The sequence below is a fragment of the Anser anser genome (genome assembly GCF_964211835.1).
Source record: "Anser anser genome assembly, chromosome: 3".
NCBI lineage: Eukaryota > Metazoa > Chordata > Aves > Anseriformes > Anatidae > Anser > Anser anser.
The window spans coordinates 94,962,643-95,218,942 of NC_139722.1; the positions used below are offsets into that span (position 1 = coordinate 94,962,643).

The 256,300-nt window shown below is 41.1% G+C and overlaps 2 protein-coding genes and 1 long non-coding RNA gene across 3 annotated transcripts; all 3 read left to right on the top strand.

The window, feature by feature from the left end:
* Positions 1-4,205: 4,205 nt before the first annotated feature.
* Positions 4,206-179,234, top strand: THADA (THADA armadillo repeat containing). The gene is made up of 38 exons (XM_083829105.1): positions 4,206-4,351; positions 5,233-5,328; positions 6,464-6,558; positions 6,982-7,112; positions 8,724-8,872; positions 9,077-9,109; positions 9,997-10,045; positions 10,959-11,149; positions 11,681-11,775; positions 12,074-12,294; positions 13,228-13,919; positions 14,545-14,696; positions 14,835-14,990; positions 16,171-16,293; positions 17,247-17,370; positions 18,749-18,897; positions 19,789-19,999; positions 21,355-21,490; positions 21,809-21,945; positions 22,322-22,480; positions 23,639-23,796; positions 28,979-29,088; positions 37,285-37,417; positions 40,048-40,161; positions 41,291-41,413; positions 42,116-42,207; positions 60,687-60,776; positions 62,200-62,331; positions 76,579-76,747; positions 106,787-106,902; positions 122,177-122,262; positions 134,000-134,406; positions 134,726-134,847; positions 136,678-136,750; positions 139,292-139,436; positions 142,319-142,450; positions 176,564-176,730; positions 177,877-179,234. The coding sequence occupies exons 2-38, from the start codon at positions 5,253-5,255 to the stop codon at positions 178,213-178,215; spliced, it is 5,787 nt and encodes a 1,928-aa protein (XP_083685231.1). The 5' UTR covers positions 4,206-4,351; positions 5,233-5,252; the 3' UTR covers positions 178,216-179,234.
* On the top strand, positions 142,459-175,697 carry LOC310896632. Its single transcript, XR_014581684.1, has 2 exons — positions 142,459-154,977; positions 162,740-175,697. It is a non-coding gene; the product is annotated as an uncharacterized lncRNA (long non-coding RNA).
* Positions 179,235-180,831: 1,597 nt separating the features above from the next.
* Positions 180,832-184,974, top strand: ZFP36L2 (ZFP36 ring finger protein like 2). Its single transcript, XM_083829116.1, has 2 exons — positions 180,832-181,134; positions 181,369-184,974. The coding sequence occupies exons 1-2, from the start codon at positions 181,084-181,086 to the stop codon at positions 182,824-182,826; spliced, it is 1,509 nt and encodes a 502-aa protein (XP_083685242.1). The 5' UTR covers positions 180,832-181,083; the 3' UTR covers positions 182,827-184,974.
* Positions 184,975-256,300: the final 71,326 nt, after the last annotated feature.

Consider the following 256,300-nt stretch of genomic DNA (forward strand, 5'->3'; position numbering starts at 1 on the left):
AGTTTTCCACTCACTTGCAGTGACTTTAAAGTAGCCAAAGAACTTCACTGAATCTGATTCATATGCTGGTACTTTCCTAAGTGCCTCATGTGTTTTTGAAACATTTGCCACTGAAAAACATATTGAATATATCATTGCTGGAATAGTAAGAAATGAACTATTTTTTACCTAATGTCTTCTTTATAATGTGCCTTGAAAAGCCACATTAAAAACAAATGAACTGAAAACAAATGCTATTTTTCCACATGAAAATATTTCACCAAAAGAATAAAAATTATCCTTCTGCTCCTAACCATCTCTGTACAAAAGGATTTAGTGTTGGTGTTTAATGCAAACTGTGTCTGTGTTGTTTGCTTTCAGCCATCCTCTGCTGATAGACACAACGCTGTGGAGAGCGTTTGAATTTGGGATGCGTGGAGCCAAAGCAGACCGCAGCCTGTGGGAATGGCAGGCTTGGACCGCAAGAGGGAGAGCAAAGCCTGTTTGCTCCGTGAGTGTTTCTTTCAGGTTGTTTTGTGGATTGACATTTTCTTTGCCTCAGATAATAGTACTAATAATGCTCTGCAGCCGTGCAGCCCTCGGTACTGACAGGTAAAGAGGCATGAGAAAAATAGTCTGGAAGGAGTAGGGATGCTGAAGATTTTCTTTGAACTGCCCTGACAGGTAATGCCGATATGTCTAGAATCCAAGGTCAGTTACTGAAGGGAATGAAATTACAAGTAGACCAGCTGGGATGCACAGAACAAAATAAAATTTTGTTTTGTAATTAGAAGGTGGGAATAAATCTTAAAGGCGTGAAATAAGCATAGAAAACTATTGTGCGCACAAGTGCAGTCTCATGGAGAGGTGTTTCTCATTGGTGTTGTTGTCACTAGTGCATGTTACATAGAAGCAATAATAAATCAGAGGCACAGTCTTACAAGTATGTACAGAAAACGCAAAATAAATCAATGCTACGCAGTATGTTGTAGAAGCAAACTACACGAGCAGAGATTTGCACCTTGCAACAACCACCTCTGTTAGCTGACTCACTGCAAAAGTAGACCAAAGTAAATACAAAACACAATGAAATGCAAGCCTCTCTAAAATAACATATGCAGACTGAAGAAGTGTATGTTGCACTGCTTCTATCTCTGCAATTTGACCTAATGCAAAAAGGTAACTTCAAAGTTTCTGTTTGTCTCACTGAACAAGAATATCACATTTATTTTGAAATATTGTGAACCCTGTATTGCAAAACATCTGGTCCAGAGTGTAGAAACTAACCCAAAGAACATCACTAGCTCCATGTCGGAGATTATCAAGTTGTTATCAAACCTGCAAATGGGAAGTAAAATTTGGGGGTTTATTAGACTTCCGTGACTACACAGAACATGGTTCTGACACACTGGATCAGAGCCTTATGAACCTGCCATGACAGATGAGGCTTCTTCTGCTTCTCTGTACCACATAGATAAGCATTGCAACCATTTGAGGCTAAGGTGTTTATATCTACAATTGGAAAATGTATTCCAAAAAACATCTTGCAATTCCAAAACCTCAGATCAGACATCATCTTCTGTGTCATTTCTATCTGGATTCTTTAAAAGGATGATGTATTTTAGACTTTTCAATGAAAAGAAAGTTCCCATAACACCATATATACTAGTTGTAACACAAAACTGTGATATAAAGGAAGGAATAGATGATCTTCAGTTACTGTTAGAATTAATTAAAAGGTATCAGATGGTCTTTCAAAAAGCACATTAAAAGGTTTTGTTTAAGTGGGGAAGGGGAACGGAGAAGGATAATTCCTGTTCAACTTATGTTATCACCATGACATATCTTTAACTGTTATTGGAAGGCTACAGCTTGTCTTTCACTGGTAGGAAAATGGCATCTTAAATAATGGCCTGTAGTGTTTGTGCTTGGGTACTTTTGAATGGAAGAATCTGTTTACTAGCGAAGGCTTTTTCTACTAAGAAAAATACAGCTTTTAGGAAGGGCTATGGTTTTCGTTTAAAAGCACAACCTCTTTTTAATTGTTTGGCGCCACAGAGTGGTAAAATGCTATATTGCACTAAACAGCAGATTTCGGTGCAAGTTTCAAAGTAACTTCATCATCTCTCTCGGAAATAGGCTTATATATTATTATTATTAATATAACTACTACTAATAAGTATTATTATCAATATACTTATATTTATTATTATGAATATTATTAGTAGTAACAATTCTTAATAGACTTGTATATTATTATTTAATATTATTATAGGCTTAAAGTATTCTACTTACCGGATATAGGCATGCAGACCTTTAGCTCCAGAAGACTAAAACTTTCAACTTCAAAATTCAGGATTCCAGCAGTGTGGGTTAGAATATTTCCTTTGAGAGGATTTTTCACCGGTAGATACGGATTCGTCTCAACTGTAAAGTTTGTAAACATAAATCCAACACTTAGAAAAAACATCTGATGAATTGCAGAGACTGGCTCAGCCATCACAGCAAAAACAGCCATGCCAGCTTGGCGCCGAGGGCTGCCCAACTTGGTGCCCAGTCTCTTGGCTGTTGCGCCAGCCATTGCCTGAGGAAGTGAAGAGGCATTTTCCAAGCACGTTGTCCCTGTCTCCAGTTGCCTTGTGGTTCAGAGACTTTGTAAGCCAGAAGTTTTGTTTTGAAACTTTTGCTGGATTTATTTTCTTCCTTCTATGATGTAGCCCAGCTGTTTTTGAACAAATGTAATTTTTCAAGAACCAGAGTGTCCCAGGGCAATGAACTCCATGGTTTAAATACTTCATTTCATTTTGGATGTCCCGTCTGCTTGTTTCATTCATTTGATGCGTAGCAGAGCACAGACACCAGTAATTCAAAGGTCTGTTGCTCCTTACCAGCAGAAATAGAAGTTATGAACACAGAGTGACACCTTTTCAAGGTAGTTAAGGCTGATAACCCATGCTGGGCAAGCTGCTCAGTCATAAAGGCACGTTTGGAGCTGTAAAACATCCATGTTATATGGTGTGGTGTTGTGTTATAGTACGTGAGCTAGTTCTAAGTAAGTGATTTTTGGCTACTGGAAACTTGGTGCTCTTGGGGACCAGAGCAAGTGTGTGAGTCTTGAGATTTCTTGAGATGCTGCTGCTTTGCATTGCACTACAAAAGTGCGCGTTCTTCGAGTCTTACGTGACAGCTCCCTGGAATTGAATGCTTCCTTGAACAGAAAAAAAAAAAAAAAAAAAAAAGGAAAGCTGTTTTGGTAAGCAGGAAGCTGCTGGTCAGTTTTTCCTAGTGGGACAGAAAGTGAGCTAGGATACACTGAGCTGGAACCCTAGAAACAGTTTCCCTGAAATAAGCCTGCACAAAGGTAGAAGATTCAATTAAATGTAGCATGTGCTGGTATTGAACGGAGCATAAGGAGCTGAAGACTTAGTTCAGCTGGCTCTAGATGTTACTTACCTTACCCTAAATCAGGATGCATCAGTTTGATTTATCTGGGAAGCTAAATCATATGTATCAGCATTCAGCCTCTCTCCAAGCTGGAGGTAGCCCAGCACGCCCCTGCAAGGCACGGTGCCAGCGGTGGTGTCAGCTTGCTACAAGCTGCCACACACAGAGCAGAGGGGAAATCAACCAGCCAGCAGGGAAAAACTCAAAAGTATTTCCCATGTGTGTGGATATGGCGAAACCTTTCCTTGGTTCCTCTGGCTATATGTATGTCTCAAGTCAGACAGCAGTACAAAATGTCAGTATTAAGTTATGCAGAAGTTTGTTGAAAGTCATGAACCGAGTCTCATTGACTTGAGGTACTCTGGGCTGAGAGAAAATTGCCGTTGGGTGAAAGTGGAGTGGCAAGAAATGTTTATGTTTTTCCCTCTTTTCCTTACCTAAATGCTGTTGCTGTGTAATCTCAATGGCACCGTGACTACTAGCTGATCGGGCGCTTTACCACAGCCGCTTGTCCAGCAGCGCTTTCCACCCTGTGTGGGGTTCCCCCTCGCCAGACACAAAGCCAAGGAGAGTCCCCGCTTGGTACCTCGCTGCGTGCCGGCTGCACGCTTCTTGCTGGCATTACGCCCCGGGACTCGGAGGCACGACCCGGCTGCTGAGGCCTAAAACCACCCTGCCCCTGGCTACGAGGAACCGCTCGTATCCCTCTCCCCGCCATCAAGGGGAAGGTGCCCGCTTGGGCGCCACGCGAACGGTGAGGTTACAGCTCCGTCCCCTCAGCGCCGGGGCTGGAGGCGGTGCCGAGGGCCGGGCTCCGGGGCGGGGAAAGCCCGGCTCGACTCAGCCCGGCTCGGCCTTACCCGGCGCAGGCGGGGCAGCAGGGACCGGGCCGGGGAGCGGCGCCCCGGGCCGAGCCTCTCCCCTCAGGGTAAGGGCTGGCGATGGCCGCCATTTTGCTTCCTCCCCGTCCACCCCCCTCCGCCGCCCGCGCGGCCTCCATGGTGGCGGGGCCGCGGCCTCTCCCCGCCCGTCGCCGGGCCGCGGTGCTGCGGGGCGGCCCCCGCGGCCGGAGGCGGGATGTGTGAGGCGGTGGTCCCTTCCCTCGGCGGCAGGTTGCCCCCAGGGGCTGCGGTGGCTCCATGTGGGAGCCGCCGGGGCGCGGGGCACCCTGCAGCGGGTGGCCCCGCAGGAGCAGGGAGCCTGCGGAGGGCCCCGCCAGCCTCAGCTACTCTGTGGGAATGGGCTCGTAAGGCAGGGAAACAGCAGCGCACGTGAAATTTCCACTGCCTTAAAGAGGATAACTTCCTCCTTGTAACATCCGTTGTGGCAGAGGAAGCACAGGTTGATGTCTTCAGGAATAAAACAGTGGTTCACTAGGTAGTCCTAGCTTCACATTACGTCTTAAACGAGCTTTAAACACTACATCAAGTAAACTAAAACAGCAACAGGAGTTCTGTGGTGTAATTCCCATGTCTGCATGATACTTTCAGGCTCTGATCAAGGGATATGTTGCAGACTACATAACAAGTGCAGTAAAGACTCCAGTGTGACAGTTTGAGGTTTATCCAACAAATCTTGAAATCTTTTCTCAATTGTTCTCGTTGTGCTACGAAGTCTCAGCAGAGTTTGGACAGATTATGGACATGCTTAAAATGGTTGATGATTATGAAAGAGTAGAGAGCTATTATCTTGCAAAAGAAATTGTACAAATAATACAATAAACAATATTTTAGGGCAGCAAAAAGGCCATTATAGGAAGTGTTCGTAGTTACGCTTTTAAAACAAGGTGGTGTGTGTTTTTTTTAACAGGTGTCTCTTCATCAGCTAAAATGGTTTTAAAGAAGAAGAAAGAAGTTCAGGTTGATGCATTCTTTTTTGATCACCGACAGCTTGAAAAACTTCAGAGTAAGTTTTTTGTTTATTTGTTTTTCTTGAACTAATATCGTGCAATTTCTATTTCTGTTAGAACCCATTTGAGTAGCTACTGAAATTGATCTTTTTTTTTTTTTTAATTGTTTTATTTGCGGTGTTTTTTGCTTTGGGTGGTTTTTTTGGTTACTGTTTTTTGCCTTTTTTAATGTGATGACAATGACTTCTTATTGTGGCAGAGTTTAAAGAATCTTTTTATATCACTGCATCTTTGCTTTGAAAAGCTCTTTGCCTTGTTTTAACATTGGTGTGAAGGTGTTAGAGGATCCTACTTGTGGTCCCGCTTGCAGGCCTGTAATTCACGGCTGCCTGAAGTACTAGCCTTAATATGGGGGATAATACAGAATTTCAAAGACTCATGGAATGGTTGTGGCTAGGAGGGAAAGGGGCTGTCCAGAGCGACCTTGACAGGCTGGAGAAATGGGCTGACAGGAGCCTTGTGCAGTTCAGCAAGAAGTGCAGAGTTCTGTACCTGGTGAGGAGCAACGCCAGGCACCAGTATGTGCTGGGGGTCACCCAGCTAAAAGCATCTTTAAAAAGAAGTCCCTGGAGGTCCTGGAAGACACCAAGTTGAACGTGAGACAGCAGTGTGCCCTTGACACAAAGATTAACGGTGTCCTGGGGTGCATGAGGAATGCTGCCAGCAGGTCAAGCGAGGTGATCATTCCCCTCTGCTCAGCACTCGTGAGGCCACACCTGAAGTATCGTGTCCAATTCTGGGCTCCCCAGTACAAGAGAGATGTGGACATAATGGAGAGAGTCTGCAAAAGCCATGAAGATGATGAGGAGACTGGAGCATCTCTCCTCAGAGGAAAAGCTGAGAGCTGGAGCTGCCCAGCCCTGAGAAGAGAAGGCTCAGGGAGAAATCTTACTGATGTCTGGAGGGAGGATGCAGTGAAGGCAGAGCAGGTGCACAGTGCACAGGACTGTGTTTGAAAAAATTGGTGCTAAGGTGTTGTTAAGGTGACTTAAAGGATATGGCACCAGTAGGTTTACTGGAATGGCAAAAAAGTTAATAATTAAGCAGTGATTTCTTATTATAAATAATGTATTCTTTATGCTGTTTATTGTAATTCCTTTCTAAAAAAAAATACTCTCCTCCCAAATGTAGAGTTTTCAAAGGCTGAAGAACAAAATCTGGCATCTCTGCTTCTGCACTGTGGACAGCTGAACAATGGCATCCAGCAAATCCAGTGTATTAAACAAGTAAGGTTTCACTGGTGTTAGTGTGCTGTCTTGAAACTGACAGTGTAATACACACTGTTAACGGGAAATGCAGCTGTAAAATAAACTCTGTAATGTTTTAAATGTTCCTGGAAGCAGGTAAAATGAAGTTGTTACTCCTGCAGGTGCTAGGTAGGAGTGTAGTTCTAGTACTTAAATTAGCAAAGGCTGTGGTTACTGAGAATAATGGAAGGCAAGCGATACCAAATTATTAGTTTTGTATTTATGTATTTTTACTAGCAGAGGTTTTCCTGGAGCTTATTCAACAACTTAATCTCAACAGGATATGGTAAAGTGGGGACAGTTTTTGCACCATATACTTGAATGAGAGGGAATTACACCTCCATTAATTACAAGGGCATGTACGTAGTTTGTTTTATTGATCAAGTGTTCTGTTGATTACAGATCATGCCTTTGGTGAAGATGATGGATCAAAACTCTGCATGTGATCCCATGGTTAAAGCTTGTTTGGATATCTTGGGAGAGACATATTTTTCACTGGGTGTGAAGAATCCCTTGAAAAAAGTATTAGCAAGGTAAAGAATTGGATAGTGAACGTGGTTTGTTTTATTTAAATGCTCTTCTTACGTTGAAGTCAGTAGCTTCTCATGCACTGCAAATTGCTGTAATTACTGAAAATTTGTGGTACTAATATAAATAATCCAATGTATCATTGGATAAATAGCTTCAAAGTGAAGCATTATTTTGATCTCTTTCATTACTTGAAAGACAATTTGTGTATAATTAGCACTGAATTTTAAAATCCAATAGAGTAGAAATTTAAAATGCATCTGTATAAAAAGAAAAACACTCCACTTTGACAATGTAAAGAGAAGGTGGTTCAGTGGAATCATGACTAAAGAGTGTTTTCCCATACCTATTTCTATTGTAATTAGAGTTTTCTGTTGCAAAATTATTATTGTATTTCTTTAGCTAATTTATGACAGCCTTAATATTTTAAGATCCATTGCTTAACTGCCTTCATTTCTGTGCACAAAAACATTTATTGTTCAACAGACCTCCAGGGCTTCCATCCAATATTTCATTTAATGCCAGGGCTTCACACTGCTTTAACAGGTTTTTGTTGCTTCAAAGTTAGACCATGTTTACTTTAAAACAAAATATGTTTGATAGATGCTGTTGAATGCTAGTGGTATGCTGTGGTAGTGCTAGTAATACTAGTGGTAACGCTAGTGGTAGCTGCATGAATCTTTTCGTATTGCTGTTTTCACCTGTTGTGACCCTTTTTATCTAAGCTCATATACATGCCTCTTTTAGAAATGTCACTTCAAAGTCTGAAGTGGGCTGAGCAGAGAACAAGCCCATAAGTTGTTAGGTATGTGGCTACAGCTAAGCTTTCTTCGTTTTTAAGTAAGGGTAGGCTGAAATGTTAAGGAGTTCCTAGGAATACAAGTAGATAAAATGGAGAAGAGAAATTATGCACAGGAAATACAAGTATTCTTAGGAGGCTGTAAAATTTCTGTACATCTAGACTCAACTTTGTTATTATCTATCCCCAGTGTATTCATTTATATCATGATGCTACGGAAATTTTGGACTCTTGCTTTAGGAATCAATATAGAGTGTTAGAACAGAGGTTAATTTACATTTCACTTGCAGGAGTAATCTAAACCTTGTGTAGACATTGCATTAAAGATACAAGACCAAACTCTCCTTTCATTTTTTGGTGAATTAACTCACTGAAATTATTTCAGAAGGAAATCTTGAAAAATGTTTATTGGTAAGAAAAAACTAAGGAGGTTTAATGTCCTTCCTGTATTCCAGAACAGATACAGAAAGTCATGTCTGGACATTCTTAGAACTTTCTCCTGCATACTCTGAAGACTTGAAGACTAGAGATGTAGTTTTCTGACTGTGAAACCAAAAGGGGAACAGTAATAAACATGCTGTCAGTTACTGAAAATTTTTATTTTTTGCCTTTTTTTTTTTTTAAAGTGTTATAGGCTGTAGTTGTATAATCTGATAGATATAATGCATCCTTGCGTTTGCATAAAGTGTGTGGAGAGGGCTAATATGGGAAGCAACCTGTCTATTATGGGCGCTTTAGCTGACACTGACTTAAGTTGAGTGGTATTTCACACACCTCAGTGTGTTGTAACTGATCGTGCCATTTCTTACTGTTGTAGTTCGCTAAATGGTCTTCCTGAACAGTTGATGCCATTAGGTGTTCAAAGCTTTGTACGCTGCCTTAGGGAAGAACTGAAAACCACGGATATATATTTGTACAGAAAAGTACTGGACAACCTTGCTTCTTGTATGGAGGACTTCAGCTTAGGTATGATGAAGTCGAATATATTGTCTTCTGTTCTAACATGCTCAGCATTGTTTTGCATCTTGGTGCAGAACCTAATAATGATGTTCACATCTCTATGTAAAAAAAGCTTTTTTTGGCTAGTATTCACTTTCAATAGTCATTCACATTCACAGTCAGTATTCACATTCAATAGTCACTATTTAAAATGTATTTTCTTTCCTCTAGGTAAAGCAAGTATTAAGAACCTGTTTGAAGAAGGTAAAGTTATGTTTATATTAAATTTTACTTTAGATTATCGGGGGAAGGTTGTGTGTGAAGAAGTAATGTGTGGTAGGCACAAAGATCTGTCAGATCTGATTTCATTATAATACATTTTTAATGACTAGGACCTTCTTCATGTGGTACTTTTTTTTTTGTCAAGGGTTTTTCCTTGGTTTGTACCTCTAATTTCCAGGAATCAATCTTGATTTACTGAGCATCCCCAGATACAAATCTGAGGGTACCAATGAGTGATCTTAAAGGACTGTCAGAGTCAGTGCTACTTTACGTGAAGTAATCTCTGTTCTGTCCCTCATGATGAAGTTGAGTATGGTAACAGTGAGCTGTTAACATCCAGTCTTCATATAGCAGGCCCTGGTCTGCTGTGGCAAGAATTGTGTTTGGTAGTAATTTGTCAGAATTTTGATCTGCTGGTAAAACCACTTATTATTGAACCTCAGCGATTCAGAGTCACTTACTGCATCTGTCTGGAAACTATGGGATAACGTGACCTGCTGTGCCCTCAGCATGCAAATAATGTTCACAGCTTTTTGTGGACCTTTTATTGCTGCTATGTCTTGAGCTCTTGGTAATTTCAGCTTTTCATTGAGGAGCCAGAATTCTGGATGCCTCACAGAATTAGAGCAAGTGTGTCGGAAACTCTTATTTTGTACCAGGTTGTTACAAAACAGTGTGAGATTTTGTTCCAGCATTGCTTCTTTGGGTCTGCACTGAATTTTCTGCTTAAATTCTTTATGGAGTGGAAGAAACACTGCTATAGAGATAACTTTTTGTTGCATCTGTGTGTGATGTGTATGTGTAATGGCTGGGATTTTTCTGTTCCACTTCTCTTTTAAATAAATTCATAACATAATTATTTCCACTAGTTCTTCAGTTCCTGCAAAAGTCGCTACTTGACATACAGGAAGAAAACAGGCAAGTGAAATCAATATAAGCTGTATTTTATCTGTTTTCATTTCATTCTTGCAAGATAATTTAATATGGACTATCACTTTGATAGCCATGCATTGGTGAAAGATGCGAATGTCAGTTTACAGTGATATGTATATAAAATATAAAAAAAAAAGTTTATTTTCTTTTGTGGTAATATGATGATAGAGAGGAAAGGAACAAAAAGGTGGTAGTATTTAAGGCACTGATACTGTGTTAGAGCTACTACTTTTAAGGGAGGCCTTTGAGTTGTGGTTTTGCTATCTGAATTGTGACTGAACACTGTAATTAATAAATACACTTATTAAAATTCAGTTAGAGTATTTCTCTTCCACTTTTCATAGGTGTTTAATTCAGTATTGATATGCTGTTTGACTGTCACAGCAGTCATCATTTTGTATCTTGACATTTTCCAACATAACATAAAGTGAAGCGTCTTCACTGTGGTCTCTTACAATGTGCCTGGAGGATAACAGCGCTTAATGGAATGTTTTGTACATTACAGGCTTACAGCTTGTCTGTCTTCGTATTAGAAGAGAGTTGAATGATAGAAATAAGCTTTGTGCACAGAGGAACTGTTTAATAAAATGAGAAGGGACCAGCATTGTGTTCTGTCACTCTTTAGATCCTGCCCTGTTCAGGCAGAATCAAATGAGTGAAAGTTTGTGGTGGGAACCTACAGAAACTGTTGAAAAATTTATTACTGTGTTTCTTACCTTCATTTTAAAACACTGTCCAAGTACACTTTTTTCTTTCTGCTAGTTTGGTCAACTTGAACAGTAACTTAATTTCTTCCACTATTTCTGTCTAAAGGTGGCAGAATGTGGTTTTATGGGGATGGTGAAGGATGGGTTTTGTTTCCTGTTTGTAAGCATATCTTCTCTTCTTTTTCCCCTAGAAAGAATAGAGGAAATCGTGTAGTTCAGACACAGTTGATGCATGATTTATTGATGGCTATTAAAGTTTCAATGATGCTTGTACAGAAATTACAAGAAAATATTCAGGGAAGTCTTTGGAAAAATCACGAGTCTTGCATTTGGCAAAGTATGTGTAGTTTGCTGAAAAGTTCCATCAGCTTCCTAATGGATGGTAAGTTTAGTAACATTCAAAAAGAAGTGTTTTAATTAAGTCAGTCTTGTTCTCTTTATAGTAAACTCAGCTTGTATGTAGAAAAACTTGTTTTAGCTTGAAGGAAGTTGAACTGCTGAGGCTAATGTGAGTGGGGACTAGCAGTAGGTCTTTCTGCGAGCTATGATTTGTAAGATCATAATGAATTACGCAGTCAGAACTGTTTATTGATGCACTGTAACGAGTCATGGTTGCTTCTTATACAGGTGTTATTTTTTTGTAGTAGAAGTTGATAAGTAGGTTCTGCCATGGTCCTCCTTTTCTTACCAGGCAGTTCTGTATTTTCTGTTTGTTGAAAGGTATTTATAGTTACCTATTACACTGAAATATGGATTTGTTAATACTTGCTATCCAGCCAGACACTACAGATTTGTGAATATACAACTATAAGTAGTGGAGGAAAATTCAATGCCAGCATTATAATTTTGATACACAGTTCTGACACACAACATTTGCTGTGCTTCTGAGTAAAAACTGTTCTCTGCCTTGTAGAAACTCTACTGCAGACTGTTCAGACTACCTCGGGACTGGCCTTTATTCTGTTTACTAAAGCTATGTATGAGCCAGCTGAAGAATTACCTTCCTTGGTAAGTGCGTGTGTTCTCTAAAGGCTGTGAAATATGGTAGTGTCATTAATCAGTGTTCCTGGGGTTATTTAGAGGCTTTGCTGATAGAGGTCGCAGGGCCTGCCAACCTCTGCATCGGTCTTTTGTTGGAATGTAAATCCTTTATTCTCTGTATGAAATAATGATGCAAGGTTTTTGGATTTATAAGAAAAACGACATGCAGAAAATCTCTTCACATCTTCTAAGATTTGCGCTTATGCACAAAGTACCTTTTCTCATGTGTTAAGGTAGTGCAATGAGTTGTATTTTGCTATTGCAGGTCAGTGACTTGCTTCTTGGATTGAAGAAGCATGCAGGCATGCCAGCATGGTTTGTGAGTAATTGTGGGACTCTGTGTACAGAGGAACTCTCCGACTCTGTCCTTCTCTTTCTTTGCCATGGAGCATTGGCTATGCTGGATTGGAAGAATAGCAGCATGGGTGAAAGTGGAGAGAAACTGTTACTAGATATTGCATCAGTCTTGTTGTCTTTAAGTTCAGAGTAAGCCTGTGTTTTCATTTTTATTCTGTGTCATGCTAAATTTTTTGCTTCGCATGGGTCATAGTCCTATATAATTATTAATTATATAGGTCCTATATAATTATAATGTAATTATTTTGGTTTCCTGTGATAATTATATCACCCTTTTCAATATATTGAGAATAATTCTGTAAGTTTCAAAATGTCTTAAGTTGCATTTTCCTCTTGCATGCTAAAATGAAATGCTCTTTTGTCCAGCATAAATTGTAGTTTTCCAACAACTTGGTGTTAATGTATGGTAAAATCCACTCTTATGTAGACAGATAAACTATAGTTTCAGGACATCACCTCTAATGCTATTTAAAGTACAGAAGAATACAAAGTGTGCCAGTGAATGAGGTACTTGAAATAACACTTTTCTTTCCCTGATTACAAGCAGTGATTGCTTGCATCCAAGGCACTGCCAGCCTATTGGATAGGAGATTAGTATTCTGTTCAACCATGGTTTCTGTCTTGGAGGTCAGTTTTGTGATTTGTGGTCTAGACATACAATTCTATTTATTTATTTATTAATTTATATGGCAGTGAAAACTTTTCCTTAAATTTTCAAGAAGCGTGCAGCATAATGTTGCTCAATTACTGCCATGTGGGTATTCATTTTTATTTTTGGTTTCAAAATTGCTGCTGTAGTGGCTTGTCACCATGTTGAGGTGGTTTTAGCTGTGACCAGTTAACAATGTGTCAGGTGACAGAGCACACAATTTGAAGCAACCAAAACCTTTTTGCGTTAGTTTTTTCTTTTTCTTCAATGAATGGGTGTTTCCTCATCTGTTTTAGTGTGAGGTAAACTAAGGTGATGAATAGTTATTTTGAAATGTAAAATTGTTACTTTTTTATAGAAGTGACAAATTAAGATAATGATTTTTTGTTGTTGTTGTTTGTTCTTTTAAAAAGGTTAAAAGAATCCAGTATGGCAATATGTTTATCGAGAACTGTTGCTGTTTGGACTAATTCAGCACTAGCTGCCCTCATTTCAGACTCCCCAGGTCTAAAAATCAAACTTAATGGGAACTCGGAGGTAATTGGGAAGCTGCTGGAATATGTTTACACACACTGGGAACACCCTCTAGATGTTGTTAGACACCAAACCAAATTGATATTCAGGAATCTTCTTCAGATACACCAAACCATCGTTACTGGATGCAATTTAAAATCAGACCCATTCTTTGCAAGGCTGACGAAGCATTTGCTGAGTTTGGAATGGCATGTGAAAGGAAAATACGCTTCTCTTGGGTGTCTTGTGGAATGTGTGGGCACTGAAAGTATACTACAGTTGGACAGAACAATTCCAGGACAAATCTTGGATATGATGAATGATCAGTCTCTTGCACCCTATGCGAGTGATCTTTTGGAAACCATGTTTACAAATCACAAAGTGCAGTTTACTTCGAGTTGTAAGGAAAGTTCCTGGATTGACCAGTGGCATGACATCTGGGTTTCTCCTCTTCTTCTAATACTATGTGAAGGGAACCATGACCAAACTACTTATATAATAGATTACTATTTACCAAAACTGCTCAGATGCAGCCCTGACAGTCTGAGCTACATGATGAGAATTCTTCAGGCTTCTGCAGATGCTAATCTTGGTAAGAAAATAAATAAAATGATATTTGTAATTATAATGAGTTTAAAAAGAAACACACAACAATCAGTCTTGGAAATGCAGTTTCAGATTTATTATTCTTGTTAGAATTAAGTTGGGGAGAAAAAAATCCAGATGGTTGTTGATTTGTGTCAGTGCTTCAGGGTAGGATTCATAATAATCACAAGTGTTTTCATGCCACGAGCAGAAAAAATAGCGTTCTAACTGTTCTCCTATTCTTCTGTTCTATTATTATTTCCTATATAGGCATGTCCAACAGCAGGGCTTTACAGATGGCTTTTTGTTCCAAATATGTGCATATTAGATTTATGAGTCTCTTTGTAGTTTTTGATGTAATTGAATGTAATTCTCAAATAATGGCTTTTGAGACATCACAGGGTTCTTTCTCTGCGTGACCTATTTGCGAAGAAGCTTTTGGGAACCAGGCAATTTAGAATGAGTTGAATCTGTGACAGACTCTGTCTTTTGGGGTTTATTGGGTTAGAGAGAAAAAGAGGTAGTAGGTTCATGCGTTGGAAGTATGTGGAGTTTCTGACGAGCCCTGCAGTTAGTATTTTGTTTATTGTGTTAATCAGGCTGTAATTATTGCTGTATTTCATTTTTTTCAGGCTCTTGCAGTACCAGAGGAGCTCTTGGAGCCCTGATGGCATGCCTAAGAACAGCCAGGGCTCATGGACACCTGGAACTTTCAAGTATCATGAGCAACGGTCTTGTATCTACTGAGTGTATAAAGCAGGGTTTAGTGCATCAGCACAATCAGGTAGAGGGGCAATATTTTTTTATGTGTCTTCAAATTAGAAGAATTGCTTAGATCCTAAATTGTATGTCAGTATTGTTTTAAAGATGTTGTCATAGGTGTCTGTAACTCTTTAGTGTTTAACATCTAAATATCTTTCAGGTTTGCATTGATGCTTTAGGTTTGCTTTGTGAAACCCATCGTAGCACGGAAGTTGTGTCTGAGGAAGAAATGCAACTAATTCTATTTTTCCTTGAGTACAACTTGAACAGTCAGTCTCCTTCAGTAAGGCAACAGATATGTTCTCTACTACGAAAGGTAATTTAAAGCTGTAAAGAAAATGTTGACTGTGCTTACTGTTTTAATTATATTGCGTATTTCGCAAATTTTCCTAGTGCGTACAAGATGCACATCTGAAAGAGTAGAAACTCTAAGATCAGGTCTGTGTTGTATGTATTATGCAACAGAATGATGCTAGATTATTGCGTGCAAGAGTGGCTTAAACAAAAAATTATCAATAGTAACTCCATCAAGAATGGTAGTGAGTGTTGGTTAACTTGTCAGCGTATGCATACGTGACCAACGGCAAGTGCAAAGCAACTTTGTGCCGTAGAGTAAGCCCTGAAGCTTGTATTGCTCTGGTTTTGCACTAAGACGTACTAGAACTCAGGCAACAGTCGCAGTCACTTGGTCAGCCTCAGCAGCCTGACTGGGAAGACAGGGTAAAGGAATATGAAGGAAAAGCTGTGGTTGGCATGGGGTGTGGCTGTAACATTGTAGTCTGCAGAGACTGAGTGGGTTGACATTGTAGATAATGCCAGGGTCACATGTGGGAGGGCATGGTGGGAGAATATGGCAAGGATGAGGAAACCACGTATTGGCAAAGAATGTTTTGGAAGATGTTGGTAGCAAAGAAAGCAATGTGGAAGGAGAAAATAATTAGTTGGAGAAAGAGCAGGGGGAAACGGGGAAATAGGCTTGGCAGAAACAAAAGAGCAGAATGCCGTTTTATTTCATTCTTGCCTTATACAAGCTGAGGAGTCTTGAGATGGAAAACCTGTGCTGGAGGAACTGTAATAGGAAATAATAGTAGTGGTAATATAAGCTGGGGGGAAGCACTTCAGGGGTGCGTTAAGCTCTGTAAGAGACACTGGAGCTATAAAATGATGTGCGTTAATTGAATTTGTCTTATATGGGAACTTATGTTCCACGGAAAATGGAGAGGTGGGAGAAGAGTAGGCATGAATTTAAGGACAAGGATGGAAATAGATATTGAGGTGTACAGGCATGGGAAAGAGCATGGTCACAAGAGATGGGGAGCAAAAAAACCCCTTGTTTTTGGAGGGAGCGAAAAGGATCAGTTCTGTGTTACGCTGTATACAGACTTCTTAAATATTATAAGCAACACTATCTGGAAATTAAGCTGAAAGTCCCCCTTCCCCTTATTTAACTTTCAGTGACTCTTGCCTTAGCTATGTTTTGATTTTTGTTTTATAAGTTATTTTGTAGAATACAAGAAAGTTCGCAGGTGCTTTATAAACTGGAGCAAAATAAAACCAAGCAAGAATTACTTGAAGACTCTACTAAAAGGCATCCTTCAGGGATTTTGCAGCAATATAAAGTAAGTAGATATAAATTAATTTAGATTACTAGAGGTATAGATGATAACAGTAAGAGGTGGGAAGGCATTCCTGAAAGGTGGTTAATTTTTCTTGAAAACGCCTCTGGGTAAGTTAGGTCCTGTCTGTATTAGGAAACAGTGTGGTGCAGAAGGAATAAACCTTTAAAGTGAAACAGTGCTGAGTACCTTGTCCACACTGTATGTTCTTGTGCGAATTAATTTCTACTAAATGTGGTGTTGTCACATGAGCTGAGTGCCTGTTAGTATTTGGAGAGTATCTTTAAGCTTAATTTTGTCCAAAAGCAATCCAGGTTACTTTCTGAGGGATTGCTCAGTGAACTGATACAGCAGCAAGCGGGGACTGACTGGAGAGGTATCTCCTAATCCAATCTGAAATCTTCAGGTAAATGTCTTGTGAGCTGCTGGCAAATGAGTTGGAAGTTTTAAATGATGTGCATTACTTTGGTTTGAAATAGAGATCTCCTGAGCTTCTGCTAATTAGCAGAAGTAGCTTCCTGCTAATTCTCCGGGATGATCAGTAAGGGAATGAGTGACTGAGCTGCAGCACAAAGATTTAAGTGTGAACACTTATTTTGTATTTGTCCTTTCTCTCCTCTTTAAAGGCCCACATAATCAGTTTCTTTGTGTTAAACTGCTTCTTGTCTTGAGTTCTGCTTTGCTGGCTCAACTGCTTTTGAAGGCTTTAATAAAATCGTGATCTGTTTGTGGGAGTAGGTAAGGGAAACTCTTAAAAATCTGCCTACCTTTATGTGCTCTAGGAAACAAGAAGTTGGTCAGTACTACAAATGTGTAGGCCTCCTATTCCTCCAAATTGAACTGGAAATTCCTAATTTTGTTGGGTAACACTTAAAGCAGAATGTCCTAAATTCAATTACTTAAACTCCTGTTTGTGGGACAGCAAACAGTCTTAAAATCTCTCCTGTGATCTTTAGGATTTCATGTCATCTGTATGTGACAGACTTTTTGAGGCTCTGTTTCCTGGTTCATCGCACTCAACCAGATTTTCTGCTCTGACTATTTTAGGATCAGTAGCCGAAATATTTTCTGTTCCGAAAGGTGAGAGACCTCATTTATAGGGTGTAGGAATGGAAGTTACTGAAGAAGATCGTTTCATGCTGGCTGGTTAATTTCTGTCAAAGTAAAATAGTTACGTTAGGAAATACAATAGAAATGAAGTACTCCCAAGCAAGGATAGTATGTTTTAATAGCTAATGGAATTTTGAAGTAAATACAACTCTTTACGGTCCGTTGAATGTCTCTCTTAAATTGGGATTTTCATTCATAGTATGTTTTTAGCAAGATTTTTTCACTGAATTTTAGCTGTCACAGATGAAGATTTTGGACAAGATTCAGTATATTTAATAACTTCTTCACCTGTTCTAATATCTTAATGATACATTATTTAAAATGTTGAGACAATAAAAACTTAATTGAAAAGACCTGTATATCCTTAAAATATTTTATACTAAATAAGGAATACTTTAATTGAACAACTGGTGATGATCTGCTGCTGCTGTTACTTTAGTTTCTACACCATTATAACAACCCCAATTCAAGAGTTAGTGTCTTAGCATATTGGTGATTTTGCTAAATTTTGTCTCTGTATCATATGGACAACTTAAAGCAAATTTTTGTTAAATTTGAATTATTATTGTTTAAAGAAATTAGGCATGTAAGATAAAACTTGATTTTGAGAGGGAGAAGAAAAGACCTTCTTGGTAGACCCTAATTTCTTAAAACCTGTAATAAATCATTAAAATGTTCATTTTTTTTATTATGAGTTTGTGGTATGTTGTTGCTGCATTTAATTGTTTAGCAGAAATTTGTACTGGAAATCGTTTATAGCAGCCTTAACATTTCAGAAGCCTGACATTCCTTTAAAAAGGGAGATTTAGCTGCAGTTGTGTTCCATGCTGGACTATGGTGCACTTGTTTACGTCTTAAAATTTCTAGCTTCTTTCTGACATTAGATCAGTCCTCGGAAATCATGACTCCTAATCTGACTAAATTAGAAGTGAAAAAGCTTAATAACTTTCAGAGGGTTATTCGTATCACCGGGGTGGGGGTGGGGGGGAAAACAAACAAAAAAAACCACCAGCAACATGCTGAAGTCTTAAACCCTTTTTGAAAGGGATTATTTTCTAATTTTAAAGAATTTTTAAGCAAAGCTAAAATAAAGATTATTTTCAAAGCTGAATAAATGAAATTGTTTTTGACAATAAGTTATTTTCTGTATAACTGAGAGTAATTTTTTTTATATGGTAACCTTTCTTCAAAAATAAACATGTCATATTAAAGAAATACTTGTTAGTATTGAAATAGTGCTTTAGCTAAAATTCCATGTTAGTGTTTCTGTTAGTCAAGTTAAATAAAATGCAGTGCTGATTCTGGAAAAAAAATACAGTATAACAGTAAAATTGATTTATTTGAACAGGACAGGTGCACATTTTTAAGTTGGATCAGGAGATTGATTCTACTCGTGTCCAGACTTTGATTCAATGTTTTGCCAGTACTTTTGAAGAAGTAAAAGTCCTAGCGTTTGAGCTTTTGATGAAACTGCGTGATGTTGCATTTAGTTTACAGGTATGTAACTAAAAATAGTTTAAAGAGAATCATTTCATGAAACATGGATGTTCTCTATTGAACTAGGTACTTAAATTGGGTAGAAAACATAACTCCTGAAAATGAGAAGTTGATCCAAATTGACCTCAGTGGTGTTCATCCCTAGTTTTTCTGTATATTTTTTGCACAGTTTTGACCCTTACCTAAGGAGACTTGTTTCACTAATGGATGAGAGAGTTCAGGAAGTTTCGTTGGGTATGGCTATAAACTGTTTGCTAAGCACACTTTAATACTAGGAAAGAGTGTGCTCTATTATCAAAGAAATGGGTAGTACAAGCTCTTAGCTGTGATATCCCTTTGTAAATTACTGAGGTAGTTTGACTTGGTTACTCTTTAATTTTAAGAAATTTAGCTCTGTGTTTATTTTCCTCTCTGATTTGGTCTCAGGATTTCATTTCTGATTCTTTTTTATTTTTCTCAAATTTTCACTTTGACTTGATACTGATTTTTATGATTATTTCATGAAGTACTACTTTTAAATTCAGAATTATAGGTGGACAAACACTGCTTCCTAATAAAACCTGCTTCTCTGTGATGACCATTAGCAGATAAAACACAGTATTTTGAAAACAAACTTCCTCCTGTGACATGCAGTGTGTTTGAATACTGCCTTATAAATGGGTGTTTCCATCTTCAATGTGTATGTAATTGTTTATGTGCTAAATACATACACATTCATATTTTGTGTTTAAGGTGATCAGTGTACAAAATAAGTGTTTTTTTAACAAATATGTACCAGCAGACTTGCTGAAAAGCACATTCTTGGGTTTCAGGGTGCTACCTAGTTTAGTTAAATCAATATGGCAGCTCAATTAAATGAGTGATACTGTTTTGTTTTGTGTTTTTTTTCAGGATTCTGAAAACGTAGATCTACTGTTCCAAGCAGCAGTGGATCTTAGCACAAGTACCAAGCCGTATGATTGTGTCACTGCATCATATTTGTTGAACTTCTTAGTATATCATAAGGAACTGCAGCATATTTGTTTAGGAAAATGGATTGAGCATAGCCCCCAGACGGATGAAAACACATCAGCAAGTACCATGGAAAAGAACACTTTAGCAGGTAGTTTTCATGGAAATTAACACACCTGTTTTTATATTTATTTGAAACCTTACTGCTTTTCCTCAAGGCATTTGGTAGGAGGCCTAGTGAGTTAAGAGATGCTTATTTCTAAAAGATTTTGATTTTGCTGTTTTATTTTTATTTGATTTTGCTGTTTAAGAAGCCAGACCTGTTCATGTTGAGGCTATTACACGTTCTCAGAGGATGGATTTCACTGTTCTGGTCGAAGGGAAAGTGACATTGAGGCCCCAGTAGCTAGTTTGTTGAAGATGTGTACATCGAGTTCTGGACAGGACCCCGTTTACTCTAAGAGCTCACTCACACAGAATGAAGGAAGACATGGTTTGTCTGTATCATGCTTAAGAACTTGGTATGTGCAGTGCTGGCACTTGGAGCTCTGAGTTTGCAGTCCTGTGTGTACATTGTGCAGTGATTAGGCTTTGTTCACATGTGGAATATTCTTGGTGTCTCTGGATGAAAGCTGAGTAGCTTTTGATCCAGAAGATCTGGTAAATTCATTAAACAGACTTCCTCCAGATTTTGTAATTTGCGATAAAACTAAAATCTGTAAGTTCATAATTCGTAATAATGTAATCTTTAGTAAACTCAGGGTTGTATGCTTTTTTGTGCCCTTATTGGTTTCTTTACTAATAGGCTTTCTAATGGCTTATTAGTATTTTCTTCATATGCAGTGAAATCATGTTTTTTGAGAAATGTTTATGATTACCATAAATGAAGGAAATGTACGTGTGATCTCATGTCTTACAGAGTGTGTCCTGTTGTTAGCGATCTGCACTTCATTATTTGGATCTGCAGTTCATTCTGATTCTGACATCAAGGTGCTGCATAGTATAAATGTAAATAAAGCTGGCACATACACCCTTCAAAATTGGGCAGCTTCTTCAGCGGCTAATTAATGATGCAAATATTTAACTAGAAGCTTCTGATATTTAATAATCTGTTGAACTGTTTGTTGTATTAAGCTGCCTCTAAGGGCAAAGTCTGACTTCCGGTATGTGGCACGTCACCTCTCTTGACTTCACCGTGAGCTGTGGGATTGTCTCTTGAGTTCAGCATCCAGGCTGTGCTTTTCACTGCTGTTGTTTGGTTCAGACAGACTAGATTGAAAGTAACAAATGTTGTTGGGTTTCAGTTACCTAAACTCCAGCAATAATGTGGTATTTAAATGGACAGAAGAGTGAAGAGTGTAAACAAAGTATTTTATGTGCATTTTCCATTAACTCTTGTTTATACAAGTTTTATTCCTATTTCTTCAAAGCAGGTTTGTTTCTTGGAAAGTATACTATGTATTTGTGCGTATAATTTAAAACTGTACTTTTTTTTTTTAATTTTAGTTATCAAGCTTTTATTAGTGAATGTTGAAGAAGAAATATTTCAAGCTAAAAAGTCTCTGCTTCAAGCAGCAGCATCGTTCCCAATGTATGGGAGAGTGCATTGTATAACAGGAGCTTTGCAGCAATTACCTTTTAAGTAAGTAAAGCATACTACAAAATAGTAAGTTGTAACTCCATAATTAAGCACACAGTGGAGAGCTGCTCGCTGGAACATAAAAGCGTAAGATGTTATTTGTGAGGAAGTCCAGTACCGGTGGCTTATAGCACTCTTACTGGTTTTCCCACTGTTTAGCTAGCTGTTGGATGCTTCCTTTGTAAGTATTAAACTCAGGACTTGTCAAACTGTACCTTATTAATAGTTTTCTTAAATACAGTTAGTTGCAAATGTTTCATTTTTTTTTCTTTTAAATGTAAAATTACTTTAATCCATGTTTTCTGTTTTTCTTTATAAAAGTAACTTGATGTTGATGACTGAATGGAAGCAAATGGTGGCTAGGCTCATTCTGATGTCATATGAACTCTCTGCTGTAGTATCACCAGTAGTGCAGAGCTCATCACCAGAGGGTCTTATTCCAATGGATAACGATTCAGGTAAACAAACAAAAAGAAGCTGTAAAATCTGAAGCTCATGAAGTTCTCTATTCTTTACAGCAGTTCAGAACTACACCTAGCACCAGTCCTTTTCAGTTTCTTATTTAACTTCTAATAGAGGTTGTCTTGACTTCGGCACTAAAAGGAATAAGTATTTGCAGATTGCATGGTTGCATCTGTTTCAAAACAGGTGACTGTGCAGCCTAGTTTTCTTTCTTTCTTAATCCTTGTGGTCACCATAGTTTTACATCTATTTTTTATTTTTTTAACTGCTAAAAGCTTTCTTTTTTACTTAGATACCTAAAATGAATTACGTTTGTATAAAGAACTGGAAGTGTAAAAAGTAGCTTAAATATTCTTCTTGTTTAATGTATAGAAATGGCAGATCGGCTGCAGATGATTCTGCATGAGATACAGCCACAGGACACAAACGATTATTTTATGCAAGCAAAAATTTTGAAGGAACACTGCAAAATAGAGTCCGAAAAGCTGGCTGTCCACAAGCCAATGGAAAATATTTGCACAGAAATGAGAGGTAAATCAAACACTGTATTAGTAATTAAATCAAGATATTCCTTACAGAGCAGGCATTTTATGTGGGTGATCAAAGTTGGAAGTTATTTGCTCCGTATAATGTTTCACTTCTTCAATAAATCTGTCAGAAGGTAGTTATTCATAGGCATGGTTTTAAAGACTAATTCAGCTATGTTTCTGGAAGATTGTGGTTAATCTCTCTTAGAGTACAAGTGAAAATGAGTTGTTTTGATACTGGCCTAGACTCTATTGCCCGAACTGCACTGGCCAGGTAATCTTCAACACCTTTTCTATCAAGCAATGCTTTAACACATTTCTTGTTGAAAGGTGTTAGTGTGATTTTGGTCTCCAGTGTACACAAGACTAGTGGGTAATATGTTCATGCAATAAAACTTGTTGCGTGGGATCATACAAGCAGAAGCTTCTGTTTGAAAGATTCCAGTGGTAAAATGTTCGATAAAGCAGACAAATAGTAATAAATAGCAGCTATACAATTCCTCTGTTTCTGCTGTTGAATTTCAGACTGTAGTATATTCCTTGTATGCCTGCATAAACTTAGGGAATATCTGTTCATTTAAAATATAATAATTTATATGAGCTTTTTAAGTTTTAAAAACAAATATTTGATCTTTCCTTCCTCACATATTTTTCCTGTGTACAAAATAGTTTTGGTTGGGCCATATGTTTTGTTTCGTGAGTGTCTGTAAATATGTTAAAATCACATAATGGCCACTAGATGGTGGTGTTGCATTAAAGAAAAATGCATTTGGGTGGTCTATGAGTATGGGGACATCAGAGTTTTTTAAAAAACAAAAACCCAAACACAAATAACATATAGTGAATGATGGATTGATGATTGGTGCAGAAGTTTGTTAGAGCCTGGCTACAAAGCTGTTGGTGTTTGTGTAGTTCAATGTGCAGCTGAATGTTGACGTTGACCAAAAGACCTGTAATCTTTAAAACGGCAGTAAAGGTGTATACTGCTGTGCTTTCCAAGCAGAATTAAGTACAGTCATAGTTCCAAGAAGGGAAGTCATTAGGGTTGACAGAACTGACTGATCTTTTGGGCTACCAAGTTTAGAATTGTTTCATAGTCAACTGTATGTTGTCCTGAGAACCTTAAGTTACACTATTGCATTTGTTGATTTTTATTTTTAAGGTAAAGAAAGGCAAATGTGTGACGTCACAGCTCAGATGGTTCTTGTATGTTGCTGGAGAAGCATGAAGGAAGTCTCTCTGCTATTAGGGACACTCTGTAAGCTTTTGCCTACACAGGCTGCATCTGAACCTTCAGATGGGTTGATTACTGTAGACCAGGTAGGGAGGTACTTTTCATTAAATAAAAAAATCTTCATATTCTTGGTTGGGAAAAAAGAGTTTTCATAAAAACTATTTGTTTAAATAAACCTACCTTCAACGTGGGAAAAAAAGCATTTTTATTGTCATGTACATAGTTAATGGCTTGTTTTTTTGGGGATAAAATGGTATTCAGAAGGTATCATCATACTTACCATAGTAACAAATAAGTGAAGAAGTTATTGTATATAGCTAACAAACTCAAGAAACATTCTGATTGTTTTGGGTTATTTACAGGTTGTATATTATGTTCAGGAAAATTAATTTTATTTTTATATAAATACAGATACGAATTATACATATATTTTATGCTTTTATGGAGTTGTTAAAAATCTTGATTTTTACTTGACTTGATTTTTAAACAGTCTTCTCTTTCATTTTGAACTGTAGATGTTGGTAATTTGCTTACAGCTCTTCATTAATTGAACTTTATAATCAATAATTCTGAACGAGAAATATGCTGACTAGTCCTAGTCTTGTCTTACATAGGAGATTGAATTATGGATAATTTGTGTGTAATGTGACTCTCTTTTTCCTCCAATGTTTTTGATTTCAGAGATCAGAAATGTTAATATGCCATCTGGGTCTCTTGCAGAATGTTGAGTGCAGTGTTTATAAGAAATTAGATTACCACAGGCATTTATTTGGGAAATATTTTGTGTTTATTAAATTTCTGTTTTTAATTGATGATCTTTTCATTTCCATATGGTTTTGACAAAAGCAGTCAGTCTACATTGAAGATTGAAATATGCAAGACATACTACATTTTAACTTCTTTTCTTTCCAAGACAAAGTAAATAGTTTTTCCTTAAGTGTTACTACTTTCTATCATAAAATAAATAATAGTATAGTGTACAGCAGGTCTTATTTTTTTATGTTATCTCATGTTGTAGTGCTATGGAAATAACATTAGTATCTTTATCCTTGCATTGTCTCTAGCCTCTGTGTTTTCGTCTGGTTAACAGCTGTGCTTGTATTGTTGCAGGGATCTGGAGGGTAGATGAGAGCAGATATGTGTTTGCACCACTGTGTTCCTTAATCTGCTCCAAGTCAAACAGGAATCGGTATTTTAGCATGAGTCAGCTCTAACTTGTAGCATCTTCATCTTTATGTAGAAAACAGACATTAGCAGTTGCCTTTTCAGAAATGCTGTGGTATTAAACAACATATCCTCTTTTCATATAGCTACCTCATTGGATTCTTTGTGCTTCTGATATCTTCCTGTAAAAACACCATTTATGCTCTAATTTGAAGAATGTTACTTCATAGGAAATCAGTTTGAAATGTTGATTTTCCTCAGGCTAGTAAGGAAATAACCGTTTGGCTGTATGTAAAACAAGTATTAGAGGAAAAGATATGGCCATTTTCACTGTACTTTTTGTAAGTGGCGTTACATTATTGGACAAAAAAACAGGATTTCATCGTAAATGAGTAGAAATGCCTGTACCAGAACTGCTGTGGCTTGAGACTTCCATGAAATGCTTACTTTTTCAGTGCTGAGAGATAAAAGACTTGGATTTTGATATCTAATCCACATTCAGCTTTCCTTTACAGTTGCCCATCTTTTTCTTTGTTCTGTAAGTGTCTAGAGATTTAAAAACACCAAGTGCTGAAACTCAAGAGAAGTCTTGGATGCTATTGCTCCAATCAGCTGGAGCAAAAGCCCCTGCATTTAGTCAGGGCTAAATAAGTGTTGAGAAAAATCTGCTGCAAAACCTCCCTTCCTAGTCTTGCACCTTTCTTCTTGTTTAGGTCAGTAACTGTCTTAAATTGTACCTTATGGGATTTGCTGTTACTGTCACAATTTATTCACACAGAAGATCACATTACATGTTGAATTTGCACATACTCTTTCCCTTTCTAATTGAGCAAGCAAATGAAAAGAATGTTTTTCATTGCCGCTCCACGTTAAGAAATGGCACAACACAACCTTGCTTCTTTGTAGTACTGGTGTTAGCCAACTGATTGCGGCTCTAATTCTGCAGTCCTCTTTCTAGCAGTTAAATGTTGTCTCTTGTCACGTGTACCCATGTTGTAGGAGGCAGCACTTGTTTGATACTTTGCTACGAGGAGGTGGGACAATATCAAATCTGCACCTTCCTTGTCTTTAGGGGAACCGCTTGGGTTTGCATGGCATTTCAGTGCCACACTGTGCACAGACTTGGCACAACATTTTCAGCTGCTCATTGTGGAGATGCGTGTACAAAGGAGCCTAGAAATTCTGCATATAACCTGGCAGTTGTCAAAGCCTAGCTCCTGTTGCGATGACTGCTTTGCCTTTACAAACAGACACAGGACATGAGTAATATATCTGGGGGAATCTCTCCATTCAAATACGTGCTCTGTCTTCTATTCTTCATCTCACCCAGAAATGGGTGATGTCAAACTCAAAGCTCTGCCTGTGAGGATAATTAATACGAACAGTCTTCCACAGAAGACAAGTCCAAGTAGCAACCAAGTAATCAACCAAATTATACCCAACAAAGACTCCATTGATGTTGTCCCATGACCTGCAAATCATGAGACAGTGCTCTAAGCCTGGAGGAACTTTGAACTCTTCCTCAAACTCCTATTTATTTCCAAGTAAAGTTTGAAGATAATTTTGGGAGGTAAGCTTTCCAGAACTGTGTACCGAAGTGAAAGGAAACGGACGACAGAAGTAAAGGCTTGGTACTGTCCCAGTGCCAGGGGATCTCCTTGTGTTAGCCCTGACCATCAGAGGTGGCTGATGTGAGCCTTGTGCTGGAGCCCTGACACATGCAAAAGACTTTCAGTATCGGTAGAGCTCTGCACTTGTTAAGTATGTGTGCAGCCAGTGCAAGTGTGGCTCCCATTCTTGCTTCAGAGTTTGTTCTAAAAGGAACAAGTTTGGTTGTTTGTTGTTTTTCTTTGTTTAAAGCAACAACAACAACAAAAATCACCAAACCAACAATGAACCAAAACAAAAAACCCACACCAAAAGCCAGCTTCTCTCCAGTTGTTAATGTAATCTGTCTCATGTAGAGTTAGTTGAGTATGGTTGGCAGTAGTTCACCAGCTACCGGTTGTTTATGTGAGATGCTTTCACACTCCATTGTGGGTTTAAAGCCATCCTCTTCTAATAGTTTGGAAAAATATTCCCTAGGATGGAGTACCACTTAGCGGTATCTATTCACCAGGAAATAAGATACAGAGGCATGAATGTACCAACCATTTCCCAAAGCACTTTGAGAATCTGTTGTACCAAATACGTCTTGAATACGGAGACTTTTAGTTTCAACAGCAAGCACGGCCCTGTAAATTTCATTTCTTATCTTTCTAAGACTAGCCTGTCATACTCTCAATACTTGGCCAAGGTGATCAAATATATTTAAGGTATTTGCTCCCCAGTCCATATTTGAGTATTTTATCTTGGAGTGTTCGTTGCTACGGTCACTCTTTCTTACAGTTGCTGTATTTTCACAATGATGTGGAGAACATGAATTCCTTGATTTGTTCTCCATCCTGGCATTTGGAGAACGGGTTTTATGATGCAGGGAATCTGGATGCTGCTCCAGCTATGTGTTCAGTCCTGGAGGAGTAGAAATGCCATGCTTATGGATGTTGTTAGATAAGAACACGTACTTAGCACTGATCCTGAGGCAAGTTTGTATGTCATTTGTGGAAACTGAGTTAGGGCAGTTTTTTCTTCAGAATCTAGCATATGAATGAAAGTGAATACATCAGAGTTCAATTTGATGTAAACTTCTAGTCATTGTAGCTGTTGCAAAAAGCTCAGAAATATAAATAGCAAAGTTGCAAGTTATGTGACAAAAAAATCCCATACTCTTCTAAAAAAAGAAAGGGTGGTGGTGGAGCAGGGCAGTGATTTGATTTGCATGTGTATGGCTTTCTTGGTTAGGTTTTGTTTATACAGCTGGAGAGTTGGTCTGTCTGTGGGTCAGTTGCTTCTGAAAAAAGGCACTCCTGCTTTTGGGCTAGAAAGCTGAAACCCTGCAGATACATTAAATAGCTTAAAGTCTGCTCAGATAAATAACCGTTTGAGCTCAAATATTTCCAATTACTGTTTGGTTTATATTAGGTCAGCTTTAGCTGCAGGAAGTAGTATATTTTCTTTTCTACCATTTTTTTCTCACTATTGCACTCTCATTGTTTGGATAATATGAACTAACAGTAGGGCCGAAAACCATATACAGCTAGGTATGACGTTAACTCCTCTGATGCCTTAATTACTTGTCAGACTATTGAAGTATAACTAGGAGAATAAGAAGAATTTTAGAAGAAACTTGAAATGGTTTTATACTTGATTTTTATATACAAGTTTTGAAGAACTTCTTGCTGAAGAACTTACAGGAAATATTCCTGAAAAAAATTTTGCATAAAGTAATGAAATAAGTTACGTATTTTTAAACAAATGAAATTGGAAGTTTGATTTAGAACTTGGATGTTGATGAGAATTAGAATCTTTTTTTTTTTTTTTTTTGTAGAATGAGATTATGTGGCATTGTAAACTTCCAACCAGCTTTAAAAACTTGGTGTCTTGATAGAGTGGAAAGTTCAGTTACAACATTTACATTTAAAAATCTGAAAAAAATAGCTCTCATTACTCCATACATACAATGTCTTTTTTATTTTAAAACTGTTTCTAGTAGTCAAAGGCAATTATGGAGAATCCTGGAACCTTATGAATAGCTTATGAAGGTAGATTTGTTTTTGTTTGGCACAATTGTTTTGAAGTTTGAATTTCTTTTCTGATGATTTTTCATAGATACTTGTTTCTGCTGTTAGAATGTAGTGCAGATTTTCTTCGGGATTTTAGGTTAAGAGTGAAGGCAAACAAGGATTCAAAATGCTTCCTCTGAAAATCAGGGTTGTCCCATTCTTTTTTTAAAATCTGAATGTGCTCCTCATGAACACAGCTGATTTTATGTCCCTTAATTTTTTTGGTCTTCTGAGGACATGACACTTGCCTTTAACCTGAAGAACTGAATGTAATCTTTGTAATCTTCTAAGTGTTTTTTACAAGAGGTCTTTTAATTGCTTTTTGCTTTTGCCATTGGCCTTTTCAATCGGGAAGAATTTCTGGTCTTAGTTGTAGAAGTATCTTGCATGTGTAAATAATTTGTCTATTTCTAATTCTAAATAACTTTTTTTTTTTTTTAAGGTTAAAAATATTGGGGACTACTTTAAACATCACCTACTGCAGTCAAGGCACAGGGGTGCATTTGAATTGGCATACGCTGGCTTTGTGCAACTTACAGAAATGCTTTCCAGGTAAAAGATGGGCAATTTATTATGTATTCACTTATCATTGTGCTTTCGATATACTTTACCAAACTGTGTCATCAGTCTTGAAAATGGCTGTGCAAACAGGTCCTTGATTTCATGTCGATTTTGTTTGAGTTTGGTGTAGGCACAATTGACATTAGTTACATGATGTCTGTGTCTTTGGACGGTGCTACTTATGGCCAGAGATGGTGCTTAGGCATTGAAAGAACATACAGACATTTTATGCCTGTAGCATTTTTCTCCATTTCTGGAGTGTTAATTTACAGAACAACTCTCAAAAGCTCTTGCGGAAAGTAGGAGTGTAGAGTTCTGCCCCCCAGGCTCCTCCTTCCTCTGCTCTTCCTGTAAATGAATGCCAGACGTTTTGTCTTCAGCCAGGAAGTTTTCCTGGAAACTTTTATTACTTGTCATTGGATGAGTTGTGTATATTGACATTTGGAAGACTACCCGACAGTGCATCATAAGATACGATATGCAATCTTTCCATTTTTTTACCTCCCTCTTGTAATTGTATGCTTTCCTAGAAGAACAAAACAAACAGAACTGTCCTGAGATCTAGGCAAGGGTGCATGTAAATTTCCACTACGTGCTCAGTTACCTATTTTCCAGAATAAATACAAGTATTGGTAATGTTTCTTTGCAACATATAATATTATTTTTTTAATAAGATGAATCAAATTCTCTAATGACTTTGTGGGTTTGTTTATTTTTTAATGTAGTTTTTGGAAAGACCAGTCAAATTCTCAATGTGGAGTACATGTGTTTTCACATCAATGCCGGTGTTCCCCTTTTGCCTGAAGTAGGCTGGTTAGAGCCACTGCTCCATTTCTTTTTTTTTTCTTTCTTTGAAGGTGGGGAAGAAAGAGAAGGTGGTAGGTGTGTTTTCATTGTTTGTTTGCTTGTTTTTCAAGTTAAAAATAAATCTGGTAATGGAAACAGTTTTGGTGGTTTTAACACCAACAGAACAGCTGCCTGCCCAGCTTCACTGTGCACCTGAGACAGTTTCCCAAATAGAAATTAGGGTATGGGCTCTAGTAGGGGCATGCCAGTGGGGTAACTGCTTAGCTAGTAGCACTGCTGCAGGAAGAAGTGTTTTACACATTATGGCCTTCATTTTGTTATACCAATGAGGTACATCACTGACAGAACCGTGGGTTATCTGTAGAAGGTATGTTACTTCCTTTTATGTGCTAGCGATCTCTGAGGAGCAATCTCTCGTTTTAAATTGGTCTGTGTAGTTAGTTTGTTGAGAGCCCACACAATCTTGGTTAACATTTGATTATTTACTTCAGAAGGAAAAAATTACTGAGATATAATACTGGTTTTGCTTATCTTCTTATATCAATATACGTTATGTTTGTGTAGATGTTTTTTTCTATACTATGAAGACGTGTTTGAGGAAGCTTTAAGGTGATGCACCAGATGATTGCCCAGTGGCAACCTTTGTGGCTGACTCCCAGTTAACTTTGCTGCTGGTCTAGAGATTTCCTATGTTCAGTACTGTGAGTATTGAGAGAGCAGCTCCTGCAGAGAGCGAGGCAAAACATTCCGAGGTAGTTACTGGAAACATGGACAACAGTTGAGGTACTTCCATTTATCTAGGCACCTTTCTAGAGAAATGGTTGTATTTTCACATCAATTAGTGAATCTAATTTGAGTGGAATACAGAACAGACATTTTATACTTACAATTTTCCAGGTTGATTACAAAGCATTGTTTGCTGTCTGGTGTGTATTTCTGACTGCTGTTTCTAGATAAAACAGTACGCTACGCACTATTTCGTTCAGTCTGAATCTGATGTTGATTTGAGAGGGGGGAAAAAAAAAAACAACGCTCATCCCAGCAGCAAAAAACATTCCTTCTTTTCAGTGTTTCTCATGCAGACTTCTGACATAATTGAAGACTTTATTGTTAGCTAAATTTGGTTTCATGTGAAACTTGTTTTTTTCCTGAGGCAGAGAGAGGGAGAGAAGTTCGGGTAACAAAACATTATCAAGTAAGACACTGGCCTTCTCTGTACATACATAGTGACGAATTGAAATCTGTTGTGCCATGAGCTGGTATTTTCATGTCAGGTAGCATTTCCTTGAATGCTTATTAAATGAATACAGCATTCCAAGTAAAGTAAGCTCTTAACAGTATGGAATGCATAGAAATAGTTGCTGAATATTGCAGGATGTTATCCCTAGGTATGTTGGATGTGAACACAAGCATGTATTGATGTGAAAATTACATGATTAAGTTTTAAAGTCTACTTTTGTTTCAGAGGATTTATTCCTCCCATCAGATTGAAGAGAGGCTGGCCATTAGAGTAATACTGAAAACCCCACCCCACCCCTTTATTACCACCAGTCGTCTTGAGGGGAAGAAGGCAGTGAGCCAAACAGGTACAGTCCCACTAGTCTGATCACAGTCAGTGTGCAGGACCTAGAACAGACTCTGTAGGAAAAGCAAACTAAACAGGAAATACTGGAAAACATTATGAAATGTGCTCTGATCTTATAGCAGACCCTGCACATGGCAGAAAAATTGCTTTTCTTTGATTTTCATTTTTTTTTAAATTTCTGCAGAAGCTGAGGCAACTAAACTTCAGTCAAGTTCCTGGTATTTTCTCACTGACAAATTGTAGATTTACAGTGACAAGCTAGAGATGATGTTAGCTCCCTCTCCCCTTTTGTGCTATTGCATTTAATGAAGCACAGTCCACTTAAGGGCAGCTTTATATAACGCTGTAAAATGAAGTGCCAAGCTCAAGATAACTCTGCTTCTTTGTGAGTTACTAAAACATTAAACAGTGTGCATGTATCATCAGTAAAAGCTTATGATTTAAGTAATTTTCCTCTTCTGAATTAACAGTTTTCTAAAACATTCTTTTGATGATGCATACTGCTTAGTATTTTAAAAGGTATGATATTTCAAGTGGAGCAAGTATTCCTTTGGAAAAATCAATTTTGTAAGAATGAGAGAGTAGCTCTGTGGAAATGTATTTGTTTTAATAAAATAAGGTATTTGCCAGGAAATAGTGGTCTTAAGTATTTGTGTTTAAAATAAAGAAGAAAAAAAGACTGAAATCAGAATAGCCAGTAATTCTTTGGTTTGGTACTCTTGGGACACAATGGATTCGGGTCAGAGCCTCTTCTCTGAAGTGGGTGAGCTGAGTCGTGCAGCAAATGCAGTCGTGCTGTAGGTCTGTTGAGTGTCCTGGAGTCTTTCCATTTATCCTGTTGGAGCTGTGAGGCTCCATTCTGCAGATAAATATGAGCTGGCCTACATCTCTACGTAGCTGACAGTCTTGAAGCATAGGTTCTGGAATCTCTACTAATTTACTGTTGCATCCACAAATACCGGAGGAGTAAACCTGTGTCTGGGGCAGCTGCTAGTCACACACAGCTTAAATATGATGCCCTGCTGAATATAGTTGAACTGAAGACCTACAGAAGCATCCTTGACACTTTGTAATTTTTCTTTTGTTAAGACCCAGTGAAAAAATCTAGCATGAGGATTGGTAGATCCCTTTCCCATGCTTCTAGGAACAACTGGAGATAAACGTGGTGCTTCATTTCAATAGCCAAACATTTGCTTAAAGCTATTTTCTGGAAAACTTGCCATTTTTAACTCTATAGTCCCTAAATATCAGTTGTTAAAAACAACCAAGAGTAGAGTCTCCAGACAGAGCAGTGGTATTCAGACTTGTCTGAGTTAGTGGTCAAAGAAAAATCATTCCTGCACAGAGATTTCTTAGGAAAGTGATGAAATCTAACCTCTCTGCTGACATTCATTTGGATACAAATTGCTGAGTCTGCTCAAAATATGTCAGTTCCCATTCCTCCTTTTCCCTGTTCACATTCCTTCTATTGGTGTGATGCTCCCTCTGTTTAGCCTACTTAATATTGTCTGTCTACCTTCTGAAGACTGTACAATTACAAAACCAGCAACGTTCATATCAAGGAAAGGAGCAATCTTCTCTCGGAGGGTATTTTCCTGTCATAGGCCCTGAGAAATTACAGGTGCTCGTTTGGTCCACTAACCTGGTAGGTAGGCAAACTATCCTGGAAGACACCTGACATCTGTTTTAAACTTGGGTCTCTCAGAACCCACGTGAATACCCTCAGCACTTTGTTGTAAATGTTGTTTTGTCTGTTTTGACCTTATTTTATTTGGGGAAGCTTTTCTGAGAGACCAAATAGAACATAAAGAATTCATGGAAATCTCAAAATTATGGTGTTACATAACTGTCTGTACTGCTTTGCTTCACTGAAGTTACCAGAGGAAGGTATGGGAAGAACTATATCATGCAGCACAGCATGCTTATTCAGGAATAATGTATTTTGATCATTTCTAAAGATATGGAGCTTAAATTGAACTCAGTGAATGCAATTTTTATGTCTTATGCAACAAATAGGGAGTGTGGCATATAGTTTTTTAGTAGACAATGCAAAAGAAAAATCTTGATTTGCTTTTACAAATGTTTAATCCAGTATCTGGAAAATTTTCATCTGAATCCAGTCATCTGAATCCAGTCTTCTGTACTACTTGTATCGTCGACCTAGGAGTAGACCCCCAGTCCTCTGCTGTACACTCTGGTTCTGACTTTATTGTTGCTCTGAAGTGACTGTAATGCAACTCTTTGCCTTTGCTCAGGTCCCTTAGGCTGGTAGGAAGACTTCTTGAAAAATTTAAGTCTTTCATGGGCTTTAGTGAAATGAAGTAGAATTGTCGTGAACTTTTTAGTAAAAACATAATCAAAGATGTGAAAGAAATAGTTTAAAATGAAGGGCAGCTGTTCAGAAATCCAAGGAGTTTTGTCCACTGAGGGGAGAAAAAATGGTTCTTCTGTCCTATGATGCCTGTAGGGCTGTGAAGTACAGTATATAATGAAATGCAATATATAATATTAAGGCACTGCTCAGTTTGAAGGCACGTTAGTTTTTAACTCTCCGTTCATATTTGTCAACATTTCTTTTCCTCTGTGCTTGGTGAAAGAGTGAGCTTGGGGTAATGATAGTGTCTTTCTGAGATTTTTGAGGTCACCCAAGGTTCTCTCTGCTCAGCATTAGTGCTAGAGAAACCTTGAAACAGCAGCTTTGTCATTGCAGCTATATCAGTTAGAAACTTGCTTCCTTTAGAGCAGGTGCTATGAAAAGGAGGGTGCAAATGGAAGGACTCCATAGTTTGAGAGGAGCTGTTCCTAAAAGCAGATTTTCTCTAGGCTGGCTTATACCTTGAACACTCCTGTTTCTGACACTTAGATTCTTGCCTCCTTGTTTGTCTGAGAAGGGCAGTATGGAGACTAGGTTTATGAAGAATAGAAATCACCTCACATATATGGAAAAAGAATAATACTACAGCTCTACTAAGAGAGAAGAATGGTGAAAGAAACCCCCCTTTTCCCGAGAGAGGAATAGATTACAGTGATTGGAAACACTGAATTCTGGATGTACCCGTGTAGAAAATGCTTTTGCTTATATGAAGTTTATGCCACAAACCGCCAACATCCAGGAAAGCCAGATCCAACTTGACCCTTTGTTCTTAACAGACCATTAATTTTGGATAAGAGAAAATACAGCCATATGAGCTAGGGAGAGGGGTTTAGCTTTAACTTTGAATTGCCAGGCTTTTTGGAGTCATTGAAACTGACCACAGAAACTGTTTTGGGCATGTATGAAATTTTTATAAGCGGAAGACAGACAGACAGAAATTTGTGGAAAAATACTTAGCATGCTGCATCTTAAGTAATTTACGTATCAAGTTACTGTATAATATTTTAATTACCAACATCACTTGCTTGATCTAGAAATAAAAAGTTACTATTTTATTCTGGAAAGTGACATTTGAGCTTTTGATCACGATTTTTACATTGTAAAGCTTCATTATTCTTAAAATGTAGGGCCACCTGCTTCTTGAGGCGATACTCTTCTTGCCAGACCATAAGGAGATGTAGCTGCCAAATTGAAGGGAGTAGTCTCCTCCATTGCAAAGTCAATAGTCTCCAATTTTTATTTTTTATTTTTTAACTTTAATAATACTTCCACATTAAAATAAAAAAAATATTTCATGAAATTGGGCTTTGGTGGGTTACTGAACAAGGTAGAATTACTTGTGGCAAGATCAAAGCAATACAGATCTAAGGGAGTCTGAAGTTGAGTGGATTTCAGTATATTTTTCTTCTTTATACTACTACTGGAAGGGGGAAAAACCCCTCGGTTTACTCAAGTATAAAATATTCAGTATGCTGCATAGCAACTTTTAAATATTTCCTTTGTGCTTTATTTTGTGCTCTTCTGCACCACAGCAGATGTGAGCACGCGTCCTGGAATGTTTGTTTTAATGCTGCGATAACATGCTGCAGAGATTAGCACTGATCTTGGCATGACTAAACAAAGACATTCAACTTCTGCCTAGCTCGGGAGGCAGGACCAGCCGCAGGCATAAGCAGAAGCAGCAGGTTTTGCGGGGTGTGTTGGCTTGGATGAAGAGCTGTAAAGCACAGCCTAGCTGGAGAGACCTATGGAGAGGCTCCCTAGAAGATTGGTTTGTTCTCAGCCCTAGAGTTGCATCCTGCTTCTGAATCCAAAGCTGGCAAAGGAACACAAGGTTAAAGTAACCAAGAAAATAACAGAGGAAAGGAAAACGAACAAAAAATGACCTGTAGTTTCCAGAGGAAGGTGTTAATTTGATTGCTTCTTTCACAGGCTTGGGGAAGGAAGTGGCCTTTTATGCCCTTGTACTAGGTGACATACCTATTGCAAAGCCAGGTTTCTCTTGCTTTCTGTACTGATGGTTCACATCCTGGCAACAGTTTTAATAGAGGGGTGGTGCCCCTAGAAAATGGGGAGAAGGCCTGTCAGCTGGGTGAGAAACCTATGATGGAAATCCTAAGGAAATTACTGGAGAGCAAAAAATCTACTGTGGTTTCTGCTGACCTGTCTGGTGCTTCCTGTGACCTCTGTTTTGAGCATTATTAATTTTTTGTTTGTTTTGTAAAGGAAGAAAAGGAGGGTCACACCACGGATGACAGACTCACTCACGGTCCCATATCAGGTTTTTAGCTTTCCTAAATTCTTGTTTTGTGAGAAGCAAAGAAGTGTAATAACAGGAGTGTAAGGAAGGAGGTAGAAGATCTAGACCTCATGTTCAGTTTTGGTTTTCACATCATTACCTGCTGCATTTTAGCTTTACTTTTCATTCTTTATTACCGACGCCTAGGCAGAAGACTTGATTGTGGCCATACTGTGAGGTCTCACTGCTTGATAATGAATTTAATTACAGCTTACGTTTTTAGGCAGGCCCTATGCAGTTAATTGCAGTTGTATTGCCCACAGTGATTAATTTTTTTTTAGCTGTTCCGAGTGATGTGTCCTGTTAATAGAAATTTTTGTAACTATGAATGATCCTTTTGGAACATTGGTGGAAGATTAATGAGCTGCTCTTTCACACTGAATATGCTGCATTTCATTGAACTGGGCAGAAGAAGGAATTGAAGTAGACTTGAGTTTTCCTTGTCCTTGAAAGTCCTTTGTTTTCAGGCAGTGTCCAGTTTTGTAACTGCAGAGAAGTATTTCATGACAGGAGAGCAATTTAGGTGCTTTAAGAAATGTTTGACTTACTTAATATTTTAAATAGAATATTATGCCTTGTTTTTTATTCCGTTCACTACTCTGAGGTTTGCAGGGCTATTTCCGTAATCCATTTGTACTGTGAGAGGCTTTGGTTTTGTTGTGTATGGTTATTAATACAGCTGTATGTACTAGTTAATGTAAGGGTCATACATCAGCTATCATATGACAGAAAGGACAGGAGTTTTTGAAGTGTCTTTTCCTACACAGTAACTGATGTGTATGTGTCTTTGTTTTCTGTATGTGTCTTTGTTTTCTTCTCCAGAGTAGGATAATAGGTCTTGGTTGAAGAGAAGAGTTGCACTGCTGAATGACAGAGTCCTGCTTTTTGTCTAGTGAAATACCTTTTCCCAGTGTCACTTAAAAAGAAGGGTTAAAATAATTTGTATTAACATTGGAAAAATGTAAAATTCCTTTTGAAGTTTATCTTATTTCTTAAAAATTCTGCGTATGTGCTTGGAGATGTTTACATATAGAGGGAACTGTTTCTTAAGGTCACTAATTGCGCTGACTCTGTCCTAGTTTCTTATTTATTTGTTTCATGTTTCTTGTTTGTTTCACGTAGATGCAACAGTAGGAGTCTGCGCAAGATGCCAGAGCAGTGGCTAAGCTGTGTGTTAGAAGAAATCAAATCCTGTGATCCTTCATCGACGTTATGTGCAACCAGACGTAGTGCAGGAATTCCATTCTACATTCAGGTACCAAATACTGCTATTATGCCTGAATTGATACATTTTTTTAATGTTCTTTCTGGTCAGTATGTATATATTTTCTACTTCACCCCCCTCTGGGGCAATTACTTTTTTTTTATCTGCAGATTTTGGTAGTTTTTGTGCCACCAGGAAGCCAAATGTAATTAAGCCATGTTTGATGTTGTTTAGCAATCCTATGGACTCTTAAGACTGCACAGGTTTTTGGCTTGTTGTTGATTCAGGAGCATTTCTAAAGAGAGAGCTGCAGGCTCAATGTGGCTACTGTAATAATCCCTGCAAATTAATAAATTAATTCAAAGATTAAGTAAAGCTTTGTTACCACGTAGCTCTGTGCTTTTTGCATGTGAAGTGGGAGGGTGCTAAAATATGAAGAGGAAATTGAGTTGTAAAATGGTGGCCTAGAAAATACTACAAAAAACTAGAGAAGCCCTCTCAGCTGTAGTGAAGCAGGATCAAGTGATGTCAGTCACTACTGGTTGGTGTGACATTGAAGTCTCAACATTTACCTCTTTCCATTCCTTTGTTTCGTTAAAGTGGACACGATTGCTTTCCTCTAAATTAACCTTCACGATTTTAATTTTCAGCCAGTTTTCTAAGACAGAAGTCCAAGATGACTACGTGATATGTAACTTTCTCCACTCGCTAACGCATATTCTCGGGCACGTTCCAAGAATGTGAGGGACTGCTGGGAGCAAGCTCTCACTGCCAGAGTAATCCGTCTTGCTTGTTTTCCACTCCGAGTTTGCCCTGAGAAAGTTGAGGCAGCCTGCTTCTGTCTGACCTCTCTTCTGTCAGTCACAGCCTACTCCTGGCTTTGCTAGATGTGTGCACGCTACATAGCAGAGATCAGAAGCAGAGCATTGGTTTTAGGGATGTTTTTCCTTTTAAACTTCAGCAGTTAAAGATTTTCCCTTTTATATCTGTAAAGTGTCTGCAAAACAGATTTGGTGACTTCATGTCTGCTGGTTTCCCCATTCACACCACAAAGGTTGAATCCAGTGGGCAGTAGCCAGCTTTAATCCTTAGAATGTGAAAGAAAAACGTCTTTGAATCAATTTTTCATGTAAAACCTAATGCTGTTCAATGCAAGAACTAGGTGGACCCAACAGTATCCCACTGCAGAAAACATTTGTGTAGTCTGCAGTTGGCCTACATTGCTGAGTCCATATAGCAAAGCTTCCACTGTGCCATAGCTGTTAGGATAAATAGGTCACATTCCTCAGTTCTGACAGCTCTGGAAGAGTATGAAGTTAATCTAGGCAATTAATGAGAAGGTTTGAAATTAACATTGGGGTTAGGCTGAAGTCATTTATTTCCGAACTCTAATTTTACTGTAAAGAAAGTTGATGGTACTCTTTGCCGGTAGTTCTGAACGTGTCTGTAGTACCCAGTAAAATGAATTAAGCCTTAAATAGCATGTTGCATTTAGATAATAAAAATATAAATTGTAATGCATATGCTAACAGTACTGTAATAAGGTTATTTTATTAATGCATAAAATCAAGACTCATTGTGGTCTGTTTGCCATCTGCTTCCTGTGACATTTATTCTTGTTTTAGTAGAACACATCTGTTTTAATGATAATATGTAATTTTAAGGTTATGAACATATTAAATGACCTATTTAAAATAGAAATATGACTACCTAATAGTACAAAGGTACAGCTCCAATCAAGGGGTGAGGAAATGGTGGGACAATGCTACTTAGAGCTCCGGCGTTCCTAGGTTATGGAATCTTTGTCTGCTTTATACTTCATAAATACTATTTTTTCTTCCCTCTCTGTTTCTCCCATTCTTAAAGACACTGATAAAATGACATTGACTACATCTGGGTATCTGCCTAACCTCTATACTTCATTTGGCTTGAAGTTTTTCCGTTTGGTTGTTTTTAAGCAATGTAATGTACTATTAAATAACTTGTTTGAACTGATGCTGAACAGACTCTGGGCCCCAAAACACAAATGGATAATCATTTTTATTAGAAATAAGTGATTTATGATTATCCGTTTGTGCTAAGTCAGACAAATTCAACAGGAGCTGCTAGGACAGAGCGAGAGACTGTTTTAACTCCAGTCCTGAACTGAAGGATTAAATTAGAGTATTTTCATCTCAGCTGGATATGTTGGCACCCATTAAACTGTTGCTATTTGGAGATGGATGCATCTCTTCTCTCCTTTCAAAAATGTGCTGCTTATTTTATCCTGTTTTGACAAACAGATTTTATTCTTTGGCCAGGCCATGTCATCTTAAATACGTATGTTACTAGGCTAAAAAATTGTCCATAGTAGGAAATGCAAGCATGTATAATATGGCAGATACTTTTGCTGTAATAAATACTCTGATTATGTGTGTGATAACTTACATTATTTTCTGTTATATACAAAGAAATTTCTGTAAGCAGAGGTATAGTGCGGAAGCGGTTTTCTTACTTAAACATTGAATGCTAAGAATGCCTTGAACAAAACTAAGAGTTAAAACTGAAACTTGCTTTTGCAATTTTTTTTCAGTCATGGTCAGAAGCTAGGCAGCACTATGATGAATATAGAAACCTGGAACAGAACTAGCAGTAAACAAAACGGGCTAGAAATAAGTGTTTTTCTATTAATTTTTCTGTAGGCTTTGTTAGCTTCAGAACCAAAGAAGAGCAAAACAGATTTGCTGAAAATGACCATGAAAGAATTGCTGTCTTTGGCTGCACCTTTGAATGAGTCATCAAGTGTCATTCCACAGGTAAAATACAGCATCTCAGCAGAAGGCAAATGTCAAAGAAGTGTTTGTGTTACTTCAAACAATTAAGGAGGTTATGAGTGCTTTTAATAATAATTTTTTCTAATTGTCTGTGACTGGATTTTAAAACCTTTTGACAAGCACAGGTTATAGAATCGCTGGAATTTGCAAACACATAAAATATTAAAGGGGATTGGACATAATAGTTTTTTCTAGTATAACAGATACAGTCATTTTCATTTTGAATTTATGTGATCAGTTTACTGGTTGTAGTGTATTGCTAAACAAGCAGATGAGTAAACTTTTACAAGGAAATTAACAAGCAAGCATTTTTTTTTCACTTTTAGAGTAAACAAATGAGTTGCATAAACCATATTTTATATAGTAAAAATACTATATGAAAAGTAATTTTTAAGCACAATTAGTAACTTCTGTAACTTAAATATCTGTTTTTGGAATGCATAATAATTGTAAATTCAAGATCTTTATTTTCAAATGCAGTTATCAAATATTTAAATGTATTGTCAACAAAACATGGCTTGGACTTCCAAACACAAAGATTAACAGTGTTCTAATGACTCTGCCAGATCTTCTGCTGGTAGAAATTCATGTAGCCTTGTCAAAGTCTGTGAAGCTACACAGATTACCACCTTCCCCTGCAGAGAGTAGAGAAATATCAGAAAATTCTCCATATGGTAAAGCAACCCTGGCTGTCAGTTTTAGCTTAATACTGTCCTCCTGTGAGCTGTAGTTTATTTTTTCTCACAGTATCTATTGCATGTCAAGAATGTTGGAAAAGATGATTCTAAACTTTGAAAGTTATTTTTACAGCCATGATAAGCTAAGGAAAAAAGAATGCTGGCCTTCTCTTGTAATGCCTGGACTGTATTTATTAGACAAATATATTTTTAAACCATAATTGTTTTTTAACAGTGTTTCCTGCTGTAGCATTTTAATCTGTTAGTTTTAACAGTATTCTGTATTTAGTATTCTTGTATTTAGTATAGAAAGGAGTAAATGTGCACATGGATTATTTGTGTTTCACGTGTTGTTAAGGTAATTAACATGCATTAGGTTTAAGATTTTTTTCACTGAATTTATATTTTTTCCTGTATTTCTCTTACCTCCACAGGTTCATGCTTTAAATATCCTGCGGGCACTGTTTAGGGATACACGTTTAGGTGAAAACATCATGCCGTATGTTGCAGATGGAATACAAGCAGCAATTCTAGGGTTTATGTCACCTGTTTGGGCAGTAAGTTAATTCTTAATTTTGCTTCTCTAATGTAACAGGATTTATAGCGGTGCTTCTCCATGAAGCTATGGTTACATTTGTAAATGATAGTACTGCAGTTGCTGGAATGTCACATGTTGCAGTATTTTAAGATACAATGAAGAATACTGTAGACGTGCAAAAAAAAAAAAGTCATGGTTTTGTTCACAGTTTTTGGTTTTGTTTGAATTTTTCTCTGTAATGTGAAGTGTTGATACTGACAAAAAGTAGAGACAAAGATTGCCTTCTAGATAAGAACACATCTGGCTATTAAATTTTGAGTCAGTATTCCTAACTTGTATGTACATTTTTTCATTCATTTTCCCTGTTACTTTCCTTTTTAATAAGAGAGTATTCCATATGGAATGTGAAGGTAGAACGTTTTATGATCTGCCATGGATAGGGTGGAATCCTTTTAATCAGCAGAATCTAGATACATCCCCTATGTTAAAGAGAGACATCTCCAAAATCTGAGTTTCTGTTAATGCCATCTTGATTAAGAGGAAAGATGTTATGAAATACTTGTTTCTCTTTTTTAATCCCTGAACAGTAGGCATGCACTGTCCTTCACTCAGCTGTTTTTTTTTTTTTTTCAACTCTACATTAGTGGCTGTATTTAAAAAAAATTAAATTACAATTCAAAGGAATTTTTAAAACCACATGTTCTTTTCTTTTTTCCTTTAGGTAAGAAATTCATCTACACTTCTTTTTAGTGCTCTAATTACAAGAATTTTTGGGGTTAAAAGAGAAAAAGACGAAAATTCCAAAAAAAATAGGTAAGCTTCACTTGGTACCAATTTTAAGTTTGCAAAACATGACCTTAGCCAAAAACAATTTGAAAATGTTGCTTGCTTTATGGATATATTTGAATCATGATGTTATGAAAACATCTAGGTTTGCTTAAACTGTACTGCCAAGAAATAAGCTCTAGGGCTAAAAATACGTGCTGTTAAACACCAAGAGTTAGTTTGTACTCACGTGTGATTTCACAAAAAGGAAATGTTGCTCAGAGGTGTGGGTATCTGTGTCTCTCACAGATGTCCTATGTCCTTTGTGGTCATAGACTAGGCCTATGGCCCTTCTGAGAGAGAGAGAGGGTTGAAGGAGAGGGGAGGCAGTGGTCACTTGTGTGGTCCCTTATCTCTAGAGCAGGCCTGGAGGTAATCTTACCCATACTAATTTGAGATTTTTACCTTCAGTCACTTTACTCTAGAACATCCTATCCCTCTTTCACGTCTCTTTCCTCTAAGCTCCAAAAGCGCCAGCTTAAAAAGCTGCTTCTTTTCCAAGGTGGTATTATACACAACAATATATACATATATATATACAATATATACAACAATATATACAATATACACAACAATATATAGTTGTGCTCCAGGTCTTCTACTGTCTCCCTTTCTTATGTAAGTCAATTGTTCTCTGACTCTAACGCTCTTCCCAGTCATGTGCATTTCCATTTCTCTTAGCTCTCCTGTTCGTGCACAAGCAAAAAGCAGAAGCTGGCTGTTGCAAGTAGGCATTCTCCCACCCTCATGTTTTCTTTGGCCTTTAGGCCCTTCCTTTAGCTTCTGCGGCAAATGAGGCATGTCCATGCCCTGTGCTTTGTAGCTGAGGCTCCTGCACTGGGAGGGATGCAAAAATAACCCCAGACACAGAATAAACTTATTATTAAAAATACTCCTTGATAAGTCTGCCGGGCCACGGAGAGGTCACACGATGGATATTATGGTAACCATTTCAGAAATTCCTAGTGGATTTTCAAATAATGGGGAAGGTGTGAGATTTCTGAGAGAAGGCAAATGTTACGATTTACCTTTGAAAATTTCTGCTCATGTTTATTCATTATACAGTGATTCCTTTTCTGTGTAGCTAATGTAATTCTCCTGCCCATGGTAAGAAACCAAATGTCCTGGGATGATAGTAGTCTTTGTGGTGGCACTGTTTTAGCTCTTCAAAATACTTAATTAATTTCAGGTGTAATTAAAAAAAATAATAATTACTATGCATATGTGAGTGTGAAGAAGAAATATAGGTGGAACATTAGAGGGAGATTTCCCTTAGAAGATAACTTTGCCACAGAAGTGATTTGAAACGTCACCTCTCTTACTGCTTGAAATAAACTCTTTTTCTTACACCTAAATCTCTTTTTACCTAAACCTGGAATTCAGTTCCACAACCCCTGAAAGCCAAGTAGAGAAATAACAAACGTTTCTCATTTCTTGCCTTTTTGTTTTGTCTTTGTAACAAAATTTCCTTTTTTATTTTTTCATTTTTTTCATTTCTCTATCGAGCCCTTACTGAAAGTGAAACTTATAAACCTGTATCCCAATGAAAAACTCACCAGTAACCTCTGCAGTGTGAGGGTAGACTTGACTTCTCAAATACAAGCCAGTGTGGTGAGATGTGTAATCTGCGGTTGCTGTTTGTGAAGTTGCAGAAAGTAATGCATCTGTTGGGGAAACAGCAGAATAAAGGAAAGCTAACTTCTATACATTTGAACTCCTTAAAAACTGTGTTAATTTTTTATATTACTGGCTCTGTCAAGTTGCTTCTCTGAAGCTTTTTGCTTATGATAATTTGTTTGTAGTCACTTTGACCAAAAGATTAATTAAAGTTGGGTTGGCTTCTTTCTCTTTTTTCATTTTGCACTTTTTCATTAAACATTGTATGTCGTGAGTTCTGCCGTTTCCCTTGTGTAGTGGTCAACGCCACAAAACAGGGAACGAAAAAGTGCTTCTAAAAACAGGCCAGAGTGAGGCAGCAGGTGTGAAAACGGAGACAATCTCAGGTCATACAGCATAGTTTAGGTGATATGATTTCAAGCTTGACTCCTATCTCTATTGGAGGTATTAGTTTGGAAGGAAAATGATGCAGAGGTGGTTTGGCTATTCCGCTTGTAATGCTTCTCCCTCTTACACCAGCGGCCATGGGTTGAAGCTGGCCTGAGGCGTGCAGGTAGGGAGGGAGGTCTGTCGGTGGTGCGGTACCGGTAGGTGTCACCGTTGCTGCACGGCTGTCTGCAGCCACGTCCCTGGGGTGCAACTGCACTTGGGCACTTCTCTTGGGGAGCTCTAATCTTGTTTTGTTTAGTGTTTTGCCAGAACAGAATTCATATATTAAACCAAAGGGATCTTTTTTTTTTCTGCTTTTAAGTGTGGCAGTTTAACTTCAAAAGAACTAGCATTTCGGCAACTCGCATCTACAGGAACTTGTGTGAAAGTCATCCGGTTTTGAGATGCTTGTTCTGTTGCCTGCAGGTCATTCTGTTTGCATTAAGGGGAAGTCAGTCTGTAGGCCCAGAGACTAAAACGCTGAGGCAGCTATCAGGACCATGCATAGGTTTCCAGTTTGCCCTTCTGATTTTAGGGTTTTAAATCTGTTTCTCCTGTGTCAGCAGGGAGCTGTGTTATTGCTGGGCTTCTCTGTCAGAAAAAGGATTGACTTTCTGGTCATTTTCTTGAGAAGAGTTCTTATGAAATTGACACAGGTCGGGGGGAGGGGATGACATTCATGTAGACTTCCAGCAAGAAAGATTTTTTGGAAAAGTACTGGCAACTCTAATTCTGTGTTACTTTACTATTTTTTGTTTGTTTGTTTTATGCTTCCTTTTTTATTTTATCTCCACTAAAGTTTCACACATAGCAAGCATCCTTTATACAAAAGTCACAGGCCTATCAAGTCTTTTTGCTGCTTTTTGTTTGCTGATGCCTTTTGTTTGCCTTTGCCCTTTGCCTTCAATTGTGGTGTCATGTTGTCCATTAGCAATAGGACAAAAAACTGTGCGAAGAGGTCCCTCATCTCAGTGAGAGATTTAAAGGGGTTTCCTAAGTCTGCTGGCACAAGTTTTAAGTTGCATCTGTGGTGGCTGTTCGCACTGTTGAGCAGAGGCAGAAGAGGCACGTTGAGTGGGCTTTCTGGTCTTTGAGCGGGTACGAGGAAGGTCAACCAGAACTGTCTTTCTGAGGACAAGGCAATACTGAACTATGCTAAAGAAGGTCCCTTCTCTGGAAGCTTGGTGTGTGCTTTGAGGAGACAATGGTTGAAGATTACCTACGCATCATGGCTCCTGCTTCTTGGCTGTGCTGAGGGTCCCCTGCACGTGTTTGCAGCAGCAGCTGTGTTGGCACAGCTGGGGAGTGGAGAACTGGGGCAGTGAGGGGAGAGAGATTTCTTGAGCAGAATTCTGTGCTGATGCCAAGCTTCACTCTTAATGGTTCACTGGAAATTTGAAGGGACTACTCCACATCACGCAGTATAGGAGATGCAGTCATATCCTGTTTTCATTGAATTCTGTGTCTTTTTAATTTCAGCATGAGTAAAGAAATAATGAATTGGAAAACTAATACTTGAAAAATAACAACTGCATGCAGCTCTTACAAGTAAAAGAGAAAGCATGTGAAGACTCTTTACAGTGTTCTGTGCAACTCTACAGGTCAAGCATTTCTTCCTACTGAAAAGAAAGTTAGAACCAAAGAAATTTTTTAGTTCTCTTTCTTCCTCTTTCTGAGAAAGACTGTATCAGAAATTTTAACACTGCTTTTTGTGTTTATGCATGCATAGATATTTGGCTAAATGATGCTTTAAATTCCAGATAATTTGCATTTTATAAATGGTTCTGTTAACACCTGTAGGGTGGGTTTAGTTTAGTTTCTGTTTACTTGATTTGGAAGTATAATTTTCTTAAACATTATGATCATTTCAAATCTGCGAGACCTTAAGTGAATTAGCCACAGAAACGCAAAATACTGAAGTAGCTACCACACTGTCAACTTCTACCCGTTCTCCAGCCCCACTGCCATTCAGCTTTTAGTCCTGTTCTCTAGCTGCTGTGGCCCCAGTGCTCCAAGTGCATCCTCCCACTGGCTTCCCTAGCCATGCTGGTTCTCCGGAAGCACCACTCTGAGGAACGTGTCAAAAACCCAAGTACTGCACTTGACTTAGTATAAATTTGTTGAAGTAAGACTTTGAACAGCACTGAGTGTGGTAGACTGGAGAGCCACCTGTGGCAGATGAGCTTTGCCTCTCGTATTTTGATTAAATTGCTGTTTCCAGTCTTCTTGTGTAGTCAATTCACAATGTAGATTTGCTGATCCCATTCACTTCTAAAGAAGCTGGGGTATAGCGTGTACTTTCTATTCTGTATTTTTTTTTCCCCCATGGGTATTATTTAGCATTGGTACAGATCACAATTCATCTAAAGTAAATGTTTGCTCTAGTTGATGTAGGCTTGTTTTCGTCATATGAAGAGATGAAGAGATTCTAAAAATAAAAAGGAATATATATTGTGATAGTTAATGCACATCTGTACATGAAAGTCAAAATAATTTACATATAAAGTTAACTGAAATTAATTCTGAAATGTAATTAAATTTCTCATCGTAGAGGAATTCTTTTCTAGCCAAATACATTACAGTAGCAGTAGTGATACTTTCACCTACATTGTTACATGCTTACACATGGGCTATATGTATATATACACATGCACATATACATATATACTTTTGTACACACGCACACACGTATCTATGTGTATATTTATTTGTATATCAGAACCCTTTTTGGTGTGTAGTCCAGTGCTAATTAAATACACTGTTGTCTGTTATTAGACAAAACTCTTCTTAGCAAATATCTACTATTCCTGGCTTTTATCTTTTTTCAAGGATGGGCATAATCAGAAATTGTCTTGGAGGCAGTTTGCCATTTTAACTAAGGCATGCTTCAGTCTTTGGAGCAATAAAAAGGGATTGTCCTGGCTTATCTGAAAACTGAAGTTTTTTGGGTTGGCATATGAATGTTGCAAAATCCTCAGAAAGAAGAACCAATGGCTTCAGAGGCTGGGGTTAAAAGAAAGAGCAGGGGGAGGATTTCATTTGGCTTCTGACCTTGATGGAGGAGGTTTGAGTAAGGAAAAGCTTTAACTCTTTTGATTAAAAAGCTATGTTGTAAGCAAGGCTGAAATGGTACAGTGCAACCTCATGATTTTTACCTGAAGTAACTGGTGCATAACACAGTTTGCATTTCTGAGGGGAAAAAAGGTCTTAGGTATTTTTATTTTAGTGAAGGGAAAATGTGTATGCATAAAAACACTTAGAAAGCTGTCAACACACATTTTACGTTGAGTAAATATTCATGCTTTTAGGAAAATGAGTATGAATGCAGCCATGTTCTCAGTATTGGCTTAAATATGTTTGAAAAGAAATTAGCATTTATTGCCGTCTACATAGTACTTTTTTAAGTCTTTATTTTCACTGATAGCAATCAGTAAATGTTGATGACTATCGATAACTTTAAGCACTTGAAAAGGAGAAACTTATATAATTCTGATAAGGTAGATGAGAACTATGTAGATATGAATAGGTTTTGAAGATGCACTACAGGCTCTGAGGCAGCCAACATGCATGACTGCCGTCTACTTTGTTTTTATTGCAAGTTGAGTGTTCAGCACTTCTCAGTAAGTGGTTGCTTGCACGCTTGAAGGTCACTAAATAGGACTAAATTAGCTTTTAAAAGCACTGATTTTTTTTTCTTGCATATTGACATGTGCGTGTTCCTTAACATTAAGGCTTTGTGTGAACGCTAAGATTTTAAGATACTGCAGTTTACACTGAAGGTTTAGAGGAAAAGACTGCAAATGGAACACTCCAGTGCAAACCTTTCTTTTCCTAATATTATTCCTAAGTTAAATTAATCTGGTATTATTTTCCTTTTCACCAAGCCGCTTTACAACTGTAGCTTCAAGTACATAAAATACATTTTAAGTACGTGATTCCTGTTGAATGTTCCACATTTTCCAACTTCACAGCTGAAAAGTCTGTTTTAGGGAGTGGAGCACTGTCAGTCTCAGTGGCGGCCTTGTTAAAACATGGGCAGTGCAACATACCAGCGCTGACAGGATTTATCAGGTGGGTCTGTGCGTGCCTACAGCAGAGTGGCCTGTAGTTCTTTGGTTTGAGCTGAAACAAACTTTGGTGGCACTAATCTGGTCAAGATGGCACACTGGTGTTGGAAAATGGGGTAGTCCTTAGGAGAGTTTAGGAGTCCTTAGTCCTTAGTCCTTAGGAGTCCTTAGGAGAGTTTCAGTTGAGGTGAAAGTATGGCTTTACTCAAAACACTTGCCTCCGAGCTCTGTGTCTCTTGGACTGCGTGCTGCAGAGGGAAGGGTTGGGATTGCTTTATCTTGGATTGCCTTAGTGCTGCTTCCACAGCGGCTGAAATGTTGGGTCCGTGACTGGGAGTTTTCAGGAGTTGTCTGAGCCGATTAAATGCCCCTGCTCTGTACTTTGCTTCTAGCTCCTTCTGCACCACACTTTGCAGCCTGTCCCCTCCTTGCCACCTTGGCTGTTCCAGTGAACAGTGATTGCTTGCAAAGTAGTCATTCAGGATTTGGGACATGGAATTGTCTTGTGAGGGGGTTGTTTTGTTTAAAAAAAAAATAAATAAAAGGAAAGAAAACTTTCCCTTTTCTGTCTGCCAAAAATAGGCCACATATATTTTGCTCAGGTTTTTTGTTTTTAATGCTCAGGCTCTTTTTTATTGACTTTGACAGATTTAGAAGACTTAATCTCAGAGCTGTCTCAAGAAAACATGCAAAAGTTCAGGCTGAATCAGATAACCATGCTGGCTTTCGCTGATTAACAGCTCAATAACAATATGCTTGTTTAAACACAATTTTGAACAAGCTTCCTATTCTGAAGTGCCTTTGTAATAGGAATAATGATGATAAGGTGATATTAACTTGTAAATTTGAGATAAAATTTGTGAAAGTTTTATGTAGAAACAGATGCAAATTGAGAACAAGCTCCTAAAGAAATATGTCCCCCTCTTTGCTCCCCCTCCCCTTGTTACTACTTCAGTTATTCTATTTGTTTCACTACTCTAAAATCCCTTGCAGCAGAAAAAAATAACTGTTCTCCTTGAGGTTGAGGATGTCCCTAAATGATTTCTGCTGATTATAGGAGTGCAAGGCATGTATTTGTCTGAAATATGGAAAATCTGCAGAACCATTTTTACTTCAAGGTTCTGTTTTGTATACACAGAGTCAAAAAACACCCAAATCCCAGCCAAATCTTTAGGACCTAAACACACACTTATAGTATTGTGCATGTGCAACTATGTGTCCATGCTCTCCTCACCAGGGAGGAACTTCATAATGTGCTGTCTTAAGTTAGAGCCTGAATATGGTAAAGCAACCTGAATGAAAGTTTGTCCAAAGTTAATGCTGGCCTGAGGTAACCTAATCCATTCGTTTCAAATGAATGAATTAGGGGCATAATGCTTCTACCAAGTGAGTAAAATGTTTTCAATGGAACAAAAATTACTGCAAGCCTAACCGCATGAGTCGACAATGCAGTTTCTGTTGTAGTGATAAAAATTTTCATTAATATGAATTGATACAATTATTCTATTTTGTTCCATGCATAACGTATACGTCAGTTATTCATGACCTTCACCATACTAAGTGATAAGCAGCTATTCTTCACAGAATATTCCCATATAGAGATGAACAGTGTGGGTTGTTTGGAGGTAAAATTTACAATGCTAAATTTGTGGCAGGAGATTAAAGATAATAGCTACATAGGCAGTGATTGTACAGAACTATTAGAGGCTTTCTAGAGATACATAGATAATACTTCTGTGTATATACACACACACACCTGTACATACTCATGCAAATACCATTCAAGCTTCAGAAAAATAATTCTCAAATTATTTATTATAAATGTTTTATTTTTAACTGTTTATATGGCTTTACATATATTTATACATATATATATATATCAAAATTGGGTGTTGATAAATATCCTGATACAGGTACCAGGTTGTATATGTGATGTTGGATTTAGTTGATGTTCCCTATTTTTATTGTGAGCCCATTGTGCATTTATTTCTGTTGCTGGTACAACAATAGTGCTTTTGGAAAAAGACTTGCTAGTTATTTTAGTAAACTGTGTGTTGCATAATTACTCCTCTCAGTCACACTTTTCCTGAAGTATTTGTTCTGCACAGGTGCTCTTTCCGTACCTGATTACACAAAGGGTATAATAAATAGCAAAACAAGAGGTATAAAGAAACTTGTACTTAAGAGATCAAAGCAAACCAGGCCATGCAGTCCTTTGGAAATCTTGGCTAGCTCTCTTGTAAATAAAAGTGCTTCTAAAGCAGAAGGTATTTAACTACTGTATTTATATAGGCTTTGATTGACAGTTCAGTTATTAACCTCATAAAAACACAGCAACGTAAACTAGTAAGAATGTTTATTCTAGCACTTCTATCTGGAGGAAAATGAAAACCAAGATATAGTGGCATATTCTTAGTTCCTTTTAAGTATTTATTTTAGGGCTGTGCAGCATAAAAGAATGTTTTTTCAAGTCAGTGAACTTAAACTATTTTGCTCACTGTTCTGGGATTTAGGTATTTTTAATTCTTTATAAAACAAATGTTAAATTTATTGTAGTTAGAGTCACTGCATCTTTATTGAAGGTGCAAAACCAAAATCTTTATGATGATTCTTCTATCCCCTTCATAGTATTTTTCATCTCACGTGGGGTAAAAATTAAACCTATTGGTTTCTGTAACTAATTTGATAAGGTTACAGGATTGTTGGCACTTAGTGTCGCTGAAGAGGCATCCTGTATCATGTTAGGTCTAGAAAAACAAGTATGCAGTAATATTTTATATCCTTGTTCTTGGGTTTATTAGCTGATATATTGCACCGTTTTTTTAGAATTATTTTTTTCCAGCTTCATTGTGTCTCTCCAGACTTCTGTCCAAAACTACATGGCTATTTTTTCTTCTACAGAAGCCCTAAAATTCTCTTAGGCATGTGAAAAGTTTGTTTTAAAGTACTTTCTCCTGAGAAAATATGTAATTTCAGAAATTTAAGTCTTAGGTAAGTTCCTTAAAAAAAAATTTATCCCAAGTGCAACTCTGGACATCTATATAAAATCTTTATTTCTAAAGGATCTTTTGTGTTGCTGTTGTATTTCGCTCTTAGTAGGAGTGGTGATGAGTCTCTGGATGTCATTCAGAGGAACTGCTAATCAAGAGCTTTCATAAGTATATACTCTTTCTGTATTAAACTATTTTAAATGGTGATTTGTATTTCATATCAAGCTGGTATTTAAAATATTACAGTGTACGTTGTGCTGAACTTAAGACCAAATTACTAGCACTTTTTGAAAAATGGGTAAATTTCAAGAATCTTTTTCTTAGCAGGAGCTAATGTTTGCTGAAATTGCAGTAGCTAGTGATGGGGGCTATAAATACAGGAAGATGAGAAGACTGATCTGATAAGAAGACATGCTTAAAGCCATGGTGCTGGAGTGGAATGTATTTGGTGGAATCGTGGAAACATGGACTAGAAGGGGGCTACTTGATTCCCGTTCAAAGTCTGACTCTAAGCAGCAGCAGATCAGGTCAGCAGCGGCTTTGGATGAGTTGAAGACCTCCAATGTGGAAATTTCACAACCGCTCTGTGTGACATGCTGCAGCTCTGCTTTACCTGTCTAAGTGCAGATTTTTTTCTTGTTGCCCAATTTAAAACTCCCGAGCTGTGATTTGTGACCATGGGTCCTTTCTATACTATCTGCAACTACCTCCTCTCTGTCAGATGGAGCAAACCTGGCTCCTTCAGCTTCTCACAGAGCATGTGCTCTAGAGCCTGTCCATCAGAGCAGCTGTTTGCTGGACCCCTCCTGTTTTTTCTAATCTCCTCTGAGTGTGGCAACCCAAAATTGGATGGAGGATTCCATGTGCAGCCTCAGCGTGCCAAGTAGAGGAGGACAGTAACTTCCCTTGATCTGCTGCCACATTCATCCTAATGAACACAGGCCAGTATGCGGTTTGCCTGTTTGCCATGAGAACGTGCTATTGGCTCACACTGAGCTTGGCATCCACTGTAACCCCAGGGTTCTTTGCTGCGGGGCTGTTACTGTGCCAGCTGGTTTTCAGCCTGTGCTGATGCTTGGGGTTATTCAGCCCAGGTGCAAAACTTTGTCTTTCTCCTTGTTGAACTGCACGACGTTTCTCTTGGCCCAAACCTCAAGTTTCTCAAGGTCTGTCTAGACTGAACTTCTACTGTTTGGTCTTTGATCCATTCCCCCTAATTCAGTGTTGTCCACAGATTTGCAGAGGGTGTTTTCTATGTCATTAACCAAGTTGTTGATAAAAATGTTGAAGCATGTAGGGGCCCCATTGTTGACCCATGGAGTATTTTACTGGTTACCGGCCTACAAGCAAGCACTGAGCCACTGATAACTGCCCATTGTATTCCATGTATGTACTTCCTCAGCTTCCAAATGGGAAAGCTGTGAGAAACTGAACCTGGTTTAGTGTTTTCCAGTCCATTTTAAAATTTGCTGCCATAATAAATATGAAGTTTAACTGCTTTCCCTATGAAATACGAAGGAACAGATTCCAAAGGTGGTTTTAAAATTAAAAGAACTGTTTTATCAATTGTCACAAATCTGCTTGAGTTCCATCTACTTGAGTACTCATCAGACTCTTGGATGCTCTCTGCATTTACAGATGAATTTCTTTAGGTGGGTTTCTGTCAGTTATTTTTTTTATGGATGTGAGACTCTGAAACCTGGCAAGTTTAGATTCTTTTCAATGGCATGTACGCTCCCTTCCCAAACTCCATTTATAGTGCTTGGCCTGGAATTTGCGGATTACCTCCATGGCTGACCATAATGCAGTCATTTTAGGGTAAATTTAAGATTCTGCTCCCTCTTTCCTCAAGTGAAACATGCTAGTGCAATCCTTTTGGAGGCTTTTTTTGGTTTTGATGTTTTAAGGAGGTGTGAGCCACCTGTTTGTCTGTTGAGAAACACACTGCAGACTTCAATTTTCTTTAAAAAGAAAGGAGTAAAATACAAGCACGTTTCTAAGGGTATTTGCTGTGTGCCTGAAACTCCTGTAAAGAAGTTTAAGAAATTCTTCCGTGCTCTTCCAGTGTGCATGTATGCATTTTGGAATCTGCTTGCATATAGTCTTAGTCTGGCTGATGACAGGAAGGGTAGGATTTGAGAAAACAACTCGGCACCGGTTGAACTGCATGTTTAAGCAAGGATTGGAATTTCCATGTGGATCAGCATGGCACAAAATCATAGGAACACATGACAGTAAGGGTCCTGCGGGAGCATTGACTGCGTTCTTCTAATAACCAGGCTTGCTATACTGTTTCTTTCATGAACTGATCAGGTCTCATCTGAGAAACAATTTGCTCTTTCCCACTATTCCTGCGGGAAGACTCCGGGAATGCCCTCTTCCCAAGCAAGACTTCTCAAGAATCTTGCTGCTTTGATCATTAGGAACTTAACTTGCAGCCTATATTTATTCATGGCCATTTAATACTCATTTGTTCTTATGCCAGCATTGTTCTTTATTTCAAATAATTATTTTCTCTCCTGGTGCTTCCCTTGAGGTGTTTGTGGATGTCAGTCATATATTCCTTATATGTTAATTTTGCCAGACAAAACAAGCTGAGGTCTTTAAATCTCCTCTCAAAAATTTGTTTTCTATTCCCTTGGTCATGCGAGCAGCTTTTTTAAGCATCTCACGTAGCTAGAAATTAGTTCTGATGTGTTCAAGTACATCCTACTTCATAGTTGCAGAGTGGCATTAATATTTCCACGTCCATGCTGACTGGATCAGAACTGATGTGTTACAGAATCACTCTTTCCCTTTTTCTTCCTCTTCTTGATGAGGGATCTGAGATACCAAGCGGTACAAGCTTGGATCCTTTTGCTGTTTCCAGGCGATGAGGTCCAAGTTGTAACACGTTTTTAATTAGTCCTCATACACCTCATACATGCAATCTTTCTGTCTTCCATTAATTTCATGTCTTTTTATTGTTCCAGTCCTCAAGGATACCTAAATTCTTTTGTTTCATAGTGTTTTAATCTTCCCTCTCTACAGACAGAATTTTGTTTTCATTGATGGATTTTCATTGGCACTGTCTTATTTCGTTTACTGTAGTCTTCAATTAACAGTATTGGCCCCTACAATGGATTAGGTCCAGCTTCAAACATGTTCTTCTGGGTCTTTTTTAAGCCTTCTCTAGTTCCTGCTCTAACTTAACTGTTTTATCTAATAGCTTACCCTAGTTGCAGTGTGTCATATATCTTGCTGTCACTTATGTAGATTATACTTACAGTTTAGTCTGTTAAACCAAAGCTGTAGCTCCACTGTGTACCTCATGTAAATATTATGTAAATTTTTCCTCAGGCTACTTCTTGCTGTTTCCTTTTTTTTTTTTTTTTTTTTCCCTCCATTTATTTATTGTTTGTTTGTTTGTTTTTAACTGTGAAGGAAGGATATGAGAACTGAATCTCTGCCCAGAGCTGTTGGAGCTTCCACACTTTTTCCTTTTAAGCAAATTTTGAATAACATGTTTGCAGATTTGAAACATTTCATGTTGATATAACATTCAGGATATATATATGGTATATGCTATATATATATGTTATATATGATATAACAACATGTTGATATAACATTCAGGAGGCTTGTATTAGCAGAACCTTTTCATTTCCTTTGGCTAGGAAAATGATTATCTGCCTTGAGTAAGGTATGGGTTACGTTGACACAATTTGGTTACAAATATTTCTGCATGTTGCACTTCATTCCCCTTTATCTTATTTCCTTCTCTTTTTTTTTTCAAGTTTATTTTTTCCCTAAATTTCTGTATATTCTTGTGGCCAGGATAAAGGTCTGTAGTTTTCAGAATCATTCTTCCCACCAGCACTTGGAAATAACCTAAAATGTTATATATTTGCTTTCCCTGTTGTATAATACTATTCTGTCTTGGTATGGTTTAAAATTCACCATAGAGGTTATCCTTTGAGTTGGTTGTGGTAAATTCTTGAATTTTGCTTCCCCTTCAGTTAGGATAACTTCTGTTTTCTGTACCTTATAACCTTCAGTTGTCCTGTCATGAAATGAAGCTGTCAGGTTCTTCAGTGATACTTAGGGAGCAAACACTTCATTTAACTCTTAGAGTATGTATAGGTGAACTGGCTTTGGTCTTTAGCATAACCCTGTTATAAAATAATGTCATCCATTCTTACTTGGTGTTCTTATATAGTTGAAGAAAATGCTTTCTATTTATTTTTTTATTTTATTCTGAATAAATCTTTGTTAATAGGGAAGTAAATTTTTTATATTTCAGCGGATCTACTTTCTTAATAAATGATAAAGAACAAGACATTAGCAACATTTTTATTCAAAATGAACACCAAAGACCCTTGCTGCCCTAAGAAGATTTGTAATTTCTAAATCTCAGCAGTGCTAAAATGAAATACGAACAGATTTACTGCAAATGTTCTTTAACATGTCAGTTACTAAAAGCAGGATACAAGGTTATAGAGCCTTTAGTTCTTCAGAAAAATAAATGAAAGAACAGAAGCAGGTAATCTCTGACACATGTCACAGTAAAATGATATGTATGCCCCAGTGTCACAGCAGAACTTTAATCTAGAGTATTCCCTTAAGTGTACAGCACAGCTTAGAAAAGAACATTGCAACATGCACATTTTTATTCTCGAATGGTTTCTGAAATGCAGTTAAGCATGTGAATTATTGTGGATAAAGATAGAATACTTAATTAGAAAGAAACTACGTATATAAATGCAGATACGAACCTTTGCATTATACAGTGTTAAGTCACTACTCAGACAAATAACGTGATATCTCCGGTCATTATACAGTTTTTCATAGCGTTTACGAATTTGGTTCTGGAAGTCTGATGATATGCTTATGATTGTCTTCATAAGCAAAGCAGATAAAATGAAAACTTGCACATACATGATTTTTATCTTACTGCAAGCCCCCCAAGATTCTACTCTAAAAAGTCATAAAAGAAAAAAAAAAAGTGTGTATATATATGTGTGTGTGTGTATATAAATATATATATATATATATAAAAGTCCAGGGGCGATTGAATAGAAGAGCTAATGACAATCAAGAATATAATAAAGGCTTCTAGTCTAGGAAAAAGCATTTTTTTTCATTTTTCCTATGAAACAGTAGCAAAGCTGTAAATTATACTCTTGTTCCTACGAAACAGTAGCAAAGCTGTAAATTATACTCTTGTTCATGGTTTAAAAGGGACTTTTCCCTAAAGTTTTTTAGATTTGCAATCTGTTTTCAGTTACATCTTCTGTTTTAAATTTTACTACTAGAGCTAGTAGTTGATTTTTGTTAATTTAGCTGCGACTCGCTGTTATCTTCCAAGTGCTTCTGCTAGGAATCAGATTCTGTCCTTCGTTGCATCCTGTGCCTTCAAAGTAACTTTTTGCCAATTTATATGAACCCTGTATGTACTCTGAAACTCCTTTGTTGCTGTCATCCTCATCATCTTTCCCTCCTGAATAGACTCTGGATCAGACAAAGGTGAGAAAGAGTTACCATTTCTAACTGTGAGTCAAAACTAAGTGTAACTTGATTCTTTGTGGTGTGATACAGGAGACGCCTCTGTAGGACTGTTTTGTAATGCAGATCTCTTCAGGTGGGAAACCTGAGTGACAGCAGGCAAGAAACGCATGTACATCTCCCTTTCTACCTAAATCCTCTTCATCAGTCTTTCTTCTGAAAAATGCTAAACATGATTGCTGTCTCTAGCAATCAGAATTGAACGTGTTGTGAAGGGATGGTAGTCTAAATTCTCACCTGCCCTTTCTGCTGAATTGCTTGCATGTGACCAAGTATTCACCTTGTTAAACTGAAGTATCTGAGGCATAGGCATATTCCTTCCTACTTGTATACAAAAGTATTTTGTATTTACATGGTTTTAAAAATTATTTTTTTGCAAGTCATTTTAGGAAGAGTCTTTCCATTATTTATCTCTGAGCATTTTGATTTTAACCACTGTTTTAACTGTATACTTGGATGACATTTTACACTGGGGAGTAGGGATTTATTGTAAGCATTGTCAGCCCACTGATAATCTTTCTGTTTCATTACACTGCTTCCTATTTCAGTAAGTAACCTTCAACCAATCCATTGTTTAGATCTCGGTAATCCCATTTGAAATTGTGAAATTGTGCTACTTTTGGGTTACTACCAGGAAAAAAGAAAATACTACTAGAGAGCCTATGATACCGTCAAAAGATGAGCTCTGATGCAATATAAAATGATTTCAGCTGGACATGAGAGACATATTAGTGTCTTAAGGCTCTTCATAATTCTCCTATAAACATGTTTTAGGGTGGGTAGCTTTAAAATCTTGTAATCTGCAAACTATTGATTTTAAGGATTTAACTATGGGTGGTTATAACATCAAAAATATTTTTGAACTGTGTTTTTGACTAACAGAAAGAATTTATAGTTTTCTGTACTTACAACTTAAATCTATCATTCTTTGTCAGATATAATTTAGAAAAGGAGGACAAAGTTTGTTCCATGAGAACCGCTAACTGATTTTTTGATTTGTTTCAGTCAAGATTTGGTTGGTATACTCCTTTATAAATGGGCGTATCAAGTACTTATCTCCTTTTAAAGATACAGATAAGTTATTACTTGCGAAATCTTAACTTGTATCTGTGCGTGTGTACACATGCACGAGTCTGTTTATATCACCAACATGCATGACCCAAACATTAAAATGCTGGTGTTCACTTTTCAAAGCAACATACTTCTGATGAAACAGAAATTAGGTATCTCAGTGTCACGGATGTTTTTGACAATCTGAGCCATTGCATTTTCTGTTGTTGTTCAGTCTCAGTTACTGTACACAGTCACTTGTGTGTGCTTAATAATGCGTGCACGTTTCCAGGAACAGCAAGCATGGTCAGTAATCAAATATGAGACAACTAAATACCTCTGTGTTTTACTCACTCTAGCTGGTTTGCTTTCTGTTGATTCTTCAGTTACAAATCTACAAATCTCCCCGCCTTGACATTCCCAGGCACTGGATTCACACTGAAGTCAGCGCTCTGTGTTTTTCAGAGTACCTTTTCATTTTGCAGCAGTTCTGCTAACCCGGAGTCTTTCTCATTTCCTCTCTGAAACAAGATGATCTTAAAACGATTGCTGGACATTCAGGCTGCTCGTAGGCAGTTGTCTCTCTCTCTTTTTTTTTTTTTTTGAAAGTGCCTTTGGGCATCTTTTCTGCAGATACCTACTGATTAATGGTTTTGATTAGACTATCTTCTCCCCTCATGTAACCTGTGGAACAGGGAGAGGTTATGTAAGTTGCCCAGTGCAGTATGTTTGCTTTCTCTGCCAAAAAGGTTCATGAAACTACACTACTACACTAATTACAAAGAATTTTAGGGCTGCGTTTGTAAGAATATTCACTTCCGTATTTAGTATTGATTCAAATTTGGTTACTGAATTTTTAACATAGAGAAAATGGGCCTGTTCAAAAATAATTGCTGTGTGAGATGCTCCTTGCATGCAGTCTTCTCTTAAGCCTCTAACCAGTGGCCATATGTTCCATAGGAAACTTAGCCTACTTTCTGCTTCTGCCTGATGCACTGTATAGTACAAGAGGTGGAGATGTTAATGCATTTTTTATTGACTTTTTTTTTTTAGTACAGGGTTTTTAATGTTTTACATCTTACTGAGTTTTCATATGTAATGCCATGAGCTTTTTGACCTCATATTTTTATGTAGCTCTTGTTTTGAGCTGTTTGGCTTTTTTTGTCTTCAGCTTGCTATGTAACGTATGTATGGAAAACTTGAAGTTGTTTTGAAGAAGCCGTTCAATGAGCTGCAAAAGTAAAGTTTTGAAATCTGACTATGGGACATTAGGAGAATTTGGTGGCTGGCAGACATTGTCTGTGAGAAGAAAGTACATGTGTGTTTCCTGTTTGAATAACCACAGATTATCAGTATTGGTGTGTTAAACCATCCTCATTAGTACTTCAGTTTAAGTTCGTTCACAGTTGGAATGTTTTCATCCACATTTTTAACTTAATTTTTTTTTTGTAGTCCTAATAGCTATTGCAGACTCCTTAGTCATGCTTTTAGTTGCAGCATTTCAGTGTACTGCTTGTACGTGCCTAGAGGAAGCTTCCTGTATGTATCTTTTTGTTTGAGGATTTGTTTCCATCTGGCAATTTGTTTTTTTTTGCTGTATTTATTTTGTGGCCTGTGGCTAAGGCTGAGTGCTGGAAGAAGCTTTGCTGATAATTGTCACGTGCTGATTTACTCTTGTTTTTGCGTGCTTATTTTTACAAACATTTAGTCCTGCCATTTTACCATGTTGTTTTGTAGACCTGGATCTGTTTGCTAGTTTAAAGCCTTGCATTGGAGTCATGCTAAAATGCACTTAATTATCCTAGTTGATCGCGTGGCAAGCAAACTCTGTAGCTAGCTTTTTTGTTGTAAATGTTTGGCCTTTTATTTGTTTTTGAAGGAACTCAGTTTCATCTGCATAGCACATACATCTAATTAGAACTTCCCTAACCTATCAGTTCAGTCGTTCCTGCTTAAAAGATGCTAAATGTCTTCCTACAAACCATGACGTTGTCCTCTATCTGGTCAGAAGGCTATAAAGCAAACAAATGCAGAAGACTTCTCCTTACTCTTTTTATCTTGGGTTGATTTGCTGTTGTGGCTTGAACTCTGCTGACTTACTAGTTCTGGCTAGTAGTGAGTTGATAGGTATCGGTGCTTTGTTCTGTTTTGAATGTGGTGGTTACGGCTGTGCAAGGGAGCCTGTGGCCTGGAAACGTCACCCCTGCCACGCGCTGGAGGCAGCACTGTGAAGGGGGCTAATGGAAGGTCAGCCGTGTCTGCTGCTGTGTTTTGCACATGGGATTATTATTCTGAAATACTTTTCGGTATCAATAAAATATGACTATCTATTAGTGAATGTATATTGCATACACTTTGTTAGCTGTTTAGTACATGGCCTATATACTAAAGCAAATGCAGTCTTCTCTTGGTCAACCAGTATGTTAAAATGGTGCCAGAATTTAAGATGCTGTGTCTTTTATTTTTAGCATGATTAAGGGGCTAAACTCTGTTTGTTTGTTTTTTCCCTGAAAGGCCTGAACAGCTCAACAAAGTGCTAGCATGCACACATACAGGCAGAGTTACTGGAATTGGATAAATGATGATGTATTGTCTATTTTATTTTTATGAAAACATTGTGTCTTGTTTGAAGGGAGTTCATTGTGAGTGCATGGTTCTTCTGGTTCTGAGTTCACTGTAGCATCAGAAATCTACTAAGTAAACCGGTATTTTGAGTGTAACTAATCACTGCAGAATGCTAACTGTAACTCTTCTTCATTCTCTTCTGCAGAATGACAGGAAGGGAGTTTTTCTCTCGATTTCCAAGTCTTTATCCTTTCCTTCTCAAGCAGTTGGAGGTTGTAGCCAACACTTCAAACAGGTAAGATGATATCTCTGAAAGCTTTACAATAGTAAAGTGCAATGTCAAGTTTAAACTGAGTTGTCACATATACCATAATGCTGCTATTTTCATCATTGTTCTTGAAGTTATGTAGTTCTTCTAGTGCTTTTCTAAGCCATTTTCCTATAACTTGCACATTGTAGTGAGGCTCTGGAATATGAAGTGTGATTGAGTCATTAGTAGCAGCTTTTATTCCTCCCTGTAGTTGCTGCATTCCTAGGATCAGATGTTAAAGGAGGCATATTTTTCAGGGCAGGACAGAAACTGGTTGTTCAACTGTCTCGTTTTTAATGAGACTTTCTAATATGTTTAAATGATAGAAGGTCATAGGCCTAGTGTGACCCTGAGCGACCGCTTTCTGGACTGTGACACACCGCCTTTGTGGAAGGTCCTTGATCTTTTTTTACTGAGTCCACAAATGGTGGCTGAGAGCTCCAGTTTGATCAATGCAGATGACACAGTTAGGGATGACGCTGATGCTGTTACTCCCAGGTTCATGAACTTTTAAAGTAAACCAGTACTGCCTTTGTTTTTTCTTAAAATGTTATGGTATAAACTGTGGAAGTTCAGCGGCTGATTTAGAGGAGAGCTTCAGCTGTCTGTTTAATGGGCCTGTGGTGAATAGTTGGGAAGAAGAAGTTTTGACAGTCATTGCGTGTTGTGCAGTCCCTGCTCTAGTGCATGTATCCCATGCAGCAGTCTGCTTTACCTGATAGTTTGAAGGGTGACAGTGTCATCGCTAGAAAATTTTGGAAGTCCTTACACTGAAAAAGATGGAAAGCTGTTGCCTGAGATACTGTCCTTGAATGCTTTTTTCAGTGCAAATTAAAGCTTGCCTTTTTTTTTCTTCATTAACTACATAAGGAGTTGTTGATTTTTTTTTTTTTTCTATTTGGATTTCTGGTTGTTTTTACAGTATGAATAGTAGCCACTTGCTGTTGATGACAAGAGCTATTCTTTAATCCAGCCAGCTATTTACCAAATGCACGTTTCTTTCCCAAATGAGAGAGACTCTTTTTTTTGTTGTTGGTTTAAACCATCTTTTTGTAACTCAGCTTTCTCAGTTGCTCAGCTCTTGGAGAAACATTACCTGTTCTGGTGTTTAATGTTACTTCAAAGCAAGGGCAGCTCGCCATTGTTACAGATAAAGGAGGCTTGGGACAATGTAGGATAGGAAAGGCAGCACAGCCTTAAGTTGCCTTCATAAAGGAGTCCTCAGTGGTGCCCTAGATCTGATGCCATGTTTGATCCTAGCAAGGTTTGCACATCTTGCCATGGTCTGCCTAGTGTACCTTCTTGAACCAGAAATGCTGAAGAGTACTGTGTGTGTGGAAGAGTCTCAAGACCAGCATGAAGGATGATACTTCTTTCACCAAATGCTTCTTCCTACTTTTTTCTTTAGTGAAGCTGAAGAGCTGAAAATCCATCCAAGTTTGTTCCTTTTGCTTTTAATCCTGGGAAAGCTGTATCCATCTCCAATGGATGGCACTTACTCAGCACTTAGCATGGCACCATTTGTACCATTTATTATCAGGTAAGATGGATCTCTGGTAGTTTTTCATATAATGGGAATTCTTTGTAGAATCTCTGTGTGTGTTTGCTTTTTTAATGAAATGCCTTTTTTAAGCTTCTCTTCAGCTTTAAGCTTTCTTAAAGGAAAAACACTGGTATTGATTGGTTGTATTTTCATTTCTTATTAAGTCTTGTTTGAGGGGAATGGAAAGAATTTCAGCTCATGCAAGCCATTGTGTGACTTGTTCATAAATTTTCATCTGCAAAAACTTGATTGCTGCCAGAGAGAGGGTAGATGTAAACTGATGAGCTTGACTGGCTTTGTAAAACAAATCTTGCATTGCTAAACTCTTGATTGATTTTTCAGTCCTGCAGAATGGTTGTTGGTAACTCATAAATTGTCAGTAGCTTATAAACTCACTCATATCTTTTGTAGATGCGTGTGTGCGCATATCTAGCTCCATATCCACCTATTTGTATGTACTTACATAGCTGTATAGAGGTAGACTTATCCTATATCTAATATATTTCTAAGATGACTTTACCAGTTTTATACAGCGTAACTTTCCTTTATATGGTGGTTATATTGAAAGACTCAACAGATATTTTTGCTTTTCTATATGATGCTGATGTGAGATAGGGTGCCTGATAAGGGGACAGGGCTGTGGTGGGTGAGGGAAAATAAGCATAATCGCTATTTGAGAGGAAGTCTTGCTATACTTGGGAAAGCTTCAGAGCAGTAGGCTGAGAAAGTTCTATGTCAGATCTTGTTCCTTCAGAGATAAAGTTGCTTCTACCCTAAGATCTTCTGATTTTTATTTTAAACTGATATATTTATGTTAGAAAAAAAAAAATAACAGCCTGCTTATTCTTCCCTGTAAATGTGATGTATCTCTTGCTTCTTATGATGTTTATCTGGAATTCTCAAGAGTAAATAATTTTTTAAGTAAAAACTCTTTAGTGTTTTTAAATGCACTGTGTTTAGCCATTTAAAAGTTTGTTTGTTTTTTTGCCACATTAAAATCTGAAATGATTCTTGGAGAAACATTTAAATCTGTATTTGTTGGTTATGTTCGTTAACCAACGTTGTCTTTTTGCCTTTGTTACTACACCAGAGAAAGCTTATTTATTAGTTTTATTTTTCAGTAGAATGTTTCGGCATAGTTTCCAATGTCAGTAATAGATTTACCTTTGATAATCTTCCGGTTACATCTTTGCGGTTTTGTCTTTTTGTTTTACCTGCTACTTTTAGCAAGGTCTGTACACCAGCAAAGTAAGTCTTTGACAGTGGTCACAATTACTTCTTGTGGTTATTTAAATCCTTTCAGAAGATGTGGAGAGAAAAACCCAACAAAACCTTTACAAGAAGAACCTGAAACATTTAAGACATTGGGCTTATCCTCCTTTAACCACTGTTAGTGACTGTGTTCCTAAAGAGGAGTGGTGTGGTACAGAACGATGTTTTCTGCATTTGCTTTCCTTTGAATGTGTCAGTAAGCACTCTGGATTCTAGTATAAGCCTAAAATAAAATGCATATATATATTGCAGACAGCAAATTGTATTTGAGTACACACACGTGGGTTTCTCTTGGGTTACCTAGCAAAACGTTGGCATTTTTTATGGTTGCCAGGGGACAATACTTTTGGATTTGCATGGCGGTAGAATGCATTTAGGAGATAGCTTGATGTGATATTACTGACTGCATTTCCATGTACAGCTCTTCTGCCTTTGTTCTGTGAATACCATGATTATCTTCAGTTCACTCTGCATTAGTTGGAGTGAATACCAGGGATTTACCTGGTAAAGATAAATATCTTGCTGTTTTCCCTTCTATTCTGCTTGTGATCTTCCTTTCTACAGGAGCAGATGAACTAAAATATTTTTTCCTAGTCACTTGGTTGTTCTTTAGAAGGCAGTAATGAAGATGGCCGTGAAGTAGTCACTTGGGATCAAAGAGACAGCCTGATGCCAAAGGCCATGTTCATCAAGACATTAAATTGTATGTATTAACCATCGCTTCGAATTGCTCAATACAGAATTGTATTATATAACATCTATGTATACATATAATTACATGGTAGCCCATTATAACACTTAATTACCACAGTTTATTGTGAGATTTTTAGATTTTTCTTGCTGTTGACACTGTCAAGGATAGATCCCGCTTACGCGGCAGGGAGAGAGGAAGGGTGGCTTTAACCCATCACTGATTTTCAGACTCTTTCTAGGGTTCGACCTGCAATCAAATGGCATTCATTTGTTGCTCTCAGAGGATGAGCAGAATAGGTAGTTTGCAAGCAAGTGAGCAGTTCTCCGAGCAAAACGGAGTTTAGGAGGAAGATCTGTAATTAGGCTTTGAACAGTCTCTCTTAAGCCTGAGTGGAATTTTCCATCCAGTGGGAGTAGAGTTGTGGTTGCTCTGACCGTGCTGAGGTGAATTGCACAATATGAGTAGGATTAAATGCTACAAGGACAAATCTCAATCTCCATGAACATGCTTGCTACTCCCTGTTGAACTAGGGCATTTGATTGCCTTTCTGCAGTTTTATTAAAATCTGTGTTTTTCCCTTCCCCCATGCAGATGTTTTATTTGGAAGGGAACACTATGATTCATAACTTATTACCTCAAGTTTTTTTTTCTTTTTTAAAAGCTAGATAGGTCTGCTTTACTGATTACTTTCTAAGATGAAGGAATGTACAGAATGTTTTTGATTAACAGGGGAGGTAATCGGGAGGTAATGTTTTAAGTATGAAAAAGAAACATAACCTCCCTTTCTCCTCCCCTAGCCCCTTTCAAAAACCTGTAATCTCTTCTGAATGATCCAAATTTGAGTTACCTTATGCCCTCTTGTACCGTAGCATTGCCAATGTGTTTGTTTAGTGTTAAATGTTCTGGACTGAATCATCTGAAGGAGTAAATGGGTATTGCTATATTGACTTGGATACTTTTCAGTAATTGAAGTCTAGTCCTTTCTAGGAGCATGACTTTGAAATCATTTAAGCAGTTAAAAAAAAAAACACTAGCTTTAAAATCTTAAACTCGGTATAAGGTGGTTGGTTGGTTTGTTTTGTGTTAAAAACAAAACACAGCCTCTTTGGGTTTGTGTCTGGTGTTCCCTTGAACAAAACCATTTTTAATGTTTTTTTTGTTTTGTTTTGTTTTGTGGAATTTGGCCAGTAAAATTGTGTCAAATAGACAGATTTCAAGGCAGTATTACTTCTAGGTATATGTTGTTGCAAGTCATTGAAGAAACTCTGAGAAAAATTTAAATAGAATTGTGAACATCTTTCCATGAAATTAAAGTAGTTATGAAATAGACACAGCTTTCTTGTGGAAAATTTTATAATTTGCATCTTTCTGTAAAACAGAGGAATTGCTTTCAAAAATCCCTTGATATTGTCTTTAATCAGGGACCAGGGATAGATAATAGTGGAAAGTGCTAGCCATTTATTGCTGTTCTCTTCCTCCTTCCATCCAACAGCCTTAACTGATGGCGTTTTTTGTTTGTTTGTTTGTTTTTAACTTGGTACTACTCCTGTGAGCTTGTCATTAATAGACAAGGATAATTACTGTAACACAGTTAATGATACTAGGATGCAAGGAAAGCAAAATTGCATATGATGAAGAAAAAGTTTTTGGCCCTGTTGCCATAAGTCTCTCCTAAAAGATAAGTTTGAGAAGGACAGGAGATCAGTGCATCAGCTGTGAACACACTGCTGGCTCAAATTTTTCAAACTTGGGAAGAAAAGCAAAATACAATAATAATAATGAAAAAAATCCTAGGGGGCGCGATTCCACATAAGTCTTTAGTCCATACATATCATGTAGTACTCTAGGTTTTATTCAGTGCATAAATACCTTAAGTTTTGTTGACTTCTGGTTAAATCATTTCTTAACAGATGCCAGTCCAGGCTAATAAGCAGGGTATAGAAGATTTTTCTTACAATTTAAAAGCAAAATAGGGGTTTCTGTTATAAAAGATTGTACTCATTCAGTGAAGTCAGAGTGGTTCACTGTGCAAAGTACAGGTTATATATTTGTCCTGTACAAAACACTGTTCAGAGATTAAGTATCATCAGACACCAGTATTTTAAAAATGCTTTTATTCAAAATACTAAGTTCTAATAGAAATAAGAACTTGAATTTTGATCTATTATCACTAATTTTCTTTTGCAGTTCTTATTGGCCAAAGGGAATCAGTTTATCTTGGCAAATACTTGCTTGAAATATAAAAATAGTATTGCAGTTGCACTCTGCTTGAACAGAGTACAAAGGGCCGTTTTCAGCAGTTTTCAGATTAGTGAAGTATTTAAGATCTTTCCCATGTAATGAAGCAACCTAAAGATGTTAAATAATACTATATTATTTAACTGCCCAAATATGGCTTTCAAATGCTAAGAGTACTTTATATACTTATATTATTACGCTGTCTTTTACCATTGACTGATTTATCTCTGGTTCTCTGATTTTTTCCTAAGATAAAAATGGTCATTCTGATGCAGCTTTGCTTGTTCTTTTCTCTGTCCATTCTTTTTCCACTTCTGTTCACAAATCCTTTGCATATTCCTTTCAGTCTTCATTGCTTCATTTACTTCACCACAGATAAGGAAGAAATACTATTGCAATAGTTCGCCTGTTGTTTTTGAACAACAAATTCAATTGTGTAAAGATGCATACATAAAATTATGATCTTGCTGTTTTAACCTTTGTGTATTAACATGGTAAATCATAATTTTGTGCATTTTAGGCACTTCGAAAAAATGTGAATTAAGTGAGATTAATTTCCTTTTATTTTAGCTTCTTAGAAAGTAGAGCGTCTGAACATGAATTCAGATGCTCCCTAGGAATCAGAGTTGTCTTACTTCATGAATCTGTAAGAACTCACTCCTTAAGAAAATATCTTAAGGAAATATATAGAAGTATAGTAATATTACTATTCTAGGAGGTGTTGTGATTATAAATATTTACTGGTCAATAATGTTACTTGCATTTGGGCAAGTGGTTTGCTTCTTTGAAAAAGTTAATTGTCATTTACCTATGCTGGTTAGTTTTACTGCTCTGTGTTGTGTTTAAGTAATTTCTGTTGAATTTTCTCTGGTCTGTCAGGTGTCTGGTTCTGTTTTGGTAAAGCCAAAGACAAAACCTGTGTAGGCTGCATAGGAATTGTAACTGGGACAAACGGAGCAATAAGGCAACAAAATTCAAATGTAAAACCGAAAGTGTGTATGAGACTTGGAAGTAAGGCTTTACACTGAATAAAAACCACAAGAAAAGGGGGGAGTGAGAAAGATCTAATAAGAAGGTGTCCTCAGTTTATTTGGGAAGAGCTTGATTGATCAGGAGTTGGACTTAATGATTCTTGTGGGTCCCTTACAAGGGATATTCTACAATTCTATGATTGATTGAAATCATTCACATATATCTTGTTAAAAATACTGGTTATATACCTGACTAACTGCAGTGTCCCCAATTTTCATTTGTTTCCCACGTGTACAGTTATCTATGGGGATGTATTACGTCGTCTTTTATCTGACGTGAAAGCAGTTATCTTGACTCTCTCTAGGCTGAACACTAGTATCCTTTGGTTAAGTAGTCAAGCAAGATAGCTGAATAGTTATGTTAAAGTGTGCTCCTTCTGCTTTTCTCCTCACTTTCTTCTGTTTTAGTATATATGGTATGGCACCTATAGGAGAATTAATGTTAAAACTTGCTGATTTTCAACTATCTTTACTGTACAACTGGGAATATTATCAGTGGTCTGATAAGCAAAGTACTTTTGTGGGAATGCCTTTTCATATCAGGTGAAAAGAACTACATGTGTTTGTTGCAGCTTTGTTGTATTAAAATAGCTGCTCTTGATTACAATTGTTTGTAAAAGCATCTCCTTGGGTTTCCATATCAAAGGCACATCTTCTTGGTCTTTACTCTTTTTCCTTTCTTTTTTTTTCTCCTATTTTCTTATAATATGTTTTCTGGTCAGTTTAACTGCTTAACATTGTAATTGTCTAAAATAATTTATGACTTAGAATACCTGTGATACTCAGAGCAAGGGTGTTGACTCCTTGGAATGCCCTGTCCTTTTGGAGATGCTCTGACCTGTCAGTGTATGACAAAGGCAGATGCTTTTTTGAATATAGGTAAGGTTCCCAAAATACATGTGCTGACATAGGCATACAGAAAATGGAACAATACATGCCTCTAAAACACGCTTTTTTTTTTTAACATTCTCATTGTTTTTCAGTGTTTTCTGATACTGAATCTGTATAGTGAAACTAATCTTGAATTTTTTTTGTGAAACAATTTTTTATTTTTTATTGTTTTTTGAAGTCATAGAAGTTCCTTCAGGCCTAAAGTGGAGGAATTGCACTTATTAAGAATGTGCAAGTGAAATTTCTTTTGTTAGAGAAGGCTGACTTGGTCAAGTCCCCTGTCATACACGCGTGTGCACACATACACTTTGTTTCTTTTATTTCTTTTTCTCCTCCTCTTCTCTCTGACCCTATCCAACCCCTTTGGACAAAAGTGAAAGAGAGAATTGTCTGACATCTGTGATGGAATTTGGGAATGGTTGGAGATTAAAGGAGACATAGGGAAATGCATTTCCCTTCTGAGTGTAATTCCTGTCCCGGGAGTTGGGACTGGGCTTGGAATTCTTCAGGTTCTAGTTACAGCGTTCTCTCTGTGTAATCCTAATCACATATTGTTTGCTACTGATCTCTACTTTACTTATGGTTTGCCTTGAGTATTTATTAATGAGCGAGTTTTCAGGCTGTTTATTTTTTTAGAATCTTTAAATAATGAATGGTAAATAGCTTGGCATTTGTTCACTTTAATTCAGATTGCAGTGATAGGGGAGACTATGAAATACTTGATTGGCAGTACACTGTTCGAGACCTTCTCATCAACCAAAAGTCAGCATACAACTTACCTATTTTTTTGCTGTAATTTGCGATCTTTTCTTTTAAATTGTGGGCAGATGTTCTTTTCCCATTCAAACGGTGCCAACAGGAAATGTCGCTGCTTCTAGGTATTCATTGCTGATTCCTTATTCCAGTTTTTACAGTTTTCATCCGTCTGCTGCTCATTGGCAGATTATCGTCTGAAGCAATTTAAGAAGTATTCACAAAATGTAGGAAGCTATCATGTTTTTGGGGAAATAAATGGTGGCGTGTGGTCGTGAGCACTGATAGTGAAAATATCTTTCTCCAGTATTGCAGACTTCTGAAAAGGACCAGTGTTAGTAAGCAACGGATAAAACTTCATATATGCTACTTAAAACATGATCCAGTGAAAAATACAATGGGGCTCTCAGCTGTCAAAACAAAATTGGTCAGATTAAGTAATTGTATTATTCATTTATATAGTTAAAAATAGTCAGTGATTAAGTACTTTGCTGGTGAAAATTAGGCCAAAAAATTATATGGTCAAAATTATATGGTCAAGATATGTAGCCAAATAGTAACATTTAGCCTGATTTGCAAAACTATTTGCAGGAAGGAACAGTAAATGGAGAGAAGTAATGCATACTATGCAGCTATGCAGAGGAAAGTAGGTATGTCATGGAAGGAAAACAATGTAGTGGTACTAAGGAAAAATAAAAGTCAGAAAATAAAAGTCAGTATTATTTAAAAAGACCAGTCCTGAGTTTGAGAGGTTTGAGTTCAATATTGGGAAAGCTTTATGGAAGTGGGCTAGCGAATTTTGGTGATATGGCTGGAAGGAAAAAATCTTTCAGAACCCAGATTCTTCTGTTACTTTCATAGGTCTGATAAAAAGTTTTCAAAATTGTTTGTTAAATTCTTGTTTGCAATCAATTGAAACTTTAAAAATAATCACAAGGTGCTGAAATTTGCTTTATGCGTTCAACTTGCCTTTCATAGTTTCAATAATGATACAGTCATTTTTTTTGGTTGTTTTTTTCCCACTACCCCCAGCTATTTTGGTATTAAGTGTTGTGTGTTTCTTTCCATTAATCTGCATTTCTGAAACATCATAGTAGCTTTTCTCAAATTAACAAATTTGGAGTATAATTTTGAATGAAGGAGGCTGTAACCTCTTGTGATTTCATTTCAACAAATAATTGAACAAACCTAGACTGAAGTTAGCTACCTGGTGTTATTATTTGAGATTCCTTGATGGGAATGCAAGAAAGAAATGCCATTTAAATTGTTTCAGCATGTTTTAGCAAATCTCAGTTTGAAGTGTATGTGTTTCTGTTGCTCTAAAGTTTGCATGCAGTATAAGTAACAGTGTTCTTACCCATATGTGTTAGAGATCCTAGTTTATTGGCTGGCTGAATGACAGCAATTTAGGTTTCTGTTGTTGATTCAGCTTGTTATCAGTTGGCCACTTTTTACAATAACCTAGGTCTTGGTGACAAGAAGAGAGAAATGTATACGGTTTCTTCCCAGAAGGCTCTTGGAAGCATGTGAAAAACAACTACTGGCATAACTTGTGGGGAACTTGCACAAATAAAAGTCTGTGTGCTTTGCCTACATAGTTCCTGCAGTATCTACAGCTACTCTGATTCATTAAGTGCTTGTCTGGAAAACACTACTGTACAAAACTATAAGGTGTTATCTTGATTGCCCAAGTTGGAAGAATAAAATACTTAACACGGTGTATAAAGAGAACAGAAATTTGGGCAACCATTAACTTTACTTTAAAGGAAATTGATAAGAGCTTAGTGATTTAGTACTACATAAATAACTTGAAATTAAACTCGGTCTGTGTCCATGCATGTTTGTGTTCAAGCATTTTCTGGACTACATTCATGTATGTTTATTATAGATCTATAACCTACAACAAACTCTTAATACTTTTATGATATTTTTCTGCTTGTCAGGTATATATTGAGATGCTGTATCAAAACTCCAGTTATTCTATTGTGGTGTGTTGTTTTGTTTTGTGTGTGTGTTGTGTTTTTTTTTCCTTAATTTCAGAATAAAGAACAAAAATTTGTCTTTAGGATAATTAAAATATAGGTTTCCAAAGGGAAATAAGTTTTAAAAATTAAGTGCTTTGGATATTTTAATTGCAAGGGAACAGCAGAAGTGTGACAAAATGGATAATAAGTGTGTTTCCTTAAAAGAGAATCACAAACCAAGCAAATCCATAAATAAAAGAAACTTCAGGTACGTGTATAGCAGGTTACTGTTTATATTCCAGGAAAGATTGCTCTCATATTAATGAATAGGGACTGTCATACCGATTTGTCCTGAAAACAGAAGTCCAAGATACATTAATTGCATGGAAGCATGGTGTTGGCTTTTTTTTTTTTAATGCTATCTTTGCACCTCTCTTTGCTCTGGGACTTGTTACACTGCATTTAGAAGTTGCTAAATTTAATGTTTCTGGACTCTTTCAGTGAAACTAGTAGGGTACCTGGTTTGATTGGCAAGGTCGCGGGCCCCTTCTGCAGAATGTTCCCATCCTCTGTGTTCAGTCTGCTCTCCTTTTGTTTCCATCCTGTTTTCATGGCTGCTGTTCCTGATTGCCTCGTCCAACATACTGTGAAGGCAGTGTATGTGAATGTATTTCAACTGAGAATGAACTTACAATGCTGTGATACTGTCTGTAGGAACAATTATCTGTTGTACTAATAAGCTGTGAAGTAATGAGTGATACATAGATCACTGTGGTGATATCCAGTAAACCTGGCAATAGTTGTTTTTCTCCTGCTAATCCTTGTTCTAACAACTGTAGGTATTACTTACTGTAATGGATGTATCACTTTCAGCTACAGTTACGATTTGTAAAATGATTTCTATTCATTTGTTTCTATGACATTCATATAAAAGGTAATCCTTAGTTTGTTGATTTGGGTAACGCAAGGTCTGTTGAGACGGAGTAATAAGGAAGGGAGAAAAAGAATCACATAGGAAACACCTGCAGTTCTTTTTTAAAAAACAATGTGAAGATATTTTTATTTACAGCTAGTGTTCTGTTGTTCATAGCTAGAGTAATAAATTAGATACTTTGATGTGTGCAGAGGAGTGCAGAATCCTTGTGTGCCTTATGAGAATTGCTCATATAAATTATGTCAGTCAGCAGCTTTGTTCAAGATCTAAGTGTTAACGCTGGAGCGGAGCAGTGGAAATACACTGAATCTACAGTTACACAAAGTGAAAGCTGTTCAGATTTATTGACTTTTTGTTCTTGATCATGAACTGTTTGAAGTAAACATGTTTACATCCAAAACCTCGTGCACCTAGATAAACAGTGCTGAATTTAACATGGCCTGCTACTTCAGCAGTGGTTAATAGCCCTGAAGATTCAATAGAAGTGTATCCCATCAGGATTTTGCAAGTTTTCTTTGCTTCTTGCTACCTTGAGATATAATAAAATGACGCTGATGTGTTGTGTGTTCTAACAAAGGTAACGTTTTAGGCATTTCTGAGGTTTGAAAGTTTACTTATACATGAGCTGCACGTAAAGAAGGTCGCCTACAGAAAACACTTCTTATTTTCCCCGCTTGTTCTTCAAATCAAAGCAAATAAGATTCAAATACAGGTATGCACGCACACACACATTGCCCAGAGGGGTGCAGGGCTCCGCTGCTGCTGCTTGGCCTGCAGGGACACTGAGAGCAGGCGGCCGGGCGCAGGTTTGGTGGTGGGGTTGTGGCCCGGGCTGGGGCTGCTGTTCCCCTCTGCCAGCACCGGGCCGGGCAGCTGCCACAGTGGTGACACCACTGCGTGCTACGGTGTGCGGCTGCCTTGGAGGCTGGTGTAGCCAGCAGCAAAGAATGGCTGCATTGGGCTGGCTTTGTTGTCTTGCGTTACCCGGCTGCTTTATTTACTTATTATTCTTCCTCTCACTTTTTGAGAATCGGTCTTGATTAGTTTTAATTACAGGTAAGAGGTGATATTCAGATGGGATCCATGAAACAGCAGACCTGCCTACTCTTAACTTAGGATGCTGTTACAGGCTATGGGAAAAAGTGTTTATTTTGACATTCTTCTATCAAACTTCTTACACGATTGAGGAATGAAGCCAAGTGCCTCCAAAACATGAGAGAAGCACACACACATTGAGTGCCTTCAGGGTATCCCGAAGTTCAGGGATAGGTGACTAACGGTGGCCTGCCATGATATCTTGTATGTGTGTGTGAGGAGCGTTTCTGAAATGTTATATGTGGTGTTTGTTGGGGTATAAAACAAAACAGCTTTCTTTGAGTATTAGAAGGGGAATAGAAAAGGGAAAGGAAACAGCAGAAGTGTGAACGCCGCTCAGATTTGAGAAGCTGTTTGCCAGTATGAAATGTCTTCCTTGTGCGCCCATACGTGTTCCAATGAAGCATATACTTTGTTGCTCTTAAACTTTGTGATGCTCTTGTTCCTTCACAGGAGTGCTCTTGGAGTCTTTACATTAATTTTTTAAGTGGATATACTGCAACCTATGTAGCAAGCAGCAGCTTGAGAAGTTGGAGTTTGTGCTAGGGTACAGCAGGTGCACAGCACAACGGCATGTTGCCCCAGCTGGGCAGCCCTTCAGGCAAGCAGAAGCTGCGGGTTTGCATTTTCCTCAGGCTCAGAAAGTTGCAAAACCGGGACTGCTGCATCCTGGGCCAGTTCTCCACCTGCTGGGCACTGGGGCATTTGCCCAGGGGAAGGAGGAGGAGGAAGAGGAGGTCATTGCCTCCTGACTGAGGATCCTCAAAGTGCAAGTTGGAACCTAATTTGAGGGTCCCAGTTTGGCTTCTTTGTGGGGTCGGGGTAGGAAACACTCACCCACTGAATTTTTTTATTTTCTTTTTTCTAAGAGAACAACAATTTGGGGCATGAAGAGAAGTGAAAATTAGACTTGTCTGTAGTTTTGCCTGAAGCTTTTGCCTGACATACATTCAATATGAATGCTGAGGTGGCAGTCTCTTGTGAACCTGGAATTCGGGTAGCTTTACTCTTAACTTGAACCCTCAGTTTTACCCTTAATGTGAAATTCTTTCCTTTATTCTGAGTATATAGCAGTCACTTCTGTTTCTGTAATAAATTTGATAAAATAACTATCTGGAGTAAAATCTAATATGTAAAAGACTGCATGTCTATACACGTATAATGCATGTGTGGTAAATTTTTTATTTTTATTTTTTTTACTAGAAAACAAAGTTTAAATCAGGTTATTTAGAAGTTGTTCTCAACTCTCATTTTTTACTACTAAGAAAAAAACACCACACAGCTCCATTCTAATTTGTTGCATTGTGTTCGAGGACAAAACTCCCTCTGAATCACATCGTTTGGGAAAGCACCCTTGCACAAGTTAGAGGAAAGCCTGGCATTTTCCCCGTTTTCCACTGTTCATTCTGAAGGGATGTCAGATTCCTTGGGAAAAAATAATTTGTGAAAGGTCACAAACAAAATAAAGAACATTCTTGAGTATACAGTTACAGCTAATTGAGAGCTAGACACACAGTGCAATAACAACGTCGCTCGTGTTTGGAAAGAACATCTGTATGCGAGGAGGGCTTGGTTAAGGAACCATGGTGTGGCACAAATAAAAGAATGGTTGGAGACGAATCACTTTTCAGGTTTACTTTCAATATACAGTAGAATTAAAATGTTTTTGTTTAAAAAGACTGAATTTGTTTTTACTGAGGGCTAAGCTGGCTTCTTGCATTGTGTCAATACAGGATTAAAGCTTTTCCTTATGGAAGAGCCTCCAGTTGTGGCTGCTCTGCTTCCACATCCTGTTGTGAAGAGCCTACTCTTGCTTTTCCTTTTCAAAGATGATCTTCCTAAAAATCATTCCCTAAGGGAAAAGATAGGAAGGTAGAGGATAGAATACGCTGCCATACCGTGAGGGTGAAATTTCCAGCACAGAATATAGTTCAGGGTAGCATATAGCTCCATACTTCCTTAAAGCAATATTTGTGTGTTTCAGGCACATAGTGGCCTACCAGAACTAAATTGCTATTACACTAGGTCTATTTAGTGTCTTCTGTTCAAAACCCTATTAATTCAGTTGCTAGTTCAAAATGGAAACTGTTTTGTGTATTTCTTTGAAGTGAACTAAAGCAAGCAGCTACTTGGGGTATTGACTTAAATTTCCTAGAGGTATTTGAGACCTTAGAATGTCTTCTAATCTAATTTCATTTTTTAAATAAGTAAATACTTTTAAATAAGTAAGCGTGACCCTGCAAGCATTGTTTGAGAGACCTGAAAAGTGGATTTCCCATTTTGGCAGAGGGCATGATTTTTTAAGCTGAAAATATGTAAGATGCAATTCAGGAAAAAATGGAGAGGGTAGGAGGAAGGAAGGACATCTCTCTGGCTCATCATACTCATCATACCAGGAGATATCAAAAGACAAGTTCTGCCATAGTGCATTGTACATTGTATAAGTTATTTGGACGTTGATTTCAAACCCTGTGGTAACTTCTTCAGTTGTCTGGGAGTGAGTGGCTGAGCTGTAGCTGTGTTACAAAAGCTGACACGTGCGCGAATTACCAACTTTGAAAGCCTTACCCTTACTGACTTCCAGTTTGTAAAAGATTTCACTTCAACTCAGTGTACATGCTACTGAAGTAGTTTAAAGCTGATAAAATAATACTATAACTGCATAGCTGAATAGTTAATTATATGTATATTCGTACCTCTACAGCTAGTAAAAAAGTTAATAGCATAAGATAAAAACCCCTTTTCGGCCTGTGTCTTTTGTGCAGTTTTGAGTCTTATCAGTTAATTCTGAATAAATAAAAATTATTTATTTTTGAGATAGTCATTACACATAATAAAAAAGTGTTTTTTTGATGTGTCTGTTACTTATAAACCTGTTTCCTGTCTTTAAATGTATTTTAAGAACCAGCGGGAGATAGGGCTTAAAATTCCTGTAGACACTGTGTTGTTCTGATGGGAACATCTGATTAAGAACATGGAGTGTACTTCACTGAAATCAAACTCAGAATATGTTAGAATTGTTGTTTAATAAGTAAAATAAACATGAAGAAAGATGGAATGGCACCGTGCTCTTACCTGCTTCATGGCATAATTGTATCTATCTATCTATCTGCCTATTTATTTATGACTTTATCTAAACACAGAAACTTCTGAAGGCAAAAAGCCTTCAACATGACTCTAGTATGGCTTCTGTTTCTGGGCAAATAGTCTTTCACTCCTGAGAAGAAGGACTGCATATGATTTGTGATGTCTGTCGTTACGTTGTCCTTTGTTTTATCCTGTAAAAAATCAAACCTAATCCAAACATTAAAGTTTTTAGCCACAGCAGTGGATTGCATCTGGATGACAAAAAACATGTATTTCTTTTTCTAGGTGTGGGCATTCTCCTGTGTACCGTTCCCGTGAGATGTCAGGTCGGGCCCTTGTTCCATTTGTTATGGTAAATGAAGTGCCACACACAGTAATGTCACTGCTGAGGGGGCTTCCAGACTGTACCAGTCCTTGCATACGACAGAATAATATTCACGGAACGCTTCTGCAAGTATGTTTTTATTGTGTCTTTTGTTGTTTTTTTGGTTTTACTGTACAGTCAGATAAAATGCAGTGAGCTGTGCTGAGTGTTGACAGATTGTTAAACTACGTATGAAGCCTGCTTTTGAGTCGATTCTCTCAGATGATAAATATGGGATGCAAACTTCAACAGTCATTAGAAGACTGCAAGTTGTAAATATCAACATTTACATTTCATATAATGTTTCATCTCCAGAGATTAAAGTGCTTTAAGAGCAAATATCTTTATCTAAACATATCTAGAGAGATCCGTGTGACTCACCCAAAATCACAGAGCAAATCTGCGGCAGAGCTGAACTCTGAGCACCAATAATATCGTAAATGTTGAGACTTGCTGCTTACCTACATATTTATGTACTACTTGATTTGCCGTTCCTGCTACATCATTGGCTTCATGTCAGTTTGCTGTGCAAGACATGAGAAGTTTTATATTGTATTCTTCTGAAAACATTCTGGAGAACAGCTCACTATCAGTTGGGAATCAGAAATTTCTTCATTCCTCATACATCATTCCTTTGGTTTATAGCAGTCGGTTCTGCGTGTTTGATTTTTAAGCTATCATGATAATAAGTTACCCATTTTTATTGCCTGTTTTTCGCAAGCAACCCTCCAACAAAGGCATATTGTATATGTTCGGCTCTGGTAGTCTGCCTCTGTTAGTTGGCAGTCTGTCTTGGAACACATTCCCATTGTAAAGTGTGTGGTGTTGTGTGTATGTGTTTGTGGGATATTATTTTTTCTGTATCTTTTCCAGCTTATTATTTCCCTTTCAAATCATGACCTTACAGGAAACCCATGATAAGGAAGTGAGTGAAGTCCCTCTAGAGCTGTTATTGCCAACTCCACCTGTACATCTCCACATCAATTATCAGCTTGTTTCTAATATATATTAACTGACAAGAATTAATTAGAAATCTGATAATTCCTTCAGCATTTTAGAAGTTGGTATCACTTTACTTGTCCAAAAAGGAATGTTGGTAATTTTGAAAAATCGGCATCTTGTGAAAGATGCCAACTAGCTGGATTGGGATCAGAGTTCATCCAATTAATTGGGATTTGGCAGATGATAGGTAACAGAGAAGGTCATCCCAGTTTGTGGTTGATTCTGTCCTGGTGCAGATGTCAGTCCGGCAGCCGTGTAGAAAGGAGGGGATTACCATCATCAAACTACCTGTGCTGCCGCCAGTGTGCCACAAAACTGGAGTCCTTCTGGAAGTGTTAGGAAAAGAGGGTTGTTCTGACAGAGGTGGAAGCGTTTTGTTAATCTTCAAACAGATTATGACCTTCATAATGAGGGTATGGACTGGCTGTAATGTATAAAGCCACTGCTGCCTTTTTAGTGACCTTGTAGAAAAGTTATAGTGGAGGGTTGGTTCTGAAACTGCCCAAAAGATGATCAGTTTTTTAAGCCAGTGTTGCTAACAAGATCTTATGCATAGGTCTAGGAGGTTTTCGTTTCCATCTGTGTGAACCAGGAGGTATTTTCATTCTCAGGTCTTTACTGTCATCTCTTGGTCAGTTTTGGGCAGTTACTAGGATATAGTACTGAATTGCTGCTGCACTGGGGGAAGACTGGTGCTGTCAGAGTACCACATTCTTCAAAAAAATGTCAGTGGTGCCATAGCAATCCAGTGATGTTTGGTCTCTTGTGTGTCTTGGGCTTTGCTTTTATGATTTGTGTATCAAGGTTGTGCCGTGTTCGTTTAATACTTAATCAGATGTAGCGTATGACTGAAATGCTGAACTAACTGTTTCTAGTTAAAAACAACAAATATTCAGAAGAAATGCTGAAGGGTGATAGATTTACAAAAAGGGAGGCACCGTTTTTTGATGTTGTACCTGTAAAATACTAGTGCCACGTAGTTCACCACATAGTGTGCACCTACTGTAAATAGGAAGGCAAAGAGCAAAGTCCTGTGACTTTCAGGGGCTGTTGGATGGGTGGTTTCAGTTTCCGTTTTATCATTGTGAGGTGGGACTTGCAAGGCTTATTGAATGGAAGGTTGTTACCGGACTATATATTAAAGCATTGATTCTCTGAAGCCGTACTTAAAGAGCGGTTAAGACAATGATCTGACAGTGTTCAAGACTGCACTGCATTTCTATGGCACAGTAGAGAATTTATCTTCTTCTCTGATATGAAAATCCCTACAAAAAAGAGTGAGCCTGTACAATGCTTGATAAAATTTAGATTTTTTTTTTCCAGCAATACAAGGCCAATGTCTTATGAAAACAGAATTCAGTTAATTTAATTTCATTTGTTCAGTCACATTAGTCAGAAGCTGACTATGTTCACTGCCTGATCTTTATTTCAGTGTTCATATGCTGTCAAGTCTTGAGCAGGAAAATTGGAATTGTTCAGACTTAAAACTTAGATGGCAGTGCCAAATGTAATAAATTTTGAAGGTAAATTACAGTTATGTTTCAGGGTTATGTAACTACTTCATCTGTTGCAAGCCAAATGTTCATTTATAGACAGATCATTCAAAAAAAGTTCAGACTGCAGTGTTTGTCCAAACACGGGGTGGTTTTCAAAATGCTGAGATTGACAAGGACTATTTGGGACAGTAAATACAAATGTGTTGTGTTTAACTTCAGTCTGCTGCATCAAGTGAAAACATGGCTTTTGGTCCCCAATGTGATAATCCTGACTCAATTTGTGTATGAATATAAATGTGCATGAGGATAAAATAATTTTATGGCTTACTTGTTTTACATAAGAATTATTTTCAAGACAGAAGGAGGAATGCTGTCATTCTGCAACTCTTACAGAGCTTAAGGTAACCTTCAGGGAGTAGATTTGCATCAGAAGTAAATGTGTTGGCTTAAAAAAGACAAAGAAAAGTCCGCTCTATGCTTAGTATTTCCTCTATGAATGCAGTTTCTAATTCTCTGTTATCCAAACTGGTATGGGGGTTGGGGAGAGACTTAAGCTTGTAGTTCACTAGAAAATGTGGAAATCTTCTGTTGGCCTTATTAAATGATTAAATATTTCTGGCTTCTGTTGTTTGAAGATCTAGTTTGTTGTGTGTTTATTTTTATTTATTTATTTATTAACCTGATTAGCTGAAGGGAGGAGCTTGTCCAGAGCTTTATGCAGAAACTTTTTGTTTGTGAAATTTCTTTGACTTTTGACAGTTACCAAGGATCTTAGAGTAGGTGAGAGGATTGCAAGGTATCCTTATCAGAGGATCCATGAAGTAGCCAAAATCTGGTCTTCTGAAATCTGGGGTTGTGGTCTTGTGTTTCGCCCTGCTGCCTTCTCTCAGGACCCTGAACTCCATTATCTTCTCACTGCAGCCAAGCTGCCTTCAACCTTTATGTCCCCAATGAGCCACGCCTTGTTTGTGAGCAGGAAGTCCAGGAGAGCACTGCTCCTTGTCTTTTTTTGTCAGAAGGTTGTCATTGCTGCTCTCCAGGAATCTTCTGGGTTGCTTATGCTGTGCTGTGTTGGTCATCCAGCAGATGCCGAGGTTGGTGAAGTCCCCTATGAGGACCGGGGCCTGCAAACTTGAGGCTACTTGTAGCTGTCTGTAGAAGGCCTCATCCGTGTGTTTGGTCCTGCTCAGGTGGCCTAGAGCAGACGCATTGCAGTGTCACCTGTACTGCCATCTGTTCTTGAATCCTCACCCTTAAGCTATCCCACCATGTCTCTGTGATCCCAGCAAGACCATAGCCCTGCAAATTGCATGCAGACGTCTTAATGCCTGGGATTCCTTAACCTACCCCTTTGGTGCTTTAAAGCAGAAAAAAAGCTACAGGATGCCTGAGCACGGTTTGTCTGGAAAACAATGCAGCACCTTTAATTCATCCAACTGTAGTTTATTCATAATGATTAAAAAACTCCCAAGTGCACGAACTGTCAGACTGGTTTGCCAAAGAAAGCAGATGTTAGACTTTTGCTTTTGTTTTTTATCTTGTAAGAATTAGGTAATATGATTGATGCTGGGTTTCAAAGGCTCTGCTATGTATGTAGACCTAGAATCGAATTGTTACAAGTACAGGAGAATAGCAGCAGGAAGACTGAGGCTTTCAGTCAGTTCTGCACTCATTAGTTTTCGGAAATCTGCTCACATTTGTGCGTTCAAAAATCTGTACATACCCTTACACTATCTTCATATTGAGAATAATCCATTGGTCTGCTGCAATTAATCACGGAGCAGATATAATTACTGTTAAGGTTTCTGTCTTTTTCACATCAAAGAATCTGCACATCAGTTGGGTCATCATCTTGTGTGTTGGCAGTTTGATCTACCTCGCGTTTGCTTTGGCAAGCCTGCAGTGATGCATTTTCTGAACACAGATCAGATAAATTAAGGTTATTAAAAGAGGCAATACGTTTTCTTTTGAGTTCCCTGTGCATTGTTTTGCCCATTTCTGAAATGTTGATAGTGCTAACCTGCTTCCTAGCGGTCTTGTGTTGATTTATACCTAAACAGTGACAGTGCCTAGCTTCAGGCTGTTCTACAGAATTGTACCACAATTTTTGCTTCCTCTGTCACTGTCCGATTCACTATGCAGTCCCTGCCTTTTGGAGTGCATTTTGCATTCCCTTTGGCATTGTTGGGCACAGATTAGGAGAAAGGAGGATTCAGTGACTTCTCCCTCATCATTTACTGCTTGTATATGAAGAGAGAGAACTACATGAGTTTGTTTATATGTGTATGCTGCCTCCATTTGCTGTCTCCATCAGGAGATGGATTGAACTGTCCAAGATACAGCTTCTTATAGAAGTTCACTGTGGGTTGTGCAGTTGCACATACGAGGAACAATTTCTGTCTGGAAGCTTCTTTGGTTTTGAAGATTATTTACATTTTTGTTGGTACTTCATATGCACAACCAAACAACCGCACATAATAAAAATTCTCTGGCCTATCTTGTCTTTGCAGGTGGATCCTTCTTGTCATGATTGGTTTTGTTCATTGCTGCAGCTTAGTCACAGAAATTCTGCCTGGTCCCTGGGAAGGTTTCTGTCCATTTCCCCTATCTTCTCATCTGAGGTCTAGCTGGTAGCTTCTATTCTTTCTGTTCTTTGCAGTCTTCCCACTTACTGTTATCACTTCTACTGATTTATCCGGAAATTTGCTCTCTGAGCATATGCCAGTGTTTACATCGCAAAAGAAGAACAGTCTCCCCTCCTATTTGGGGAGTGCTCATGACCTGTTCTTTAAAAAAAAAAAAAAAGAGAGATCTGCTAAGTGAAAGATGAAACAGAATTTGTTTTGATGCAGGGTTAAAACTTTATGAAGACAAAAGTGGAATTTCACTTATTTGATGATGGTTCCAGTGTCATCAATCAGTAGTCAGTTACTCTTCACAAATTGTTTCTCTTAATATTCAAATTTTCTCCACACATCCACAAAACTCTGTTAAAACTGAAACTGTTTCAGCTCTGTTTCAGTATTACAGCATGAGGCTGGTTCAAAGAAGAATGTTTTGTTTGTTGTTTTGTTTTGGTTTTATTTTTACTAGCTCAGACAGTTCTCCTTCGCATGTGAATGCGAAGTCCTGTGCAAAGGATGTTGGTTTGAGTTTTTGAATGTTCTTTTGTTTGTTTTGCTTTTGAAGCCAGTAGCACTGCTGCATCTTTCATGTGTTTAAAGCACACTGAGTCACATCAACTGAATTGCATGTGACAAAAAATAAACCTAATAAGAGATGAAGGGCTTCATAATTCTTTACCATTAATGTTAATTGAAGATTAAATTTTCCACTGACTTAAGTTAGACAAGAAATTAATAGTTGAATAGTTTTTCAGGGAATGTCAACATGCCATAGAATTAGATTCATCTTTCTTTTACTGTACGATACTTTCAGAATCTAGAAACTTCTTATAAAAATGAAAAACCACATGACTGCATGACAGATTTTTCTGCCAGCTATACAGGGCTTTCATAAATCTGATCTTCTGTTTTATTTTTTGTGGAGTTATTTATTATTATTATTTATGATGGTGGGACTTTAAATTCAAAAATCTAAAAATCAACTTCGTGGGTATGATGTTGAAATAATAACGGAGAGATGGAAGAGGTGATTTAAAGGTGGAAGAAGTGGTTGAAAGGCTGGTTGATGACTTCACTAAAGCAGCAAGAAAAGCAGAACAAGAATACAAGTTGAGAACACTCATACTGGGTCACGCAGATACTTGTCTGAGTCAGTGTGGTGCTTCCACCAGGACTGATAGCACAAGCCTAAGAAAAAGAGTAAGACCAAGCAGCCAGAGAAACGTGTGCTGCCCTCGCTTAGAGCACTCTTGAGCCAGAGGTGTATGGATGTGGCTTTGAACATCAAAAGGAAGTACATCATTGTGCTGATGAAAAGAAGCAGTTTATGATGAAAACATCAATATGTTTGGTAGTTTAATTATCCAGAATACTTGTATCAAGACAGATTATTGTCGATGAAAGTAAAGCCGACCTAATGAACGTGAATGCCTTTTTACCTCCTGTGAGAGGAGGAGGATTTTTAGCTTAAGCTGCTACAAAGGAAGGTCAAGCTGCAGGTATCTGAGATTACTATCAGTCCTGTATTTTATGAGTTTAATACTTGGACACTTACTCAGGAATAAAGGCCATTTAAATAAATACAAGCATTTGAAAATAAAGCAGAGAGGAATGATGCCTGGAGAAGATCTAGCAAGCAATCGCAGGAGCTTTATTGCAGGACTGAATAGGTAATAAAAACCTACAGACTCCAGTGGCTAGGGTGTGTGATTATGATAACAGGAGACAAATTAGGCAAATATATTTTGAAAGTCATTCTTGGATGTTGGTTTTTGTGGCTGAGTGAAAGAGAGAGGTGTACTACTCGGTTACCTTGGCCCGAAATCCTTGATGTGAATTACCAGCAGGGGTGTCAGTGACCGTATTCTTTTGTGTTTTGTTTTGAAGACAAAGGATCGCCAGGGTCTGAGGGAATGAATGGGGAAGTAGCATATTGTTTATTTGGCTTTATTCAGTAGCGCAGAAACATTGACTATGGTGAATTACTTTTTATTTGTCTTGGCAGTAACGTTTGAAGTATAGCAGTTCAACATTAGCTTATAAAAACTCAGTGTAGTAAACAAATGGTACATTATCTACAGATCAAAGAAATAAACCTGCTATAATTAAATGTTGTCCAATGAAACTTCCTTCCAGCTGTTTCTTTTCGAAGCTCAGTTTTTAGTGTTCAAGATAAGCCTTACTTTCAAGATTAGTACAAAGAGAAAAGAAATACTGATGTCAAGTTTAAAACATATTCACTTCCATAGCTGGCAGCAATAGAACAGTTGTCTCATTTCTTCATACTGTAAATTTGTATTAACTCTTATCCAGAGGGGTTCACTGCTGTAAGCGTTTGAGAACAAGATTTGTGTTTTCTGTCTGATATTACATGAATGCAACAGGAACACGGCTAAGTTTCAAGAATGGGAGCAGACAGCCTCTTAGAGGAGATCACTGATGAGATTCTGTCAGAAGTTTTCTTACAGCTGCTTTTTAATGAACTTCTGTGGTACCACTAAGTGACTAGACAGATCTGCTAGTTGGACATGACTTTCAAGTTGCTTTAACTGTAATTAGCAGTGCTCCCAAATATCATGTCTTTGACTCCTTAGAGATACCATTATTTTTTAAGAGAACATAGATTTGTGCAATTCTTACAACTCTGTTAGTTGTTTTTATTCAGTTTCTGTATGGTTTTTGATTTCATTCCTACGGTAACTAAGTATTTGCAGAGATGCTATTATTGAAAACTTCATGTTTACAACTTTAAAGTTAAGAAAAACTTCAACAGAACTTAAAAAAAAAAATAATTGTTTTAGTACGGAAAAAGTGGTACTTATCATTTAGGAAAAACAAGGTTGCTGCTGCTGTTTTTTATTGAGAGGTAAATGTAATAATGGCTCCTTTGGGTTGTGCTGGGTATAGTGTGAAAGCTGCCCCCTCTGCAAAGTCAGACTTGATGGTGCGACGCCTCCCTCTCTCCCACACCCTCCATTTTGATGCTCCTACTCTGGGTACGGCCTGCCGTTGCTGTGGCCGTGGCGTGGCCACCCTTACCCAGCGCACTGCTCCTGCTCCTTACTGCAGGAGAGCTCCCCCGAGGCGTGTTCCTCCTGTGGCTCGCAGGCGCAGTGCAGAGCCTGGGGAGGAATGCACGTGCCGCCACTTGATGTACACACTGCCTGCCCTTCACTTACAGCCACGGAGCATCCCGAGCCTTTGGGTTAGGTCTTGGATAAGAGCAGGGACTGAAAATGTCAAGTACTGATGTGGCTCCATAGAATCACTTTTATTAGGTGTTAGGATTAAACTTAAGGAAAGAGAAATCCTCCTATAGGTGCAGTTTTACAACGGATAGATTATTTTCTCTTTAGATTTCTCCTGAGAGATGTTAGAAAAGAATACTGTTGGCACAATTTCCTCCTTACTACTACTTCAGGCACTGGATGGTTAACTTGATTTAGACCTCCCAGAACAGCAGTTGGAACTCTTGTAAAATCTAATTTTTTTTATAAGTGTTCAATTCTGTGCTGAAGTACATATTTCTCACACCTGTTTTGTATTACGAATCTTTAAGTATCCCTCATGATTAGTCAGGAAAGCAATACTATCACTCTTTCACAGACAGAGGATGTTTTTACAGTTGGGAAGGGAAAAGTTGAAACTTGTAAAGTGTACTGAAGATATAATATTCTCCTAGGTGGTGCAGTGGATTAATTTAGTACTACACGGAGTTCATTTTTCATCTCCTAAAACATGTTTTCAGTCCCACCCGCGTAGGATAGTTTTCTCTTCCTTTTGATCTAGAAACCATGTCTTTAAAACTTTCAGAGCCAAAAGAAAGATAATCCTGGATATACTTCCTGGATATACTTTTAAAAATACCCATCCATGATAAGTTCTGACTGCTTGAGGATGTATAAAAAATATTTATGAACAGTGAGAGCTTTTTTATATACTATGTGCTGTGTTTCCAGAAGTTTAGGCTACAGTAAGAAATTGTGGGAAAGGGCCTCTCTTGGTTTCTGGAAGCCTTCTTAGCCTGTTTCAAAGCAGAAGATGCCCTCCATGGAAGAATAAAGTTGAAAAAATGACTTTTTAAAAGATTGCTGGATAGGAGAAGTGAGTGAAGAGGTACAAGGGCTTTTAAGTGGACAGTTACTCAGTAGAGAATCACCTGTACTGAAGGCCAGGATGCAGAACCTCAAATAATGGAACAAAAAAGTTGAAGAGAGTGAAGAGGAGAAACCTGGAAATCTTAAAAAATGTAACAAAGTAAACACAAAACCAGATGAATAGACTTTCAAAGATCTGAAAATCTATTTCATGGTGTTCATGAGTCTACAAGTTTTTCAGTTAAGGAAGGCCGTTTTTTCTTTCTTCAAGTTTAAAGCACGCTGCTTGTACTTTTTATTTCTGTTTGTGTCCCAGTCATTTCTTGCAGTAGTGTTTTTTACCATCGTTTCTCTTGTTTTTATGAAATATTGTAGAATATCTTATTTTGGAAGTAGTTATTATGGCGCTAGACTTTACTAGGAACAGTTTTCAGATGGCTGTTTCACTTAAAAGTGTTTTTTTCACTTAGACGCTGAATCTGAACTGACAACGTACTCTGGATGTTGGCTTTATTTCTCTGATGTTGTTTATTCATGGGCTGAAGAGAAGAACGGGGAATGGATATCCAGGCTGAGAAAGGATTGTACAGAAATCTCACTGACATAAAGAAACAGCATGGGACAAAGTTTGTGTGGGGCAGGATGAACAAGAAGCTGTGTTATACTTGTATCTGGTGGGGTTTGAGGGGAGGCAGTTCTTACTGTAAGGGTCTATCTGTATGGTTTGGGTTTAGGTCAGGGGCTGTTTGGGGAACAATGCTCTATTGAAAGAAAATTTGTTTTCCACTGTCTAGTACAACATGCTCCCAGTTTGGGGACGTTGCTGCCAAACCCACCCAAAAGTACTGTGGATTCTGAGTTGGATCATCAGAAACAGCTTCTAGTGGGACTACGGGCAGCACTTAGACGTGAAGTCCCCTGCAAAGCATTTTTCAGGCCCTTGAAACAGCCTAGGTGTGGTCTGACAGCAGAAAAGGGCACGGGGAGTGCCGAGAGGGTGATAGGGATGCTTCTAAATTTATTACCCGTCAAGGACCCTCCTTTTCCCTGCTCCTTCCTTCACAGAGCATTCCAGTCATCTCTGGATCATCGGAGCTGCCTTGTGTTTGGGAGTGTGGAAACCTCCCACATGGCTTCAAGCAGGCAAAGAATGAGTGAAGCCTCTGAAGGCACGATAAGCAGGTGCTTCTATTCTGTCCTCCCTCATTCCTTCGCAGGCTTGCACCTACGTTATCTTGCCCTGTTTCCCCTGGCACTATGATCTCCCTCCTCCTCCCTCCTTTCAGCTCTTGTTTCAGGTGCTTACTTTTCCATGTCTCTGTTCTGTACTATGTCCTCTTAAAGAGTAGCTGCTGTCCTAATAAATTGTTGCTTATTTCAGTAGGGTTATTATCCTGCTGGCAGAGATGCCTGTCAATCTGTCTGTCTGTATATACAGTCGTATTCAAAAGTGTATAATTCAGATTCAGTGCATCTTCACATCTATGATGAATGTCTGAAGTGTTTTTGGCAGGAGGTCCTTCTAGCTGTTGTAGTTCATTCAGGCCTGTGGTGAATTTTTGGTTGTTATTGTGTTTGGGTTTTTGTTTGTTTGTTTTTGTGGGAAAATAAGCAATGGTTATTAAATTTATTCCCAAATACACTAAGTTATTTCCATAGATGCAGAAAAGTCTTTGTCAAAAGTGGGTGTTGGGAAAGCTGTTTATACTTGGAAATCACCATTGTCCTTTTTTGATGGAAATGCACCAACAGTAAGATTAGAATGTTTATTTTATTACTAGAGATCAATTAAGAATCCAGCATTTAAATATTTATGACCTAAATGACAGATATTGAGTGTTTATAGTTCATATTGAGTTTAACTTCAATATGTTTTAAACTTCTTAGCACCTTTCCTTCCTTTCCACAGTGTAAATGCATGTATTTGTTTAGCTTTATAGTATTAAGTTGCTATTCTTCAAGGAAAAAATAGTTCAAGGTAGGAAAAGCCAGCTCACAACTTCTTTCATTCCCTACAAAACGCTCTTAAAGCAAACAAAATGCCTGTTATGTACTCATGTTTGTAAGTTCCAAGAAATCATTCCCTTATTCTTCTCTCGTTTTCTGTCTTGTCTCAGTGGTAAATCAGACACAATTGGCAATTACAGCCAGAAACTGTAAAGAGACTAATAATTACTTCTTTCAAAGAAAATATAAATGTAAGTATTTTCAAGTGTGTTTGACTTGTTTATTTTCCTTCTATTTTTTTGAATTAATGTATCATTCAGTGCCATAAGAAATTCCAGCTAGAACCTTCACTCTTTGAAGCAGAGGCATTTTTGAACACTAACTGACTCAAGATACAAATAAGAAAATGTAAATTGTACTGTCTGCATCTTAAGTGAAACACCCTGCATTCTTCATGTTTTTAGTTCCTGTTAATACAAGAGTAATTAATAAAATCAGGGGAACGTGTGTGTGCCATGGTGATGCTGCTATTGTCACATCTCGTGAATGTCACCCGCTCCTCCCAGAAAGCCTCAGAAAGATGTAGAGATGCACATCTGAAAGACTTCACATGTATATGTCATTGCCAAATAGTTGTTGTTATTTCCAGATGTACCATCTAATGAACATATGCAGTGTTTGCGTATCCTGTGTTGCAGCATAAAACCACAGCCCATAGATAGTTTCAAAAGGACAGGACTTTGTGTAATTACCTTTGGGTAGACTTCACAGGAGAATGGTTGATCAGGCAGAATTTCAAACTTCAGTGATGGTAATAGTTAGAGTTGTATTAAAATAGAGACCTTGAGAAGAAGGGAGTGAGAAGCCTCAAGTGCTTCCAGCAATAGAAGTGATTTTTCGTTGTTGTTTTGAGTCAATCATTTACACCTGTGAATTATCATATGATGAGCAATTATTTGAAAATGAGTCAAATTAAAGTAGATTCTGGAGGTCTTAGGAAATGACGATGTAATACTCTTACAGCTGTAGGTGTTTCTCCTGGAGCCTTCCACTCTGTTAGACATATAAAAATGGTACCATGGCGTCAGGTGGATTGTGCTGTCAAAAACGAAAGAAAGAGATTATAAAAACCAAAATGATTGTTTTATGTTTAACTAGTTTTAAAATAAAATATGGAATCTTGGCACTTGCTGATTACCGGGGAAGAAAAAAGTAGTCTTAGTAACTTCATACTGTATTCAGCACTAAAAGCATAATACTGTCTTCCCTGAAAATATAGAAACTGTTGATAGCAGTAGTGGATACACAGTATTAAAGATGGAAATGCAACTGCAAATAATGTAACCACAGAGAGTTGTTTCACGTTCTTCCTTTTTTGTTTTTCTTAAAAGCCATAATGCATTCTCAGGTAGGTAAAAAAAAAAAATTTACTTTTAAGTTAACCTTTCAGAGGACTACAGTGAATGTGGAATGCCCTCTGACAGAAGATTTAATAATTTCAATGACATATAAAGCTGTTTTCAGTATTTTACACTGTGGTGCTTGTGAACAATTTAACAAGAAGTTCATTTTATGTTAACTTTAATTTGTGAACTTCGATGATCACATGGTCTAAACAAATTTTTTCATCCTAAGTATTTCCAAAGTGAAGTTGTGGATGCTGTTAAAGTTATCATGTCCAGCCCTCAAATTGTCAATGCAGTAAATTCTTAGTTTTGTTGTTGTTGTCTCAGAGTGTAATAGGCTGTGATATTAACAGATCTCAGAAGAAGAGGTGTTTATAACCACCTCAGCCTCTGACACTTTTTTTTCCATTAACTGTTTGACAAGTGCAGTTTTGCTGATGTTTTTCTATCGGCCTTTTCCTTTTAGAGGATTGTGTTTTCCATCTGAGTATTATCTTTTAGTTCAGCAGTATTTGTATCTGGAGTATCTGGAGCTCAACCTGGCTACTGCCGTTAAAGACAACAAAAAATCCTTTTACAAATATAACAACGCGAAACGGAGGACTAAGGAGAATCTCCATCCTTTACTGGATGCGAGGGGAAACCTAGTTACTAAGGATGAGGAAAAGGCTGAGGTGCTTAATGCCGCCTTTGCCTCAGTCTTTAGCGGCAATACCAGTTGTTCTCTGGATACCCAGTGCCTTGAGCTGGTGGAAGGGGATGGGGAGCAGGATGTGGCCTTCGCTATCCATGAGGAAATGGTTGGCGACCTGCTACGGAGCTTGGATGTGCGCAAGTCGATGGGGCCGGATGGGATGCACCCGAGGGTACTGAAAGAACTGGCGGAGGAGCTGGCCGAGCCGCTTTCCATCATTTATCGGCAGTCCTGGCTATCGGGGGAGGTCCCGGTTGACTGGCGGCTAGCCAATGTGACGCCCATCTATAAGAAGGGCCGCAGGGCAGACCCGGGGAACTATAGGCCTGTCAGTTTGACCTCAGTGCCAGGAAAGCTCATGGAGCAGATTATCTTGAGGGTCATCACGCGGCACTTGCAGGGCAAGCAGGTGATCAGGCCCAGTCAGCATGGGTTTATGAAAGGCAGGTCCTGCTTGACGAACCTGATCTCCTTTTATGACCAAGTGACGCGCTTGGTGGATGAGGGAAAGGCTGTGGATGTGGTTTACCTTGACCTCAGTAAGGCTTTTGACACCGTTCCCCACAACATTCTCCTCAAGAAACTGGCTGCTCGGGGCTTGGACTGGCGTACGCTTCGCTGGGTTAGAAACTGGCTGGATAGCCGGGCCCAGAGAGTTGTGGTGAATGGAGTCAAATCCAGTTGGAGGCCGGTCACTAGTGGTGTCCCCCAGGGCTCGGTACTGGGGCCGGTCCTCTTTAATATCTTTATCGATGATCTGGATGAGGGCGTCCAGTGCACCCTCAGTAAGTTTGCAGATGACACCAAGCTAAGTGCGTGTGTCGATCTGCTCGAGGGCAGGAAGGCTCTGCAGGAGGATCTGGATAGGCTGGAGCGATGGGCTGAGGTCAACTGTATGAAGTTCAACAAGGCCAAGTGCCGGGTCCTGCACCTGGGGCGCAACAACCCCAAGCAGAGCTACAGGCTGGGAGATGAGTGGCTGGAAAGCTGCCTGGCCGAGAAGGACCTGGGAGTATTGGTTGATAGTCGGCTGAATATGAGCCAGCAGTGTGCTCAGGTGGCCAAGAAGGCCAGCAGCATCCTGGCTTGCATAAGAAGCAGTGTGGCCAGCAGGTGTAGGGAAGTGATTGTGCCCCTGTACTCGGCTCTGGTGAGGCCGCACCTCGAGTACTGTGTTCAGTTTTGGGCCCCTCGCTACAGGAAGGACATGGACGTGCTCGAGCGAGTCCAGAGAAGGGCGACCAAGCTGGTGAGGGGTCTGGAGAACAAGTCTTACGAGGAGCGGCTGAGGGAGCTGGGCTTGTTCAGCCTGGAGAAGAGGAGGCTCAGAGGCGACCTTATCGCTCTCTGCAGTTACCTTGGAGGAGGCTGTAAAGAGGTGGGGGTTGGTCTGTTCTCCTACGTGCCTGGTGACAGGACGAGGGGGAATGGGCTAAAGTTGCGACAGGGGAGTTTTAGGTTGGATGTTAGGAAGTACTTCTTTACCGAAAGAGTTATTAAGCATTGGAACGGGCTGCCCAGGGAGGTGGTGGAGTCACCATCCCTGGAGGTCTTTAAAAGACGTTTAGATGTAGAGCTTAGCGATATGGTTTAGTGGAGTACTTAGTGTTAGGTCAGAGGTTGGACTCAATGATCTTGAGGTCTCTTCCAACCTAGAAATCTGTGATACTGTGTATTTGTACGGATTACATAGGGCAACAGTCAGTATATGAATGAGGTTTATAATGGCTTTATCTACATGGGTGATCCTTGTGGTTTTTAAGAAACATCTTTGCTGTACAGAATTACAGTACCACTGTTCGCCAAGAGAGCCCTTGAAACAATTGTGGTATTGCAGTTGTACAACATAAAACACTTTGATGGTGTCCCCGAATGATGGATGATAACATTCAATGAAGTGTCATGGGCGGGGGAAAAAAGTTCATGGGTATAAATTCTTAATGCAGCTTGTTTGGGGTAATTTTCTTCAATTATTGTGAATTTGCAGGGACAGAAGGAAAAAATGGGCTATTTTGAGTAGTAAATGCTAGTAGTATGTTTTGTATAGTGACTGAGAACTAGGTGGTAAATTTGAGGAATTTTATGTTCTTTTCTTTCGTACTTTGTAATACAAAACATTCATGTGCAGTATTGTTACTGCACACAATGTTGGCTGTAGGGATTCTCTTCACACATCTTTGTAATGAGAACAGTGTCATCAATTAGTTCTTTTATTTGACCTTTTAACACATTTAACAAGAGGTTTTTACTCTATTGTTATCTTTAACTTAGAAGAGAGCACTCCTCCTTAACGTTAAATACATAAATAAAAACGTGAGCTCCTTTTTGTAGCTGGTTTATCATTTTTTAGTGTATTGTAAGGCCAAAAAGGCTAATGAAGTGCATAGAAGCAGAATAATTGTAGGAGGTAGGGGAGAATGGAGTTTGATTTCAAATAAATTTCCCTTATTTTTCTAAGTGCTCTTAACTTGTGGAATTGTGTGGAATTTCAGTAAACTCCTAGGCTACTTTTGTGGATTCAGTAACTTCTGACAAAGTCATCTCGTTGCTTCATTTTGTTGTTCTCTTCTCCAGACTGAAATCATTTTGAGGCTCGAGTGTATTTGAAGCAGTCGTACTTCATATAGCTGTATGTGCTTTTCTCTACTTTTTATTTAGTTTGTAGATTTTACTGCTTCTAAAAAAAAGCTATGTTATGTGATGATCAGTGATGTGATTCAGTATAAACCATCAATCCCCAGCAAGATCTGATGATGAGCAAGATCTTCGATGTGTTGTGGTCAGGATTTAGGACAGGACAGGGCACAGCGCAGACACCTCTAGGGTTCTGAAAGGTTACAATGCAGTGGTAACGGATATATTTACACATAAGGTCTGTGTGATGAAGAGCCATTCTATTTTGCACATTTTTGCGGCTTTAATTATGGTTTATCATAGGTTATGAACAAAGTAGCAGGACCATGCCAGAGAGGGTAGTGGTGGCTTCGGCTTCCACTGGTTTGTTTTTTTCTTTTCTGCCAAATTCAAACTGTGAAGTGACTTAAAGCTGCAAGCTCTCACTGAAATAAAGGTGGAAAACAAAATATTTCATCTGCCAACTAAAAAGATTTATTTCACTTGCTTCTGTTGCAGTTGCAGCCACTGGTAAAATATGAAAGTGATAGGATACTGTCTGTGGAGTGGTAGGTGGAGACTAACACAGGCAAGACCAAATTGGTACTGACTGCAAAGAGGAAAGATGCTGAAGAACTGCTGGAGATACTCTGAGTGCCTTCTGTTTGGCTTGTGTGTGTTCCTTAGTTGTAAGTAAAAGGAGTAAGTATCGTGGTCATTCCTTGCATCACTGATGCAGAATGGCTTTCAGCTGCCTTGAGCAAATCTGGCTTGTAGTGAAATGGGCGCGTTGTCCAGGTGTTGCTCTCAGTGCCAGTTTTGAGGCTGTATGTCAGAAGATTTCAGCAGGCTTGTCGTCTGTAAACAGCTTGTGCACAGCAGCCCACATCCAGCTGCTCATCGCTAACCCTCTGGTGGGCGTTGCAGCTGCCACAGATCAGCCAGACGCGATCCTCTCTAAGCCATTTCAGTAAAAAAGAGCAAGATTGGCTCCATTTCAATAGCAGGCCTCTGCTAACCTAACTCTTGTGACTGGATGGAGTTGAGAGCTTGCTTTCGTTTGAAGCCTGGCTAGGTCTGAATTTGTCAAACTGTGGCAGGATGCAGTGCTGAAGAAATGGTAACAGGCATGGTAACATTTGCTGTTGACACCATTGTGCTCAGAAAATAACCTCTACGCAGTTCAACATGAGAAGCACATGGAGCATTAAACTACAGCAACTTTAAAAACTGTTCGTAGACCTATTATTAGAGTCAGACAGCTGTACTCCTCTGGGATGGTGAAGTCAAAGCATGTGCAAGTGTTGGAGAAAGTAGTCTTGAATGAGGAAATGTGCTGGAAGAACTTTGCTTTTCAAAAAAAATAAAATAATTCTGCCATAAATACTGTTCCTGTTCCCTTTTGTCAAAAATGTATCTTACCAATTAATTGCATGAGAGCGGAAGAGGCAAGGGAAGAAAGAATACCAAGGAACAGATCTTCCTGAACAGCCTCTAGCACCTCTAAAGAGAAAAGCCCCAGCAAATTCCATCATCTTGCTTTGGAACTAGTGTGTTCTGGTGCATTTGCAGAGACGCTGTTTGTGTGCTGTGGTGCTGCTGATGGTAAAGCAAAGTGCACCAGCTTACTACATTTTTAAAAAGTGTTAGATAACTTTGAGTTTGGCACTTTCTGTGATAGCGTAGGATGCTTGTTCGTCAGGGGAAAGAAAAAAAAAACAACACAAGGCTTTGTGGATAATTAAAATCAGGAGGAATATTTGAGCTGTTCTGGGGAGATATGATCAGCTGGCTAGCTAGATTAAAGTTCGGGAACAAAAGAGAAATACATTGCAGGTAGAATTTTAATTGTTCAAAGCATAAATGCAAAATTCATTAAGGTCGTTTTGTGATTATGCAGTTAGCCCTTTCCTTGCCCGTAAGTTTACCTTGGCTAGGGCACTTGCAGTTAAATGGCACTGTGAAAATTACTGGAAAACATTAACATTAACTTGTTATTGTAAGCTGACATCATGCTGAGCCTGATGGGAAGTAGAATTTATAAATAGCTTGTCCATATGTGTAAGGCAAAAATCTGCTGAGTTTCAGCAGTACCATGATTCATGTGTTTGCTGTAGTTGAAGTTTCATCATAAGTTATCTATGTTCCTGTGGACTTGTTTTTATAATTTCAAAAGGTACATCACGTCATACCCATGTAAAACTTAAGGAAGATCAGTGGTCCAGAACTTACGAACAGTGAGAAAATACTGCCTTTACATTTTCTGTGTGCTTTTGGTCATGCATTCTACAAGTATTCTAATTGGCACGTATGTAATCTTCCCACTGTTCTCTCTGGAGAGCAAAATGCTTTTTTAAGAAATACCCTTAAAGGATTACCTAGTTATTTTTTCCCTAGGTAAATTCTCATGCACGTACCTACTATCTGTGAATTTGAACTTAAAAGATCTGAGTTAAATCTGCCTCTGGGATGCATCCCTTCTAGATTTTAAATAAACCACCTGATCTCTTTCCTTGTCTGCAAGACTCTTTTCTATATTCATCCTTTCAGAATATGAATTTTTGGGGACAATTACCAAAATTGAGACTCAGTGTACCATTACAGAAGTGAAATCTTTATTTCTTCTCTATTCATCCAAAAGAAGTACAAGGGTAACGTCTTGAGGAGGCCAGTCCTCTCACCTCTCAGGTGATGTGCCCTGTTGGAGGTGCCTGTATCCACTACTGCCTTGTACTACACTGAGATTAAAAACAGAGGAGGGCTTTTGGGCTGAGGATTGTCCTTCCCCACTCTTACGCCACAGCTTAGTGGGATCTTCTTACAGGAATTACTTTCTGGATATTACTGTAATAAATAATTAAAAAAAAAGTTTGCATTACATTTACCTTGTCAGTGTTTCATGCTGTTGTCCTACAGATACTGACTTTGTAAAGCCGAACTACTCATTATTGCTGTTTACAGTTTGAATTCCTTTTGACTTATGTACAAGTTAAGCACACGCATTGTCTGTTGTCTTGGTAGAAAGCTACTTTTTATTCCATGTTTCAGTTGCACGTTCCTTTTTGTAGGGATAATTTTGGCAGAGCAAAATTCTTACAGGTTCTACCTGCATTTAACTGTGTTACTCTGGTGTGGAGCTGTTATAGGTATTTTCAGAATATTTTTCCCGATGCTATGAGTACAGTTTGCTAGAGGTGATGCATTATGTGTTTGTTTTTTTTTATTTTCTTCAGCAGTCTTGTAAGAAGTGATCATGAATACATAGCCCATTGGTTCAGGAAGAGACTCGTTGGCTATTCCCATGGCAGTAATTTAAAAGTGCCCAGGGCTGTCACGAATTATTGAATCTGAGATGATGTGGCATCACCTATGGCACATATTATTGGACTTCTTGGCTTTCTGGAGTGGGCACCTCAACTATGCAGCCTGCTGGGAATGATCCCTGGCCTGCTGTCACTCCCTCTGCATGGCTGGGAGGTGTTTTGGGAGAGGGCCAGGCTCCTCTGTAGTATCCGGAGAGTTGGCATTTGAGTTCAGGGCACTGATGCTGCTGTTTGATGTACCTGCACAGATGTCACCTCTAGTGGTGTAATGGCTACCAGCAACTAACCATGTGAGAATTGTCTTTACAGGAGGGACGCCTTTCCGTATTACTGACACTTGGAGAGGTACAGCAATTCCTGCAATGGCAGAATAATCTTACACTATGGTCAGCAGGCTTTTTACTACTGTTTTAGAGAGCAAGCAAAGAGTGCAATTGGTGATAGAGTTCCTCAAACATAAATGGAGTCATTAGCAGTGACAGTACGATTATAAATATGCAGAAATGGAAACACAGGTTGATCCCTCATACATGGAGTCATGTACAACAACAGGTTATGACTGACTTGATGTATTAATGGAGAAAAGCTTTGGGAAGTTGTTAATATGGCTTAGAAAAGCACCACCTTTTCTCATGGCTATAGCTGCCCGTGGTTGGACATTTAATGTCACAGATTATTCATCAGGTTTTAAACATATTGAATGTTTTTCTTTTGTTTGAAAGCAAAAGACTCTTTTCTTTAAGTTTAAAATCACTAGCTGGGAGAAGAAAATTGTTTTCTGAAGCTGTGAGTAAGTTATAATGTAAAGTCAGAAATAAAAGCATCAAATCTATATAGCTTAGTTCTAATTATTTTCTCAGCTTGTGTGCTAATGCAGACATTCCTGAGACATAAGATCAACTCTCCTGAAAGCAGCACAGCTACAGGGTCAAGTAGCAGTGTGCTTTCGAGCATTCTTTATAAACACGTTCTTACTGACCGTGTCTATTATGTGTCAGCTTTTTAGTGTCAGTATATCCTTAAATATTCTTCCTAATTGTAAGTATCCTTTGGTAAACAAGGGTGTGTACCTTGTTTTTTATTTGCATTTTGTCTCCTTCATGTGGACATTTGCAGGATAGCTTGTTATGAGGACATACTATGGAAAGGAGTTGTTAGGAGTTGTTTCAGACTGTTACACTCCCACCCCTCCAAAAAAAATCCCCAAAAAATTATGAAGGAGGGGGAAAGCTTTATATCCTTGAAAGTAGCTGAATTAAGGCCATGATGGGTAGGTTTTGATGATGGCAAGCTATAGACTTGGAAGAGGGGAGTTTATTGTATCCTTCCTATTGTGGGTTTTTTTTTTTTTTGGATCAAAAATCCAGGCTTGGCACAGTCTTTAACTGCTTCCAACATATAATCTTACGTGTTAATTTCTTTAGACTTCTAGGTTTTTGTTACATGCTTCTGGGAAGATAACAGGTATGTTTGCAGAGAATGGAAATGCCACACGGTACCTTCTTTCATCTCTGGTCAAGCTGACTGGTTAGGAAGATGCGTGTGTGACACTCTTACTCATCAGTCAGGTTTGCCTTTTCTTAACGCTGTCTGCTAATTGGGGTTTTCTGTTTTCTCATCCATCAGCCAATCTGTAGGTCTTTTGCTTAGGCTTCTCTGCCCACTGCATGTACCTTAAGTTATAAGATGAATGATCTGGTATTGATCTGCCTGAGGGCAGGTAAGCTCTGCAGAGGGATCTGGATGGGCCGTGTCCGATTGTATGGCACTCAACAAGGCTGGGCGCCAGGTGCCATTCTTGGGGCACAACAACCCCATGCAGTGTACAGGCTGGGGGAAGAGTGTCTGGAAAGCTGCCTGGCAGAAAGGGACCTGTGGTGGTGGTCAACAGCCAGCTGAACATGAGCAGCAGTGGTGGCCAAGAAAGGCCAGTGGCATCCTGGCTTATGTCAGAAATAGTGGGGCCTAGGGACATGACCGTCCCCCTGTATGTGGCACCTTGAGCACTGTGTTCAGTTTTGGGCCCCTCACTACAAGGAGGATTGAGTTGATCGAGCACGTGCTGAGAAGAGCAACAGAAATGGTGAAGGGAGTAGAAAACAAAACATACGAGGAGTGGTGGAGGGAGCTGGGGTTGTCTGCTCTGGAGAAAAGTAGACTGAGGGGACACCTCACCTTTCTCACGGGAAAGTGAAGTGGGTATCAGTCTCTCTTCTCAAGTGAGAAGTGATAGGATGTGAGGAAATGGCCTCAAGTTGCGCCAGGGAAGGTTTAGGTTAGGTATCAGGAAGAAATTCTTCTCAGAAGGGGTGGTTGGCATTGGAAGGGGCTGCCCGGGGGAGTCGCCATCCCTGGAGGTGCTGAGGAGACACGGGGATGTGGCGCGTAGGGGCAGGGTTTAGCGGTGGGCTCGGCAGTGTTAGGTGATGGTTGGACTTGATGATCTTAAGGGTCTCTTCCAACCTAAATGATTCTGTAGTACCTTACATCCAAATAGTAATAAATAAGTCAAAAGCACTAATAATTGTAAAGAGAGACCTGACACCTGTTACCAGGTTTCTGTGCGAACAGGCAAACTGGGTGCTTCTCAGAGGAAATTCAGCTAGGATGTTCAAGTTAAAAATGCTAGTGAATATGACATAAGCTGGCTACAATCTTGTTATTGTTCTGTTTTGTCCTAATACAGCGTTTAAGTTAAACATATGGATTTTAAGCTAGGACTCAGTTTCATCCTCCTTTGACTAAAATAAGTTTTTGTTTGGGTTTTTCTTCCAAATAAAACTGGTATTGTAAGAACTTTGGTTGTGAAATTTCATATTTTTGGCTTGTTTTAGACAGAAGATTTGAGTTATAGCACGCTAGTTATTTCATTAGTTATGGCACATTCATAATTTTCAGTTTATTAAACAGGTGTGTTATTCTTGCTCAGTTATATGGAGTTAACTAGTATTGTATTTTTATTCATTACTTCACACCCTTTCATACCTTATTTTACAACTTCTTAATTCAATCTAAACATGCTTTCCTGCGTTTTAATTAAAACAAGGTGATTCTTTTTTAAATCTGCTTGATGAATTTTGATGGACATATGTGGAGGAAGGATTTACAAGCCCTACTTTCTCATGAATAATAAACCCAAACCGTAATTAGATGATGAAACATGCTGACAAAACAAAGCTGAAATTGTGGAAAAATCGAATTGTGAACCAGCAGTTGTTTTAATGTGGCAAAAAAGATTGATCATTTTCAGAAAAATATTTGCAAAGGGAAATACTGTAATTTTACATTGAGTTTATTAATTCGTACAAAGACAAATTTGAGGAAGCAAGTCATATTCATATATAGTAATCATATATGACAATCATGCAAGTTACATTTTGCAGAAATAATCTGATTTGTCAGTTATGAAATTAACAGAATGAAATTAAAGACTTCAAAGAACAGAGGTGGTAGGAACAAAGGGATAATGCTTATAATTGGTATATATAAATGATGCAGGACTGGGAGCAAGGTAGTTAAGTGGTAGCTTTTGAAACGCTACGTTTGTAGTGTTTGTGTGGGTATTGCAAGAGAACTGATAAATGTTTGAAACTCTTCTTGAATAAATTGTCATTTAAATGTGGAAATAAGTTCAGAATATTTACAGCTGGTGTGGCAGAGGTCTAATCATCTGCTATCGGAGCACAAGGCGTAGGGGGTGCCACCAGCGCTGTCTGGCACAGCGCGTTCATGTGGGTGGGCTCCCCAAAGACCTGGCCACCTCACGTGCAGGATTCAGCCGTACGTTTAGTCTGACCCATCGGTGATCTGTGCACACATCAAATGAGACTTGCTTCTCATGCATAGATCCAGAGCATGTGTGATTGCTTGCTGTACATGCCATATTTTTCTGCCACTTCTCAGACTGATTTTTTGGCAGCATCAGCGTGTATTCTGATGTCTCAAGGATGGTTGTTACCACATAGCTACTGTTCAGATTTGAGTCCATTCCTCAGGAATGCAGAAAAATTGGTTCAATTAGCGTCACCACTGTTACCTAGGCATTCCTAAAAATCATTGATATGGCCCTACTTTTACGCTATTATCCTGCATCTTGTGTAGCTGCTTTTGTTCCTGAGAGTAGGATACACTGCAAGGACTGTGTTCGTGCCATACTTGCTGGTGATAAAATATTACATTTATTTTGTATAATTTATTTTTTTTGCAGTGTAGGAATACACCAGAAGATAATCAAATAGCTATAGACTTTCAAATCTATATTTATAGAAGTATCTTGCTGGAAAACTGGGGAGGTAGTTGAGGTTTATAGTCCCATTGTAATTATCACACTGTTTTTTGCACTTCTTATCTTTAAAAATTAATAAATAAAAGGATTTTTAGGGGTTGTTTTTCACTGGAGACATGATTATTGTAACTTTGAACTTTTTATCATCCTAACAAAAATGCCTTCACCTGTCACAGCAGCTTGCCAGATTTTATCTACGTGGTCTTATTAAAAATGAAAAAATGGGTCTTGTTTTCAGAATACCGAGATAACTTGGCAGTTGTATTTATCATACAATAAGAATAAAATTTTATCCACCTTTAAATAACAAAAAAGGGGGGGATAAAAGAGCTTGTTTGAGGTTTTCTCACTAGCCTGTTAATACTCAGGCTTTTGATGGAACAATTCCAAAATACCACATTTGGCTTAGTTGAATAATCTCTTTACTGCTGCCATTTTGCAAACACCTTTTTTTTTTTTTTCCCTCTTTCCATGTTGCTTCAACCTCCATAGCTTGGTGAGTGGAATATTCTTGCGAGCTTCATGTTTGCACGGTGTTTTATTTCAGCTGGTGAAACATCTGTATTTTTTTTTCATGTATTTAAAAAAAAAAAAAAAGGGGGAGGTAAATGATCTATGCAGAGAATGTATAAGGTGATGTCAGTTTGCTTTTTTTCAAGAAGCCCTGAGATGAACACTGAGAGCATTGTTTCAGTCGTGCAGTTAGGAATGTGAGTATTTGTACTGTGTACTTAATTTCATACTAACATAGCTGAGGGCATGCATGCAGAAGTTTTTATTGCTTCAGGTCAGCTTGAGGGGAGAAACATTTAACTTCGCTACTTCACTGAGAAGTGTGCAATTATATAATCTTCAAAGTGTTTTTGGAAAATATGATTATATAAAAAGGGTACGTTGTGCAGCTACATGTTGGAGGCTGTGTTTTCTTTTGAGTATGAACATGTGTGCTTGCACACAAAGTATCGCTAATCACTATTTCACATCTGAAATTAAAAGTTTACTGTACACTTCAAAAAACTTAGTTTCTCCTTGAAAAAAAAATATCTCTTAGGTAGAAAGTTTGTCACAGTAGAGTAACTTTATGGCTATTAAAAACTTGTGTTCTTTTTGCAGTGTCTCTTGTAGATAGGCAAGAGAACTCTTGGCATCAAAAAATAAAGGCATTAATTTTTTTGTTTGCTTTGTACAAGCTTTTATCTACCATTGCGTTGCTTCATTATTACGATAGCGTATTTCACAGCTTGAATACTGCAATTTGAGCTGATGTGACAGCTTCTAGAGGTATGATCAACATCATATCATATCAAAGTTGGTATGGAGGAGAAAAATGTTTATTCCTGCTTCTCATGATTTATGTATTCGACTTAACTGATGTCTAATCGTTTAAGTATTTTGTTTTAAAGTAGTCAGCGTTTTTTTTCCTTGATGGTCCAACATGAATATTTGGAAAATAGCAGATGTTACATCTGAGGTCTGCTTGGGCACAAAGAAAACTCAGCTTTCTGATGTCAAGACAGGGTGACACAAGATTCTGTGCTGCTTTTGGAAGCATGCTGGGGGATGGATGTGAACAAGATGAAGGGATGTGTGTGCCAATTGACCAGCAGGGAAGCGAAGCTGCACACTTCCATTTCTCCCTCTTCCCTTCCCCAACCTCCTCCACTCCTTCCCTTTTCCTTGATGCTTCTAAAGCTGAAAAACGGGAATGAAGCATTGCCAATCTCAGATCTGTTTGTCCCATTGACAAACTAACCCCATTCCGGTTGTGGATGTCCCATTTAGGTTGTGGGTGCCCCATCCCTGGAGGTGCTCAAGACCAGGTTGGATGAGGCTGTGGACAACCTGATCTAGTGGGTGGCTTCCCTGCCCGTGGCAGGGGGTTTGGAACTTGGTGGTCTTTAAAGGTTCCTTCTCAGTCGAGTCATTTCATGATTCTGTGAAGCAGACACGGTACTGGCAGCTGCTGAAGAGTGAATGGAAATGGCTGGAGAGCAGAACACCACTTGCCTTCATTGATGTGCTGGTCCTTGGGGTTTGCCAGCTGGGATGTAGCATTGCACCTGAGCTCATCTGGTACTTCATGTAAGTCTGTGCTAAGTCCTCCCATGCTGGAGCTGCGAAGGAGCACAGTTACTAAAGTGGTTTTACCTGAGGCAGGTTAATACTTGCTGTGTCAGTGCTGGTAGAACACCACGGACCAGCAAATGTCAGGATGGCCGGTGGCTGGGCACCGTTCCTCATTCTGAATCTAAAGTACCTGAGCTTCCCGTGACCTGCACGGTTTTAAAAACTCTTGCCCAAGTTAATAGGCAGTCAGTAGAGCCTTTCCAGTGCATTAGCCTGAACAGCTCAGTAGGGGAAAAGGATTGTGAGCGACTTGGCCATCTTCATTGCACAGTTCCAGAGAACTACAGACAATACCTTGGGTGTTGTCTTCGGTCCTTTTAACAAGACTCCCAGTGTATTGAGGATGCTTTCTTGGTGTTTACTTCATGTCAGATATAAAGATAACTGTCATCCCGCAAGACTTCATAAACCTTTTTCTACATACGATGCAAACCTTTTGTAAAACTACCTTAAAAATAATGTATTGTCTTAGTGTAATAAAAGAAACACCATGACCTAATTGCATTTACGTGTAAGTGAGGAATTTAGCAGCCCATTTTAAATTGAGTATTTTGGGCCCAAAGAGAGCTATGTGCTGGAAAGCTTGTCTATTTTATTATCTATATCAAACAGTCTCACAAAACTTACTACCTTCCCATGCAGACATTGGCTGTCTTGTAGTCTCAGATCATCAAAACTACAGCATTACTAAAAGCCAAACAATAACATTTCACACATGTTGGAAGTAGAGCACTGCTGCAGTTACCTTTAACAGATTGCTTGTTTGGATACCTCCAGTTTTAGTTTGCATTAAATACTGTGGAAGCCTCTGAATAAAACATACCAGCATTGATTTCAATTTCAAATTTAGTTGAGATATTCTAAAATGACAAAAAAAAATATAATTCTTTTGTGAGGAAAGCTTACTAGGTCTCTAAAGTCTGGTGAATAAATGATAGAGGGCTTGCATTGAAACAATGCGAAAATCAGTATTTTGCATATATCAGATGTCAGACCTGGGTAAGCCACAATAGTTACGCATTGTCTTTGATGAATGCCAACATTTTTTTTGAGTGAATCAAACTCTTACGTGAGTTGTACCTTCTAATTCTGCTGCTTAAGTATGGCTCATGACATCCTCTGACTTTTACCATTAGAATAATAACATACTGAATGGGTACGGTCTGTCTGGAAAGTGAATTGCAGAGCAGTTTTGGTTGCATTTTCAGTACTGAGTTTCCTACATGGACTAATTTAAATCCACAAATTTGATCTGTTTAATATACACAGTTCCCCCTCTTTCAAGACCTTTTGCTTGAGCTATCAACTACTTCGATTTCCGGTGTATTGAGGAGGGAGGCACTTTGGGAGCTGTTTTCAAAGCTGAAGAGGTTAATTTAATTTGAGCTTCTAGGAAAAATATGATAGCCCTTCATAATTGTCAAACAGATTTTATATTATTGCTTAGAGGTAAACCCCTTCTCGTTCCTGGAAATGAACAAAAGCGCAGAAGAATAAAATCAGAACGGTTAAGGCACCAATGGTCTTCAATTAGGATATAAAAGGCAGTAAGAAGAGCCTCTACATACACAGCATTTCCCTCTTTCCTCCCTGGTCTTCTGTAGTGTCAATTACTGAACAGAGATCAAGGGCAAGCCACCAAACGCACAGAAAAACTAGCAGTCATGGCAACTTTGTACATTGTTTTTCATGAAAATGGTTAATGTCGAGTAGATAATAGTGGACTGTTTTAGGAAGCAGACAGTGGCACAGGCAAGAGCAGGCTCATGAGTAGGATTCAAGGTGGAGATCTCCTGTGAAACTCTCAAATATTTGCAGGTTTATACTTTTGCAAAGTGCTTTGTAGAAAAAGAGCAAAATCTAAAATGATATTGGGAAAATCAGAAAAGTAATCTTTCGGCAAAATGGTGTTCAGTACAGAGGAGTTCAGAAGATGGAAAAACAAAATGAACAGGAAACCAAACCACTGTCGTTCCAGGATGCCTCTTGCATGCAGAACACCTGTTAACACAGGGAGAAGAGTTTGTTTCATTGTTCCTGTCATGAGGGGCCCCAGTTGGATCTCTCTGTCCAGTAAGTGCCTCACTAGGAAAAAATCTGGACCAACTGAACGGCGTCCAGAGAGCAGTTGTTTACCATGAGGGCAAAAGTCAAGGGTGGGAGTGGAAAAGAACACCTTACTTCAAGAGATTGGATATTGCATGCGAAACACTTGAAGAGTTTCCATACAAATGTTTTGGAGTCTGCTTTATTGGCTGGTTTCAAGATATTAGGACAGTCAAGCATTTGTTTCATCTAAGAATGCTTAGACCCTACCTCGATGTTTGTGTGAATTAGATAGTCTCTTGACATCTCTGCTGTTCCTGTGCTTGTTTGAAATTACTGCAGCTGTTCTTCCACTTGAATAATTTCACAAAAAATAGCCCAGATGAAATTGTGTCAAGTTAATGCTATGCGGCAGTACTCGTGTTTCCAAAACAAGCAAACAAACAACAAAAAATAACCCTGGGAGCAAGTGACAGCTGGAATGTGGGAGACCAAGATCTAAGATGTAAAAATCTGGATATAAAGGCTTTCTTCTTCCCAGAGCGAAGCACAGGCCCCAGCTTGATCAGTTAGCCATAAAATCACTGCTTTGTAAGTATGAAGTGCTCTTACTCTCACAAGTGTTTTCATATAAAATGCTCGTATGTCGATTTTTAGAAGTAATCTGTAACATCTCTAAAGTCTCATAAATTCTGCACGTCACTGGTTGCAATAAGTAATCAATGGAGGACATAATTTTTCAGCTTATGTAGAAACTCTGTCATGTCTATCTATGTGTTTAACCTGGGCAGGTAAACAGAACTTCAGATTTGGAGGCTGAAGTAAAGGAAGAGGGAGAGTTAGCACCCTGCTCCTTTAATTCCAGCTTCCAAGCTACCTGTGCACAAAACTCCTTAACTTGAACAAGGTCATTCCCGTGAGGCTGCAGTCCCGCCCCATCTATCTCTATGTTTTTCAATGGGGATGGGTGTTGACCGTTCACTCACATGCAAACGGGAAAGGTAAAAGCAGCGTAGGATGATGTGGACATTGTGGCTTGTGTCTGAGGAGAGTGTCCCACGCTGTCCTTCCCGTGCAGGGGGTGAGTCCTGCCGGGGCTGGCCTCAAGAGCTCATCTCCGCTCTGCAGCTGGTATCAGCTTTCAGCTGCTATCCGACATTTCCTCTTCTTGCTTGTGACCTAGATGACTATACATCCAGATGAACGTACGCTTTTTTTTTTTTTTTAAACTCCATTTTACCTGTATTTTAAAGAGCTTGGAGAACTTGTTTTTAAATGGCACAGGAAGGTCTCAAAGAACAGGAATTACTTACTTTGTTGACCAGGCTACAGGTTATGCTTTCTATTTTGGTATCGTGAATATTTTCCTTCATGAGGGCTAGGATTTGCCTAGCAGGCTTTTATGAGAAGCTCTGGAGGAGGTAGCACAGTGACTTCCACAGCCCCGTGCAGGGAGTTCAGCCAGCTTTGTCCTTGGGAAGAAAATGGTGCGAGCCTCCTCCTCCCCTGTGAACCCATCTGCCTGCTGTGCTTGCCCGGAGCCCTGAATGAAGGATCTCAAGGATAGGAATGAAGACACTTTGCTGTCAATGCTTTGGAGCGGTTATATATGCTAATTATTCTGCCTCCAAAAAGCTCTTTGCTCAGGGTGTAGACTATGAGGTGCTGCATGCTTTTAAGAGCCTATGTAAAGTCTCTGGGCTTCAGGTCCCTGAATGCCTAAATTTTAAGTTTGGATTGGGTTTGGCAGCCATAGATATTTGATACGCACTGAGTAAAGATTCAGCTATATTTATTTTGCTGTGGGAATCTGTCTTCTGGTTTTGTAATGCAGAAGTTCTCGTGCCGTGAATAGGGTAGTCAGGACTCACGGCACCACTTACTTCAGCAAATGAAACAGACTTCTTGCACAGTTTCCTTGACTTAATTCTAGCAGACTCCTATGACTAACACATACTCATACATTTATGCTGTAATTCAGCAGAAGCTCCTCTCAGCAGCATTGTTGGCTTATGTGGCATTTGCCTTTGCTGCAGCTCTCCACCCTTGCCTGTCTCTTTGGTTGCACTTGTGCAGTGCAAACAGCCCCGTTCCCTCCGGCAGGCTGCTGACGTGCTCCATGGCTGCTTCTGCTGGCACCAGCAAGCAGATGGCACCAAGAAAAGGTGGAAAGCTGAGGGATGCTCAGGTTGGCGGGGGCCAGTAGCAGTGGTGTTCAGCAGGCTGTGCTCTGTTCGCTCCATGGATGTTAGTTAGCATCTTCCTGCACTTTCTGTGTAGTGTTGCTTACTTGCCGTGAAAAGGGAATTTTAAAGAATCGGCAATTTAGGGATTCCATCTGTTCTTATGCCAGATGAATGCATGTTTTTGCCTGAATAACAGTTGTTCATTTTGCAGGTGGTTTTCATCTGAGCTATTTGGAGGAAAAGCAGTGGCTAGAAACCGATTTGAATTTTTTTTTTTATTTAGGTTTTTCACTTGCTGCAGTCGTACTTGGAATCAAAACAGTTCGTTAATTCAGACTTTCAGCAGGGACTGGGTGACATCATTACCTGTATAGGAACCAAACTGTGGTTGGCTAAAAGGTAAGATAAAACACAAGATATATACATATATATTTGTATATATAGGTTGCTAATATATTAAGGGTTGGGCTGATTTATTTTATTTTGGAAAGGTGGGTGTATTTGTTTCTCTAAGAATTGTGTAAAATTTAGATGCTGTTTTTTTAATCCAGACTTTTTTTCCGCAAATATTGAGGATGAAAAAACACATGTATTCTTTGCAAGCATGTTTTCTTGTCTTTCAGTCTTCTTTTAGTTCATTTTCAGCTAAATATTATAGTCCAGTCATTTAAAAGAGAAACAAACAAAAACGTCGTGAATGAGAATGTCTACAGTTGCAACCCTTTTGAGGAAAGGATGAATGTTGCTTCTGGGCTAAGAAAAATGCACTATGCATATTTTATGCTATGTTCTCTGACTTGGCCTTTACGAAAAGAGAGGTAGGAAAATGTTACAGCGTTTGCAGAAACTGTCAAAAGTACTTAGCTGGCCACAAACAATCCAAGACAGCTCTGGAAACATTATCCTTAGGTTTCTGTAAAAGAAGGCCATCTTCAGATCTTCAGATGGACTACACACTGCAGTCAAGAAACATGCTTTTTTCTTTTTCTTTTTTTTTTTTCCCCTTGGAAATGTACTTGATCTTAGCAATTGCTTTTGAACATTCCTCACCAAAAACTTTAAAGGAAGCAATTGTTATGGAAGGGGAGCACAAGTTCTTGCATAGATAAGTGGGTAAAGTATTCCCTAGTTCAGTTTGCACAGTGGAGGGAGGTCACCAGTAAAGTCCAGTGAGAATCTCTGATAGAAGCTCATGTTGCTTTGTGATCATCAAAAGCAAAATCTAAGTGATTTGGGGAAGGGAGGTGACTACCATTTCACTGCCAATGTTAACTGAATTGAGGGAATCAAGATATAGTTGATCTTCAAGAGATAGAAATGTCTTCTGAGTGAGTGGGAGTGAGAATGACGAAATAGCAGGTAAAACTTGGTGTAAGTAATTGTGAAATGATGCACATGAATAAAGCAGTCTGAAATTTACGTGGGCAAATGTGGTCAACTCTGAGCAGATTTTTACCACTTCAGAAAAAGATCTTGACCTTGTACTATGGAAAAAAAGTTGCCTTGATTCTCAGCAGAGCCCAGGAAGAGAGGGCAGTCAACTGTTACAAAAGGAATGGAGAACAGAGAACACACATTCTGACTTAGTTTATCTAGTAGCCTGTGTTTATTTGAATACTGTGTAACTCCGAGAGAAGGTACAGTAGAAATGAGGAGCAGTAAAATGACTGGTGATGACTACAGAATGGTTTCTAGATGGAGAATGACTAAATATGCTGAGATACATTCTTTTGGCCTGGAAAAGGGACAACTGAGGGATGACATGGAAAACATTTTTCATGCTATGAGTCACATGGAAAGGGAAACAGACGGTTAGCACTCCTTCCAGTGCACGGTGGCAGATTTGAAATAAAATAATGAAGATTTTCATTTTATTTTAGTTCACCTGTGGAACTCCATGCTGCAAGATACTGTTGTTTTTTAAAGTTCTATGTTCAAAGTCCATTTTCATAACTCACCTTTCTAAGGTACTTGTCATATTAGTACTAACTTTTTTGTAGTATCCTGAGAAAGGAAATGCTTTCAGTCTCTCTCTGAGGTTGTGGTATGTGGAATCAGTATTTGCCTAAATAGATACACTTTCTCTATCTATTTTCTGTGAAAAAAAACATAGTTGCATGTTGTAATATTAAATCTCTGTCTGTTTTTGTGTTGCCAGTTTGTTTTATCGTCCTGTTCATATTCATACATTCTTAATTACACAGTTAATGCTACACACACACACACACACATATATATATATTAGTCTTTCTGCCAGAATTCTCAAATTATATGTTACAAGCATATATACATTACAAGCATATATAGATTTGCAACACTACATTCAGGTGTTGTTTGTGGTGTTTTTTTTATAGACAGAAGCACTTTTTGCAAATTTCTAATGTACTTGATCATTCTAAGTCCATACAGTTGTATGTCCTTAGACACACTGAGCCAAGGATGTGCTTTCTGGTTTCTCCTTCTCCCCCTTTCTCCCTTTCTTTCTCTTAAAAAGGCAGGCAAATATCCATGAAATATTTGGTAGCCAAATTTGCTTCCAAATGTGTTTTCACCTTAAGACTACAATAAATAATAAAGCTGAAAAAAAAATTTGCTTGCATTTAAGTTTGTGCACAAGATAAACATGTTCACTGTGGTGTGATTTAAAAAAAAAAAAAAAAAAGAGAGATATTGAATACAGGGTATTTCCTGGTAGTTTTGGTTAGGGAACCAGGCAGCTTCCCTCAGATTAGTCATGGCTACCAGGACTACTGCAAGATGCAAATAATAACTTAAAAACAAAAATTCGAGAAGTATATTTCAAGGATGATTGTCCCAGGAGGCATGTCCAGGGAAATTTCAGAAAATAAATGCCATAGATCTGTCTGAGAATTTAGGTAGAATGTAATTATAGCTGCACTGGAGGGAAATTGATTTACAACAAGTGAGAGATGAGGCTGATGTTTTCACCTTTTTGTTGTTTTGCTTGATAGTTGTCATGGCAGCATTCTAGCTGTGTCAAAGTCATTTTGAAGGTGGGCAATAGAAGTGACATCGTAACATTCAGAATGACATTTGGTAATGTTACTCAATCAAACTCAGTAATGTTAATAACTTTATTTACAAGAGGAACATTAAGAATAGCAATAACGATAATCGCTTATTTTTCTTGGACTGTCAAGTGAGTATCCTAGTACACTGTTTGACTTGTGTCTCAGCCTTGGGTGCTTCTCTGTGCTGATGTATTTAAGTGCGATGGATCCCACAGATCGGAAATAGGAAGAGGCCAACATCCACCTTCTGTAAGATCTCAAGGAATTCAGCAGGATTTGGATTTGCTATGAATTTAAAATACAGATGAAAAGAAGTGAAAGTTTTCTCTTCTGACTCTTCTAGCAATTTTCCATACAGGATTTTGGGCTAGCTTGCGGGGAGAAGGACTGGAGGTGAGGGGCTCCGTTAGTACCTGCCCTCTCCCTCCGTGTCCATTTCAGTGTGCAGCTTTACCGCTGGTACTTGGCTCTGTGGAGCTGAACAGAACAGCTCTGTGATGAAGTGCGGTGGGCTTGTTTTGTTGTTTTGTTTTGAAGGAGCTTTGGGAGGTCGCTTTGCATACAACTGTGCGTATTGCACAGTGTCAGTGTGTTTTTTATAAAGGTAGTCCTCGCTGACTTGTTAGAGTTGTTTGGTTGAGTTAACAAACATATAAATAAAGATGATCTGATTGATCTGCTTTGATTTCCAAAATGCACCGGACAAGATCCTTTACCAAAGGCTGTTAAAGAGATTAAGCAGTTGAGAGATAAAGGCACAGATCTTTGAATAGTCAGATTATTGGTTATAAGAGGAAACGAAAGGTAGGAGTAAAATGTTGAATTTGCATGGTGGGACCAATAGGGGTTTGTTAGGATCTGTCATGCATAAGTCATTAGTGACCTGTAAGAAGCAGTGCATAGTGAAGTGCCAAAATATCTTCTATTTGGTGATTATTTAATGTAGCAAAAGTAAAAGCCAGCTGTAGGGAGCTGTAATCTTAGGAGATTGAGTATCACGATGATAACAAGACGGATGAAAGTTGCGTGGAAAAAGTGATGATATCTGTCTAACTTTGCATGTGGTATGATGGTGGTCTGAGATGACTTCGGAGTGATAAATATGTTTTCTTCCATTAAAATACTAGTTCAGTGCTCAGAGGCAGACTGAAACAGGAAACTGAAAATTGATGGTAAAGAAAAGAAGGAGAACAAAGCAAAGCATGTTATACACCAGTGTGCAGCTGCAGCGGGAATGTGCCACTTCTGGTCTTTTCATCTCAAAACAGTGCTGGCTGGAGAACTGGGGGGGAGCATGGCAAGAATAATCCAGGTTTGGAAGCTACTCCGTATAAGAAGTGTCTGAATACGCTAGGACTATGACACTTGGAAAGCAATGATCTTTCATCTGCCTGCTGAACTGGGGGTTGGTGGGTTTTGGTTTATTGGGTTGCTTTACCTTTGCAGGACAAGAACCTAGTTCACATTGTGATCAGTGGTGTAAAATAGCTTGAGAAACTATTGCATTATTCCCTGTTAACATACTAGTCTCTTCCCTTCCCTTTGCCCCCATCAGATTTTGCTTTAGAGAATTAAAAAAAGGCCCAGTTTCCCCAAACAGAATTTTGAAGAAATAGTAATTTTTCTTCCACTGGTATTTTCTGTCTGTTAAGGCAGACTTACAATGTTAATGGGACATGGCTGTTTTTTTCCTTTTGTAGCGTATATTAGAATATCAGCAGAACAAACTATCTTTTTTCCACTTTCATTGTTTTGTGCATATCTTTTAAATACGAACTACTTTGAGTACTGAAAAGCAGTATTTCTATTTTTGGTGTGTGGGTGAGTGAGCCCTGTCTTCCATCCGCTTCTTGAGGTGAAGCTTGAAACTTCATTTACAGGTTTAACTTCATTTGGCATTTTTTATTTTGCTTTAGAAATGAGTTTGTTTGTTGGTCTAAAGAGTTTAAAGTGGTTCGGTAATGTTATTGCTCCCCCCACCTCGGGTATTGGTTGTATTTTTCTGCAGAGATGAGAGATGCGGGGTGTTTGAGAAGAACAAATGTTCCGAAGTGCATGAAATACCTCTTGTTTGAGGACTGAGGTGATGGAATGAAGTGGCGGAAAGTAGACTGAAAGCTTCAAAAAATAATCAGCCCTTGAAAGGTTTCAAAGCTCTTTCATGTGACTTAAAAATAAAAACTTGATTTAAAAAAAAAAAAAAAAAAAAAAAGCTCAACTGCATACCAAGGAGCTCCAAGGCGAACTCGAGGTGCCTTCTGTTTCATAAATACAGAGAGCTGAAAGAGCAGCCTTTGGAACTGGTGATTTGCTGCACAGAAGTCCCGGAAATACCTGTCTTGTTTCACTTGTAGCCTTTGGCATGGCAAAATATTGGTACTGGAAAAATTGTGAAATGGCATTGCACAGCTTTGCTGTAGGATGCTGTCTTCCACAGTGCTTTCAGTCTGGTTCCCCCCCACCTCCCCACATTCTTAATGGAGACCACAGGAGGGGGAAAAAGACTTTGAGGCTCTGCCAGACGTCAAATAATGTATGCTGCTAACCTCTAGTCATGTGCCGTTTCCTAGCTGAGAGCTTGTCTGCACTGGGAAAGTTTACTTTTAGGGCTGCTTTCCTGAAACTAACTAGCGTGGAGTAGACCTGTCTAAACCCACCAGGCTTTGCGTTTTGCAAAGAGTCACTAGTTGGTCTGGCACGGCTTGCCTGCCGTGTGTGCACCCACCCAGCTTTGTAACCTGAGTGCCCCCTGCTCTGTTGAGCTGCTCTGAGCCCTCTGCGTCCTGGATGAGGCTGTCAAAAATACCGGGCTCTGATGGAGGAGCACAAGGTTCAAACTCACTTAACGGGCACATGCAAAAGAGATTAAAGCTGGAGCTCAGACCCGGGTTCGCTGCCAGCTGAGTTACTGGCTGCTCAGCTTTCTCCACGCTGACTCCAGGATGGTCCAGCTAGACGTGCTTTGAATGAGGGAAATCCCACGTGCATTTTATAACGTTACAGAGTACATTAACTTACCAAGCTGATGGCTGTGGCGTTCCACCAAGCCTCTGCTGTCCCCTTTCCCACCCGCTTTTGGCAGGGTTGTGTGAACAACAGCAGGCAGGGAATTGGTCTTAGGAGGGATTTCCTGCAAAGGGTGTGTGTTTGTGCTTGTGGCTTCACTATGGTTTCAGGACTTAGTGGCTCAAGAAGTGCAACCCAAATATGTCTTTATTCTTCTTGTTGCCTCTTTGGCCAGACAGCAGGTCATTTCTAATGAGCAGACAGAGCAGTGGACAAGACAAGTGTTTCGTGCACTAATGGTAGCAGCACGAAGAGTTTCCGGGGGGGTATGCAGGCACATCTAGGTGTAGATGCAAAGTGACCGTGGACTGTGAGCAGGTTTGCAATAGCCCATTTGGAAGGAGGATGTTATCTGGGAGCTGGAAAGGGCTATATAAACTTTTCAAAACAGCAAGAAGGCAACAAGCAAGAACTCCTTGGCAGAGTTGACCAATTCTTCAGATGGACTCCTTGCCTCTTCCTCTGTCCTTTTTTGAAGGACAAACCTTCTTGTCCTTCAAAAGCCATGTCTGTCTTTGTCACCTTCCTGTTTTCTAACTTTTCCACTCCTCCGTATCTGTCTTTAAAATCTATACTTTCAGAAGTTATCTTTGATCTGTGGTCTATATGCATTATACAGCTGCGTTCAAATTTGAAAATAGTTCTAATGAGTGAGCCTGCCTCTATGGAAATCTTTTTACAAGGTTTTAAATCAAGAGGTTGCTTTCTGTCAGCTGGGCTGGAGCAGTAATTCTTGTGTGCACTCTTACACAAGCAAAACATCGAGGGAGAATGATTTTTGTCCTGTTCCAGATGGAAGCTAAGCATACCAGTATGAGCAGTTGCTGCACATCAGGTGTGCAGTGGTAATTTATTAATCTGCACTTACTGAGCCATGAGCCTAATTTAGTGTGGTTTGTCTTTTATATTACTTCTTTTGAGAGCACAGTCATAACAGTTACGTCGTTCTTTATAAATGTATTCTTGGAGGCTTCCATTTAGACCTTACGTGCTTTTAGCAGACTAAGGCAAGTTTCTGCGCTGCTCCAAATCCACTCTTTCACCGGTATCCTTAACACAGCTACAAATTGCTTATTTATTCAGTTGATGATTGCTTGGTTTGGAACATTTGCTTTGGGTATCAGTATAGACGTGTTTTAACTTCAGACCCGAGTTGAAGATGTACTTTGCATAAGATAAAATGTTCTTTGACTCCTGTTCCCAGGTATGCTCCTAGCTTAAATATGCAAACTCAGGGAGTATTAAGAACTGACGAACGTTACTGAAGATGTGCTCTTTCCACCAATGTCCAGAGTAGGCACAAAACGTTACAGTTATAGGTTTAGGGCATAAATCCTCACTCGTGTCTGAAAATGATTTCCAATAAATAAACCAGAGTTTTAGTAGCTTGCCTCTTCATAGGCCAAAATCATCCGTGATATTAATTAGGTAAAATTCATTAAATTTGCACATGGGGTTTGTTTGACCTCTCAGATTTTTAGGAGGCTGCTAAAGGATCACAGGTGTTTCTCATTAAGAGAACAAAAAAGAAAACAGGATTATTTTATCCATCTGGTATGCTTTAAAAACAACAACAACAAAAACCCCACACCCTTCCAGCATCATTCAGCAAGGACAACCAGAGCACAGTTTTTTAATTTATTTTTTCAATAGCTGAAGCTCAGGAGGTTCTTGGTGATATCACAATGAAAAGCAAAAATACAACCAAAAAAACCCACCACCAACAACGACAAACAAAAACCTTGTGTAAATTCTCTACTCTTACCAGGGAAACTGACATTACAGCAACATACTCATCTGGCTTTGGAGGTGGGAGGACAACTAAATCACCAGACCAGCAACTTTCCCTTGGGAGAAAATGTCTGCTATAATGCAGGACGAGCTGATCTTACAGCAAGTCACTCTTATAGTGACTTAGAAGGTCTTATAGCAAGCCAGGGGGGCTTTTCGCATGGTAATTACTTCAAGAAGATATCAACAGCACAAATAGGCAATCAGATGCCCTGTTACTCGATGTTTGTATTTCTGTGCGGGTGTTCCTGCACTTCCAGGAACTCAGCAAGGATTACTTGGTAGTGTAGGCTTCGTTTTTTTGCTGTACTTTTTTTAAATGCTTTCCATTAACATTTAGGTCTTTTGGCCGTGATGTTCACTGATGTGCTGGTTTTGTATTACATGGTTAAAAATGTTATGGCCAAAGTTTAATAATTAAATCTATTATTAATGTCTCCTCAAGAAGATCAGAGGAAGGCCATGCATCTTTTGTTATTGTTGTTTCAGTGCTACGTGGCATGGGCTCCAAGAGAAAATAGATTAAAATATGAAGGTTGCCTTCTAAGGTAATATACCCCCTCAAAAAACAGTCTTCAGACTAGTGCAGAGTTGAAAAGCTAATAACCAAAACATTAGGAGATTTATCTTTTAATCAGCTACTTGTTATATGTGTAGGCGTGATTTCCATAAGCTTTGTCGTGTCCATGAGTGACAAATGCTTATTTTCCACATCTCTCTCAGTGGTCAGTACAAGGCCAGCTTGGCCTGCTTCATCAGCAACACTGTAAGGATAAAACTCCCTATGGGCTACCGCCTAAGGAGTAGGTTGAGTTGACTTCATCAAGATTCAAACATCACAGGAGATGCACTTCATGGTGCATTTAGAAGATTTTTAGCTGATGATTCTGATCTAGGTCTTCCCAAATTGGTGAGGGAGATGGCTGGGATTTTTTTGTTTTCATGTCAGTCTTAAATGGTCAAGTACCCCTTCCTAATTTAAGTCCTACAAAAATATTCCCAACAACATAGCTGAACATCATGCACTCTGTTGGAGAGTGCATAAGTGTCTACTAGTGAAAAGATGTAGCAGAGTAAATCACTTCAAATGAAATCGTATTTTTGTGGAGCAAATTGCAGGCTACACAAAAGAAGAATAAGGCCATGGAAAGAAGGAAAATACTTGGCAGAGATTTGCCATTCTTCAGGAAGCAGTGAGCTGGAAATTAATAGGAAGAGAAGATATACTGTAAACCTCAAATTTACTTACCAGTTTGCCAGGCTGAAAAGATGAGTTTATGGAAGACAAAGGTTGTGAAACACAAAATAGGAAGATGCATCACAAAATAGGAAGCTGCATAGATGCTGTCCATACATACCAGCTGACATGAGGACATGTTGGACCTCAGTGAGAATTCTTCCCTCAGGTACCATGGCTAAAGATGGAATTCCAGTCTCGATTGTATGCAAAATGTTGACTTATCAGAGAAGTTTCTGAAGTTCAGAAATACAAGAATTTGTGCAAAGGCTTTTAAAGTATCCCGTGTATTTATTAGAATACGGTGCTTCTGAAACCAATTTGATTTGTCTGTTTGAAGAAAAAACTCTACCTAATACTGGTGGCAAGAAAGTAGAATTTGGGGCTTAAATTCAACTGCAGCAACCTGATTTTTTTTTTGCCAGCTGAAATATTAAACTTAGTAGATGGTAGAGTATTTTTTTAGACAATAATACATTACTTAAACAGAAGAACAGCATAGTGTTTAGCTATTGCAGGTTTTCTTTTTTTTCTTTAAACATGAGGCTTTTCCTAAAACACTATTGAAAAGCTTAATGCCATGAAGGAGTGTTCTCCAGGAATTTTAGTTTTTTTCAGCCTTTCCAAATGCTCTAGAAACATACAGCATTCCAGCAACAGTGACTTTTTCACTAAAGACCAGATAAGGAGTAGGCAGTTCATTTAATTAATCGTTTGCTTTGAAAAACCAATGTGAAAACAGTCACCCAAGTCATAAGGATGGGTGTTGTCTTGTACTCAAGGCAGCAGTGAATTGGTGTTCAGAAGAGCTGCCCTTGTAGTCTTGCCGGCACTGGTTTCTTTACCCAGACACTTATGAGTGTGTTGTGAACTTTTTGGACAAAATACAGGGATTTGTAGGCAGCTACGTAAGTTGTTTAATTTTGACCAGAGTTCTACATTAGCTTGATTCACGAGCCAAATCGCATCATCAATTTTTAAAGATTGGGGCTGAAAGTAACCAATTTGAGTGCATAGATTAGAAATAGCTGAAGTCAAATAAACACTGTACTTTACTCTGAAAAAAAAAAAAATGCTGATACCCTGTGCACTTAAGTACTGTTTCACTGTGACCAAAGGTGATGCACCTATTACATGTTATTAGAAGGATACACATTTGAATTTTTGTTCTTAATATTACCTTAAAGTTATTTAATACTAAATTCAAGTTTAACAAACGAGATTAGCTTATATTCATAAATCAGCATGGGTTGGAAGAATTGAAATCATTCTCACTCTGAAAAGCTTGGAAGCTGCAAAATGCAGAGCTTGTCTCAGAGCTTTTCCACAAGTGTTTTTTGGGTGTCCCTAAGACAACTAGCTAACTACACTAAGGTATGTGTAACTAACTCACAGGAGAGATGTTCAGGGCTTTTGTTTAACAGGCATCATCTGGCAGGTAGCGTTCAAAGTTTGTTACAAGTGTTTGTTCACTTGAGTTTAAGCAAATATGCTTTGATTTTTATGTCATTAAATGTTTAGTAAATATAAGTTGCTGTGTGTTTATAGTTCTTGTTCTGCTAGTAGTTGTGCAACATCTGTTTCCGTATGAGGAAAAAATATGAGCGAAGAGCTCTGCCTCTTTGGAAAATACTGAATTTCCACTGAGTATAGAATAACTGAAAACTGGTATTAGTTTATTAACACCACCAACTTTGTTTTCATAATCAGTGACTTGTATCTGTCTTATGTAACAAATGTGATATTATTATTGTTACTGTTGTTTATACCTAAGTGAGGTGATGCTCTTTCGGAAAAAGAGGAACGTTCCAGGAGACAAATATTTGTCTTTTTTAGTCATCTGATCGAGTCTCGCTGGAAGTTGGGGCTTTTGAGAAGAGAATGGGAATCTGCAGAATTTGTGCATCAAAATTCATTGGTACTTGCTCTACATAAATGTGTCTTGACCTTCCTCATTTATATGTAGAAATTTTGATGGTCTTCAGACCTTTGTGAGTAAAGGAGCAAGAGGCTATAAATTTAGTTTAACTCTTTTCCCAGTGTTCTGACAGAATCGAGGCCAACTGGGTGAGCTCTCCATGTTCTTTCTTCCTTGTTTCCCTTGAAAGAGAAGGTAATTGGCTCTGTAATTCGTTAATGCTGATCTTCTTTAAACAGTAATAGAAAAGAAAATGAGTATGAGAAGTTAAGCCATATGCTCCTGATGCAGTTGGAACTGTGCATGAGCGGGGTACGCAGGAGGTCTGTGACCAAATACTGCTGATTTCTTCAATAAATGCCAGTTTGCTTTGTGTCAAATTTGCTGTCCAAAGTAAGCAAACCAGTGACTACCTTAAATTGAGCATGACTCAACTGTAGAAGGTGAATCAAACCTTTAAAAATAATATTTGTGGAGCTCCTCCTCTTGAGAGTCTAGGATCAATTTCATGTTGCACAAGCCTAAGGTGCAGCCGGTGGTAAAGGTGGCACAGAAATCAAACCAGACCCAGCCTTAGAGTAGGCTCCAAAGCCAGCTGGACCGAAACGCAATACTGCGCGGGAAACTTCTGGACGTGGCAATTTAAATGTACATTTACAGAGAGGAAATATCTTGTGAGGGGTATGCTTCCTGATTCACCTACCAGTCTGCTTCTTGTTTAATACACATAGCTTACTGTTACTCCAGTGATACGGTATTCTGTGACTGCTTTAGCTGGGCCTCTTTGTAGGTGTTGGAACGCGAGCCCATGAATTTAAGAAGAGTATTGAATTTTGTTAACCCTTTTATCTTAAAAAAAAATTTCCCTGGACTCAAACAGTTAAGAAAAGGTTTCTTTCCGCAAGCAACTTCAAGTGTTTTCTAATTTTATATTCACATACCAGAACTGAAAATGATATTGCAAAGTCTGACAACCCCTTTGCCAACTACTTGCTCAGCCTTAATGATAAGAAATTGGCTAGTTTTGGAACATGGTGTTTTCAGGGCCTAATCCAGAAATCTGCTGGAATGTGTCAAAATTAATAGTTTGGAAACCAATGGCTGTACTTTCAAATTTGTATCTGCAGTTCAGCCACACCTATTAAAATAAAAGAAAATAATAGAATACTTTATATGTATATATATATTTTTTTCAAATTGAAAATACTGTTACACTGGAGCTTTGGGGAATTAAAAAAAAAATCCGTAGGTCCTTTAAAATCTTCAATCACTTCAGCATTTTTAACTTCATTTGTTTCAGTCACCTTGCATCTTCTGTTGAGTTTCATGATGATCTAGTGGGGATACAACAGCTTCTTCTGTCATTGTTTTGTTCTTCTTTATGAAGTTAGAAACTCGTTACCTCTGGGCCTTGAACTTTCTAAGCAATGATCCTTTCAGTTTCTGCCTGTGATTCTGAAGGTTGCAGATGTCTTCTCCCATTCTACCTGGCAGGGAAAGCCTGTGACAGTGCTTGCCTTTTTTACCTGCTACTCAGTGCAGCCCGAACTGACTTCAGTCCTCAGGACGGCCTTTGGCCTCTCTTCAGTCAGCTATGTTGAAATATTCATACTGGCTGTTGGTGAAATGAAACTCGGTGGTCCTCAGTGAGCTGATGTGTATTGCCACTTGGGAAGTCAACACCCAAGTACAGCATCCTGAAGCAGTGCTGGAAAATGTGGAGTACACTTCAGAGCTGAGTGAGGTTCCTGGGGCAGGCTGGCTATGAACTGAATCCGAAGAAAAAATGATGCGATGAACTTCTGAAAATTATGTTTTAAGGCTTCTGGACGTGTTACACAATGAGCACGAGGTCTTTAGTACCAGCTGTTTGACTTCACAGATATGCTGTTGTTACACCAGCCTACCTCCTAAACTAGACAAAACATTTCCTTAACAAGGACAGCGTGGATCCCTGTGCTGACATCCCTAGCCTGCTAGCACTACATACACTTAGTGGTGCCAGTACAGTACTACTAATTATACAGTACTGCTAAGTACAATATAGTGTCTTGAGATCCATACTAAATTTCTGTGTGGACATACCCCAAGATAAGAGAGTCCTACCAGTCTCTAGCTCAGATACAGTTTATCATCTGGAGTGAGCATATGATGTATTTATTTCCATTAATATTCAGGTTGGAAGGGAAGTGAACTAATTTTTGGGGTTTGGACAACTAAAAGAACGCTGTTCAGATGCCTAGAGCTCCCACCCTTGCTACCACTGTGACTTTCTTGTTTGGAGACAGATTTCCTCAAAGCTTGTTTACGAGAACACCAGTTTATTTGGGTATCTGCGTTAAACCAGAAACATCTTGTACTCTTTCCGTTCTCATTGTTTAAGTTTTGCATGAACAGGTCATTTTAAATACTGCACAGTGTATCATTTGAAATGTCCTGCATGTGATTTTTGGCTCCTAGATCTGTTATGCAAATCAAAATCTGATTGTCCTGAAGACTGAGCTTTCTGCTACAGTCTGAACAACGCTGAAATTTCTTGGTTTTGGAAAAATGAATTTCCTGTTGTGTCCGTCTGGCGCATACGGCTGAGAATTCACTAGCATCACCAGAGCGATGGAGCAAGCCAAGAACAAACATTTGGCATGTTCCAACCTGAAAAAGCCTCATTTCAAAATCAAAACATGCATATGTGTGTACTCAGAATGTAGTAAATGCTTAAAAGCTGGACCAGAATGAAAAACATGTCAGTATTGCTGTTGTCCCTTCTTCAGTGAAGGTTGCATCAGCCATGTTTTTCCCAAGACACGGTTTGTGAGCTGGAAATTTTCTTCCCGGTGAAGTGAGTGAATAACAAGTTTTTCAAGGGAGCTGAAGTGCAGTAGGCCCATTATGAACCTCATCTTAATGTAAATCTGTCATGGCTGCTTTCATCCATTTTACAGGTATCAGAGACGTCCCAGTTTCTTCTAAGGCTTTGACTCATCTGTCTCTCCCTTTCATCATGGGTTTAGCTTCCAAGACCTGAGAGTATTTCTTGGTTGTTTTGTTGTTGGTGGTTTTTGCTTTTTTTTTTTTTTTCCAACATAGATCTGCTAACAGCTTCATACCCAAGATACAGAAAAGAGTTCTGTTTAGTCAATGTGGACATAAATTAAATCTTCCTAATACAGCTTTTCAAAAATAGGCCATATTGAAATTGCCTTGGCTTCTCATGGTTTCAGTTCTTACTGATCTGCATCTTCTCTGCAGGCAGGCTTTTGGCTCTCGTGCTTTAAGGCATGTGATAAGAGGCAAGCATGGAAGTGTTTGGGGAGGCTCATGACTCCTTCACTAGTAATGAAGTTCCAAAAAAAATATCGCTGTATATGCAAACAAACAAACAAAAAATCTGTTAAAAAAGAGAGTAATAGCTTGTAGTCTACTGTGTGTTATACCTAATATTGTAGATCGTGGAATTAAGCATAGGTAGTTCATGGTTGTTACAGAGTTTATGACTGAAGGTGAGAGTAGTGTTTCTGGCAGAAGTTGTCTTTTTAACATGAACATAGGCTGATTCTCCCCAGGCAAATACAGCTGCCAAACTTCTCCTCAGACCTTTCATTTTCATGTCATGATCACATATTTTACTTGAAAAACTTTTTTTTTTTCCCTGAATTTTAAAGATGTTACAAAGTTCAAAATGTTTGCTGGAACATAACTAATTAACAATTTTTTGAAAGAGCTTCAAATGTCAAGATAAGCACACACAGTAAGTGCCAGATAAAATAAAAATGAAATATTGAACAGAATTAGTCATACTTTAAGATTGTGCCTCTTGATTCTGAAAGTTTTTGTTTTAGTGCAAGTCCCATTGGACTCATCAGAATAATTTCTCTGTTTTGAACTGGATTTCCTGTTCATATATGAAGTAATACTTCAGGAAAGGTTTTCCTGGCTGAAACATACAGTGATAATAATTTAAAAAAAAATAAAGATATTAACTTCATTTTGCATTTCTAATTGGAGAGAAAACATTTATCACTTGTTGCTTGAGGAGATGGAACAGGAAGTAGCTTCTTACCCATCTGTATTATATGCACAAAATCCCCTAAATTCTTGTCCAGAAAAAAAAATAAAATCTAATTTTAAGAACATGCATGTCTCTCTAGTCGTCATAAAAACAATGAAAACATTATGGCTTTTAAAAAGATGCAGCAGACACGTATCTTAGGGAATTTTCTATTTTATCAACTGGAAAAATAGTACCTGAAGATTTATTTTTGTTAATGCATTTAATTACACAAGTTATCCATGCACAAAATAAAGGCTTTCCAAGGCAAGCTGAAGTATCCAATAATGATGAAATGTATAAACTGAGATTTGGATGGGGAAAGGTGTTGGGATTCTGTTAGGGAAACTGTCATTTGTAGTGGACCAGGAGTGAAGCTTAGATAACTTGGCCTAGTTATTCTGCACACGCAGTCTAAATTGATGAGTAGTTGATCTTCATTAATTAAGTAAAACAGACTTAAGACAGTCCATCTAGCAAGTGACACTTGTAGTAATGCATTTTTCTAATTTGTTGTTTCACTGGTTGTTTCTGAGCATGGATGATATGTGTATTTCATCATAAGTAATTTGATTTTATAGGCCAAATCCTTGTTTGGTGACCAGAGCTGCTTATCTTGATGTCCTTGTGATGCTGAGTACTCACCTGGGGAAGTTGCAGAAGCAAGGTAAGTCAAATGTGCTGCTCTAGAAATCAGATTGAATATCTATGTGGAAATTTCTAAGCTGTGTTGAATCTAGAGAGACGATAATATATTACTTGTACTTGCGGTATCTACTGAGTGTTGGAATCCTTCAGGTGATCTAGCTGCTTCATATAAAAGGGCCATTTATTATGCCTTCTGTAGAGCTAGTCCTGGAGACTGGTGATAAGAATGGGATACTGCTCCGGGTCAAAGCTTGAAGCGATGATTTTGCAGTATTCCTAATTCTAGAACTGTGTAACCACAGAAAAGATGTCCTCCAGTTTTCCAAAATGTTTTGCTGAACCAAGGCTATAAAAACAAGCAAACCACAGAACGTTCCTGCTTTAATCTTTCTCCAAAACCATGGAGACCTTCTGAGACACCTGGAATTCTTTCAGAGAAATAGCATTTCTTCATATTTAGAAGTTTTATAAGAAAGAACTATGAGAACTTGTCTCTTTTATATTGATTTGTTATCACTGTAAAGTTTTTGAAGGACCAATCAGAATTATCAGTGGTTTTAATGATTGCAGGGTGTTGCTTGCAACAACACAAAATGTACTGTAAGCTATAGGGAAGAAAAAGGAAGGGATATCCTCCCAAGTGTGACTGTGTATAGGCAACTTTAGGTCAGGTGTAACTAGCTTCCTTGTGTGCCTGTCCTGTTCATTTCTTAAAAACAACAGAATAATGAATTAACTTATCAGTCTAGGAAGGGAGTTAAAGAATAGTTCTTTTTTTCTTTTTTTTTTTCATTAAAATTCTTAGTAACTAATTTTAATACTGCATTTAATGCTTTGGAAGAGTTCTTCATTTCAGATAGTCTTCTTTTGGGGGCTGTTCATTTTAAAACTAATCCCTTCTGTTTGTGGTGTATGGCAGGTGCTATTTTACTCAGATCTTTTGTAGAAGTATTCCTTTTAATTCCATAACTGCTGTTCATGTGCTTTCTTACGAACATGCAGCTCAAGCAGTTGCTCAGTGTTGGGTAGCACTGGCACTACCACATGCCTATAAAGAGCGATAGCTCTCTGGAAGATGAGTTGGTGATGATTGTGTCTGAAAAGAACTTGTTCGGGTAGGGTGATGCAGAATCTAGCCCTTAATAAACTTACGTATACAGAAAACAACTCTCACATGTGGGTTCCACTCTATCAGAGGAAGACAGGGCGATACGGGACTCTTGGGGATGGGTCAGATCTTTCATGTGCTGTGAAGAGTCAGCCTCTCACATGGGTCCCAGATGCTAAGGTCTACTGATCAGTAAAGGGAATTTCCAGATGATGTTGCACCATAGTTCTCATTCCATCACGTACTGACCACTGTGTTTGACTTAGATATGGGCTACATGCTGTATAGGGAGGAATGCACTATAAAGCAGTTTCGACATGGCCTGCCTGCAGGGAGGAGTTTTTCTCCTGACTCCTGAATGTTTGTTTTGGGTGGGCTATATCTATAATCAGTAATTGCCTTGTTATAATATACGTTTACTTAAGTTTCATAAATCCTGATATGCCACTGGCCTTGGTGATTATCCTTTGTAATAAATTAAAAAAAATAATAAAAAAATCTAGCTCTGTATCACATCTAACAAAAAAAAAAGTCCCTTCTGACAGATTTGGGCTCATCTTTCCTCATTTTCACAAGTACTCTGTTAACAGTAGCGCCCCTTTGGAATTAGTTTTCACACTTTCCTTTTAATCCTAATCGTCTACCTTTTCATCTTTTGTGATGTGAATCATCCCAGTGTTCTCTTCATGTTAATTTTTTTTCCCTCTGCTTCTGATGATTCTCATCACTCACCCCTCAATTCTATTTCTGTATTTCCTTTTCCAGGTGAGTGCTCTTCCTTTGTTTACTTAATGGGCTTCCTATATCCTTTATCACTCTGTTTCCTATTTCTATTTTCTTTAGCTTTTGATCTGTTTTGTTTTTTAAATAACTGCTGCACATTTGCAAAAGTCTCTATTGACCTCTCCGCACTAGGAAACTCCTCTCTTTTTTTCAATGCCCCTGACCAGTGAAGAATAGCCCTTTGAGCCTGAGGGACTGCAGCATGCTGTGGCTGGATTACGGGCTGTACTGGATTCATTTGTTTTCCAGAGCTCGTATGGAGTGTTCTGAATGTGAGTGCTGTATGGTAGAAGAGTTTCTCTAGAAGGGAAGCAATTATTTTTGCAGACACTATCTGTTGAGGGACAGTTCATTAGAATAACAGAATCATTAACATTGTCTTACTTAAAAATGTCATTCCTATGTAAATTTAAAATGATGCATTTCAGGCAGTATCTATGGAGAGTAAAAACTTAGAATGGAAATTTGTTTTTGAAAACTTGAAGATACATTAGGGGCAATTTTATATATCAAATGCAGAAGCACTTCTGAAGTGAAGAAGTAATATGTTTATATTAACTAGAACCTGAGTGTCCCATGACATAGTGAAAGACTGAACTCAGCAGTTAAAAATGAATGTTCTGAGTCTCACATTAAAATGTTCTGTAAGGAATAATTATTTTCTGAAGCTTTATACTTCTCTGAGATCAAATATCTTACTCATACATGTGTATCTCTGGTTGTGAGCCAATTTTTCTGTTTTAATCTTGATTTGTAAAGTTGTTTCAATGAATAAAGGGTGAAGGACAAATCCAAATAAAACTGTTTCTTGATGTGTTTATCTAAGGGGCCCCAGGAAGTGCTGTATATGAGTTCCAGGCCACAGGCTGAAACTGATTTTCATCAACATAAACGGGAATGCAATGTAATGAGTCTGCAACTGGTTAAAATCAGACCACTTCTAATTGATTATGCCTGTCTAAAGGAGCTACAATTACAAAGAGATTTTCAGTGTACAACCCGGTCTGGGCCTTTCCTATGTTACGATTATTTTCTGTAAGTGATTTGTTGTCTTCAATTAATAAAATCTGTCTCTTAAAGTGCAGGACAGCCCTTAGGGAATTTACTTCACAAATTCAAAACGATTTAAAATGTCAGATAAGGAGGGCAGGGAGTAATGTATACCAAAAGCATATTTTTCCAGCTAAAATTTTATTGCTAGCCAAATGATGATTATTTATCTTAAACCAAAACAACATCAAAAACAACGACGACAACAACCAAACAAAAAACCCTATAGTTATTCTGATTTGTGGATTTGGACAGAAATGTTACCTTATTCATGTCTGTTGGAAAATACAGCTTTCTTTTCCTGAGTTGATATGCGAAATTTGGAGCCTTTGTTTCATCTCCTGATGAGGGTCTTCTGATGTACAGAAACAATACATAATGCCAAGATTATGTAATTTACTTTTTTTTTTTTTTGCTTTTTTCAGTAACCATTTGCAGTTAGAATGCAGAAGAGACTGAATCAAGCCATTTTTAAAAACAAAAATGGTAAAATCTATAGATAAAAACACTATTTTTTCCTTCATTGGAAGCAAACAAAAATTCTTACAAGATCTACGATTAGTTAGGATGAGCTAATGCTCATCGAATGCTTCAGTATTAATTGTGATTAATAATAATATGCAGTAAATTTGTTCTTGCACACCTCTTTGATGTATTGTTTCCACAGTAACTGTTTTTACAGAATCATATGTCTGAAGCCTTTCCAGTCTAACGGGTGGAACAATGCAGTCCTCTTCCAGAGGATTTTCTGGTGCTTGTACCCTGCTAAAGGGCAGTTAAGTTATTCCTCCACAGGTGAAACAGCACCGAAGTGGGTTGTTCAGGAACAGAGGGAAGTTTCAAAACTTCATGCTTCAAACAGTACTGGAGGAAGCAAATAACACAGGAATTTTTGGAGGGGAAAAATGCCTCTGAGTCCAGGTGACATTTACCAGGCGTGTCCAGCCTTAGCTGTGTTTGTTTGTAAACTCGCAAGTCTTGATCTGGGGGTGTCAGGAGGAGGTCTCCCAAGCTGTCATGCTACAGATCCAGGTGAGGATATGTAGTGTCCGACTGACACTGTTATGCACTGTACTCCGGTTATGCATTATCCTCCGATGCTCTCAGAGATGGGCTTTGCAAGGGGCAGAATACCAGACTGCAGAGAGGCTACGCTGTGTTACAGTGCTTCAGAGGATAAGATTCCTCTCTGAATATTTGAACTTTTGACAGGCGTCACAGACATTCCTGCTTTTAATTTTTCTTCTGGAAATTAATGTGTGAAGCTAAACAGTAAGATGAGACATTGCTGCGATCCTGCCATGTTGCTAACACAGGAGCCAGGGCAGTGCACTGCGGCGTAAGCTCAGATTAGGATGTTCTTTCTGTCTGTAACAGATGACGAATGCCAAAAAGCAAAGTGGTCAAATTTTCTTTCTTGCTGGCCTTTCAGAACACTTTTCTTATAGTATTGTGTACAAATTGTGAAGGATACAACTCACGAAAATATACTTGACTAATAAAAGTACATTTTACCCTGGGTTGTGTTTAAAAAAAAAAAAAAAAAACACTTCTCCATAAACAATATTCCATTGTGTTGATAAAGCAAGTCAATATAAATGTAATGGGGTGCAGAACACAAGTCAGGGAAAAGATGAAAGGGAAAATCTGCTAAAGATAATCCTCTCTGGTCATTCTTTTATCTTATATGCATACTGTCAGTCTCCTGGTTGGTTTAACCTGTTATTGAGTATAGTGTATTAAAATTTTGAGTTCGTTGAGAATGAGAAGACATTTCAATAGGAAATCAAAGTTGCAAATCTGTAATTTAGAAGAAGAAGCCACTTGAAATCTAGCCAAGCATTTTTCCTTTCTGCGTTTGTAGGGGAAAGATTTATAAAAGTTCTTGTGATTAAACAAACTCCAGTGTTGTTGTCGTCAGTGGTAACGAAGTTACTCAGTGTTTATATAATTAATACTGTTCATAAATATCCAGTTTTGGTATCAAAATGCAGCAGCCAGTATTCTGCTCTCAGTAATACATTTTTCCTTGAGTTTTGGAAACGAGCATTTCCATTTTCTTGCTGTCTTCCAAGCAGCTTAACCTTTTGTAGGTACAGCTTAGTTAAGACTGAAGACTCTTAAATCTCCTTTTGATCAGCTGGAGCAATTGCTTTTTTTTTTTTTTTAAAAAAAAAAAGTGCATTGCATATTTATGTATGAGATCAGAAATATGGGCAATTATGTACAACTGTTTTTATCCTTATCCCCTTTTGTTGATGTTTTCTTATGTGACAGAATACTGTGTTTTAAGTAACATATATTGAAATTCCATTCTCTTAGTTACACTTGGTGTTTTTAATTTGTAGTTACATATTGGTTGAAATAGTGTGTAAATGTCTAGATGCCTTGCAATGAAAACAAAATTTATTTATTTTTTAAGTAGGAATCTCTTAAACATTTTGCCTGAATGATATTGTAGTTAAAGGACTTTCAAATAGCATTTGAAGGCTGTGCCCACAGTTTTATTTTTCTGCTATCTATTGTACTTCTTTCTTTTTCTTGTTTTGAAAGGAAGCTAAATGGTAAGTAAGGTGAGTTTTCCTGCAGGCTAACTTAGAATCTGATAATGTCTACATGGTAAAAATTTGGCAGGAATAAATGGGTTAGTTATTTTAATCATACTTTAACTTCCTTTACCTAAATTCCTAAGAAGTGTAGCCAAACGATTATTGTGAACAAAAACATTGGCAGTTTGCTAATGCATGTTTTGATTATTTGGTCTAATTAGCTTAGGAAAAAAAAAATCCATCTGAACAAATTGAAAGCAATTTTTGTTCATTATGTCACAAATTATATAAACTCAGTGTGCCAGTGTATTGTCTGTGGCACTTGGTCAGTGTTACTGTTTTGATTCGAGGAAAGTAAAGATTTATAATGTATTTACAGCATCATCTGAATGGTCTGTGCCTACTGACATTGCAGTAGACAAGTCAAAAGGAAGTGTAGACAGGTAACCAATATTCTAATTCAATACGTACAGGTCTGCTTGTTCTTAAGTATCTTTGCATTATGGTCTAAAGATTCATCAACATGGCTTGCATTTTTGTTGTTTTGTTTTACCAGCATGCATTCAAAATAAGATCTTATTTTAAACATGAACCTTCCCTTTCCATTGTAGCTCATAATTGATGAACTTCAAGATGACAAAGAAGTAGCTTCCCATTTTACATACGGAATGCTCTCTGGTGCTGGGATTATAGAGATCATTGGTATCACCAGCTCTTGATGATTTAGCATGGTGTTTGAATTCCCTTTTTAAAACACTCAAATGAGTCTCTCATTCTGGGCTTATGAAGCTTTCACCTCATCTGGAAAAGCCAGTACCCCCCGTGTCCATCAGCACTGTTGATGTCAGAATTGCCCAGCACAACATGGTCACTGCATTTTTGTGACTGTGCCAAATAAAGCTGAAACCAGAATATCCACATCACTGGCAGACAGGAGAATGAAAGAGCTGAGGATCGGATCATTGGAGGGCCAAGATACAGGGAGTGGTTTGTGGTTACACAGACAGTAAAATGCTAGGGGCAGACTGAGTGCCGGACGTGCTGTGGTGGCCAGAAGGCATCACAGAAGTGAGTGGGAGACAGTAAAGCAAACTGACCAAGACTGGAGGGAATAAATGCTGGGAGAAAGGAGGAGGGGGCGTGGAAAGCCAACAGGTAGTCAAGGAAATCCAAGAGGTAGGACGTGCACTGGTGACAGAGACACAGGAGGAGGAGAGGAGAAGTATTTTCAAAAAGATGGAGGAGTACATGGTAAAAGGAGGAGGGCTGTGGAAGGTAGAGCGTAGTATTGCTAAGATGCTTTGCTGAGTTGGGACTATGGAAAGGTGTTATAGGAAATGGGCAACCATTGGGCAGAGGGGTGTTGATCGTGGTTAATGTCAGCTTTTAAGATTCCCTTGTGACAACGGAGAGTGCTCATCCTTGTGAAAGCATTTCAGGTTCTCTTTAGGTTCCAGCATGTTGCACTGACTGACCGGCATTGCCTCATGGCTTTCTATCTATGAAACAGAAAAAAGAAAAAAAAAGTAAAACTTGGTACTGTTCGAGAGAGAAACAATAAGAAAAAGACAGTCTCAGTGTCCAGATCGAGTGCTTTTTTTTCCTGTTCAGAACTTTCCCTTTATACTTTAGCAAATGCAGTGGGATGCTTCTGTCTGCAGTAGTAAATTATCAGTGGATTCTGGTGGTCCCTCCTGTTTGTAGTTTTGGATTGTGTTGTGAGTACTGATGCTTAGTCTCTGATGTTGAAGATATTGCAGGAATCTTTAAAAGAAAACATCCTACTTAAAATACGGCCTTCCCCTGATCGTAAACACTTATCTTAGTTCTGCATTGCAATAAAAGAGACTCTTCTGTTCTTTGTTTCTTCTTCTCATTTACCAGTGACTTCTCCTAATCCACTTCTAATAAAAAGGGAAAATATTAAATAAAATACTTTTCCTTGATACTCATCTAGGAAAATCTTTTCTTAGCTCTGATTACATTTCAGCCTTCCCTGTATTCCTGCAGCCTCTTCAGATAGCCTTGGATAGATGGTAGTTTTCGGGTGCAAAGGATGTTAACCTCTCCTCAGTCCATAAGAGATTCCAACTTCCTGCAGATCTTGGTGAATGATGCTGAATATCCAGATTTTTGGTGTTTGGACCGTGTTCCCTTCCCATTACATTGTAATGCAGACGCAGCAACATGTTGTTGCCGTTGTAATTTTTATTGTCTGACTTCGCAGTGTGTCAGTATGATTTCTGGTGTCTGTAATAATTTCTTCCCTTTCCCCCTCCTTTGTTCTTGTCTTCTGGAACCTCTAGTAGGAAGATGGTAGATGGCATGGATGCTCAAGGGGCTGCATGCAGGAATTGATCTTTATCTATAGTGTGAAAATACTTAAATGTATCATAATCACATATTCAGAAAAAAAGCTCACACAAGAGGTGTCAAATTGGCAGTAGCCTAAATAGCCTTTGTAAAGTTACCTGCTCTAACAGAAATACATAACCAGTGCTGTACGTCAGCTGACAAGATGATGAAACTTCAGGTTTTAAATATAGAAGGAGTTCAAATGGTTTCTGTCACTGTTGGTTGTACTGTAGAACTGAGGTGAAAGATTGGCTGAGTTGTCCATAGCTGACAGCTTGCTGATTCCCAAACAGGCAAGTTTCCCTGTTCTTTCTGTATGCATCTAGTTATTCCATAGCCTGTCCTCAGCATAGAACTTGCTCACAAATAGGATAAAAAGGCAAACCTTCAAACCTACCCCCTTCCCCAAATGACAAACCCTGTCAAAATTCTATGTCCCTTACTGTCAATAATAATTTTTTGCCAACCAGTCTTCTGAACTAGTATAGGGAATGCATATTTTGAGTTAGAGATCTACTTTCCTAAGTATTAGTTGTCTCTGCTGATGATACGGATGTTGTGTGTGTATCTCAGTGTTGCAGACATAAAGGGATTGAGGAAGACTGAGATGTTCATGCACTGTGGTGCAGAGAACCAAGTGGTTGTGTAAGATGTGTCGCTCCCTAGAAAAGAGTCTTCCTGTCCCACACAAATGAGGCAATCCTTAAAGGGGGGAAAAAATAATCCACTTAATTCCTGGGGGCTTTTCTGCATCTCTCGGCATCCTGGAGAAGACTGCCCTTTGCTAGGATCCATGTTACGTCAGCCAAAATTTGTTCTTTCTTGCAGCAGCTGGTTGTTGAAATTGTACAGTATTTTTTGTTTGTAAATAAAAGTGTGCCTCTACTGCGTCTTAACAGCACCAGACATTTACTCTGGGAACCAGTGTGCTTTTTTTGTTTAGTCAGATACTTTGATTTAAGCCAAAGAAAAGAGTTTACTTAAAGTTAAGCAGAGGAGAAAACATTTACATGAAAGCCAGGAAAGATTTCATAGAGACAGAGTTGAAGGCAGGAATATTTCCACTGTGCTGTAATAGGATGGGTTTCTTTCCTTCTGTACGTATTTGTGTGAAAAAGAGTGTTGGAGTGTGTAGACCACAAGATGAATGTAGAAGGATTTGCTCTGTGGTGCTCTGAGGCTAAGCAGAAATGCAGACAATCGTATTTTGCTGTCAGTCTTCCTGTTGAGACATCCAATTTTGAAGAGACCTGTAAAATAGATGAGCCAGGCTGCCCAGTCCTTCACAACAACATGGGAAAAACAGAAGTCATCCAGAAGGCTTCCAGAAGAGAAAAAGCATCTGATAGGCACCAAAGGAGAGCATCTGTGCCATAAAGCTATTGCATTGCAGTCTCTGCAAGCTTAGGAGTTCTAGGAGCTAGTAGCTCTGCCAGGTTTCTATATGGAAATAGTTTTCTCCTCCAAAGAAGACGACACAGGGTGAGGCTATGTTGGCCTTGCAAAATTCAAGTGAAACATGAGATCTGAAACGTAGAGCATGGCCAGCTCCTGGCTTTCACAGGAGGGTCACTGCTCGCTCTCATAGCTGTTCCTCAGTGTAAAGCAACGCTGATAGGACACAAGGCACTTCTTGCAAGTCTTAGGAACACCCAGGTGGTACGAACAGCTAGGGGAAGAGCGTGTTGCCAAAATGTGGCCGAGGGCAGCAGGTAGAAAGCTCTGAAACTGAAGCCATTTCTCTTCTGGAACCGAGGCACTTGAACTCAAACCTTTTTATTTCAAGTGCTTGGGATTGCTTCTGTTGTAAAACCGATGTCTGTGGAGTCTGGCTGTGTAATAAATAACTGGGACCACAGCCTAATCCCTCTCCAAGGCAACCAGACGGTTCAGAAATTAAGGAGTTCTGGCAGCTGGATACTTGTCATGTGACATAAGCATTAATACTAGTTTATGCTATAATTCTGGTATTTAATGCCAGTCTGTTTGGAGGGGCTTTGGAAAATGTAGCAAGTAAAATATACCAATTTGCATGTTAGGAGATGGAAGCCATCTGGGGCATCTTGAGGATTGTGCTGTGACATAGGTTCACAGTGATGCTGCAGTTTCTCTGGCTATATCAGATCAGCTCAAAAAACAAAATTTAGTGAAAACATGTATGACGGAGCTAATGGTTAGGTAATATGTCTGAAAATCTTTTTCAAACACCAAATTTCTTTGAAGCTGGTCCAGAATTACTCAGAAAACGCTTCTGCCGTGTGTGCTAGACAATCACAACCATGTCAAGTTTCCATGTAAATGTCAGACATGTTGAGATGGCTTTGAAAGCATTTGAATATGAAAGAGCAGGAAATTTCACTGTAAATAGAAGGATTAGGGAAAGGTCTTCAAGGGCAAAAAAACAGGAGTTCATATTTGCATTGCAGCTTCCTGTCAAGTTCAGCAATTTAATGGTAAAATTTGGGTAGGCTTTTTGGTAGTACTCCATGTTTACTTAATTATAAGTAGCAAAGCTATGTGGCAATGAATTGGTGCCTTGTAGATACCAAAGAAATCTAGCTAAGTTTGCTTTAATCTTTGTATTTAATGCATTTTGATAGAACAAACAACCTTCTAACATCCCGCAGCAGGAGTTGCAGCATTTTCTCTGGGTGAGTTTCTCTTGAGGACTTTCCCTTACTTCATGTTTATATTTGAGTTTTGTGGGATATAGCATATTAATTTCCTTGCGGCACAAGCAATACAAACATCTCCAAACTGGGCAAGTATCTCGGTTTCAGTATTACAAAATTCTTTGTTCTTGCTGGTGATGGAGATGGTTGAACTCAAGGAATGTGAGGATTTCGGTCTGCGTCCGTAGGAGAGAGAGGACTGTTGATTGTTTCTTTCATTTTGTGTCAATGTCGACAGCTTTGCTGGAGCCTGAAACCCTGTGGCACCGCAGACAGAAGGGACCTTTTTGTTACCTCCAGAAGGTGGTGGTGCCCTAAAGCTGGTTCTCGGGCTGTGCTGTGCAACTGGGGGGCAGTCACAGCAGTGCAAGTGGCTGAAGTGTTGCAGTTCCTGCCTCCGTGCATGAGGTGGATTATTACTGTGCACCTCCTTTTTTTCTTAGCTGTGGTAGCTGTTCAAAGTTAATAGGCATAGGATAGTGGTGTTTTTTGGTTCTTGGTTTTTTTAATCTGTAAATTCTTTAGATTGGTACAGACAAGACAGGTCTATTTATGTAGAAAGGGCATCTTCTTAATGGTATCCTTTTCTGACTGAATCTCTGCAAAGGGTGGGACTTCCAGAATTACCACAGTGGCTGTGTGCTTGTTACTCCTGACTTCACTTGCAGCTGAGTAGGCTGACAGAGAGCTCTTTGCTGAGCTGTCTCTGATTTTAGAGCTACTCTGTCAAGGGTGATACGATTGTATGTTTTTATTGGTCCTTTCTGACTTTTCAAACTACCTACATTTTTTTAATCTGTATTTAAATATGTGTACATTAATCACTTTTTACAGTGACAGTGCAAAACATATACAAGTTGCAAGACTGTTATTATCAACTTGATTTAAGAAAATACTTATCAAACAGTTATAACTGGATAAAAAGTAATGTACAAAGTTTTGTAGCAGTCTTAAGTTGTCTGAAGCTCTCGCCACATGTTAAACAATTTCTAGTTTTCAGAAAAGTTTCTGCCCTATTTATTTGTGTTTAAATATGAATAGACATGATATTTAGGGAAGCTGTTTCATAATTCAAAATTAGGATAAAATGAGAATCTATGTTTTCATTTTATTCCTGAATTTACCTTGAGAGGCCTTTTTGCATACCTGAAGTTTTTCAGCTTCAGAATCCCTTTGTTGCCTGCAGCAGATTGTAACATCATGGATTTGTCACTTTACTTAGTTTTACTCTCATTTCAGGAATGCAGCTGCTTGAGTTTTGGGAAGAGATGAACAGAGTTATCTCAGATTCTGAACTGCTGACAGGAGTTCCCTACTCATCTGCAGTACCTGGACTGACACAGTATCTCCAAAGCATCACCAAACTTGTGATATCCGTGCTGTCGGTGACGACAGGTGCTGACATCCGGAGCAGCAGTTCACCTGTTGCGAAGAAAATAGCAAAGCCACCATTGTCAATAGTTCATCTCCTTCATAGTGAGTTTCATGAAGTACGTCTCCTTGCATTGGAAGCAGTATTGCTCTGGCTGAAACAAGCAAATGCCAAACAAATTGCAGAAGAAGGTGTATTGTGTTTGCTTGTTGACTTGGAAGGCATTCTTCTCACAATGGCTCTGAAGGAAAAGAATCTCGAGTGTTTTTACAAGGTAGGAGAGTGCTACCTTATTGATGTTTGGTATGTTTTCACTAAATGATATTCTTAATTTTTACTAGTATATTTCAAACATACATGATGTTTTTAAATACTGTATGAGTAGGTTTTTGTTTGTTTGTTTGTTTTACCATTGAATAGATCTTTGTTATAATTCTGTATCATGTTCCTTTGTAAAGGCAAGAACTTCTTTGCTTTTTTAATGCTATCAGGGGAGAACCTTAGAGTGGGGCTTGAGTCAGTGATTTAGTAGTCTCACATGTACACGTTCACATTGAGATTGTTTGTAAATTCTTTGTGAATTGTGTGTGCAGGTGCTGGAAATTCTTTACATGATGGATCTCAGAAAAGTTCTTCCAAAGACTGAATGCTCTATAAAAATGAATCCAAATGAGCTCTTAACCTGGAGTTTAAACATTGTAGATATCTCCAACAGGTATGGTCTACCATGAATATTAGATACTTGTTTTTGAAAAACCTTGGATATTCAAGTGTCAATTTATCAGATTTTTGGGCTGTACGTTGATTAAAAGTTCATATAAGCGTGGCTTATTTTGAAAAAAGGTATCTTTTGATGAGATTTTTTGGAGAGGTTAGACGTGGATCTGAATTGTTAAAATGGCCCTCAAGTCATACTGGCAAGCCCCCAATAAATGTCCAGCAATACAGTTCATGAATAATAAGTTACTGCAACTATCAGATGATAGCCAGTGACTATAGCTCTTCCAAATGCCGATCAGGAAATACCACAATGCACAGAGGTGAGGATCCAAACATACACTAAATCGCTCTGCATCTGCCATCCATTCTATTCTGGTTTTCTGTGGAAGGTCTGTAGAAAGTGACAGACATGATTTCCCTTGTTGGATTAGCAAAAACAGTTAACCTTAAAAATAAAAACCTAGGCCTAAATAGTCCTCACAAGATTATTTGAATTTGGGTTCTGTTTCTTGTGCATTGTGGGCTGTCCAGCCATGCTTAAATCTATTCCATCCTGTAGACTGGATGCATATCCCCAGTGCTGATGTTACTCATTTTTTCACATTATCTGGATGCAAGTGTAAAGTTTTGAATGCACATGAGAAGAAAATTGAGACTTAAGCTGTACCTTCAGATCTGGTACACACACTGTCCTGAAGTCTAACTGGACAGGGCTGGCTACTCCTGCTCGGGCTTCCTAACCTGCAGTATATATTGGGAGAAATTGATAGTCTAAGCTTAGGTTCAAGTGTATAGCACCTCTTTGAACGTGCATCCAGAGAAACCAAACTGTCTGTCTACTGTGTGCTCTCCTCCATCAGTATATAGTTATTGAAACAGCAATCCTTAATGAGACTGGGTCTGCAAAATCAGCAGTAAGTGCCAGTTTGTAGTTCACACTGAATTAGCGGCCGTGTCTGTCTGTTCATAAAAGAATGGACAAAGAGGGTGAAAAATGTCCAGGCTCTGAGGGCAAGACTGTCCTGTTTCTAGTAGTGGTTGCCTCTTTTGGAAATCATATAAACATCATGCCACCATGTTACCAATGTATAATATTTAGGGTTTAGAGTGTAGGACGGCATTAGATAGCTGTGCACATCTGTGGTTGATTTGCACTAAATTTGTCAAGTTTAAATGATGATGTAGTGTGTTTATTTCTGGAATGAAATAAGATACACTTGGTAAAATAACACTGACTGGTGCTGTTGAAGAGGGAAGTCATTGAAATAGCAGACCTTATTGCTCAGGTGTTGCCATTCTCTGCCAAGAGACCAACCCCTTCAGAAGCCATGGTGCCAAGCACCATCTCCTGAGACCCTTTGAGCAGTACCGAGGCTCAGGAGTCAGCATTTGGTGTATTGTGCACTACTGACTTTCCTAGCAGTTGCAGAAGAGAGATTTCTTCTCTCTCATATTTCCTAGCAGTTGTAGAAGAGAGAGAAAAGTAATGCCAGCTTGAAGAAATGCTTTTGTTTATCATTGCAAATAATGTCTGGTTTGTTTGACTCAGGTTCCATTTTCAAATGTATTTTTCTACAGGAAGTATGTAGATAGGAAAGAAAAAAGAAGGTGAAGAGGTGAAGAAAGAGCCTATTTATTTTGCATATTAACTGAAATTTTAACTAATGTCACGATATGTAATGTAAAGCTCTGAGCGCTCAGCTTGCAAGATATGCATTGGTGACAGTCAGGAACAATTAAGAGCTAGCTGATTTTCTTCTAGAGGTGAAATGATGGCAGAAGTAACTGCTTTATTTTGATATGTTCTTTACCTTTTTTTTCTCAGTGCTGAAATTCAAAGCATAGCTCTCAAATTTGCCTCAAAGTTGGTTATGCATCTTCTACAGAATCATCAGCAGGTAAGGGAAAACAAGCAGCTTAATTCTGGAGTTTTTGATGGTAGAAGTAACGTGGCTCCTTTTGGATAGAAGCCCCAAGCTTGTGTTTTCCTGTGTCATGCCCCAAGCATGTGTTTTTCTGCCATTACGTATTCCCCTCTGAACTAAGCACTGCATTCGGAAGTGAAACCTCCACCAGCAGCGCCTCAGTATTTCCCTTTGAAAGTAATTCCAAGCTAAAATACATAAATAACGGATTAATTTCAACTTCTGAGACCATCCGAAGTAGTCACTATAACGTGGAAAGAAAAATGCCAACTAGTTAACACCCTGTATTGAACCATCCGTATCCTAAAGTGCGGCTGTGTTGTGGTTCCTGGTGGCAGGGGAGGCAGCAGGACGGCCTCTTGGGGAGGCCAGAAGGTGCGGTGGTGTTGGGGCTGATCTGGCCTTGCCAAGTCTCAACGTGGAGGCACTGCTTTCCGAGCACTGCAGCCCGCTGTCTGCGTAGAGTTTCTCACTGAATTTCCTCTTAAAAATTGTTTTCTGAACACTAGAATAAATACAAGAAGCCTTGTAAAATTCAAGATGCTGTGTTCTCTGTTGCTGTTTTTATGGACTATTTGATTTCGATTGATAGCAACACAAATTACTGCCTCACGTTTCTTTAGATTTTAAGTTGTCAGTCTGTGATATCACATATATATGCATAGAGCAGTACTGATGCAGCTTTTAATACTAGGCCATTTTTATTTTTTCACATTTTCGAAGATACAAAACACACTTTATGGAAACTTAATTTTTTCCTTATAGCTGTTGTTTTTTATAAAATACACAGCAGAATTGATTCACATTGTATGTTACATAAACTTCTGTCTCATTAAAAAAAGCCACAGAATTGCACACAAGAAGTGGGAAAATTAAAATGACTTATGTTGTTAATTCTTTTTGTTTAAGAAAGGCAAAATGCACGGACTTCAAGTTATAAACAATAAAACAACCATGTAAATTTGGGTTCACAAATAGACTTGGAACATAATGTTGCTGTGCAGTTTTCTGATAATTTATGAAGAGGAATTAGTGAAAAATGCTGGCACGCTCTGAACTGTAGTGACGCTAACACAACTCCTTCTAATAAGCCTGTAAATCATGGGAGACCTAAGACATCTGTATGGAGAGTGCTTTCTGCTTTATAAAAGATCAGGTACACCAGGAGTTTTACATCTAAGTTTCTTTGGGCTTGCATTCAGTTTGTGCATCTGTAGGAAGGGTTGCTTGAGATAATGCATGTGTCCATTCAAAATTTGAGTAATTGTGATCTTTGAGGAGATTATTTTTGTTTAGCCCATTACAAACTCTGTAGGAAATGCTCAGGCTCCGTCCCTGCGTGCAGCACTGGTACACAGGCACGAGCCACTCCCAGTGAGGCATAGCACGAGCAAGGTTTCATTTGCCCCTCGATGAGTCCTCCTGCACTTCTGTGCACTTTAACTCGGCTCACCTTGACATTGGTTCTCTTCTGTACCTTATCTGCTTCATTTTTTCACTTCCTTTAGTAAAAAAAAAAAAAAAAAGGGGGGGGGGGGGGGGAAGTACAGTTGCACACAGCCTAAATGTTTCCAAGCTGAGCTTGTGCTCATTTTCTTTTCATATGTGAGGACTACTTCTTCCATGTTACGGCCCAGCTGTCCCAATGGACATCAGAGTTGACAAGTCTTGGGAGCACAGTTCAATTTGCAAGCAAAATGCATGTTATTTCTTTTGGAAAAAAATCTCTGAGCCATCGCTACACGTCAAAAAGAGTCAAAGCTTTGGTCCATTATTCCCGAGTTGTCATTTTCCTAGTGTATGGCTCTGAGGACTAAATATTTTCCACAAGGTGGCAACTGAAGGTTTTTTTCTTTCCTGTTCTTTTTTTGTAACTCTCCGGCTTTCAGGATAGCAAGCTTTGCTGTATTTCAGCCACCAATCAACCAAGATTCCTTCAGTGTTTTGAATGCACGTGCTGTCAGAGCCCAGGTTAGCTCAGCAGTCTCAGTAAAAACAGTTGTCCATCCCCAGTATCTGCAGAGGAGACAGATGCAGTTGCTTTCCCCTCTTTACCAAGCACTGTATTGTTACCAAAATTCCTACCATGATTGTTTGCTACAGTTCATATGCTCTTAGCTGTTTTTCCAGATGCATGTGCCAGTCTACATGTAGGATGCTCCTGTGAATTCCTTTTTTTCTGTTACTGTCCAGTGTATCTGTCTTTATCATTCATGTTTAGAATAGAGGACAAAAGGACATGTTTTGACTTATGTGGTCATTGGTGAGTCTGGTGTAAAGGGATAGAGTAAGAGAATTGCCTGTGAATATGGGTACAACTAAAGGAAAATCCTCCATCTTAACTGTTTGTGACATAGCAAACCAACTTTCGAATGGACATAAGATTCACCACATTGGAAAAAAATGGGTTTTACTAATGGATTGTATCTCTTTGGCAGTTTGTAGTTTAATGTGATGGTCACCAATAGCACCGAATGGTACAGCATACTTCTCCCATGTGTTTTCTGCTTTCAGATTTCAGAGGAGGTCTTAAAAAAATGGGTTCAACAGATAATTTCTTTTTGTGGAGATGAGCAACAGACAGAAATGCTGTTAGCAGCTGCTGAGGTACTTAAAAGTATAACACCATTCCTTCTGATCAATGAGAAGCTCATTCTTGGTGAGTAGTTAGAACACAATTTTCTGGATCTTTTTAGATGAAACCCAGTATCACATGACTTAAAATATATTATGGTACATGTATATGTACACGCAGTCAGAACACACAATTCAATCAAAAGGTATTCTGCAAATTTTTATGGGGCAGTGTACTAAACATTATTTACTTATTTAAGCTATAAATTTATTTAAATTCTGGCAGAAAGAGCATGTGTAGAGCTTCTTGCAGTAACTCTGCAGAAGGGGAACATGAGGTGCTCTAATGTCTGTAGGCCAATATACATCTCTGTACAGATCTACTGGCTTGCAATTGCTCTCTGACCCAGGTCTTTCTGACATATTCTGTTGGTGATGTGGACATGCTTACAGTTTAACATCACGAGCACAACAAAACCGTTGGCTGAATGTTGAAATTAAAGGCTTCAGTCTAAGAAAAACATTCTACTGTGGAACAACACATTCTACTATGAGAATGATTAGTAATTATATCACATTATACTACAGAGGTATGATGATTTTTTAAGTTAACATTAAACAATCTACTAACCAACAAACAAAGAAAAACCCTTCACAGCCTTATTCAACAAAATATTAGTGACTGAGAGAGAAAGCTATGTGAAATTCTGTGGTCTGTTGTACAGAAGAGTTTCTTGGTTTTGCTTTTTTTTTTTTAATTTAAAAATCTCCCCCCCCCCTTTTTTTTTTTCCTGTCTTTTGTGAGCACAGAGTAAGGGGATTTTGTGACTAAAGGGCCAGGATTTATCCAAAATGGTAAAGAAATTGTTTTGCATCTTGAGCAAGACAGTAGGCTTTAAATGCTTTTGGTTTCTGTAATAATTTGAAGATAGCTATTTATAGCTTTCTAGTTTGAGTAGCTTGAGTCCACTCATATAGACTGGATACAAATTTTTGTTAGGCAAGAAGAATGGTAGTATTTGTTATGCTGCAGATAATGGTGTTTTTCAAAAGTGAGCAGTTTATTTTGAGATGTCTTTTAAGAGGTATTTATAATATTTAAGAGAGCAATTTATTATGCTTGAAGTCTTTGCAAAGCGAAACAAACAAACCAACCAGTAAATAAAAGCCCCCAGAGCATCAGTGGATGGCCATTTAAATTGACTCTTTGCCCTGAAAATCGGACCTGGGTAAGAAAGATGCAGAACTAATCCTCCATACAACCTAGAATTGCCAGTCTGGGCTTCTTCACAGCTCTGAAACTGTCAAGTGCTGCAGCGAGAATCAAGGGCACGAGCTGCTCTTGAGCTGCAGTGATATAAACCCAGAATCATTCTGTTAAGGGGGTCGTGCACACACAAACATTTGATTTTTATGCCTCGTTCTGCATCAGCTTGTTTGACCACATACTCTTGAAAGCAGAAGCTAAAGAAAAATGCAGTTGTATGAATTGTAGCTGTAGTCTTCCTGATAGGCTTCCTTGAAGTACATTCAAGGCTTCCTTGAAGTGCATTCATAAGAGGAGGGCCAGTGCAGGTCAGCATGTACTGGATTCCCCCATTTCTCCGTCACGTTGCTTGAGTGTTCAGAAGAGTCTTTCTGGAAAATGCAATAGCAGGCTTCCACCTCTGGCAGGTATGATACCAACTTGTTTAGGTCGGAAAGCTGTTGATTGAATATAAAATAGGATAATTATTCTGCTCCAGCTGTGCCAGCGTAACATTATTGGGCATATTGTGATAGAAAAAAGCAACTACTTTCTGAAATTATTATACTCCATGCTATTCCCAAATAGGCAATTTATATGAAATACGGGAACGCTTCTTCTGCCCGTGAAGTAAAGCCTCAAGCAGTTCATTTTGGCCAAGCAGTGCAATAGATTTAATTGTCTGGCCAGCCTTGTAATATAAATCTCTGATAGACCTGTTGATAACATGCTTGAAGCAAACCAGCACAGCAGTGAAGCAGCCAGTCCGTTGTTCTCTGCGATCACCAGAAAGTGATAGTATCTCACAACTGACTGCCTCTAAAAGGGATGTTCCAATGGATTCCTTTAACCAGGATGCTCAACGAGAGCTGAAGTCAGTCCACCTTAATCATACCCCAGCAAACCTATGAGTATGGTGACTTTTGCACTTCAGCTGGTCATCCTTCATGGGACACCCCTAAATGACACAAGGGTTTTGTAAGCTGTGTACAGCTTGTGATGTGCATTGCCTCTGGGGTGACAGGTGGAATCTGTCTGAGTTTTACAAGATGATCTCCTCCACCTTGGCAGTTATCAGTTACAGCTGTGTGCAGATAATTACCCCCATGGATTAAACCTGGCTTGCTTTCAACAGATGAGGGCATTAAGGGTGGCAGGGCATGTTGGTGAGTGGTGAGGTGAGGTGGAAGTGGGAGAAAGGGTGATAGGGAGATCCCTGCAAGGTGTGATCGTTTGATGTTTCTTGCAGGTAATGGCATTTGTGGCCAGCACTGCTGGCAATATCTGAACAAAATTTGGTTTGGCAGCTTCTGTTCTAGGCAGAGTGAGACAGGAAATCTATCATCACATGGTGTTAATGGATCTCCAGCAGCAAATCTTTTGCCAAACAGGAATTACGCATTCTAGAAACTATAGAGAGTTCAGAACACCCAAAACTTAAAGTTAACTTAGAGCAATCCATTCTCTGGAATACCACTGGAATTGAGTGATCTACTGTTTAAACCAAGCTGAGACAACCACCTAGATAAAGTTCACACAAGCAGAAATGGTTTTTGTTATATTCCCAGTTGTCTTCCTAGTGGATTGCCAGTGCATTTCTCCTGCCCTCATTTCACTGTTTAGCTGAATTTGTCTTGTTTAAGTGTGGAAACACAATTATGTAATTTATTTGAATGTTTGTAAGAAATGGAATTCTATTTTTTCTCCATAAATAACTATAGGTCTCTCTGATACCCTTGCGATGTGGAAATGTGTGATTCTCCTGCTGCAGAATGAAGATTTGGTAGTAAGGGATGCTGCTGCTGAGGTTATACAAGTGGCACAGTCTCAAAAAAAGAGCAGTAAAGGAACGGGTATGTTAACTTTTCTTCAGTTTTCAATAATATTAGATACTTGAGAGACAAAAGTATTTCAATTCTCATCACAAAATTCTTGCTAACTGTAAAATGATCCACGTATCTCTCAAACCCCTACCATGGAAGATAACAGTAAGTTGAGATTTTACACCCACTATGCCTTATTATTTTGTTTTTACTGTTCTTGGTGTAATTTGCAATTGGTTATATGGGTATGTAAAAAGGACAACAGCATTCAGCTTTATGGTTCTTGCTGTGATGAGTCAACTGTCACATAAGGAGTAATGCTGGAAATTCTTTAATGCCAGCATTGCTCTAATACAGCGCAATGAAAGACAGTGTTTGGGTCTCTGGTCATTATAATAGCCTGGTCACAGTGAGGAATCCGGAAAAACAGTATTCAACTCATTGATTCGTTATTAGACCTTGAAATCCATTTAGTTCCAGATCAACAAATACAATTCTCAGAACACCCACAATGTGCTTTCAAGGACGAGGGCCCTTCTGTCTGCATGCCCTAGTTTACTCAACCCTGGTAGTTTTAAAATAGCCACAAACTTGAGTAGGCTTAACTAATTAACGTACTTTGCTTTGAGAGTCTTTGCTGAAGCATTCTTCAGTGTACTGTGAATAAATATGTGTATTGCTTCCAAGCTGATCTCTCTCTGGTGGACCCTCTTGGTCTGTGCCATTCAATAATGCCTGTACCAGCTTGGCTGCAGTCAGTACAAGGTGGTAGGTCATCTCTAAGTGAACTTCTGCTAGACTGTTGATAAAGCAGCTCTGTGGTTTAAAACAACCACGGCAGTAAAAATGTTTGTTTTCCACTGCTGTAGACAGAAGTAGCTGTGGATCCACTCACATGGCAGATGTAATTTTGAGCTGGTGCTGTTCAGGCACAGTGCTGTGGGGTAGGAGAAGGAAAAAGGAGGGATGTGTTAAAGATGGCTTTCATCATCCTCTGAACTCCTACAGCTCTGATTCCAGCACACTCACGCAGCTCTGGCAATTTATCTGGTCCCTGCTACAGCTCTGTTGAGTATCAAGAGTCTCTGTGTATGTGTCTCAGGTCCCTTACAGTGGCATTTTGGGGCCATCCTCAAATACCTCAAGATAGTACTTTCTCTGGAGATAATGCAATGCTGTTCTCTGGCTCTTGTATTTCATCCCTTTTTCCTAGTTGTGTCTGCATGCCATGGGATGCGCCCCCATAGCTGGATGAGAGGTTAAAGGCTCTGTCTTCCTAATTAATACCAAGGTGATATCAATACTACCAATTTGTTAAGCATAAGTGGCCATAACTGAGGAATTAGTATCATAATTGGGTTTTATTTTCAATGTTCCTAATTAGAATAGGGACCCCCTCCCCAAGCTTGGGTTAACCCATTAGTTATACTTAGTTTTGCCTTCCTGTACTTTCACTTAAACTGCTTCTAATGAAATCAACGTCTTTTACCTGTTGTGAATAGCAAAGTACACCACTTTTGAAAAGAAATAATAAAGTTTCTTTCCTCCTTCATTTAGCATTTCTATTATTGTTCCTTCCTGTGACATTTTTCCTCACTAAACTCCTTTTATTTCTCTGTGCTTTGCTTTCTAGCTTTCAGGTTAGGAGGGAGAGGCTTCTTGCCACTGTGGCTTTTGTTTACAACCAGATGAAAATGAGGATTACCTTCAAACGTTGTTTGTTGCTTTCATTTACACACTTTGTGTCGTGTTCATGTGAGATAACGCAGTATGTTTGGGTCTGGGGTTTTCTGCAGACATTTCATGAGTCACTAGTGCTCTCTGTCCTGGACATTTTTAAATGACATTCAAATCTCTCTCTGTGTTTTTCTCAGTTTTCATTCTATGGAAGTCTGTTCTTTTATCACAGCACTGATTTTAAAATTTCTAAGCTAATACACCAGAATTCACTAGAAGCCATAAAACAGCTCTCTTTATACCCTTAATTTGATAAAAATTGCTGGATATTTTACACTGACTGACTTTTCATTTCCATTATACAATGATAAATACGTATTGTGGCCCAGTGGTATTATCATGAGATCAGAATTCAAGATGACTCCGGAGATGAAGATGAGAAGTGGATGACTAGAATGACTTTTCCATACACTCTGTAATTGTTTTATCGCCATTAGCACTAGTTAACACGAGAGAGCAAGCAGTCTATTATAATTTCAAGTTTTTCTGTTCATCAGACATTTTTATGCCCTAGTAGACTTTATAGTTCCAGAAATACTGCATTGCAGGAAGTGGTTTTTGTGACCTTTTACTGTTGTTAATTTGCTGCACACGAAGTGGGAATGCTGCTCACAAAATCCAAGCGTTGGATTTGCCAGAAACGTTGGCACTAGCCTCGTTATATCTGCTCTTCACAAAACTCTTACCGATGTATACAGCACGTAAAGCAGTAGGCTGTAGCTGTCTATAGAAGGACTGAATTGGCAGCTTAGGGAATGAACACCTTAAGTTTTGGATTTATGTCTGAGATCCAAAGGAACCTCTGATTATGGCCTGATAACTCTGATTAAGGCTACGTAATTGATAACTGATACAACATGGCATCTGCTTTTCCTGTGGCAAAACACAGCATGAGAGAGCACGTACTTGTACGCTACAGCTGGAGCGAGTCTGAATTTGTATCCTGCTTCAGGAGGGTAAGGTGTTTGAAGCTGGACTTCTGTTAATTGTAATAAACTTCCAGATTATTTGCATAGATTGTTAACATAACTGTTACAGGATATTTTTCCCTTGCATGCATGTTCCTGAATTACAGCACACGTGTAGCAACGTGACTGTGTCATGTAATAAGTATTTTCAGGTCATTTATAGGTGGTGAAACTGGAGGCAATTGGTCCTTTCTATTAGAGTGGTTTCACTTCCTGTAACTGCTCCTATCTTGTGTAATTCTTTGAAGTGTTACGTGAGCTCCTGGGAGGGAATATGAACTTAGTTTCTTGTTATTCCCTCATGGCTTTTAGTGAGAGGGGAAAAAAAAAAAATTCCTTGAGTAACTAATCCATGCAGCTTTGGATCAGTCAAATGATGAGAGCAGTAACCTTGCAGAGTCTGAAACCCAGGGTAACAAGTGTGATAAAAGAACTCTGTCAAAATTACAGCCCCCATTCTCAGCCGAAAGCAGAAAAGCTCAGAAGACCAAACACTGACACACAGCAGGGCTCCTATGCTCTGCCCTTCTCTCCCTCAAAACCTCCTGCAAAACATGTGTTTGTGTTTTTTTTTTTTTTTTTTATCGAAGACAATGACTTCCCCTGATACTGGTAAAGTTCATTTTTATTTATGTTATTCATACAGAAGAACTTGATTTAATTTTGTAATATAAGTGAAAACTTGTAATTATGGGGGGGGGCAGGGGTTACTGAGGTTGGCTGGCTGCAGTCGTTTTTGGAACAGAGCGGGTCAAACAGAATCCTATCTCACTAGAAAGGAGAAAACCTTTTGTTTTGCTTGCTAAAAATAACAGCTTAATAGGTAGTTAAGGTTTTACTGATAACTTGGACAATATAAACCTGATCTGTAACTAGAGGTATTGCATGTACACTTTGTTGTTGTTTCCTCATGCGTTGAGGTGTAAACTTCTGGGGGATTGTTTTATTCCTTTAGTATGAGGGAGGGTACAGGAAGTATTGTATTCAGTGTAAATGTAGAATAGCTGCTTTGAAATCTAATTAAATTAGTGACCCATGGCTGTGTAAAGTCTAGACCTATTCACAGCAGTGTTGCTTATCCAAGAGGGTTACTCCTTACAAGAAAGCAGATTATTTAAGTCACATGGAAGGAGTTTACTTCTCTACTGATGAGTGCTTTGCTGAATATCCTGACCAATTCAATTGCAAGAAGGAAAGTTATATTCATTGTTGTCATTTTCCTCTATGGGTTTTTTATCTAGAGAAGTACTACCTAAAGTAAAATTGTCAGCATTAGAAAGCTTGTTGGTATTAGAAAAGTTTAGATAAACCATTTACCATTATAGCTAAGCCAATGCAATTCTAAAAACCAAATACATTTAGATTAATCTTTCTCTTGCTAAATTACCAATTGGTTTAAGAGCATTTTTAGTGTTGTCAGCATTCGCACCAGTTTAGCTGGTTTGATTCAGCTCTGACAATTTTAAAAGTGAAGGTGAACAATTAGACTCACAGAGCTGAATAAATCTTTAAATGTGTCTGAATGACATAGGAGCCTAAAAGTCCTCTTGAATGTGATTTAGGCTTTGGGGAACCTCTTCTGGTGTTTAGTTGGTCAGAGGTTGGACTAGGTGATCTGGGAGGCCTCTTCCAACCTAGATGATCCTGTGAGTGTGGCAGAGCAGTACAGGACAGAGGACAAGTTTGCTCGCTGGCAGCTGCGTAGCTGCGGCAGAGCTTCGCACAGCACGCAGGAGGTAACCGGGCCCACCCCGAGCAGCACAGTCACTGCGCACACAAGCATCTTAGACAGTCAGTCCAGTGTTGTTATTAATATTTCCCTTGCTTCTTGCCTGATTCTGAGGATAGGATTGGAGCTACGGATGACATAGTCACTTTTGAACATATTGCTGATAAACTCACTGAACAAAAATTCAGGTACGTCGATCCTGATCCTTCTGTTCCCATTCCACATACAGTAGAGGATACTTGTACTCTTGGGTCAGGAATTTCTCCAAGAAAGGCAATGCAAATCTCTCTTCTCTTCTCTTCCAGGGTGTTCCCTTCCTGATATATTTGACTTTTAACCTTCAGTAAAATAGGGAGGAGGACAAACGTGCTGTTGGGGAAGGGGCGGCACAGGTCTGCGTAGCAGATTTGGTTGAGGTTTTGTGGAAATTGGGTATTGACCAGTGGTTTAGTGGCCTCCAGTATCTCAGCCACCTCTTACTGTGTCAGACTAAATGCATGCAGACCTGCCTTTCAGTAACTTTTATTTTGCTTATTGACTAAAGAGTGTAAATGTGTGCAAAGGGAGAAGTTAAAATGTGCTGCTGGGGGCAGGAGGGGAATCATTTAATTAGATTAAAGAAGGAAGCATTTGCAAGGTAACTTTGAATTCTTTGCTAGGCTTTAGCATTTGGCTGAATAAAAGCTCTCTATTTGTGCATCACGCTGTCTCAGTGACAGGAAGAAAAGCAAAGCAGTTCATTTCTTATGCCTTTTTCCCCTCACACGAATATAGATGGTAAATTCAAATATAAACTTTTTTACTGTAGAGTAGGGGTCTGTATCATACAGCCGTGTGCGGAAAGGCCTATTTAGTTATCTTTTTGGAGGTGGGGTGTGTAAATAAGCCTTTAGCAGAGGTAGGAAAGGAGAAGTTAAGAGAAGATCAAACCGTATTAACCTGTGAAAGAGTAGAAATCTTGCTTAGATTTATGTTCTTTGATACTATTTTCTAAAAAAAGCTGCACAGAAGTTCTCAAACGTATGTGCCCTAACAAGATCTCATAAATCACTCAGAAGATAAGAGATAACTCAGGCTGTGTGATATTAACGTAACGCAATGGTCTGGCATTCATCATCAACACCACAGGTGATACCAGCAAATCGTGGATGACTGGCATGATCTCAAAACGTGTACCCCAAAGGTCCTTTATGACCAATCCATGAAGTATTCCAGGACAAGGGACTCGGATGAAATCTGCTCTAGTTGCTAGTGAAACGGCTAAGCGTAAATGCTGGGCAAAAGTCAATGCTAAAAATACCAGTGTTGGTGGTGGTGTTCAGATGCATGATAAGAGCATCCCACATACGACACAGGAAACAGTAAAGAAATGCATTTTACTTTGATTACTGCCTCAGGTCCTTGTTGGCATTTGAAACTGAGTGTTTTCAGACTATTCCTTAAAGTACCTAGAAACCTTGGCCCTAGCAAAAGGAGCTTTTCTTCCACATGTTTACCTTTTGGTGAACGTGTTAAACAGATATCTTAAAGCTTGAATTCACCACAACATCGAGTTAACCCTTTCCTCCTCCCCAGACTTAACTGTTACTTACACAGTGCCGAGTCCTTGCGGGGGGAATGGAGTTGGCAAGGCGCTGGGGGTTGGAAGCCGTGCACCACCACGTGCGCTACACAAGCTGTAAGTCCCTACATCGCTCTCTCCTGGTGAGGCAGGTAAAGGAGAGGGACTGACGAGATGTTCAGAACTCTCTGTTCCGTATAACCAACGTGTTCATCCTCCTGCCAAACCTGGGGACAGATCCACTGCTTTTGCTCTACTTTGGTGCTGGCGTGGCTTTCTAGAGAGACGAACGGGAGGAGTGTGGTGAATAAAACGAGTCGGGTTACTCTGATCCTGGACAAAGATTAATGTATAGGGTTCAACTTTTCTCATGCACTCGATGACTTGCCCTGATGTTCAGGTTAGGCTAATAGACCTCTTTGTAAGCTGAGGCCTCAAACAACTCCTTTAATTGCATCTCTTAAAACCAGTTCTGGCAGCTGCCTGGCTTTACGAAATACATGGTAATTACCTGAACGTAAACTAGGGAACTGCATGCATGCACTGTTTTGAGGATGTATTAGCTGGAGTCTGTGGCAGGATCACAGGCGATAGATTTCCTCTTCTTGGTTTAAGTAAGACTTGTGCATTTTTTTCTCTGTTTAGATTCTTCAGAGATTGATGGAGGGGTTAAAAAAACACAGAACTTGGCTGTAGAGTGTGCAGTGCTGAAACTGCCTGGAGTTCTTTCACTAGCTAACCCCAAAATGGAGATTTTTAGTGCTGCATGCAGAAGATTGAACATTTTCATTCTAGGTACATGATACTGAGTGCTATCGTGTGAAAAGTTAAGAGCTTCCCACAATTGAATCAATTTCAAGACCTTCCAACTGCCCTGGGTAGGAAAAAAAAAAAAAACGGCAAATTGGAAAGCTCATTTACAGAGTTCTTACTAACATCTGTGCTTCTTAAGCTACCTTGATAGTCTTTTATAATTTTGGAGTCTGTTGGTTAGAAAAATCTCCTCAGATCTTGTGATGTGTAGCAGGGCTCTTCGGAACTGTCCACAAGTTCTCAGAGCATTGTGTTGGTTATTGAAAGAAAGCTGCTCATCATGGTAGCCAGAAGATGGCACGTTCCTGGTATTGGAGATAAGTGGAAAGAAGGTTAATGCAATTTTTTTCTGGGATCAGCTCCAGTACTTATTTTGCTTTGTCAGTCTTCATACCTGCATTCTGGTAACCAGATGCACAACTCACCAGAAAGAACTGGATTTCTAAACCTGCTATAAAAGAGGAATTGTTTGAGCCAAATGTTGGGATTAAACGGGAGGAGGCATTTATCCAAATGGCCTTAAAGTAGTGGAGAACAGAAAAGGGACATAGACAAGACCCACCCAGGCAGAAGCAGAAGAGGTCATGATAAAAACTAGAAACAACCAAAAGCAGAAAAACCTCACAGCAAAGCAGAGCTGCTCCTGTTGCAGAACAAGATGATTTTGCACAGACGTTTATTTTAAAAAGGTTGTGCATGGAGACCGTGTAATATCCTATATTAAAAGGATGTTGCTGTGTTCTTCTTGCAACCTCAGTGGCGAAGTGTAAAATACTGGCAACGGTTTGCAGTATTATAATCAAACACGGTGTAGGACTGTATTCAGAGACACTGTAAGGAGGTGGAAGCTCTTTGGTTACGTTAGATAAAGCGCGTTGAGGACGGGAGGAAAGGTCACAGCTGTGTGCGTGTTCCTGGAATGCACTGAAAGGGGTTCCAGCGAGGGAGGTGGAGGGGGCGCTGCTGGGAACGACGGGAACACTCTGCACTCTGAAGTGCACTAGATGTTACTGAAAAGTACCGTAGGCCATGTAAGGCAACATCACAGATAATGTACTTACGCTGTCGGTAACTGTAGGATCGTAAGTAGAGTAGGGTTCACAGAGGACAACGTGCTTCTTAAAATGTTGAATGTTCAGCCTTCTACTTAAGGGACAATACTTCTAGCCGTTTCTATTTTTTTCCTCTTCCATGCTTTTAGAGGTGAGTGCTTCTTTATGCGCATGCACGGTGTAGGATTTATGCAGGACCATTTAAATCCTGGCAAACTGAGTAGACGGTAACTATCTGTGCTAGTCGGTGACTACCTGACGACATGACTATGATGACCTTACATTTAAGAAAATTGTTCCAGAAAGCAAAATGACACGTGGTAGAGATTATGAAATATTTACTGTGGCTAGAAGCTATAATTTGGTGTTTTTCACATCTCCTGTAATAGTTCTAGGATGGGCACAATTACAGGTCAGTTGCAAGGATGAAAGAATTGAGGTCTAGAAGTGTAAATGAATCTGGTCTCTCTGCTACAACAAATTTGGTGCTGTTCCAGAAGCAGATTTGACCTGTAGTCTAATTGTACCATCTTTTTATGTTATATATATATTCAGCGTCTCTAACATTTCTTTTACAGCTGAAGTTCTAGTTTTAGACCTGAAACATATCTCATATTTTTATGAAAACTTTTGGAAAATCTGATAGGGAAGTAATTGTGGTCTTTCAGATTGTATTTACAGTATGATTGTTTCCTGTTTCAGTGGTGACTCTTGAATATTTTTTAGATATTTTCCCGAGATACGGAAGAAAAATAGGCTGGAAAAGATAGAAAATGGGCTTAAATAGTTTGTTCAGAAAAATCTTTGGAAGTTGCCTTTGGGCTTAGGGACCCATCGCCGAATGTGTTGTTTCCCTGTGCTTTTTTTTATTCCCTGATGCCAGTTTTTTTCTTTACTTACAAAACCAGAATAGAGGGAGGCTGTTTATGATCCCCACCTTACCTAATAAACTTGGAGTCTTTGCCTGACTAAAATATTAATGAGGAGCCATTTACTTGAAGCCAGAGAGAATTCACATCCTTCCGCAGCTGTTTAAGAAACTTCATAGGACTATGAAACCAGGTTTTCTGATGCTTTGTGTAAAAGTGTTGTCCCTGTTAATAGGCATGGGCCCTCTTGATAGAAGGAAAATAGCACCAGTATTGATCTGCCTTGACAGCACTGCACTTTATTTCTGAGAGAGATCTATGGTATCTTAGTCTTCCAAAAAAAAAAAAAAAAGGAAAAGAAAAAAAAAAACCACGTGTTTTATTGGCTTGCTTTTTACTCTGTGACCAATTGTAGAAAAAACAAGTAGCAGTGATAATTGTATTTATTGAAAAAAGTTTTGCAAGCCAGGCCACTAAACTAGGCAAAATCTGCCTCTCCAGTAGTAAACAAAAATTTAAGGACTGATCACATTCTTCTGAACAAAGTAAATTCATGCTTTCTGTAAATGAGCTGACAGTGCAGGAGATCTCATGCTTTGGAAGACTTTGGAAAAAAAAAATCTCTTTACATGTGAGTGGCAGAATGGCAAGGGATGCTAGGGGAAAATAAATTGTATTATCTGCCCTATGCCAACTAGTTCTTAAGTCATGAAGAGCTGTGGTGGATTTTTGGTTTGTTTAGTCAGTTGTTTTTATTGCGTTTTGTTTTCTGTAGCTGGCATTCATAATTTGGGGCATGCTGAGAATCAGCAATGTTCAGCTTCATCATCATATCTAGAATTTTGAAATGAGATCTCAACAGAGATAATAGAAGTTCCATGATATATGAAGACTGCAGGACCTAGCGTATATCTGTGTGACATTTTGCTATGGTATTCAGTATTCATACCAAGATTCAAATGCATTACTTGAATAAATGGACTCCGGCTTTATTGGTTTGGAAAAGCTGAAATGAAACTTGAAATAGTAATGCTGTAGCTTGTCCTTCATCTGTAAAATGATGTCTGAGCACACACTGCACTGTTTGGAGGCCAGTTGCTGCAGTTCTCTAATTCACAGAATCATAATTTTTATTCATACTGCTCTTTCACCCTTGCTAGGAAAGGGTAAAACTATCCCAAGATGCTTATATTTGAAAGACAAATGGCTACACATTTTAGCAATTTGATACAGGACAGTTATTCAAAATTGATACATTTTTTTAAGCCAGATTGTGTTGCAAAACGGTCAGACAAACAATGGAAAAGAAATCCTGTTACATTAAGAAGAATTGTTCGATGATTAACAAGTAGAGTAAAGGAATAGGCGAAAGAAAATCACTAGAATTATGAAAGGTAGTTGCATACAATTCAAAAGAAAATAATTTATTTTTACAGGGAGCTCACTGTCTCATAGCATCCAACCAGGCATTAGACATGATGGAAAGCTGGGATAGGGAAGCTGGTGCTAACTTGTCAATCATTCATTATTTGGCACAGGTGAAAGCTGGCACTAGTGTAGGCAGGACTGTGCGCAAAAAGTCTTGAGTTACTCATAACCTGCAACTGTCCCCGTCCTCCTCGGATTGCTTAAGACAGAGAAGGTCACATGAAGGAAAGCAGTCCAGATGGATATAGCCCAGCATCTCTGATATTTTTGGTATCTCGACCATCTCCCTCACAGTGCAGCGGAGAGCAGCATTCTGGAAGGTCTGATGTGAAAGATGAGCGAGAGGCTTGGCTACGTGCATCCGGGCACACGTGGTGTGCTGAGGAAAGGCTCGGATGGGATAACAACTGAAAGCATGTGATGCACTGGAGAGCTTGCGAAATTTTACAAGTTTGTAATTACTTAATTTCATATCCTTGTTACCACCTCATAGCCCTAAATGTGCAAAACTTTAAAGGTCTAATCTCAGTACTGTAGACATCTGGTTGTAAACTGCTCGTATTTAGGCTAAATAGATTATAATTTAAATATTCATCTGTCTTATACATAGAGTAGGAAGATATATGCTGAGAAATGCGTGTCTAATGATATGGGAAAGTAGTCCATTAGTTTTTGGAAATATATTGCTCATGGAAAACCCTAATTGACAGCTGCAGAAGAATGAAGGTCTCTGTCTTTCAGCAGCAGAGGTGTAACAGATGTCAACAGTGCACGTTTCCACTTGTTCTGCCCTATGCATCAAGCTTCACCATAAAATACCAGCTCTGAAAAAATGACACCAATAGCCTGTGCAGAGTATTTGTCCCCTGCAAGGCCGATGTCCCATTCCAAGGCACGCACGTAGCATACTTAGATTTCTTTGCAATGTCATTTTGCACCGAGAGGTGTTTCACCAAGAAGGAGGAGACAATGCACTTCTGCAAGCAGATTTCTGCACACCATTTCATTTGTGTATGTGTGGGCGGGAGCAAGGCAGGGAACATAAATATCTTTGCAGACTAACCTAAACCACCTCTTTGTTTTCACATAAGTCAGCATTCAGCATTTTTAATGACCAAGATAGAACCTACCGGTGCCAGAGCCAAAGCAGCACCGTAGAATGAAAGATGCTTTTAGTGTGTTACCAATTCCCTGAGCCATAGCCTTTCCACTGATTTGGTTGCTTTAATTAGTGGTGTGGCGGGGGTGGGGGTGAAAGCAGTTGTTGGGACACAATGGGCCCTTACTTCAAAACCTAAGATGTGTAAAAGTCAACTTCTTTTTTCCTATAATCAGTTCCAAATGAGCTCTTACAAGGGGAACTTGGAACTGGCTTGGCTGAACAAATTGATTTCTCATGCATGTGAAAGTCAAGTTAAACATCCTTGGGAAGCCTAGAAATTTAAATTTCAAGAATTAGATTTTTTTCATACAGGGCTTTTGATTGTTAGATGTAGAACAAGACTGTTGAAATCATTTTGAGGAGCAGAATTATTTATAGTAGTTGCTTACAGTACCAGTGTAATGCCACTTTCGCATGTTTTTAATTTTGGTCTTTTGCATGGTCTGTGCTGTGTTAATGATCACCTTGTCATGCTAGCAGTGGAAAACGTTTGTATAAATAATTCCCACTGGTAAGATGAAAGTGTTAACAGAAATATTTCAGTGAAGGTCTTGATTAACTTATACACTTGGCTTGATCACAGTGGAGGTTAGACTTACAATATCTTATTACCAGGGCTAATAAAACCCATTCATTTTTTCATGTTGTATGTTAATTACCCTTTTACTTTCCCTCATGCGCAGAAACACATAAGCTTATTGCATGTTTGTGTTGAAGACCACGGTTACACTTAGTAGATTTTTTTCTCACCATACTCATTCTTACAAATTCATTCCCAAACAAAACTTCGCATGTAACTGTTTAGACCACAGGGTGCTCAACTTAACCTACATTTGCTATAAACATTGAAAGATGGATTTTTTTCTCATTTCCTCCTACTTACTGAAAGGCCTATCTAGTGTACAGACATTAAGAAGTACGACAAAGAGTTAAACTCCATGATCTCTTTTCTCTTTAATTCAAATTCCCCAAAGGTAAGTTATTCAAGTAAATCACCATATTGCAATATAGTATATACAAACATGCCATATTCTCTTACCACCGCATCTCAGAAATGCCCAGAAAACAAGGCATGTCCCGTGATTTCTGAAGTCTAATAGTGGTAGTGTTACATAAATGGTATTAATGAACAAATCAAGGGTCCTTCAGAAAAGATGTTTCCAATATTATTTTCTTTTTTCTAAAGCAATGTGTGATGCATAGACTAGTTTAATCAGGGAAGATCATAGTGAGACGATGTTGTGGTTTAACCCGGCTGGCAGCTAAACACCACACAGCCGTTCGCTCACCCTCCCCCCTCCCTCTCTGGGATGGGGGGAGAGAAACGGGAAAGTGAAGCCTGTGAGTTGAGATAAAGACGGTTTATTAAGACAGGAAAATAATAATAACAATAATAATAATAATAGTGATAATGGTAATAGTATTAACAATAATAATGTGTAAGAAAACAAGTGATGCACAATGCAATTGCTCACCACCCGCTGACCGATGCCCAGCCTATTCCCGAGCAGCCGGCCCCCCCACCCCGGCCAGCCACCCCTATATATTGTTTAGCATGACGTCAGATGGTATGGAATACCCCTTTGGCCAGTTTGGGTCAGCTGTCCTGGGTCTGTCCCCTCCCAGCTCCTGCTGCACCCCCAGCCTGCTCGCTGGCAGGACAGAGCAAGAAGCCGAAAAGTCCTTGGCCTGGTGTAAACACTGCTCTGCAACAATTAAAACATCAGCATGTTATCAGCGCTCTTCTCATCCTAATCCAAAACATAGCACCCTACCAGCTACTATGAGCTACTTAACTCTGTCCTAACTGGAACCAGGACAGATATCCACCCCTTATTCCATACCATTTATGTCATGCTTAGGTTACACTCTGTCCAATACATTCTAATTAATCACCATTTTCATCTATGATATATAGCAATCATGGTAGTGATGACATACATTATTATATAATAATTAACATACTACAATTCAACTCATGGGCTATTCTCACCCAGTATTAAATCCCCTTGAGGTACACACCGGACCTCCCCATTCTTTTGCATTACCCACCAAGTGCATCCAGGTCCCTGAGCAAAAGCAATTCCACGAATAGGTTTGCCTTTTCCTGAGGCAGGAGTAGCCCAGACTGTTTTACCTAGCATGTTTCTTACGTGCACTACAGGAACTTTATCCCCTTCTACAGTGCGTAACAGGTTTGATTGGGCAGGTCCAGCTCGGTTGGCAGATCCCCTGGTATTGACTAACCAGGTGGCCTTTGCCAAATGTGTATCCCAATTTTTGAATGTCCCAGCACCCATTGCTTTCAGTGTAGTCTTCAACAGTCCATTGTATCGTTCAACTTTTCCAGAGGCTGGTGCATGATAGGGGATGTGATACACCCACTCAATACCATGTTCTTTGGCCCAAGTGTCTATAAGGTTGTTTCGGAAATGAGTCCCGTTGTCTGACTCAATTCTCTCTGGGGTGCCATGTCGCCATAAGACTTGCTTTTCAAGGCCCAGGATAGTGTTCCGGGCGGTGGCATGGGGCACAGGATATGTTTCCAGCCATCCGGTGGTTGCTTCCACCATTGTAAGTACGTGGCGCTTGCCGTTGCGGGTTTGAGGGAGTGTGATGTAATCAATCTGCCAGGCCTCTCCATATTTATATTTCAGCCATCGTCCTCCATACCAAAGAGGTTTTGACCGTTTGGCTTGCTTGATTGCAGCACATGTTTCACAGTCATGAATAACCTGTGCTATAGTGTCCATGGTCAGGTCCACCCCTCGATCACGAGCCCATCTGTAGGTTGCATCTCTACCTTGATGGCCTGAGGTGTCATGGGCCCATCGGGCTATAAATAATTCACCTTTATGTTGCCAGTCCAGGTCCACCTGAGCCACTTCAATCTTAGCAGCCTGATCCACCTGCTGGTTGTTTTGGTGTTCTTCAGTAGCCCGATTCTTGGGCACATGAGCATCTACATGGCGTACCTTTACAACCAGGTTCTCTACCCGGGCAGCAATATCTTGCCACAATGCCGCAGCCCAGATGGGCTTGCCCCTGCGCTGCCAGTTGTTCTGCTTCCATTGCTGTAACCACCCCCACAGGGCATTTGCTACCATCCATGAATCAGTATAGAGATAGAGAACTGGCCACTTTTCTCGTTCAGCAATATCTAAAGCCAGCTGAATGGCTTTTACTTCTGCAAACTGACTCGATTCACCTTCTCCCTCAGCAGCTTCTGCAACTCGTCGTGTAGGACTCCATACAGCAGCTTTCCATCTCCGATGCTTTCCCACAATACGACAGGACCCGTCAGTGAACAAGGCATATTTCTTTTCATTTTCCGGTAGCTTGTTGTACAGGGGGGCTTCTTCAGCACGAACCACCTCCTCCTCTGGTGATATCCCAAAGTATTTGCCTTCTGGCCAGTCCATAATCACCTCCAAGATTCCTGGGCGACTGGGGTTTCCTATTCGAGCCCGCTGAGTAATCAGTGCAACCCACTTGCTCCATGTAGCATCAGTTGCATGATGCGTAGAGGGGACCCTTCCTTTGAACATCCAGCCTAGTACCGGCAGTCGGGGTGCCAGGAGGAGCTGCGCTTCAGTACCGACCACTTCCGAAGCAGATCGAACTCCTTCATATGCTGCCAATATCTCCTTTTCAGTTGGAGTATAGCGGGCTTCAGATCCTCTGTATCCCCGACTCCAAAACCCCAGGGGTCGACCTCGAGTTTCCCCAGGTTCTTTCTGCCAGAGGCTCCAGGTGGGACCATTCTCTCCGGCTGCGGTGTAGAGCACATTCTTTACATCTGGTCCTGTTCGGACTGGCCCGAGGGCTACTGCATGAACTATTTCCTGCTTAATTTGTTCAAAGGCTTGTCGTTGCTCAGGGCCCCATTCAAAAGCATTCTTCTTACGGGTTACTTGGTAGAGCGGGTTTACAATCAGACTGTAATTTGGAATATGCATTCTCCAAAACCCCACGACACCTAGGAAAGTTTGTGTTTCTTTTTTGCTAGTTGGTGGAGACATAGCTGTTATTTTGTTGATCACATCCATTGGGATTTGACGGCGTCCATCTTGCCATTTTATTCCTAAAAACTGGATCTCTCGTGCAGGTCCTTTAACTTTATTCTGTTTTATGGCAAAACCGGCCTTCAGAAGGATTTGGACTATTTTCTTCCCTTTCTCGAAAACTTCTTCTGCAGTGTCACCCCACACAATGATGTCATCGATGTACTGCAGGTGTTCAGGAGCTTCCCCCTGCTCCAGCGCAGACTGGATCAGTCCATGGCAAATGGTAGGGCTGTGTTTCCACCCCTGGGGCAGCCGATTCCAAGTATATTGGACTCCCCTCCAAGTGAAAGCAAACTGTGGCCTGCACTGTGCTGCTAGAGGGATGGAGAAAAATGCATTAGCGATATCAATTGTGGCATACCACTTGGCTGCCTTTGATTCCAGTTCATACTGGAGTTCTAGCATGTCCGGCACTGCAGCACTCAGTGGTGGCGTGACTTCGTTCAGGCCACGATAGTCCACTGTTAGTCTCCACTCACCATTAGACTTTCGCACTGGCCATATGGGACTATTAAAAGGTGAATGAGTCTTGCTGATCACTCCTTGGCTCTCCAGTTGACGAATTAGCTTATGGATGGGACTCAGGGAGTCTCGGTTGGTGCGATATTGCCGCCGGTGCACAGTTGTGGTAGCGATCGGCACTTGCTGTTCTTCAACCCTCAGCAACCCCACAACAGAAGGGTCCTCTGAGAGACCAGGCAAGGTAGACAACTGTTTAATGTCCTCTGTCTCCAAAGCAGCTATGCCAAAAGCCCAGCGGAACCCTTTTGGGTCCTTGAAATATCCTCTTCTAAGATAGTCTATGCCAAGGATGCACGGAGCATCTGGGCCAGTCACAATACGGTGCTTTTGCCACTCATTACCGGTTAGACTCACTTCAGCCTCCAATACAGTTAACTGCTGGGATCCCCCCGTCACACCATAAATACAGATGGGCTCTGGCCCTTTATAGCTTGATGGCATTAGAGTACATTGTGCACCGGTGTCTACCAAAGCCTTATACTTCTGTGCGTCTGACGTGCCAGGCCATCGAATCCACACAGTCCAATAAACTCGATTGTCCCTTTCCTCCCCCTGGCTGGAGGCAGGGCCCCTCTAGTCCTGGTCAGAATCTTCATTTCTGTGTTTAAAGGACTGCCTGCTGGAAGTTGGAGCAGCAAACCTTTCAGAGAACTCCTTTTTCCCAATTGTTTTCCTTTGCAATTCACGTACCCGTGCCTCTAGGGTCGCAGTAGATTTTCCATCCCATTTTCTCATGTCCTCTCCATGGTCACGTAGGTAAAACCACAGGGTGGCGCGGTGTGTGTGCCCACCATATTGTCTTCCTTGCATAGATGAACGTTTACCCCTAATAGCTGAGACACTGGTTTGTACAGGTGGGGAGAAAAATAAACTCTCTTTAAGTTGGTGGATCTCTTCAGAAAGTTTCTCCAAGGTATTCTCTTTTAGCTGGTGGACACTAGTTCGTTCAGGTGAAGGGGAAGATAATCTTTCTTCAAGTTGGTGGATCTTTTCAGAAAGTTTCTCCAAAGCATTCTCTTCTAGCTGGTGGACACTGGTTCGTTCAGGTGAAGGGGAAGATAATCTTTCTTCAAGTTGGTGGATCTTTTCAGAAAGTTTCTCCAAAGCATTCTCTTTTAGCTGGTGGACACTGGTTCGTTCAGGTGAAGGGGAAGATAATCTTTCTTCAAGTTGGTGGATCTTTTCAGAAAGTTTCTCTAAAGCATTCTCTTTTAGCTGGTGGACACTGGTTCGTTCAGGTGGAGGGGAAGATAAATTCTCTTTAAGTTGGTGGACCTCTTCAGAGAGTTTCTCCACAGCTGAGACACAGGCCTTTAGGGAAGAGGAGAGATTTCCTTCGTACTGCCGGAGTATTTTAGTCACTTCATTCACTGTGGGATTCTCCTCCGTTTTCCAGGCTAGTATTGCCAATGAGCTGGCATATGATGATGGGGCACTCCGTACAAACTTCCGCCACATGGGTGGTGTACACTGGACTGCATCTGGATCTGTGGATGTTTGTGCGTCATCTAGGTCCTTATAAATTACTTCCCGTACGGCCAATTCCCTCAGGTACTGAATTCCCTTCTCCATGGTGGTCCATTTGCTTGGTAAACATACAAGTTCTTCCTTGAAGAGATACCTTTCCTTCACAGCTGACAGGAGACGCCTCCAGAGGCTGCGAGATTGTGCTCCATCTCCAATTGCTTTGTCAATGCATGCGTCCCTAGCAAGGGATCCCAGCCGCCTGGCTTCCTTGCCCTCCAATTCCACATAATTGGCTCCCGTGTCCCAGCACCGGAGCAGCCAGGTGACAAGCTGCTCGCCTATACAGCGACCAAAATCTTTTCGCACATCTCGTAGCTCACGCTGGTATAGAGTCCGGGTAATTACTGTTGATTTTCCGACATCCTCATCCTCATCTTCAGTCTCCTGCACCTTTGATGGCTGGTATGGAGTCCGGGTAGTTACTGTTGATTTTTCGCCATCCTCATCCTCATCTTCAGTCTCCTGCACCTTTGATGGCCCAGCCTCGTCTTCACTTCGCCCAGACTTAGCAGAAGACTGTCTGCGTTTTAAACGACCTGAGCCTCTATACCATTTTTTCACCTTGTCTACAGGGGCAACTTGCACTGCTACAGCTCGTTTCTCTGACCCAGCCACAGGGTCTGCCACAGGGGTTGGAATACCCTCTGCGGGGTCAACTTGCACTGCTACAGCTCGTTTCTCTGACCCAGACACAGGGTCTGCCACAGGGCTTGGAATACACTCTGCGGGGTCAACTTGCACTGCTACAGCTCGTTTCTCTGACCCAGACACAGGGTCTGCCACAGGGGTTGGGATACCCTCTGCGGGGTCAACTTGCACTGCTACAGCTCGTTTCTCTGACCCAGCCGCAGGAGTGGGAGCAGCTGCAGGAGCTGGGGCAGCTGCAGGAGCTGGGGCAGCTGCAGGAGCTGGAGCGGCTGCAGGGGCTGGAGCTGGAGCGGCTGCAGGAGCTGGAGCTGGAGCGGCTGCAGGAGCCGGAACGGCTGCAGGAGCTGGAGCTGAAGCAGCTGCAGGAGCTGGAGCGGCTGCAGGAGCTGGAGCTGGAGTAGCTGCAGGAGCTGGAGCTGGAGCGGCTGCAGGAGCTGGAGCGGCTGCAGGAGCTGGAGCTGGAGTAGCTGCAGGAGCTGGAACTGGAGCGGCTGCAGGAGCTGGAGCTGGAGCTGGAGCGGCTGCAGGAGCTGGAGCTGGAGTAGCTGCAGGAGCTGGAACTGGAGCGGCTGCAGGAGCTGGAGCTGGAGCTGGAACGGCTGCAGGAGCTGGAGCTGGAGTAGCTGCAGGAGCTGGAACTGGAGCGGCTGCAGGAGCTGGAGCGGCTGCAGGAGCTGGAGCTGGAGTAGCTGCAGGAGCTGGAACTGGAGCGGCTGCAGGAGCTGCAGCTGGAGTAGCTGCAGGAGCTGGAACTGGAGCGGCTGCAGGAGCTAGGTTGCTAATAACATCAATTGCAGCTCGATAGGCACAAGCCAGACCCCAGCACGCTACAGTGATTTGTGTCACTTTGGAACTGCCAGAGTCATGACACCTTTTTTTCAAGCATTCTGCCAGCTTTTTAGGATTTTGCAGTTGTTCAGGGGTGAATGTCCAAAACACTGGAGGTGACCACTGCTCTAGAAACCTGCCCATATCCTCCCACACTCCCTGCCACTCGCAACTATCCCGCCTCAAGACAGATCTCCGGATGAGATTCCTAAGTAGTTGTTTAACCCTCCACAAAATCTGAAGCGCATTCAGGAGACATAACAACAAGAGCAGGCTGGTCTGAGTATCCCAAGGATATTCAACATCTCGGAGAACCACCGTAACTAACTCGGGGGATAAGAGGGTGGTGGTGAAGGAGAAAGGGAGAGTGAACAGGTAGGGAAACATGTCTTCCCCTGTCCCCTTCACAGATTGGCTCCCTAACGAAAACAGGCAATAGGTGTAATTGCTAATAGTTTCCGAGATATGGGTTCCAAAGTATAGAGTCGACGTCAGTGCTGAGTACAAATACCAGGTTAAAGTCGTGACCAGATATTTCATCATTTCATAAGCCATTGTTACACCGCACAGTACCATAACAATCTTAAACCAGGGCCCGGAAAGGATAAACAGTGCAACAGGGAGCACATACAGAAAGTAACGCACCATAAAACTCAATTTGGAATACAGGTACAGCAGACTGGAGATTAAGGCAATCAACATCGTGACTAGCAACTATTAAGCAGGTCCAATACTTATACCAATTTTAGTTTAACACACTCTGGTCAGATTTGTCGATATCTCAACCCTTCGGGCCCCACGTTGGGCGCCAAAAAGACTGTTGTGGTTTAACCCGGCTGGCAGCTAAACACCACACAGCCGTTCGCTCACCCTCCCCCCTCCCTCTCTGGGATGGGGGGAGAGAAACGGGAAAGTGAAGCCTGTGAGTTGAGATAAAGACGGTTTATTAAGACAGGAAAATAATAATAACAATAATAATAATAATAGTGATAATGGTAATAGTATTAACAATAATAATGTGTAAGAAAACAAGTGATGCACAATGCAATTGCTCACCACCCGCTGACCGATGCCCAGCCTATTCCCGAGCAGCCGGCCCCCCCACCCCGGCCAGCCACCCCTATATATTGTTTAGCATGACGTCAGATGGTATGGAATACCCCTTTGGCCAGTTTGGGTCAGCTGTCCTGGGTCTGTCCCCTCCCAGCTCCTGCTGCACCCCCAGCCTGCTCGCTGGCAGGACAGAGCAAGAAGCCGAAAAGTCCTTGGCCTGGTGTAAACACTGCTCTGCAACAATTAAAACATCAGCATGTTATCAGCGCTCTTCTCATCCTAATCCAAAACATAGCACCCTACCAGCTACTATGAGCTACTTAACTCTGTCCTAACTGGAACCAGGACAGACGAGAAATGGTCTCTCAGGTTATATCCCAAAGTACAGAGGACTTGATCGTATGGAGCTGATGACTTCAAGCTCCTGTAACGTGAGGTTGGTACAAACCCTGGAATAGAAATTCAACAGGCTGTAAGGAGTTGAAGGGATCTCAGGGTGAAACAGTATTTAAATACAGGCCCTGAATCCTGAGCTGCTCTGTAGAACACACTAGTGGTTTCAGTTCCAACTCATGGGGAAGTAGCACAGACAATACGGGCAGCCCTTGCTTGTTAGCTGCCTCGCTTTAACTTGGATTTCAGCTGTTGGCATGATTATTTCTGTGGCACTGCGGAAGGCTGTCACAGAGTAAAGGTATATTCTCCAAGCTAGAGGACTTTGCAAGATTCTCACCAGTAGGGTGAAGGCTGTGCCATCCCTGGCAGGGGGAAGTAGGTTATGGCCTTCCCTGAAGCAAGCTCCTTTGAAACAGGCAGACTGAAAAATACGATGTTACAGACAGAAAGAGTCTTTGTGTTGAAGACGTACATGTCCATGTTAGAAACGTGTGCCAATGTGGAGTGTAACTACGTGGGGCAGCTTAAAAAGTTCCTTGAGCAGTGGAATGAAAAGAGCTTGTTTTTCTTTTTTTTTTTTTTCATGGATTTGTTTTGCAGATAAGTGGATTTTCTCATGTTTAATCACTGAAGTTTCAGCTTTTCGCTAGGTGGGATGGTAAGAGGGTCTCTTTTCCCTACCTAGCTGGCTGGTTACATAGAAGCAAGACTTCATGTTTTGGATTTCTTTATCCCTTTTGTCAGACTGGGTTGAAATTGTACAGCTGGTTTAGAGGTTGTGGTGGGAAACCACGTACACAGGAGCATGCCTGTTGATTTCCTTATTTTGTTTAAAAAAAGGGGGGGGGGGAGCAGACAAAAATCCCTTTGATGTTGTTTACTCTTGCAGACTGCCAATGTGGCTGAAAAAAATACACCAGCACCGTGACCAGCACTGTGACTGTTTTCTGTGCAATAAGTGCCACCTTCATCTCCACCTCCTCTGACTTCATCCTCCCAATTTCTAGCACCTTCTCAGCAGAACTTTCCTTGACTTCTGTAAGCTCACAGCCTATCGCTTTGTCTCCATCTTCTCTTTATAATTTGTCTTGTAGATTAAATTAATTGTGCATGAATTGTGTATTTTTATAAGCAGGGTTGATGGTCCATTGGTAGTGTTCTCTGACACTTCTCATTATAAAATCGTATTTTTCAGCTACTTGTGTTAATTCTTAATAGTTGGTACTGACATTTGCTATACTGTGAAAAATTTTATTTCATGTCTACTGTAATAAATAAGAAAAAAAATCTATATATGAAGTTAGGGAAACATACTTTATGCAGGCCACAGAAAGAATTTCAGGCCTTTTCTTTTGAGTGCTCTAACATATGCTTTGGAGCAAGCTACTTCAGTAAAATACGTACAAATTTGGCTGAGAAGTAAGACTATAAAATGTCATGGTAGAGACTTTAAGGAGCCTAGAAGCTAAAACCTGCAAAGATTTTTGTGTTCACTAAGCAGCTTAAATTTCTGTGCTCCTGCAGCACTTACCTGTGCTCCCAGAAGGGAGCTGAGCGCGCCGTGAGCCAGGGGTGCAGAGCCCCAGAAGGACTCTGCAGTTGTTGCTGGGGGCAGCCGTGGGCCAGGCTGCCTTTACGTACTTGAAATGAAAACTCCTGCGCTTTCAATAATACCTGTGGGTGGTCAGCAAATACGAGAAGTGTGCTGTCATTTCTGGTTAGAGAAGGGAAAACGGTTAATCAGAAAAATGTCTGTGGGCTGTTGAAACAGTCGAGCTGAACTGCTGAGAGTAAGGGTGCTGGAGCTGGATCCCCGGTCTGGTTAGGTGAGGAGTCGCCTTCTCGCCAGTGTAAGAGGAGGACATAAAGGAGGAGAAAGATCTTTAATGAAAATTGTGGTGAAAGGAGGCTGGACTGGGTCTAGCAGCAGAAGAATGTAGGGAAGAAGATAAAAAGGGGAACTTTCCTGCATTTTGGGAGATAGTGTGGCTGGAGCTGGTTAAGAGGCTGAGTGTCAAGCCCTGAGTTTTCAAAGGAAAAGAAGAACTTAACTGGCCAAGATAATTAGACCTGTGTTGAGATACTGTGGGGTCTGCTGACAGGGATTAGATAGAAGACACGGGAGCAGTGCTGTCCGTATACCCCACATCTCCTGCGATGTTACTATTCCCTCTTACTCCATTAGTTTCCAGCTGCAGATGTGGTCAGCCATGTGGTACCACTGTTTCTCTGACTCATGAGCTTCAATGTTCATATTACTTGGATAAGGTACAGATTTCTTTTTCTGTTTTGAAATTTGAAATATTACACACATATATTGCCATCTTTGGCCTTTCCCTACACTAAGAGTATTAGTGAGATGTGAGATTGCAAGGCCAGGTATTAAAAAAAAATAGGAAATGCAACCTTATTTATTATGTGCTGCATGTACTAGGCAGCAGGGACTAGCTACCTTACAACAAGGTGTTTTTTCATTTGATTGTTTTGTTATTATTGTTTTGGTGTGTTTTTTCCTTTTTTTTTCCCCAAGAAGTTCTTATACCACTCAATAGGCATGACAGATTTGCTCTAACGATGAATCAGGAACATACAGCATAGGAAATATCTCTAACAGTATTACCTCACTTGCAAAACTGAAAGTGATAAATTAAGACAGGATCACAAGAAGGAACATGCCAAAGCCATTTAGTTTTGCTCTTGCGATTTGCATTGTATCCCTGCCTCTCCCAGAGAGCTGTTTTGTGCAGGTAAGCAAGTCACTTCAACCACTTTGGAAAGGAGGTCACCTGTTTGCTGAGTGCTCAGCAAGATACCTTGGAGGCATGATTTGCAGGAGTTCAGAGCACATACAGCAGAAGCCAGAGGCAAATGCATTTCAAATATTAAAACACAGGATGCTGAATACTCAGAAAACAGGTCATGATGTCTCAGGTTGGACATCTAATATCAGTCAAGATTTTTTGATCTTAATCTTCACATCTCTCCTCTGCTTCGGCAGAATACAGATAGTGCCATTTCTTCTTTCTGTGGACATCATACAAATGCAAGTGACTTGGGAAGTAAGTACTCCACATAATGATGAACGAATGAGAGTCACATGCTAGCTAGCCATTCTGTCTTCCTCACCTGGTTGGACTATTTAAAAATATGTGGGATGAGAGGTTCAAAGCCATGTGTTAAATGAGGAGAGAATAGAAAGAGAGGTTTCTTCCCAGTGACTGGGAATTCCCTGGTGTTGCGCAGTTCATATCTGTGTCCATATGCAAGACATTTTTTTCTTGTTATCTTGTGCAAGGAGTGCTTATTTTCAGAGTGTATCAGTATATTGTGGAGAGCACTCAGCATTATCTCAGTTCTCTCTCAGCTGAAGAGACACAAGGCAATTCCTCAAAGGACTTTGAAGGAAATGGAAAAGCCAAACGTAAAATCTGTTCTAGACAAGTCTATTTGTATCTGTTAGACTTTCCACTGAAGAACTCTGATTACTGATGGAATGGTATTCATCAGTCAAGGAGTCTGTGTATATATTCACATAGTATGCAGAACCAAGCAGTTCCTGCTCCTCCTGTAAATTCACTTGTGAGAAGATCTCTCAGTGATTCATGCGAGCCATGTTATGATTTAACGATCTGCCTCTGTGTGTCAAGGCCCTGCAGTGGTGGTGTGGCTGATGAAGATGCAGGTGAAGTTGCAGGTAGCCACCCCACCGATGTCTGGGATAGGGATGTGATAACTAGCAGTTTGCTAGCAAGTCTTGAGCTAGCTGTTACTTACTTGACTGCAGTTGTTGGAGCTTACATTGGAGGTGTAAATAGGCTGAAAGATTTCCAGAGAGGTGTGGACATGCCCATATAAAGAAAGGGAAATGCCCTGGGTTGCGGAAGCTGCAAAATCCAGAAATTGCCTAGGAGGCAAGAATTGTGTGAAAGAAAAATGCATTTCTTCCTTTAAGGTGAAATTTGAACATCATCTTGGTAATTCATCGTCTTAGTCCTGATACTAGAATGTCATGAACCACACTGGTGTGATTAGGATCAGGAAGCCTTTGTGTTGACGTAGAGGAGTGAGGAGTACATGAAATGCTTCATTTCACTGTGATATATCTGAAAGGAAGCCTAGAAACCAACTCACTCTCAGATGAAATCACTGGTGCGTTATCTTGCCTTTGTGAAGGGCAGGTAGATCTCTGGGCTGGATGCTGTTGAATTTTTTTTCCTGAGTTGGGTGTTTTCCTTTCAGGATTGAGACGTGCAGCTGTGCTTATAATTTGTCTGTCAGACACCTGCAGGAGAGCTTCTGCTAAGTGACGTGTAAGCTCTCGGTGCTGGTTGCTTTGGGCGGATGCCTCCTGGTAGAGCTGACGGGCACGTGGTGCACGTGCGCTATCAGCGGTGCTTCTGCCTCTCTTCTCGGCTACTGCTGCTTACGGAGGTTAGCTGAATTGGGATACCTTCTGAGGCTCCTGGGCTTGATAGAAGGTGGAAACTTCTTCCTTGGGGTGGACTGAAAGATGCCCCATGATCATAGAGGAGCCTTTAAGTCTTTTGAAGTTGTGGGTCTGTACTAGCCTAGGAGCTGGAGGGGAGCTGTTGAAAGGAAGAACCCTGGCAACATCAGCCTGTCTGTAGACCGCAGCTCTGTAGCCAGGCAGGCTTTCTTCAGCAGGATGCCAGCAAACTATGTAACAGCAGATCCGATAGACTGCATGGAGAGCTACTTGCAAGCAGACATTAGAAGGCATTTGGATCTTGACAGGGAAAGAAAGAACGTCCTCTCACTCATCTGTTACTTATGCACTTAAAGTGTGAATGAATTTGAAGTTACGATATTTTCTAACACAAGGGTGTGTTCACAAAATTAATGATAGTATTATGGGATTGTGTATCTGTGTATGAAGATGCCAGCAAAAAGATAAAAATAACTCTCCTTGTGAGACATTCTTTACATACAAGTTTCAGCCCTTTGTCTTATTCATCTGTTGTCTGTCTGGACTATGTACGTTGGAAGGGTTTGATGCAAGGGTTCTTTTCATCATGTCTTTGTGTAGTGAACAGCATCTGCGGGGTTTTGCACTTTTAAGTATATACTCTTAGATGCTGAGAAAATACATGGGTTTAGAGAACTGGCCAGCAAAAAAGATGAGAGTGTATCATGAACCTTTTTGACAAAAATTATTCTATGTAAGATTTATGGCACTTTCCATAAGAACAATCTTAGAGTCAGTTCCTTTCAAATGTCATCCTTTTTAATAAGTGAAATGAAGCAAAAATAAAAATGAAATATAAATCATCTCTACTTAAAAACAGCCTCTCTCCATAGTATTTAATTATAAGGTATCAATCAGTACAGACATGAAGACTGAATTGCTGAGGTTCCCAACTTACTTTTTGCCCCTCTGCTCACAAACATGTATGTTCGGTAAATGGCACGTACTCCTCAGATGTTTTGTAGTAAGTTGGCAAGGGTCTTCTCTACTCAGACATGCTTAATAGCTACAGCTTACTTACAGCAATATGCGTTACTCTGCACTGTCCCACCCTTTAGCACAGAACTGCTGGAAGAAAGACAAGGCATACCGATGTAAGTTAACATTCAGAGAAAACGTAGAACAAGGTCAAAGCACACCGTAACCTAAGTGGTCTTGAGTAGTTCATTTTTTTTCTATGTTTATTTGAAAAATGTCCGATAATCTAATATTACTCTAAATTCAAGTAACTCAAAAGTGAACAGTTTGCTTAGCAGTTGCCAGCAGCTGCAGCAAGCATGGAGTTTGAACAAGGGCTATTGTAACAACAACAAAAAAACTATGTTGTTGCATCGGTACTCAAATGTAGAAATACAGAGCATATTTAGGCCCGTATTTGCATCTAGCAAAAAAATTCCACCAACATAACCTTAGTATTTCATATCACTTTTTTTAATTAAAGAAAAAGGAGGGAGAACTACTTCATTAAAACTCATGATTCTTAGGAAGATTTATTGGCTTGTATGGTACTTGTTAAAATCACTGGCTTTTGCATCAGGAACTTAATATTACTTCTTTTTAAAGAATTACATTATATAAAAATGTGTAATTGCTGTGGCTTCTTTGTATTCCCAAATTTATTTCCACACCTTGCAAGTTATTCTCAGCCCTCTTATACAATGCTAGATCATCATGGGGTGAAGGAACTGTTTGCTTTGTAGAATACAATGCCACTAATTAAAGTTGAAAGTGAATGGACTGAATTAGGATCAGCTCATCCATCAAGGACTAGCTACTGATTATTTACTGACAGCGCTTCATTTAGCTCTATTAATTACACAGTGGCACCGTTACGTAAAGGTTATGAGTTGTTATGGTCCTGAAAATTAAGAAAGAACACACGAATGATAAGTGTATGTGCTCAGCCCGGGAGTCTGAAAGTGGTAAATGTTAAATGGAGTGTTCATGTGAATAATATATTAAGTGTTTTTTTCTTATCAGCATGTTAATTGCAAGTGAGTAAACAGGGCAGCAGCTTACAGATCTCGACAGGCTCCTTATGCAAGCTGTGATGGCAGTGGCTGTGACACACAGTAATGAAGGAAAGCCTGCCTTTTCATTACTGTTTTAAAAATATTTTTATGTATTTGAACGTAGCCCTAAATTATTTTGGGTTTCAGGCAGTATGGAGAGAAGAATTTTATCTGCAGTCTCCTATATTGATTACCCACGCTTTCCTCATTGCTTTATCCCTTCTATAACGAACCTTTGACCACCAATCTCCAGACACTACAGTCCCAGCTATGTTACAAACTGGCCTCCCATGTTCCTGCGGCACAGCTGTAACACACATCTCAGTCACATCTGGTAATCTTCCTCAGTGCTAAGCAAAAAGTTCCTCACTTGGAACACGCCAATAATAAGAGACCTCAGCCATATATTTAGTTCTAGCGATACTAATTTAGAAACTGTGAGTGTACATCTTCATTTATCCAACACACACCTAATTTGAGTTAAACATATTCATATTCTCATTGGCAATGTTCTAAACAATTCGCTGAAGAATAATGCATTTTTTTTAACCTTTTCAAAAGTCAAGTTCTGTGGGTTTATGCAGGGGGTATTGGTTTTTTGCTGTTTAAATTGGAGCGTGCCTTTGGGGGGCAGGGGGCGTGTTTCTGAAAAAACGGTAATGCAAGTGGTAAAGTCCAAATGCTCATTTCCTGTGAAAGATCTGTTAGCTGTGGTTGTTTTGTAATAAAACCCTTTGTGCAAAGGAGGCATGGCGTGTATGGGAAGAGCTTGTCTATACACACACACACACATACATTTAAAAAATAATTCGGAGTTGGAAAATACTGTTCTGTTCACATTCCTTACATGGGCTTGAAAAGACGATTAATATGTTTGTGCTTTTCTGTTCAAGAAGGGGCTTTAATTTTCTGCTTGGTCCTGAGCTGTGAGTTTCCGTCATAATCAGAGATGTTATTAACTGAGATCTGTTTATAATCAAAGGCAAAGCTGAGAGCAACATTACGGCCGCTATACTTGGAGACTGCAACTATTAACAAATTAGTTTTGATTAGTTTGTTTTGTAATAGTGTTGTGTTTTGACATCCTGTTGCATGATGTCAGGAAGGGCCTCTTCTTAAAGTCATCCTGAAAAAGTGTGGCTGTAAAATAGATTCAGGCAAGAAAATGGAAAACAGATGAGGTAGTTGTACGTCATCTAGGGAATGATATTTCTCGAGAGGATAGAAATGATCTAATTGCCTTTGATTTTATGAAACGCTATAAAAAGGATTCTGCTTATATATTAGATTTTACATAAATGGTCATTTTAAAAACTGGAAATTTTGATGTTTGTAACTTAAACTGACACAGTGCAATGAACAAGCACCCTTTCAAACAGTCACCTGCGAACTATCTGGAGGCCCCAGTTAGCGTTTTTGTATTTTCTTCTTTTTGTTGTTGTTCTACCTCTCAGTTGTCCTTTTTCAATCTGTAGAGGCCGAGTGGGAATGAACGCCACTTTACTTTCCATTCCTGCCACTACCTTTCTTTTTTTCCTGTTGTTTTCCTGGTGGCCAGACACTTGTGTGCTGCACTGCTGCAGAGCTGCACAATTCTCATCTAAATCCAATTAGAACATACAAGCAGGTGATCTCAGCGTAAGAAATGTGGCTTCCAACCTCATTTTATTTACCAGTTTATGAAACTCTTAGGATGGACCAGTAAGATTTGTTTATTTATTTATTTTAATCTTAAGACTTTTTAAGTTTGGGGAAACCCGTGTGTATATATCTGCAGCTACGTGTCACTCGGGCGCTCTTTTACTTGATATGTCAAGAATTAGGGGTAAACTTGATTATTACTTGACACCAGAAATAAAACCTTCAATGCTAGCAAAAGTGAGTATTGATTCAATGGCTGAAATTTTCAATCTATTTTCAAAAAAAAAAAAATTAAAAAATTTCAAATCTAACCTTACAGGTATTAATGACTGTGGTGCTCGACCTCCCATCTTTTGGATGGCAAACAGATCTCTTGCTGACATTCATCATCTTGTTTAGGTGATGTATCAGCCTGAGATTAATCCCCAGTTTTGCCAAGCAAAACTTCGAGCTTTTGTGGGTGTAAATGTGCATGCTTGTCTCTGAAGCAAGGGTATTGTTACCTTATTTTACTGGTGTGTTACAAGGTACTGTATTGATAGTGATGCAGTAGTGGGTATTCCTAGGTAGGTAGGCAGCATTCTGTGGAGGAAAAAAAAAAAAAAAAAAAAGATTTACCACATTAGAATATGCCTTGTCTACCTAAAATACTTTCTGTAATTTTGATGTCAACTTATCCTTTACGTTTTGCTTGCAAACATCCTCGCTGCTGGTACCCTATTCGTCATGAGGCTTCCTCTCAGGACTACAGCACTAAGCTCCCTCCTAGTGCTTCTCTTTGCATTTGTTCTGAACACAGTGTATACATTTATACAAATTGCATTACCCTTTGTTCTAAAATTAACTTCAGTTAACAGTTTCCAATATAAAAACAATTACAAAATGGCTTCTTAAGCAAGGAATCTGTTCTGCTTTTCTATTTTGCCTATATTTTATCACGGTTGTCACTGAAATCTTCTGTGTGTATGCTCTTAATATATCCTTTCAGCTCTCCATAATATCACTGAGGGTTTAACAGAGAACAATTGTATAGTTTGAGCACACGTAATAGGCTACTAGAAGAAATATTTACATCTGGCATGATCAAAGCTTTTGGAGTATATGAATGGGCGTGTGGGAGGTCTAATTTTTATGTGGGTGGATTAACAAAGAAGACTAAAACAGTGCAGTACTTAACCCCTTTCCCTTTATGAAAATTCACTTCCTGAAAATGAAAAAAACATGTAGTACCTGATGGTTATCTCTTGTTTTTCATTGCAAGGAGTAGTATTAATTCTGCTTGTAGCTACTTGTTGGAGGCGCAGAGAAATTTTTTTTATTTCAGCCCCTATGATGGCTTATTTAACAAGATGCTTATCTTGCCTGTGATGTTTTCGTGTGTTGGAACTTAAATATGTTTTAAAATTTTAAAAACAGATAAGTGATCATTTTGACACAGTCTGATAGCCTGTTGAACTGTGGTGGTGGGAGCACTACGACACTTCCCAGCGCTTGGCAACAGCTACATCTTCAGGTTTGGTTTCTGCTGTTCTAGTTCCTGTGGCTATCAGCTGTAAGCGGCTTCCAGAAATCTGTCATTTGAACATTGTTTTTTTTCAGTTTCTTAAAATAAATAGTTACTTATATATTATGAAAGGCTATTAATAGCCACTTGACTCATCTCTGCTAGTATTTTGTTTACATGACTGATGGTGAAGTTTCGGGTTATGGCTGGCCTGACCTAGCAGCTTGCTGAGAGGGAGGTCTTGCTCTCCTTCTGCATTTCCCTCCTGTGCTCCGAAGGGGACACGGGACCTTCCCTTCCCCAGCTCCCAACCCTACCAGATCTGGCTGCAGGGTGACCAGCTCCGCTTGCTAACCGAGCAGAACCCACGCCACGTGCGTGCCAAATTGCCATTTCGCTATTTCGAGCGTTAGCTTACCACGTGCTCAGCAGAGTACCTGAGCTGGCTCGCGGGAAGCATCAGGAGGCCATGGCCAGAGGCTGGGGTGTGTGGGGGAGAACCACCTGCCCTTTTTGCCCCTGGTGAACTTCAGCATGCTCAGACCACTTTCTGAAGTCCTAGCATGAGTCATGAACACAGTATCAACTAATCTCTAATCCGTGGCTTCTTGAAAATCAGCCAAGTTTTACAGGCAAGCTGCGATGTGAGGCGCAGTTCTTGTCACCAGTTAATACGTCAGTGAAGACATGGACGTCCATTTTCAGAAGACATCACACCTTCTGTGAGTTTCTTAAAAGATCATATGCGTGCTTACAGCATCCATTGCTGTTACTTTTAGAGCAATGGCACGTTCTTCTCTCTGAAAGCACTGTATACCTATTAAGTCATGGGTATGTACATAACTGTGCTTGTTGTTCTTTATCTAAATAACTTCAGCACTCAAAATCTTACGGGGTTGATGCACCTTCTCTGGATACTTGTGCCATCCTTTTGTTGCCCTTGTGGCAGTGGGAGTCTCCACATCAGTTCCTGCACTATTCTAGCATCAAATATTTGTGTGAACTGCTATCGAAGTCAGTGTGTGTCAGTGCACTGTGTAAATGCCAGCAGCTGGGGAAGCGATGGAAAGCCTTCCAGCCCTCCCTGGAGCCCTGCAGCGGGGGTGGGATGGGCAGGGGGAAGCACAAATTCTGCTGCTGCCAGAGCCTGATCTGTCGTTGAATCTGTGCCGACACCTCAAGTACCAGGAGGCCACTGGAGACCCAAGGTAGGCAGTCTGTTATCTGAATTTCTGGAGTCTCAGTTTCAGCCTTATCAAAGGAGCACTGCTTTGGTTTTCTTTGTCTCCACATCAGATCTGATGTGTTGGTTGGCAGAGCAGTTCACTGGTGTCTGCAGTTCACTGGAGGTTAGTCGCTATCTTTTGGGCCAGTGCCGTGTTGAGGTTTTTCATGCTTTTCCTGGGTGTTAGACCTCCTATAAATGTTACTTGTGTAATTTTTCTATTGTCTTCTTGGGGGGGGGGGAAGAAAACCTTCCAACTTATTTTGTTGGGATGCAAGGATTCTCTACAAGCTTGCCATGCTTTGTGACCACAGAGCAGCCTTTTCTTCTGCGTTGCTCTGTTGAAAAACTATCAGCAAGCAAGTTCAATCTGAGCATCACTTGTTTTGCTGCCTCATCAGTTTTCAGCCCCAGTATATGTTCTGGTGCATTACTCAGGAGCCCAGTGTTCTTATCCACAAAGACCACATGATTTTGTTTGCGATTCAGGAGTCTAAATCTGAAAGAAAAAAAAAAAGAAAGAAAAAGAAAAAATGCCCCAGAAATGGCAGATATTTTAGATGTGTGCAGTTGTATCTATAATCAGTCCTCCAAAGCAACAGCTAACTTCAGGAAGACAGCAGTAGGATATGACATGTTTGGGTTTTAGCTCCCAGCATCACTTAATTTGCTAAATACTCAAAGACAGATTGAATGACACAAGCAAGGGACGTTACATAAATATTGGCAACCACAGGCATTCAGTAATCATCCGTAAAACTCTGGAGGATCATCAGAATTCAGGAGAACTGTTCTGAAAATGTTGTGCTTTGTGTTGGTAACCTGGGTGCTCGTTTCCAGTTCAGAACCCCACGCTGTCTCCGCTTGTATCCTTGCAGCTCGGGGACTGCCAGCATTTCTGAGGGGCGCAGGTGCCCACAGCACTTGAACGAAGTTGTGTTTCTGCCTGGGCCTGAGCAAATCAAACCACAGAGGACAAACATTGTACCTGCCCTTTAGAGTAACAGACATGTTCAAAGTAGGGCACAGCAACAGAGAAAGCAAGCTTGGGGTGGTGGTGGGGGAAATCTTGGAAAGAACCACCAGCAAAAACACCTAAAATAAATGGTGTGGGGACATCGCGCCGTGCTCCCCTGCAAAATCTCCCTCCCTGACAAAACTGAGGGGTGTCCTGATACAGTGCTAAGTCTCAGCATGAAGAAAACAGACCTGAATATTTAATTTCTTTGTCTACCAGAGACAAACTGCATATGTAACGTTATTAGTGTCACTGAGAGATTGACTGCCTACCTTCCTGTTGCTTGTTCAAGGAGATTTCCATTTACCCTCATCTAACTCTAAGATAAAGAAGGGACCATCTGTTCTTTTTCCTTCACTCCCTCCTTTATTACAGTCCTTTGTTCTTGTGGTCTCAAATCTTAATTCCTCCTCCCTGATGTCCTCCGTACTTTGCCAGGTCTGTCAAACACCATGCACCCATCTTTTTCCGAGCCTGTTCTGCCTTCAGTTGTTTCTTGCTCTTCCTTATTCGTTGGCATGCCTATTTCCCTAGTTCTGGTATGCAGGCCGTGTTTTACTGTACGCTGCTCTTCTGTGCCAGTACTCCAGAAGATCTGCAGCTGGCACAGGGAGTAGGGAGTGTTGCACAACAGAGGTGTGAAGGGTGGCTGCTGCCGGACTGCACTGTTGTACCTCTTGCATGTTAGTGGTTGTCCTTCGTGAGAAATGTTTAAGGACCCTCCGACACAAAAAGTGAGGTCAGCCTTCCATGTCTGTTACCGATTTTTCTGAATAATTCTGGCTCTGCTGCATTTCCGCCTCAGAAAAGACATTCTTCAAGAATGATGTGTCTGGATGATGTGTCCTTACTACTTAGAAGTAAGACCCTTCTGTGAACAGCTGTTTTTTGCTGGTGACTGTGGACACAAGGGTAAATTTTGCCCAAATCCATTTTACACTAACGAATTTTACAGGGACTTGTTCATTAGTGCTCCTCCTCCAGTCCTCTTCCTTCATGCCCATTTAAAAAAAAAAAAAAAAAAGGAAAAACTACATTAACATTACCACTGGATAAACTTGTATTGGTGAAGACAACTGTTGGATCTGAATGCAAACAAGGCTGATGGCATTTTTATGTATTCCATTATTGTGAGCAGGCCTAGGAACAACATAGTTAGAACATCATCTGCACAGATGAGAGCAGTGGAGACGTTTAGGGAAGAAATCTGGTGTGGATGATGGCTTTGTGTACAGTTCTGGCATGATTTGTCCATTTCTTCAGTCCCCAGGGAAAAAAACTGTAGCAGCCGATAGCAAAAACTGTATAGATATATCTCTGTGATGATATTGTAAGCAGTGTCTGTCTTTCCTTCCTCGAACATCTCCTCTAAGCCTGTCTTGCATGCTTGATCTCTCTTACATATGTGTGCATGTATATAAATGTATAACCTATTATATATAGAGAGATTGCATACTAAATGATGATTCCTTCTATATCTCAGTCCTTTAAAACATACAATGTGCTGTAGGCTTCGAGATCCAGTGAATCACCAGGTCACATTTACGGTATAGCTGCAGTTTTGCATAAATAGTCACCATGTAATAGTGTCAGCACTGTCTCTGAACAAATTTTTAACAGACATCTTGGTATACTTGAACCTTTGTTAAGGAATGCCACTATATGAGCAGGAAAAATACTAGGCATCAGTGTTTCAGTTGCTCCATGTATGATTTTGGGACTGGAAAAAAGACTCCAGGTGTTAGAGAAACAAATACTCATCTGGCATACTTGCAGTCTTTCTAGATGTGTTTGTGTAAATTCAGCATCTGCTTTCAAGAAATCATTTTTGTGCTGATCTTATTTGAAAATGTTTCTGGCCTTGCTATACGTCGTTGCACGTATTTTCTCTCAACAGAGTTTGCACTTAGGATAGTGAATGCTCCGATGGCCTTGGACTTAGCGTTTGGCACACTGCGTGAGCTGCTTCAGCTGTGGGGGGAAGCCGGTGCCGGCGTGCCGATCTTGCTGGAGTGGCTGCTGGGAGACAGTGATCTACGACAAGGCTCAGAGACTTCAGCTCTGGTAATTCTAACATCTAGCTGCTCCCTCACATTGGGATGGCTATGTTTCTTGCGCTAGGAATAGAATGAAATGGCTAATCTGATGAAGCCATTCCCTAACGGTCATTACTCCAGTATTAATTGTATTTACAATTATAAAAAAAAAAAATCACGTGGACAGATTTAGAATAAATAAATAGAGTTGATGTCAGTGGCCTGGCAATATCAGTATAAAATTAAAAAGACCAACAAACAGAGATTGAAATAAATCAAGAGTTACTTAACAAATCATTGTTGACTGCAGCTGTAACTAATTGCATTCAGTGGCATTGCAGATGATCGCCCGCCTTGAATCTAAAGTGCTGTTGTGGGTACCAGGCACATCTGGCATTCAAGAACCGTGTTCCCCCAGCTGCTTGTCCAGAGATTGCAGCTACATATTTGGTAGCCTCATGCCATCTTCATAGGACTGGTGCTGTACAGCACTTAGCCTCACTTACCTAAGCCACCGCCTTCAGAAGGATTATTTACGCAAAGAAAAGCTTTGCCATGTAGGTTCTATAGAGCCTAAAGCCGTATATAGCACTGCGCTACCTTTGCCATGACAAGGCTGTAAGAATGAAAATCAGGCTAGACGGTAACAGGGAAGTAGCGGGAACAGGGATGTTTGTTGACAATTAATATGCACCATAAAATGTATTACGAAACTTCTCTTAAGCCTGTGGTTTAGGTACGCCTTTCTGATATTTCACTGGCTGATACCATTTTCCTTTTCCACTTAATCCACTCAAAAAGCTCCATGAGATAGCAAATTACCATGCTGGTTACAGGAGTCTCTGTGAAATACAAGACAGTTACAGTGGAAGGCAAGCACACGTTAAGGATTAGGACTACTACTTACTTCCACTATTCCCCAAGAGTTATACCACAACTGCCTCATTTTTGAAGGTAGAATTTCTTTGGCAAAGGAAGAAACTTCATATTGCATTGAAAACCTGTGAAAAATGATGCATATGAATTTTTCCTTTTTTTTTTTTTTTGTAGAAATAACCTGTAACAGGCTCTACACTCTACTTCTCTTTGTATCTTTCTTATACTTTAAAATGCTTTCCTTGTTATCCAGCCCACAAGTCGTTTCCTAATTGCTGTTGGTTTTCTTTTCGTTAAGGAAGAAGATGATAACCTGTTTGATAAAGGGGAAGTGAATTTTTGGGAAGAGAAGTTAACTAACGTCAGACAACTTAGTAAGCACCTTTTACGGCTTGTACAAGTGACTCATCTAACCTTACCAGATCAGGGAGAGCTTAATCGACTGTCCAGAAGGGCACAGGACCGCGCCCAGCTTGTTGCACGCCTTCTTAGAGCGCTTCCTCCGACTCCAGAATTTTCAAAAACTTCAGAATTCACAAAATTGGCTATTCAGAATGAAAGAATATCAGTCTGCCTTAAAATAATAAATTTGCTCAAGTCTGATGAGATTTGCAAAAACGGAAGTCCAAAAAAATAAACTAAAACAAAACACTAAAAGTTAATTCTCAGGGAACTACAGACATTATAGTGGATTGGCAGGGGACTGAATTCTATGGATATTCAAGGAATTAAGGTATTGCTATGACAACCCCAGTAAACCTGTAACAAACTATTCACTATTCATGCTAAAAACGCATTTTCCATATATGAGTCCGTTGATTTATTTTTTTTTTGGTCAGGTGTGCTGTGGGAGACCATTCCTTTTAAATGCATTTGCTAATTTCATTCAGCTGAGTATGGTTTATTGTAGCTACTGTGGGAAGTAAAGCAGCTAAACCTAACATTTTCCATTCATCCAGGTGCAGGCCACCTGTCGTTGTGTTACATTTTATCCTGGATTTTTACCTCCTGTATTTTAATACCAAGAAAAAAACTTCTTTTGCGGGGGCTTCTTTTGACAGGTAAAATGTTAATTATTAAATTGATAAGGGAAATTTTTATTTTAAGTTAAACCTTGGATCCCTTCGTTGTCCGTGACAAATTCTAGACTACAGTTTAAATTTTACTGCATTCTTCTCTGGAGGAAGGCAAGGATCCTTACTTTGCTAGTAGCCTTGTTTTGTAGATGGAAACAGCATTAGTTACGCTTCGCATGCCTGTGTTTCCTGTAAATCAAATAACTACTTTTGTAAAATTGCTCTCAAATGAAGTTGGCAGTGTTGAAAACAAAGCGCTGTTCCACTTAGAACAAAATAGTTTTGTCTTTACTTCAAAACACCTTGCTCTCCAAGCAGTCTTGAAAAAGAAGGTCCTGCTCGGTAGAACGAGGCCACCAGAGATGTGCAGGAAGCATCCTCGTGCTACAGCGCTCTCCCTCCCGAGGTTTTGCAGCGAGCCCTCGGGTAAGAGCTGCATGGAATGTGTCCAGTGCTCAACCATTTCATTGTCTGAGGTACAAAAACGTTTGTCGCGCTTTCTGGATTTATTTTTCTGGGAATTTGGAGTCGGCTGTGATGTGAAAATGAGACGTCAAAAATAAATACTTATTTTAAAAAGGATTTATGTTCCTTCAGTCGAGGGCTATGATTTTACATTTGGTCTGGTCAGAGCTGGGCATAACCAAAACAAAGCTGTAAGTCGATATATATAGTTACTCCAGTCCCCTTGGAAGAGTTACAGAGTTATGTGCCATACGCGGTTGCTCACTTTCAGCCTCGCGGCTCGCAGCTGCCCGTTGGCACAGCCTCGCTGCGCGGCTGGGTGACGATGCAGCGAGCACGCGGCGCTCGGAGGGCTGCAGGCTCTGCCGTGCTGCCGGTCTCCGGGAGGTGGCAATGCAACACAATGCAACGCAGCGCGGCTCTGCAGCCTGTGTCAGCTCCTGGCCGGGCTCTTCACGAAGAGCGACCGTCCTGGTCTGCCCATGGCATCCCAGTCGTGTCGCCGACTCCTTGTGACGGCGTAAGTTTGGGGAGGAATCTGCTGTAAACCACGATAAGCTATCGAATTGAGCCCAACGAATGTGTGCAAACTACACCAGGCTAACTCACTCTAGGCAAAAACTCACGTCTGAACAGAAGTGGAAGTACTCGCTGTAGGTTTCCAGGATTCGAGATTACTTATGTAAGTAATTCACAATGCAACATGAGACTTCGCACAGCAAAAGGAGAATGTTAGAATCCGAGATGGAAACTTGTTTTTTTAGGATATGTGTTATCTAATGCAATAAAGCCACGCTGTGAGCTAGCCTGGAAATTAATTTGTTGGCATCTGTTTGCAGCTCCTGGGCAAAGAGTAGCCCAGGTTACGTCTGGAAGCCGTTTTTAAGAGTAGTCAGGGGCCGCACAACTGTTTGACAGCTGCCTGTTAGCGCAGCTCCCAGCTTTTGGGACTGGTGCAGCAGCAAATCTGGCAGGACAGGGACCTGTGAGTACCAAAAGGACGGCTCGGTTCTGTGCCCTCGGTTATTTCAGCAGTGAGCGTAAGGCTACCTGGTAGCCCTGTTTTTTGTGCTTTATTGGAAAGAAGTTGAAGCGTGTGTGCACGTTTATATTGAGCGACGGACAACTCCAGAGGCAGAGCAGTGTAGCAGTAGGTCCACGGCGACCGTAAAACCCGAGTAACTCAGCGAAGCCGTGAGGGCTGGGTTAAGGGGTGCAGGAGCCGGCCCCACGGCGCAGCGCTGCTCGCCGTGCTCTGAGCGCGGCCGCGAGCAGGGCTCCTCCTCGCCTCGCGGCGAGCAAACGCGGCGCTGGGCGCTAGCACAGCGCAACGGGGCCCGGGCTGGTTTGTAACCGCTCCACCAGGAGCTCCGCGGGGCGGCAGGGGGCGGCACAGCGCCGGGCACGGCGAGGGGGGGGGGGGGGGAGAAGCAGCGCGCTGCGGGCAGGCGGGAACGAGCCCGCCCGGCCCCGGGGCGGCCCCGGGCTTTTGTCTCGGGCCCATTACGTGGCACAAGCGGCGGCGGCTGAGGAGGAGGAGGAGGAGGTGGAGGAGGAGGAGGAGGAGGAGGCGGCGGCTCCGCGCCGACCCGAAATGGCGGCCAGCGCCGGCCCCGCCGCGGGGCGGGGCGAGGCGGGCGGCGGGCGGGGCGCTGGGCCCCGGCGCCTCCCCCCCGTGCCTCGGCGGCGGCGTTTATATGGGGGCGGCGCGGGGCCCCGCCGAGCTCCCGCCGGTCGCCCGCTGCCCTGCAGCCGCCGCCGCCGCCCCGGCCCGGCTCCCGCCGCCCCGCCGGGAAGGAGACGGGAGCGTTTCGGATCCGTGAGCGGCCGGCACCCCCCTACCCTACCCCACCCCGCCCCGCCGCCGCCACCACCTCCCGCCCAGTCGTGGCTTTTGCAAACCCTCCGAGGGGAGCGGGATCTTTCGGTCCTTCCTGCGTTTCCGACCATTACAGGATCTAGCGATGTCTACGACGCTGTTATCGGCCTTCTACGACATCGACTTCTTGTGCAAGGTAAGGGCCGGGCCGGGGCGCGGGGGGAGCCCCGCAGGGGGCTGCGGGGGGGCTTCGCGGGGGTCGCGGGGCGCCTCCGTGCCCCCGTCCCCGTCCCTGCCCCGTCCGCGGCTCCGGGGCCGTGCCCGGGGCGGCGCGGGCTGGCGGTCGCCCTGCAACCCGCCTCTCTCCGCTCTCTCCTCCTCCTCCTCTTCTCCCGCTCCCCGTCCCCCCGTTCTCCCGCCCCGCTCGCAGACGGAGAAGTCCCTGACCAACCTGAGCAGCATGCTGGACAAGAAGGCCGTGGGGACCCCGGTCACCCCCCCCAGCTCCAGCTTCGCGCCGGGCTTCCTGCGGCGGCACTCGACCAGCAACCTGCCGGCCCTGGCCGGCGGCTCCAAGTTCCCCAGCCCCACCGGCTCCAGCTCTTCCTCCTCCTCCTCCTCCTCCTCTTCCTCCTCCTCGTTCGGCAGCCTGAAGGAGACGGGCTCCGGCGGCGGAGGCGGCGGCAGCAGCAGCCCCACGGCCCTGCTCAACAAGGAGAACAAGTTCCGGGACCGCTCCTTCAGCGAGAACGGCGAGCGCAGCCAGCACCTCATGCAGCAGCTCCAGCAGCAGCAGCAGCAGCAGCAGAAGGGGGGCGGCTCCGGCGGCGGCGGGGGGGCCCCCATCAACTCGACGCGCTACAAGACGGAGCTGTGCCGCCCCTTCGAGGAGAGCGGCGCCTGCAAGTACGGCGAGAAGTGCCAGTTCGCGCACGGCTTCCACGAGCTGCGCAGCCTCACCCGCCACCCCAAGTACAAGACCGAGCTGTGCCGCACCTTCCACACCATCGGCTTCTGCCCCTACGGCCCCCGCTGCCACTTCATCCACAACGCCGACGAGCGCCGCCCGGCGCCCGGCGGGGGCACGGCCGCCGCGCCGCCCGCCTCGGCCGCCCCCCCGCACCACCACCACCACCACCACCACCAGCACGCCCCGCACCCCGCCGGCAGCACCGGCGACCTCCGCGCCTTCGCCCCCCGTGACCACCCCCTGGGAGGCGGAGGAGGAGGAGGCGGCGGCGGCGGCGGCTTCGGGCACCCCCGCGGCGGCGGGGGCAGCGAGCGGCCCAAGCTGCACCACAGCCTCAGCTTCTCCGGCTTCTCCGCCCACCACCACCACCACCACCACCCGCACGCCGCCGCCCCGCCGCCCCCGCCGCCCCCCGGCGGCCGCCTGGACGCCGCCGCGCTGCTGGAGAGCCCCGGCGGGTCGCGCACGCCGCCGCCGCCCGCCTCGGCCTCGTCGTACTGCGAGGAGCTGCTCTCGCCGCCCTGCGCCAACAACGCCTTCGCCTTCTCGGGCCAGGAGCTGGGCAGCCTCATCGCGCCCCTCGCCCTGCACACCCCCAGCTTCGCCGCCGCAGCCGCCGCCGCCGCCTATTACCGCTGCCAGCAGCAGCAGCAGCAGCAGCCCCCGCCGCCGCCGCCCCCCGGGGGGGGCTGCCCGCCGCCCCCCGCCTCGCCGCCCTTCAGCTTCCAGCCCCTGCGCCGCCTCTCCGAGTCGCCCGTCTTCGACGCGCCGCCCAGCCCGCCGGACTCGCTGTCGGACCGCGAGAGCTACCTGAGCGGCTCCCTCAGCTCCGGCTCCCTCAGCGGCTCCGAGTCGCCCAGCCTGGACTCGGGCCGCCGCCTGCCCATCTTCAGCCGCCTCTCCATCTCCGACGACTAGGCCGGCGGCTGCTGCTGCTGCTGCTGCTCCCGCTGCGCCCCCCGCCGCCGCCCCCGGGCCGGCCCCGCGCCCCCCCCGCAGCCGCGAGCGCAAGTAAGTCGCAGGGCGAAGAGAGAGAACCCTGCTCTTTTTTTTTTTTTTTTTTTATACGTATATCTATCTATATATCCACCGAGAGCTGAACAAAAAAGCGTTTTGCGAAAGGGCGAGTGACGTGAACTGAACAAACCTATTTTTATAGAGAGACCTTGGAAGAAGGGGATTTTTGTTTTGGGGTTGTTTTTTTTTTTTTTCGTTGTTGTTCTTTGGAGACAAGTTATGATACGCACCAGCAGCAGCCATTCCATCTGTGTTCAGAGAAAAAAAAAAAAAGAAAGAAAACAAAACACGAGCGTTAGCAAAGACACCACCAGAAAGCAACAAACAATCCGGGGAGCGCGGGTTCTGCCTTTTCAGCTCCTCCACATCTGCAGGCACACGCAGAAAAGCCACCGAGCAGTTCTTGTCTTTCAATCCAGTTCAAATAAAAACACAGAACGTAACTAAAACCTATAAGCTTTTTTTAAGAAAAGATAAATCCAACATCCTGCCAAGAATATGCCTTGATAACAACCTTCTTTTTTTATATATCTATATATTATTATTATAACAAATGCTAAAACCTTCATTCCAAAGTTTAATATTGGTTCCATTGCCACCACTTAGTGGATGTTTGGCTTAGAACAATTTTTTTTTGTTGTTGCTTTATTTGGAAGCACTCAACTGAGTTTAGTTTGTAATTGTTGGAGAATAACTGCTGATTTTTTTAATTTTTTTTAGCTGTTTGAGTTGATTGCATGAATGAGTCACTGCACACAACTCAATATGAAACTATTTAACTTATTTATTATCTTGTGAAAAGTATACATTGGTAATTTGTTCATACTGTATTTATCGGGTATGATGAAAAGCAATAGATATATATTCTTTTATTATGTTTAAATTATGATTGCCATTATTAATCGGCGAAATGTGGAGTGTGTTCTTTTCACAGTAATATATGCCTTTTTGTAACTTCACTTGGTTATTTTATTGTAAATGAGTAAAATTCTTAATTTAAGAGATTGTATGTAATATTTATTTCATTAATTTCTTTCCTTGTTTACGTAAATCTGAAAGATTGCATGGTTTCTTTATAGAAATCGGTCTCGATGCTGTGGAAGTAGTTTGAGCAATTTCTATGGGTTTTTTTAGAATGTAAATGGTTGTAGCCCGTCCGAGTTGAAAAACAAGTAGAAGAAGGGGGGGGGGGAAACAAACCAACAAAAAAAAAAAAGACTGACTTTGCAATCAGACTTCAAAGTGGCAAATCTAATTTCAGAGTCGTTTAAAGTAACCAAAAAGTATTTCTTGTTGCCTAACTCCACCAATCACACTGTGATATAGTCTCAAAGTATGTAGCAATAATTGGGGGTCCCAGTATTATGTCTCACAGTGCCTTCTTGAGGGTCCATGCTTGCCTTAACTATTTCTCAACCAAATAAGTATTTTTCTTAATGCTTGAGATGATAATTTGAATGTAGGGATGGGTTTTAACTACAGCAAAATTTCACCACTTTTTATTTTATAAGAATGGAGGCCATCTTTGGATCTGAAACTTTATACAGTACACGAGCATATCTTGTTTAATTGAATTCCAAAACTTGTAATTTTTTTTTTCTTATGTAGAAAGGCGGGAGTTTTCCGAAACTTTCCTGGACGGTGGATGAATGAGCAGTAGCTTAGTTTTGTTTGTACATAGGTACAGATTGAGCACTATGTACTCTTTTGGACTACTTTAACAGAAGTATGTTTTGAATGTAACTAAAGGATAAGTCAACTTGAGTTGTAATATATTTTTCGGGAGTCAGTTCACTACAAATTGTGTGAGACTGTAAACTTTGTACTGTAAATGTTTTGTAGTTCTCCCAATAAAGTTTTTTTGAAAAAAAAAAAAAAAAGGGAACAAAAAACCAGCACAACCCCAACTGTTGGAGCCCTGCCTAGGCCGCGCTTCCCGCTCGCCCCCCTCACGCCCGGGCCTGGCTGCAGATTAACCAGGCCCCGCTCCTGCAGCCCGCTCTGGTCGGCGGCCAAAGCTAATAAACGCTTCCAGAAGGTTCGGCCCTGCGGGTGCCGCCAGTGTGCTCTGTCCTGCTTCCCCTTTTTTATTTTTTTCCCCCGTGTGGTGTTTTTTTTTTTTTTCCCTTCCTTTCTTTTTAGGAAGAGGGCTAGAGGATTGGGCCCCTGCTGCCTCTGCCTTAGCAGCTGGAATGGAAAAATCTAGTAATGGCATTTATCGCCAGCACGGCTAGTAACGTGCCATTAGCCTTCCCTGCTTGTTTGGGATAAGGAGGAAATGGCAGTTTGGGCAATAAAAAGGCGTAATTAAGGCTTACCCTTTGTCCCAAAAGCTGCGTTCCTCAGCGGGAGGAGCGAGGGCTCCTGTGAGGGCTCCTGCCTGGGTGCTCCCGGGGCTTGGGGCATATCGGTGTCAATTGGGCCCGCGTTAAATGTGGTAAGGGGTTTCCAGGGCTTGGGTTTTTCAACAAACTACCTTTCTAGGGGTGTATTTATATAACAAAATGACTCAGCGGCCTGGGGACTGCGCGTTTGTTAACACTGGAGGGATTTTCTTCACTCCCAACTTCATGCTTTGGTTCCTTATTCCAATTGATCCCTTAAACTTTAAGTCACGGTTTCTACAGGCTTATTTTTGTTCTTTTGTCAGACTAATAATAAATGTTGTTAACATCGTGGCATCTCTGCGCTGTCTGGACTGCCACGGTACTTTCTATAAATACGAGGCAGAATGTAATACGGGTGCCATATGTTTGTGTAACAAACCTTGGACTGACTCTGGGTTTAAAATTAAAACAAACGTAAGCAATGTATGACAACACAGGCCAGCGGCAGCGGTCCGCCTGTTTTTTCGTGGGTCGGCCTGACACTCTGCTTGGAATCGCTCCCGTGGGTTCCCAAAACGACTCCTGGAGGAGCTGCTTCACGCGCTGCCTGCGGGGCACCTGGCGCGGCCGGGTCCCTCCTTCGTCCCACGGCAGCCCCCGTGCCCGCCAGCAGGAGCCGGGCGCCCTTGGCTCCAGCTCTCGGCTCAACAGGAGGCCGAGCCAATGTTTTAACTCACCTTTGGGATTTGGAAACTGCCCAAAGTGGGACAGGACAGCCTGGGTGACCAGTCCCTGAAGTCGCAGCGTGTGGGAAAGCGGGGCCCGAGCCGCCTCGTAGCCTGCCCCAGGGCTCGGAGGCCAGTCCTCTTGCACCCTGCTTCGTTTATATCTCTGCAAAAGCGTATTTCAAAACAATCCGTTACAATGTTATGTGCCACTGGTCAGAAAACCAGAAGTCCTTGGACTGGGAAGATAAGTGTCTCTTTCTTGTGCTGCACAATCAAGTGTTAACCTTTAAACTGGTGACTTACAGTGTTGATTTAAGCAGAAGCTCTGTTGCTTTTATTTCAAAAGTCAGCGAAGCATGTAAAGCTGACCAGACCATTCAGAAATTCCTGATACCTTGCAATAAATCAATACGCTTTGCATAAAAACAAACTCTTTCTGCTAGACCCATGGGCTGGGAAGGAGCTCCATGGTCTCTGCTATTGCACATCAGTAGCTGGGGCACTTAAAGTCCTGTTGGCTAGGGCTGGGTCTTGAATGCTTGCTTCAGCTGATAATCTGAAAGAAATTGCGGCAAAGACTTGCGCATTCATAGAAATAGGTGTAATGGCACAGATCTTGAAAAAAGACCTGCTTCAAGATGGCTCAGTATGATCATTATGCTGTTTTCAAATATGTCAACTCAGCAGTTTTGATTTTAATCCCGTGTCCTCTCAATTTCTAGGGGGGCTGTTTGTTTCATTTTGTGCTCTTCAGGTAGAGCGGGAGTGCTGTAACCACAGTGCTTTTACTTTCTCTTGGCTTTGGGTCTTGCTGCCTGACACAAGTTCATAGAAAAATTAAACCTGATTCAGCACACATCTGAATGGATTGCGCAACACGGAAAATGTTCCCAGCAGTGTGCCACACAGCACAGGAATGCTGCTTTTCACTTAGCATGTCGTGGCTTTAGCTTAAGCTTTTTCTTTTTTTCTTTTTTCTTTTCTTTTTTTTTTTGGTAATGATTTATTCCCAGTTCAAGAGTAGGAGCTCAAATTTACAGCTTGCTCAGTGTAACCTGTGGAAGACATCACGCCAGCACAGGAGGAGTCAGTAGGCTGTCTGCTCTTCAGTATATTTCTAATATGAAATGCCACAAACTCGTGCTTTGGTGGTTAAAGATAGGTAGGGTATGAACCCCTTTCCAAAACATCATTAAAGTGACCTATGCAACACTTCCATTACTTTGAAAAAGAAGTTATTGTTGTCCCCCTGACGTTTTCTGCTATCATGCCCTACCCCGTCCCATCCCATCCCACCTGTTAGGTTTTTCAACACATTTTGGAATGTGCAGCTTGCTTTTAAAGAAGAAATTGTGTGCATCTGACAATCCCGTTTTCAAAGAAGGTCTGAAATTTCATTTTTGTTTGTGATCAAGATGTATGTGGTTTTATTCTGTCGTTTTGCTAGAACGGTATTAAAGCTAAGGGACTTGTACTATGTATTTGTAATTGTGTGGTCTGTCTTGTTCTGCTGCCCTTGAGAGTGAACTTTGCTTGACAGAGCTTCTGGCGGTGGTGCTCTGTCACGGGTAAGGTGGGACATTTCAGGTTTTGCCTGCTGAGCTCCCAGAGCATGGCAACACATCAGCTCTGGAAGCTGAACCTCCACTTTCTGATGCTTCAGCCTAAGCTCACATTCCTCAGTGCTTTAAGGTGTCTGCAATAAAGGCACCGCTTCCCTTCTGCTGACCCTGCAGCCGGTTGGTGGTGGCCCAGCAAGGGCAGACGTGGCAGCTGGAGGCAGGACTGTCCCACGTGGCCGCAGCTGGACCCGTAAGTGCTCATCTGCTAAAGAAGCAAGGAAAAGGTTGGGATAAAAATGGTAGACTCGAGGTGATCATAGAATCATAGAATATCCCGAGTCGGAAGGGACCCATAAGGATCATCGAGTCCAACTCCTGGCACCACACAGGTCTACCCAAAATTTTAGACCATGTGACTAAGTGCACAGTCCAATCGTTTCTTAAAAGCGTGATGTAGCAGGCTGCCTCCACCAAGAGAGAGCATTTTCTCCGCTCTGCTCCTCCCTGTCCCTTTCTGACCTGCTCACCGAGCCGGTTCAGGTCGCTGATCCGGCTGAGCCCCGGCAGCCTGCTCACAGCTCGCACGAGGTGACCAGGGCTGGGCGCTCGGTCCGCTGCCACCAACAGGTCCACTCACCCCAGCCGGCCCTGGCACGTGCCACACCTGCCTGCAGGTCAGTGCATTTTAGTAACCAGGCAGAAATGAGAAAAAAAAAAAAAAGGTTTTCCTGCCGGGTTAGAGTTGCGTCAGGTCAGCAAAGAGTCTGATGAGTTTCAGAGCTGGTGCAAGGGAGGAGGTAGAGCTCCGCGTCCAGGAGACGAGGCAGGAGTGTTGGGATGGAGGGCATGGCACCTCTGCAGCAAGCTGCTGCATCGTATTATCCATCCCACATTGGTTTTTCTAAGTCTGGAGAAGCACCATTTCATCCAAAATTCTTTGGGATATTCTTGGTATGTGCATTTTAAGACTTCTTTTCTGTATTGGTGATGTAATGTCACACGGACCTTGAATATTTCTTGTGCCATTTGAAAAGATTTAAGAGTTTAAAGGAAGGCTCAAATCCAAAGTAGTCCTAGTTAATGTGAATGCATCCCATAGCAGTTATTTTGTCTTATATACTTGAAATTAAATACTGGTTGTGTGGCAAAGCTCAGCATCTTCAGAGAAGTTCTGAATGTGAAAGGAAGCACTTGTTACCAGCTAGCATAGATTTAGCAGGTTGTGTAATTTTTGCTGAATGTACTGTAGAGCATTGATTTATATGTCTAATGCCTTAATTAATATTAAGAAGATAATATGGTTTAGAGGACCATGTGTCTAAAAGGATTTTTTTTTTCCCTAAAGCTTCATCAAACAGATAAAAGTAATTTCATCTCTCCTTTCAAAAAAATATAATGGATGTGTTAATGGAAGCATGTGGGGGTGAACCCCCAAAATTGGCATTCCTGTAGAAAAACAGGCAAAATTACCCTGATAACTCTCTTCTCTGTTGATGAAGAGGGATAGATGACATCTGCCGAGCAATTTCTATCCTGTACCCCATTTCAGAAGGAAATGCTGGGTAATTTAAAACCCCTTTTTCTACCATGGTTAATAACATACACAGGGAGCTAGATATGCGGGAATCTAAATATAAGGGTCCTATATCAACGGCTTATTACCTTATCTTTTCTGAATGACGTTCACTTGAATACCTGGAATTGTAATAGCTACTCCAGATAAGGAATGGAGGGAAATTCAATAACAGTAAGAGGCCTGGTAACTTACAAGGTCTTGATTAGCCTTCAATGCACATAAATGTTGGGATAGGGTTCACTATACTGTATGCAAAGGAAGCTGAGCGGCAGTATGGAAACCGTTCCCTCATTGCAGAGAAGCACTGGCTTTTCTGGTTATTAAGGCTTTCTTAAGCCACCTATATGTGAGGTTTCTGACTCTTCCATGAATGACCATTTTTCACCTTCATTTTTAATTGCTTTAAAAGTAAATCCTTGCTGGCCTGTGGATGGCAAGTAGCTCTGGCCCCTGCAGTGGTCTCAGAGCTCTTGCTGGCTGGGGTGGTGCATGTGGAGCTCTGGATCTCCTAAATGTTGTCAATCTTGAAAGAGGACTTCTGTGCTTCAGTAAAGGCTGTAATCCAGTTGATGACACTGGGTGATGGTTTGCTCTTCCCATGGGTAAATGAGAAGGGAGGAGGAATAAGGGAGGAGAGGAACCTGCATGCAGTCATGCATTACTTTGGCTCTGAAAGGATTTGACAGGCTATTTCTGTATTTACTCACAGCCTTTGCTTCCACCAGAAAGCTTTATACCACCTTTGGATACTCTTGCAGAATAACAGATTTTGCTGCACATGGAAACCATCAAAGGGAGATGTGTGTGCCAAACGTGTCTGTGGGGCTCTGCCTGTCCCTGTTCAGCCACCAGAAAAGGGAAGCAATAGCCCCAGCAGGCTCTGGAAACTCTCCTCAGATCACCAGAACCTGAAAACAGATTTTGTAGTTTAATGAGCACGCCCCAGTGATGGTTTCTCCTGTCCCAGTTTGGCATTATGTTGTTTCCTCAGAGTATTGCTAACACTAGCAATTTCCACATGGTTGACAAACCAACCTTTCTGATGGCAAAAGAGAAATCTTTGATACAACTTCTACTTATAAAAGCTCGTGCTGTGTTACAAATGAGCAGTGTCTCTGTCCTTTTAGGTATGCCCAAAACACTTTCTAGAGATGGTAGAAGTGTGTCAAAGGGAAGGCCACGACACCTCTTTCTGGGGCAGCAGAGCCCTGGGTCAGTGTGTGCCTATCAGGCGCCTGTACCTGTATGAGGTCAAGTTGTTTCTCTGTGTTGGATGCAACTTGGAGATGTGGCACATAAACAGAGAGGGTTTGACACAGAGCGTGTGCTGTTGTGGTAATAGGGATGGATAGCATGCTGTAAATCTTAGATGAATTCAGTGTTAACAAATACTTTTTTAAAAGGTCAGATTAGATGAGGAATGCAGTGATTTGCCAACCCAAACGAACGCCAACTCTAAAAAGACAAGAATTTGTTTTCTGCTAGATTAGTGCTCTGATCTGGACTCATCCCATGGCCTCGTGGTTTCAGAACAAAAGCGTGAGAGAGGGCAGGAGTATGTGAGCAATGCGAGGCTAGGACCTCCACTTTCAGCATCAGTGCAATTTTATATTGATTTGAACTGCCTGTAAAACCACATCCTAAGTTATGTTCTGTGTTTTCTTTCTTTCTCTCTCTCTCTTTTTTTTTTTTGTTTCTGCATATGCAATTGAAATCCCAGGATGTACCAAATAATGCCCAACAGACAGGCAGAGGCAAAGTCTCATGCAGCAAACCATGCTGAGCTATCTAGAGCTAAGCCTGAACATTTTGCCTCAGTTTGGCCATTTTGCATTTGGGGAAGTGTGGCTTGGAAGACTGTGGAAATGGTGCTGAAGAAGGGTCAGTCTGGAAGCTTGAAAAAGCCACCTCCCCTGGAAGCGGCATGCAGCTCTTGGCTAGCGTCAACATGCACACCAAGTCATGGCCTGTCCTGGCTACTCAAAATGTCTCCTATGGTAACCCACATCTTAAACTGGAATTCAATACGGGTTTTAGAATTCATAGCACATGAGTTGCAACTAAAACTGTTTGCTGCACGAGCATTACAAAGCAAGAAATAAGCATCTCAGTTTATGGGGAACATTTCCATCTGCAAATACAACACAAGCCAAAATGTAAGGTAGTAACTTCATGGCTGTCATGCTTGCAACAGATGGTCTTTGGTGATGGTGACCACAGCGTAGGGCCGGTGGTTATTTCCCATAATACAACTCTTCAGCTTTCACAAATGAATGGTCAGAAGTTGAAGGGTGGATACACTTGAAACCTCCAGCTCCACTGAGGAAGACGACAGGAGCTCATTAAAGAAAGAGTTTCTCTTCATTTTCCCATCCAACAGTGGATATGGGTACATGATGAGGGACACCTGTTGACTGAAGCAGTATGACTAAAAGAAGTATGTCCCCAAAGTACTGACTTGCAGAGTTAGTAGGATTGGGTGGGAATTATTAAGTAAATTCTTAATTTTTTCTTATTCTTTAAGTAATTACAGGAATGCAACCTGGCTGTTGAGCTAGAGCTACTGTTGCAAGACCAATGGTGAATTGTTTAGAAAGGGATTCTTTCAAACCACTGGTAAATACCAGCTTTCGAAGAGGTAACAGGAATACCAAATACAGTGAGGCAGTACTAAACTGCTGCTCCAGGGAGCAGTTCATTTGTGGTTTAATACAGAATAGGTGCTGTTACTTCGGTGTGAACAAATAAAATACGATTTTTTTTATTTTTTTTTTAAAAAAGGACACAGTGCAAATAAAAGCTATAAAGATAGTCAGTCTAAATGAGATCTGTAGATTTACTTCTTAAAATGCATGCTATTGAAACATCCCAGAACACTGAATTATCTGCACATCTTACATCCTGAAAAACAGTATTGAGGTGTTTCCTTGAGAAGGTCTTGCTCTCACAGAGGTACAGCCTGTCGTCAGAGGGACTGTAGCCCTTTGCAGAAGGGTGGTGGTAGGCAGCAGGATGGGTCTATGCTTCCAGCTTGCTTCCATCACCTGAACTTGGAAGAGTTTGAGTCAGAGTAGAGGTAGGGTTTAATCTGGAGGAAACCCTTTGGAGACAGTAGGGCCAAGAGGGCAGGATCCTGCTCAGATCCTTGCAGGACACTTGCGAGTGTTACTCTGCCCTATCGGAGACAAATCTGCTCCCAGTTTCACTGATTTTAATTGTCTTATTCAGAAATACCATTTACCTTTGCAGAGACTGCTCCTGCAGTCTTTAACATGGGGATCTTAATCCAGTACTTAAAGTTCTATTACAAATTGCCTAGGATGTCTGTTAGGGCCTCTACAAGCTCAGCTGGCCATGGTTTTTACCAAGATGTGTAGCAGGAGCCCCAGATGAGCACCTCAAAAGCCTTGAGAAGGCAGTAACCTGCCAGGTGCAGGTTGCTATTCTGTTTATTCATTTGGTTTAAAATGAGGGAACATTGGTTCCAGGTGTGATGCTCCCTCACCTCAAGCTATTGACACAGTGCCTGGAATTTGGTATTTAAGCAGGAATAGGCATACTGAGAAAACAAGAAAAAACATTGGTGAAGTAAAATTCTTGGTCCTCTGCTAACGTAGGAGACATGAGGGGGAAAAGGACCTGTTTAGGTTTTGACTGCTCCCTCCCCACTCCTTTTTTTTTTGTTGTTGTTGTTAAATTGCATTTTGTAATACGGAGTGTTTTCACCTTACAACTCCAAAAACTGGTTGGAAAGAACAGTTGTTCAGACAGTGGGGAATTCATGGAGGTCGAGTGGATAGCGTTATCCAGATGGAAAAGCAAGCACTGAGCGTCTCAAAAAAGTTTCCTTGAAATTACAGGAAGTGCACTTTCTGTAACTCCAGACCTAGTAGTAGAAAAGAAAAAAGAGGCAGGGAGAAATCAGCCAGTTAGGATTACAAAAACATTTAAAAAGACAGAACTTAATATTTCATGATTGTGCCAGTATTATGCAAGCAAAGGACAGCATTGTGTAAGTTAGAAGCCACAGCACAGCCTCGTTGCCTTGGCTGCATGGAGAAGAGTGGAGGAAACTGTAAATACTGTTGTATGCAACTTTCCCTTCCCCTTCTGCCACATCCAACATAAAAGAAGTAATCCACAACAGCATTCAGTATCCCACAACCTCTTGGTATATTTAGCTTTTTAGGCAAGCAGCCCATCACTCTACAAACTGGACAGTGCCCAGGGACTGGAGCGTTCCAGCAGATCCCCATCTTGTTAAATTGAGCCCAAACAAGCCCAGGTGGAAACACTTGTTCTTCAAAACAGTACGCAGAGACATAGCAGTCTAGGTGAGCTGTGGGGAAAGTGAAGGTAAAGCTTTTCCTGAAACCTGCCTTGCCATCTGCTGTAGGGTGTGTTGCCTGAATCCCAGGTTTGCACAGAGCCGTGTGTCTATAAGCCCTGGGTGCCGCTATGCTGTGGCTTTCAGCTTTGTGCTGGGGAGGCTGGACTTTCGCTCCAGGCAGGAGCCCTGAAGAGCAGGTGCCTGTCCACCACGTCGTGCCTTTGCTGCAGCTCCCGTGGCCTTTTGGCTGCCCCACCTTCCCCAGGGGAGACTTCTGGACGCACTGGGTTGGAAATGTTGGATTTACTACCATCCAGCTTCCTCTCCTCAAAATGTGTAAGTACGTGATTTCTTAATAGCTCACTTCTAAGGAATTTTATGCTTGCTGAAGAATGGAAATTATGACTTTTGAACAATTCTTTGTAGCAATTGGGAAGGGTGGAGAAGCTAGGGGAACGCTGGTGTCTGTGATGATGGAGCTCTCTCCTCCTGCTGCTGGCATTTGATAACATCAGCAGTGCATCTGGCCTTCAGCATGTGTGTGGATTCTGGTGTGGGAGAAGGAGAGGGAGTAAAGGAAGGAAAGCCTTTGGCCTTGGCCACTCCTGCAAATGGTGCTCGGCTGTGCTCAGTGCGACAGCTACGCAGCTGGTGTTGGGAGATGGCTCAGAAAAGTAAGAAAAAGAGGTCCCAGCTTGTTTGGTAAATGTGGTGACATCTGATAAATGAAACTGCTTCCGTGAGGTGAGGAGGAGCTGCTTTCAAACAGGGAGCTCTGCAGGGCAGAGCTGTGTTGAGCAAACCTGCTGCTGGCTTTTCCCTCGGAGGGCTGATGGGGACCTGCACCCAGGCTTGACGGAGCCCTGGGCAAGCCTTGGCTGAAGTTCAGCTCTGTTACCACGTTCATTGCTTTTTAAAATATATATGTGTATTATTTTTTTCTTCTTTCCCCAAATCTGCTTGATTTTTCTGAAATGAAACGACTTTCTAGTTTGCTCTGTGCCTGGGTTGGAGCGGCCTGTGTGGGCTGTGGTATTTCTGGAATTAGAAGATTCTGGAAATCTTGGAGAAATCCGATCCGCCTGAGGTGCGGTGGTGTGTTGTTTTGTTTGTTTTGTCTTTTGTTTTTTAGCCATACTGAAGAAAATGGTCAAGTCTGGATAAAGATTAAACTTTGGGGCGTTTGACTGAGATGAACTTCAGATTATTTATGGTTTATCTTCTTTCTGCACGTTTAGGGCTGTGATGCTTTCTGTGCTGTCCACCTTACTGGTGATACTGTGCGTGTGTATCCCTTACGTTAGATACTGCCCTGTTGTTAGAGGTACCTTCTTATCAACATATATTGGAGCTCTTATTTCTTTAGCGTTTCTGGACTTTTTAGAGAATTTTCTTTCTGAACTTGAACAAGACAGAAAAAGGGATAATTCATAATTAAACAGGATATATTCACTTGAATCATCCCAGGCCCTGCTGGTGCTCACTCCGAAAGCTGTGACTTTGGCTAGGCTGGGGAAGAAGTGCTCTCTTCTTTCAGGTGCAACAGGGATTTAGCTGTGGATGAAGCTATTCTTCCCATTTCTTTCTGCCCTCGTTCTCCAGGGGTTGTACCGAGCGGCACTGGCACAGAAGCAGAAGGTAATGTGGAGGAATGTCCATCTCCCAGCGAGTAGTGAAACCTCTGGCTGCTGCCTCTCATGCCCAGCCAGCATCACCGCTGCTACGTGGTTTTCCTCCAACCAAGTGTACGGCCTGCCAGTGTCCTTGGACCCCACACCCTAAGGGTGTCCCGTGCTGGCTGGTTTCCTTCGTTTGTGTCAGCCACTGTGCCTGGTTTTGGTGTATTACTGTGGTCTTGCCAACTCTGAATCGGGCATGCTTATGGGAAAAGCTCTTGGGGATAATTGTATCTTCAAGTGGATGTTCAGCAGCTTCAGTGGTCATTTCTGTTCCATCATTGAATATGCTGGACTGTGATTGTCATGTTTCCAAATATGTAGTCTTTGGTGGACATTTTAAAACCTGTTGTGTTACAGTGAAACCAGTAATAGTTTTGAGTTGGCTAATGACTGTGGTGTATCCATAAAGTATAGGCCTTGCATCTCTGTTGTGTATGTTCTGGTTTAGTTACAAAAAATCTGATGAATGAAGGGGTAAGGCAGGTACATATTTTTTTCTGCTTTATTTGACCTAAAATATGCATAAGTGCATCAAGATCTATTTGCTGTATTTCTTTGCAATATGTTAATCTGAGCATTAACCTCATCTTTCTATATATGCCCTTATGGAAAATATGTAGCCCAGTGTTATTCACAGGAATGCTGGATATTGGTAGTGGGCAAGCTGTACCATGCTCCAAGTTGTGCAAAGCAGTTTATTGATCTCATTTGTAGAAATTAAAGAGTTGTCTGTGTTTTAGCAGGGCTGGTGTGTGGTATGTGTGGCTGTATACATTCACACATGTATGTGTGTTTTATGTATTTATAGTTTAAATATTTAAATATATATTATAAATACACATTAAATAAATAGACATGTACTTAATAGTAGCAACATGAGAATCCTGCAGTCCATTTGGCTTCAGTCTGGACAAACAACCTGGCAGATTGTGACATACAAGATGCTCATAGAGGTAACACTTCTTGTGTCAGGATAGATTGATTGGTCAATCATGACACCATCTATTAATTGCACAAGCCAGTGACTTGTGGAAGGCTGTTTCATTATCTCAGTCATCAGCTCTGTTTCCTGAAGAGTCCTATGTAAAATCATTGTTTTTCTGATAGTGTTTCCCATGTGCTACGTGATGATCTTTCATCGCGCTGTGTATTTTGCTGACAGGTAACATGTACCACTTATTGCAGGTCCATGAATGAGACAGTTATGACTGCATCCTCTTTAAAGTCATTGTCAGCGTAACAAGTGGTGTTCAGCACTTGACTACTGCATTATTTTCTGCCTGTAGAATTCCCAGCAGATGCTGATGTGCAGTTCAAGATGAGCTTTTTGTATCACTTGTAAAGGGGTAGGAAAAAAAATAAACAGTTCTGAGGCAAACTTCCTGCATCTGAAAAATGTTAGTGTGTATCTGCCTTGTATTTCCGTGGTTTTTATACATGAACATCTATTAATCACTTGGTAATTTCCAGGCATCTGATTCTACTCTTGGAGTGGCACCTTTATCATTCTTGATGCAATTTATTTCTAGTGTAGTTCAAATTTCTAGTCTAGTTCAACTGTGTACAGGCTGTGCCCCAAAATGATTAACTTGCCAATCTCCTAGTTACTTAACCTGAGGTGCTGGATTTTGCTTGGTATTGCACAGCTTTCAAGGAATTGCTGTTCTGGCTCGTGTCTGTGCACTCAGAGAGGTTTGGTAGTGACTTTTGTTCCCCTGTCAGTGTAGGAAACAGAGAACTACTCCTGTACCAGTAAGAAGGCTGCTTAACATGTCAGTCTATGTTGGGACAGTTTTCAAAGCAGTTTTTTTTTTTTTTTCTGTTAGACACCAGGTAGGCTGTATCCCTATTTTTCCACTGTCTGATATTGAAATAAGCAGAAAGATTAGGTGTTGACTTAGGTCTAGGTGCGTTTGCTTTTGGACAAACTGTGGTGTTTGCCATGGTGAATACTCGATCATTGTTGTGTCACTATTGAGATGAGGGGACCTCATCATAAACCATTTCCTAGGTGGATGTGATAGATTTGCATCTGCTGGCAGGGTTACAATATTCCCCATCAGTCTGCAGCGCTATACTGGAAGCCAGGTTAGTTTAAGAAGAGATGATGCTGTTTACCCTTTCTCCTTTCCCTTTCTTCCACCAAAAGTGACTCATCCCTGGGACCTGAGAAAGGTTGGCGTCTCCTATACATAGATTTGGTGGTTATAATTGGCGTGTGGTTTGTCAATGGTTATCAGCTTGGCTGTGGACTTTCAGCACTTACACGTTATTATTGGTGCCACCTCTAAGAAGGGGTTATTCAGTTGTCATAGATTTTGGGAGAGTAGTTCTTTTGCAGGATTTAAAGATGCTGGAAACCAACAAGAGGTCATTGTGCCTGCTTCTACTTCACAGCTATTGGAAACTCTTAAGATCTGGCTTGTAAGGGGAAGCCTAACTTTTTTGATTCAAGCACGTCTGCAGCCTGTGTGCCAGTGCATGGATATGAGCTGGGTGACTCATGCTGGGCTGCAGGATTTTGTCTATTCCAGTGACCTGAAGAAAAATCTTGATTTATTTCTGGCACTTGTATCTCTCTGGAAGTTTTTGACTGCAGTTAGCATATGCAGGGTGTTTTGGGCTCTTGTAGGTACAAATTGGGCCTTAACGCAGAGGAGGTGCATCCCTGCATTGGATTTGCACCTGGAGTTGTCCTCAGTGCATGGCTACAAGGGAGACGACCTGAGATGTGGCCTGTTAGAAGCAGGCACCCTTTGAAAAGCAGTGGATGTCATTTAATGTGAGAGTGGGAAAACAATGGCTTGCTCTTTCACTTGCTGCCTCAATATTTCTAATGCCAGTTCTGGGGAAATCTGCACTTTCTCAAAACTTATACTCAGTGTCTAGTGTAGAAGATAGTAGTGTGAGAATTGGGACATGGGTTTTAGGCTGCTGGGTCTTTTTTTTGTCATCTTGCACAGACTTGCCCTTCCTTTGGTTTATTTCCATTTAGTATAGACAGCCCACTGCATACCTGCTTCTGCAAAGCATTTTGAAAACTACAGGAAAAGATGAATGTCTTTCTTTCTTCTCTTATGGGCATATTCAATTCTACAGCTGTTAAGATACTGGAGGTGCACACCTTTTTCGGGCTAAATCATGTGAACTGCACTTCCAGGTGAGAGTAGCCAACCACTGTTACTGCAGACAGTGTGACAGTTCTGGTGAATAAGAGAAAAGTTGGGTGGTGTACGTGTAGCATCTCTGGGAGAAGAAGCCTTATACCTATATGCAGTTACGGCGCTCCAATGGCAAGGAGGCAGAAAAATTCCTGTGAACAGATTTAATTTTTTTCCCCATTCAGCGTTGTTAAATTGGTGTACACATGAACCCACAAATACAGGAAGCAAGCACAGTCTCCAAAGCCTTGGTAAGAGTCTTGCAATTCTCTCAGGACTTAAAGTGGAGATTAAGCTCTGTTTTGCACATTTGGGATGCAAAAACATTTTGATTGTCTGAAACAAAAGAGACTTGTTGAGTTCTTGGTTTTTATTACCACTGCGTTTACTGACTGTAGGTCTTTGCTTCCCAGTGACCTTGTGTCCCAGAGAATAAGCCTTCGTAATGTTGATGATATATTAAGATTAGTATTTATCCTCAAAATACATAAAAAGGAATTATGACTTTGGCATAACAAATGAAAATAAATAGGTAGGGGAAGCTATTATTTATTTTTTCAACACTTGCATTCTGTGTATGGCTTCATAAAGTGGACTTTTTTAACATTAATTCATCTTTTTTTAACACTCCAGTACCCCACTGATTTGTTCTTAAAATACTCCTTTTTGCACAGCAAGCTTAGTGCTTTGTGGACCACCCAGAACAAGTGTACTTGAGCTGCAGGCCACATCGAGTGACTGAGCATTTATTTTTTTTAAAGAATCAGAAAAAAATATATTTTTTTTTAATTAAAGCTTTTATTTTATACATGAGATCTTGGGGGATTAAGAAAGGGAGTGGCTGCTCTCCTCCTTCTATTTACTAAACCCACAGGGGGTATTTAGCCTGAGCTCGTTTGAGCTCATGTTTGTCTGACAGAGCTTGCTGTAATGCTGAGCAGGTATAGGCTGCATCTAGGGAGTAATAGATGGATTTGTCCATGCTAAGGGACTGATGCCAGCTCCCCGGCTTGCCACAGACTGGTATGGGCTGGAAGAGACCTTAAAGCCCATCCAGTTCCAGCCCCCTGCCGTGGGCAGGGACACCTCCCACCAGATCAGGCTGCCCAAAGCCCCATCCAACCCAGCCAGCCGTTTCACATCTCTCTGGGTTGTTTCTGTGGCAAAACTCGGCTCTTCCTTTGCTCTGAGTTCTCCAAGGGTCTCTAAAGCTTCAGGTTCAAAAGAATGTAGGGCCAGTTTTAAAGCGTGTAATACTGCAATAAGTTGCCGTGGCTGCACCATGGAGAAGTGGAGGTGAGGGGCAGTTGGCCCTGGCTGAACCTGGGGAAGGAGCCCACCCTTCCAGGGACCCCTGCTCGGCCCTTCAGAACTGCTGGGATACAAGAGAGATGCTTGAGAAATATCGCAGTTTCCCATGCCCTTTTGGCAACAGCTGTACAGTGGTAGGGTGCTCCCCATGCTCTGGAGAAGACCAAAAAAAAAAAAAAAAGTGAATTGGAACAGCCTGTGGAGAGTTAGTGATGTGTGCTCAGCCCTCCAGAAAGCACACTTGTTGTGCCTGAGGGGGCAGTAGTGCGGGTGGGTGTGCAAGACAAGGCTGCTTACACTGACACCACAACAATATCCGTCGGGCTGCAGGCTGGCTCCACTCACAGCAATTTCACTGTCATTTAGCTACAGATACTTAATTGTGCAGAACTTCCTGATTTGGCACTAGAGGGTTTTTCAGCTTAAAAGAAATATCTGCTTAGAATGTGAACTCCTAATACAAAAGGATATCTTTCTGTCAGTACACATGTGATTTTTATTTTTTTTAATTTCATTACCTGGGTTGAATACCGAACTTTAGTGCAGTTTCACTCACAATGGAGAGCTCTTCCGACTTTTCAGAGATCTGTTATGTATTATGCTTCAAGTTTTGTTTTCTTTTTTTAATAAAATGCTAAAGACCACTTCAGCTTTCTTTAAAAAAAGAACCATTTCTTGCTCTATTGACAGTAGTTTAGCTGTCTCATAAATTCAGAACACCAAGTGCTAATTTGACTTACCCTCTAAGAAACCCGTCTACAATTGCTATAATTCTGCAGTCAACAACTGGAGCTGCGAAAATAATGTTTTTGAAGGTGAAAGCCCTTCTGCCAGTGTCCTCCATGGCTTCAGGCTTGAAGCCTGAGACGGATTGTCCCCTGCAACAGCCCTGTCACTTGTACGGCTGTTGTTAAGAGTAGCCTAGCAAGTTACTGGGGAAACTCGTGGTGTTCTGTAGGATTTCTTGATGTGTTTATCTGTGTCAAACACATAAGACACTGATGAGAAATTGTGTGGACATGAGAACATCATCTTAGCAGCAACAAGTTGCCTATCGAGGCCTCTTAGATCTCCACAGAGGCAGCTGTAGAAACAGCAGATGAAGATGGTGAGCCTGCTCCACACTGAGGGGGCCTCAGAGGCTCTAACGAGAGGAGGACTGACTCCAAGGTGGGCCTGCGTTGCGAAGGGGGAAGGGAAAGGCCGTTCTTCATTGCTATATAAGTGCTCCTCAAGCAGGTGGTGTGGAAGATGCTGGGCTTGGTTTTCACTGTGTTTCAGTGGTTGTGTTGCTGATGTGTGTGGAACAATTAGCAACGTGACCACTGCCGCATGTGTGAGGTAGCTTGAGGTTAGCTCTCCTTGCCAGCACTGAAGCTCGAGGTGTCCTGTGGCCTTCATCTGTCTAGGGAGCCTTTGGCTATGGAAAGGCCTAAATCAAAGGTGTCACCGAGCTGGTGTTGATGAGGAGGCGAGCTGTTGGCTGTGATGTCCCGTGCCCTGTCACACCACGTGGGGCGCGGCGCTTTCCACAGAGCACTTCCAGGCAGCTGCCCCTTCTGTGCCGCGGGCTGCCAGATGAAATGGGGCATTTCTCAAGGTTATGTGAATAGATGGGTTTGACTTGCTTGTTGATCGTGACGGGGACAGCTGTACGCGTTTCACGATGGGAATTGCAGAAAACCCCAGTGCAGGCCTGATGCATCTGGGAGACTAGATGTGCCACAGGCACTTCCAGCATCGATGTGCCCTGCGCTGCTCTGCTCTGCTCTGTCTGGGCAGCTTCTTGAACTGGATTCCTGGAATGGCTTTTGTAGCTTGTACTGGAAACAGCAAGAAGCCTCCAAATCCAGTTGGCAAAAAATTTTCTCAGCAGAGCTCAGATGTCAGAAAAGCAGGTTGCAGTTAAGTTGCCGTTTGTGCTGAATGTCTCCCACTGTGGGGAAAGTGAGGAGAACTATTATTTTGAAACCTCTCTTTGGGTGATGATTGATAAGAGCTGTTCATCACAGGGAAACTAATCCAGGAGTCAACAGGTGCCTCTTGTGGATTCTGCAGCCAGTCATGAAAAAAATAAGGGAGAGCACAACAGGTTATTCCAATTTGACATGCAGTGCCTGGGAACAACAGCCGACAAGTCCCAATTTGTGTCCAGCTGCTTAAAAACTACCACCCAGCTTGGTATTATCCTTCTGCCCTCAGGGAACTTGTCTTGTGAAAAGAGTTATTGATGGCTGATCTCAGCATTCCTCAGGGCTGTGCTCATGGTGGAGTATCTGCCCGAGGTTCTGATTTCAAAGTAAATGATCTCCGTGTCATAAGTAAGAAATAGCTTTTTGTTTTGTTTTTGTATTTTTTTTTAATGTATTGCCTTTGTTTATAATCTCAGTTGTCATAGGTCACTCCTTTCAAAGCTTTCTGTGTGGGAAGACTGGGAGTTTTGAGCCATGATTCTTAACAAAAAAGATGCTATAGTATTTTCAAGTCCAGTTATATAACAGTATAGTGGGTGTTTTCATGCCCTGAGTAGTCACTGTGTTTAAATCTGATTAATTATTTGCATTTCATACAACTTTCCCCATTAAACTCTACTTTCCTTACACTCTAGGAGCTTTACAGAAGGGATCTCTGCTATTCTAAGAGTTAGTTTTCTGCGCTTCAAGTCAGGCAAAGGCTTCCGAATCGTCAGAGAGCTCGTACCTGAGGCTGTGATGGTGGAGCCTGTGGCCCGTGGCTGGGTCCAGGCTGGCCAAAGCGTTGCCCTGGTGTGCTGTTGCCTGCTTGTGCTGCCCTCATCCCCAGGACCCCGCTGTAGGAAGCTGGGCAGCTTTGCTTTGCTGTGAGCTCACCGCCTGGGGCCTCATCTCGCGACGTGTGCTGTGCAGCTGATATCTAGGTGCCGCGTGGGGAGTGGTTTGGCTTCCTTAGCGTAGGTGTTTAATGCCATTTATCCATCTTAGCGTACGGGCAGCTAAACCTGGCATATCTAAAAACCCTGCATACGCATCTCAAGTGCCTCAGGGCCACTCAGATGACCCTAAATGCCAACATACTGGCATTTTTGTGTAGGTAATATGGATAGTGGTAGGAGGCTGGACTACAATAATAATAATTATGCATCGTAAGAAAGGGGTAGCAACAGTCATCTTTGCTTCTCAGCAGATCTGTGCTGGTTAATACTAGTTTCCTTGCCACTCCTCCCATTTCCCATTCTCAAGGCAAAGGGTTGGTGGACACGCACTTCTGGAGAGGCATTTCATCCTAGCTATTACTTTGTCTTCTCAAAACCAGAGACATCAGGTATTTGGTCCTCCCACTGCTCCCAGGAGCAGACGCTTACTGTTTGTATTCCCTCTCTGTGCAGGTTGTTTATATAAGTATCACTGGATCATGCCTGTAAGTATTAATCTCTGTAACCCAGAAAAGAAAACACAGTATTGCCAGCTACAAGCATGTAGTTGCATCATTATTAATCACCTGTAGCTATTACTGTCTGAAAAGCAATTCTTGTGGAGTTATTCATGGCTTCTTTGTGTTAGGCAGCGTATAAACACAAATGAGAGATAATCCTGTTTTGATGAGTTGCAATCTAAATAAACAAGCTACACAAAGCATGGAAGAAAGCAAAACTGTGAAATGCCTTAGTATATACAAATCCTTAATCTGCCTGTTCTTCAGCTCCGCTTCTGTAAAATGGGCTAACAGTGTTATCTTCTCCTCCCTGTTTAGGTTGCAGCTCCACCAGAACAGGGATTAGCTTCTCGCTGTTGTTGTTTTGCACTTGTGTGCTTCTGCCATGCTGAGTGTAAAATGCCCGGATTTTGATGAGGAGCTGGGGGTACCGTTGCACAGAAAGCGTGTGTGGAGGGGGGTGGATATTTTTCAGCTCAAGGAAAACTGTGGGAAACAGGCATATGATCCATGTGACACTAATTGCTACCTCTTGTTGCATCACTCGGTCTACGTACGCAAACTTGTCCTTCTGCCTTGAACTCTGCTTATGCAAAAAATGTGAGATGAGGGTTACAAATGCCATTCGTACTATAATAGAATCCAAGGCTTTGTGTAAAGGAATACAAATTTCTAGGCCTAATTCTTAAATTTTAGGAAACATTAAAAAACAAAATGAGAAAAAAAAAAAACACCAAAACACCACAACCCTTCAGGAGTTTTCTACTTTTTGTTTTTTAAGAGAAGCATGTTAAAATCACTGACCTATACAACTGATCCTTGTGTGTGGTATGGTCTGTATTTTAAGAGACCTTTTCATAGAAAAATAAGATAAAAAATGACCCAATTATTTTTTTCAAAGAAAGAAAACATCTGGGTGCATGGATCTTTAGAGCTTTTTTCACAAAATAAATAAAGCTAATCGTATTCCTTTCCTCAATGCAGCTGTTTTTGAAATAAGATGTACAGAGCTATTTAAAATGCTCAACTACCTTTCTTGCACCTGTGGAATCTGTGATTTAAAACTTAGGTAAGCTGCTTCTGCCAGTGTTTGAAAACTGAATAACATGTAAACACTGAAGTTGTGTGGGAGCCTGGCTGGATGGTGTTCAGATGGCCCCATACGCTTTTGTGAAGCTGGAAACAAATTCTTTCAGTCGGGGGAAAATGTGCTGCCCCTCAACACCTGAGTGGTTGCACATCAAGGTGGGGAGGCTGGACCATAGGCACAGCCCCGAGCATGCAATGTGGGAGCAGCTCTGGCCCCAGAGCTCTTCATCCACCCCGCAGCACTTCTGGGGAATCTCTGTCTGTGGGATGGGGCTACTAGGAGTGAGGGGAGGCTCTTCCCTTCTTTCACTCCACCTTAGCATCAGCTCCTCTGCTTTGAACCTTGTGTGATGCCTCATTCCTGGCTCGTCTCTGTGGGACCAGGCGGCGAGATGAGCAGCTGAACGCTGCAACGCTCCCTCGGGCACAGCTCCCTGGACTCGGTGGGAGCTTTGCCAGTGCAAGACTGGATCCTAGCAATGGAAAAGGCTTACATGGGGGAAGGAGCAGATCAATGTGCTATTGTTCCCTATGCTATATTTAAATGCATGTATTTCATGGAAACTTAAAAATTAAACTTGTAGACCACATGTCTCCATACCCTGTAAGAATAATTGGAGCTATTGATTTACTGCAGTGGTGCAAAGCGCCCGTTGTTCAGGACAGGGCAGTGGCTTTCCTATCTCATCTTCAGAAATGGCGATGAGAGAGTAATTGCAACAGCACCAGACAAAGGTACTTATTTTTGCAGAGATGACAGGCTAGGCTGATGGTGAAGGGAGTTCTGCTTCTTCCTTCCCCACCTGGGCTCCTGCTCTGACTTGAGTTTTAATTTATTTTGTTGGTTTAAATTTGTAGTGAAGATGTGGATTAATTTCACGTGCCTGGTGATCGTTAAAGGACAGCTGCTCTTTGCTACTTCCCTTTAGCAGATAAATGTGTCTTTGTTATTTTTTTGTTTTCATGCATTGGTTTTGTATTTATCGGTTTTTCTAATTAAAAAACAACAACAACAGATGAATGGATGCTATTTCTGAAAAGAAAAAAAGCCCACTACCCCTGATACACACAGTTAGTGTCATTTTGCTGATGGGATGCTTTGCTTTTAAGAAAATCTGGCATTTGAGCTTTTCCTTGGCTTTTGAGAGGAGCCAAATGCATAATTCACTCAGCCTCTGTGCACCACTTTTGAATTCTGCTGTGGCTCCATTTGCAAGAGAATAGCGGGGAGGATGTACAGTGGCTACTCTCTTGCATTTGTGACACAGAAAGCAGGGGTGTTGGTTTGATTAACTGTAGGCTTCTGAAAAGACAGATGAAAAGTGGCAGAATGTAAATGAACTCTCTCCCAGTGAGTCTGATTGTTTGCCATCCCTTGCGGCTAATGGCCCGTGACACCAAAAACAGTTTCTTGCAAACTCGTGTTGTGTAAGCTGTTATCAGTGAACTCAGGACATACCTACGATTTTGGAGATGCACCTTTAGCAATGCAGAAATGCCCTCCAGGCTGGGGCATAAAGTGAGTGCGGTGGCTATTTTTGGGGCGATACCAGCGGTGCCCCTTTAGGTGTTACATGGTGGGGCACCTGCAGTGGATGCCTGCGTGCACAACTTCGCAGGAGCTGTTTTTGAAACCTGAGCTGTTGAGTGTGGCCTTACCGTGGCTTAGTGTTAAAAGCCTTGTTTTGCTTGCCCAAGATTCATTCGCTTGCAGCTGTAAGGCTTTAGCTAGTGTAAACAGCTATCCCTGAATGGTGCCTGTTATCTGACTTAAATTTTGAGCTTCATTCCCCCAGTTCCCAGGCTGGCAAGAAGGCTGTGGAAGGTGTATGGTGGAACCACTAGAGCGAGGCCAAAACATCCCTTCTTGCTCAGGCATGCAAGTGAAAGAGGTCGCTGGAGGGGGAATTGCAATGACTCTTGCTTTTGGGGTGCAAGGAGGCTATATGGGAGATGCACCCATTTTCTGAAGAACCTCAGGTGCCCAGGAGAGAAAACTAGGAAAAAGTTTCCTACTGTCCCATCAAGGGCATCAGAAATTAAGTGGCACTGAGGTGACTGAATAGGGAGCAATATGGAGTGTGCTACAGAGAAGGCACAACAGATCAGAAGTGTACAGAGTATCTGCTGTACATCTGGATGTCTTGGCTTACTTTGCAGTGAGTTCGAGCTACATAGCTTTTTTTTTTTTTTTACTATATTTGTCTTATAACGTTACCAGGGATGGTGTTCTTCTGCTTTCTTCTACCAGATATTTTCCAAACATGAAAGCTTAATTTTTTGTTAATGGTCCAACTCCAAAGAAAATCTCTTTCACTTCTCTTAGCGTAGATGTGACCACAAATTGTTACCTGCTGTGTAGTGATGGCAAGCAATGCAGTATCACGATAGCAAAATCACCTTACACACCAGAGCTGCATTTCACTAGTGGGTAAATGTAAAACATCTCAGAGTTGTTAAGATGGGTGGCAGGGATATATTGATAATGATGTGAAAATCCCAAACACCCCATTTCTACAGAGGGGAGATGCTGAGGCAGTATTGCTAACAGGGCTTATACTTCTGAGAGCAGCCTCTAACTGGGAAGGTAAAATGTGTGTGTGTGCTCGGAACCCCTGGAGCAGGTACAAGGACAACTTCTGCGCACACAGGGCTTGTGAGAGGCACAGACTTGGGATCCTCAGCATTGAAAATGCTCAGCCATCAGATGCTCAGGGTGTGACTGGTGTGACTTGAGCCATGCAATGCTTTCCTGTTGGAACTGCGTAGTTTAAAGCCAGCAGTGGGTGATTCAGAGCACAGGCAGGGCTGGGGTCCCTGGCACCCCTGCAGAGCTAAATGTTCCCCATGGTATTGGCTCGTGGCACTCCTGCTGGGTGTCCCCTCAAGCCTTGGGGCTGCACCCTCTGCCAAAAGCAGTCCCAACGTCTCCCTGCCCCATGCGCATCACCAGCCTGTGCCTGCACTGATGTGCCTGGAAGACACCTTTGGAAACAGATCCAAAGGAAACCAGCTCAGCAAATACAGCCCGAATACTGGGCTTTTGCTGAGGTTGGCTCCCCTCCTCCAGTTTGCTGTGTGGCCTCCTGGTTGTTTGTGCTGGTCTTGATGTGGGGTGAGCAGCTGGATGGGACCAGGCTGTGTGCTCAGGATCAATGTGGCCTTATTGCTGCCCTCGAGATGCTCGTGAAACTAGGCTCTAGATTTGCTAAAATGTGGTTTCCTGTTTTTTAGTGAAGTGTTCGCTTTTCTTAGGCATTCAGGGAAGAGCACGAGTGGCTGTAGCCTGGCCAGCAATGTTCACCACAGCACTGAGCCTACAGGATAATTAAACACCAATAGAGGATAATGTTGCCCCAAATCAATTAAAAACACATGGAGTTATGTTAAAAGAAACTTCTTTTTATCTTTTAATCTGGATTACTCCTTGTTCATGGACAGTGCAGCATGAGAAGGTGATGTGCAGCATTGTCTCTGCGATGGCCATTCCTGCTGTAGAGGAGGACCTTGACAAACACACACTCACATTTGCATCAAAATGCAAAGTCCTGGTGTGTAAGTGGTGGGTCTCTTTCAGTTATCACCCAGGCATCTCAGGCAAGCTGGGGCACTTGCCTTCTTATTTCACGCTTTCTTTTTTAGGAGAAAAACAAAACAAGTGCCAAACCTGGGCAGTGAACCTAGAATGTGTTAGATCAATGCAGACACCACGAAAAATAACCAGGCCATGCCTTTGTGGCTTTTGATGTAGCTATGGCTCTTGCTGAAACTAACAGATGCAAAAGCTAACTGCCAGATATCCAGCACGTGTGCCAATACCAACAAACCTGCCAGATGCCTGGCAGCTGGTCTTGCCCCAACTCCAGTGGCTCTCTTGCACATAGATTGCCTTTTGAACAACAACAGCAACTTTCTTGAGCTATCTCGTGAAAGCATCAAGCATCTTCCCTTAAATACAGTAAATAATTTTTAAGTTAGTAACCTACCACATTCATATAAGAAGGATGCTGAACCCTTGCTAATCTATAGCCAGAATAAGTCCAGCATTGTGGGGCATAGTTTAGTTGCAGGAATTAGATGGTCTGCAATTCAGAGTGTAAATGGTCATTCTGTCCTCCTACAGCAAGAGCTATGTATAAGCCAACTGGACAGGTTGGAGGAAAAAAAAAGCTATTTGAATTTTTATAAACAAAGCTTTTGCTGTTCCAGGCTATGATGCTGAAAGGAAATCAATGTTTTTCCACCAAATGTGGTTTTATCTGGCCAGAATAAACAGTTATGACAGGATATCGGTGCTATATTTATTAATGTCTTCTCTAGCTTTGACATTCTGGGAAAAATTACCTGAGATAGGCAGGAGAAGTTCAAAAATCTTTTTTTTTCCTTTACTTCCTGTTTAAGCTTCAGTTAGATATCTGACAGTTTAAACAGCTGACCTGGAATATGCCATGCAATAATAATCCTTTCAAAAAAAAAAATATTGCAGAAATACAGTTCACAGTAGGATAAAAATATTCCCTGAAGACGAGTCTATAACCTGATCCTGTGAGGAACAGACTCAACCAACCGTTAACTCGATGCTGATATTTTAGCAACTTCAGGCACTGGGCTGTTTTATTAATTTTTGGGAAACAGTTTCTCTCTGTTCAGTGTGGGGCAGGGGGTTGACTTGTAGCTCTGTGTGAGCTTCACTTCCAGGTTCTTTCAGGTCAGATTGCGTGTAGTCCAGTGTCAAATTAATGAGACTGTGTTCTCCCTGGGATGCTCCAAGATCTTCCTTGAAGGGCAAGAATCGCTATGGGTTATGTTGTCTTTTAGTGGGTGTTTGGCACCATGGAGAGACAAGTGGTTGTTGCTGTATGTTATGCCCCTAATCCTCTCGAATCTGTCACTTCCTTCTGTGGTTTTACTGTCAGCATGCTCACATGAGGAGATCAGACAGCTTTATTAACAGTCTGAACTATTTTATCACTTTGGTTCTTGCTTATAAGTTTTACAGGTTTTTTTCCAAATACAGACACCAGTACTACAACTGAATTCTTGCGGCCAAACCACCAAGAACAGCCTGATGATCTCTGTGAGGGTACAAAGATTCTTCATAAAGGTCGTAAATCTACAAACTTATGTAGGCTTGGTACAGATCAGGAGTAGGTGCATCAGTTTTGGCAAACCAACAGTGCTACAGGGTAATTTACAGAAAGAAATTGGAAAATAAATACGCCTTTCCAATTGCAACTTCACATGTGAGTTCTGTTATGCTTAATCTGCTATAAACCCTTTTCAAGTCCTCTTTTTTTAACTTTTTTTTCAACTTTGTACTTAACCAGACTAAATTATATCACTGCAGCTAGAGTTTTTGAAACACTTTTGCTTACTTTAGGAGGTATGAGGAGGAATGCTTTGAAAAATCACTTATTGTTATTATACAAGTCTCTTAGGTAAAGGTAACTGTAGCAGTCTAGTTGCTCTGTGTTTGAAATATTCTATCAAAACCCCCATTTGCACTTCAACCCACCTTACCAAACACCCTGAAAATGAAAGAACCCATTCAGGGCTGTGGTCCTGCCAAGCTGTGGCAATGTGTGTTTCCCAGGACCTTATTTACGAACAAGTTTCACCTTCCCAGACTTGTAAGAGATTCAAGAATATGAAATTTTCAGAAAGGATAAAAAGAATCACTTATTTGCTTGCCCTGTGAAGAACGGTTTAGCAAGATCACTGTGAGGTGTTTTGCATGTTGAATGAAGACTGAAAAGGAGCTTATTTACCCCTAAAGTCAAGTGTGTTGCAGAACTGGAAAACATACAACTTGAAATGCTGCCCTAGAGTCAAGGGCCTTAGCAAGTCCACTCACTTGAGGAAATGCACGGGGTAGGGTTTGGTCTTGAGCAACCCAGTTCCTCATCCCTAAACCAACTTGAACTGTAATTATTTTACTAGAAATACTTTTTTTTTTTTTACCTTTTCTGAACTGCTAGTGCTATTCCTTTTTGAATACTTTTAAATGAAGCACAGGGGAGGCAGTCAAAGGAAACACACCTGAAATTGATATTCAAGTGTTCTGAAGTTATCTTTTATTAGTTCTGTTGTGCATAAGGGTGTACAGAGGTAATGAGCCAGTACCTTGATATGCTGGGGGTATTGGTAGATGCTGGGGCAAGGCTGATGAGATTACTGGGCCAATTGCTGCTGGCATATGGCAGTAATGGATGGACTCTGAATTTTTTTTCTCATCTGTTACTTGCCCTCTCTTTTTTGCTTAGCTTCACCACTTTACAGCTGTACCAACTTGATCCTTCCTGTTGCAAAAGTCCTGGTAGGAGCCTTGAGGTAGGAGTTATCCCCAACTCCTCCAGTTGCCTCCAGAGTGCTGGTCTGTCTGTGTTCCCTCTGCTCCCAGCCTGCCATCGGGCAGACTGTGTGGGTAGGGCTGAGCAGCAGGTACCAGTCCTGCAACGTCATCCAGCAGGAGCAGAAGTCATCTAGCAACCACCTGTGGAAGCTTTTATCCTGCCTCTGTACTGATTGGAGCACATGGGGATGGTGATTGAATAGCTCAGTGTTCATCTGTCTCCTGGTAGTAGGAATGGCCTCTGTAGTTGCCCTCTTGTGAAGGCTGCCTACAACTGCAGAGAGCTGGAAACCTCATCAAACATTGAAGCATGATGCTGAAAGACAAAAGGCACTTATCAACACAGGCTGCCTCCAGCCTTGGGGCAGATAAAGGGGAGTTTTTGCTGGCTTACTTCACAGGAAGGTTTCTCTGAATTCTGGGAAATAAGGTGTAATTTGGGTGTTTTAGAATAGTTCAGTTGGAAGGACCTTCAATGACCATCTAGCCCAACTGCCTGACCACTTCAGGGCTAACCAGAAGTTGAATCATATTATTGAAGGCATCCAAATGCTTCTTGAACACTGACAGGCATGGGGGCATCAACCACCTCCTACAGGAAGCCTGTTCCAGTATTTAACCACCCTTGTGGTAAAGAAACTTTCTAACATCAAGGTCTGTGCACTGAAACTGTGAGTGACGTCAGGGAAGTTTAGGCAGACAGCTGGGATGTGGAGAGCTAGGTTTGTTCTCCCAAGCAAAAGAATCACAGAATGGTTTGGTTTGGAAGAAACTGTAAAGCCCATCTAGTTCCAACCCCCTGCCATGGGCAGGGACACCTCCCACCAGACCAGGCTGCCCAAAGCCCCATCCAGCCTGGCCCTGAACACCTCCAGGAATGGGGCATCCACAGCTTCTCTGGGCAGCCTGTGCCAGTGCCTCACCACCCTCTGAGTAAAAAGTTTCTTCCCAATATCTAATCTAGGCCTACCCTATTTCAGTGTAAAGCTATTACCCCTTGTATCACTCCACTCCCTGACAAAGAGTCCCTCCCCAGCATTCCTGCAGGTCCCCTTTAGGCACTGGAAAGCTGCTGTTAAGGTCTCCCTGGAGCCTTCCCTTCTCCAGGCTGAACAACACCAACTCCTTCAGCCTGTCTTCATAGGAGGGGTCCTCCAGCATTCATGTGGTCTTCCTCTGGACTTGCTCCAACAGGTCCCCATCTTCCTAGTGCTGGGGGCCCCAGAGCTGAATGCAGGACTCCAGGTGGGGTCTCAGAAAAGAAGAGCAGAGGGGCAGAATCCCCTCCCTCACCCTGCTGGCCATGCTGCTTTTGATGCAGCCCAGGATATGGTTGGCTTTTTAGGGTGCAAGTGCACATTGCTGGCTTGTGTTGAGCTTCTCGTCAACCAACAAAAGAAGAGCAGAAGGACACATGTGGAAGCGGTAGCACTGATGTGGATGTGCCATCCAGCCCTCTGCCTAAAATTAAGTACAGAAACTTGTGTAGCTGAGGGAAGTGGAGAAACTCTGCAGCCCAAGAAATGAAATATTCCTGTCCATTGGTTACTCGGAACTTCCATTTACATGGACTTCACCCCAGCAGAAGGTTTCCATGCCAAAGTAATTTATGGAGCAGGTTGCCTGGGAACGCCCCAACCTGCAGTGGCAGTGCCTCATAGAGGGAGCTGTGTGAGGGATGTTGCTGTTATGGTCGCCATTTCCTTATGCAGCTGCGACACCTGGGCAAGTGAAGATGAAGTTGAATGCGGATGGAACAAGCCCCAAGGCTGTCACACAGCTTTCTTCTGTGTGTGTATCATAGCACATCTGTCTGCAAGGGAGCGGAAGGCCGCTTGGATCTGTGGGGCAGAGAGGGGCCTGGCATGAGTAGGTGCGGGGGGACATGGAGCCCCATGTGGTGTCTCCTCAGGGGAACACGGCTCTTGCCCAGGCTGTCTGTCTTCACGGGCAACACAGCAGTGCCTACTCCAGCAGGGCCACATCCCCTGGAGGAAGCTATTTAACAGTAAATTGGCCTGGTAATTTTTAGTGATGACCTTGTGTTAATTACAAGTTGCTATATTAGTAAATCCCTTCTAAAGGCCAGCTGTTGTGTTGGCATTAACTCCCAGACTCAAAATCAACTGTTTGTTTGCTAAGTCCCAAGGCAATTAAAGCATTTTTTCCCCTTTTATTGTTTTTATTCAGCACAGCCAGGTGATGAACCCTTTTCCCCTATCCCTTTTCACTGCGTATTCCTGTCTCGCTGCTTGAATGGGCCGCATCTGACAGACTTCTCCTCACTAAATCCCGGCTGTCTGCCTTACTGCGGGGTGTTGGCACCATGTCCTGGAGCAGCATGCTGCCGGAGGTGTTGTACAAAGAAAACCAGCAGGCCCTCCCCTCGGGGTCTTGCTTTCAGTCAGGTCCTGTCACACTTACACCAGGGGACTGGAGGCTGGGAGGGGAAGGTTCGGGTTTGCTTTGGGCAGCTGGAGGTTGCAGCAATGCCTGGCATGTCCCCAGCTGCTCAGCTGGTGTGGCACGAAGCTGTTCCCCTTGGTACATATCCTCTGCCCTGGGGAGAGCAGGGCCTGGTGTGGGTGGTGGTGCTGTCCGCAGCAGGTGACACTGAGGCCTTGGCTCAGATGGGGCTGCAGAGGGGGATGTGGCCTTCCAGCTCCTGGAGCAAACTTCTGGGCATGTGGAGAAGAAGGTGACTGGGAACAGCCGGGCTGGATATACCAGTGGTAAATCGTGATGATCAGCCGGACTGTTTTCTCTGATGAAATGACTGTGTCTGTGGATGAGGGGAGAGTTGTCATTACTGTCTGCTTCAGCAAGCCTTATGACACTGTCTTGAAGCGTTCTTGTACATAAACTAGGGTGGGCATCTAGATGGGTAAATGTCTGGTTGGATGATCAGGCTCAGAGGGTAGTGGTTAATGGGTTGTACTCCACCAGGTTGCCAGTGAGAAATGCAACACAGTGAGAGTCTGCTCTGGGACCTGCTCTCTTTGACACCTTCATCAGCGAGCTGGAGCAGGTGACGAGTGCACCTCTTCCAGTTTGTGTGGCACCAGGCTGGGTGGACGGACAATACGCTTGGGGGCTGGGCTGCCATCCAGAGGGACCTGGGCCGGCTGGTGGGCTGGGCCTGGAGAAACCTCAGGAAGCTCTGCAAGGACAAATGCCAAGTCCTGCTTGTGGGAAGGCAGAGCTGCAGGTTGGGGACAGAGGGGCTGGGGGCAGCAGCTGGGCACGAAAGGCCTTGGGGTTGAGTCTGGCAGTGGAGCAGGTGCTGAGGGAGGTTGTGCAGACTGACCTTGGAGGCTGTAGAGACCAGACTAAATAAAACCCTGAGCAACCTGCTCTGACAACAGCTAAGCCTGCTTTGAGCAGGAAGCCTGAACAAGAAACCTTCTTAAGTTCCCTTCCTACCTGAACTATCCAATGAGACATGTCTGAAAAGTCTAAATCCTCTAAGAGTGGAACATGGTTGCATTTCATATGGGAGTGAAGAATGGAATCAAGTCTCTAACAGCTGAAGTATGCAAAATACTACATATATAGAGCATCCTTCACTGAAAATCTCAAAGTACACAAAAAAACAGAAGGCAAGGCTTTCTGCACTCATTTCATGGACAAGACATTTGAGTTTTATGTGCCTAAGCTTCTCCAACTGTTTCCTTATCTACTGAATTGTTACGTCTCATCCATCACAATGCAATTTGTATCAAAGACATTGACTGTGTCAGGTAGAATAGATTTTATCTGGATACTGATTTTATTTCTCCCCAAGGCTTCCTTCTCCTCCGTCTCATACTGCAGACCAGAAACGAGACTTGTGTGTCTCATCACCAGTGAAATCTGCAAAGCAAACATACTTCTGTGCAGCTCTTCTGCCGCCTGTATTCTGAGTCTGTACATAGTTACATGTGGTGACTTCACCTTGCCCCCATGCAGCTGGTCCAGGCACAGTTGAAGTCCTGCCGTAAGCGTGCCTTGAACACAAATGCTCCTTGGCTGCATTCCTGCTGGGTGTCACACTCGTACCTTTGGGTGCTGATGTGTGAATGGAGCAGTGTGGTCTGCGGGTGGTTGCTGCTCACTGTCAAGAAGGAGAATTTTGTAGGCTCAGTGAAAGGACGGTGCATGTATGTGGAACGGGTGATACATGTGTTGCTGTGCAGATCTAGGACTCGTTTACTTCTGTGTGTCAGAAACGGTCAAAGTAGAGTAAATGCAGACAGTGACTAGGGAAAGGGGTGCGAGAGAATTCGTGAAAATGAACAGTGAGAAGTCTTGTTTAGTACTCCCCTCTTGTCTGTTAATTAAGCTGAAAGGCTGAGCTATGTACTCAAAAACATGGATCTTAGCCAAGGTGGACAATTGGGCAAGATGTGACAGGATGGCGTTTTAACAGTACAGAGGGAAGTTTTGCAGGCTGCATAGGGGGTGGAGGGTGTCCCCAGACGTTGCTATCAGGAGTCTAAAGCATTCATCTTCCAGTGCTTTATGTTAATCATGTTTGTGCAGAGTTGGAGTAGTTTGGATCAGATGTAAAGGAACGTATGTGTATGTATATATATGCATTATACGCACACTTTCAGTGGCACATTTCCTTTCTTGGGGAGTAGCGTGGTTCATTTTAGCAGAGTTCCTTCTTGCTGTCATTGCTTTTGTAGCAAAACAGTCTCCATGTCACCACGGGCCATTGCAGGAGCTTATGCTTTTGCTCAGAGCAGCTAAAATAATTCATGTCACCACTACAATATATCACCTTGTTACACAGCATATCTGCAGGGCCAGAGCAAGGTTTTTCCACTGCCCCAGGCAGGTACAAAATTGCTGCCTAGATAAGAAAGGGGCACCGCCAGGATTGCTGCTGGCTGTCTGAACTGCTCCTCTGCTGTGGTTTGCTGCTCTCCAGTAGAGGTGGCAAGGAGGCACATGGCCAAATGTTAGCTGCTCCCAGCAGTTTAAGTAAGCATGCTAATCTGTGACCTGCTATGGTGGAAGGTGCATATGCTCTCCTTTCTGCTGTGTCTGCTACCATGTAGCTAGGCTGGGTGGCAGGGTGGTGTAGGTAGCTGGAGGCAGAGTGTCCTCTCAGGGCAAGTAAAGTCAACTCTGAATTGGAGAGGTTGAAGCAAGGTCATTGTTGCTTCTGCAACAGGGGCAATAATCTCTAGCAGAGGGTAGCGTGAATAGGTGGGTATCTTTAAATTCTTGCCTGCTTTTTCCCCCACCTAAGATGATAAGTGAAGAGAAAGATGTATTATCCTTGTTGTATAGATCCAAAGTATGGACCAAAGTTGCGCTGGTGGTGTTTTGTAAATCTAGGATATTGTTCAAGCACGTTACATGTTGGTGTTAGTTAATGTGAATGTTCAGCAGTTTTGCAAAGTGCATCATAGCGTCAAATGGTTCACCCAGGAGATCAGAGTATGCTTTTAATGACCGTGCAGCTCTGTTTGGTTTCTTTCAACTTTTGTTCTGTTTTGTTAGGTGATTGAACTACCAGAGATGAGGTTTCATTTCTTTACTTTGGAGCTGGTAGATACCTAGGACTATTTGAAGGAAAAGATTACAAAAATTACGATAGGGGGAGGAGAGGAGGAAAGAGATTATGACTGTTTTGTTAATCACATTTTCAGAAAATGCAAAGCTGTTACAGTTGAAGCTTTCTCTTAAAAACAGAAATATCAACCAGAAGCAGATGGCTAGTATGGAACATTTCTGCACCATCAACAAGTATTTAGCAAAGTTGTTAACTGGTAGAATTTTACAATGCCAAGCCTTGAGTGACCTTAGTTATAGGCCAATGCTATCTGTAATGTGTGTGAAATGTTTGTGTGACTGGGTGACATGTAGCTACATATTCATCTCCCTTTTTATTTTAATAGCAGTCTGTTCGTCTAAAAGCATTCACCCTTGAGGCCATCTGAAGGCAGAATGATTTCACTTGTGACTCTGCATAGGTAGGTGGCAAAACACTAAGGTTTCAGTGGTAACGATAGTTTGCTTGCATTCAGTAGGGTGAAATATTCCTCTGGTGCAATCCACATACCAATGCAACGGCATGCTGGGACATAAAAAAAAATGCACAACCAGGTAGGTTTTCACAGTGTAAGTGTTGTACTGGCACTGTCACTAGTAGCCCTGCGTTGCTCCCTGTAAGACTTGTCTGAACTGGTATCCTCACCACATGCATTGCTCTGAGTCTCAGGCTGTTCCTCATTGTTGGGTGAGCCCAAGTCAGAAGCTGCCATATTTTACAGCTGACCTCTTCCATCTCCTGTGAGCAGGGCACTCCTCTCCCTGGACCATACCTGTGCTACATCTTGGGACTGGTGAGATCACTTAAGGTGTACTCCCGTACATAACAGAATGTATCTGCATGTAGGCATTATGAGAATCCTCATTAGTTTTATTCAAAAAACAACGTTTAAGGTATTTTGTTCATCTTTCATAAATATTTTGCTTGGAAAGAAGTATTGTAGAAAGCAGTAAAATCAGAGCCGTATTGCAATCCTGTATGTTATAAATGAAGTCTTAAGAGGAGCTGTAAAATGTGGAGAAAATATTTCTGCTGAGTGCTGGGTTATGATTCACAAATGCATGGTGCTGCATGAACACCAGGTTGGGGATTAGGGTTGACTTCTGATTGGACTAGTTGGTATTACCAATTATTACCGATTTTATCCATTCAGGAGTCATAAAGTTGTATTACAGACCTTGGTAGTTTGAAATGTGGATGTTTTTCTCTGGCTTTTGAGCCTTTCCTGTTCACACCTTTGGAATTTTCTATTTTCATTTGGAAATATTAAATAAATGAAAATATTAATGTTGCCTGTATGTTAAATGAAAGCTGAAATTCTCAATAACAAAAAATACAGAATCTGGGACTCAAACGGAAAAGACGTACCACCTTCAGGCCTCTTTAAAATTTTGAAAAATAAAAAATGGCTAATGTATTGGGCTGGATACTGGTATACTTGGCTTTGGAGAAGGCCATTGAAAAACAGAAAATCTGTCAGGCAACACTTATTCAACTAGACTTTAACAAAAGGCAATTGCAATTAGTTTCCTTTGAAAATGAAATTTTATTGATTTACTTAACACTTTTTTAGGTGACAACCATTTAATCCCAACTTTCTGCTGAATTCAGTAGAGCAGCACTATTTAGACTCCCTTTCACTGTAAATTTAACATCTGCCAAATGCTTACAGAACAGGGTGTTGTTTCAAAGCAGGTATTGTTTCACAGTTAGACAACTGTGACTTCACAACAAGGGGCTTCAAATTGAAACCATGAGCAACTGAACCATGCTTACAATTCTGCTAGCTGAGCAGTAAATATTTGTTCACTCGGCTTTTATTGTTTTTATTTATTTATTTATTTATTTAGTACAGACTTCCATGTTTGATGGTTAATGCAAAGACTAAGGACTGAGCATATAGAATCCTAAATTTCTTAATCTCCCCATCTCCAGGCTAGAGTTCACAGATGCTATGAGTTTTATGGACTATGTTTTTGATTATATTAATCCTGTATTGTGAAAAACAAACAAAAAATCTGAGTTCACTTAAGAGCTCTAGAGAATTCTATTATCATTCTTAATTTTACACAATTCAAGGATTCAAGGCATGTTAAGAGATCGTAGAAATTTATAAATGGCAGTGGATGTCATCACTAGAAAAGCAAACCATCCCTGAAGCCTTATTCTGCCAGTTGCCCATCCTTAGAAGCCCAACTCCTGTTTGCTAGTGGCTTTGTTGGAGCAGCTGGAGCTGCTGTCCCTCCCAGTGGGCTGTATGCTTATCATTGAGATTGCCCTGCTCCTAGAATGCTAACTGAATGTGGAATGCTTTTGCTCCTCAACAATTTGCATCTGTGTATGCTAGAGGTTAACCTCTACTGAATTTGACAGTAGTGTGGGAGGTCAATTTTCCATTTCCCAAAGTTGATTGGGGAACAGTGGAAAGGAGAATGTAAACTAAAATACCCTGGGTCCCTAAAACTAGGTGGATAAGGATATGATTTATAAAGTTTAACCACTGATATCCATTCTTGCAGTCATCACTAAGAAAGACGAAATCTGGATGAGAGCTAGTAAGACTCTTTATGGAATAACATACTATTCATCCTCACTTAAGTATTGTACTCTTGAGGAACAGGCTTTAAGCCTCCATTCCCATCGTTGCATAATGTCTCTTACAAATAAAATCATGAGATTTTGGGGGATTTTTTAATCTTATTTCCCACAGTCAAGGTGACAACAGGGAAACTGAGCAGATGTTGTCAAGGAAAATGGCACCAAAACAATTTTGACAGCTTTGTTTTAATGAGGATCACATTGATACTGACAAAAGTAAATTCGGGACATTAGCATAGTTCCTTGAAGAGTTCAGGAAATCATTGAAACTAAATGGCGTGACAAAGTATAAGTGACAATTAGGCTTTGCATCAAAAGTGCTTGCTGTTTGGTAGGTCAAATGACTGCCACGCTTCCTAATGTCATGTAAAATGTAACAGTGGTATATCTGTAACGCAGAGACCTTTGGCCAATTCACTGTTGACGTCTGAATCGTTTTTTCGTCCTGCTTCTCAGACTGAATTTAGAATGTGGGACCCATGATATACAAAAGTCTTTATTTCAGAGATAATTGCCCTCTTGACGCTCATCAAAGGTTTAGTGTCCAATGGTGAATGCCTCAAGTGAACAGGCCTTTTTTTTGCAAGTTTAAAAAAAAAAAAAACAACATTCTTGTGTTAGAACTTTATGTCTTTCATTGGTTAATTTGTTATTGTAAACCTCAGACTCTGATCATATTTGCAGATACTAATATACAACAGAAAAGCAGTGTGTGATCTGGCATATGTTTTGACATTTGGTAATTTCTGGGGAGTTTCTGCAACTGCATTTTTTCAAGTTGTGTGGTTTTTGTTTTTGTTTTTTAAATGTGCATTTCTCTTTTTCCTGCTGTTGTATGATGTATTGGGATGATAATACAAGAGACATCAGCAGAGCTGTGTGAAATAGATCGAAGTCCTAGATTTATACAAAACTTAAAGAAAAAAAAGTCTTTTTTGCACCACTGTTTTTCTTCTTTTTTTTGGATCCAGAACTCATCACTGGGACAACATCAGTCATACGTCTAATAACTTTAGATATTTTTACCACCACCAGTGTAGATGGATGGTTTGCACACAGCTGCAGTATTTTATTACTGATGTTTTGCTGGTGTTTAACATGATGCTTGCAGATTTAATGTACAGGTTCATTTTCTCATCCAACTGGTATATAGGTAAAGTGAGTTACTTAGGAGTTGCCTTGGACCAGAGATGGTGCCTGTGCGTAGCTTTCAGCATCACAGATGTTGACTTGTCTTTAGAAACCTTCTGTAAAGGTTGCTTTGGCGTGATCCTCTTCATCATGGTTTTTGAGCACAAGGTTCGTTATGAGGTTGGAGGTTGAGGGTTGGCTTTACCGTGCCTCACACTTCATTGGTGTTGCTGTTCTTTTAAATTAGACTTCATTGCTACCTATTTGCCGAGGACAAATGATAATCACAGGCTGCCGTTCCTGCTGCATGCTCCTGTCACCTCATCTGTAGCCTGGATAAAAGAACAATGAGAATGAAGCTGGGCCACAGAGATAGAGGGTCACTGCTGGAAGAAGGCCAGGTGGGCCCAGTCCTGTACTCTCCGGCGGTGCAGGCATCCAGCCTGGCAGGTCCCATGGAGGGACCCTCTGCAGGACCGGTGCCCTCCGTGGCAGCTGGGTGCTCTCTGCCCTCCTCCGTGGTGGGGTCGTGATGGCTCCATCCTAGGACTGTGGGAGGCTCCATGGGCCTAACTCCTCCTCTGGTGGGTACAGGCCGAAAGCACGGGCGCGACTTCACTGACGTGTCCTGTGACAGAGCTCCTGGCCTGGCCAAGTCCTGGGGGCCTAAGGGGGTGGTGAAAGTGCACAATACTGCAACTGGGGGAGTCCCACAGGTGCCAGGATTGCTACTTTCTCTTGCCATTTGGTGCTTTTTAAAAAAAGATCTCCCAGAAACCAGGGATGTTTCACCTTTTGCTTAGAAACAACCACTTTGGAGAAGAGGTTGGAAATGTGGAGACCTAAACCTCTACAAGACAAACAGAAGAAAATCACTGTGTCTTACTGTTTAAAGCCTACCATTTTCCAAGCTCTTCTCCAAATAGCTGGCTAAAGACTTTTGAATGGTAGCTTTGAGGCCTTCTGAAAATGCTCAGAAGTCAAAGTGCAGGTGACACGGGGACTAAAAGCAGACTGTTAGATGGTACGGAGCCATTCTGTTTTTCTGTGGTGCAGAAAATCATCAAGATGCTTTTCATCCTTTACCTTTCTAGCTCACATACCCTAAAACACAATTGCTTCTGAACTGGTAAAATGTGGGCTTTTCTGCAGTTTTGAATGCTGCCTTTTTTTTTGTTGTTGTTGTTGTTCTGATTTTGATGAGCAACTTCTATATATATTAAAAACCTGAGGGATGTCTGCTGACTCATCTTTAGAGCATAAACCCAGGCAGTATTTTTGTTTCGTGATGAATGTTTTATGCTACCTATCCTTGCTCTGGTAGTCAAAGCTGAAGGTTTTTTTGACCTAAATAATGTATTTTATAAGGAGTGCTTTTTGATTAATAACCTAATATAATTGTTTGCACAGGGTGGAAGCATACTATGTTATGCATTATGCTATGCTCTTTCTGTATCATTCTTTTTACTGAATTGAAATGACATGTCTTCTGCCAAAGAACAAAAAATAGCTAGGTGGCTCACCCAGGACTATTCTTCATGCCAAAACACAAGGGTTTTGTACAAATATGCCACCCTTTTTCCTTCCATCAGTAGCCAAATTCTGCTGTGCCAAAGAAAGTTTTTTGTTTTATATGCAACCCACACACCATCGAAGTTGCAGTCATATTTTCCACTAACCACAGAACTGTGAGTGATGGCACGTGTGTTTTAAATAAAACTGGGAGGAGAACTGATGTAATGCTCTCTGGGATACGTTTTTCTTTTTTCTTTTTTTTCCATGTCTCCGTCTCCTTCTCCCCCCTGCTCTGTTGGCTGCGATAGGGGTTTTTTTTTTGTTGCTTGTTTTGTTTTCCTTTATGTTATAAAGCACAGTGAGGGAACTGTTGCAAAGGGCAGCTCTGACACCCTGAGCTTAAGTACGGATGGGTTTCTTTAAAGTCTCTAAAATTACAGGGTGGTGCAATGTACTAGTTTGTATAATCCTAATAGGCTTTTTCTTTTCTTCTCTGGAGGATATAAGGGAATTTAACATGATACCCCGATAGATCACATGGATGGTATGTGTGTTTTTATAGTAACATGTTGAACTGCAACTGTCTGTTTCTTCAGTGAGATCACAAGATAGTTTTGAAAAATGTATTTAAGTTTTATTTTAATAAACTGCAGAGAAGCTCATTCTGGAATGACAAGTGAAACCTGTTATTCCTCTGCTACTTTTTCTACTGCTGCTTACAATGATTAAAATAGTTCAGCTCTTGCTTATAATGGTCTGTCTGGGAATATTTGGATTAAGCTTTTATATATTTTCTATAGGGCATTGCTTGGAATGGCTCAAAATTTTATTTTATTTTATTTAGTTTTTTTAAAGGGCAGAATTCTCAGTAAATTTCTAAACTTTTAAAGTTCAAATTTAAATAAATAAAAAGTTTATCCTTTGAAGACCTGCTCCTGTTAGAGCAGTGCAGTCTCTCTGCTCTGCAGACCCCTTAGGAAGGCTCCAAGGGATGGGTTTCGGTCTCTCAGAGCCCTTTGAGAAAACATTCCTCAAATCTGAGGTGGACTATGCGGTCGTGTGGCAGGCCACCAGGCCAGCTGGTCTGTCCTGTCCGCACGCCATTAGCAAACGTGAGGTGGCTGCAGTTGATTTACAAGGACGAGAGGGTTAGATCTGTGCCGCCTTGACCTTGGGGCTGAGCAGGGTGCCTGGTGGTCTGGTGGGCTAAGGGTGCAGGCAGGCTGCCTCAGCGAAGGGCCGGAGCTGCAGGTAGATCGCTAGCTCAGTGTGGCTGCTCTTCCCCAGCCACTCCTTCCCTCTTGTTCGGCACTGCCCGTGGCGCTGGCCTTAGCCGAAAGCTGCCCGCTTTCTTTTGGAGAAGGACCTTTGGGCCCGCAAGGCTGCTTGAGACAACTCTGCCAGCAATGGAGGGAGGGGGAACGCATAGGGATTTAAGTCAACTTGAGATGTGGTTCCACAGCAGTTTAACCCAGTCTAAATCGTGTCAGTCAGTGTAAATAAACCTTTACTGTAGAGGAGAGGGGGAGAGATTTTCCTTGCCTCAGCTGCTATACGCAGGAGACGGCTGAGGGGGCACAGAGCGGGACCGCTGGTTTGCAGTCCTGCGCTGGGAGAAGCGACAAACGCCGCGAGGAGCGGGCAGGACCGAAAGCCCCGCTTTGTGACAAGTCGCAGATCTCTCTCTGATGGCGCTGAAATTTTTTTTGATGGAAGATAAAATGAGAGAATGCAGGAAGAGAAAATGCTGACTAAGTAAGACTAACAAAGTTTTGACATGATAACTGGTTGCAAATGTGGTGTTCCCCCTCTTCACAGGCTTGCCCCTAGAAACAACTGGAATGCATGCTGGTGTGGCCTACAGTCAGCACACACAGTGACAAAAATTGAGAGAATATATAATGTTGACCTATTTCGAATAATCATTTTGTTTAAAACTTTTCTATTCTCCCACAGCGAGGCAAAAGGTAGAATTGTGTGGCATTTTCTTTAAGCTTTCTTTAGAAAATATAAACATTCTAACATTCTTGGGTTTTGGTCTTTGTTATTAATTTTTATTTTGTTTTATTTTTTCCCATGTATGCTGGGAAGGTCTCTTACAGCTGTTAGGCTACGATTAGATCTTTTCTATTAGCTATGTTGAATTATTACTGAAATACATCTTCAAGAGGAAAGCAGGCCTGTTCTCCCTAGCTGCTGGTAAGCTTACTCTGTAGTTTCTGTGTAGGTTTTATTTGTTCTTAAAAAACAAATCAAGAAACCAAACTAATCTGAAATATATATATTAACTGGAGAAGTAGGAGGAACTAATTTCCTAAGCACATCTTTTCCACTTTCAAGGAAAGTAAATAATATTCCAACTGAAGGAGCTGCAAGGAAAGCAAGACTTTCTTCAGGCTTTTAATAATCCTCACACTTTGCTTGTCAAAGCCAATGCCAGCTAAGGCGTGCAGAGCAGAAGCCTTGGAACAAACAGTGTGCAGGGAATGTGGCACGAGCTCGGCTGGAGCTTGCACGCAGGACCTCAGCGAAGCTGGCGGTTATACACCGCGCTTTGATAAGAGCAGAAGAGCGTGGCTGTAAAATATAAAACTGAGACCAAAGCACTGCCCTATCAGTACAGCTCAAAACCCAGCACTTTATGACTGTTAACAGTACTTTGCCCTGCTCAGTGTGCTCTTTAAATGTTAGTCAGACCTGACAGTATGTTTGCAGGTTAGTGTAATATTCCTGCAGTGTGAATGTTATTTATAATAAGCTGTGACTATAATTTATTTACTGGAGGGAGGAGGAGGGGAGCAGACAAAGAGGCAGTCACTTCATCCTGTTAAAGTCAGTGACCAAACTGGAATAAAATCCAGGTGCCCCTGAACCTAGTTCTTCCACTTCCAGTTTTTCCACGAAGCTGTATTTAGCATGACTATGATGTTATATTTTTATAACTGCACCTCCTCGAGTGGCAGAGATGGCAGCCACAGGGATGTTTCTCTCCGCACAAGGGAAGAAGTCCTTCTCCTCTCTTGGACTTCCAGGGAGAGTAGTCGCAAGTTTGACACTGCCATTAGATGGGCTTGAGACTTGATAACTAAACAAACAATAACCACACATTCTTTTCACATGAGCCACAAAAACTCCCTGTTTTGTTTTTTTTTTTTCTCCTCCTTGTAACACTGAGTAAGAAACTTTATGAGAAACCAGAACCCAGTAGTTACTTTGCTTCACTTGCTTACTTCACACTTCAGTGTAGCTGAGGATCAGTGTGGAGTTTTTTTTTTTTTTTCAAGAGATAGCATATGCATTTTAACAGCCTCAGGAGCTGCGGGATGCATAGATTATGCTCTGGCTTATCTTCCCCAGGGCAAACTGCAGCTCGCTCCTCGCTGGGACAGTGCAGAGTTATAGCTGTAACACACAAGTGCAAACAGTGGGGTCACAGTCTGGTATTCAAAACATATATGAGCTTTGGGTGTGCTGGTGACTTCATGAGCCTCCCTCTTAAATCAGCCAAAATAAACTAGAAAGAAAAATAAATACATGTGAGCAGAATAATTTTGAGCTAGGAATGAAGGTGATTTACAGCATTACAAACCATGTATCTGTGTTCCTAAGTGCAACCTACTTAGCATTAGATAGATTGGTTAAGTGACCACAATAAGCATTAACGTATTTCCTGTAGAAAAGCATGTTGCATGCAATAGTTTGTCTATTCTGAAACAGGTTAGTTGACAAACACTCTCTGTCAGTTTGTGGGTAATACTTGTGCTGACAGGCAAAGAGAAGACCTACCTGTCATCTTGACAAGGTGAAGGAAGTCCCGAGCTCTTTTTCTTGCAAAATAATCTTTTATAGGCTTGGCAAACTTTGTTTATCTAAGCGAGCACAGAGAGAAAAAAGGCGAAGATGTTTCTCTAATCCTGTCAATAAGAACTCATTGTCCAGTTGCATATTACACCTGGCTTTGTGTGATGGTTTTCTAGCCCTGGCTTGCCTTAACAGGGAAGAGTAAAAATTGTGTGCGTATGTCGATGAGAAGCAACAGCCTCGCTGCAGACTGAATCCCAGTGAAGAGAAGGACTCATGAGGCTGGGCTCTGGACAAGCTGTTGTATATAAACGCTGTCCTTGGGGTCTGATTCTGATCCCGTTCCTCTGTAACTTCAGAGGAACTCCAATAACACTGGTAGTGGCTGCTGTGAACTGCCATAAGGCTCGGGTCAGGCTTAATTACCATAATACTAATTATAAACAAATACTGTAATGCTTCTACAGCATTCTGAAAGTGTCATTCTCATATTTTAGTGGCAGTATTGTTGTAGCCCGGGTGGTTTAAGATGCAAGGGCTAATCTACACAAAAAAGAAATTCCATTTGACCATTTGCAATTTAATTGAGTACAAAGAGACAGGGAAAACACTCTACATAAATACAGATGTCTCCACTTCTGAGGCTTTTCTGTGCTCCTACTACTTAAACAGGGATCAAGAATCATATTGTTCTGTGGGCTTGCTCTTTGTTTACAATAACCTCTTTGAAACTTGATGTTGAAATTGGTTTCCTGGATTGGTTATTGAATCCTGCAGGCTCAGACTCCGCTCTGAGCATTGGGAACTTCTGGCTTTTTCCTTAAAAATAGCCAAAGTTTTGAGATTTGAAAAGCAGCTGTCTTTTGCCACCACATGGACTTAGTGGAAAGGGCTTGTTTTTCTGCTTCTCTGTATTTCAGTCATAATGTTTGTACTAGAGCAAAAAGGGCTCAGTGAAACTCTCCTCTGCCGGAACAGCAGGATTTTGCTGGTGTGTTGCGTGGCCATAAATGACCAAAGGCAAAGCAAGAGGACGAGCAAACCAGGGCCAATGATTTTACGAACTCCTGCGCTAGTGGCAATGAAATATCCAATAGTTAATGTGAACTGTCAAGGATGACTTAACATGTACTTCAACTCCTTAACATATACACAGCAATCCTCTTGTTTTTCCTCAGACTGTGCCGTGTCAGGCAGCCTGGGCCAGGCACTGTGCAGCATCGCATACCTCACGCTGCCTTTTGCTGGTTATCTGCCCGCAGATGCAGAACCTCTGCTTTCCTGTTCAGTTGCCCAAAGAACAGCAACGTGTTTACAGAGACCAGCTCTTTTGCCAACCATTCTGCTTATGGTGAGCAGAGTGCCACCCAGAGCACCTGCCAATGGAAACAGAGCAAATAGCTCCCGTATTAGCCTTACCAAACTTGACGTGGTTCTTGATCCGTTGTACACAAGGACTGTGGGCATTTCCATGCACAGTGTCATACCCGGCTTCCTATACTCACTGTACATGTGAGAAGACAGCTTAATGACAGACTTGTAGCCTTTGCTCCAAATGTTGTGGTTTTCTGTTTTTTGATTCATTTTAGCCAGACCCCTGAAGTAATTAGCACACCCTGTGGGTTTTTTGTGTGGTTTCTATCTGAATACCCATGAAGGAGTTAATTAGCTTGTTTGCAGTATCTCATTAATTCATTTTCAGCTGCAAGCTTAATTGCTCCTTTATTGCTGATGAGTAAAATAGCTTTAGGCTCCCAATTAAAATGGACTTTGATGGATGTATAAGAGCCGGACTTTCAGCTTTTAGAATGGGCGGTGGAATCGCCGTGCTGCGTCCCACTGCGGGCTGGGCTCCTCCACGGCAGTGCTTTCTGGGGACACGTTCCTCCCAGTGGCAGACTTGGTCTTAGCCTTTAAAAGACCTAAAGGTCTTTAGCCTTTGCCTAAACGCTGATTTTCACCAATAGGAGGAAAACTGAAAAGGAGTGTCTTCAAACCTCTGTGATGTAGGTGATGCTCAAGAAATAGAACCACCGAGAAAATGTTTGCTACTGAGGCAGTCAGGGATATACAGAAACAGTAGAAGACCCTATTGATTATGAAATGGTGACTCTACTGAAGTCCTGTTCCCAGCGGTGGTGGCCAGGATTTCTCGTGACACGTCTTGAGTTGTATCAGGGGGCAAAAGCTGTTTTCACATGTTTTGGGGGCATATTGAGCACTTATTCTTGAATTACACTTCTGCCTCCTGGTATATGTAAATGGATTTACGCACATCATTTAGCTTTTCTGGTCTTTGATTTCTTCTGTCTTAAAAAAAGGATGGTAGTTGAAGAACACATATTCTGAGATTGCTGCACGGCAAGCGTTGCAGAAGAGGCTGGAATATTGATGTTATACAGAGAAATAGCAAGATCGGTTGGAATGAGAAGAAAGTTGCAAATCTCTCACACTTTTTTTTTTTCTCCTGTCTTTATGATTCAATATTAAGAATACACAATTTATATTCCCAGTGGTGACTGGCTTGGATCCAATGACCTTTACAGAAAATCCATTGCTAACATGGAAAATGTACTAAAACAATGTAAGCGTGCTTACTGTAGGCATGTATATTGCTTAACACAATAGGGTCCTGAGACTAACTGAAGTCTCTGGATTCTTCTGCAAGAAATGATTCCACATGGGAGCTATTGTGATGCTCCTTCTTCTGGCTCTCAATCTGCCTCCACATTTTCCTTAGAAGACCTCGCTTGGGCGTTGATGCACAAACAGGAAAACAAACAAATGAGGCATGATATTGTGAAGGGTCAGCACAGCCCAGAGGGGGGAGACTACATCTCCTCTTCAAATGGACAAGAACCCAAAGCTTCAAGGAGAAGTCGTCTACCCTCAGATAAAACGACTGCAGATAGAAGGGAGGAGGAGTAAAATTAAGCACAACATTTTTATATTCCATATCTTTAATTGTAAATCTACTTAAAAGCTACGTGAAATTCTTTGAGTGAAATATATTTTCATGAAAAAGAAATACTATCAGGCTGTAGTTTTTCTTCTAGAAAAAGATCTAGAACTTCATAAACTGAATTTCACAGTGTTTTTAATACTTAACAGCTTATTTGCTTCCCTCATAAAATCTGAACTCTTTCTGACTTTTCCTTAATTATGGGTTTGGGAAATTTTTCTGTTTCCTGGAATAGTGAAGGGGGAAAATCCTATTTACTTTCAAAAAAATGTATATATATTTCTTAGATGAGAGGCTCACAAGATGACCAGACTTTATGACGCAAAAATTACAAAACAGCACAAAGATGGAACACAATTTTTGAACTGAATTTAAACAAACAAAAAATGCTGACAAGCTTGTGGCAGTAGAGTCTGCTAGCAATTTGCTCTGGAATTCTCTATGAAAATTTCAATTATTGTGCAACATACAAAATCTAGCTCCAATCATGCTTTTTTTCCAAATGGACAAAATGAGAAAAAAGCAGCTTCCTTAGCTGATACTATGGCACCTTTTGTCCCCATTTTAGCTGAATGCTTAAACACATGCTTAATAAATGTGCTGGGGGAGTCTGCTGATCTAAACTTTGCTTTGTTGCCAACTTTGACTCTAGCACAGGCTGACTGGAGTTACTGGAGTTCGCTCCTGGTGTTGCATAGCAGCAGGACAATCGCTTTTCTGTCTCCGAAGTAACTTGTCTCGTTGCTTCAGGTAGCGTCCCTTTGACAGAATGGGGAGAACAGGCCTTGGAACGAAGGTAGGCTGTGGTTATGGTTGGTCATGGGGAGCCCAAACAGTAAAGCCAAGTTCCCAATTTCATAAAATGGGAACTGAAGCAGCAGGACATGAGGAGGAGAAGGGGAAGGAGCTAAAAGGCAGCTCATGGGGATGCAGGAGGGCCTGGGGCTCACCAGAGCCCACCTACAGGTCTGGGTAAGCCTGGCTTCTGCCTGCGGCTTCTTATTTTCTCTGGGTCCTCCTGACAAAGGAGCTGCCCTGAATGTGCAGATTGCTATTCTGGGTGTTGCTGAAAGGAAGTGCTACTCACAGAAACCTCAGTTCCTGGCAAGAACAACTTTGCCCTAATTCTGGCAATGCTTTCTGGCCTGTCATCTTTACCCCAGTGCCTAGACAAAGATTCTTAGTGAAATCTCTCTCTGGATGATGGTCCTATTTGTTGTGCTTTGGCTCCTGTTCCCATGTAGGCGCTGACTTACACTAGGGAACCTCATTAAAAATCCTTTCCATGTGGAAGGTTTCTTCTAAAGTTGATCTGCAGAGGAACTGGGCACTGGTGCCCAGCCCTGTGTCTGCCAGGCTGGTCTGTGGCTGTGGTGACCGACAAATGTAGCCCACGGAGACTTTTGCAAGTGCTTTTCAAGGGTCTGGAGAACAAAGATAGCTGTGAGGCTGCCAACCAAGATCCAACCCAACTGTCCTTGCTGGCCTGGACTCCGCTCTTTCTCAGTAAAGGTTCAGGGCTATTGGAGTAACAGAGCTGTTTGTTCGTTTATTTATTTATTTATTACTATTATTAAAGTTGTTTTACTTTCTGGCTAGCCTGTATTGAAGCTTTCATGGGTTCCCTCTTTGTTGTTGATATAGTCAAATATCTTTGAGTACTGATTATTTTTGTAGAGGATGTACATAAAATCCAGTTTCTCCTGCTGTGTGAGCCCCACTGTGCTCATGGAAAGTGACTTTTCTCACGGTTCCTGCCTGCTTTCTTGTGGAAATGTCATTTCCCTCTCAGTATTCCCGGGCAAGTGCCTCTTTGGCTGTATCTGGCGTGTCCTTGCTGCCTTCTTTCTGCTCCTGTGTGGTACTTTTTGCTGCTTATCTCCTACACGCACGCAGTTCCAAGCAGTAATTCTCAAACCCTCCAGAAACCCCCAGAGCCACCACAGTGCAGCCTGGCTCCCACTCCAGCCCTGCATATGGCCTGTGTTTTGGGTGGTGGCTTCTGCAGTTTTGGTTATCTATCTCATAGAGTAGGCTCAGTGCTTTTTTTTTCTTCGTGCTGATTCTGAATGGGAGACGGTTATTGCCTCCATCAGCTTCACAGATATAGCCAGCGACAGCTTCACTGAAAGGACTCTGTGTAAATCCAGCAGACAGGGATGGCCAAACTATGGTGACGTTAAGCAACCAAATTCATGGTATGTTGAATATGTGCTAGCATCACTATAGTCTTGTTTTAAAGTTTTTATGCATTCTAGTTTTAATTATTACCACTGTTTAAATTCACATGTGTTTATTCTCTACATAACCTACCCTCATATTTACATAAAACATCTGCAATTTCTTGCAGTTTATGTGAATTTGGTACACAATCTGAGGTCTCCCAATAAGCTAGCAGGTAATGTAGGCTGAGAAAGATCTGGTCTAAATTCCACTGCAGTCAATAGCAATCTGACTGTGGACTTCAGCAGGAACACGGCTCACCCCTTCAAAGAGAAAGGCAGTAAATAGACAGTAAAACACATCTAAAGGACGATGTTGATCACAGCAAAAACATCATGTGATATTTTTAGTTCGGAAAGGAACAAAGGAGAAATCTTGCACTGTTGTAATTGCTAGGGCAGTTTGTTGCATTGTTAGACAATTTAATCACTTTTATGGTAAAATCATTTAATGAAAATGGTGCATCTTGCTAGTTTGGACAGATTTGGAGACATTGGGATATATTCTTAGTACAAACTTTGCCTAGCTCTGTACAGGAGCTATACTCTTATGGCAGACAAAAATCTGTCCTTTTATGTCTTTCAGGAAAAAATTTCAACAACTGTAATTCAAAAAGTCACATCTTTTGCATCATGGGAGCCCCAGGCTTACTCCTACTGTTAAACCAGTATAAAAGTTTCCTAATTGCTACTCTGATAAAAGGCATTTGGCTTAATACTGCACTAGGGAATGCAATTTTCGCCACAGTGTGGTGAAGTTATTCACTATGGTATTTTACTGTAACAGCATGACAGGGCTTATATTCCAAACAGCTTCAGAAAATTTAAGGACAGTTTTTCCTCGTTCTTACTGTTATGCCTTCCATGACACTATTATGTGGTCTAAAATCTGGTAACAGATGTATGCAGCGTTAGCATCAGGCCTGGTAGATGTGAGAACCATCACACTTTGCGGAGCTGTGAACTCCCCTATATCTGCTTCACACCTTGCTGCTATCATAAAGAAGAGGAGAACAGCCGCTTGCAGAGCTGAGCTCTCTGTGTCCTGGCCAAATCCTTTATAGATGGGCCAATTTCCTTCCCAAATGTTTGATCGTGGTGGTGTTGCTGATGTTCCAAAGACAGCCTGGCAAACAACTTCTTTTTGCTGGCAGAAAGGACCGGTCTTTGGAAATTTAACTCTGAGTTCACTTATTCCTAGGAAAATGAGAGGAGCAAAAAGATTCAGACCTTTAATCTTGGTCAGTCATCCCTCCTTTTCCCTTCTGAAATCCAGAAAGGTTATTTAGAAAGCAAAGGACTTCAGTGAAATGGGAAATAAGCTATAGTTAGGAAAATATTTTCTAACCAGATAACGACAATCCTGAAGGCGCTTCTGTGCTCTGAAGTATTGGCTACAGTTAAATGAGACGGTTTTGTTTTTTTTTTTCCTGATAATGAATATGCTATTTCTTGTTTTACATCTTTAAATAAATTGTCGTGAACAATATTAACTACATGATATTTCAGAAGTTCATGCTGTTTTTGCTGACTGTCCTGGAGCCTGTTTTGTCTTTCATTAAATTTGCCTCGGACTAAATGTTTCTGATTAGTTTAAATTGGAAATTAATTGTACTCAACTTTACCCAAGCATGCAAATGTTTCCAGGAAGCTGACCATAAACTAAGCCATAAGTGACAAGAGTCCTACAGATTATGTCCCAAGGCCAGCTGCTAGGATATTAGAATATGTTATGTTTTGTTCATAGATAACACAATCTCTTTCCTGGATGTGCAAAAGATACCTGGGGAAAAAAAGTCACTGTCTAGGCAGCTCTAGGGAGACAGAGCCAGAAGCTAGGAGAAGCTCTGGATGGCGGTCTAAAATTGTAATTATGAATATTTCTGCTCCCCTGGAGCCTTGAATCCATGCCTCTCCAGGCACCAGGAGCTCTTTTCTGCACATGCATTTCTGCCCAGATATTTCTTGGTCTTGGCAGGGTAAGCCAGCCCGGCCTGGCCCCGTGGCCCTGCTTGCAGCCTGCTGCCAGCGCTGCGCTCTGCTCCCGGCGCTTCGGTGGCTGCTGCTCTGGGAACACAGCTGGAGGAAAAAGCAGCAGTGCCCCCTTTATGAGGCTGCTTGATGGCCAGGGTGCTTGCCCCAGTTTCTCATCCATTCTGATTTATAAAGGGGAGGATTTGGGTTCCTGCTTCCAGTCCAGAGGATGCTTTGGCAGGAGTGCTTAGGCAGGGAACAGAAACCCTTCTCCTGCGTACCTCTGCCACGAGGGCAGACGGTGTGGCTCAATGTTGCTCTTTCCCCAGCCCAATGAATGTTGTTCTATGTAAGGTACAGTGGCTTAATTAGGAAGGAAGTGCAGAAACCTCCCCTTTGCCTTTGGAGAGCCTCCAGCCAGGGCATTTGGGCACGTCCCTGCAGGTGGGAGACAGAGGAGAGAGACCTTCAACCTTGCCATTCACGTTGTGCTGTACAGTGCTTGAACTGCTTGTTTGTTTCATGGATCAGGGAAGGTATCATTGGTTATGTATTGCCAGAAAAGACGAAGAAAAGGGAGTAGGCAGGCGTCTCTGGGAGATGCTTTGGTTGCACCCCAAGTGAAATGGCACATTGAAAATGCCTACCTGCCCTCTGTGGGTCCTATGAGGTGTAGGACCACCCTCGACGGTGGTTGCGTTGCTGGCAACTTTAATTTCCCCTGGCAGGCACCAAGGCTGACTTTTTTTTCCCCACAGAAAGCAGGAGAAGCTCTACCCAGTGAAGGTGCTGGTTGTGGCTTTGCTTCTAAGTTGGGGCTTCTTGCAGCCATTTGTCCCAGTCCGAGGGACATCCCATCCGAGGGCTTCCCCTTGCCAAGCCTGCCCTGAGCTGGGAGTGCTGCTCGCTGCTCCGCGCTGCCACTTGGCCCCGTGCGGCGGGTACACCACACAACCGTAACCTCTTCCTCTGGCAAACAGCGTTAAAAATATTGCAGAGAGCCAACTGTGGTCTTTTTTTCTTTCCTCTGAAGACTTTCTCCAAATACCTCTAATTAAGTTGCACAGAAACAATAAATCACAGTACACGTCTGCAGCCGGGATCTCTCTGTTGACGTGCTGGATTTAGCAAGCTCTGAGCGCCCTGGCAGTGCTGGGACACGGAGTAGGCTAAGAAATGGAGTGGGAGAGTTGAAGACATTGCTCTCCCAGCTGTTTCTCGCTTCTTTTCCACTGGAGACTGCAGGCTGGTAAAGCTGGAGGTGGAATGGGATGTGTGTGTGCATCTCAGCTGCTTCTGGGCAAGCAGCGGTGGCTCAGCCAGCCTTCAGCAGCAGACTGTCGAGGGTTTCTCAGCTGTGCTGCAGCTGCGTCAATCGAGCAGCTTCTTGCCACTGCAAGGGATGTGTCCCCTCTCCCCTCTCACCCCACAGCTCTGGTCCTGCCCCTTCCTTGCAACAGGCAGCAGCACCTGGCTGATCAGGTGGTTCAGTTCACTTAAGAAAAATAAATAAATAAATAAATAAATATATATTTGGCAGGCTGAATTTATTCTTTTCCCCTGGTTTAGTGAGCTGAGCTGGCTCCGGGAAGTTCGCTTGCAAGCAGGGGAGCCGGTGCGGAGAGGCGGGAGGAGTGGCGAGCAGGGAGGATTGCCCCTTTAGTCAACAGTAGCTGTTAGACCAAGCTCAGCTGCGGCAGCAACCACAGCCTAATTAAACAGCCCGGTCTGTGGCGTGCTCAGCGTCTTCCCCTCCTCTGAATGCCACAGAGCGTAGACGGAGCTGCACATGTGCAATGCCAGGAAGAAATCTGCTATGCACAAATTAAAACTAATTTAGTGAATACCTTTTATGTTCTCCTCACTGTTTTTCCTATTTTTTTTTCTCATTTTTTTTTCTTAGCCACGGAGAAGAAGAAGAAGAAAATATCATTAAAAAAGAAAGTTCCTAACGGACAAAACTGTTATGCGTAGTGACTAATGCAACTGAATTCTTTGGGTATTTGTTTGGTTAGAAAACAAGTCTTTCAAAGATTAAAAAAAAAAAAAAGTTGGCAGACATTTCCAGTTCAGAAGGCTATTTTTGCCAGTAAGTAAATAAATTCATGTAGGTAATTTTGAGCCACTTGAGATGCCACAGGCCAGGGAGATGGAAAGCCATCCCCTGAACTGCAAGATGCTCGTGGAAATAACTCCCTGTCTTGGGAGGAGAAGCAGAGGATCTGCTTGCAGGGGCTTCTGGTGGTTTTGGCAGGGGCTGGCCTGGCCTTGGTGCACACCCTGGGCCGTAATAAGGCTGGCCGGACGGTCAGCAAGCTTCCCATGAAGACATCGAAGTTCAGTGGCGAGCCGCCGGTCTCAGGAGCAGCGCTGGCACCCATGGGGCGAGGAAGGCAGCGGTGGGACGTGGGCAGCGCTCGAAGCGTCAAGGTGGACCAAAGCTTGTGGAGAAGGGATGGCCCTGGGGTCATCTGAGGGGGTTTTGCAACTGTGCCATTTCATGAAGAGGCACCAGGGCCTCAAATAAAGCATCAGCTTTTGCCATTAATGGCTATAATAGGACTGCGCTGGTAATAAATTACGGCAGCGAGCTCGTTAGCAGAGTCCAGGCCTTAAACGCTCGCTTCCTTCCCGTAGCTGGAGCTCCAGACCATCAAAGTGCTGGAGGCTACGGGCTGCCGGCGACAGGAGAGCTCGGCAAGGGGAAGGGGCAGGCTTTCGATCTCTCTGCCTCACAGCGCTATTAGCAGAAGGGCTTAGCAGCTCTCAGCACAGCTCTGCTGCAAAGATAAGTACTGACAGCGCATGTAGAAAGCTTTTTTTTCTCCCTCTTTTTTCTTTTCTTGCTTTTAATGTATTAATTTGACCTCTAGCGAGGGTGTGGACTGACTAGCTGCTTGTAGAAAAAACCTGCCCGAGCCTATTCTGTAGGCAGAAAACAGCTTATCTTCAGCCTTCCGTGAAGAGACTTAGATGAAACAGAAGACGGGAGCTTGTTTCACTCAATACTAGTCACAGCACTGTAATATGTGTTTGCTTTTCTCAATTACAGGCCTGAAACGGAAGGCTCTAGAGAAAACTTTTTTTTCCTTCTTCCTGACAATCTTATCATTTTAATGCTGCCTGCTGTTTATATAGGATGAGAGAAGCAGGAGCAATAGCGTGAAGCGCTGCGGCCCAGCTAAGGGGACTCAGCAGCAGGCTGCAGTCGCTGGCTGCTGCGTGCGGGTGAGGAGGAGGAAGCAGAAGCTCCTAGCTACGTCTGCTGGGTCGGTGCAAGCCAGGGCCTCCTTTGCTGGTGGTGTGCCCACGCATGGGTGCTTGGTGGTTACGTCTGATGGTGGTTTCTGACCGGCACTGAAGTTTCGATAGCCTCTGATGCACCTCTGATCCGGGGCAGAGTCAGAGGAGCTGTCAACGAGGGGAAAACCCGGGGCCAGGCGGGATGCCCAGCACCCGTGCAGCGCGGCCGCAGCCTCGAGTGCCTCTGCTGCCTTCGCTAGGTCAGGCCGTGATTTCTCTCTAGACAGGTGCCAGGGGCTTCTCCAGCCCCCTTCACACGTTGCCTTTCCAGCATGAAGCACGGTGAGAGAGTAGTTCTCCGTGGGGCTGGGGGGAGGAGGAGGAGGAGGAGGAGGAGGAAGGTTTGCTCAGCTCCCACTGGGCAGTAGGGGAGAGCACGGGGTGCCTGTGGCGTGGGAGGTGTTGGGGAACAGGACGGGATGGGTGGTGTGGGGAGGTGGAGGCCTGGGGGAACCCTGAGGTGGAGGGATCTCAGGAGGCCATGGAATGGCAGCAATTTGCACAAAACTACGTTTCAGCAGATAGATCAAGTGTGTTGTTTTTGAGTGGGTAAACCAAATCCCTGAACTCTGTCTACGTTTGGAGGGACACGTCTGACCGGCTGGGTGTTTAATTGCTGTCCTTTTCTCATGTAGGAGCTAGTCTAAACTCTAGTAAAGTCAGCATAACCTTATTGACTTAACGGATTGTGCCTTCTAGGGCCAAGTTATGTCTTCTACAAATACCTTAGAATTTGGGCAGTGGGTGGGAAGGCAATTGGTCAGCCCTACTTCCTTTCCTTGCAATTAACTTTGGTCAGTGGAAGTTTTGTTCTTTCCAGAAATTATATTTTTTAAAACTAAAACTTTCTTCTCTTTTGGAGGGGTGAGAAGGGAGAGCAAAAGGATGCTTACTTTTTCAGAAAACTTTTAATAATTACATTGAAAAACAATACAAATCAGTTTTTTGTGGTTTTACATTCCTGATTTATTTTAGAAGCTAAAAAGGGCAGGAATGACAGGAGTAATTCTAAATTTCTTTTTCAAGAAGAGCCATTTGAAACTGAGCATCCTCAAAGTCCCAAAGAAAAAAATTATCACTTTGTATAGAGTGGCACCAACTTCTTCCCTCTGACCTTGAGCACCTTTAACTTGGATAGAGTTCACAGGAATTTTATGCAGTCATCCTGGAGGAGAAAGAGGCCAGTTCTCCACCTAGTTTGAAATCTGTGAAAAAAGTTTTCTATTTATTAGCATAAGTTTCTCAAATTCAGCAGGTAGCTGTCAACAGAACAACTCAGAACTGGAAGATTACTGAGGAAATATGATTCAGAGTTAATACGCAGAATTTTAGCGACTTGGGCTGATGTATCAGCAAACACATACAAAGATGCTAAAGAAGGCTTCTGGTATTAAGACACGGGTATCAAAGTCTTATTCACTCCTAGAATTGCTGGCCTGTCTTGTGTATTGAAGCTTCCGGTTTTCTCTTTAAACCAATATTTATACAGAATGAAAATATTCACACTATAAAAATTTAATATGTAAACCCCACTATCCTTCTAATTATTCAGCCAGCTGTTTTGACATGTGCACTGACAAAGCTGGTATGAAGAAACAGTGGATTGAGTGTCTTTTAGTGTGAAGGGTGTTTTTATCTGTTAGCAACTGTTTAGTAGGCAGTGAGCCCTTAATAATAAATATTTTCTTATCCTGATTTTGTTTTATTTTTTCCTGTTTCCTTATTTCTACAGCTTGGCCATCAGCTTCATGCCAGTCTTGGTCAGTCTCATCTGAGGGATCAGAGGCAATGAACTGGGGGGCAGTGAGAAATGCCCAGTTTCTGTGTGTGTGTTTTTGGTTGCCTTTTTTTTTTTTTTTACTGCATGGTTTTTGTTTACACTATATTTTACATCTATAAAGAGCCTTTCATTGCAGAGAATCCCCAGCATCTTTAGCGGATTTACTGAGAAGCACCAGAGCGGTTTTTAACATGCTGCAAAAATGCAGCCACCTCTGAGGAGTGAGGTGTTATTTTTGCAGTTTGCGACAAGGTGTAAGACAAAAATATCTGCCTGAACTCAGAGCATGGAGCACAGGGAGGTGAAATACTAGGATGTTGTTAGGTTTCTGGAGTTAAATAAGGATGTAGAAGGGCTGTGTGTGTCTGGGTACTGGCTTAGGGCATCTCCCTTGACCCCTTTTCTCTTATTATAAAGTTGGGCATAAGTCTGGGAATCAGTATGTGGTCTGTTGGGTGAGAAAGTAATGCTCTCCTTGATGGCTCTCTCAAAAATACTAACTGGAAGGAAAAATATTGATCCTTTTGGTGTGGTGTTTCAGAAGCGTTGAGCATACACCTGGGAGCACGTACCCAGCAAAGCACAATGAAATGTCAGTGAATAAGAAGGCTCTGCTCGTGCTGAGGTAATGAAGGACCCCACAGCTGTGTTCCTCCAAGGTTTCTCATAGTAATTTTCCATGAAGCTATGGAAAAATATTTATTCTTCCTTCTATAAACATGTCTGTAGGAGATTTAGGGCAAGGCGTGCGTGCACACACACACAGAAAAAGTCCCTTTACATAGCCATAATTAACAAAATGTCTATGTTTTAATACTCCAGGACGTTACACAAAAAAAAGACAAAAAAAGTGTTTTCCTTGTTAGCCCACCCAATTTTTGTGTGTAATTAGACACAATATATATGTAATATAGCTTCTTACCATCTCCATGGAAATCCGCATGCTAGGAAGACCATTCTGTGGGATAGTACAGATTAAAGAAACTGTACTTACTTTATGACCTTCAATAAGTTTAGGGGTGCAGAACATGAAATTAAGGATGAATTAAGGATGACCCACCTTTCTTTCTATTCCCTCCTTGCTAACCTACAGCTGGATTTTTTCATCTCTCAGGAACAGTCTTTGCTCACTTCCGACCACTAGGAAACCAGCAATATTTCCTTGCACCAATGCCCTTTTTAATAGTGAGGCTGGTGCTTCTGTCAGCAATCATGTCTCCCCAGCATCCTACCGACATGCCCAGTAAGGTGCAAAGGGAGAGTTGAGCACAAGTGTACCCTCAAATGGCAAGTTGTGTTTATATGGTTGTGGTTATGGTTGTACTCTAACCAGCTTTGAATTCCTGGGCATACGCAGAGATGTGTCTCAATTTTCTGAGTCCTCCAGTTGGCTCAACATGATTTCAATAAAAAGTCTTTGTTCAGGTCACAGGATGCAAGATAACAAAGGAGTCCTTTAGCCAGGCACTGTTTCGTCTGCTGATTCACAGAGGTAGGAGCTAAAAGGATGCACACAGATGCAGGTAACTTTTCCATAGATGGTAGAATCTGACTAGTCTTCCTGAGGCTAAGTGGGCATGGAATGGCCATCACTGAAGCAAATCTTTCTTCAAGCCAAATCATGTAGGAAGAAAGGTTGTTTTTCTCTCTAACAGTCAGCTTTTTCCTAAAAAAAAAAAATAAAATAAAATAAAATCACTGTCATTTGGAACCAGTCAAACCTATGAGATGTTTTGTGAAGAATCTTGCTGCTTTGAAATTTGCTGCTGGTCTGAAGTCGAGATCAAAATTACTGCTTTTGTGACTTCCTCATTCACCTTCATTTTCCCAAAGCTTTAATTTCTAAGATTTTGTCTGTTAGATGTTCAAAATATTGTCAAGGTGTTTCAGCTGCAAACGTGTGTGGTATCTTGAATTAGGAAAGGAATGTTATTTCAATCAATAGATGAATTGAAACCATAACTAGATTTCTGGGGCAGAAAAAAAGAATAATTCAGCTATTCTGTGCTCACATTGTAGGCAATGGTATAATAGTGAGAAACATAAAAGGTCATATAATGGGATTTTAAATGGCATTTCTTAAGTTTCCTCAATTAAATTTTAAATACTTTTTCCTGTGGGACTTTCCCTAGCATTAATTGAATTTTAAGAAGAAATTGTGGTTTTATCAAAACAGACTTTTGGAAAGTTGTTCTGACCATATTTAATAATCATCAGCTGGCAGTTTTCACTTTCTTGCTTTTGAAAAATGCTGGGTTTTTTGCCCCTTTTTTTTTTTTTTTTAACTTTTTGACTGAAACATCAGATTTAAATAGTGAAAACTAGCATTCAGTAAAGAGCCTCTGGCAAGGACCAGACCACTAGGAATGCTAGCACGGGTATCCTGATGGATTCCTGCTTGGAACATTTGTCACTTGTGTCATAAGAGAGATATGATGGGCTGTAGCCACACGTCCTGCTGTGAGCTGCTCCGTTACGTGGGCTGGAGGAACTTGGCTGTTTCTGTGAGAGAAGGGTGATGCTTTTGGCGATTATAAAGACATCAGCTGTGGTAAGGAAGCTCAGGTGATGGAGTGCTATGCCAATCCAAGCTGTTATTCTACTGATACTTTTTTACCCCTCTGGTCAAGAACTTGTTGATCTCTTCTAGTCTGCGTCTTCTTTCAGCTTCCAGAGGCTGTCTTTTGCTGACGAGTTACAGATCTATATGATCTCTGTGAGAATTCACATTCCCTGCTGGTTAGAAAACAAAAAGCTGTAAAACATATTTAACTTTCATGTTGATGTACTATGCTGATCCTCTTACATCTATCAATGTCAAGCCTCTCCAGATCTCCAGACTTGGCCAATAATGGTCCCATTAGGTCTGGATACACAAGGGAACTCACTTTTTACAGCGTTCCTAAAGGTAAGACTGCTTTAGCACCATGTTACTCAAATTAGTTCAACATGGAAGTCATTAGAGAACAAGCCAGAAGAGTCTTGGTTACTACTTACCATGTTTTTGCCACTTTCAGTTGTTCCCTGCAGTTATTTTGTATGCACATGTTCCTTTGGATGGCTAATCCGGGTATCAGACTGGGTGGAAGATGGATGGCTGCAGGCTTTTACTAGAAATGCATCCTTTGGCCGAAGGCCACCATGCCGCTGGGCTGTGCTTCCCTCTGTGGGCTCCAGGTGAATTATGAAGGTCTGTTGTCTTTAGTGGGACTCTGTAAAGCTCAGGGAACTGCCACCGTAAAGCAGCTTGTGAAATCATGCATCTAGATCAGAATTTCTGTAAGACAGAGATCAGATTGCCATTATCGCATTTTACGTATCAGGCCAAAAATCTTGTAGTGTGATTGTTATACCGGCAATTACTCTATTCTGTCTGCCACAGAAATTCCTTTTATGGCCTCAATGGCAGTGCTTTTGAAGAAAGCATTCTCCAGGGTTGTCATTCTCCCTTGCTTGTGCCTAATACTGCTCACTTACTAGCATTTGGCAAAGCTGAATTTGACCTGAGCTTGCTGAGGGCTGGCTACCATTGATTGCAAGTTACAACAGGTAACGATGCTGGGGATCTTACTACCACAAGGAGTCAGGCACCTCAAAGTCTCAGTGGGATCCTAGAAAGAAGCAGAAGCTCATTTGTATGCAGGCGGATGAACCAGAACATTCATAATTACGTGAAGAAGGTACTGGCCTGCCATACGCAAGACTTAGTTCTTTCTCTGGATTGCCATCGCTCCTCTATCATCCCGTTCTGCTTTACTTTTCCCCTTTCTCCTCCTTCCCCGAGCATACAGTAGTGCCTCAGTCTGCCTACATTGTGATTTGTACAACAGCTATATACTATCAAACAGTATTCTATCTGGTTCTCATTCTAATATAAATAAAAGTACTCTTCAGTTCTTGTGATCAATATATAAAATTACTGGAGTGGAAGGACTCTTCTGTAAAAATAATCAAAATGCATCTTCACTCAGCAGCAGAGTGCAAATGGCTTAAGTGGGACAGTTGTAGGCATTCCTCTCTTCTTATGGGATTTACACCCATGTGACTGGGGAATCTGCTGAGCCCTGTGCCTAGCCATTCATTTCTTCTAGTAGTCTTTTGCTTTTATATCAAGTTTTATTAGCATTATTTAAATATTGGGCCTGTCAAGCCAGGAAGAAACAGAAAGGACGACTACGAGAATGAGACAAAACATGATGTAAGGATGGTAAAATAAACATAGTACAGGAAAGGCAAGAAAGTCAAGCTCAGTAAAAGCCGTAGGACGAGTTGGAAATCTTTGGATGGAAGGTTTTCCAGTGGAAAGTGCTGATTCATCGAGTGCTTCGCAAAAAGGTGTTAATTTCAAATAAGCCTTATTTGGAATGAGAGATTGAAAACCATTTCCATACCATTACAGTCAACCTTTGAAGGTCTGAAATTACTTCAGTTGTGTCTTTGATATTATTCACTCTGTTTTGAAATTTTGATTGGCTGGGAATTTAAAATCTTGCTTCTCTTTTGCTCTTTTTCAGAATGCCTTCGTGTAGTTTGACTTTTTTTTTTAAATAGAAATGTTGCCTTTTCCCCCACAGGAAAAAATATAGTTAGGTTGTGCAAGTCAGCTACAAGGAGAAGGTAGTTGAGCAAGAGTAACCTGACGGGAAAAGCCGAGGAAGAAAGGCAAGAAAATCCTGCAGCACCGTACCCACAGCACGCCGAGTGCTTGGGCAGGATGTGCTGCGAGCCCTGCACTGGGAGGAAGTAACCCCATCGTCGGGCTGTGTTGGTGAGAGCTCAGCCCAGTGTGGTGGCCAGCTAGGTCCATCACTGTTTACAGAAGGAAAAACGTGAGCTTTTCCTGTAACTTTCTTGATCTCGGGTTGTCCTTTGAAAATGGAGAGGAGGATGGTACCCGCTGGCCACAGCCCTTCCCATGGCGTAGGGCAGCAAGCTCTTCTTTCTGCTCCACGCTTGGGCTCTTCAAAGCTTGAAAGGAGCTCACAGGGATGATCCACCCACATTGTTCGCATTTATACATTTTAACATCACCGTGTGACTTCTGGACAGCGGTGACCATCCCAGAGCATTGCTCGAAAATGCTGTGCTTCCTTACAGCTGGGATGAAGGGGACAGGCAGATCCTGCAGGCCAGAACGGGAAAGCAGCCTGAAAAGCAGCGTGCTTTTGCAGGCAGGGCTCTCGCCCAGTTGAAGCTAACAGGAGTAACAGCCACCATTCACTGAGCAGAAAGGGGGAGGCACTGTATGGGGCTTTGCTTGGGGAAACTGAGCCAGAGGGAAACAATAAATGCCAGCCAGACATAGCTACCGAAGCCTGTTTAAACAGAGCAGCAGAGAATGAGAGAGGTTTTGGGGTTAAGTTCTCACTGCACAGGGCTTGAAGCTTGGCAAAGCAACAATCTCTCGTTGAGTCTTTCTCTGTTTGAAAAAAGTAGGACTTTGAATTATGACCTTTTTTTTTTTTTTTTTTTTGTACAGAAACATTGCATCAATGAGAGAACAGGCTGTCATCAATTTTTCCACTTAATGGAAACAATTTTGGCTAACTGCCTGGGGTCAGCAAAGACTGAGTATTCATATGCTGTTGTATCGCTTCCATGGCACATAAAACGTTCTGCCTACAGAGGTCTAAATGTCCAGGTGACCTGATTCAACGGAGATTTGTGTCCTGACTCCTTACTCAAAATAATGTAGGTATGGTGTTTTGCAAGTGTGGTATTTGTATCATCCAAGTCAGGATCTTTTAGCTGCAGTAACCCTTTGTAGCCACCCTCCCGGAGGAAGCAGCACCCACTGGAGGCATTCGGTGCAGAAATGGGGACAGGTTAGCTCAGGGTGAGGACTGACGCTGCACCCTTGCACGCACTGGTTTGCCGTCATGTGCTGGGCTGTCAGCTGTGGCAGATGAGCTGCCCTTGGTGAGCAGCTGGCTGTCCTGGCAGGAAGGGTGAAAATCTCCCGTCTAGGTGTGGGAAGGAAACCTGGGGAGCTACTGCAGAAGTTGCAGGGTAAGCCCTTTCCCTGCATGAATCAGAGCACACACGAAGAGACGCAGGTTTAGCAGCTACCTGGAGACACAAACACACGTCTTCATTGCCCAGGAGACTGGGCCACAGGCGGGGAAGTGACCTTTGTATGAGCAGCTGCTGCTGACCTGTCCGCAAATTAGCATGAAAAATAAGCATGAAAAATGCACATCGGTCCATCACAGATTGAGATCTATGGAAGGGAGGCAAAAGTGTTTTAGAAATAAAGAAAAAAAAAAAAGTGAAGAGTCTGGTAGCACAGTCTGCTGAGCCAAGCATTCGTGCCACTCACAAGGACAATATTTTATGAGGCTGCCTGTCATATAGGGAGATGCAGAGAAACACCGATAGGATGATTGTATCTGATTTGCTGTCACTTAGCATATGAAAAGCTTGCTAAAAAGGTGGGTGGGTAGTGGGAATGGGTTGTGATATTAGGAGAACCTGCTGAGCCACCTTTGTAACTCCAGCATTGTTATAAGAGAAAGAAAGAGCAAATCGCAAATGTGGCGACCCACCTACTCTGCTGCGACGAACAGCTTCGGTCATAGGACAGAAGTTTCCCCAAGTTCCTGGAACAATCTTTTGTCTCATACAGATTTGATCTCAGCCAGGGCTTAACCACCATCAGTAAGCATATTAAAGACGTTCTGCTTCAGGTTATGTTTAGACCATGAAAACAGAGCATTTTTTTAAATATGTCAGCTGGCATGCTTTAATTAATGCAGGTTAAAAAAGTTCAGCCTATCTAAAACAATATTTAAAACGTTGTGGGTATACATACGCGTTTTAAAAAGCTTCTTTGGATATTATTTGTCTCTTCTGATAAAAAGGTGTAATATGTATTCAAAGCTGTGCTACTCATAAAACACAGACTGGTAAGAATAAAGCTCTTTTCCCATTGTAGCTGTGGCCTGCAGCTGTATAAAGATTGCTGGTATTTTAATAGTGGCAGAAGAATCTACTTGTCCCCTTAACCCTTTTCAGGTCTGGTTTGGTTTTGTGATGCAGACAGGACGTGGCTGGTTTGGTGAGCTTGCTCATAACCAGCATGGGCATCTTCCAGAGAGCCAAAACCCAGGGCAAGAAGGCGGCGTGCGAGAAGAATCAGGACGGCGCAGCATGGCCGGGCTGAGCATTCAGGTTGGTGCTAATTCTGCCCGAGTCCTGTTTCACAAGCATGCATTTTAATGACTAGTTAAATGGGCTTGTTTGTTTAATTGTGCGATGCTTTTGGCTTTATAAGTGAATCATCGTCAGTGCGCATCCCTGGGTGCTGGCGATGACTGCTGAGCGTGGGGGAGCTGCTGGCAGGGCGCGGAGCATGCGCAAGCCGGGGCAGTGAATGCAGCTGCAGCCCCGGGAGCCCGGCACACTGGAGTTGTTTGTAGCTTGTGTACAGCTCTTTGGGCGCGATCCTTCAGCCTCCTGCTCCACTACAGCCGGGCTGCCCTCCCGTGCGCTTTCCAAGTGGATGGGCTGTGCTTGCTGGGGACAGATGTTGCTACTTAAATGTGTCTAATGAGTTTTGATTTTCTTCTCTCCCTCCGCCCCTCCAGAATGTAAACATTTTTGTAAGTGGTGAAATCAAATACGGTTAAAACGTGAAGGGAAGCAGGGAAGCCAGTTGTCTGTTTAGCTGAGAAATCCCAAGCTCAGGTAACAGTAAACAGAGCTGGTTCCTTTTTTGGCAGATATCTAGGAGAACGTTACCAGCTATCTATGCAACTGGGGCAGGGGTGCATGAACACGCATGGTCAGAGGGCTGGAGAGGAAAAAAAAAACATATATATATATGTATGGTGTTCCATCTGGCTTAAATATTTACAAGTTCTAGTTGAGTAGGAGCAGAATACTTGAGTTCAGCTGACCCAACCAGGGAGGGTGTGTGTATTCATTTCCATGGGACGAGGGGCTCCTTCAGATGAACTCCTTTTCTCTCCCACCTGCATTTTCTGCTAAAATAGTTTCTGCTGGTGCTGTTTCAACACCAGCTATCAGTGTCATTAACCTTGTCCTGCTTGACTGCCTCTGGACTGACCTTGCTGGCTGGGCATAAGCCAGAAGTTTTGAAGAACAGAGAGGGACCAGGGATGGTAACTGCTGCAGGACACACAGCTCCATCCCAAGCCCGTTATTCTTGTGTCATGGTTCTGTGCTGGGTATCAGTGTTGGGCTTGGCTATTGCAAATACTTCCACTATTGGACACTTATGGAAGAGGATGTAATTGTCACTAAGGATTATGAGCAAATTGTTTTTTTTGACCACTGTTTTAAATTCTTGCAATTGGTAACTCACTCTGTCTGTGTGTGTGACTGGGTAGGTCACTGTACGTATGTAGTAGTACGTGTATATATTTGTTTCTTTGCCAGCTAAAACATACCCTGAAATTTCCCCTAGTTCTTTCCCTGTGATAACCCCTTCGTCTCCATCTCTCCGCAACCCCCTTTTTCTCCTTGCATTTAGAAATGCTGTTGAAGATCCCAGCATAAGCCCGGCTGTCCTCTCCTTCATTGGAGCTTCTCCTCCACATTGGATATCTGCAGTGGTCATGGCTGGGACTCGGAGACTGCCTTTTCTTAGCAACAGGCTACAACTTTCTGCTCTTCTCCTGTTACCTCAGCATCTGCAGCCTTGACACTGTTAAGGGCTGTTCAGGCATGTCAGTCCACCAAAGCCTGAGGTTAAACAAATGTGGCCAGCTTTTGGTTTAATCTAAAGGCAAATAAAAACACAGAGTCGTTGGTTGGTTCTTTTTTTTTTTTTTTTAATAACTTTAAACAAAAAATAATTCAAGTTATATTATGATTGTTTTGGCCCTGACTTTACTTTTGAACAGTTAGTAAAAGTGGCTGCTTCTGTTACAGAAACTCCTACTGACAGCAGGTCATAAGCAGGTGACAGTTTTAGCAAGCCTCATATGCCCACAAGACACAGGACGAAAGTTCATTCCCTGTCCCTCCTACAAGCATGTCTTGGCAGCAAAAGATGACTTCTCCAGGAATCCCGAGCTGCCCTAACCTTGCAGGATGAGGTTGCACAATGTGCTGGCTTCAGCGGTAGGCCTCGGTGGAAACCATTCCTCTCCTCTCCTCTCCGGCCGACCAGGAATGCCCTGTGTTAAATCAAACCCGGTCCCCTGGTTTGGGAGGAGGAGGAAGAAGAAGAGAGCAAGGCTGGAGCTGCAGTCAGGAGGGGAACTGGCCATCACAGCAGAGCCGGGGTGAGCATTTGCAAAGCTGACTGCTCTGCCGACAGCGTGGGTGGCTCCCCAGTGTTGAGGACAAAGGGGTGCCTGGTCTCGCAGTATGCTTGCCAAGGTCTCTGCAGGCAGCAATGATCTCTGCTGCCCGTTCCTCATTCTTTTTTTTTTTTTTTTCCTGTTGGTTGCGTGTTTTACAGGGGCATTTTGAGAAAAGTTAACAGAAGCGCTCCAGCGTTTGTGTACTGTGAGGTGCTGAAGGCCATGTCTGCAGCGCCCTTCTGCACAGGTTTGTCTCCGTGTACCAGCCTCAGTCCCTGAATCTGGTGCTCCTTTCCACCACGGAACCGAGCAAAGAGCAAGCAGAGGCTCTTGTAGGTAGAAGTGTGAGGAATCTGTGAGGAATAGTGAGCTAACAGCAGCAAAAAAAGCATTTGGCAGATGTATCCTTTCTGTTTACAAATACCATGCAAACATTCTTTGATTTTTTTTTATTACTGTTTTTTTTCTAACCAACTTTTCATCTTGTTCAGTGAATGGTTAAAGGGAGCATAGCTGAGTCTGAAGTATAGTTGCACATGATTTGAATATTTGCTATTTGCTTTAGCTCCATTGGTTGCTCACACTGTGCTGTATTTTTTTTGTTATATATTTTTCATTTTTTGGTGCCTGCCTTGGGAATTCCCAAACCACAAGAAGCTTTTACATTATCTCTGCAAATGCTCTCAATGCAAATACTTGTGCCAGTCTTTTAGCATATCTTCATTAATGGATATATGTTTGCACAAGAACCTGCAGTTTTATCCGTGTTTGCGGAACCTTCTTGAAGATGGAACTAAATTGCTGTGAATGTTTGCAGTAAGCTCATGAAAAGGAACCTTGAACACCATGAATTTGCAGGGTTTTTTGGACAAATATCTGTAAATCCTTCTCCTTTCCCCTTGTCGTACTGTTTTATCCAATATGCATGTAGCTGGGAAAGGCAGTAGCTGTATGTTTGAAAAAATAAGAGATCCAGCACCTATCACTGGAAAATATGTGTTAGTCTGATTAAGTTAATAATTGCAACTGTCTGTGAGAGCTGTTTGGTCGGGTTGTAGGGTTGGTAGCACTATCCTTGTAACTGCTCCATGCAATGGAGCATACAATAAGGGGGCAAGAACTGAGACGATTCACCCAGGAAGGCTCCTGTTCTTATCAGGGATTTTCTGAAATGAGAGAGCTCCAAGTTCCTACATGCAGCCCTGTTTGTTCATAAAGCCCTCCTGCAGGGATGTCTATTACAACACCCCTTTTGTCTCAATCAAGATAGGAAAATTCAGCGTAATTAGTGAAGTCTGTTTGCATATAAAATATGATAGTCCCTTAAAATTTGTCTCTTCACACATATGACACTTATTCTGTCTCTGCTTGAATTGTTTGTTTGTTTTGACTAACTCTCATTTACCTGTAAAAAAATCTTTTTCTAGTTAGGGAGGGCTATGTGTTATTTTTTCATGCCTTGGTATTACAGAAATTCTTGGGTAGTCTTTGAAGGTGATTTCATGTTGGAGCAAGCGTAATCCCTCTTTGCAAGAAGGGTAGACAGCTTTAACTCCTTTCTTTTAGAGGTGTAGAGTTTTAAGAGGATATATGCATATCTATCAGCCAGTTGCTTTTCAGCTTTTTTCTTTGTTGCTGTTCAAGTCTCAGCAGAGAGGATGTTATGTTGTCTGCCGTGTCTGTGGTTTTGCCCCGTGTTTGTAGAGAGTGTATATATTTACTATTTTGGTGAACTGTATGCCCATCCACTATTATGCTACACAAACGGGCTTTATCTGTTCAACCCATGTTACTTGATTCTGAATGCATGACTTGTCCTGAGGAAATAATTTAATTCTGGCAGTGCCTCCTGGTTTTAGTTCTGACAGGCCTTATCAGATAGCGTAGACTTTGAACTTTGCATGTCTCTTCCTTTTTTTTCTGTTACTTCTACTAGCACAGGTAGAAGTCCCATTGAACTCCAAAGTGTGGCCTTGTATGTATGTATATAGCTTTTGTAATATACTCTGAAAGGAGTTTTGGGGTTGCTATCAATAACTCTTACAATATGTTCTCTTGTGGTTTATGGTCATTTTCTACTCAAATGGTTTCACTTCCTTATCTACTCAAGGCAGATAAACAGATCTGCCGTTAGATTAATTGAAACAGGAATATAGAAATGCTGTGGTTCTGAGGATGGCTCCGTGAAGATGCTATTGGTTTTCCAGACCAGGCTCAGGATATACATGCACAGCTGCCTCTCTCACATGGTCCTGTGCATGCATGCAGGAAGTAAAATAGTATTTCACAGCAAGATTATGGCCTTTACATATAGAACTGCCAACTTACCCAAGGCAGAGAAGACATTCTGTATTACCACCAAAAGGACTTATTAATATTTTTTTCCAGTGGGTTATATCTTTTTGTTTTCTGTCTCTTTCTGTTGCTCCAATATGGTTTGGTACAGTAAGAGATTATACAGAGAGCCTTGTCAAAGCAGATTTTTTTTTGGGACTGCTAAATGCTTTTTTTCCCAGCATTAGAATTATTTCTCCATCAGACCAACTCTGAAGTGTACCAGGTTAGGTAGTTTGGTGCTTGGAGAACTGCTAAGGTAGCTTTCTGTTGCCTACACGACCACTTGCACCAATGCTGCAAATATTGAATAATGCTCTGAGTACACTGCGACCTACATTGATTGTGGCAGACAATATCATTACTGGAAAGTTTGTTAGCATATGCAAGCAAACGAAAAAGGAAACATGTTAATGTACATACAAAACAGTGCTCTAACTCCGGAATAATAACGTGAAATGGTTGTAAACCTCAGTCCAATACCAGCCCAGGACAGCTGCATGCAAACAGGAAACTGTGTGCCATGAAGACGGTGGGTTATCAGTAAAGGCATTGCACTCACTATTAAAGGGAAGAATGTGAAAATGTAATCAAGCACTGCAAATATTAAAATATTTATAATGGATTGTCCTCATTCCACTATGTCAGCATAAAACACAGGGAAAGCACCAAGAGGAGCTTTTACCAGATGAAAGTGGAATTAGTACTGACTAAGTCACTGACAAAAATTAGTCACTGACAAAATTAGTACTGACAAAGTCACTGCTTGCAGTCAATACGAGTACATGCAGAAACCTAGTGATACTCAGAATGGGACAGACAAGTGTTTCATGTTATAGAGACATTAGGTACTCCAGAAATCCAGTCTGAACAGACAGATATTGTGGTATCCCTACAGCAAAACTGCTGAAAGATTATCAAAATGTTTTTGAAGGTCTGAGATTTCTTCCAGGCACCCTGCACCTGGAAAAAGATTAAAGAATTTGGCTGCTGTAGCACTTGCCCCACCGAGTAATTGCTGCTTAAAGAGGGGGAAAAAACGTGAACTAAAGAGAAATAGAGGGAAGAAAAGGTACTGTTGCCAGTTGAAAGGTCTGGTCTATGCAGGGAATCGGCATGTGGTCATCATGGAGAAGCCAGCCAAGCTGTGACATGCAAAGCTGAGCACCTCGGAGCTCGCTACGAAGTGTGTGCAATTGAGAAACCAGTCTCTGAGTGGCAAAAATGAAAAGCAGTTGTCTTTGGCGCTGAGTGTTGAGGGTACTGGCAAGTTGATGAGGAAAACACCTACCTTGCCACATTCTGGGCATCAGCAAGTAAACAGAGATGGTTGAGGATGGCATTTGAGATCAAAGTCGAAGTGCTGCCAATAACATCTAGTAACATATGGGGTCTGCTACTGACGGTATTTTCGCACAGACAAGAGTGGAAGCTGTCTCAAGACCTCAGACTCACCAACCTGTTGGGAAGGCCAGGGAAGTAACTCCTTAGCAGAACTAGAGATAAAGCAGTGGCTGTTTGCAATGCCATGTGTGGGATGCTGTTTCCAACTTAAAATGTCCTGACCCCAGCAGCGCGAGTTCTTCAGTCAGTGCCCAAAGTGAATTGCCAGTTATTTCTCTGAGCAATTTAAGCTTTTACCAGCTCTCAGATTCTCCCTGACCATCTTTATTCCCAGCCTCTTAGCAGTCACCTGGAGATTTGGGTACAAATACGTAGCATGGGCTGTTTGCAGGACGTGGTGCACCTGATGCTCTTAATTGTGCCACCCAGAGACAGTGGCACAGCCATCACTAGGGTGAATGTGTTGAAGAGCCAGCTCTTCTCCCTGAAGGTTGTATTGGTCACGATGCTACTGAGATGTTTCTTGAGATGTCCTTTAAAAAGGGCAGCTGGTGGCTTCTGTGTCACATCATTCCGATTAACAGGGCTAAGAGTCAACCACATTGAAAAGGGATATTTAGTAGTAAGGATATTCTGTGAGAAATCTAAACTTTGGGTACAGGGATGTTGAACCATTTGATTCCTGATACAATTAAATATTTATGTTTATCTTTTGACAGCTGTCTCTGCCCACTATACTGTTATGCTGGCCTATGTGGAGAGAGTAACACAAACATAGTGACTACCAGAGATGTAAGCACCCAAGGAAATTTTAAAATTAAGCCCTATGAACGTTCATAGTGGAAACGTCGCCTCTGAACTGGACAACTTTGTACTTTCTGTAAAGAGCTGCTGAAGAGTGTTGGTGGGAAAGTACCTGCTCCTGCCTCAGCCCAGCGCTTCCCTCGGAAGAGGGCAGGGGCTGGAGCAGCAGCCCGGGGTGCCTGTCTGCAGGCTCGGCTGCGGCGGTCAGGATGGCCCTGCTGCCCTCAGTACTGCTGCAGGGATCTGTGGGCTCCTATCTCGGCCAGTCTAGCTGCAGATCTGCCTGGTCGCAGAAAAGGAGTGAAGCCATTTGAGCGGAAAATAGCCATCAGCCACAAGAGAAGGTATCGTGGAAACTTCTGATAGTAAACCCAAAAGTGTTTCAAATAAAATGTACAGTACTGAAAAAGGGGCTGATGTGTGCATGTCTGACACCTTCTGAAAAAAGAGCTTGCAGCAAGAAATTGTGCAACAAGAAGATGAGATCCTCCACATGATAGAGAGGATAAACCAAGCCAGATACGGCCACTTTGTGGGCAGGGGTTGGAAGGAGCTGGGGAACCGAGCTGCTCAGCATGGACGGACGTGTGAGAAGGGACGGGCGCAGGGGAGGAGTTGTGCTTATCGCTCAAAGTTATCGAATGAGCAAAAAGTCCATGATAACATCATCTGAAGGCAGATGGATCAGTTTACTGAGAGCAGAAAGTATTTTAAAAAGATACAGTGATGCAATGGATTAAAATGCTAGCAATATCATATTCTTGTCATAATAACCCAGGTTAACCAATACCTGATGAACAGCTGTAAAACAAGACAAAATGAAGCCAAGAGAAAAAGATTAAGAAATACACAGCATTTCTAAAAGTCCTTGGAGACCTTTTCACCTGCAGCCATACTAAATACCTCATTGTTGTAAATTACTGTTTGGATTTTGAGAATCCAGTTGAATTGTTAGATGTTATTATCGCGATCGTTGTGGACAGAGCAATGATGCTTCCAGGTAACGTGGTGTTCATGGGCTCATCTTTCCAGGCTGTGTATGGGTTGTTCCTTATGAACATCTCTTATTTAGCCTTTCACTCTTAAAAATTAGCTTTTTAAGGCCCAGGTTAGTTTTACATCTCTCAGGACGCAGTTTGTACTGGTTTCCAGAAGATGAAGTGGAGGCCAGAAACTGTTCCATAGAATTTTGCTGATTTCACTTAGGAGGGATAAGATAGACTTGAAAAATGTGATGTGGATCCACTGGTGAAAGAGGGACAGGCCTTTGAGAGGAGATTTTCAAGAATTCTGGGTTTCACAGAGGCATTTATTTAGTAAGCAACCAAAAACCATGGAAGTTTCATCCTCCAAACCAGAATGTGTAGGATTTCTATTTGTACACGTTACTAGTCATTTGGAGTACCACAGACAGCCCACATATATCACCATTCCCAGGAATAAATACTTGCAGAATTGAGATTTCATTTTGTACTGCTTTGCTCCCCTGGAGAAGAGGAGTTTTCCTTCGCTTGCTCACGTAACAGCCAGTAAGTGCAAGTCTTTTTTCAGGCTGTAATAAACAGCCCGTGAGGCTGAGTTGGCCTCAGTGAGTTGTCACTTTCCTCATGAAGATATTTTGGTCTCTCTCTCTCTCTCTCTCTCTCTCTCTCTTTCTCTTTCTTTCTCTCTTTCCCTTTCTCTCTCTCTTTTTCTTTCTCTTTTCATTCTTTCTTTTCTCTCTTTTTCTTTCCATTGTTTCCCCCCTTTCCCCCTGTTTTTTCCCCCTTTCTTCCCCCTTCTTTTCTTTCTTACTGTGACTGAGAACTGAAGAGTTGCCTTAAAATTACATGAGCATGGAAGGAGGGGCACGCTCACTGCAGTGACAAGTGATGAAGTGCAGATGAGCTCCAGTAGTAACTTGGGTTTAGGACAGGGGGTCAGCAAGTCCTGACAACTTTCTCACACTCCTTTCCTCTGGGGCACTGAATAAGTTACTTCTCTGCCTCAGTTTCTCTATCTGTAAAAATGTAAGAACAGCGTGATGATGATAATTGGCTTCCCCCAAAGGGGTTGAGTGAATTAATTAGTTAATATCTTTAAAATGCTTTGAAGATGAAAAGTATAGTGTTGATATAGCCCTGCTGAGAATCTAGGACCAAGCATTCATATTAATGAGAGTATGATTTTGGAAGTTCAGCACAACATGCAGTAAAAAAAAAAAAAAGTGTATTTATAGTGGTGCAGTTAGTTAATATTCATGGCTTTGTTCTCTGCTTATAAGTTTGCAGCAAGAACATGAAGACGGGAGAGAGAATAAGGGATTATTGTAGAACAGAGCAGAATGCATGTTGTGGACTAATCCAACAAGTCATTTTGCCACCATAAAACCATCTTCAGACAGCTGCAAAGATTTTCATGTACTGGAGCTGGAACAGGAGAAAAGGAACAGATCTTGCTAGATCTGCTGCTATAATAATAATCCCTTTTCCCTTCCAGGCAAAGCCACAGGGCTAGACCTTGCTTGTTGTGGTGTTTAGTCACCTTTGCACTTTATCTTACCTGCAAATCTCAGGCTGGGAATCAAATTGCAGCCCTCCTCAGCAGGGTAAATCACTGTGATCCACCTTCTATTGTTAAGGAGTCATTGCTAAACCAAAGGCAGGAGAAAAATTACCTGTCCCGGGGTGAAAGGCAGAGAGGCAGTGCTGTCCTTCTGTGATGGCGGTGAGGCAGGAGGACCACGATTTTTAGCTTTGGGAACCAAACTTGCCCTTTTTTGCTTTCACAGCAAAATTTCTTTGCGCGTCTGATGTATGCTCTGAAACCATTATGACTTCTGTGCTTTCTCTTGAGTTAATATTTAATTCCTTCTTAAACATTAACCTTGGCTGGAGCAACTTTTGAAAAAGAGGACTGCTGTGCTAATAACACTAATCATTTCCTTTTGAAAAACTTGGGAACAATGTGGAGCACTGTATGTGTCTGAAAAGTAAACTCTCTTTTAATGACATATGTTACTGTTTCGCAACACAAATTTATTTATTTTTTGCTGTTTCTTCTGATGTTTACAAACTGTTCCTGCCCAAACTGCAATCCATGAATATTCTGTGGTGAACCCACCTCTTGAGCCTACTCCTTTGTTGTGAAGCAAAGCAGTAAAGTAAAGATCAATGTCCTTTTACTCTTACCAGTTCATGTGGTATTAAGTCAAGTGCAAGTCAAATATAAATATATTTGTAGCTATAACTACCAGACGAACGGCACTTGTCACAAACATTTCTCAACCACAGACATCAGGAAGAGAATCTGTCATGTATTTATTTATCTTAAATTGTTATCAGGCACCAAAGACTGCATAGTCAGCTGAAAACTAACCATTTCTCAAGGGGTGCATCCGTGGGTATGGGACCCCAGAGGTGAGAGCCCAGCTGGACTGATGCCCCACATGGGAAATTGTTATTCAGGGCCTATAGCAGAGGCTAGGAGAAGAAGAGGAGCTGCTTGCAGATGCTCAGGGGGGTGCAGCTCTGCAGGTGGAGGCAGGTTGCTGGAGGACATTTGGGCTGGGTTCTGCCAGCGGGGAATGGGGACCCCAGCGGGGCGGTGCGATGCAGCCAGCAGCGCAGATCCCACTGCTGGAAAAGCCTTTCCCTTTATCCCCCGCTCCACATTGAACTACCCCACCTGCCCAAGGCATGACGTTACATCAGTTTTTCTGTCCTGTTTTCATGAGTGCTGCTCCTCCATCAGCAGCATTTTAGGTAATTAATGGACTTTAGAAGAATTCCAGGAGTTTTCCCTTAAACCAAAAAAAAAAAAAAAAAAGTCTATGTATTAGCTCATTAACTCTTGCAGTATTTCAGGGATCGGTTCTGAAACTGGTGCACATGAAAGTGAAACCCTTGCTTGTGAAGGTGTTTCCTGCTGGCTCTGCTGGGGAGGGTCTTGGTGTTGGGGGGGTGACCGCCCCTGCAGCTTGGTCCTTGCCACTGTGAGATTCAAAGCCATCCAGGCAGCTTAGGATAAGGCAGGAGAGCAGCAGATTTAATGATGGTTTGGGCGTACGTTGCTGTGAACAGGAGCGAAGGGGGTTGCAGCAGTGTCCTCAGGACCCAGACATGGTTGTGGTAGCAGTGCTGGGTGCTGCTGACAAGTAAAGGATTGAAATCACTCATGCTAAAGAAACCACCTGCACCAGCCAGGGCACTGTGCTTTGGACCATGAAGGCAGAGCTACAAGAGGTGCCAGAGCCCACACTCGGTGCTGTTGTCACCATGACTTGCCCAGGGCCTTGTCCCCTGAGACTGCTGCTGCCACTGAGGCTCCTGGCTGGGCATGGGTGGCAGCAGCATGGGACCAGAGAATATGTAAGGACTGAAGGAGGGGCCGCCAGAGTGGGCAAGGCAGATGTTGTATGGTGATGTGACAATTTTTTGATATAACTGCTCTGTGGGAATTTTTTGTTAAGGGAAGAAACGTACACTGGAGTCACCTGTTCTTGCTGGGTCCTGTTGAGGGATGTTGAGACTCCACCAGGGCCTTCCATGGAAATCTATCAAACCGCATGTGTTCTGGGTTATTTCTTCTGGTCGGGAGCCTCTTCAGTGCTGCAGTCCAAGAGGCCTCACAGCTGCCCATGGATGTCCCCGAGAGGGGATCCTCTTCCCAAGAAAGCATCCCAGGGCTCTCAGTGGGTGGAGGTGAGGTAGAAATGGGTGCTCTAGGTGGTGGGTGGCAGAAATAAGAGGAGCTCTTGCAGGACACCTGTGGCTGGTGTAGCTCTCCTCTTCTTGCTCATGCTGTTCTGAATACAGTTAGTGTGCAGGTTTTCAGCCCTCCGCTGATGCAATTAACTTCTCCTACATACCTTTTCTGCAGGGCAGGAATTGTCCTAATTATTTTGCGGTTCTGGCAAAATCAATTTTGTTGCTATTCCCCCCACATTTGCATAGTAAGCCCTGCTGACCAGTCAGTAGCTCTGCAGAAAGCATCCCAGAAATGCTGCCCCTCCAGTTCCGCCAGCCTGGGCGGCTGCCCAGTGTATCTCCTTGGATACACTGCCCCACAGACCTCCTCCGTGCTCCTCATCATCCTTCAGCAGTCCTAGGAACAGAAGAGATCTGGCAGCAGAGGACTTGTTCAGAGTTTGGTGCGTACTGTTTTCCAGGATACTAGGGGACAGAAAGCCCCAGGCCATTACGATTTCAAAAAAGGAGAAGAAAAGATTGAAACTTCCTTCTCCAAAAAGCCCTGAAGCTCAGGAGCTGCTTTGCTCTCTCCTC

Bases quoted from the DNA above. Each gene is read 5' to 3' on its own strand.
- ZFP36L2 (XM_083829116.1), top strand. From the start codon at position 181,084: ATGTCTACGACGCTGTTATCGGCCTTCTACGACATCGACTTCTTGTGC. The intron at 181,135-181,368 runs GTAAGGGCCGGG...CCCCGCTCGCAG, and splicing joins ACATCGACTTCTTGTGCAAG to ACGGAGAAGTCCCTGACCAA.
- THADA (XM_083829105.1), top strand. From the start codon at position 5,253: ATGGTTTTAAAGAAGAAGAAAGAAGTTCAGGTTGATGCATTCTTTTTT. The intron at 5,329-6,463 runs GTAAGTTTTTTG...TCCCAAATGTAG, and splicing joins ACAGCTTGAAAAACTTCAGA to AGTTTTCAAAGGCTGAAGAA. The intron at 42,208-60,686 runs GTAAGCTTCACT...TCTCTTCTGCAG, and splicing joins GAAAATTCCAAAAAAAATAG to AATGACAGGAAGGGAGTTTT.